This window comes from Schistocerca americana, chromosome 2 (genome assembly GCF_021461395.2).
Source record: "Schistocerca americana isolate TAMUIC-IGC-003095 chromosome 2, iqSchAmer2.1, whole genome shotgun sequence".
NCBI classification, from domain to species: Eukaryota; Metazoa; Arthropoda; class Insecta; order Orthoptera; family Acrididae; genus Schistocerca; species Schistocerca americana.
The window spans coordinates 601,508,765-601,797,122 of NC_060120.1; the positions used below are offsets into that span (position 1 = coordinate 601,508,765).

Sequence of the window (288,358 nt, forward strand, 5' to 3'; positions counted from 1 at the left end):
GTCTAGTCCAGAATGCGTTGCTCGAAGTACGCAATGAGAATCGATCATTCAGTTTACACAAGAGGCAGCGAAGAGACGACTACAGGAAGAAGCTCAAAGACAGGAGATCCTCATTAATGAAATTAGGGACATTCAGAAGCGACAAGACAAGGAGGAAAACAGACAGGTCGAGGTCAGAAAAGAAATTAAGGAAATTCAAAGGAGGACTGATGAGTTTGTCAACAACGTAAATCACGCCAGGAATGAAGTTAAGGGTGTAAAAGAAGATGAAGACTTCAGGGAGAGGTCAGATGAGACGCGAGAAGTACACTAATGGCCATTAAAATTGCTACACCAAGAAGAAATGCAGATGAGAAAAACATACTCATTTCACGCAATTTGGGTGCATAGATCCTGATAAATCAGTACCCAGAACAACCACTTCTGGCCGTAATAACGGCCTTGATACGTCTGGGCATTGAGTCAAACGGAGCTTGGATGTCGTGTACAGGTATAGCTGCCCATGCAGATTCAACACGATACCACAGTTTATCAAGAGTAGTTACTGGCATATTGTGACGAGCCAGTTGCTCGGCCACTATTGACCAGACGTTTTCAGTTGGTGAGAGATCTGTAGAATGTGCTGGCCAGGGCAGCAGTCGGACATTTTCTGTGTCCAGAAAGGCCCGTACAGGATCTGAAACACGCGGTCGTACATTATCCTGCTCAAATGAAGGGTTTCGCAGGGATCGAATGAAGGGTTGAGCCACGGGTCATAACACATCTGAAATGTAACGTCCACTGCTCAAAGTGCCGTCAATACGAACAAGAGGTGACCGAGACGTGTAACCAACAGCACCCAATACCATCACGCCGGGTGATACGCCAGTATGGTGATGAATACACGCTTCCAATGTGCGTTCACCGCGATGTTGCCAAACACGGATGTGACCATCATGATGCTGTAAACAGAACCTGGATTCATCCGAAAAAATGACTTTTTTCCATTCGTGCACCAGGTTCGTCGTTGAGTACACCATCGCAGGCGCTCCTGTCTGATGCAGCGTCAAGGGTAACCGCAGCCATGGTCTCCGAGCTGATAGTCCATGCTGCTGCAAACGTCGCCGAACTGTTCGTGCAGATGGTGGTTGTCTTGCAAACGTCCCCATCTGTTTACTCAGGGATCGAGACGTGGCTGCACGATCCGTTACAGCAATGCGGATAAGATGCCTGTCATCTCGACTACTAGTGATACGAGGCCGTTGGGATCCAGCACGGCGTTCCGTACTACCCTCCTGAACCCACCGATTCCATATTCTGCTAACAGTAATTGGACCTCGACCAACGCGAGCAGCAATGTCGCGATACAATAACCGCAATCGCGATAGGCTACAATCCAACCTTTATCAAGGTCGGAAACGTGTTGGTACGCATTGATCCTCCTTACACGAGGCATCACAACAACGTTTCACCAGGCAACGCCGGTCAACTGCTGTTTGTGTATGAGAAATTGGCTGGAAACTTTCCTCATGTCAGCACGTTCGAGGTGTCGCCACCGGCGCCAACCTTGTGTGAATGCTCTGAAAAGCTAATCATTTGCATATCACAGCATCTTCCTGTCGGTTAAATTTCGCGTCTGTAGCACGACATCTTCGTGATGTACCAATTTTAATGGCCAGTAGTGTAGCAGTAGAGTCCAGAAATGGGGCTAGGACAGCCAGATTGGTAGCACGAGATGCGCAAAAAATGCCCAAATTTCGCGATATCAGGTAGCGCTGGCGGAGGTCGAAGAGAATGCAACCAAGAAGACTATTTCTACTCTCAAAAAACAGGGACAGAGAGTAACTGAAGACATTGGAAGAAATTTTAGAAATCAAAGACGAGCAGACACGTCTGACTACCCAGTAGAGCCAGCTGTTGGGTGAGATGAGACAAATGTTCGAAGGTGTCGCTCGTGTAGAAATTCAGCCAGAAGCAACAGCACGTCGCCGTGAGTTCGTTGGTCACCTGGAATATCAAAGACAAAAATTTTACAACCCAACCTGCAGCCACATCCCCGGCAATGTCCGATAAAGGGCAGGAGCGCCCGCTCCGCCGACGACCGACATCGGCCGATTGTTTCAAATCAGTACGCCACTACACGCGCGATCACAATGTAGCCGACAATCGTCCGAACGTACAGATTTCGGACGATAATCACTGACATTCAAATCAGGTTTTTTTCGGTCATAATGGCCGTCACGACACGAAACATTAAGTGTAAGAAACTAATAAGTTTAGTCTAAGATGGGGTTCGAGGTATTCTGAACATAAAAAATATCACTACCTCAAAGTTCGGAATGTATGGACTGAAATCGCAGGTTTATTGGAAACCACAAGTATGCAATATTTTTTTATCAGAAAGTTTAGTTGTGGATTATAACCTGGAAAAGTAATTTGTTGAAGTAACAAGGATGGCTTATCTCTTGATTAAAGTTACTGTAGTGGATCTTTTTGGGTTGGGGCAGGTGGACATCAGCTGTCTACAAATTATTACTGCTTAATGGCGTTTTCTTGGTCAGTAGGGTGGTGATTCTGTTATGCGAAGTGGTTTGCAAATATGGTATATTTTCAGTGTCTTAGGTGTTCAGAGTATCTTATACTAAACTTTATATTTTCTTTCACAGGTATATTGAATGACAGCCATTGAAGGTTAATTGACGTGTGCCTGCACAACTTCAAATAAATTCAGCAAAACAGATTTCAGGTAGCCCCTATGTGTAGAGGTGTGGTTCGAGGTCTACTAAAAAAATCCGATACTAGAAGTGGCAATCTGACATTTGACATCTGTCGATTACTTCATTCTAATAATCAGGCCTATACCAGTCTCAAAAGTACAGTTTCAAAGTTTGTGTGTGATATGTTGGATGATATTTAGGATTCCTAAATACTAGTTTAAAATCTAATATTTTCACTCTTGCACTTCAGATACCTGTACTACGAAATTTTTAGTTTATTCTATATCGAATTTTGGAACTATGCTTCGTGCAAGTGCACTAACATACACTGTAATATTGATTTTCTTTATTAAAAGCATCACTCAATCTGAAATAATACTGCCCCTAGTAATACTGCTACTTCGTTTCTCAAATCCACTGGATAAGAGTTTAAAGAGCAGTGAAGTGTACTAAAATCATTATCTGAATATGCTGCCAGTACTGCAATAATTTTCACCATTTTTAGAATAAAGTGAGCTGCTGTAAAACAACAGATCTACCTTTCATTAGATAGATATAGAAACACGTACTTCCACCACGTATATCAACCGTTATGTGCTCATAACCTCATCGGCAACATCTTTGCACACCATACTCACACATGTTGACATTGTAGCGTAATAAACGAGTCTGTGAAAAACATTTTTGAGAGGTCCTTAGTGTAGTGTATCACTGACACTTTATATTTCCGTAAAAAAAGGATATAAACATGAAAAACATCAGTTACCGCCTGTTATTTCTAAGTTGGTGGTCCCTTCTGACGCTAATAGCTGGTGAGAGAAGGAAAGTGGCGCCACAAAGTTAAAACGTTTTCACTTTTGTGGCATGGTGTGTTTTCCTTTCATGTCATGTATTAAATATAGTAAAACTTGTCTGGTGATTGCCGTAACAGAGAATAGAGTGTACAGTATTCACCACGTTTTTTTCGAGACAGATGTAACTCATTTACATGCATCTTTCAATAACAAAAGCCACACTGCAGCATTCGTCTACTAGAACAGAGGTATTGTGGTATAGCTGTGTACGGCGCTCGGCCGAATGCGTGCAGTCAGTGGCGCGTAGCACACAAAGTACCGAGAAGGACCACAATTGCGCGCGTCTCAGATGTACGAAAACATTACTACACGACTCTGATGACACGAGACGAAGGTGCCACAGCATTCAGGGATCATTCTACCATGAAATATTGGGTGCACGCTAGCCAGAAGTTAGAGGAAGTTCAGTGGCGGAAAATTATGAATATTTCGGATTCAAACATCTCTCAGTTCAAAATTTTCAGGTTTATAAAGAGAAGCACAGTTCATGAGGGTTATTCAGTATGGTAGGGTACTACCCCAGTCATGGCCACTAGCATACAAATTCGAATCAGTCTGGATACCTAGAAGGCTCAATGGCAGAGCACATGCGCAGCATTGCAGCAAACTGCCCCAGCTACGGCGAATTCAGAGAAGCTTTCCTAAAGCCCTACTGTTCACAGGACACGCAAGAAAGGATGAAACAGGAGATTATGTTAGGGAAGAATTAAAAAGCATCGGGGTGCCACAGTCCGGTACAGTTTTTCTGCAGGCTTGTCAACAATCACTATTACCTAGACCAACGGTATAGTGATAAGACGACAATGACACACTGCAACATGAATCCGTCATTGAGGTACCACGAACTGCTCATTGGCAAATCTAACGACTCAATGTCATTTAAAAGCGCTCCACGAGAGTTAGACTGTCAAGGAAGCACAAAACGCGAGTAACCGAATGCGATATAATGAACGAAATTCGAGAGGTGCATCAGGAGGGAATAATAACGAGCAAAACAAACAAAGAGGGTGACAAAGATTTAGCAATGAGCCTCAGTGGAATGATAGAAGCAGACGGGGCCATGGTAAGTTTCAAGAAAACAGAATTAGCAACAGGGAGGAATGCAAAATTCGACCGGTTTAGGCAGCCAGTCTGGGCAAACAAGGAATAATGGAGGATTGGTAGGCAAAGTCCGCAACATGATCACTAGAATGACTTAGTTGAAATCAGACCACCTAAGCCGTCAAACAGAAACCGCAGCAGAAATCTGCATAAGGGGATCTTCATAGAAATTGACAGTCGGCCGCTGCGGCCTCAGCCCAAAACTAAGCCGCAGGTACTATCGGTGCGGGCAAACTTTTACGGTTATATCATTGCGGTAGTGTTAATCATTTGTTTCCAATTCTTTTATGTAGTCATATCGTGTGTTGTTCCTTAGTTGCTTGAATTACACTTCTTGGATGATTTATTTTTATAATTAGAGGATAAGATCTTCTCCATGAAATCTGTTCAATGAGTTTTGCATTTTGATGATTTACCGCAATTTCGAGACATACTGGTACCCTCTCATGTTTCACAGACAGAATTTTATTCCATATATATAGGAAAGTGTGCCGATTTCTCGGCGGAAACCCCTTGGGTTTATCATAAAACTGATTGGTTTAATCCTTGAGCATTACTTTATTAGCAGCTTGTCAAGCCACAGCAAAGATATGTGTTGGAACAACGTGAAAATTGCATTTATGGTTCAGAAATAATTGCACCTATCTTTGCGACAATTCTTCTCCGAATTCATCTAGGAATACAGTGATGGTTTAGTTTCTTCCGTTGGGGCGTATGTACGGTCTGTTCCACCACTGAGTGAGGAGGCGATAGTGGAGCCACATGGATCTTGGTGTGGTTTGGATTATGCCATCGATACCGATGGGGCATCTTGCGAGATGGACGTGGGTTGTCCATGCCAGAGGCGTGTTATGTTCAAGGGCGGTTTTTTTTCTCGCTGTGGTTCGATTTGGGTTATTATTAGTGTACTTATGTGTTCTCGTTGGTAATTTTCGGGTGTGGTTACACGTATGGTTATTCTCTATCATGCGATATTTTTCGCTGGTGGAATTTTTTCGTCTGGTTATCGCTTGCCGATTCTCACCAGTAGTCGATTTTTTACCTTGTGGTATTTCTATTGTGGATCGCCAGCGCCAGAGCCGCGTCATCGGCGAAGTTTAGCATTACGTTGCGTGAGCACATGGAGTGTAAATTTATATGAAGAGTAAAGATGTAGCAAACGTGATTAAAAAACCACTGTAGATAAACAAATCCTTACGCACTACAAATTATAGAAAATTGGTATTTTATGTCTTTTCAGCAGCTGTTTGAGCTGTTTGATGATAGCTTATCTGTTGTGGATTTTTGAGAGTTACTGTTCAGTTTCAGAGGGCGCGGAGGGCGGGGGGGGGAGGGGAGGGGGGGGGGGGGGAAGGGAACTCAAATTCTTACCGATGTCTAATCTATCCTGAGAGCACAATAGGGAGTGTACAGATGGTTCAAATGGTTCTGAGCACTATGGGACTTAACATCTGAGGTCATCAGTCCCCTAGAACTACTTGAACCTAACTAACCTAAGGCCATCACACACATCCATGCCCAAGGCAGGATTCGAACCTGTGACCGCAGCGGTCGCGCGGTTCCAGACTATCACCTAGAACCGCTCGGCCACCCAGGCCGGCGGGGAATTTTAATTTGAACACAGTAGTCTACCTGATCATAAGGGGGTGATTGATTCACTTCGTAAATACTTGTACAATATATCAATGGAAGTGTTCAACTGGACTGCTTTAGTATGCAGACAGGGTGAGCAATATGGCTGTAACCGAAAGGATACACGTGACGTCCTCTTACCGGGTCCCCTAGGCTGTCCCTCACGTTCTTTGTCGCACTATCGGCTGAGACGTTTATTACACTTCACCAACCCATATCGGTGGTGCTCTTCCAACCCATATCGGTGGTGCTCTTCCAACCCATATCGGTGGTGCTCTTCCAACCCATATCGGTGGTGCTCTTCCAACCCATATCGGTGGTGCTCTTCCAACCCATATCGGTGGTGCTCTTCCAACCCATATCGGTGGTGCTCTTCCAACCCATATCGGTGGTGCTCTTCCAACCCATATCGGTGGTGCTCTTCCAACCCATATCGGTGGTGCTCTTCCAACCCATATCGGTGGTGCTCTTCCAACCCATATCGGTGGTGCTCTTCCAACCCATATCGGTGGTGCTCTTCCAACCCATATCGGTGGTGCTCTTCCAACCCATATCGGTGGTGCTCTTCCAACCCATATCGGTGGTGCTCTTCCAACCCATATCGGTGGTGCTCTTCCAACCCATATCGGTGGTGCTCTTCCAACCCATATCGGTGGTGCTCTTCCAACCCATATCGGTGGTGCTCTTCCAACCCATATCGGTGGTGCTCTTCCAACCCATATCGGTGGTGCTCTTCCAACCCATATCGGTGGTGCTCTTCCAACCCATATCGGTGGTGCTCTTCCAACCCATATCGGTGGTGCTCTTCCAACCCATATCGGTGGTGCTCTTCCAACCCATATCGGTGGTGCTCTTCCAACCCATATCGGTGGTGCTCTTCCAACCCATATCGGTGGTGCTCTTCCAACCCATATCGGTGGTGCTCTTCCAACCCATATCGGTGGTGCTCTTCCAACCCATATCGGTGGTGCTCTTCCAACCCATATCGGTGGTGCTCTTCCAACCCATATCGGTGGTGCTCTTCCAACCCATATCGGTGGTGCTCTTCCAACCCATATCGGTGGTGCTCTTCCAACCCATATCGGTGGTGCTCTTCCAACCCATATCGGTGGTGCTCTTCCAACCCATATCGGTGGTGCTCTTCCAACCCATATCGGTGGTGCTCTTCCAACCCATATCGGTGGTGCTCTTCCAACCCATATCGGTGGTGCTCTTCCAACCCATATCGGTGGTGCTCTTCCAACCCATATCGGTGGTGCTCTTCCAACCCATATCGGTGGTGCTCTTCCAACCCATATCGGTGGTGCTCTTCCAACCCATATCGGTGGTGCTCTTCCAACCCATATCGGTGGTGCTCTTCCAACCCATATCGGTGGTGCTCTTCCAACCCATATCGGTGGTGCTCTTCCAACCCATATCGGTGGTGCTCTTCCAACCCATATCGGTGGTGCTCTTCCAACCCATATCGGTGGTGCTCTTCCAACCCATATCGGTGGTGCTCTTCCAACCCATATCGGTGGTGCTCTTCCAACCCATATCGGTGGTGCTCTTCCAACCCATATCGGTGGTGCTCTTCCAACCCATATCGGTGGTGCTCTTCCAACCCATATCGGTGGTGCTCTTCCAACCCATATCGGTGGTGCTCTTCCAACCCATATCGGTGGTGCTCTTCCAACCCATATCGGTGGTGCTCTTCCAACCCATATCGGTGGTGCTCTTCCAACCCATATCGGTGGTGCTCTTCCAACCCATATCGGTGGTGCTCTTCCAACCCATATCGGTGGTGCTCTTCCAACCCATATCGGTGGTGCTCTTCCAACCCATATCGGTGGTGCTCTTCCAACCCATATCGGTGGTGCTCTTCCAACCCATATCGGTGGTGCTCTTCCAACCCATATCGGTGGTGCTCTTCCAACCCATATCGGTGGTGCTCTTCCAACCCATATCGGTGGTGCTCTTCCAACCCATATCGGTGGTGCTCTTCCAACCCATATCGGTGGTGCTCTTCCAACCCATATCGGTGGTGCTCTTCCAACCCTTTCGACCGCGGGAGCGCTAGATAATGGCATATTACCGGATGCCTGTCCTTTGTAACACTTGTTTTAGAGAGTCTTGGTAAGATGCAGAACCTTCCAGGAATGTTGATTGAAAATACCTGCAGTCTACTCTCAAATCTGATTGAGTGGAAGACTTAAATGTCAATTTTCTATAACTTAGGAGAATTGAGACACCTAGCTTGTGTGCCGGCCGATGTGGCCAAGTGGTTCTAGGCACTTCCGTCCGGAACTGCGCTGCTGCTACGGTCGCAGGTTCGAATCCTGCCTCGGGCATGAATGTGTGTGATGTCCTTATGTTAATTAGGTTTAAGCAGTTCTAACTCTAGGGGACTGATGACCTAAGATGTCATGTCCCATAGTCCTTACAGCCATTTTTGAACCGTGTGTGCGTGTGTGTGTGTGTGTGTGTGTGTGTGTGTGTGTGTGTGTGTGTGTGTGTGTGTGTGTGTGTGTGTACACTTTTTTTGGCGGCGGCGGGGGGGGGGGGGGGGGCGGCGCTTTACACATATAAACGATAATCGGAAATGTGTATCTTGGAGAATAAAGTTACTATGGTCAGTGTTCTCACATTTGCAAAGAAAATGACTGTCCGGTCGTCAGGGAATTATAGATCTGACGGGGGAAATTGCGATTTCAATGCATATATAGCCATGGAGGGGATGAAAGATATTACATGGAAAATTATGTCCATTCTAACAAGGATACCGATTTATGTGGGAAATTGATGTTTCCAAGGCCACAGTCGTCAGGAGGTAATTTCCAATACTTTGCTCATTGTCAAATGTCACCAGGTTGGTACTACTATCGTAATATTTAACTGTAATTACACTGATAAATATGTGCTGCTTTTCTAGGACGACAGTGCCTGCTGTCTGGGTGCAGGTACCTAGTGAGAGGTTTAGGGGACCACACCGTGGTTCAGGTCGAAAAAATCGATTTTCGGTTTTCATCATATTTCGATAGATTAAGGTTCTATTTAAGTACTCTGAAAAGGATTTTGCTTAAAAAAATTTTTTTCGAGTATTTAAAGAGCATTTTCCTACCACTTGTGTTCATGTGCCACGCCCATTTTTCTGTCACCCACTGTGAACCCACCAACTGTCAACTCAGCCATATGGAGATGCCATTATTAGCAAAATAGAATGTGTAGGTCATGTTCAAAAACGTTTGGGAACAAGGCTGAGAAAAATAACTGTTGATGTGAGAGGAAAAAATTAGATGGAAAATTGTTGACCGCACAGGGTAAATTGACTAAAACTGAAATAAAAAACTTGTAGGTATACTATGCGCAGGCAATTAGGAGAAATAAAGAAAATCTGGAGGCAATGAAAAGATGTTTGCAGCTCGACTGCAACGGATTGCAGTTCGCCATGATGTAGCGCAGTGTCTTGTTTGACTTTCTCGTTTGTAGCCGAATTGGGTCATAGAAACGTCCACAGAAATTTGAAGGTTACTTTCGTTAAACTGCAGGAGCCTGCAGATCCTTTCCAGTATTAGAGGAATTTTAGGGAAATCTGCCTGTGGTGTGAGGTCCCAGCTTTGTAATTTGTCTGGGCATTAGTTGCCATACACTAACGCAGTTACTATTGCATATGATACTTTATAGGTTTGGGCAGAAGTGCAATTGTAAAGTATGCATGTTAATTTGGTCACTCTGTAAATTCTATTTATTACACGAATATCAATATGCATAGTTCGCACATAGTAAAACCATGTAGCTGATTTATCTTTGATTATTGATACATTATCTTTGAATTGCAACAGAAACTCTGCCCGGGGGCGCTAGCAAAGTAACAAGCATTATAAATTGAGCAGTGTTGAGTAGCAGACGTGTTTTAAAGAAGTCTAATTTTCTTTATAATGTGTGATAGAGGGTATGAGAATGAATATTTTGGATTCAGTTATTGAGAGAGGAGCTGGGATTACTTGTGAGACTTTTTGGAATGTTGAGAGATTGGGGTAAGCAAGAGCATAGGATTGTGTGTTATTGATAGTAATTAAGCTCAGTGTTATTATTATGCGCATAGATCTGATAGTAAGACGAGATTCCCCTTGCTTAAACTTGTTTCTTAGTGACATTATGTAAATACTATTGGCAACATTCAGTTCATTTCGAAAGCATTACTTTAGAATGAAGACCTTACCAATTGAAGTTCCGTCTTTCGTTCGGTTCATAATGCACATACACATATCGCGGCTTGTGGTACGAAATTTTCACTGGTTTTTTAGTGTTTCTTCGCTGTTTTATGAGCCCCTTTAGAGAAATGTGCAGAAACTTTTCTAGACACGAGGTAAGGAAAAATACAGTTTAGGGCCAGGATTTTTTTCTAAGTTCAGTTGCGCATTTGTTTCAGAAGTTAGGTAGCATTCAGGGAAACATTACATTTTTATAGAAACCTGAATTTGTAGACAGTGTTGAGAAAAACATATTAAGCCTTTTTGTAATTCAGTATAGTAAGTTTTGCACAGCACATAAGTTACAAGTTGTTTGTTTGGTAATAGTTTTTTAAAAGTTTTGGTCGACAGTTTTAGAAAGATTTAGAAAACCTTGCGAGTATACATGCTCCTTCCATTTATTCTATAGCAGCTAATGTAGTGATCTATTTCAGGGAGAAAAACCAAAGGTGCATCTGTATTTATTAGTGATTTAAGGACTGCCGTTAGACTAGGAAATTGGACAAGCGATACTTGTTTAAATATGGCTATGTTATGGTTAGTTGATGATGCAGAGATACGTATTATGTCCTCAAGGCTCTTCGTAAATTGCACATGCTTGATTAGCTGGCTCTCGGAAATGTTCAATGTTACCACAAACATAACAGCACAAATCTTTTTATGGAGAAACTGTGGTGGTCTCGACTGACAAGAACAGGAACGTTAATGCTCACACATAAGAGCTAATGTAGAATGCAGAGTGTCATCCTGCACGAGACAGAAATCAGGGACTTTGAAGTTTGTGAGTGCTGTTTCCACTTACATCTCGAGCGAAGTCAGAATGGAAAATCCATGCGATTTGTTCAGTGGCTTTACGATTGCTACACAATGGAATGAAACTGAGTGCTACTTTGGGATGAAATGACCATAGTGTTTTCTGAGGTGAAATATTCTGGATGTGGGTTTAGGCCATCTGATGAAGCAATGCTGCCAGCCAGAAAGTCTGAAGTGTGGAGAAGCAGACATAGAAGGCAGCTAGTGTTTGGGTAAGTGTTTGTTAAGCACAGACGTTGCTGCCTCAACCATCAGATGGTATTCACAGCAGTACAAAGAATTGCAGAAATATATATATGAGGAATGCTGGCTGTTAGGCATAGTGGACAGAAGGGAACATGAAGGTTTGATGGAGGTGGGGCTCATGTGTCAGTCGTTAACTTGGACTTGTTAGGGAGAGTGAAGTCTCCACATTATAGAGAATGTGGGATAGCACTGTTCAGCTTTACTGTTCGAACAAAAAGTTTTCAGGGACATGAAGTGTTGGCCCATGTTGAAGAAGATGCGATGGGTTGTCACAAATGAATTGAGTTCAGAATGTGAGATAAATGACCATTATTGCACATGTAAAATGTTAAAACTGAAATATATCTACATTCAAAATCAGCTTTACCTTTTGTTATACAACTACTTTGCTGTAACTATGGATTAGTGCATAGACATTTGTATATATATCGATAGAATCAGTCACACTCGTATGAAACAGACTGTTGGTAATTCAGCTATGAGCACTGTTCAGCAGGAACTCACTCTCATAGCATTGTTCACTCAATAGAAAATCTCTCTCTCATAGCACTGTTCACAGACAGATTTAACCAACATATGCAAAGACTTGCAAATTTACTTGAAGAGCCTAATTGATCGACTTTAACTCTGTTTTGACCAGGCTTCTCACTACTTGTTGTGGACTATTGCTGACTGTAGTGTAGCCTCACACTGAACTGACTTCATGTCCATGAGTGTATTTCAAGGTAGGCCACAAATCGTGACAGAACTTCTGTGGGCATTTCTTCCTACTTCCATCATTGGTGTGGCCAGCAATGCCCCGATAGCAAGCTTTGTGGTGTTGGTACACCTACCGACTACACCACTTCTTCACATACAACCGACCTGCCTTGAGACAAGGATGTGCAGCACAATGATGAGGAGGTGGACAGTATGTCAGCCTAACAGAGGGGGTGGGTGCTGAAACTGCAATCAGGGCCAAGCACCTACTACACCTCAGCTTCTCCCTGAGCATGCTCAGGAATTCTGATCCAAAAACCAGCCACAGGTGCACGCCATCGTCCATGGACACACACATGAAAGGCTTGGAGGTGGGAACTGCATGGACTCCTGAGGTGCCAGGCCAGGTGACTAGATCCAGCTTCTCCATGGATGACAATGTTGGCTACCAGGTAGGCTGCAGTGGTCGACGTATATGGGCATCCCCACCTGAGAGGATGACAGTGCTGTAGGAGCAATCAGCTGTATGACTGCGAAGGGGCTGCTACAGGTCCTGATATCGGACAGTGTCTGAACAGAGAAAGGACGACAGAATCTTGGGAACGGGCAGACCGTAACTGGTTTTGGTGTCACTGATGGACTTCAATGGGACTCCGAATGGTGTAAATCGATCTGGAAAGAATGTCATGAATTATGCCATGCTCCCATCTGCGTCTAGCTCCACACACCCTGAACAGGACTGGGCTGCTGAATCTGCAATTTGTTCATTCTGTTAGGTACATGTAATAATCGTGATGGATACATGAGGGAGCAATCTATGTGCAGTTTCAGCCTCCATGAAACAGCTCTGCTGGCAATGTGCTCCCTCTCAGCAAGGTGCAGTAGGGCAATGGAAACATTGAGGGCCCGATCCTGTGAGGTTGGCCTGTAACTTGTCCATTCGAGACTAACATCCGCACGAATCTTTCAGGTTCACAGTTCAACTGTGGATGGAAGGGCGTATTGTGTGCTCCTGTCTCACTACAAAATTGTTCGAACTGTCTGGACGTGAACAGTGGTCTGTAGTGAAGCGCGATCACTTCTGGCAATCATTCATTACAAAAAATTGAATCAAAACGACAGTAACTCAGACTTTGTAGAGTGCATTGGGTTGGGGGGGGGGGGGGGGGCTCATCATAATACAAGTGAGACAGTGTTGCAAGTTTCACCCATCATGAAAGTGGTACAAAATGATGGTTGGTTGGTTGGTTGTTTGAGGTTTAAGGGACCAAACAGCAAGGTCATCAGTCCCTTGTTTCAAATATGCTCCATTCCGCTAATGGGACATCTCAGTAAAGTCAGAACAATAAAACTGAAAAGGGAAAAACGTAAAAGGGCAGTCACGTTGTCATTGGTTCCAAATGAACTGCAGACACGTACGACAAAGATCTGTTGGTGTGACAGTATATTTCAAGGTGCAGAGAAGTGAACCTGGGTTAGTGTACGTACAGACTTACCAAAGTAAGAGTGGGTACATGTGTCATGCTGTCAGTGCTTACTACACAGCGAGCATTACCACTAAATTTTGAAGAGAAAGTAGGCGGGAGTGCAATTAAATGGAACATGAATTTTAGAAACGGGCACGAAGTTAGAGTTTCAGTGACACGATTTATGCACTAACTACATGCTATTAAAAAATCACATAATTTAGCAGTCTTTGCTATAGTTCAGATTTATGTTGGTAGAGTTCTTAGATTCTCCGGTCACAGTACAGCATTAACTTCCACACAGATATTTAAACCATGACACTTTGTAACTTCTGATCTGCGTAGGATACGAGACACGGTACTAATCTGAGACAGTATTACGACCAGGTGTTTACTTGCATTGAGGAGGAAAGCAAAATTATGGGAGTCTGGGAAGTGAGAAAACTAGCTGCACGTAGCTGCTAGGCCCAGGTGAGAATCAGTTAATTTGCAGAACACAATTATATCGCTACAGATGGAATTTACTGTCCCGGTACCGAGGGGAAGGACTTACAACAACGAGTTATGCTCGTTAAAATGGGCAGCTGTGCAGTGGAACCATACTGGCTGGTACACCAATGGTTCGTTTAGTATACGAGGCACCTGCAAGTTATTTTCAAAAGGCGATGCAAGGCCGACTCACCGAAATATGTCCATATACTGCGGTCGGGAAACCACCGGATTGAAGCAATTTTGAGTCTTCATATAGCGCCTTGATCCTCGTTAGAAAACACTGCACATTCACTGAACTACCGATCGACACACTCGCATAGGCCGTGTTACTACTACGTGCATGCACACACACGAATGGCGACGTCTCCATCTAGGGAATATCTGGTAGAAGTATCCGTTTTCTCAAGAGGTGGTGGTGATGGTGGTGGGGGAAGACACTCCTGTTGGCATTGCCTATGGTGCGCGGGATTTTTGGAGAAAGTCCAGGTGAGGCTGCTAGGGTAGACTGTGGGGATCTCGAAATTTGGGGTTTAGAGCCACCACAGAAGTATTGTGTGTTGTAGAACCATTAGAAAGCAATGATGAGGGGGACATGTTACATTGTTTTATACTCTCAAGCATAGTACGCATCAGTGAAATAATTGGAGCTTTTGTTGTTCAAATTAGTCTTGATAATTTTGGCATGGACGAGAAGAGTCTGCGAAAGGGTTTACTGACTGCCAATTTAGGTGCCAGAGGGGGATGGTAGAGGGGTCAAATGAGGATCTTTGCTGCCAACAAACTGTCTCTGTATCTGCATTACATGAGAAAATGAAGCACTTACAATCAAACAATAGGAAATTAATAGAAGCATTGTTACTGAAATTTGCAGATTTATTTAATCCAGATGATCCAATGCCATTTATTTTATTTTGTATATGGCATCTACATAGTAAAATTACACACACACACACACACACACACACACACACACACACACACACACACACACACAATATAATAAACGAATTACAAATATATTAAATGATTGATTGCAAACAATATGCGAAAGATTAGGGAGACAGCAACTACAGCTATTACAAGTCCACAATTAAGCAGGCCACCCACTGAACAGCACGTGGAGTAGCATTCATGATGTTCCTGCATTCTCCTTCAAACCTCCTCGCAGGACATTCGAAGATCAGGTGAGGGATTGTTTGTTCTTCTGCAACACAGTCGCATCGTGGGTCATCAGTGAGTTTCCATTTGTGGAGAATGGCCTTACACCTGCCATGGTTAGTCTTCACCAGATTAAGTCTGCACCAAGTTGTTCTGGGCATCTGCATTCCTTTCACCGGTATCTAAGGATCAAAATCGGTGGTGAGAGGATGGTGATTATTCAGTGACCAGTATTGCTCTATTTCCTTGTCATGTCTTACCTTTCTGGGAATTTGAGGACTTCGTCTTCCCATATAGGTTTTCTGAATTTTAGGCGAGTAGTTGGTAGATGGTCCAATATTTTTCGGATAAGTATATCTTCAGAGACAGAGGGGTCATTAATTTTCTTCCATTCTCATAGTAGCTTGTTGCCTTCTGAGAGAGGGAGGAGCTATATTGCAAAGGGCATGAAGCCAGGGAAGTGGAGTTTACTGCAAAGTTCCTGAGACAATCCTCTCGTTTACACTCTTCAACGGTCAGCCTATCCACTCCGCCATTAAGCAGATGTGAAACGCTCCTCACTGTAGGAATTCTACCGACGTGGATTTACTGCGTTCCGACCGTTTCTACATGCTCGAACAACGATTTTCAAAATAAATTATACGATGACAAACAGCAACGAATCACGACATACACTGCATCCTAACTATTACATTGCTTCTATTTGACGATGTAAACAAGCTGAAGCTCCACAGACCACTACAGTTGTGAACACTGGCACTTCTGAACTTCGGCATGCTCGATGCTCGATTCTTGGACTCATTCAGGCCAGAGAATCTTTTTGCCCCTCTTTGTACATTGTTGGCATTATTTGAGTTCAGTTGTTTCGAAATCAGTCCAGTTCGCATTTTTAGTTGAATCAAAGTGCTCCCGTTTACTGTACTTGTGCTGTGGTGATAGTTTCTGATAATGGATAAATTTATAACAACGAACATGGAAACTGATTTTGATTCGTCCACTGGCGTTACGACGACTGAGAAACATGCACGCACTACTACAATAGCCTAATTACCTATCTATAGCAGTTAAATTTTAGCAGTGGAGTCTGTATTTGGAGAATAGTAGAACTTTGGGGTTGCAATGTTCCAGTATTTTAAAGTACAGCGGAGCGGTAAACATTACAAACAACATTAAATTAAAGTCAGTGCATAAAAAATAGATTTTCTGCGTCGCTTAAAAATCACGTTCATTGAGTAATGTCACCCAAACGGCGATGGTTGCGTTTTTTCAAAAAATTTGCTGAAAATTCTACCAATATTAGCCCAAATGGCAAAATATCCCCTAATCTGGTCATCCTTTCCCGACATTCAAATTTCCTTCCAGATGCAGCCTCTCTGCTTCAATGAAAATAGCGGCATCGAAGGCGAGCTGACTAGAGACTCCATACACTAGAAGCTTTATTTACAATGGAAGGCTGCAAGCGAGCATTTTCTATTGTGTATCTGAGCATAAAGGTGACTCAATCGTGGAGGGGCGAGTTGTCATGTCATGTTTTACCCCCAAAAACGATGTTTTACTGTTAATGTCATTCTTAACATATTTTGAATAATGAGTCCAGCTGTCAACGTATCTTAGTAAATCTCATATGAAAGTTTATCTAGAAATATGTTAGAGTTGTGACGGCTGGACACACTGTTCAAAATATATTAAGAACAAGACATATGAACGGCAAGGAATATTTTATATTATAGATGAGTTGATTAGCATTAAAGGCTGTATAACTACACTCCTGGAAATGGAAAAAAGAACACATTGACACCGGTGTGTCAGACCCACCATACTTGCTCCGGGCACTGCGAGAGGGCTGTACAAGCAATGATCACACGCACGGCACAGCGGACACACCAGGAACCGCGGTGTTGGCCCTCTAATGGCGCTAGCTGCGCAGCATTTGTGCACCGCCGCCGTCAGTGTCAGCCAGTTTGCCGTGGCATACGGAGCTCCATCGCAGTCTTTAACACTGGTAGCATGCCGCGACAGCGTGGACGTGAACCGTATGTGCAGTTGACGGACTTTGAGCGACGGCGTATAGTGCGCATGCGGGAGGCCGGGTGGACGTACCGCCGAATTGCTCAACACGTGGGGCGTGAGGTCTCCACAGTACATCGATGTTGTCGCCAGTGGTCGGCGGAAGGTGCACGTGCCCGTCGACCTGGGACCGGACCGCAGCGACGCACGGATGCACGCCAAGACCGTAAGATCCTACGCAGTGCCGTAGGGGACAGCACCGCCACTTCCCAGCAAATTAGGGACACTGTTGCTCCTGGGGTATCGGCGAGGACCATTCGCAACCGTCTCCATGAAGCTGGGCTACGGTCCCACACACCGTTAGGCCGTCTTCCGCTCACGCCCCAACATCGTGCAGCCCGCCTCCAGTGGTGTCGCGACAGGCGTGAATGGAGGGACGAATGGAGACGTGTCGTCTTCAGCGATGAGAGTCGCTTCTGCCTTGGTGCCAATGATGGTCGTATGCGTGTTTGGCGCCGTGCAGGTGAGCGCCACAATCAGGACTGCATACGACCGAGGCACACAGGGCCAACACCCGGCATCATGGTGTGGGGAGCGATCTCCTACACTGGCCGTACACCACTGGTGATCGTCGAGGGGACACTGAATAGTGCACGGTACATCCAAACCGTCATCGAACCCATCGTTCTACCATTCCTAGACCGGCAAGGGAACTTGCTGTTCCAACAGGACAATGCACGTCCGCATGTAGCCCGTGCCACCCAACGTGCTCTAGAAGGTGTAAGTCAACTACCCTGGCCAGCAAGATCTCCGGATCTGTCCCCCATTGAGCATGTTTGGGACTGGATGAAGCGTCGTCTCACGCGGTCTGCACGTCCAGCACGAACGCTGGTCCAACTGAGGCGCCAGGTGGAAATGGCATGGCAAGCCGTTCCACAGAACTACATCCAGCATCTCTACGATCGTCTCCATGGGAGAATAGCAGCCTGCATTGCTGCGAAAGGTGGATATACACTGTACTAGTGCCGACATTGTGCATGCTCTGTTGCCTGTGTCTATGTGCCTGTGGTTCTGTCAGTGTGATCATGTGATGTATCTGACCCCAGGAATGTGTCAATAAAGTTTCCCCTTCCTGGGACAATGAATTCACGGTGTTCTTATTTCAATTTCCAGGAGTGTATATTATCATGGACAAATACGTACTCATTTATGAGATCGCCTGCATTAAAAATCGACATTTATGTATGAATCACTGTTAAGATCCCAAAACTAGCTCGTATCTGTGTATTCGTTCTCTTAATAATTTGTTTTCTTTAGCTTCAAGCTGACAGTTGACAATTTTTTTTTAAAGGTTTTGATCATTTGAGAAAATTTAATTTTAATGAAATGACAAAGTTCAACCAACAGCGACTACAGTTGTTCATAACATTCACCGATTTCTTTAGCTCAACGTGTTCATGCCCATGAGAAGATGCAAAGCAACTTCCAACTATCTACTACTTCTGACAACACGGAACAAGGCTATCTACATTTTCTGGATCTGCTTGATTTGTAATAATTAGAAGTAATAATCCTTGCGTTTAATTTTCTCATTCTTCAAATCTAAATGTTTTTATTCCTTTTGCTTAACTGATCAATAGAAGTGCATTAATAACAAAACTTGTTTAATTTATTGACTTAACTTTGAGTTTCTAAAGTTGCCAGTAATAGCTGCACATACTTCAGAAACAATGTTTGAAATCACTTGCTTGGCGACTTTAAAGTAAATAAAAAATTGAGGCTGATGTAGGAATCGCCAATTGCTAGGTATCTGAGCGTAAGCGCCAACCGCTCAATAACTGGTACAGCTTTCCGAAATTTGCTGTCAGCCTTTGATATTTTCGGTCCATCCAAATTTATCAGATAATCAAAATCTGATGCGGACATACGGCAAAATGTCTTGAAATGTAGGTTTCCAACATCAGTCATCCATCAAATCACTCCCACTACTTTTTTCTGCTTCTGAAACTGTGGTCATGTACCACCTGCGTTTTCTTGGGTCTTTGTAGAGTCTATCTTCTGCCTCAGATGAAAATCGCATCACAAGGAAGTTGGCACTTGCTATAACCACTTCTTCCATTTTTAAATTAGGAAACTGGCACTGGTCACGACTGCGAGTACAACGCGGATCCTCAAGAGCAGAAGTCTGTCAAGCAATTGGAGTAGTGCGGACGAAGATAGAAGCAGCACGAGCGCAAGTCAGACAAGTTTGACAAGACTCCGACAGACGAGTGTGACGAGCACAAATCTGGCGAGCACGAGTAGTGTGGACGCACCTTTACAGTGCCAGTTTAAACAGTAAATTGCCGGCCGGAGTGGCCGTGCGGTTCTAGGCGCTACAGGCTATAACCGAGCGACCGCTACGGTCGCAGGTTCGAATCCTGCCTCGGGCATGGATGTGTGAGATGTCCTTAGGTAAATTAGGTTTAATTAGTTCTAAGTTCTAGGCGACTGATGACCTCAGAAGTCAAGTCGCATACTGCTCAGAGCCATTTAAACAGTAAATTGCAGACAACGCTTGAGGGTGGCAAGATAACATTTTCTGTGAGGCATCTTTACTTCACAGGTTTTCATAAATTAGTTACTGTCTTCCTATGACTTTCTTATTTGTCCCTTGTCTAGCATTTGTTGACGTCTGGTTCACCTTAGTGTTCCTTCCCCTGGGTTTTGCGCAGTACTCCACATCTGATCCACAGTAATGTAGATCTGCCTATTCGAGGAGAAAGGGACTGACGATCTAGTAGTTTGGTCCCTTTTATCATCCAGCCAACCAACCAAATTAGTTACGAAAGTGCTACAGAACGGAAGAGCACAGTTGTTGGTATGGCAATCATATTGTTTGCGCAAACTGGACAGTGTCGCCCCCTTCCCAATACGTTATTTAAGTTACATATCGAGACGGGGATGAGATAACTAGTAGGTCTATTTCCCATAGTCTTAGCGGGAATACGGAATTAAGCTGTGAACATTCATTGATGAAAGTGAGACGATGGATATGGATGGAAACAGTTTATGTGGAATTCTGGGTCGGTCCGGAAGGCGAGAACGGATAGCCCAGTCGTAAGGCGACCTCTCGCAGTAAGTAGGCAATCAGTTGGAGTAGCGGTCTGGAGCAAATTTTCACGTCACCAATACATGGAACTTCTGTACTGCTGTCATTCATCATCAAACTTAAGAGCGATTGCTGTTGGAAAGTAATAAAGATAAGATTTGGATTTCACCGGACGTATTGCATTTAGTTTCCAGAAGTGCAGTGGCGGCTTTGAATTGAGATGAACCACAATCTGTAGGTAGCAGATATATAACAATTCGTTGATAAAATGTTGCAGCTCTTCATGAGTTATCCACTGGGAGACTAGTTATTACATGTATACGAAAGAGTAAATATTTCTAATTAAAATCATCCAGCTAGTTCGCTCTCTCGCACTGTTGTAATCATACAGGAAAAATGTTAAGCAAACTTCTGTTAATTACGCTTCTGTAATTGCTTTTCAGTTGACCCACTCTGTTAACAGATGTCCTGCTGTGCTTCTTTCTGGAAAGTTACCGGTTCCTACTTGAGATCAATGGGGCTCAGATGTGCTGCAGCCGAGGTCTCGTTTCGGCTTACTTAGGTCACCACCACAACTGTCCTATACTGGCTCTGAGCACTATGGGACTCAACTGCTGAGGTTATTAGTCCCCTAGAACTTAGAACTAGTTAAACCTAACTAACCTAAGGACAGCACAAACATCCATGCCCGAGGCAGGATTCGAACCTGCGACCGTAGCGGTCTTGCGGTTCCAGACTGCAGCGCCTTTAACCGCACGGCCACTTCGGCCGGCTGTGTCCTATACTGAATTGTGTTTAAAAATAAAAGGCTGTCATTCAGCTTTTACAAAGAAAGAAACCGTCTGCAATCTGATTAATGAAATCAAAGTAAATGTTACTCACATTCTATTTTATCATTCCAATTGATCAGCATACATTTGTTTTTTTACATTTTGTCGTAAGTTCTTGAATGCTCATTGTTCCTTACTTCAGAAAACTTTAAAGCGAAACCTTTCTCGTGTCCATAATCTGACAGGTCACAGCACTTTTCTTCATCCAACGCGACAAGTGCATTATTAAAAATAAAGAAATCAATACGTCACCATATCAAAGAACAATTTTTCTCAATTATATGTATGCTACTCATTTTGAGAAACTCAGTTGCGTTCTTTAGATTTTCACTCGTGCACTTCGCACTCTCGTTAACAACTCATCGTTCTTAATCCCAACAGATGGCAACACTCGTCTATCCCAGGTTGCCTCTAGCTATCTCCATCGTTTGTGGCATGAAAAACGAAATAAACCCCATTTTTAACTACTACTTCGTCTCTGCCTACCTAATTAACTCATTTTACTTAAATTATATTCCATTTGTGTGTTGCGAAAAAATCATGTGGTACATAAACCATACTGCTTGTGAACAGAATTAGCGTTAAAGTTTACGTTGAATTATAAGGCCCCTACACTCGGCAGTAAGTGGGTGGGGATGGGCAGGCGGCCGTGCCCCCTAGCTCTCAGGAGGTTGGGAAAACAGTTCGGTGTTTCTATCAATAAAATGACTTGGAAGTTGACATTACATATGTTTTTGACATAGTTGGAAGTGGAACTTTTTGTGTGGCTACTTAATAGTCGCCATTCGTCTTCCAAAGTATTATAAATAATCCACACCCCAGGTCTAGGACCCCCTCCCCTTTTCCTACAAACTATCGTATGGGCGCCATTGTGAGCAGGAGTCAGTAAATCATACAGTGCTCCACATTTTTGTGTACATATTGATTGAAATTTGAACTGGAAGAAGTATATTACCGAGCATCTGAGACAGTTCAGCTACTTTTGCTCTTCGTATAACTGCTAATTTTGGAAACAAACGTATCAACCTCCTGACATATTTTGCATATTTTCGCTCAATGTCTTCTGAAATTTCCTTGGGTAGCTCGTCACTTACAAAGTACGGACTGCACAAAAGCGAGCAGTAAGAATATGTAGAGTTCCCATACGGAGTTGGACGTGTTAACTGCACTTTCACAGTACATGTACATTCTCTAATGAAATAAGTCATAAATAATCCATCACAATTTGAGAACAGTGTTGTCCATACCTACAGCGCTAAAGGGGAGCCATCATTAACCATTGTTAAATCTGTCAGTTGCTCAGAAAGGAGTTAAATATGCAGCAACAAACATTTTTGACGGTTTTGTCCAATAACATATGGTGGTGTCGAATAAGTAGGGAAGAAGTTTTAAATCTAATTTAAAATCATTTCTCCCGGCAACTCTTATTCCATTGAAGAATTTCTGCTTAAAAATTGGTAGCCAGTTAAAAATTAGTTGCATGGGTGGGGCTAAAAATGTGTTAATTAATGCTAACGCTAGCTTCACTCTATTGACGAACAGAAATTAGAATACAATGTATTGATCCTTGGTTAAAAAACACAGTTCCGTCTTCTGTTTCACTGAGAAAAAATATCAACGATGGGTTGAATAACTTATAAAGTTACAGTTTCAAATCTCTTTTTGACAATAGCAATCTTCCTCCTGCTACAATCTTGTATTTACATTTGCGATTTACCTGAAATAGTCAATTCTTCAGCACATCAAAACATTCCAGATTTCCCAGTAGTCACAAACGTTATTAGAGTATCCCGCTTTCTGCACTGAAAATCTTGTCCGAAAATTCTTTAACAAAAGCAAGTTTTCTTTTGTGCATGGACCGTAGAAAGTTCGCTATGTACTCTCCGCAGGCGTCAAACTCTTCTAGTTTTAGATCAAGCAGTCTGTAGTGCATTATAAGCCTCTCCTATACGAGGATCTTCGACCCTTTTTCTCTATTTTTTCTAGGTGAAGCAAATACACTATGAGCAAAACTATCAGGACACCTGGCTGAAAATGACAAGTTCGTGGCACCCTCAATCGGTAATGCTGGAATTCAATATGGTGTTGGCCCACCCTTAGCCTTGACAGCTTCCACTCACAGGCATACGTTCAATCAGGTACCGGAAGGTTTCTTGGGGAACGGCAGCCCGTTCTTGACGGAGTGCTGTACTGAGAAGTATCGATGCCGGTCGGTGAGGCCTGGCACGAAGTCGGCGTTCCAAAACATCCCAAAGGTGTTCTATAGGATTCAGGTCGGGACTCCGTGCAGGCCAGTCCATTACAGGGATGTTGTGTAACCACTCCGCCACAGGCCGTGCATTATGAACAGGTGCTCGTTCGTGTCGAAAAATGCAATCTCGATCCCCGAAATGCTCTTCAACAGTGGGAAGCAAGAAGGTGCTTCAAACATCAATGTAAGCCTGAGCTGTGATAGTGCCGCGCCAAACAACAAGGGGTGCAATCCCCTTCCATGAGAAATACGACCACAACAATAACACCATCGCCTCCGCATTTTACTGTTGGTACTATACACGCTGGCAGATTACTTTCACCGGGCATTCGCCATACCCACACCCTGCCATCGGATCGCCACATTGTGTACCGTTTTTCCACTGTTCAATAGTATAATGTTTATGCTCCTTACACCAAGTGAGGCGTCGTTTGGCATTTACCGGTGTGATGTGTGACTTATGAGCAGCCGCTCGACCATGAAAACAAAGTTCTCTCACCTCCCACCTGTCATAGTATTTACCGTGGATCATGATGCAGTTTGGAATTCCTGTGTGATGGTCTGGATAGATGTCTGCCTGTTACACATTACTACCCTCTTGAACTGTCGGCGGTCTGTCAGTCAACAGACGAGGTAGGCCTGTACGCTTTTGTGCTGTACTTCACCCTTCGCGTTTCCACTTAACGATCACATCGGAAACAGTGGACCTAGGGATGTTGAGTGTGGAAATCTCGCGTACAGACTTATGACAAGTGACACCCAATCATCTGACCACGTTTAAAGTCCGCGATTTCCGCGCAGCGCCCCATTCTGCTCTCTCACGATGTCTAGTGACTGAAGTTGCGCATATGGACTATGGAGTACCTGGCAGCACAAGTGTGCGTGGTAGGTAGTTGCCTTGCGTTGTTTGATGATCGACATCTTGACTAATTTCTTCGCAAGTGCTCACTGTATCTTCGTTTGTATCCATGGCCGCAACCCTCTGTTCTTCCAAATCATATTTAAATGCCTCCTAAAACAAAGCGACGACAATAGATTGATATAAACAATAAAGCAAGTAAAATAAAAAATAGAACGGATGCAGGAATAGGAGAATATACGATAATAATCGTAAAAAATTGGGAACATAAGTTGGTAAGTGAAACGCAGAATATTCGTTATGATTACCTACCTATTATTACGCAATCTTATTGATTTTAATTATTATCTATGTTCATAATTAGTATGTCCATTACTGTCAATGTTAATAATTTATGTTATTAGGAGTTATTAGTTTCTATTTACTTTTTTGCAGATGCCACAGACAAGAGTGGTTGCTTGTAGCAGATGATTGTGAGAGAAAATGGAACTTTCCTCACTGCCTCGGTGCAGTTGACTGCAAACATTACTCAATCCAAAGCCCAGTTATTTCTGGAAGCGATTTTTTTAATTACAAGACGTTTTTCAATATTGTTCTGTTTGGTGAAGAGGATGCTGACTATTGTTTTTGTATGTGATGTCTGCCAAGGTCGAATTTGAGACGGTGTTTTTCGATATACATCTTTTTTAAGAATATGAGTAGTGGTACCATCGTTTTTCCGGACAATCGTACCCTCCTAGGTGGACAGAAAAAAAAGTACCGTATGTTATTGTCGCAGACGACGCGTTTTCCCTGAACGCATTACACCATGAAGCCGTATAGCGGACAACAACCTCTGAGGTCAATGAAAGACTAACTACAGACTTTCAAGTGCACGGCAGATCGCGGAAAATGTATTCGGAATACTTTCTTCCGTATTCCGGATACTAAGAAAGCCTATATTACTGCCGCCTGAGAAAGCCCAAAGTGTTATGACCTGTATATACCTCCACAATTTCTTGCGAAGAAGTTCTGCTTCCAGATACATTTGTATCACTGTAGGAGCAGTGGATCATGAGGAGAACGGGCATTTCAAGCCAGGAACTTGGAAAAATGAGTCACTCCTGCTACAACGTTTACACGATTAGCGATCATTCCACAAAGTTCAACGCAGGCTGCTCAAGACAGATGAATGCGCTGCTTGTTTCATTTCCGAAGAGGGAAGATTGCCATCGCAATATGACTACCAATAACTTAAATTTTTTCAGCTACTAGCTACGTACGTAATAGTGACTGCCTGACTGCACACATGTACTACCTATACATGTGAAGTTCTACCTTCTATAATTCCTACTATTTTTATTTCCTCAAATAACAATGTACAAATAAATATTGTGTTAGAAAAATATCTTTATTATTAGCTGAGCAGCCAACGTTACCCTGGTATGTATTCCTATCCTGTTAGTCCACTTCCGCCTTTCCCCTCTATGACGTTAAGAGCTCGCTTTGTCATAAACCGTATAATTTTATCGCAATTAGAACTTTAATTTTTAAATTTGAAAACTATAAGCAGTTACTAGGTATATTCCCAATAGAAATGGTAGTACGCTAAAATAAATATTAAAAATATCTTAAGATAAGATTAATAGTATATAAGGGAATAACACGAAAAATTTAAAAACAAATGGACAGGGACCGAAATGTAAGATGAGAAAGGCAAAACGTCCTGAATACAGAACCCAAAAGGGACCGAACCCTATTATGTTTGTTAATAGGTTTGTTATACATTTACGGAAATAAATATTTACTTACATCTGTGTCGATTGTCTTCCGCAGCTGATATTTGCGGTGTAGAAATTCAAACGCTTTGAAAGCGAACCAATTTGGAGCGCTCACTTCCTCAGCACCAGACTTCTCAGACTCGCTTTTCTTCTGGCGGACTGTCCTGTAAGTGGCTAACAAGCTGATCATTTTCTTAATTCGGCCATATCCACGCAGAGGTCTGGAATTCCACACTTCGCTGTTTTTAATTGGGAGTTTGTTGCATCCCACAGCACCGGGGGTAAAACCGTCGGTCCCCTCCATTATAAAAGGAAAACCGATATCCGCAACACAAAAAGAATAATACCCAGACTAAACAAGCCGAGTGCAGCGAGGCAGCTGGTCAATGCTTGTTGCCGTCCACAACACTCGCGCAGCTCGCCGCGCATCCTTTTGATGTGCCGACAACAGCCTGAGCCAGGCAAGCCACAGGCTCGGGCGGCTCGCAAGTCTGTTTCTCGGCGAGCCCTCCTCGCCTGCCCTCGTCCACATTACTCTTAACAGGTACACGAGCCACACGAGTAGATTGGATGCACCTTAGGTAGTAGAGCGATTTGACAATGGTAAGCAGAACGGAAGGCAGCCCCTTCATTCTCTGGTTGTTGCTATAGTTGCTATCCTGTAAATAAATGGATGTCCGTCTCTCCGATCCAGGGATAATAGCTGCACACTAATCACTATCGCACTGCGACACATGAGCTGCAGCAAGAATCTCTAGGTGTTAGTGTTGCACTGGTGCCTAAATGTACTGGTTTTTATTATTGATTGGCGACTCCATGGAGTGTCCTCTGCACCACGACCATATAATGGGTATACTTTGAAGGAGAGACAGCATTTGTCTTTTTTTTGTTTTATTAAACGCAAAATCGATTTTCGCTGTAAGCTTGTTGACACCAGTGCCTACCAATTTAAATTATATATTACAGCGCTGAAGATGGTCACTAAGTGACCGAAAATCGATTTTGCGTTTAATAAAACAAAAACAAAATACGACCAATGCTGTCTCTCCTTCCAAGGTTTTTATTATGTCTGTCCTGAGGAGGAAAAATTTCACTGGAAAGTACCGCAGTGAAATGCACACTACAGGGAAGGATAGCATTCCAGTTACAAACAGGTGACAATATACTGACATCTGCTCTGATACTTTAATTAAAGCAAATTGTTTTAAATAACGACGCACAGCCTTGCTACGGACGCGTGGCGAGAGGCGCCTTAAAATGTAAAACGGAAAATGTTTACGCGCTCTATCAGAAAGATAAACGTCTCAGAGCTTTTTGATAAACTTAAGCATGAGAAAATATTTGTGTCGTGGCTCGTCTCTCTTCGTAAGAAATGTAAACTTATTATTACCTAAAAATATTGCCTTTGGTATGGTAATCTATAGCGTGAAGCGGTCTATTTGAATTGGTGTTATGCTTAGTCCGCAAATTACAGTAAATACTGCAAATGCCTTAATGTTACAAATATGTTCTTATAAGGCATGTCGAAAAGAAATTTATACACCCAGGCATTTACGTCAAAGAAGCTGTGAAAATATTAAAAAATATGGCCAGTAATGGCGGCCAACAATGACTTCTTAGCGCAATGTTTCTGCACTGCTGTAATCACTGAAAATTAGAAAAGTTACTACTTCCTGCATGAGAAATGACTACTTAAATGAAACAAGAGTAACTTTCTATAATATATTTTAACAATTATTAAATTATTACAGACTTACAATGTTCAATGGCCGACCATTGCGTGCATTCCAGAACAACAGAAACCTAACAGTGAACTCTTTGTCCTTGTACAGTGATTAAATTCTTCCCGCTAATCACACAGTTTATTATACAATTTCGAAGTGGGTCCTATCAACATTCTTAAATTAAGTTTAATTCTTTTTTTTTTAAATGGTTCAAATGGCTCTAAGCACTATGGGACTTAGCAGCTGAGGTCATCAGTCCCCTAAACTTAGAACTACTTAAACCTAACTAACCTAAGGACATAACACACATCCATGCCCGAGGCAGGATTCGAACCTGCGACCGTAGCAGCCGCGTGGTTCTGGACTGAAGCGCCTAGAACCGCTCTGCCACCGCGGCCGGCCAATTCCTTTTTTACACAAGCCTCTATGGAAGAGTCAGCGTATAGTCAAAAATATTTGAACAAATACTCCCTTTATTTAATATCAGTAGGTATCGGCACAGTGTTCTTTAGACACACTCTTTCTTAGTGTAACATTAAAATGTCTTCTTCCAGAACCGCCAAGCTGTAGATATCATTGCATGTACACATCCCAGAGGAGGAAAGGTTGTTCTACAGGTAATCTTTCTATACACTCTGAATTTATTACTTCCAAATAAGAAAGTATCAAAACCACCACGTCAGTTTTAACTTCTCCATTGAATGCCAGTTTCTGCATGTGCCTTTGAAACATTTTTGAACATTCCCCTAGAATCGAACAACGGAAGCTTATAAAAGCTGGAGATCTAGTGCTGAGATTCAATCACGTATGGCTAAGTTACCACATCAAAATGCCAACCGGTTTCCAACAATCTGCAACCACACCTGTTTTGAGGCTTGCACTCTTATTAATATTTTATTTTTTTCTTTCCACTCATTCACTTCTCACAGAGTCATTTATATAATTTATGTAACAAATATTTCAAGTGAGTAAATAGGCTAGACTTAAGTCTATTACCACATTTTGAATGTGCTTATTCCATTAGTAGTTTTCATGAGAATCCTTAAATGAAATATGACTAACAGCAAACAATAGAGAGCTCCTAAACCACTGGATCGATTTGAACCAAGTTTGGTACACACAACCCTTACTGTCGCGTTAAGGTGGCATTTCGAACGCAGCGACAGCAACGGTCGAGAGTCGAGAGAGGCAGGCGACAGACCAGGAGCCTATTCTTTATCTTTCGGACGCTTCGCGAATCGGATCGGTAGGAGAGTCGCGCCGAGCGGCCTTGTTTTCGAAGGAGAGCACCCACGTTATTCTGTGAGCATTTCGGAAGCGATACCGCACGATTCTAGTGAACCGAGGTGCTGCTATTACTTCTCCAAGCGCCAACCAGTCAAAAGCAAGTATCCTAGGAGCCGTACATGCGTGCACAGCGCCACAAACGATAAGCCGCTAGCAGCTGACAGAGGCACACTATTCTTCGCGTTACCGAAAAGTATAATTAGATTACGTAGTACGGCTCAAATTTATCTGACCTTATGTTTCCTTACAGGCATCGTAACGATAGGGCATTTGATCTGGAAAATATAAATGCCATATTACGTCATTTTATTATCATTCACAACGACGTCTTTTGGATTTTACGCTTCGGAAAATGAGTTAGAAACGGTGTGTAGTACCACATTGTACAAATATATCCAAAAAATTGTTAAAGAGAGTGTCAAATAACAACATGCACAGAATGTGGTTGCAACTCGCCCCTAGAAATCCAGATGATTAAGTAGCCTACTTGCCTTCATGATGCATCAACGATTTCTGTCTTTAAATTTAGAAAACGCCTTTTCGGGAGTGTTTGTAGTACAGCTATTTAAGTTCGTCGTAGTTTATAACATGCATCTGATGAATCAATGTTTTATATATGATGGTATAGTTTAAAAATATTATGGCGGGGATCTTTCCTGTGTGTACTGTTACGGATTCCATCGCAGATAAACACTTGTGATAACCAAGATAATAAACATGATGGCTGCGAGTTTCATTTGCAGTAATTAAGTTTTGCTCTTAGGTTCCTGCCTAAACACACACACACACACACACACACACACACACACACACACACACACACACACACACACACAATCTACGTATTCTGAAAAGTTGGTAATTAGTTGTTACAAGAAAGTATGTCACTGTCAGTTGTTTCACGCACAGCAATTAAATCTGTAGCACTGTAGCACTTTCATCTTTGTCTTCAAAATACTGGAGTCACGAAATTGAAGATACTCATTACTGAGGAAGCGCGCTCTTAAACAACGAATATTGCAGAAAAAAATACTTAAATTTCACGAATAACAAAGTCTCAGGATGTGTTACAAACAACGACGAAAATTTATTGGTACCCAGTGGGATACGAACCGACTACCTCCAGCACTTCAGTTTCCTGCCTATTTTTTTGCTACGACGACTCGCACGCAGCTAGCGCTTTATCCCGCTGTTTATATACAGAGGGACACAGGCGGCAGCAAGTTATTACGAGATGACGTTCGTTGCAGTAAGGCACGCAGCCGTTTGGCACGGTGGCTGAGGGATGGCTACGTTTTTCGCTTTGCTCTCAGCGCAGCTGACGCTGCCTGCAGTGAGAACTGCATAGTGTAACAGTCAGTCGATAAGAAGATCGAAACCCTCTACGAATCTAAATAATCCATGTCAGTTATCCGATTTTGTTCAAATCTGGTACACTTCCTATTGTTATTAACGGAATTATGCTGTCAAAATTTCAGATTTTAATGTATTATAGTTCCGGAGATAAGAGAAGTACCTAAAAGTCCTAAAACCGACGCTTGTTTTTTTTTTTTTAAACAGTCAGGAATAAATACAGATTGACTCATTATGATTTGAAGCCATTATAAATTTATCAGTGCGTAAGCCAATTAGAATTTTCTTTTCAAACCTGTAGTCACTGTGCATTACGTAATACAAAAATCAGTCACATTATTATTTGATTAGATTTTGTTGTGCGAGTGCGTGAGTGATAGAGTATGTGGGACATACGTTAAAACTTAAGTCATTTTTCATAAAACCTTGTATAAACAGACCGTGGGAAAGTTATGGTGCAACCATGATTCAGATGACGTATGTCGGTGTGAGCTTACTTTTGTATAAAACCAGCCAGAATGAAAGAGGCGGAATAAGTTAATTTGGAGTATAATTCGTACTTCGCTTATTTTGATTAAACAATATACTAGAAATTAAAGTTTTAATGACAACTACTATCGTATTATTGAATAAGGCAAGTTTTGCCTCGAGAATGATTTGGAAGGAACATTCTGACTGGTCGTTTAGATCAACAGCAAATCAGAATTAAGCTGTTCCCGCGCGAATATAGCAGAGTGTTTGGTGTTCCTAAACTAATTAGTTGAGAGTTATGAGCGTGTGAAGTTTCTGGTCGTAGTAAGAATTCCGCGTGGCATGTTTCGTGTTCTGTACGAAATACTTTGGCGAGCACTTCTTTCGAAAAAGACCACTGAAACGACCGAATTTTTAACTCGCGAACAATTGTGGGTCGGTACCTGGTAGAACGTGAAAATTCATTAGGTCGGACTTGCAAAAATACTGGCTGCTTTTCGAGTGCAACTGTTGTACAGACAGTGAACTTCGAATGATAGAGCATTACCCTATTAAATACGGACTTGATAGCCATTTCTTCAGTTTCCATATGAATAAAAAGATTCAATCTAATTTTAAATGCTTTCTGCAAGTAGACTCCATCCTCAGAACGTCCGATTTTTAAAAAATGAACTTTCAGGAACTGACTTTCAAATCGGCTGCTTTACTCTGCTTAGCACGTATCTGCTGCGACGGAGTGAAGGGACGTCGGCAAGAAGCCTATCAAGGTAGGTGGACTTTCGATAAGTGAAAGAGAGAATGCAGACGACCGAACCCGCCCCGCCATTGTTCTTAGACGTGTTAAACCAGTTTCGATGATAAACCATTTGCGGGGAAAAAGTAGGCAACGTTACGAGTAATTTCAGCTAACACCATGTAATGTACGAAAGCAGAGCCGACGTCTTTAATGACTTAAATTCTTAATTTCATATAAATATTTTGTGATAAGACTGACCTAAAAGTTTTTCTGTTATAATCATTGACAGTACCAACGATACAAACCATATTACTAACAAAGGAAAATAGTCTATTTTGAACTCACTCTCCCCTCAGATGAGTCCTGGTGATTTCTCACTAAAACAATCACAGAACCCGAAACAAATCACTCAGTAATTCTAAAGTAAATTCTAGCTGTAAACAAATCAAACCAAACTGATCGAGTGGTCATACCAAAACCTAACCACCTCTCTGTATAGTTGTTGGAAAATCGGCGGGAAGACCGATCGGTAACAGGTCTCTGAAGGTTACAGAGTAGCAACTTCGGATAAAGAACCGAAAATGACGTCACTACGGAGACTAACATACTGCACTGATCGGTGTGAGCGATACTAAATAGTAATGTGCTAACAGCATGTTGCTGTAACCAGCTACAGTCTCTACAGCCTGTCATTCGAATTCTTAGTCTTGTCTGCGAAAAAATGTTGACCACTGAAATTGTGTGTTTACTTTTGGAAGAGGAGGAAGATTTAAAGAGAAGACTCCCATTTAACTCAATTTGCAACCAACGATGAAAGGAAGGTTTCTACACGTTAGAAAAACATTTGAGTGATGAAAAATTTAGATCTCATTGCAGATGAAAATTTTGTTGAGACATTAATTTGTGAAGACTCTCTGAGCACTATGGGACTTAACATCTGTGGTCATCAGTCCCCTAGAACTTAGAACTACATAAACCTAACTAACCTAAGGACATCACACACATCGATGCCCGCGGCAGGATTCGAACCTGCTACGGTGGCGGTCACGCGGCTCCAGACTGAAGCGCCTATAACCGCAAATTTGTGAAGAATTACAACAAAGAAACACATCACAGACGAAGAAAAATTCAACATTAATGTATTGAACTTTTTCTTTGTCGTATTTTAAATTTCTTTAACACATTAAGCTGTGCTTTAACAGGTTGTAGCGTCAAAGCAGACTCTTGAGGCAAGTATGCATACATAGTAACGGAATTGAAAATAGAAGGCTTCGAAATGATACGATTAGGAGTGGTCGCAGTGTGACCTTGGGAATTTGAATGGAATGAGATAAATTACACTTCAGTACTGAACTGCTGAATAGAAGATTCAGGAGTCTCAGCTAACATTGATTATCAGAACGTTTAATTTCTTGCTTCGCTTCAAGTTCGTAAATTTGTGGCAGCGAGCCCAAAACATCTCTGGAGTTATTGCAAAATGAATGTATTTTATTATCATGCTTTTGGGCTGTACTATTCAACAGTGTGTGTCGGCTGTCATCTCTCTTAAGTAATCGGCGATATCTTTTGTTTGGCGGCGTCATTTAGGACCCTCAGTACTTTTCGGTAGAAGGTCTGTAGGACTTCCATTCGAAACTTCTTCCTCATTCCCCTCTGCCAGTAATACTCTCATTCCGCGATTGCTCAGCAGTATCTTCCACCTTCTCGCGTTATTAGTAAAACTGACTGCTATTACTGGTAATCAAGAGAGATCTCCGACATATACATTTATTTATAATTAGTTGTCACAATTAGCAAATATTAAAATATATATTACGACTGTGGGTATCTTTCGCCACGTTAGTGCCGCCGGCTGTGCTGACAAACGGTTTCAAGAGAACTTAACTGTTTATATATTGTTTATTTAGAGTTTGGTGCAGCACATCCTGTTCCTGATTTATTGTTGCGCTATAATATAATTGAGTGTTGCGTCTCCACCTTTTTTTCCATGTGACATTTACGAGGGCTGTTCAATAAATAATTATAATTTTTATGGTCAATTTCTCGCTCTAAAATTTAATCTTATGATATTCTGTTAGCTTAATGTGCAACAAACACTGCGTTAGTTTCGTTGTTGGACTCCTGGTTTCCGCCTGTGAGGCAGTATCGCCTACCGCGAGGAACGATACGCGGCTTTGAAATTCTGATTTCATCTCAGCAAATCTCCAGCTGAGGCCTATACAATGTTACAGGAGGCCTATGGAGAGTGTTCTTCCCTACAGCACAGATCGAAGGTGGTTTCAAATGTTTAAAGAGGGGAGACAATCTGAAACGAAGGTGGACCCGGTGCTCCAGTTACTGCTCTCACGGAAGGAAACACTGCTGCTGTCATTGTGAGAGGATCGACGAATTACCTTAAGATCACTTTCTGAAAACTGAACATTTCATTTCAATGGGTGCCACCCACACGGTGACAAAAATTACACATAATACGTGTTTGTGTGTGATGTGTTCCAAGACAAGACAGACATTCGCGTGCTGGTCTGTATGCAGTTGAAGTTGGTGTTAGGGAAAGATTCGGAGTTTCATTGAAATGTAATCACTGCTGATGAAACTTTGCTACATCCTTTTGATACCGAGAGCAAACCACATAGCTCAGTGTGGAAATCGCTACCAACCCCTCAAAAAGCAAAAGTGGTTGCTTCTGCTGGGATAGTTATGGTCGTCTCATCTTTGATATTCATGGAACGGTTTATCAGCATGTTCTACCTGCACACACACACACATCAGTAACTGAACAATACTACAGAGATATCCTGGAAACATTGCAAGTGCATATCAGACGCAAAAGACCACATTTCCGTGAAGCAGGCTGGATGCTGCAGCACTATAATGCGCGGCCACATATTGCTGCTTAATATCTTACAAAAAAATCAACGTGAATTGCATCCTTCACCCTCCCTATAGTCCGGATGTAGCCTCGTGTGACTTTCTATTCCCTAACATGCAGAAACGCCATCGTGCGAGGCATTATCAATCAGAAGCAGTGGTGAAGGCTGCTAAGGTGATTTTAAAGGACCTGTCAAAAATGGTTTCAGCATGTATTTGAAGAATGGCAGAAACGCTGGGACAGGTGCATGGGAGACTACTTTGAAAATAATCATCAGAATTATGAGGACGAGTGAAGGTATATTGTCAAAAATTAATGATCATGCTTTATTGAACAGCCCTCTTACATGTACAAAACATTGTCTATGTAAATGATAAACTTTTCTTTCCTTTTTCAGATTCATGGCTATAGGAGAAAAATCTGTCACTCTTATTGCGTATCAGACTGCTATAACTCACGGATCGTTAGGAAAAATCTGATGCCAGTAGCCTTACCCTTGCCAAATGAAAATACTCTTAAGCACATTGAACAAGATTTCTGGCAGAAATGGAACATATTAAACTGTGTGGTTAGTACTGATGGAATAACATCTGCGCATAAAACACCAAAAACAGCGACACTTTTTCAATTACAAAAGTTATTTTCCATTGTTGTACTTGCATTAGTGGACGCCAATTACAAATTCATTGTTGTAGATGTTGGTTCTTACGGCAAAGAAGGTGACAGCCATGTTTTCAGAAACAAATTATTTGAGTATTTTCTAGGTAAAAATTTAAAATAACTTCATTTAAATTGCGTTTTGTGCAGGTGATCCAGCTATCTAGCACTTCAAAAATTCTGCAATTCGAGTACTCACCGAGTTTCGACTTATCTGGCCTAACTTAATTGAGTCACACTGGCTGGCTTTGAAGGGGTGTGTGTGGGGGGGGGGGGGGGGGGTGGTGGAAGAGTGGGTGGGAGGACTACGGCAGAGCGTTGCCTAAATTTCACAATGATACATTTGTTAATCATACACAGATTTTAAAAATATCTGTACAGTCTTAGGCTGCAAGTGCATTCATGGTGAATCCCTGCCGCCTACAACGGTATTTTGATAATCTTAAAAATCACCGTTTATTTTCTAGTTCACGAATGTCTAAAGCAAAATTCAGGGTTCGAGTCCCAAACCAGCACACAGTTTTAATCTTCCAGGAAGTTTCGTAACAGTGCTCATACCGATGCTGAGTGAAATACTAATTTCATTTACAATTTTCAAACTGTCAGTTTTGGTGTCCACCCCTCTCGCCCGGACCACAAAGTATGACTCAACTGCATTATGTGATGCCTGTGAAAATTAATCTTTCAATAGAGCCATAACAGTTTCTTTTAGACGTGTTCCTTTCTGAAACACTAGAATATGCTATCGTAAGAAGCATATGTACAACGAAGTTTAATTTTCCGGAAATTTTGTAACACTGCATCTACACTGCAAGATGGCTAGGGCTGTAAAAAAAAACTTGAGTAATTGAGTGACATGCCTGAGATACCCGATGGCTTTCCCGATATATCCATAAAAAGTAAAATTTAAGATCGCTAGAATTCCTTGTGATAATTTTAATTACATTTTTAGTGTGTCCGGTTTCCCGTGTTGACAACCCAACTGACTTACGTGCTATTAAGGCAACTGAGTCAGCATTGGGAGAGCCATGGTCTTAGGCGGACTCGCGGTCAGGATTTAAGAAACCAATTACAGTTTTAGCGTTAACTAATCATTTCAGATATTGAATAAAATTTTCGAAATTTCGCTCTTACTCTAAACCTGCTTTATTGAAATACTACAGTCTAATCCAGAAGCAAGAAGTATCAAAGGAAATACAATTAGTCACATGGCAAGGCAAAATACACACCATTAAATTTACACTCAAATATTTAACTGAGCAACCTAGCAAATTAAAAAAAGAAAAAGCAATTTGAAACAACTTTCCTGGTATGAAATACATCTTTGAAAATACATTCAAAGACTAAATAACTAATAAAATTGATCACCGCAACCAAAGTAGCTAAAATGTAAGTAAAAGTACATATTACGTCATCTATTATAACTAATGATATCGATGAGTAAAATACATTGCAGAAGTTCAAACCACTCACATCCACGTCACTGCATATTAATTCCATTAACTACAGGTTGTATGAACATATCGGATACAGCTACACAAAACTGCAAGTTTTGCTTTGCAGAAAAACGAAAAAACATCTTCAGTAACAAAGTACAGTAACTTTGAGTTATGAGAAACTGAAGCCCTTCAAATGTTCTCTTAGTTGTATGCTGGTACACATTTTAACAGTGATTCTAAAAGATTACGAAACATTCGTAAATTTCGTCATTTTTAAAGCTGTACTCTGGCTTGACTTTAGAGTATCTACAGCCCAAAAAAAACGGGAAACATACACGTAGGAAGTAGTTTTAAGGAGTGCGCACGCACGCACGCAGTAAGACATTGTGTAATATAGACGTGGCTGACAAAGCAATTGTTTCTGACACCTCGTCGTATTCCGCAAATGTATTCAACACATCACCAAAATTGCACATTACACGATTGTTCCTTAGGCAGTGCCATTAGTCAATATTCCGGGAAGTGATTTGCTATCCATTCTGCCTACTATAGTTAGATGGAGGTCGCTTAGATGCATTAGAATGGATTTCCACAGTATCACTCTTTAATCAGTCTTAGTAGTATGGTCCGCAAAAGTAGCTCAGGATGGACTGGACGAAATATGAAATTATTAAGAGAATCAGTACGTAACACACCGTTATCCAGAATATTGCGATAACTTCCAGCAGAGATGGGTCGTTAGGGCGCGCAGTAACGGCCAGCTCCGTCATGGCTCTGGCGCTGCTGGCGTTGCCCATGATGTTTACTTGCTGAGTACACGTCGGCTGTAGACGCTGACTGTCCCTGGCGCCGCCCCGACCTGTTTCGAACTCTCGCAAGTCTGAGAGGGCGCTGCACATCCGTGGTACTCCTCTCCACTGACCAAAGATCTTGGCGGAGCAAAACAGAGTGCCCACATCACTTGAAGAGTCACCTCATTTACAGTAAAGCACCTACATAAGGCAAGCTTGTTCCCTCTAAATCCATGAGCTGCGTGTACTACGCCTCGCGTTTAGCATTCGTTTACATTTCCCCACAAGGACTCTTTTCCAACTCATCAAATTCCCAACTCTCCTCACTCACATTGGACACTTCCGTACAATCTGCACGATCGCAAACTCGACTCCAACAGTCCTACTGTCTCTCCTCTAACTTTAAATCCTGGTACGTCACCACGCCTGTACCGACAAATCCAACCAACCACAACTCACACACTCCCCACATCGTCTCCTTTCAGCCGTCTCCCTTTCCCACGGAGTGAAATCTGCCTTGATATTAATCCTCCAAATGTGTCACCTCATCAGGTCCATCTTTTCCTTTTCCTTTCCATCTTTACCTATCCATTTCACCGTTCGTATTATGACTGTACCAACACCCCAAACTACTACTCTCTTCGTGTCTTCCTAATATCCATTCCAGCACCTTCTCAAAAGATACTACCCAACGGAACTTCGTACTTGCACCCACACCCTACTAAACACCCAACTATCCCGCCCCCATCCCCCGAACCGCCCCCAGCGCCCCCCCCCTTTACCCCGCAAAAAATTCCAGTTCAAGTTCTTCAAAGTCATCGTGCAGTGCTCCTTTTTTAAGATCACCACTTCCAAAACTTGTATTGAGTACATTGTGAATCATGTTCACTTATGTAAAAACATTCATGAGTCACCATTCCACAAATATTAAATTCATTTGTAAAAATTTCATCTTTCAACTTATGGTTTTCGTCTTATGTTTGTATAAACCCCGTGGATGAGGAGTGGGTTGGATGTAACACTGACAGCCTTTGCCTCCATCCCGACCGCGTGGAGCGAGTGGGATGAAAGAATAACAAAAGAAAAAAATATAAGCTTGTCAGTCTCCTACCAGATCGGCGCAACAGACAAACTATTGAAAGTACGAACCGGTCTAACATGGGGACTGCATCGTTCCACCATACTATATACCTAAAAGCCTTAATCCAACCAGTCCTGTCTTTAACATCGCCACCTAGATTTTCTCTCCACCAAACTTTCAGAACTCCAAATCCTCGAACGCCATATTCTCCGCCTTAAATTCGGTATCACCTACCGTTCCCCCAGTACGATGCTGTATTAATTTATTAATATCGTCTCCCTCCTTTCCAGCATTGCACACCTTCGGATATCCTACACTTCCCGTAAACTCGACACCAGCCAGCCTATCGTTTTATCCCTGATTATTAACCCTACTGCTCTGCCAGCCTTGTATCAACACGTTCCTCCAGTCTTACACCTACTCACTCTCCACTATATCCTGTCCCTTCGAAACGTTCACCGCCTCGTCGTCCGACCGTGCCATGAAAACCGTCAAGAGATCTACCGATCCATCCAGATTTAGTAGAATACTCTTCTCCCTCTACACGTCAGTGTTTCCACCCCCCCCCCCCTCCGCCCCCGCATTACTCACCATCCCTTTCCAAACGCTTGGTTTGCGGTTATCCTCTTCAACTCTTCTATTCCATATTCTTTCCAAAACACTATTCCTCCAACAATTTTCATCGACTACTATTCCTCAGCCTTTAGTAAAGGAAAGTGTTTCATTTTAAAAAATACTATCATGAAATGGTAAACCGAATGTATTCATATTTTTTACGAAGTATCTTTGTATTCTTATTTACTGCTCTTATTTAGAGAGCGGCAGAAAGACGGCAGAAAGAGTGAAATAACAATAAATTAAAAAATGAGTCTGTGAAGCACACAGTACAAGCATGCTCAGACCACCATTAGTTTGTGCTCCAACTACGTGCCGCTCGGAACAACGACGACTTGCTCCTTTGGCCGGCTTTGCCATTACGATGAATGGGGAAAAAGGAAAAAAACGAATGAGGTAATGTATTGTTTGATGTAAAGACTAATGAATGAAACTAAAAATGTAGGACTGTCCTGTTTTTAATTCTGTGTCGCGTTGTCTGGCGAAATATTCAACGAGACAACAAATGTTCCATTTTTTTCGTAACCAGCAGCAACCTTATCTCTTTTTGTGCTTCATTTTGTATTTTTATTTATTTTTAAGTCTATTTAATGTCATAGACATAGGTTTTAACATTTTCTTGAGCCTTGCTTTGTCTTGAAGGCAAAGATGAAACAAGGAAGCATTATTTTGGTGACGGGATGAGGAAAGGTGTGAACAGAAGATTTCCTGTCATTATGCTGTGCCAGTGACTCACGCGTGAGCTTTGCGATTCTTATCGATTATTTGCTGCTGCAGAAATGACGGACGGATGCAACAAGTTTTCATTAAAGAACGTGACAAGGCTATCAATGTTCAATTCTATTTGTAGCTACGAATTAGCAGTTCGCTGTTAGATGACATAAATTTGCAGTAGATGCAGCCAAAACGATATCTTCGGAGTGTCACGGACAACTACGAGAAGTAGGCGACAGTTTCGACACTGGGTTTAGCAAGTTTGCTTTAGTGCTCCCATTGTCGGAGTGTGAAATTAACTTGTGCCCGTTGATATGGGGAAAAGAACGTGTCCTTTCTCGAAACTACGAAAGAAGAGGTTCCAAGAGTGCGATGGCACAGGGTGACAACTATTGAACTATATGAAAAAACGTAAACTAGTTTCAATCTACGGCGTGCACACACTTTATTCAACATCTGAACATTACTACAGATATTCGGATTTACGTTAAGACATGTTCGATATGCCTCCCATCATTGGCGATGATGTGGCGCAAACGAATGGCGCTGAAGTCTCGGAACATCGATGCTGTCGATGACCTACTGAATGTGTGTTTTCAGCTCAGCAATGGTTTTGGGGTTATTGCTGTACACCTTCTCTTTAATATAGCCCCACAAAAAGGAGCCGCATGTGTTCAATCCGCAGAATGGCGGCCAATCGAGATCCATGCCAGTGGCCTCTGGGTACCATGGAGCCAGAATGTGGTCTCCAAAGTGCTCCTCCAGGACATCAGACACTCTCCTGCGTCGATGAGCTACGTCCTGCATGAACCACAGCTTTCTGAAATCAGGGTCACTTTGCCTAATAGTGATGAAATCATCTGCCAAAACGTGCACGTACCGTTCGGTAGTAATCATGCCCAAGAAATACCGCTACGATTATTCTGTGACTGGACATTGCACACCACCGAGTCACCCGTTGTGGATGAAGAGACTTCTCGACCGCGGCATGCGGATTCTCAGTCCCCCAAATGCGTCAATTTTCCTTATTGACAAATGGATCCAAATGAAAGTGGGCTTCGTCGCTAAACCAAACCATACAGCGCATACTAATTCCCATCATGCCCCGCGGCCAACCGTTCAGAAGTTAGGACGATTTTATTTCATACGAGGTGCGGCTAGAAAAAAACCGGACTGATGCTGGAAAAAACATTTATTTACAATTATTTGCAATTTCATGTTATCTCCTTCAATGTACTCTCCTCCTCGGTCTCTACACCGCTCCATACGAATTTTCCACTGTTCATAGCAATGCTGCAGATCATTTTCGGTAAGTCCATACATTACTTCCGTCGCTTTTTCATTTACTGCTTCAACAGTTTCAAATCTAGTTCCTTTCAAAGCTGACTTGACTTTAGGGAAAAGAAAAAAGTCACAGGGGGCCAATTCAGGTGAGTAGGGTGGATGATCTAAGATGGGAATGTTGTGTTTTGCCAAAAACGTCTTCACTGACAACGCACTGTGAGCTGGGGCATTGTCTTGGTGAAGGATCCATGACTTTTTTCTCCACAAATCGTTCCGTTTTCTCCGTACTCGCTCACGTAGGGTAGCCAGGACGCTAATGTAGTAATGATGATTCACTGTTTGTCCCTCTGGTACCCAATCAATGTGCACAATCCCTTTGATGTCAAAAAAAAAACAATCATCATTGCCTTGAATTTCGATTTTGACATTCGTGCTTTTTTTTGTCGTGGAGAACCAGGAGTTTTCCAATGCCTCGATTGGCGTTTAGTTTCGGGATCGTAAGTAAAAAACCACGATTTATCGCAAGTAATAACATTTTGTAAGAAGGTGGGATCACTTTCAATGTTTTCCAGGATGTCAGAACAAATCATTCTTCGGCGTTCCTTCTGTTCAATTGTGAGACACTTTGGAACCGTTTTTGAACACACTTTGTTCATGTTGAAACTTTCATGAAGAATCTGCCTAACACTTTCCTTGTCAACTCCTGTTAACTCAGACACTGCTCTGATTGTTAAACGGCGATCTTGTCGAACAAGTTTACCGATTTTTTCAATGTTTGCATCAGTTTTTGCTGACAATGGTCTGCCAGTGCGAGTGTCATCACTGGTGTCTTCGCGGCCATCTTTAAATCGTTTAAACCACTCAAACACTTGTGTTCGCGATAAACAATCATCGCCGTACACTTGTTGTAACATTACAAACGTTTCACTTGCAGATTTTCCTAGTTTGAAACAAAATTTGATGTTAACACGCTGTTCTTTCTGTACACTCAACATTTTCCGACGCGCAGACAAAACGTCAACTACTTAAAACAGACGCCACGGGCAGACTGAGTGCAGGAGGCAGATGAAACTCGAGCAGTAGGCGGAGCGAGAGTCACGTGACAGGCCACGCGACTTTCAGCCTTATTGCATTCGTTTTATTGTTTCACCAGTACTAGTCCGGTTTTTTTCTAGCCACACCTCGTATAGTTCAATAATTGTCACCCTGTAAGAATGTACGTTGTGTCGTTCACTTTTTTCCATCAAACATGGAGGACGTGCCCATATAATGCAGACGTAAAGAAAAAGAAGCACCTGTCGGAAGTATCTGCGAGAACTTCTAGCAGCATAACTTCCTTTATAAGTACGAATAAACTTCAAAGAGAGGGAAATTATGTTATCGCTGCGGAAGAAGGGCCGTTTGCGTTCCGTACCGCAAAACGCAAATCATTTTTTTCCGTTCAATGGACTGCACAGCACTTCTCATCAGAGACCTATTTGAGAAGAAATTCACATCTTAGAGGACAAAATGCGAGTCGACTTTAGAGAACGTTTTATCGCCATACGCAATGCATGAAGTTCAGTCAGAAATCAAAAGATGCTAAGAACGTCCCTGTGATGGTTGATGCATTAAATCACAAAAGCTTAAAGCTAGTACCGATTTAGCTAGGTGTTTCACTCCGACCAAAGGTGTCAAGTGCAAAGTGATCAGTCTTCAGAATACTGGTGGAGAAACGACAGAATTATTAACCATCTATGTTCTGGATATTTTAAAAGAGCAAAAAAAAAGTTGACAAGATTGTCGCAGTTTCTCCAGATAACTGTAATGTCAAGTTTGGTAGGTACAAAACCACAATGTTTATCCCAAACTGAACAGTGTTCTCAAGATGAACATTAAGGCATCGGTCGTGCAGCTCATGTGGTACACACTGAAGTTCAAACAAGTGCAAACATGCTTCACATTGACACAGAAACAATAGCGAAAAACTTTTTCAATATTTTCACAGTAACGCTGCGTGTGTGAGGAACTGAAATTCTGTGATTTCGTTAACACTGAATGCAAGCGAGTTCTAAGTAGTAATAGTACCATTGTTGTCAGGAGCTACAAGAGTTATTGATATGTATAAACCTTTGAAATCTTATTTTCTGTCTCAGGATAGGTGTCCTAAATTGCTGAAACAGTGTTTTGAGGACCCACAGTCACTTTTTTGGCTTCATTTCAATTAAAGCCAGTTGAAAATGTTTTCAAATTCTATTCAAAAGTCGGAAAGAACCACGGCTTAGTTACAGAATGGGCTAAGAAATTAGAGCTGCTTAAAAAAAGATAAGTAACAGGAAATTTAGTAAATTTCAAATTTCATTTATTTCTTCGATCTTAATTAACTTGTAAAAGGAGGGTATTTTCACTCAGTCAAAATACGAGACGATTACCAATTTATTTTATGACACTTTCGTGACTTATTTAGAAAAGCAATCTTCTCCATTTCAACCTCTGAAATCATTTCATTGGATAACACCGAAAATTTTGTTTCTTGGGCTGAACGTTTAAATCGGCTGAAAATTCTTAAGACAGTAGATTCAGGTGCAACATTTCAGATAGATGAAGATGTATTGTTTGCTGATTCAGGTTGCGTAAACAACATTGTACCCAAGAAACTTGAGGAATGGGGAAAAGCTAATTTGGAAACAGCTAAGAGATAGTGTGATGTATTTTACTCACTTAAAAGTACGAGTACTTCATGTAAATATATAGAAACGCTTGCGAGTTTTACTCGTGCTGTACCAGGCACAAATGCTGTTTTGGAAGGATATTTTCAGTTGTGAAATCCCTTTGGAAACTATTGAAGCATTGTAATAATTAAGACTTATTATCAAGACCTTACCTACAAGGAGTTCCACAATCTGCTATTAACCAGCTCAAAGCTTTTGAAAGACATTAGGTCTTCTGATAAATACAAAGTTAGCAGCAGTGTTCCTGATTCAGTAGTTAAACGATCCATGGATTTTTTAATGTCTACATTAATATTCATTTGTTAGAAATCATTTTATCAATTTCTCAATAATTTGAATTGTAATCAGTTCATGGAAATGCAATGAATTATCATATGACGCAGTACCATTACAAATATGTTTTGAAGTCTCTTGTTAAAATATATGCCTTTTTATATGTATAAACTTTAATTTTTATTTATTTTAGTAAAGCGAGGCAGTCATACATGAAGAAAATTTTCTTGTTGTCTAGTGTATCGTTTTGTTCCGTCGTTTTGTGCCAATTTTTCAAAAATGTACCGCTTTTCACGTGGGAAATGTGGTCACTCTAACCTATATCCGCATACCCGAACGCTCTCCCAACGAAATTTCAACCATATCCTTCTCAAAGAATGAAATCTGCCGCAGTATTTACTCACCTTACCAACCCAACCCACCTCATCAGGACTCCGCCCTATCTGCTGCCCTTCCCACCTTTCCTTACCTCTTTCCCCCTAGCCAATCCATGTTTTCCTAGCCTTCTGTTCCACATATTAAGTTCCCACCCACGGCACAATCCACTCCTCCTTTCTTATTTTCTCAACATTCACTCAGTAGTTTCTATACAGATACTATCCATTGAATCTCTATACTTATACTCCCACTGTTCTACCTTCTTAAAGGCTGAACGACCGACACTTTTACCAGCGCAGGTCCTTAAACTATTAGTGAAAATGCAGTGCACCTTTTTTTAAATCATCGTTTTACTGCGTTTTTTAAGTGTATTCTTATGGTTTGTATCCCACCTTTAGATTTTTACGGTTTTAATTTTTATAAAACGGAAAAATGAAGTTGCTTTTATATGAAAATCTTCATAAACATCATTTGTAAATATTTCCTTCTTCAATTTATTTATTTATTTATGTATTTGTGTTATTTGTGTATAAACCCTTCGTCTGAAGAGCGAGTTGACTGGACCGCTGGCAGCCCTTCCCGCGCCCGTGTGGAACAAGGGGAGATGATGCAACAAAGACTGTAAGCAATAGTGTGATTTCTAGCGAGCTGAGGTGGCTGTGACAGCCTCAAATATGCATCTGTAATCCCCTCATGAACCATGGACCTTGCCGTTGGTGGGGAGGCTTGCGTGCCCCAGCGATACAGATAGCAATATCTGTTGAGAGGCCAGACAAACGTGTGGTTCCTGAAGAGAGACAGAAGCCTTTTCAACTGTTGCAGGGGCAACAGTCTGGATGATTGATTGAACTGGCCTTTTAACATAACCAAAACGGCCTTGCTGTGCTGGTGCTGCGAGCGGCTGAAAGCAAGGGGAAACTACAGCCGTAATTTTTCCCTAGGGCGTGCAGTTTTACTGTAAGGTTAAATGATGATGGCGTCATCTTGGGTAAAATATTCCTGAGGTAAAATAGTCCCCAATTCGGATCTCCGGGCGGGGACTACTCAAGGGGACGTCGTTATCAGGACAAAGAAAACTGGCGTTCTACGTATCGGAGAGTGGAATGTCAGATCCCATAATGAGGCAGGCAGGTTAGAAAATTTAAAAAGGGAAATGGACAGGTTAAAGTTAGATATAGTGAGAATTACTGAAGTTCGGTGGCAGGAGGAACACGACGTCTGGTCAACCGAATACAGGGGTACTGCAGGAGTAGGTTTAATAATGAATAAAAAGAAAATGGAGCACGGGTAAGCTACTACAAACAGCATAGTGAACGCGTTATTGTAGCAAAGATAGACACGAAGCCTACGCCTACGACAGTAGTACAACTAGTTCCGCAGATGACGGAGAAATTGATAAAATGTATGGTAAGATAAAAGAAATTATGCACATAGTGAAGGGAGACGAAAATTTAATAGTCATGGGTGACTGGAATTCGACAGTAGGGAAAGGAAGAGAAGGAAAAGTGGTAGGTGAATATGGAATGGGGGTAACGAATGAAAGAGGAAGCCGCCTGGTAGAATTTTGCACAGAGCATAACTTAATCATAGCTAACACTTGGTTCAAGAATCATGAAAGAAGGTTGCACGCATGGAAGAGGCCTGGAGACACTGGAAGGTTTCAGATAGATTATATAATGGTAAGACATAGATTTAGGAACCAGGTTTGGAATTGTAAGACATTTCCAGGGGCAGATGTGGACTCTGATCACAATCTATTGGTTATGAATTGTAAATTAAAACTGAAGAAACTGCAAAACGGTGGGAATTTAAGGAGATGGGAACTGGATAAACTGAAAGAACCAGAGGTTGTAGAGAGTTTCAGAGAGAGCATTAGGTTCAAATGGTTCAAATGTCTCTGAGCACTAAGGGACTTAACTTCTGAGGTCAGCATTCACCTAGAACTTAGAACTACTGAAACCTAACTAACCTAAGGACATCACACACATCCATGCTCGAGGCAGGATTCGAACCTGCGACCTTAGCGGTCGCGCTGTTCCAGACTGTAGCAGCCTAGAACGGCTCGGCCACTCCGGCCGGCAGAGCATTAGGAAACGATTGACAAGACTGGGGGAAAGAAATATAGTAGAAGAAGAATGGGTAGCTTTCATAGATGAAATATTGAAGGCAGCGGAGGATCAAATAGGTAAAAAGACGAGGGCTAGTAGCAATCCTTAGGTAACAGAAGAAATATTGAATTTAATTGATGAGAGGAGAAAATATCAAAAGGCAGTAAATGAAGAAGCGAAAAAGGAATACAAACGTCTCAAAAATGAGATCGACAGGAAGTGCAAAATTGCTAAGCAGGAATAGCTAGAGGACAAATGTAAGGATGTAGAGGCATATATCACTAGGTGTAAGATAAATACTGCCTGCAGGAAAATTAAACAGACCTTTGGAGAAAAGAAACCACTTGTATGAATATCAAGAGCCCAGATGGAAAACCAGTTCTAACCAAAGAAGTGAAAACAGAAAGGTGGAAGGAGTATACAGAGGATCTATACAAGGGCGATGTACTTGAGGACAGTATTGTGGAAATGGAAGAGGATGTCGATGAAGATGAAATGGTAGATATGATACTGCATGAAGAGTTTTAAAGAGCACTGCAAGACCTGAGTCGAAACAAGGCCCCAGGAGTAGACAACATTCCAGTAGAACTACCGATAGCCTTGGGAGAGCCAGCCCTGACAAAACTCTACCATCGCCCGCATCTCGTGGTCGTGCGGTAGAGTTCTCACTTCCCACGCCCGGGTTCCCGGGTTCCCGGGTTCGATTCCCGGCGGGGTCAGGGATTTTCTCTGCCTCGTGATGGCTGGGTGTTGTGTGCTGTCCTTAGGTTAGTTAGGTTTAAGTAGTTCTAAGTTCTAGGGGACTTATGACCACAGCAGTTGAGTCCCATAGTGCTCAGAGCCATTTTTTGAAAACTCTACCATCTGGTGAGCAAGATGAATCAGACAGGCAAAATACCCGCAGACTTCAAGAAGAATATAGTAACTCCAATCCCAAAGAAAGCAGGTGTTGACAGATGTGAAAATTACCGAACTGTCAGTTTAATAAGCCACGGCTGCAAAATACTAACACGAATTCTTTACAGACGAATGGAAAAACTGGTAGAAGCTGACCTCGTAGAAGATCAGTTTGGATTCCGTAGGAATGATGGAACACGTGAGGCAATACTGACCCTACGACTTATCTTAGAAGAAAGATTAAGGAAAGGCAAACCTACGTTTCTAGCATTTGTAGACTTAGAGAAAGCTTTTGACAATGTTGACTGGAATACTCAATTTCAAATTCTGAAGGTGGCAGGGGTAAAATACAGGGAGCGAAAGGCTATTTACAATTGTACAGAATCCACATGGCAGTTTTAAGAGTCGAGGGGCATCAATGGGAAGCAGTGGTTGGGAAGGGAGTTAGACAGGGTTGTAGCCTATCCCAGATGTTATTCAATCTGTATACTGAGCAAGCAGTGAAAGAAACAAAAAAAAAAAATTCTGAGTAGGAATTAAAATTCATGGAGAAGAAATAAAAACGTTGAAGTTTGCCAATGATATTGTAATTCTGACAGAGACAGCAACGGACCTGGAAGAGCAGTTGAACGGAATGCGCAGTGTCTTGAAAGGAGGATACAAGATGAACATCAACAAAAGCAAGACGAGGATAATGGAATGTAGTCGAATTAAGTCGGGTAATGCTGATGTAATTAAATTAGGTAATGAGACACTTAAAGTAGTAAATCACTTTTGCTATTTGGGGAGCAAATTACTGATGATGGTCGAAGTAGAGAGGATATGAAATGTAGACTGGCAATTGCAAGGAAAGCGTTTCTAAGGAAGAGAAATTTGTTAACATCGAGTATAGATTTAAGTGTCAGAAATTCTTTTCTGACGGTATTTGTATGGAGTGTAGCCATGTATGGAAGTGAAACATGGACGACAAATAGTTCGGACAAGAGGAGAACAGAAGCTTTCGAAATGTCGTGCTACAGAAGAATGCTGAAGATTAGGTGGGTAGATCAAGTAACTAATTAGGAGGTACTGAATAGAAATGAACAGAAGAGAAATTTGTGGCACAACTTCACTAGAAGAAGGGATCAGTTGGTAGGACATGTTCTGAGGCATGAAGGGATCACCAATTTAGTACTGGAGGGCAGCGTGGAGGGTAAAAATCGTAGAGGGAGACCAAGAGATGAATACACTAAGCAGATTCAGAAGGATGTTGGTTGCAGTAGGTACTGGGAGATGAAGAAGCTTGCACAGGATAGAGTAGCGTGGAGAGCTGCATCAAACCAGTCTCTGGACTGATGAGCACAACAACAACAACAGACTGGAATATGCGAATGTAGACATATATACCTTATCTCTTACTGCCCAGATTAATGCTATGCATTTTTTTCCGTACCGTTGATGGTTCACCCCTGGTCTGTGCGTACCGTCTTTGACTGCTAATCAAAACGTCCTGGATCCTGGGTTCGAAACAAGACACTGCTTAAACTTTGAATAAAATTCGTCCTCCATGGCGATCGAAGACTCCCGGCATAGGAAGTCACTATCTTTCTGCCAACGGCCTTGTAGTAGAGGGCGAAGGAGCGGACAAAGGTTCTTGATCTTGGGGTAGAAAATGCGCCTAAAAGGCGGAAGAATCATCAATCATCAATGGCATGAGGATGCACAAGGAAAAGGAAACCACTGCATTAAAGACACATAATGTCTAACCACATAATATGTGGCCTGTAATTAAGAAAGTCATGATGATCTCTCCATTGGCAAAAGATTCCGAATTAGTCCCCCGTTCGGATCTTTGGGAAGGTACTGCCAAGGGCAAGGTGACCACGGGAGAAAGATCGAATAACTAACGGAAAGCTAACATTCTACTAGTCAGAGCATGGAATATCAGAAGTTTGAATGTAGTAGGAAAGCTAGAAAATCGGAAAAGCGAAATGCAGAGGTTCAATCTAGCTGTAGTGTTGCTCACTGAAGTGAAATGAACAGAAGGAATTCTGGTGGGACGAGCATAGAGTAATATCAAAGGCAGCGAAAAATGGAATAAAGGAGGTAGGATTCGTAATTGTAATAGTCACTGGGGACTGGAACGCAATGGTAGGGGCAGGAATAGAAGGGTTACCGGAGCATATGAGATTAGCGGTAGGAATGAGAGAGGAGAAAGACTAACTGAGCTCGCAATAAATTTCAAATGGTAATAGCGAATACGCTGTCAAGAATCAAGAGAGGAAGTGGTATACTAACAATAAGGAAAGACCGGGAGATACGGGAAGGTTCCCGCTGGATCACATCATGGTCAGATAGAGATTCCGTTATCAGATATTAGATTTTAAGGTGAACCCAGGTGCAAATACAGACTCCTATCACAGTTCTGTAATGATTAGACTGAAGTTTCAGTGACTCGTAAGAAAGAATCAATTTTGAAGGAAGTGGGATATTGAAATAATGAGGAATAATGAGGCGCGTTTGAAGGTCGCTAAGAATGTGGATACTGCGATAAATAACACCAGAGTAGGCAGGTCAGTTGAAGATGGGTGGACATCTCTAACAAAAACAATCACATGTGTTGGAAAGAGAAACATAGATACAAGGAAGATAACTTCAATGAGGCCTTGGATAACAGATGAAATACTTCAATCGATCGACGAAAGGAGGAGGCTCAAAACTGTCCAGGGATTGTAAGAGAAATATAATACACAGAAATATAGCAATATAAATGGCTTGGAAATGAAATGAATAACAAATGCATGACAGCCAAAGGGAAATTATCCTCGGAAGGGCTGATTCAGTATATAGGAAAACGAAAAAAACCTTCGATGAAATTAAAAGCAAGGGTGGTAAAATTATGAGTGCAATAGGAATTCCATTGTTAAACATAGAAAAGAGACTGATAGGTAATAAGAGTCAATTGCAGGCCTTATGAGGGGGTGGACAAGGCTGATGATATGTTAGAAGAAGAATCTGGAGTCGATGGGACTGCTCTTGTTCTATATCAGTTGTTGGTATGACTATTTATTGCACAGAACTGACTGTAGCATTTTTTTTCAAAATTTATCGAGAGTCCATTTGCAGGGTACCACTTAATACTTCTTCCTGTTAGGGCTTACTCGCAGAGTCTGAAAGACTGTAAGGAGGCGTCGAGATAGACGAGCTAAAGCTTGCACTGTGCGTGACAGTTAATGTCAAGTATACAGTCACAGTGCAGACGACAGCGAGTGATTCCGCCAACTGCCAACGTCATCCAGCTAGCCCGATCTTTTCAAACAATTCTAAAAAATGTGATCGTGGTTTCATTGTCGTCTACCGCATCTGTCTTTAACATGGACGTCGCGGGAAGTTCATTCCAGATGAAGGGGATCTTCTTCGTTCGAAGGAAAAGACAAATGTAGTTGTTTGTTACTTCGCCACCAATCTCCATGGGGTTCGCGCCCCACGGTATGAAAACCACTGATTTAGAACGTTCTTCTGTGTTTGCAGGAGGCTCAAATCTAATACAGAGTGGCTGTGCTGCTGTTGTTTCAAACATGTTCATAAATAAAACAAGAAACGGATAAGTGAATCGAATTTTGTGTCAGTTATTGTGGATGAAGTATCTGAAGTGTGTAATTACTCTCAAGTCTTCTAAATACTTTGCTAAGACACAGCTGTTGGTCAAATCCCATGAAATGTTTTTAATATAAATGAACATTCTACGATTTACGATGACTGGTCGTTTGAATGGATTGTAATCAAGAGCTATAAACACGTTTTCCACTGCAGCATTTGTTCACTATTTTGCTCATAAACTGAATTCACCGTCAACGCAAGCAGTGTCAATAATTGTAGAATTTCTTCCTCACTTTGAGTTGCCTTGCTACTGTTTTTTCTAGTGAACCAAAATAACCTGTGCTCTAGATGAGGAACTAAAAAAACGACTAATGGAGTTCTACAACTCATTTGGAGAAAGCCTTACATCGAAGTGAGGTGTTATCACATTTCAGGAGGATAACATAACCAGTTGGTAAGTGAGACGAAGCAGGTTATACTGTTGCTTGTTCGTTTGAAATCACTATGCAAAATTTCAGTTCAGTTTTGCTCTACATGTTTTTGCCCGTATTTTGCCTCATACCGTCTTATTTGATTTGATGCAAGCCACAGCTTACGATATTGGCTACTGTTGAACAAAAATTAATGGATTCCAAGAAATGTTGAAAACCAGGTGTGGCTAATTTTTAAGAAGATGGGAATAGTCACTCTTGCCCAACATATGGATATGAACTAGTAGCTAAATGCCTTAGGCATAATGCTGTGGCCAATCTGGTAACAAAATTTTTTAAAAATCTACTATGAAATTTAGGATGAAGTGATGGGCCAGTTTCACTAGATAGATTCAGTAACTTGTACTCTCTATTACTTTTGTAACTGTTAAATGTACATAATAATTTGTTTCTATATGAACAGTGTTATTCTGAACTTGCATTACAATCGCTAAATGAGTGCTCATAATCAATGTTTTGGTGTTTTTCCATTTTGAATCATAGCAAATGGTTGTGAAATATTGTTCGAGAAATGCGTTATTGAACTGGTAATTTGTTGCAGTTTATTGTCCAATGAGCGTCAGAATGCTTACTGAAAAATTCTTTGAACTACTTTTGACTTTTTCTGCATTAAGTTCCTTAGCTGTGAGAAGTTTTCCAGCCCTAAAAGGAATATAAAAAGCTATGTGTGCAGTTCACGAACTGAGGAACGGCTTACAAATTAGACTTACTATCAACTGAAAAGGATCTTCTGCGACACCAAAGATCTGAGTTTTACAATCCGTTGATCAATAAATTCAGCAAAAAGAAGGATCCAGCTTCATTTCACAAAAAGTAATTTAATATTTAAAAATGACTTTTATTCAGTTGCAAATATATCATATTAATAATTATTAAATGACATGTTTGCAATCTATCCACACTGCGGAGCAGCAAATGTACAAGAGATTTTATTCTTTTGTAATTGCTTACCTTAATGAAAACTTCAGTACTTCCCACTGTTGGCGTCATCTTAGGTAAAATTTTCCAGAGGTGAAATAGCCTCCGTGCGAATCTCTGGATGGGCAACTACATATGAGAAAGTTGTCATCAGCATGTTACATCTCTGAATCGGGACCCTAGGATCGAGGCAATGGCATAAAAAACCGATTTATAGCTAGGTGAGCTCAGCATTATCAGCACAAAGTGAAATATCCTTCAATTTCAAAAATTTTGGCACAGCGGATAGGAGGAGCTGTTCTGAATAACATACTAACATAACTGACTGGTGGAGTGTGAGCGTTCGGGTGGGGGAGGGAGGGTTTAACAGTCACTTTTTAAAGTTTTTTCTCGAACAGCTCGAAAACCGCGACTTCTAGCGAAAATTTTACTACTAGAAAATTAAACTACATCAAATTTTCTACAATAAGGGCCGTATTCATTTTTTGCTCTAGGATTAATAGTTTCCCCTTTGCAGGGGACGGAAAAATCGCTATTATTAAAAGTATTATAAAATACAGAAGTAAAAACTTCAACAATTCAGATCGCTAACTATTACTTTATTTTTTGTGTCCGGTTTCGGCAATCTGATTATCATCGTCACATCTTACGCAAATACATCTCAATGAATCTGAGTGATCTGTACAATATAATTATCATGTCACTTTGTAAGAAGTCATTCCAGGAACACGAAGAACGAGATACACCGGCATGTCCGTGGAATGAATTACTATGATGTGACACGATATATTGTACAGATGACGGAGATTCATAAAGGCGTATTTGCATAAGATCCGATGATAGCAACTTAGACTACCGAAACCAGTCATAAAAAATAGAGTAAAGTGGGGTAAGATTGCGCGGCGGGTAAGGCTGCGCAAGGAGTGTATCTCAGCTTTAGTAATGCAGCAGTTGGCTACTCTGCAGGGCACGAAATAGGCTCTGTGGCTGACCCTTTATTGCCATAGTTTGATTGTTGTCCTGGTGTTAACGGCTGCGCATGCGGTAAGAACTGTTTTACGTTATTTTCATATAACATTGCATGTTCCGGAAATAAGCTATAACTCAGGCAATAATGGGATTATCAATTTTAACTTTATTCCATTATGTACTACGATGCATTGTCAGTCTTGTGGTATATTAACACATCTATTTCCTATAAAGCGTTTCCATGTGCAGTCAAAAGCTGCAGTGTCGTAGTTGCGGGGCACGTTTACGCGTTGCAGGTCAGGCAAAGCTGTGCAGTGCGTAATCTTACACCATGCGTTATAATTATCATCTTTTTCATAGACCTAGAAATATTTATGAACATTGAGGTGGTTATTATACATCGACAGTAGTTCTCCAAGAATCCTTTTTTATATTTTAGCGTCTACAAAAGGAAAACCGAACGGAAATCATGCACTCCAGAAATGCTGGAAGCTGCAAAAGAAGGCTTGAAAAATGGCAAGTCTAAACGACAAATAGCGAGGGAGCTTGGAATAAGTGAAGCTGCCCTCAGAAATCGCCTTAAAGAGGTACGAGGCCCTTGCAAGTATACTTTTGTCTCTATATTTTTTGATTTTGGAAACTTTTACCTACGTAGGGATTAGCTTAAAGTTAATACTCCCACGCCCACTTTTTTCAGGGTTTTGGGGTAAACAAACGTGCAAGATTCTGAAGAACTTTTAATGATGAACAGGAACTGGAACTCGCCGAAGACTGCAGATCTTTGGACAAATGTTATTATGGTATGACTCTGAAAGATTTCAGAAGATTAGTTCACGACTACTCTGAGAGGGAAAGTTCACGAACTTTTCAGTGTCCAGGCTGTACTGGAAAATACAATAATCCACCAACAGAAGACTGGATTCAATGTCTCAAGTGCGAGGAGTGATGGCATGAATCCTGCTTTTGTTATGAAGGTTCTGGACACTTCATTTGTGATCTCTGTTAAAAAGATTTTCGTCCGACAGGAATATTTTTGCATGTTTTTGATGACAGGCCGAGATTTGTTCATTAGGTCAAATATTATATCAACAGTAACTGTTACATGCTGAGAAACAAGGTATATTACGTTTAAGTACGCTATAAATTAAATAAAAGCCGAAGAACTAAATGACACATATGTTTTTCTCATTTGGTAATAATGTGCAAATTTACCCCACTAGAAACGCACTCTTACCCCACGGTCGGGTGCAGATCTACCCCACTAGAAACGCACTCTTACCCTACGGTCGGGTAAGGCTACGCATTTGCATTACTTTTTTTACTAAGTGCGAATTAGAGTTTAAATTGTTTCTATGACTTTCGGACTCTATCATATAACAGGCAAAATTCAGATGAAATGCCTGTTAAAATATAATTGTAATTTGTGACGTTTCCTTCAGTATGTCGCTATTTAAACCTTAAGTGCGGAATCTTGCCCCAGTTTACTCTACAGTTAACAATCTGGGCTGTTTAAATATTTATTTCTGTGTTTCATATTATTCTAGATTGCCCCCATATATGGTTTGTTAAGCATATACACAGGGGTCCAAAATTATAGTTCCAGTTTCAAAATACTTTAGAAAGGAAACCACTGCTCAGAATGGCGTCAAATTTTAACGGAATATTATTGAAGCAGGGGGAAACGTCATAGAACAAAAAATTTAATTAAGATTTGACTATAGATACAATAGTACAAGCGCCAGAATACGCACGCGAACAGACGCGAGGCACAGAGCTGTTCCTTAGTTTGCATCTGGAACACCCAACATGACTGTCTCCGTGAAGGACCGCGCTACAGGTAAAGCTCTCTTGGAAACGGTGACCGTGCGGCAGTAATAGCTCCGGACAATCAATGATATGAAACAAGGCACTGGTCCGATGTCTGCTGAGAGTCTGGGGAAAATGATTACAAAATTCGAAAAGTCAAGTTTTTTTAAGTGCTATGTTGCAGAGGGAGGAAAGCAGCTGATCCGACGCCTGTCCTAGGTATGGCCACAGAATAGCAGGAGGAGTCGAGCGGTGGTGTGCAAACTCGCAGTGCGCGCGGAGCTGCCCGAACGCTGGACGTGACTCGAGCATAGTGCATAAGATTCTAGGAAAAATCCTGCAGTAGTACTCATACAAAATCACCCATGTTCAGGAGTTGCTTCCTGCTGATCTGCCTGCAAGACAAACGTCCGCTACGGAATGTATTGCTCGATGGAATTGGACAATGAACGGCCATGGAACATTGTGTGGACGGACGGGCTATGGAATGTATTGCTCGATGGAGTTGTACAATGAACGGACATGTAACATTGTGTGGACAGACGAAGCCCATTTCCATCTCCAAGGACACGTCAGTACGCAGAATTGCAGAATTTGGGCAACGGAAAGTCCGCACGTACGTCAACCGGTACCACTTCATTCTTCTCCTCCTAAAATAATGCGGCATAACTGGTCTGCGTCGATGCTGCTGCGCGTGCGGCTGTTCGACGACTGACGCCGTCTTACCAGAAATATCACTTATACAGCTTCCAGTTATCAGAGGAACGCTGTCCTTATCAGCTTCCGGTCGGGGAGCAATAGTAAAACTAGTAGCGTCGCTCTAGAACGCCCAGTGGGCAATGCAAAGTACCTAGAACGCCGCAGATAGTACACTAGCATATCGAAGATATATATCGTAGCAACTGGCAGCAACGAGTTCCTCCACACATTGCACAGCCAGTGAAGCGGATGCTGCAGAGGCATTTCGGAAATGCTAGGATTATCAACCGACATTTCCCTACAGCCTGGCCGTCCAGATCACCAGATGTTAATCCGTGTGACTTCTGGTTGTGGGGTTATTTGACAGATATTGTGTGCTCTAATTACGAACGTAGGTGAACTGAAGGCAAGCCTAGCGCAGCGCATTCGAAACGTGAGCCCCGAGACATTCCGATCAGTTGTGGAACATGCAGTTCCTCGATTTTAACTTGTGGCAGGAAAAGAAAAAATGGTTCGGATGGCTCTAAGCACTAAGGGGCTTAACGTCTGGGGTCATCAGTCCCCTAGAACGTAGAACTACTTAAACCTAACTAACCTAAGGACACCACACACATCCATGCCCGAGACAGGATTCGAACCTGCGGCCGTAGCAGCAGCGCGGTTCCGGACTGAAGCGCCTAGAACCACGTTTTTTTGTGATCTCATTTTGTTCTATATTATTCGTTGAGTTTGTCCTATGACACCCGTTCAGGTTGTTCGTTGAACCGTTCACACATTTTTTTGTTTTTATTACACAGGGTAGCTAAACCCTCTGACCGAACACGCTGAGCTACCGTGCCGGCTAAACCACTCGTCCACAGCGGCCGGCGGCAGAAAACGGTGGACAGCGTATTGAACATATCTTGCAATAGTGTCACGAATATTGGAAACCTATGCCATTTTGTTTTTTGTGGCATTTTGGTCCCAGTATAATTAAAAAGCGATGTCATGCGATTTTTTGCTTCAGGACAATTAAAAACCGATTTTTTCCCATTCGATATGGTATGACTTTGCCGTCGTGGATGGGCTTACCCAACTAACAGTGAAAGAAATGTTGAGCGCCGGACTTGGGCAGCCATGCACATTGAACTGTTCAGATGATCTAATGGATGTAATGTGCAACTCAAACCTTAGCCGTCGTATTGCGATTCATCTCTCGTATCTGGCCGATCCTATTTACGTTAAGACGCTTACAGGGCCTTCTGTTGGAAAAATTTTCGTTAATTTATTTTTTCCCATTACGTTTACGCCTGCGTCGATAATATGTTGTTGAAATTTGAGATGACTCTGAGCATTGGTTCTTTTCCTACAGCATTTTGAAACTGGAACTTAAATGGACACCCTTTTTTATTAATAATATTGTTTTAATGGTATAAAATTAATGTTGATCTTTAAATGAAGTGAGTCAAAAACAAATATTTAATGAGTTCCACATCTAAGTGCGTTACAGTATTGCCTTCTAGATACATACGCCTACGCACAGAATCCATATTGGAAAGTCACGTCACTAGCAGTGGACCCTTTGTTATACAAAGTTTCTGTTCGAGTGTGTTGTGTGGAAAGAGTGTGCCACTTGAAATGGTATATTTCGTGGAACAGACGCCTTTAGTTCTTGCTTAAAGCATGGGATACAATTGGTGTATTTCCTGCTGCCAAGAAAATTATAAATCCTTAGAAGAAATTAGAGCGCTGAGAAATGGCTGCTCGCTTCAATACCCAGAAAGGATTTTGCGCCTATACATCATGAAGTAAATGATGATAAATTTGTAAAACGTTATTTGTTTCCACTGCGCCACGTTTGTCGGCTGTTTTTTAAAAACGACTCTGAGTAAAGTTCGAAGGACATTTGTTTTTTAATTCAGCACCAAAGCTGACAAGATAAGTACTTTGCTGGCTGTAGAATTTTCGTCTTTAACGTAACTGTGTTGACAAATGATAGTAATATTGATGATTGTGCTGGAAAGTATTGTGTGGATAGCAAGCTACTGTTACGAGAAGACAGGATTCCTGTTTAACTATAACTCTCTAACGACCGAGGGTAAAAGGAGGATGAGTTCTATCGATATTTCCTACTTGTCATCGCAACTGGCTTTCAGAGAATCATCTGACGAAAAGTGAATGCGTCTGTAAGCAGCACAACTTCAGCACGTAAAGAATCAAAGTGCGAAATAAGCGAGCAGTATGAAAGTGAAAATAAAATTTCAAATATACCTCAGTTAGTAGGGGGCTTAGAATCAACTTTTCTTTGTTCTGGACCGTCATCAGCAAGACAGACAGTTATAGATATACCTGGTATTGTCAGTCTGTGGAGAACTGCAATGTACGATAACTGAAGAAACTTCACAGGCCAATTTCGCTAGAAAAAAAGCATTTTATTGGGTACAGGTTTCGAAAGAGCTATGTTGTCAGATAGAATCTTATGCTTTAAAATTTTTACAACGTATTGCTCATCAGTGTCCCAAGTCGCTTGACATTGCATGTGCACTTCCCACTACCCTGAATATCTCTACACATCGGTATCTCAAATACAAAAGTACTTTGTACAAACATCAGCACAGCTACATTGTGCTGAATACAATTGTTGATGTTCACCCCCAGCTGCCAGCAGTGGGAAGCGCATATGCTATGTGGAGTGACTAGCAACACTAATGGACAATATGTTGTAAAATTTGTAAAGTATAGGATCCGATGATGGCAGCATAGCTCTGTCGAAACCAGTCATCCAATAAAATTCTTTTCTTGCAATCGTGGCTTGTCAAGTTGTAGCACCATATCTCTAATATTCTACTGATACATTTTGCTTTTGTTTTATTTAATGTTACGTCGTTGAGCTTCTGTAAATGTGTTTAATTGAATCGATAACACAAAATTGTATACTGCTTTCTTTGTAAAAACTTTGATGTCATGGTTTGATTCTATGCAATGTAGTATATCTGTCATTTAAATTCTTTGTCTCAATTGGAGGGAGACAAAACTTACTGTATGCATTTGGAATTTGTTTAAATAATTTTGTTTAGAACTACCTATATGTGTGCAAATGATATGTTTTGTTTAAAATGATTGTTTGCTGTTCTGTTAACTGCCGATCCTCACTTAGGGTTCTTAGTCATCCTGTATGTAAAAGGTGTTGTGGTTCCCCTCGGGAACGGAACTGTGTAGCGCGCGCAAATTGTGGTTGGCCTAGGTAGAAAAGGTGGAACAAGAGTCAGTCGGGGACGAGCTACCAAACTGTGAACTACCATGTAAAAGTTGCATATTGTGGTGGTTCCGAGAGAGGCTTGTTCTGCCACTTCCCAATGCCTCTGATGGATGGATAAACAGCTGGAACGATTATGGGATTGGTATCCATCATCGCCACCAAGAAGGGACAGAGTCCAGCAATTCTGCCTGCAAATCCACCTACCAACATGCAGTTGCCACCACATTGTACAATCACTGTAACGGAATGCTATAATAATGTACAGTGAAGGATGAGCTTATTGGATGTGTTAGTGTGCTCAAATATAAGGTAACTTATAACTGAATTTATGTACCTACCTTGATTTTGTCCCTATCACAGCACCTTTCACGTTCCTCTCCATTTAAACTATGATTACCGAGTGTCCTAGTTTGTGAAAAAATGAAAGCCTCAGAACATTAATTAATGTTGTTCGATCCTTGGTAAGAAGGGAGGGTTCAGACTTACTGTGGGTTTAGTGAAATTGTGAGAGGTAGTAAATATAGTCTTGTGAAAGCTTCCCAGGGATGGAAACAGTCTAATTTAAAGTTTTGTGGAGTTTCAAAGTCTCCTATTTAATAATTTACTTGAAAGTAGAAGATTGTGGTAATAAAGACAATTTGCAGTTTCTTTTAAAGATTAAAAGCTCTTAAAACTGAGGCTTATAAAGTGCTGCTTAGTTAATGATCATAGTGCTGCCTGTAGTAAACTTTAAAAGGTGAGTCAGCTTCTTGTAAATTTGTCAACATTGTGTCTCACTGAAGTAAAAGTCGTGAACTGCATTTGTAGAAAGTTGTATACTCATGCTTGCTAAGAAGTTTCTTCAGTCATAAAGACAGGCAGCGTAATTTTTGTTAACATGGACACACCAGGATCTGTACCTCATTGTGTTATTCTGTAGTTATTCGTTGAAAAATGGAAGTTCCAGTTTTTTTTATTAGGGAACATTAGTAAATAACGTGTCGAACATATATAAATTTCCTATGAGAGTAAATTATTTTTACGATACTGAGAGTATAAGGAAGTTGTTTAAAACCACGCATCTCTAGATTTTGAAGGCAAACAACACTTATTGGAGATAATTCAAGTTATTTTAATCTGCTTATTGAAGACTCTAATGACAAAGCCGTTTTTCAGTTTGTAAAGCCTCAAATACATTTTGTGAGTAGCAGACACAGGCGAAGATATAAACAAGAGGACTTGCTGTTTTCTCTCTTGTGCTAATTATTTCTCCAGTTGCCTACAGGTTCATGATGGAATCTAGAAATTTGTTAATGCCCCATTCAAGCACAATTACTTTTCATCTGCCTCTTCCAGTAATGCTGCTAAAGAACTCTCCGCTGTATAGTTTTTGAGCTCATTCAATGAAGCAATCATTACTTTCCTTTTGGCTTCTTCTACATTCACTCAAAATTCTTTTCGCATATAAATATTTCCTGCAAAACATTTTCTTTGAGCTGAGACTTGTTGGTGCTTTGAAGTGGTCATTTAATTGCCGTACAATAAATTTTAATCTTTTCAGTCACTAGTATAGCACATTTTTCTTCCACAAGTACTACCTCCGTCATGACATGCTTCAGGACATTTTTTTGGTCTTCTGTGGATAAATCTACTCAAATTTCGCCTTACTGGTCAGGAAGAACCCTTGAAATTTATCAGTTGCTGCCATTTTCTCTGATTCAGGTTGCCATTCTACTGCATATACCGCTGTTTGAAAAGCGCTTAATGTTCCCTTATGTATAACTCTTTTTGTGAACATATAATCAGAATGACAGGAGGCAGCTGGCTGATTATTACTCTTGTTGTGTAACTAGTTAGGGTTGATTGTGTCAACTGCAGTTGCTGCAGACCTTGCTGTGATGAGAGGAGATTGGGGAGCAATGGTTGGATTTCCTGATTGATTTTCTTGTATTGCTGTTTTTTTAAGTTATTACCTATGTGCTTTTACATTAACAGCCAGAAGGAGGCACTGTAGGCTATCCACATGAAGTAAATGAATAATAAATCATTGCAGGAGAAAAGTAGTTGATCAACATCATCATCTGGAACAAAATGCAGGTTAATATCAGAAATAGTGTAAACTGGGTGTTAGATACCTGAGTCCAAAGGTTCTGTTAAATATAAGAGTGAGTAGTATAGTACCCCCAATGTTTCTTTTGAATATCTGGGGATTTTTGATTTTCTGCCTGACGTCTTCCAGTGACGTGCTATACTTTTTTAGTACACTAACGACTTTTTTTCTGTTTTCACTTCAGTTACGTCTGGAACGATTTAAAGGACAAGTGAACCTATAGCATTGTAAGAAAACTTCTTTTTTTGGAGAGACATTTAGTTGTCACCTCTTGTATGTCCTTAGTAAACTTCCTTCCATTGTTCATGTAGTATATTCTCTCTGAACGATGTAGCTGAGTCAGTACTTATGATTTTGAATAACTGTACTTGCTCTCTTCTTTAACAAAACATGGCTGATGATAATGGTCTATTGCTGCCCAGTGGCCATCATAGTCAAATAAATGTACTTCACATATGTTTCACAAAAAACAATTTGCTTTCGTGCAACAATGATTGACAATGTATTCTATGTTCCTTTTTAGTTGGGAGTATTACTAAGGGGTAGAATCAAAGTTGAATAACCAGTATTTTTAGAACAGTTAGTATTCGTTGTTTGGTAACATGAAGTCCATGAATGGCTGCAAATGGTCTCCAAGCAACCATTCATAGCTATTTCCCGCCAATGATTGGTTCAGTTGGACCAAAGGACTCATTCCATAGCACCATTGTGGGGTCGTCACTAGTTTGCACAATGGCTTTTTGACAACTCGGGTCTACGGCTTCGTGAGGTCTGCCCATATTCAGATCCTACCATCACCTCTTATCAACCAAAATCAGGGCTCATCTGACCAGGCCACGGTTTTCCGTTCGTCTAGGGTCAGTCCGATAGTCACGAACCCATAGTGACTTGAAAAGAAGTTATAAAAATAACACCAACAAAAGTAAGAGTAATGGGATGGAATCGAATTAAGACACGTGATTTGAGAAAATTAGATTAGGAAATGAGCCACTGAATTTAATAAAACGTATGTTCCTATTTGGGTAGCAAAATAACTGACCATTGGGAAAGTAGAGGGGATTCAAAATACAGCTTCGTAATAGCAAGGAAACGGTTTCTGTAAATGAGAAATATTTTAACATGTAATGCAAATTTAAGCACCGGAAGTCTTTTTTGGAATTATTTGTTTGGTGAGTAGACTTGTATGGAAGTGAAATGCGGACTATGAAAGGCACAGACAGGAAGAGAATAGATGCTTTTGGAATGGGGTGCAAGAGATGGATGCTGAAGATCAAATGGTGAATTGTCACTGTGTCTGAAACAATAAGTGTTGCGAGTATGGGAGCTGTTACTCTGAAATTCTGAACTGCTGCTTCTTGATTAAGTGTTCACACAAAACATGTATTTCCATCTTAACGTCGAGTTCTTCGCCGTTTCAGATGTTTCTGTGCTGGATTATGGGAGCTTTCTTCTAAACAAGCTAGAAAGCACTTCTTCTGAAATGCAGTTATTTTGCTCCTCCAGTTGCAACATGGCAGCACCACGGAAAAACAGTAGCAGCACCAAGAAGGAGATGTGCGACAAAACGAAAGTTGGTAGGCGTGTTTTTACTCCCGGAAGATGATGCCTCTTCAAATTTCGAGCCACTCGAATAAGAGTCGTGAGATTGGGCGTGGTGAGTTGATGTTAAGTCAAGATCGCTTTAAGGCGACAAACACAGCTTATCAACAACTCACTGAGTTTGGAGAAGGTCGTGTAATACGGCTACAAGAAACTGGATGTTAGTTCTGTGATACTGCAGACAGACGTGGCAGGAATTTAGCCACTTTACATGACTGCTGGCAGCGGTGGACCGAGCTTCGAACAGCAACGTGGCGCTGCCGTGACGGAAAACCATCGCGTTCGGCGTATGACTCTGGCGCAATGTACAGCTTCTGAAGCAGCAGTTTTAGCAGAAGTTGGTACCTCAGTGAGACAACGAACTGTTACAAATCGGTTACTTCAAGGACAGCTCCAAGCCAGGCGTCCCATAGCGTCCATTCTACGGACCTCAAACCACCGCCATTTGTGACTTCAGTGGTGACAAGCGAGGGGCCATTGGAGATCAGGGTGGACTTTTTTTTTGGGGGGGGGGGGGGTTCTGATGAATGCTGGTTTGCCTTGGTGCGAGTGATGGCCGTGAGTTGATTAGGAGGAGGCAGTTGAGAGCCTTCAACCTACCTGTATGCGTGTTAGACGTACTGGACCTACACATAGGGTCTGGGGTGCCATTTCGTACGACAGCAGGTGCGCTCTCGTGGTTATTCCACGCATTATGACTGCAAATCTGTACGTCAGTTTGGTGACTCGACCTGCTGTGTTGGCATTCACGAACAGCAGTCCAGAGGGGTCTTTTCCAACAAGATAACGCTCGCCCACGTGCCGCTGTTGTAATCCAGCATGTTTTACGTAGTGCCGATATGTTACCATAGCCTGCTCAATCACCAGATCTGTCTCCACCGAGCACATATGGGGCACCGTCGGCCGACAAGTCCAACGCCATCGACAGCTAGTATTAACCGTCCTTGTATTGGCCGACCAAGTTAAACAGGCAAAGGAAGTCCATCTCACTAACTGACATCCAGCACCTGTACAACAAAATGCTTGCACGCTTGCATGCTTGCATTCAACATTCTGGTGGTTACAGCGGTTCTTAACGTACCAGCGTTTTACACTTACAATGGCTTATCTTGCGCCTACATTAACTTGTGATCTTGCAATGTTAATCACTTAAATATATTACCTAGACATATGTATTGCCGAAATTTCATTACTCTACATTATCTATTTTTGGTGCTGCGATTTTGTTTCCATCAATGTACATGCGCTATGGCATTACAAGCATTCTGGATGACGTTAATGACAGTTGTGATAGAGCTGACGTCTAACGAATCGTTGTATGTCCTCTGCGACGTCAGCACCATTTTCAGCTGACGTGCCCCGCTTCTCCGAGCCGCGACGTCGTGTCACGGAATAACTGCCAAGCCAGCACATACCGCAACTCGTAGCAAAACGCACGATCACCATCGACCCGTCTTGAAGACGCGCCGTGTCCATTCGTACCAATGTTCAGTTCATGCACAATCAATAACAAATTTTCAAACCGTTCGCGATTCTGTACTACTTAGTAAAAATACTTTCACTGCGGCGATCGTCATTCATCGTCTAGATAGACGTTGGGTAAAACATCGCTTCTTTACCAAATAGTAATATGTTACGCCACGATGGGTAAGTCAGGTAACTAATGAAGAGGTGGTGAATCGAATCGACGGGAAAATAAATTTGTGTCACAACTTGAATTAAAGAAGGGATTGGTTGATAAGACTCATACTGGGGTATCAAGGAATCGTTAGTTTTGTAATGGTGAGAAGGTGCCACGAAGGGGCGGGGGGCCAAAAAGATTTGTAGAGAGAGAGACCAAGGCTTAACTGCACTGCAGTAAGCAGGCTCAAATGAATGCAGTACTTATGTAGAGATGAAAAGACGTGCCCACGGCAGCCTACCAAGGAGAGTGTAACAAATTATTGAGCTATGGACTGACAACCATTACAACATGTTACTCTAATTCACAGCAACAATTATTCATTTTAGATTATTAACACGTTTTTATTAGGTCGCTTTGTTGTGTGTCTGTCCGGTACAAATTTTGCAACTGATTTTAAACTTTACACCAATAAAAAATAGATTAGCATCAAAAACCTTAGTCTTAGTTTTACTCTTATTTTCAACAGAAGACCAGTCTTTAACTTCGCTCACAGACACAGACCGCACTGGTTTACTGTACGTAATGAATTTAAGAGCATTCTTTCCGGTATACTTTCTCCACGGTACAGCAGCAGGACAAAACCCTTGCAAATTAAATTTACATATCTTATTACTAACACACAATATAACTTTTTCTAATGGTCCCAGTTCCTCAAAGAATTTCTTAGAAGCCTGACTGTAATTAGTTGTACACTAACGTTAATCCTAAACACATACGTTGTAATTTTATTAATAATAACACTACTGTTTTTACTAAAAAAAGTTAGTTCGTCTTTAATATCGTAATAATTAAAAGTAGACAAAAAATTCCCAATGAGATACACTCTTCAAACTTTCTGCATAGACTTGGATGATAATGCATTAGTAACTCGCGTGCCTCGTGTACCATTTCTATTTCCCCCCCTTTCTGTTACAGTGATGGTAAGTGCGATTGATGGTAAGTCTCAATGTGAGCTTGATTCTGTCTGATTTTCACCTTTACGGCCTTTTCGCGAGATATTCCTAGGAGGAAGCAGTATGTTGGCTGTCTCAGGTAAAGAGGAACTAAAAGAAACCTGAAATTTACCACGTGTCTCTGCTGTAGTCTTAAAAAATGTTTGAAACTGATAAAAACTTCAATAGCAGAAAATAGTTATTTAACATGTTTTTAAAACGGACTAAAAGATAAAAACTATTTTCCCATTGCCCCTTTATATATTCCTATCCCCTTATAGATAGTCCTGAACATCTGAGCTCCTGAATTTTTAACAGTTGTGGCGGTACTTGCAGAATTTAAATGGAAAATCGTGGGCACGCAGTAGACAATAGTAGTGAGTGTAGAGAGTAGCTGTCGTTGAGAAAAATTACACAACACGTCATGTCATTTATAGCGTAATAAAATTATTAGACATGCGTGAACTATTCATGCATTAATTATCTATTGCATGCGCACCACATTTTTCGTTTTAAATATTACAGGTATTGTCATAGCTATTAAAAATTGACCAGTACAAATTTTCAGGACTGTGTGTATGGGATTAGGAATCTGTATGGGTCTAGCAGAAATTATTTTATGCTTCTCAGTCCGTTTTGAAAACATGTTATATTAAAAAGTTATTTATTTAAATAATTATTTTCAAATACTGAAGTTATTCTTACTTTATTGCTGCTATTACAAGACTTTATGACATGAACAAGTATTTTATTTTTAATAGCTGCGAGAAGAAGGTAGATCTTGACTCGCTACCACATGAGTTGTTGACTGGCGATCCTGGCACGCATTGTACTGTTACCAGATTTTCTCTTCCCCTGCCAACATTGCTGTATTTCTAGCCCAGTAGTGCTACATAAAAACGCAAGATGAAGAAAAGATAGCTCTCATGTATTCAGCTAAAATGGCGGGAAACTATTGGTAAAAAAAAAAATTCATCTGTAGGAAATGGTGGAAAAATGAATCACCATTTCACGATTGCTATTATTCTGAAGCTAGCCCACTTATTCTACTTAAAAATTCAATATGACGGAAGTATCTCACTTTTTTCAGTTAAAATGGCGGGAAATTGATGATGGTGAAACTCAGGATGTCAGAAGTTGTGGGCACTTGAATCAGTGTTTAATACTCTTGATTATGATGGAGCTAGCCAACTTGTGCTAATTGAAAATCCTATGCTTTTTCATAACATTATTACCTTAGTAAACGCATGATTTAGCTCTACTCTTGGCCACAGAGAAAATTAAAATTTAACTTACGTTTTCAGAATCATATTCGTGAACATATATGTTTGGTCTATGGAAGAGTGTTAACACTTTGTAGATAAAAATCCAGTGTGGTGCAAGTAGCCCACATGTGTTAAATAAATGGCTGAATTTATGCTATGAAAATTTCAATATATTAGAACTTTCACTCACCTCATTTAAAAACTATATTGCAGCAGTTCTGGTGGTTTCGCCAGCAAGGTTTGAAAAAGCCCTGTGCAAGTTTCAGATTGTTCATCAGTCCCACCACAACTCCTCTACATGCTTATATATCCCAAATGTGTGCTGGAATTGTCATTCCTTCTCTGAACAAGTTAATGAAGAGGTATGTGAATTATAGCTCAGTCAGTTAATTGACTCAACTACACAACGACAACAACACTGGGTCAGCCAGCAGAGATAGATGTTATGTCCTGTATCAGGCATGGACACTGGCGTACACGCTATTAGTAATGGTATAAATGCACAACTCATCTGTTGTTAAGAACTTTCAATTAATAATTCATCCCCTTGTAACAATTCAGGTCACCATGAGGCTATAATTCACACACTCTTCACTATGACACTTTTTAAAAAAAATTAGAACAGGAACATATAGTAACCAACATTTGTTTATTTATTTAATAAGAGATATTAACATTTGCTTTACGCAGAGTTTGTATTAACATTTAGTCTAGGACATATTTCCCAAAATTAAATATAAAATAGTTCCTTCATCCCACAGGTCAGACGAAGGTTTTGAAAAGGTTTCCTTTGATTGTAAGACAAGTGTCAGAACTGGAAATTACCGATTAGGACTCGCTCTGCCTCAGTACCTACTCGCCTAGTATGTGACTGAAGAGAGCCTGTCTCTTCAGTGGGCCAGAACTCACAAAGCTGGTTCTATTTTTAGAGGCAGAAAGTGAAAGGTATAACAAAAACCACATAATCACGTAACATCACCAATGGAGCACTTGTGGATCTATACTACGTGGCACAGCTGGAAGCCCAAGAAGATTTTTTGCGGTCATATTGCCACAAAATCATACATTAAAATATCATTAATTTAAAATATTTGTAGTTATTGACATCAGGTAACTGTCAGAAATAATTCGTTATCAATCAAGATCACAGTTCACTGCAAACCATATGAAGCTTTTGACAGATCAATCATTTATCTTCAGAAGTGTAGGTAATTATATACCCAAGCCTGACTGGAGTCACACTGTCATCTGGATTTATTCCTACAAGCTCATTAAAAGGACTTCGTACATTCTATTACGAAGACATGAATACCCTGATACCACAATCTTTCGCCTTGTTTAAAAACAGCCTCTTACCACTGTAATCAAATATTATAGGGAATGTTGATGTAAAAATGTTTCCTTTTGCGAACAGACATAGTCACATTACCAAATACAGTTGAACTTTCTTATAACGACATCGGTTACAACGACAACTCAGCTATAACGTCGTGATATCTGTGGTTCAGCCATACCTCCCATCCTTGCTTAATACGACACATGTCTATAGTCTACCTCGTACATAACGTTCTGGTGTACAGCTGGAGGTATAATTGTTGAAACTGAGAAATCCACTAGTGGAACCTGTGTTTCTTTACCATTAAACTGAGCCAAACTAATGTCCGTCCCAATAGGCCTTGGAAGGCCCAACGGCACCGACCGGCCGCCGTGTCATCCTCAGGCCACAGGTGTCACTGGATGCGGATATGGAGGGGCATGTGGTCAGCACACCGCTCTCCAGGCCGTATGTCGGTTTACGAGACCGGAGCCGCTACTTCTCAATCAAGGAACTCCTCAGTTTGCCTCACAAGGGCTGAGTGTACGCCGCTTGCCAACAGCACTCGGCAGACTGGATGGTCACCCATACAAGTGCTAGCCCGGCCCGGCAGCGCTTAACTTCGGTGATCTGACGGGAATCGGTGTTACCTTTGCGGCAAGGCCGTTGGCTTTACCTTTAAAGCAGACCATAATTAAGTCACAGCTGCGCTGACTAATGGTCACAGCATCATGCGGAATTAATATTTTGACAGTCAGTTTATTAAATGGAGTAATCGGTCCGGATTTTCAACAGGACAAACATGATATCTGAAACTACTACAAGATTCTTCTATCCACTTCTAACTATGAAGAGTGTTTTACATAGCAGTAACATAATGTAGATAACAGCAGAAGGAAGACAGCAAAGTAAAATAATTTGAGAAATTAAAAGAAGAAAGGTCAGATAGGTGCAGATCTATTGCAGAGAATTACTGGAAAATTGAAAATAATAAGAGTACATCGAAGTCAGGAATCTAGAAATCTACGTTGAATTACTTTCATAAGCGTCCTGTTTTTCATTTCTATTTGACTAGACATGTTGGTCTTTATTACATTTATTGTAGGTGAACTTAACGGTACCATTTATTTTCTTGTAAGGAACTTATAATTTTCTTTGAGTGATATTTTCATTTTTCATTCATCATTTCTGTTGTAGTGACTGTATCAGTTGATGGCAGTAAGGTCTGCAGCGATCAGTAATGGATACAACTGGTAAAAATAAGAACTGACTATACAATCTCTAAGGGAAACAATAAGAAAATACATTATTATACACTATATCACACTAATTTCATTGACCAGTACTGCACAGATGAGCGAAATATGAACATGGTAGCAAGTTCGAGCAGTAGCACAGTCATCTGCCGAATATAATGCAGCGTGAAGACATATTTCTAGGTATCCAGATGGCTTAATGAGTTCTGAGTGAGGCAGGGATTTTTATCACATACTGTGAGCCACGGCCATGGACAAGTTCACTTAATGGACTGCAACAAGGAATACACTACAGGCAGCAAGCCACAGAATCTGGAAATCAACTTTGTCAGTTGTTGATTTATTGTGCAATAACATACAGTCATCCAATCATCTTCCTAGGTGGACATCAGAATACATCTTCCATAAGTCAGGCTGAGATAACTTTAAAAGTAGAATATTTTCGTTTTGTTGAAATTCACGATGATTTCCCACATTTCCAACAACTTCCTTCTGGAAAATTCAAATAAACGACACCAAACACGTATCTTTCCTTGTATTTTAGTACACGTTTTATGCAACAACCAGAAGAAATATGCAACGATGTTCCGTCCTGTGGATCCATTAATCACTTACAGAGCAAATGCCTTACCAAACACTGCCAGGAACTGTGAGAATGGCATGATGCACAATTTCTCTCTGTAGCATTTGAGAGTCACCTCTGAACTGCTGCCTTGTTGTAGGTAGCACACGTTCTGAATACTCCTGTTCACGAGTCATGATCACCATACACAGGTCATCTGGTAACTGATGACAGGCTGTTACTGAAGTAGATTTACGCAGGTGTCAACCGCCATGTGGAATGATTAAGTGGGCAGCACGCGTCAGGACAGAGCATTCCACTGTGGCAGGTAGTCTGCTATGCGAGAGGAAGGGTTCCGGTGGCGTACGCCGTGCTGAGTCATGTCATACAGGATTACCCTGCCTCCAGCCAACATGGCGGCTAGTGTTCCAAAGGTACCGTAGTTAATGATGGTATGCTCACAAGACGCCAGCAGACATAGATCATCCACTGCATCTTTCGACGATCTTAGGAACACAGCACTCACCGGCGATCTGTCCTGGAACATGGTAAGACATGGCTATTGTTAATGACTACGGTTACCGGTAATCAAACAATCATTGCATTATTTAATGGGGTGGTTAATTGTACTGCCTCTTGCACTGGGACAGTTTAGACTACACTTTTAGAATGTAAGTGGTAGTACTAATCTAGTGTTACAATCCAATTTTCCTTTATACCAATGACGCAAAACATTATGTCCACTGGAATTAAATTTTCACTCTGCAGCAATGTTTGTGCTGATATGAAACTTCCTGGGAGATTAAAACTGTGTGCCGGACCGAGAATCGAATTCGGGGCCTTTGCCTTTCGTGAGCAAGTGCTCTACCATCTGAGCTACCCAGGCACGACTCACGACCCATACTCACAGCTTTAATTCCGCCATTACCTAGTCTCCTACGTTCCAAACTTCACAAAAGCTCTCCTGCAGACATTGCAGAAATAGCACTCCTGGAAGAAAGAAATGCAAAGGTACCTAGTTCGAGCCATGGTCCGGCACACAGTTTTAATCTGCGAGGAGTTTCATTACGTCCACTGCTTACCGTGACACTGAATACCGCATGGTGGCATTGCAGGCTCGTGGCGCGTTGAGGAAAGTACGCAGGGTGAATCACCTAAAACTTCCAGCGCAAATATTTCAAAAATGAAAGTTCTATTGACGTGCAGTTTTCACAGAATGTATTGGTAGTCAAGGCTCATACTGTTAGCCAATAAACGGACTGTAATAATATATACGTAGGAAGTATATTTTTTGTGCAGATATGCGCAATTTTAAATGGAGCAATACCTATTGACATGAATAAAGTAAAGTAGGGTAAATTAGTATGTCAGTGGTGTTAACCGCAGGATTCCAGTGCAAGCCATTTACGAGAATTCGTATTTTGAACTGTTTCCATATTGACACTAGTTTGTGCCATTCAACTTGCATAGCTGCTAGGTACGAAGTTGTTATGTTTGCTTACAGTGTGCTTGTGTGTTCCTTGCATGCATTGCAACGTGTAGTAAGTTAATGTGTGTCAGTCCAAGGAGTAGGTCGTGAGTGGACGATGGGATTTACAATGCGGAAAAAGCTAACATGCGCACGGTGAAGGGAGAGTAGAGGAAGAACGCTGTTCATTCCTGTGCGGTGTATGTGGCAAGACATCCCAAGAGATGTCAACCATCTCGACAATTATTTATGAATCTCTTCAATCAGTTACGTGGAAATGTTAGTGTAACACGTAGAGAACGTAACAGAAGGAAACAAGTTGCGACAGAAGACAGGAAAGTTAATGTTCCTGCTGCTATTGCAGGTGATCCGCACGTTAGCTCCTGCGCAATCGCACGAGGAAGTGGCATGAGTAAGGCAAGGGTCCTATGCGTTCTTCATTGACATAGGTTCCTTCCGTATCACATCTCTCTCCATCAAGTACGACATGGAAATGATTATGAGAATGGTGTTAACTCCTGTACATGGACATTAAGGCAGGATACTCCAGATGTACCACGTATCTTGTTTAGTGACGAAGCCAGATTTACCAATTACGGCCACGTAATCTTCCGAAACATGACTATTAGTTTGTTGACAATCTCCGTTGGCTTCGTCAGGTGGAATGCCAGCGTCCATTGAGAATAAACTTGTGGGGTGGGACAGCGAAGCATCAGTTCATAAGCCTGTTTTTCATAGTCGAAACATTGAATGACCACAAGTATTGCAGCCTTCTATCAGACCATCTTCCGTGTATACTAGAACATGTTGCTCTACAGACTAGGAGGAACCTAACGTATCAACATGATGGCTGTCCAGCCCATAGTGCACGAGGTACTACTGCATTTCTTCAAGAATTGTTTCCAAACCGTTGGATTGGATGCAGAGGACCTATGCCTTGGCTGGCCCATTCCCTGGTTTTGGCGCCTATAGACTTTTTTTCTGTGAGGAACGCTGAAAGACGCTGTCTACAACGGCTTACCAACTACACCCGATGATATGCAAGTACTTACTACTGCAGCCTACGCGGACATCTCCGTTGAAATGCTAGCATGTGTGCAGCAGTCGATCCATACCACACTGGAAGCGAGCACTGCCGCTGTCGGTGGTCATTCTGAACACAAGCTGTGCCGGTCAGTTGTCTCGTTACTGGTCAGAATCCACATAACTAGTGCCTGCATTTGTGTTGTTCTTTAGTGTCTGCTACCACAGGTATTGTACAAGTGTCACGTGGGAACTTTTCAAAGAACGATATCTCGTAAATGACTCGCACTAGAATTCTGCAACAAACACCACTGACTTTCTAATTTAACCTGGTTTTAGTTTGTTGATGTCAATAGGCATTGTTCCATTTAAATATTATTACGGTCTGTTGTTTGGCTAAAACTCAAACCCCTGACTACGGATATGTCCGAAAGAACAGACACCTAATGTGATCCAGCGGCTATACACATACTTATTCAAAGGATTCTAATGACATTAGCCGCATATGGGCATTGAAATAAAGCAATGGTATCACGTGAAAATTTGTGTCAAACCGGGACTCGAACCCAGATCTCTTGCTTAACACGAGCGATTTGCTTTAACTGCTTCGGCCACCCGATCACTCGTCACAGCCGATCCAAATTCCGAGCCTGTTACACACTACTAGCGTAGCGTCACCTACCAATGGTCCCCTTACTCGCCATTTCGGATTCCTGCAAGACATCGGGTTTGGTGTGCATCTGCACTGAAAGAATGGATCTTTGGTCATCGCACTGTATTGATATATACATATATGTAGTGTCTGCCTTTCTGGACGTGTCCGAACCAACTAAACCCCACTGAAGCTTCCATCTCTGCGGTGGTTGGAATCTTGACTTTTTTGTATCATAAAGTAAAAGACGTAAAAATGTGAGGGCTCTGCTGTATTCATCTGAACAAACAAACCCTACTGAACCCCCTTGTGATGAACTTGAATGTTGGTCGTGTGGAAGTTAAAATCTACCTAAAACTTGTCAATGACTATTGATGAAGAAAGAAGAATGGAAGCATGTTTAATATGTAGCAATTCTGTGACCCAACAACAGAAATGTGTGTATGTAGTGGGTCTGTTTGCTTGTGATATGATTCCAATCACAGCTGTAGGCGCCGGGAGTTCGTGGGAAGGGAAGGTGTATTGTTTCGACAGAAAGAGGTCTCTCTGGAAACTTCTCGTTAGCTGTTTGTCAGCAGATGACATGGCATACCTGCCTAAGCTTTAGGCTGTCCACTTGGACACAGGAAATGTTAATATCTGGAGAAGCACTGAGGTAGTGCGGAACAAGTACACCAAATACGCCTCTAGAAAACAGCAAGGCGAAGGGAACCCGGCCAATGGTGAATGAACTTTCCCATGTCCAGAAGTACATGACGGTCAAACTCGAAAATTCCGATCGCAACTTGTTTGTCGGGCAATTTGTTTGGTCGAATTAGAAAATTGTACCAAAATGACATTGTGAAATCTATGACTTTGTACTGAAAATCCCCAATGCCTGAAGAACGAAGAACCGATGAGTATTAGACACGGAGAAAGAAGGTCAACGGCAGGAGACGACTTTAACACTGAGATCTGTTAGGTTGGAGCCTTGGAGAAGATTGCTGTGCGCATAGAGAGCTGTTCTGTTAGACTGCTAGAGGAGTCAAGATATATCACTAGCTGCTGCTGCTCATATATGATAGTTTTCACAATGTCTGCCTCTGCCACCTTGTCTGTTGACGACATCCTGATGGTCCAAAAGTTACCGCGCAGAAGGAGGCAGTATGCCGCAGCTGAACTGATTTCCCGAGATCTTCACCTTTCTCTTCAGTAATCTTCGGCATTTTCGCAAGCCTTGTCCTAGTACAGAATTTGTAACCTCTTATAACATGTGTCTCTGGTGTTAACTAGACAAAATGTGCAGGAATAATCTTGCTCACTGAGCTGTGGTCAATATTTTTCTTCCTTATTTAATTATCTATTGTAAAGGTTTTCTCATGGCGTTTATGCTTCATTCCATTGGCTCTGTACATGTACTTGGAAACCATAATATTCCACAGCCTGATATGCCATTTTTCTAAACTGCATTTCTATCACCTCTATTTCAAAATCCTGTTTTAATTGGCTCGTAGTATACAGTTAGGTCAATGAATTAAGTGACCGTCTTAAGTGTAAATAATTCCATACATATTAATTATCCTGTTAATGTAGCCATCGGTGTACACTTTATCGAAATGGAATATGTTTTTCTCAAAGGAAGACATAAGATTTTGGGGCCGAGCATTGAGCAAAGATATCAAGTGAGTGAGAATTTGGTGGAACTCCAGGCCTAAAGATAAAACACGGGAGGATATAAAATATAGACTGATAATAGCAAATAAGGCAAAGACAAATATGTTGAAATATAATATAAATTTAAACGTTAGTATATTTTTTTCTGAAGGTACTTCTCTGGAGTGTAGCCTTGTACAGAAATGGAACGTGACTGATAAACAGTTCACTCACAAAGGGAATAGAAGATTTCGAAATGTGGTGCTTCAGAGGAGTTCTTAAAATTAGATCAGTCGATCGTAAAACTAATGAACAAATACTGAGTCTGAGAATGGACGTTTGGAGCACATCATTGTGTGGCAGTGAATCTTGGAAGTGGCAAAAGCAGAAAAGAACAGAGTAGAAACATTTGTGATGTGTTTATGTAGAAGAATGTTGACAATTACGTTGGTTCATAAGATAAAAAATCAGGAGGTTTCCTGCACAATCGGCAAGGAGAGGAATATGTTGAAAACACCCACAAGAAGATGAGACAGGATGGTAGGACTCATCTAAAGAGATGTGGTTCAAAATGACTCTGAGCACTATGGGACTTAACATCTGAGGTTATCAGTCCCCTTGAACTTAGAACTACTTAAACCTAACTAACCTAAGGACATCACACACATCCATGCCCGATGCAGGATTCTAACCTGCGACCGTAGCGGTCGCGCTTCCAGACTGAAGCGCGTAGAACCGCTCGGCCACAACGGTCGGAAAGAGATTGGGGAATAACTTCCAAGGTACTTGGCGAACAACATCAAACCAGTCAGAAGCGTGATGACTAAACAAACTGGAAACAAAACTAAAAATAAAAGCAGATGCTAAATGAGGAGAAAGGAAATATGGGGAACAACTTCACTAAAGAAAGGAATCAGTTGACAAGGAACGTCCACAAGAATCAAAGAATCGTCAGCTTCATAGTGAAGACAGGTCTGGAGGGTGAAAACTGTAGAGGGAGACCGAAGCTTGATTACAACAAGCAAGTTCAACTGCACTTAGGTTGTAGTAATTCTGCAGAAATGGATTGCACAGGACAGGCTAACTTGGAGATCTGCATCTGAACAGGCTCCAGGCTGAAGGCCACACAACATCATCATCATCATCATCATCATCATCTTCATCATCACCACCACCACCAACAACAACAACACAACAATAGTAGCAAATGCAAATCTTGACTTATGCACTATTTAGTACATGGTTGGACTCTTTGAAAAAATTCGCAATTTGTATGAGGAAACTACTGAAAATATTGGCCATATTGTCTGCAGAATATGGACGCCAGTGACAGTACCACACTTGTTGCGACTCACTGGAAACATCTTTCTTGTGTGTCTGTGAGGTGATCTGTACTCGTATGTGTACCACAGCGAGGAAGCGTAAGTCGGACAAAATGTTCAAATGTGTGTGAATTCCTAGGAGACCAAACTGCTGAGGTCAGCGGTTCCTAGACTTACACACTACTTAAACTAATTTATACTAAGAACAACACACACACCCTTGCCCGAGGGAGGACTCGAATCCGGCGGGAGGGGCCGCGCAATGCGTGACATAGCGCCTTAGACCGCGAGGCCATCCGCGCGGCTAAGTCGGACAAATGCGCGTATTAGGCTGTGGTCACAGTGGCTCCGATATAGCTGGATTCCGTCGACGACCGACATCGGCCGGAGTTGGCCGACCATTTCAAAATAGAACGCCACTGCGCGCGAGGCCACACTGTAATCGATCTTATCTCCCAAACATACAGGCTACGGACGACAATCGGCGAAATTCAAAACAGTTGGTTTACTGCGGTCAAATCGATCGGCGTTCTCCCTCTCGAAACATGGAGCGTGAGAAACAGGTAAGTTTAGTACAAGAAAGAGTGAGTTTTGGCATCCTAAGGGTGAAAATAAAATAATCGGGATATAGTTTGGAACCTGTGGACTGAAGTCGCAGGTTTATTCGAAACCTCAAATAAGCAAAATCTTTATCAGAAATTTTAGGCATAGATTATAACCTCAAAAATTAATTTGTTGAAGTGAAAAGGATGGCGTACCTCATATGCTTATAGCTACTGTACTGGATCTTTTTTGTGGTAGGTTGTTATTTGTTGTCTACAAATTTTTATTACTGCTTATTGGCGTTTTATGCCAGGAGCGTAGTGGTTCTGTCAATATGAAGTGGTTTTCGAATGTGATATACGGCATGTATTTCCACTTTTAAGTGCTTTAGGTTGTCAGAGTACCTATGCTACATTTTATACTTGTCTTTCACTCGTGTGCTAGATGACAGTCATTGAAGGTTAACTGACTATATCTGCGCAACTTCAAACAAATACAGCGAAACTTACTTTTCAAGGTCACCACGAATTATCTCGGGTATGTAATAGAACGTTTCTCCCGTCATCTCATATACTCGTAAAACTTGTCTTGTTACTACGATAACTGTGGTCAGAGTATATAGTACTCGCCACGTTCTTTGCGAGACAAGAAAGTTCATTCATATGCATTCGACGTCTCTTTAATAGCAGAAGCCGCTACACAGCGCTCGTATGCAAGCCCTAAGAGGTCAAAATCTAACCTATTTCATATATAGAATAGATTCTAACCTAACCTCCTTGACCCTGCCAAAAACTAACTGTGGAGATCGGACGCACTATGACCACGCTGTCGGCCGATGTTATCGGGCGATCTCTGGCGACGGTGTCCGACGACCGTTGTCGGTGCCACTGTGAACGCTGCCTGAAGCCGTCGGACCGTGCATCCGTGCATCCGAACGTTGGGCGTTGAGCGTGCCGAGTTTCTGACGCCATAGCGTGGAATAGCACGCTCGGGAGTCTTTCGGAACGTGCATGTCAGATATTCTGAGCGTGCGTCTGAGCGTTGACCAATGAGATGGCACAACGCCACCTACGTCACAAGCACGCCATCTGCCTTCAGTATTGAGTTGTGAGGCGCCATATTGGCATTTCAAGCCTATATGTATATATTCCGTTTCTGAGCACCAGCAAATTGAGAGTCACTGGAAAACACGTTGTTAACCGTGTGATTCGTTCCAATAAAATAATCAGAAACACCATATTCGTGGCAAAAGAATTATTGTAACTTGCGTATTACGAGAGTAGGCTATTTGAAGGCAGCGACACACTGAAGATCCACCCAAAACGTATTGTTCTTGGAACAATTTGTTATAATTAAATTTCAATTAGTAACATATCTAAGGTTTTCAGCAAGGCGTATCATAACATAATTAGACAGTTAGGTTGTGATGTTGGTTTAGTCGCCGGCACGGTAGCTCAGCGTGTTCAGTCAGAGGTTAATTGCCCTCTGTAATAAAAAAAAAAAAAACTGTGTTCATGGATCAATGACGAACTAAAAAAGGTGTCTTGCGACGTCCGCCCCGAGCAGATGAAATGAACGAAAACGAACAAAATGGTATTAAATAAAAAAAAGGCATAATGTGTAGAGTCACTGAGCAGTGAAGAAATTTATGGTGGGGCAGTGGTTCGCGTCTTGACCCTTCCAAATTTTTTTCCTAACATTCGCGTTTTTTATTAGGTTCTGATACTTTATTATGAGTTTAATATAAGCATATAGTATAATATTTGATGTTATGTTAATGTAAGTTTAATTAAATTATGATTATTTATTTATTTATTTTTTTTTTTTTAGGGGTTACTTTGTTGGATTGGCTTAAGCTATAGGACAGCTTGCGCTACTTGTATAAAGATATTTTGCTCCTTTTTCTTTTACGCCTCGTAATCCACATGTTGCAAAGATTCTGCTTCTGCGTAGGAACAGTGATCAAGTGAGACTGACCTTGGGGTTTTACTAAAATGTGGGAATGATGAAATAATGTTTATCTTATGCAGAGAATATTCCAAATTTGTAACGCACTGTTTGTAATGGAACTTTTATAAGCCTGTGTCCTTGTTGATTGGACATGTTACTTTCCTTTTCGTGGACGCTGGAGGAAATGTGCGTTTTAATAGAGCTAGCGTGGGAATTTTAAGCGCGCCCGTTGAGTAAACAGTGTGATTACGAACTAGAAGCATCCCTCAACTACCGCTGGAGTGCGTTGCGATCGCGTATACCCTGTTGGGGGCCCACGTACCGTATGCACAAGTCACATCGTTTCTGAGCGTTCAGCAGCACTTTGAACTTGGCACGCTCAACGTTAACGTTCGACAGCGCAGTCCGTGTGCTTTAGGAAAGCTGCGCCGCGACCACTCACGTGGGCGTCCGCCCTGAGTGCGGGCAGCAGACGGCGCCGGCACCACCTGGGGTCGTCGCTGGTGACCAGGAAGGCGACGCCGGCGCACCTGGCAGGCAGCGCCCTCAGCATCTCGGCCGCCGCAGCGCGGTAGTACTCGACGCCCGCCTCCTCCCATCTGGGGTACAGTTTTCGCATGTACGGTCCGTAGTCTGTCCTCCGCACGTGGACACCGACAGTGCACACCTGTGAACACGTCGTGAAATAAAGTCTGCGCTACTGTGCCAGGGAGATTACGTCGACTACATCCCATAATCCTCGAGGTGCCAGACTACACCGGGCACCACAGCACACATCGAATTAAGTTTTGTAAACTCGAGTGCGGCAAGATGCCTGACCGACAAGGAAGGAGGCAATGGGAATTATCTGTCCCGCCTGATATTTGGAATGCAGACTATTTTATTTGTTACAGAATTCCTGTGCATTTGTAGGCAAGATTGCTTACGATTCTTCTAAAGTGGAAGTTACCAAAAACACCAACCAGGCGTGTGTGCAAGTGGTGCATGAATAATGATTGTAGAAAAGTTAACGTTTTACGATCGTGGCCTGTACCAGCTGCAATGTTACTTACACTTTCTGTCTAATCTGACCATATTGATATTTAATCGTGATTTTACCTAAGGATAAGACTGAGTCAGTGCCACAGACAAGTATAAAGATCGAGAGCAGTAGTCAAGCAACAAACAAAACCGGAGATATACACAAATCAAAAGAAGTTTTCATCACCTCGGTTCCGAGAGTTTCGAAACCTGTACAGGAAATTGAAATAGAGATCAACATAAACATCATTTCTGCCCTTTTGATTGCTCATGAAAATCACGCTTTGCATGTTTTGCCACCATACAGCGAGACCTTCAGAGGTGGTGGTCATGATTGCTATACACAACCGTACCTCTAATGCCCAGTAGCACGTCCTATTGCACTGATGTATGCCTGTATTCGTCCTAGCATACTATACACAAGTTCATCAAGGCACTTTTGGTCCAGATTTTGTCCCACTCTTCAGCGGCGATTCAGCGTAGATCCCTCAGAGTGGTTGGTGGATCGCGTCGTTCACAAACAGCCCTTTTCAATCTAACCAAGGCATGTGCGATAGGGTTCATGTCCGGAGGACATGCTGGCCGGTAGTCGAGCGATGTCGTTATCCTGAAGGAAGTCATTCACAAGATGTGCACGATGAGGGCGCGAATTGTCGTCCATCAAGTCGAATGCCTCACCAATATGCTGCCGATATGGTTGCACTACCGGTCAGAGGATGGCATTCACGTATAGTACAGCCGTTACGGCTCCTTCCATGACGGCCAGCGGCATACGTCGGGCCTCACATAATGCCACCCAAAAACAGCAGGGAACCTCCACTTTGCTGCACTCGCTGGACAGTGTGTCTAAGGCGTTCCGCCTGATCGGGTTGCCTCCAAACACGTCTCCAACGATTGTCTGGTTGAAGTCATATGCGACACTCATAGATGAAGAGAACGTGATGCCAATTCTGAGCGGTCCATTCGGCATGTTGTTGGGCCCATCTGTACCGCGCTGCATGGTGTCGTGGTTGCAAAGATGGACCTCGCCATGGACGTCGGGAGTGAAGTTGCGCATCATGCAGCCTATTGCGCACAGTTTTAGTCGTAACATGACGTCCTGTGGCTGCACGAAAAGCATTATTCAACTTGGTGGCGTTGCTGTCAGGGTTCCTCCGAGTCATAAAATCCGTAGGTAGCTGTCATCCACTGCAGTAGTAGCCCTTGGGCGGCCTGAGCGAGGCATGTCATCGACAGTTCCTGTCTATATCTTCTTCATGTTCGAACAACAACGCTTTGGTTCACTCCGAGACCCCTGGACACTTCCCTTGTTGAGAGCCGTTCTTTGCAAAACGCAACAATGCGGACGCGATCGAACCGTGGTATTGACCGTCTAGGCATAGTTGAACTACAGACAACTGGTGGAATGATTGGAACTGATCGGCTGTCGACACCCTCCGTCGAATAGGCGCTGCTCATACATGGTTGTTTACATCTTTGGGAGGGTTCAGTGACACCTCTGAACAGTCAAAGGGACCGTGTCTGTGACACAATGTCCACAATCAACGTCTATCTTCAGGAGTTTTGGGAACCGGGGTGATGCAAAACTTTTTTTTATGTATGTATTTTTACCCAATCTCTATGTAAATGACCAGCCGCCAGTCTAAATAAGAGACAGTTAATTCTTATAACTGTCCTTAAATTAAAATTATTATACTTTACTGTTAGTAAAGAATATTACAAGCAGGTATACATGTAAATGCATGATATATGGAAATTAAGAATAACCAATGGTGATATTGCGTTATTGACACTAAAAAAGAAATTTTCAGAGACATAAAAGATTCGTTCGTCGATCTGGAATAAATGCATAAGTTTAGAAGTGCAATGCTATTATCAAACCATATGTCCTACTCAGTTCAATGACACTTCTTAGTAGCTTGTACCATTTGCCGATGAGTTGCATACACTTTTGAGCAATAACCATTTTTTCACTCAGTGCTAATGATGTCGAGAACGAACAACAGTGATACAACGCCATTGCAATCTAGACCAGAAAAACATGACACAAAGATTTTGTTAAGCCATCAATCTTATGACTGATTTGATGCGGCCCACAAACTCTTTTCCTGTGGCAACCTTTTCATCTCACAATAGCAACTGTTGCATATGTCTTCAATTATTTGTTGGATTTCTTCCAATCTCTGTCTTCCTCTACAGTATTTGCCCTCTACAGATCCCTCTAGTACTGTAGAAGTTAATCCCTGACGTTTAATACACGTCATCTCATACTGTCCATTCTTTTTGTCCGTGTTTTCCATATATTCCTTTACTCGCTGATTCTGCGGTGAGCCTCCTTATTTCTTATTTTTAACCTTCATATCTCGAATGCTTCGATTCTCGTCTGTTCCGGTTTTCCCTTAGTCCATGTTTCACTAGTTACAGTACTGTGTTGCAGACGTACTCGTACATTCTCAGAAATTTCTCTCCCAAATTGAGGCATATATTTGCTACTAGCTGACTTATCTTAGCCAGGAATACCCATGTTTTCAATGATAGTCTGCCCCGTCCATCTTGGGTTACTTTGCTGGCTAAGAAGCAGAATTCCTTAACATGTGCTTCGTGATCCTCACTTGTTATTTTAAGCTTCTCGCTGTTCTCATTTCTGCTACTTCTCATTACATTCGTCTTTCTCCGATTTACTCTCAATCCATTGTCTATACTCATTAGACTGTTCATTTCATTCAGCAGATCACGTAATTCTTCACTTTCACTCAGGATAGCAATGTCATCAGCGAATCTTCCTTTCACCCTGAATTTTAATCCCACTCTTGAACCTTTTTTTTTATTTCCGTCATTGTTTTCTTCAATGTACAGTTTGAATAGTACTGACAAAAAACTACATCCCTGCCTTACACCATTTTTAATGCGAGCACTTCGTTCTTAGTCTTCCACTCGTATTCTTCCTCCTTGATTCTTGTGCATATTGTTTATTTCACGCCTTTCCCTACAGTTTCAACCTATTGTTGTCAGAATTTCGAACATTTTGCACCATTTGACATTGTCGAACGACTATTCCAGGTCGACAGATCCTATGAAAGTGTCTTGATTTTTCTTCGGTCTTGCTTTCATTATCAACGGCGACAACTTCGGAATTGCCTCTCTGGTGCTTTACCTTTCTTAAACCCACACTGATCGTCATCTAACAGACTCTCAGTTTTCTTTTCCATTCTCCTGTCTATTATTCCTGTCAGCAACTTGGATCCATGAGCTCTTAAGCTGATTGTGCGGTAATTCTCGCACTTGTCGGCTCTTGCTGTCTTCGGAATTGTCTGGAAGATGTTTTCCGAATATTGCCAGTCTCATGCATACTACACAGCAACGTGAAAAGTCGTCCGTTGACACTTCCCCTACAGATTTTAGAAATTCAGATGCAATGTTATGAATCCCTTCTGCCTTATTTGATCTTAAGTCACCCAAAGCTCTTTTAAACTCGGACTCTAATGCTGGATCCCCTATCTCTTCCATGTCGACTCCTATTTCTTCTACTGTCACGTTATCAGACAAGCCCTCCCCCTCAATGAGGTCTTATTTCATTTCCAAGTGACTTGTATTTCTGTATTCTTGAATTCCCCTGAACATTTTTGTACTTCCTTCTTTCGTCAATCAGCTGAAGTTTTTCTTCTGTTACCCAAGGTTTCTTCACAGTTACCTTCTTTGTACCTATGTTTTTCTTTTCAACTTCTGTGATTGCCCTTTTTAGAGATGTCCATTCATTTTCAACTGAACTGCGTACTGAGCTATTCATTATCACAGTATCTATAACCTCAGAGAACTTTAGGCGTATCTCTTCATTCCTTAGTATTTCCATGTCCCACTTCTTTGCCGTTTGATTCTTCCTGACTAGTCTCTTAAATGTCAGCCTATTTTTCATCATTGTGATCAGAGTGATGTCTGCTCCTGGGTACGCCTTACAATCCAATATCTCATTTCGGAACCTCTGCCTGACCATGATGTAATCTCACTGGAATCTCCTCGTATCTCCCTACCTTTTCCAAGTATACTTCCTTTGCTTGTGATTCTTGAACAGAGTATTCGCCATTACTAGCTGATATTTATTTCAGAAGTCAATTAGTCTTTCTCCTGTCTGGTTCCTGCTACAAGCCTATATTCTCTCGTAAGGCTTTCTTCTACTCCCTCCGCTACAGCCCCATGCTCCCTTTACACATTAAATTACCCATTCAATATCGTCACATACATTCTCTACTTCTTCATCCTCTGGTTTGCGACGTTGGTTAGCCTTTCATTGGATATTCAATCTTTTTCTCATGGTCACCGATTCCTTGTCAGTCCCCTCCGGAGATCCGAATGGGGGAGTAGTCCGGAATCCGTTGGCAGTTACAGGTCACATGTCCTGTGGCTTCTCATTAAGTGGCTTTAAAACAGTAGTTTCCTTTGTCTTCACGCCGTTGATCACTGCTGATTCTTCCGCCTTTTAGGGGCAGTTTCCCAACCCAAGGACAAAAGAGTGGCCTGAATCTCTGTCCGCTTCTCCGCTCTCTTTGACAAGGCCGTTGGCAGATCGAGGGTGTCTTCTTATGCTGGGAATCTTAGACCGCCATTGCTGATTATTTTTATTCAAAATTTAAGTTGTGGTGGTGTTCAAGCCTGGGACCGATGACATTTTGATTACTAGTCAAAGACGCTACCATTAGACCATAGTTACCTCCCCCCCCCCCCCCCCCCCCCAACCACATACACACACATTTTCATATAGTGAACTTACAACAGCAGAATCTATAGGTTTGAATCTGTTAGTGATTCATTATTTTATTTATCAGAAGACTGAATTACATCATAGGAACTGTTACCATTACTAAATTGTTTGAAATATGTGTCCTTCATCGGAAACATTAATATAATACGTTCTCATTGCATTTAAAGACCACATAAAGTGCTTCATATAGCTAATACGATTCGGTTAAAAACTGGTTTGTGAAAGTAATTAGTACATTAACAAACCTCACGAAATTTTATTAATGCCCACAGGTAAATTTAAGCACAAAAATGACAACAGCACATTTAACAGGCAAAAAATAGCTAAGTACAGCTGAGGACAGAACAAGTACAGCAATGGTAAGCGTCAATAAGAGAGACTTGTCACTGTTTAACCGGAATACATAATTTAGATGTTATATTCTAAATGAAAATTCAATACAGACGTCGCTCTGACATTCCTGTGTTTCAGATGACGTGCTGTGTTAATACAGACTTCTGACTGATTTCTGTTGGCAGCCACAGGAGATACATAATGTAAAAGAAAGGTATCTTAAGATATATAATCTAAGCAACAACACAATCTAATGTCAACGTATTACTAACGCACATAAAATTTATGTCTATATATTTCAGAAACAATAAAAGGATGCTATAACTGTGGTGAAACAAGTTAGAGGATTAAATAAAACAAAAACAAAATATCAAAAAAGTTGTAAAAATATGTTTAAACGTTCTGTATACGGCATCAAAATCCATTCTTTTTAAAAATTCACTTCCTGATTCTCCATTTGGAATAGTACTGTACTTATGTCCATCTGGAGTATTTCAGTTGGTCTGATGTTTCTCCATAAGAGACTTTGAATTTTCGTTATCAACTTAAGATTATTCATATATGAATACAATTTTCCTTTGTGAATATTTTCTATCTGTCTTTTGTAAATTACTGATGATTAGGTAGGATACTTGTAGCACTTAATCATATGACGTTTTTCAGTTAAAAGTGGTGAGACCAATATTCATACATAAAATTGACTATTAATTTATTCCAATGATATCTCATCTAGCTACCTAGAAACATATTTCGCTTCACAAATATGTTAGATGATTCACAGAATACTTCATCGCTGAGATGGGAAACAAAGAGCCACGAGGGTGTCGATGCTAAATGAAAACGCAAGAGATGGGTAATTTACTGTGGCGAATCCGGAGCGGACTGGGTAGGCAGATACAGCTGACATCTGCATAAACCAATCGCTGTACAACGCAATGAGTCTGAAGGCTAGCGTCCAAAACATGGAAATAAGCTGTGATACTAAGGAGCAATACATTGACTTCAGTAGAATATCTCACAAAGAAAAAATTAGGAAGTGTGATAAATCTGTATTGCCAGGGATGGACGTCCGCTGTTAGGTTGTCACATTTACTTTGGCTACTTCTAGTGGTATCTAGTATAGTATTTGGCAGAACAAACTGTCCAGTATAACAGATAATTTTAAAACTAGGGCAGCCACAGCTAAAATAGTTACACATGATTGATTGACAATTCATGTAATACAATAGGTGTTTAAACACAGGTTTTAAAACTATTAAAATATAGAACTCAATGATAAGTCCAATAGTCCGCTGAAGCTGTATTTATTGAAGTCGATTAGAGACTCCCGCACAGCCGGTCTCTCAACTCTTCTGGTGTTGCGAAATCGGTTGTGTGGGTCTCTAATCTACTTAAATAAATACAGATACAGCGTACTATTGGACTTTTCATTGAGTTTTATGTTTTAATAGTTTTAAAACCTGTGTTTAAACACCTATTGTATTACACGAATTTTCAATCAGCCATGACCAGTATAACCTGCTCCTTGTCTGAAATTTGTAACTGTGCGCCTAGCTCCAGCATCCGCTCCTTCGGCTCCGAACTGTCAACTGTCAGGTTTCTGGTTGCTTGGAGACATCACACTTAGAAAACGCTTGTTTCAGCCCAGCAATCTCTACAGCGAGCAGAACGCGTTATGTGTCTTGCCTTTGATCTAATAATGCTGATTTATTTCTCAGACACGTTGCCTTCTTTTATACCATCTGAGTGGAAGTAAGGGGAAGGCAGCCAGTCATCTCGCATTATACACTCAGAACTTAAGTGTACGACTGTGGAACCATGCACGTGAACAGCTGCTTACATCTTTGTACGCAACAAGACTTCGTAAGAAATTTCTGTTACGCCGGACCAAAAGCTACATGTCGAAAAGTCAGAGTGAAATAGAAACAAGGAAGAATTTTTGCTGAACATTGGTGAAAAAAATTATTACTTCAGAGATGGACTTCAAGGTTTCTTGTAGACATAGTTAGCTGGTCTGGTAAACCATGTTTCGTCATTATGCAACTAAATAGGTTATCGCACTTGCTTTCTCTCTCTCACATAGCGCTTGCATTCAAACAGTTGTTTACTCTGCACGAGTGATGCAAACGACCTGCAGTGCCACTAAGTTGCATGAGGTAGCTTTGTAGAGCACTACTGTAGAAACAATCCACTCAACTATGTTTTTCAGAGATCTACAGTTTTATGATTTTGCATAGTATGTAGAAATCACAGTCTGACGTTATAAGCCATAATTTATAAAACAGCATTAGTACATGTCTGTACAAGGTGCGTAATGCTCGCCATAGCTGTACATTACACGTGTATTCCGGATCGTTGCTAACGCTGAGTACAGAGAGACCAGTAACTTGACGTAGGTCGTAATGCGTACGCGATGCGATGCGATGTAGGTCGTCTGCACATGTCGAGCAAGCCACAGACTTACTCACTATACCCACAAACAAATACACTTACATATAAGCTAAGACTAGGTTACCATATTTTTATCCGGTAGTTGTTGTCCCCCAACTTAAATTCAAAATAAATCATATCCCCACATGTACAGGGTGACTACGTTAAACTTTCAAAACGCTGTAGAAGTAACACCACTGGTCAGAATGACGTCAAATTGCAACGGGATATTATCGGAGAGGAGGGGGGCGGGGGGTGAGGGGGAAGACGTATGGACGTATGGCAGAAGAAAAAAATAGTGTGAAAATTGATTAATAGATGGTGCTGTATGTGTCAGAATACGTAAATGAAAATACCTGCCATGAGCACGACCCACTGAAGTTGGCATAAACACGCCTGGTACACGGCTTTTCCGCCTGCGACGTTCGCCATGACTGTCTCAATCCAGCATCACGCTCTGCTTGTAAAGCTGTATCATAAGAATGGTGACTGTGCACACGTCGCTCTGCAGAAGTTCCTGACACTGAAGGATTTGAAAAAAGGCGTTGTCCGCTGACTGCCGTGGATCTGGAGAAAATGATTCGGAAATTCGAGAAGACGGGTTCTTTTAGTGTGCGACCTGGTAGAGGGAAGAAACGAACTGATTCGACGTCAGTGGAAGCAGTGGCCATAGCAATGCAGGAGGAGACGAGTGGTGATGTGCAAACGTGTAGTCCCCAGAGAATTGCCCGAACACTGGACATACTCGGGAGCACGGTGCGTAAAATCCTACGAAACTTCCTACTTTGTTATCCATTCAAAATTACCCACGTGCACGAGTCGCTTCCTGTTGACCTGCCAGCAAGAGAGAGACCTTTGTCTTAGAATTTCGTGCTCGCATGGAAATGGACAATGACGCTGTGGACAATTTTGTGGACAGACATAACCCACTTACATCTGACAAAATATGTCAGTACATAGAATTGTCGAATGTGGGCAACGGAAAAATCCACATGCAAATCAGCCAGTACCACTTCATCCTGAATAGGTCACTGTGTGGTGCGGGTTTACGGCATAATTTATCAAAATGGTTCAAATGGCTCTGAGCACTATGAGACTTAACATCTGAGGTCATCAGTCACCTAGAACGTAGAACTACTTAAACCTAACTAACCTAAGGACATCACACACATCCATGGCCGAGGCTGGATTCGAACCTGCGATCGTAGCGGTCGCGCGGTTCCAGACTGAAGAGCCTAGAACCGCTCCGCCACACCGGCCAGCGCATCATTTATTATAGGCCATATTTTTTCGAAGAGACAGGTGCTTCCAGTCCTGTTACCTGTACCGTCATTGGTAAGCCTTATGAGTGTCTATTCTGCAACCACCTCCTTCCATCTCTCCAACAGCGTGGATGCGTCTGGACGGGATCAATTTTATGGAAGGTGGCGCACCTCCGCATTTGCAAATCTAGTTAAGCAGCTGCTGAAGCGCCATTTCGGAAATGCTAGAATCATCAGCCATTTCCCTACAGCCTGGCCGTCCCGATCACCTGATCTTAATCCGTGTGACTTCTGGCTGTGGGGCTATCTGAAAGATGTTATGGTCAGTGTTCCGACTGCAAACTTGGCTGCATTGAAGGCACGCATTGCGCAACACATTTTGAACGTGACCCCGGAAAAACTTCGATCAGTTGCTGAACATGCTGCTTCCCGACTTCAAATTGTTGCAGAAAACGGTGGGCAGCATATTGAACATGTTTTGTGGCAGTCACACGGAAATTAATAATCCGATTTGATTTTGATTAACGCTTTTCATGCGGTTTTTGGCCTCAGGACAATTAAAAACCGATGTGAGTGATGCTTTCTATGAGGTTTTTGGCCTCAGAACAATTAAAATCTGATTTTTTCCATCCGATGAGATATGACCTTGCCGTGGTGGATGAGCTTACGTAACTAACAGTATCACACCTGTACACCCGTGCACACTGATTAGTACAGTTTGTTTAACGTCAGACGTACACCTTAGGCATTGTTGTATGATTCAATTGTCATTTGTAGTCGACCACTATTAAATTATGATGCTTACAGCTCCATGTATTGCTACATTTTGTAACTATTTATTTTTTTCTGCCATACGTTTTCCCCCTTCTCCGATAATATTCCGTTGCAATTTGACGTCATTCTAACCAGTGGTGTAATTTCTACAGCGGTTTGAAAGTTTAACTATAATTATAATCACCCTGTATATATATAGTCACTTCAGATGTAACACCCTTCTTATTTCGTGAACGGTTCTAGGTACCGAAAAGAGGTTTTCGACAAATGACAGTACGCTAAAGGGCATGAGGTTTTGGTATGTGATAAAGTGTTTTAGCTGTAGTATCGACTGAGATATTGAAACAAGTATGGTTTCTAAATGGAATTACACACTTTTTAACAGCATCCGAAAGCGCTTGATAGCACGACTGCAGTAATATAATTCTTGTTGATGTTGTGGTTGAAACTCATTACCAAAGAATCCGAGAAATGTAATAAAGGAGGAAAAAAATGTGGCCAGAGTCAGAGCTATAGTGGTGTAAACACCGCTAAGGAGAACGTTCTTCCGAGACTCTGTAGTCATATGCAGCAAGACGCACCTTTGCTACTAAGACAAAAACCTTATTTCCTATACAACTGACGTACAGAGTGAGCTACGACTTTTGTATATGGAAGTGCGGCATCTGCTAGCTTCTGGCACATCACATGGAGCAAATGTTTTCCAAACATCAAGAATACATCAATTAATACGATTACCGTACAAGCCAACAACAAAATTAATACTTTTTAAATTCTTTACCAAAAAGAGTCAAATACCTAAATTCACCGCACAGTAGAATACAGCAGCGCGCATACGACGCGTATTACAAAGTGGTATGCCATGTTGGCATGTAAAAACCATTAAATTTGAAACCGTACAATTCAGCAATAAAATTATTACCTTTTTCTCTACCAAAATAGTGAACTATTTAAAACACTGAACAGTAAAACACAACAGAACCACATGCGGCGTGTATTACGAAGTTGTATGCCATGTAGGCACGTAAAAATCATTAAATGTGAACAGCAACAACAGTATTATAAAACAAAACAATAGGAGAACTTTTTAAATCTTTACCAGAAACAGTCCAATACTTAAAATCATTAACCAGTAATGCACAGCAGCGCCACATATGGTGCGTATTACAAAGTTGTATGCAACGTGGGCACGTAAAAATCATTAAGGTTTGAAACCGTGCAAGTCAACAATAACATTTTTACTTTTTCAATCCGTTACAAAAACTCTCAACTATTTAAAACCACTGAACAGTAAAATAAAACAATAAAACTTACGGCGCGTATTACACAGCTGTATACCATGTGGGCACGTAAAAACCTCTAAAAATGAACAGCAACGTTAGTATTAATAGAAAACAATATATTATAAATCATCATCACTTCCGACCATTTACAGGCATAAACATTTTATCACACCAAACTTTATAAATTTCATGCAGATAAAACAACGTATTCATAATATGTTCCACGTAAAAACAAACATTAAATCACAAGTTTTCTTTTTTTCGAGGAACCAAAAACGTACTTGTCATCCAAAGGAAAACATAGCATAACCATACCCACTGGCGTGTAGGGTAGAAGTATAGTTGTAGGTGGCGGGGAAGGGGGGGGGGGGGGGACAGATGAAACCGTTGAGGTGGGACATATTATGAAAAAGTTGTTTTATCTCCACGGAATTTGTAAAGTTTGGTGTGATAAAATTTTTATGCTTGTAAATGGTCGGAAGTGACGAAGATCTTTGATCTCCTATTGTTTTCTATTAATACTAATGTTGCTATTCATTTAGAGATTTTTACGTGCCTACATGGCATACAGCTATGTAATACGTGCCGTAGGTGGTGCTGTTTTATTTTACTGTTCAAGTGGTTTTAAATAGCTGACAGTTTTTGGTAACGGATGTAATGATTTTTACGCGCCAGCATGGCGTACAACTTTGTAATTAGCGTCATATGTGGCGCTGCTGTGTGTTAATGGTTAGTGATTTAAGTATTTGAGTCTTTTTGGTAAAGATTTAAAAAGTTCTATTATTTTATTTGCTAATACTGTTTTTTGTTGTTCAGGTTTAACGATTTTTACTTGTCTACATAGCACACAACTTTGTAATACGCGCCATATGTGGTGCTGTTGTGTTTTACTGTTCAGTAGTTTTAAATAGTTGACTGCTTTTGGTAGAGGATTTAAAAACGTAATAATTTCATTGTTAACTTGCACGGTTTCACATTTAATGATTTTTACGTTCCCAAATGACACACATTTTGAAGTACGTGCCGTATGTGGCGCTGCTGTGTATTACTCATCGGAGATTTTAAGTCTTTGACTCTTTCTGGCAAAGATTTTAAAAATTATTAATTGTATTGCGGGCATGTACGGTTATTGTATGAATTGTTGTATTCCAGATAGTTGGAGAACATTTAATAAATGAAATGGTCTCCTATATCCTGATAGGGAGCCCCTTCCCGAGGTTTCCTAAGGACAGCGGAAGGAGTAAACTGCCTGTTACCTGTATGCACGCTAAATGTACATCGCACATTTTTGACATCTTCGGAAAAGCCATTTTCGACTTTGTTATGTAAGTTTAAAATGATATGTTTTGTATCTTTGGCATATGCCTAAGAACTTGGTAATATCTGTGTTACGGAGGAGGGTAAATTCGGTTTTCTGTCCTGTAGGTTGATTTGAAAACGGGTCAAGGCCCGAAACTAGTCATCGAATGAATAAAAAGTAAAATATTTGCAACTTGGAGTCGTTTTTCGTTCTATTAATTAACAGAAGTTGCTCACCCGAACTACTCCAGCACCCTGGAAGTTCGTTAATTTTAGTTTAGCCTGGCAGTTTTCTATTTAAACATTGCCTGTTGCCGCTTACTTGTCAAAGCCGAAACAGAAGCGTCGGCCATCCATACTTTATAGTGACAAACAGCCCTATTCAAGGGAAAAAAGTATTAACTTTCCCACATTTAAAAGAAATAGCTAAACTAGCTTTGCCTCGGGACGCCTGAATGCTTCTTAAAGTAGACCACCAGCTGTCGGACATATGTGTCTATAAATTTTACTCGAAAATGTAATTAGACGGAGTACACTTTTAATAAACTAAACAGTTAGTCAAAATGGCTGACGACAAGTAACCCACAACATAAATACCTTTCTTAACGAAACGTAGTTTTACACTTTATTTAAGTACGTGATAAAATTGTTTATCATCGACTGCATAGCACGTTGGCAGTTGATGTTCGAGAGAGAGAGATGAACAGATGAAAGTACGTGTTGGATCATATGTCGTTGCATGCTGTGGCGATTCGATGGCGCATGTCGTCAGTCGTAGTTGGGATTCATGATAGACAGCATCTTTCAGTGCTTCCCATAGAAATAAATCAAGAGGAGTGAAATCATTGCCATTGTACTGCAGTAAATACTGAATGAAAACGTCAGGAAACTTTTCATTCAGTATTTGCGTTGCAACACGGAAAAAGTGGGCTGGGCAGCCGTCGTGTTGGAACGTAAATACACTATCGCTTATCTAATGGCACCTCTTCCAGAAGAACAGATATAATGCTCTTCAGAAAGCGTGCATACGTATTTCCACTTAACATCCCTGGGATGAGGTAGGCCCACAAAGGAATTTCCTATGATGCCGCAACACATGCTTACCCTTCACGGTTGGTGCTGTTATACCTGACGGAACCAGCGAGCATTTTCAGCTAGCCCAGTAGTGCATGTTACGTAAATTTACATTACCGTGGTTCGTAATTGTTGCTTTGTTGGTATAGAGCAAATGCTGGCGAAACGTAGTGTCGTCTCCCAAGCGATGGAGGGAAAACCATCAAAATTTTAAATGACTTTCGAAATCACGTCCTCCGAAAGCCTGATGTAGTGACGCATCATAGGGGAGCGAATTCATGTCTATGCAAGATGCGGAATGATACTTTTCTGTCTGATGCCACATTCCTTGGCAATACGACTCATGCCACCATCCGTCATTTAAAAGTAGCATGTCTGTCTTCTCCTCAGTGATGTATATGTCTGCGTCCAAGAAATGTTGAAGCAGGCATGACATGCAGACAAGTAAACAGTCGAAAGGCTTGATACAACGAAGTAGCCTACCACGAGCGTGTTCAAAACGCAATAGCCGATTCCGACAAACTTGTTTTTCAGTTTTAGAACATGTCTCGGATTGTTTAACAAACATTAACAAGAACGATAACACTGTACTCGTCTTTCCAAGTGCTTTCGGATGCCTTTAAACAAGTATATCATTCTATTAAAAAAATCGTACTTGCTTCAATATCTTGATCGATACAAAAGTTAAGACTTTATCACACACCAAAGTGCGTACATACCCCTTAGCGTTCCAGTATTTGCCGAAAACATTGTTTAAACATCTGGAATTGTTAACGAAATAAATAAACAAAAAATGCAACGATGTTGATAAATGGTGAGATACTGTAGGAAATGGAGCAAAAAAGGTCATATGAACGTATGACCAGAAATGCGTTCCACTTGAAGGTGGAAATGAAAGATCTTTAACAGTATAGGTTTCAGTGAATGACAGCACGCATAAGAACACAGCAGGTAAGAGGGAATTTTCTGACTGTTCTAGTATTTTAGCTTCACACTCAACAGACAATCGTCAATAATCCCTGGCCACACATTGAGACTGAACTGGTGCCGATGGTTTGCTTCTATCATAGCGTGCGGATTGCCTGTAGCCCGCAGTTGTAAGTTATGAAGGTTGTCAATACCGCCTATTGTAAAATTGGGCTCAGGTGTGTATAGGACGGACAACATAAATTGCAGCTCTTTGGTGACCTGTGCGACGACCAGTGACAAAACATTAGCTGCAGTGGTTAGGTCATAAGGTGTGCACACGTGATACGGATAGTGGCAGTTGTCGTGGAGGTTTCACACGGTCGTCTAGCTTACTACATGCAGGCGGGCCACCTGCCTTGGGCTAACGACGGGATCATGTTGCATTCGTATTGCGTTCAACACCTTTTATCTCCACCATCAAGTGGGTATACCTCCGGCCCTATTTCAGTATGAACATTTTTGTTCCTTACTCTCAGGCATCATTTGTCTCCATTTGGTAAAATCACGTTAAAAAAAAAGTGGCTCTGAGCACTATGGGACTTACCTTCTGAGGTCATCAGTCCCCTAGAACTTAGAACTACTTACGCCTAACTTAGCTAAGGACATCACACACATCCATGCCCGAGGCAGGATTCGAACCTGCGACCGTAGCGGTCGCGCGGTTCCAGGCTGTAGCGCCTAGGACCACTCGGCCACACCGGCCGGCAAAATCACCTTGAACAAACAGACTGAAGATTAATAAAACCAACAAACTGCAGCGACGGATTCCCAACTGGAAATGGAGGAAAAAAGGCCCCATGAACAAGTGTCCGAAAATGCATCGTTGCCACAGTAGATGACGCTGACGAATGAATGTTCCTCTGACTACATGCTGTGTCTGTAGCCCAAAGGTGACAATTATGCACACTGATGATGCCAGTTCTGATCATGGTTGCTTCTTCGGTAGAAAGGATTGATGACAGAAATCCTATAACTGTAATGGTCTGCTACAAAAACCATCAACAACATCCTTCCCGTAGAAGGAAATCCGCTGCTGATAAACCCTGCACTCGCTGCAGGTGATGGGATAGTAGCGGTTGTCATGCAGGATACACATAGGCATACTTTGGCTTACATCATGCTGGCCGGCCACTTGCCTGGAGCTTGTACTAGGGTTTGTCTCAATATCCTGTAGAACTCGGTCCTCCAAATCTAGTGTACGCACAGTCCGCCACCTCCATGCACGTTCGTCTGTCTGAAAGGACCAATGATCACACAAACGTCCAAAAAAGACTTCAAATGTTGTGTGATGTGGCTGGCGCCTGTGAGGGTACTTGTTCTGGTATAGCGGTGCTGCCTCTCGATCGTTTCGATCTGCTTGGCCGTACACAGACACGATCTCGGCTTGTTTCCGACATGAATATAGGACCATTCTGCTGCTTACAGTTCGCTTCGTCAATCACACAGCACGCAACATACAGTAACACAAGGCACGTATCAGATGAACTATCATTCGTCAGTGTCATTTACCGAGGCGACGATACATTTTCGGACACACGTTCGTAGAACCTTTTTTCCTCCTGCAGTTTGTCGGTTTTATTAATGTTTCGCCTATATATGAGACGGGAAGAGAAAAGCGGATGGAGGAGGAAAAGACTCGCCCAGTGATGGTTGGGCAGGGGACTAGCGCTCCCATGGAGCTGATCAACGCTGCTAACCTTCTCATAATGTACAATCAGCAGGCCTGATGGCGGAACGTTACTCATGTTCGGGAAGTGGAGATTTCCGAGTCGTAAGAATAATACAAGCCTTCATGAGAAAAAAAAACTACAGCTCAAGGTGATCTCCAAGCAGATGGGACAGTTGGCAAAAATGTCTTTAGCGGGCAACCTGTGGGCGCTCTCCACACCCCAGTTGTACTTGTCTGCATGTAACGAAGCGATTACCTGACTATGATTACAGCCTGCCATCTCGGCTACTTGGGTTCTGGCGTTGTTCAGTTTCTCGTCTGCCACCATTTGGACATCTGGCCGGAAATGAAACTCTTTGCGAAGTTCATCCAGCCACGCCGCTGCTAGCTCTGGCACAAACAGATGTTTCCTACAAGAGAAAAGAAAGAAATATTTCACTACACAGGTGCTCGTAGTTAAACAATGTAGTATAGTTCATTTTTTCATAAAATAACTTTAAAATTTCTTGATAAGCTTCCACAGATGATATATACTATACAGAGTGATCTCGCATGAAGCAGAATGTATCATCTAGACTCTATAGAACAGTAAAGAAGAAAGATGAAATTTCATCGTCCCCTTGACAACAAGGTAATTGGAGACGGAGCACTATCTCGAATTTGGGAGGGAAAGGGATCGAAGTCGGCTACGTCCTTGCAAAAGAATCGTATTGGAATTTGCTTTAAGTGATTTACGGAAACAACGAAAAACCTAATTCTGGATGGCAGGGACCGGCGTCCTCCCTTCTACGACTTCAGTGACTCACCACTGCGCCGCCTCGCTCATTAGAACAGAGACCCCGCCGCGACAGTGCAGTGGCGTTGGGAATATAATACTACGGACGCGTAAAATATTCGATGTCTCGTATCATCAACGTTATTAGCCCTCAAGGTAATCTCCAGTGCTAACAATTCACTTTTGGATAAGTTTATAAAACTGATTTTAGTTAAGGTTTCTTTCGGAATTGATCGAAGCATTGATGTCACAGTCCTTTGATTGTGTACTACAAAAGTGATTATTGCATGTCCGACTATAAATCGAGTTACTACCATCACAAACAACACAGTTTTTGTGAAAAACAATGGTTCAAGTGGCTCTGAGCACTATTGGACTTAACATCTGAGGTCATCAGTCCCCTAGAACTTAGAAATACTTAAACCTAACTAACCTAAGGATATCGCACACATCCATGCCCGTGGCAGGACTCGAACCTGCGACCGTAGCGGTCGCACGGTTCCGGACAGAAGTGCCTAGAACCACTGGGCCACAGCGGCCGGCGAAAAGCAATGGATGATCCGTTTAGTTACATCTTCATGGTTTTTGACATTAGCATTGTCCACGCTAACAGTAATCGATTTTGTCTCACTTGCTCGATGTTGTCTGCCGTCAGTAGTTATGGTCTGAATGTGGAGGATCGTCGAAAGTTTCCCCTTCCTTCTCAAAATATCCTGGATTATTCGTTAGCACATTTTCTGCTCATGGTTTCTGAACCGTCGGCATTGTCATTTCTTTCCCCTTGATACAAACAACAAATTTAATGACGTCATCAGCAAGGCCTATCTGTGAAGACTTTTGCTAACTTTGGATGATTTCATAACGAGGTAACTACGCTCACTGCCTGTAACCGAAAAGTGTGTAATTCAACTGCACTATTAATATTTATATCTGTTAAATATCAATTTTACTGTTTATTTGCGCAACGGTTCTAATTTTTTTATGATGTAACCTGACTGCAAAAGGATGCTTCCCATCACATTTTTAGACGTTATGGTTTATAAAAAAACACATTGTACTTTGGGACACAGTGTTCACCGAAAGCCGACGCACACAGATCGATATCTGCATTCTAAGAGTTGTCATCCACCACACCAACGCAGTGGCGTCGTTAGGACTTTGGTACGCAGAGCAAATGCCATTTCCGACGTCGACAGCTTAAGTCAAGAACTTGCGCATTTGATGGCTGTTTTTAAGGAAAATAGATACTCCGTGAAGCAGATTCGTCGAGCTGTGGAGTTTGGACCATCTCTCGAGGTGTGTGAAGAGGAACATAGATCGGTGGCCTTTCTTCCTTATGTTGGAGGCATATCGTTTAAGATTGGACGAATTTTAAGGAATTTTAACATTAAGAGTGTGATCCGTCCGCCTTCTAAGATTGGTGCACTACTCGGCTCTGTCAAAGATGATTTGGGGCTTAGGAAACTCGGTGTATACAAAATTCCGTGTCAATGTTGTAAGGCTTACATTGGCCGTTCGATTCACACAGTTCATTACAGGTGTGTGGAACATCGCCGTCATACGAGGCTATAACATCAGGAAAAATCAGAAGTAGCAGAACACTGCTTAAATGAGGGACACGGTATGAAATTTATGAAACTGTGGTAGTTCCCAACATTTCCGGTTTTTGGAACAGTTTCTATATAGAGGCGATTGAAATTTAATCAACAGAGTCAATGGGTTTCCTCTTAGCAAGAATTGGAATCCTTTATTATCTCGCATCAAAATTAAACGTTCTTCGATGCGGCCCTGAGTGCGATATATCGTGGCCACCAGTGTTCTACTAAGGGCGGCGCCACCTCCTTGTCTTGGAGGGCAGCAACCGTGATGGGCGGCGCATGTGCCCTGTACTGAACGGTGGCCTATATAGGACGTCGATTCGCAGCCTGGCGTCAGTTCTCAGCGAGATTCATCAGCAGAAGCAGCATTCTCCTGAAGATGGCGACCAGTTGGATCTCCGAAATATCGAGTCAAGTTGATTTTAGGATCCGGCAGCAAACCCGAAGAGACTTGCAAAAGGAGATGTTAGTGAAAATGTGTCCGATGTGCAATGATTATTCTTGAACACTGTATTCCACAGGTTTTTTTTATTCCAAGAGTGTCATGATTTGTCTTCTACACTTGAAAAAGTGTCCTCCAGCCCAAGCGAATGATGCATTCAGTTTTACTTGCAGCAAGTTGGTGAGCCATGGTTGAGAGCGACGCGTCTTTCTTGTTGATGATTTGTGGAAAAATGATGAAATGGAAAAAGAAACACACAATCATTTGTTTTAAGTTGTTGACTATTATTTGCACTTTTTTGTTGGCACCAACTGTTAACATACAAGACTTATGCGGATTGCACAACACTGATTAATCATAGTCAACAATTTGTCAAAGAAAATCTGTTCCATTATTTTACTTGCAATACTCGCGTTTTTCTTGCACCCTCAATGTTTTATCCCAAACGTTTATTTCATCAACATTTTGGCATGCACTCCCACGTCACTCGTCGTTGTTCCTTTCACTGCTGCTGTCCGTTTCGCTCTTAGACACTGCTCTACTGTCCCTTCTACCGGGTGCGGCCAACTGCATTACACGTCGTGCTTACGTAAACAGCCCGCAAGGTTTGACACCAACAAAACATGCGCATTTGACGTGATTGTGAGAGAAACCCAATACTCGTCTGGAGAATTCCTTTTCTTTTCTGTACTTTTACAGTCAAACAGTTACATCAAAAGGGGTACTGATTGTGAGTCCAGTTGCGAATTTCAGCATTCATTTACACTGGGTGTCCCGAAATTCTCGAGCCAAACTTCTAGTACTTGTAGAAGGGAGCGAGTAGGATTCCATATCGGGAAACGTCGTCACGATGCTACAGCGCGTTGAAATTACAGGCACCGACGCCTGTAAATGTGTGGTCATCAGTCCCCTAAAACTTAAAACCACTTAAACCTAACTAACCTAAGGACATCACAGACATCCATGCCCGAGACAGGATTCGAACCTGCGACCGTAGCGGTCGCGCGGTTCCGGACTGTAGCGCCTAGAACCACTCGGTCACACCGGCCTGCTATGCAGGGTGATTCCGTAATATAATTCACCTTTACTGTACTGGGACAAACAAGAGTGAGCGCACTGTATGAATAGCTATCAAGATCCTTGGTCTGTGTTTAGTTTTATCTGTGGTTGACTTGCTAGTTCGTCAGCTGTGCAGCGCTGGGACATTCTAATTTGAGACGTAGTAGCGTGCAGTTGAGTTTTTCAGAGAAAAAGATCTGTTATTTGTAAATTTAGGAGAAGTTATCTGGAATACATTATTATAACACTTCCTTGTTCTTTATATTGATGGAGAAAATTTTGGAGGAATTTTAAAGGGATGTTTGCCATTTTTGTAATGAGAGAATTTTATAATTGTTAGTCTTCTTATATCCTGCTGTCTTTTTCTCAATAATCAGAGTCTGAGTTCTCATAAAGGATTTTCTTTAGAGTAAAACTCACCTCCATGATTCATAGTAAACTTTGAAGATTTTGTTGTGTGTGTATTGCAACTTACGTCACACGAATTGTTTCTAACAAAGAAATTTAGAGTAGATTATTTATCTTCAGCTGCTCCATCTAATGATTTGTATTTGCTTTCGAGAACGTAAGTATTCCAGACACAAAAAACGGCATGCTGAGGAAGAGGTAAGTCACTTTTATTTCAGGCAGATTTCACCTTTCTGTAATTCAAATTTTGCATTTCATGTAGTTTACAGTTTTATTTCACGTCACTGTTCACATGCGCAACACAGGGCCAACCAATAGTCAGTTTCGCTCAGCAATAGAATACGATACCTAAGTACACGTTTACATCTACATCTTCATTTATACTCCGCAAGCTACCCAACGGTGTGTGGCGGAGGGCACTTTACGTGCCACGGTCATTACCTCCCTTTTCTGTTCCAGTCGCGTATGGTTCGCGGGAAGAACGACTGTCTGAAAGCCTCCGTGCGCGCTCGAATCTCTCTAATTTTACATTCGTGATCTCCTCGGGAAGTATAAGTAGGGGGAAGCAATATATTCGATACCTCATCCAGAAACGCACCCTCTCGAAACCTGGACAGCAAGCTACACCGCGATGCAGAGCGCCTCTCTTGCAGAGTCTGCCACTTGAGTTTGCTAAACATCTCCGTAACGCTATCACGATTACCAAATAACCCTGTGACGAAACGCGCCGCTCTTCTTTGGCTCTTCTCTATCTCCTCCGTCAACCCGACCTGGTACGGATCCCACACTGATGAGCAATACTCAAGTATAGGTCGAACGAGTGTTTTGTAAGCCACCTCCTTTGTTGACGGACTACATTTTCTAAGGACTCTCCCAATGAATCTCAACCTTGTGCCCGCCTTACCAACAATTAATTTTATATGATCATTCCACTTCAAATCGTTCCGCACGCATACTCCCAGATATTTTACAGAAGTAACTGCTACCAGTGTTTGTTCCGCTATCATATAATCATACAATAAAGGATCCTTCTTTCTATGTATTCGCAATACATTACATCTGCTATGTTAAGGGTCAGTTGCCACTCCCTGCACCAAGTGCCTATCCGCTGCAGATCTTCCTGCATCTCACTACAATTTTCTAATGCTGCAACTTCTCTGTATACTACAGCATCATCCGCGAAAAGCCGCATGGAACTTCCGACACTATCTACTAGGTCATTTATACATATTGTGAAAAGCAATGGTCCCATAACACTCCCCTGTGGCACGCCAGAGGTTACTTTAACGTCTGTAGATGTCTCTCCATTGATAACAACATGCTGTGTTCTGTTTGCTAAAAACTCTTCAATCCAGCCACACAGCTGGTCTGATATTCCGCAGGCTCTTACTTTATCAGGCGACAGTGCGGAACTGTATCGAACGCCTTCCGGAAGTCAAGGAAAATAGCATCTACCTGGGAGACAGTATCTAGTATTTTCTGGGTCTCATGAACAAATAAAGCGAGTTGTGTCTCACACGATCGCTGTTTCCGGAACCCATGTTGATTCCTACAGAGTAGGGTATCCAAAAACGACATGATACGCGAGCAGAAAACATGTTCTAAAATACTACAACAGATCGACGTCAGAGATATAGGTCTATAGTTTTGCGCATCTGCTCGACGACCCTTCTTGAAGACTGGGACTATCTGTGCTCTTTTCCAATCATTTGGAACCTTCCGTTGCTCTAGAGACTTGCGGTACACGGCTGTTAGAAGGAGGGCAAGTTCATGAGGAGAAAGTTTTTGAAATCTCACACACACACAAATTTTCTACGATGATGGACACGGATAAATGTATCAATCTGAAGTTAGGGTCCCTGGTTTGGAAATGAACGAGAGCTATGATCATTTGTTCATCTTTGCTAGAGTGAAACACACCTCCCTTATTGAACAAGTGCTCGCAGCTATTCACGTATGCATTTTAGAGCCCATGTTTACTAGACATTGTTTCTTGCTTTTGTCCATACTACCATCTCTGATTGTTACATACCCCACATTCTTAGCAACAACAGTAGAGGTACATTTATTCACTGTCAAAGGTATCAAAACGATTTTCGCTTGTGACTTTCGATTCGTTCGCTTCGGAACCAGGGACCCTTACCTCAAATTGATACGTTTATCCGTCTCCATCATCCTAGAAAGCTGATAATATCATTACGGAATCACTCTGTATATAAATAGATTCACTGGCGCCAGCGCCTGGAACTTCGACGCTTTGTAGCATCATTGGTTGACGTTTCCGGACATGGGTTCCTAATCAAAATATTATGTACTCACTACCCTCTACAAGTCTTAGAAGTTTGTAACGGGAATTTCCGAACACTCTATATATAATGAATGTTAATTATCCGTTCATTAATGGAGATGTGAGCTAACATCTGAGTTCATGGAAGGTTCAAAAATGGTGGCTCTGAGCACTATGGGACTCAACTGCTGAGGTCATTAGTCCCCTAGAACTTAGAACTAGTTAAACCGAACTAACCTAAGGACATCACAAACATCCATGCCCGAGGCAGGATTCGAACCTGCGACCGTAGCGGTCTTGCGGTTCCAGACTGCAGCGCCTTTAACCGCACGGCCACTTCGGCCGGCTTCATGGAAGGTATGATTCACTTAAAACGTGGCTGCACCTAATCAGATGAAGAAGTTCGTTTTTCCAATTACACTGAAGGATGGGTTGTGAGAAGAATACTTGCCAAGAAACAACTGCTAGGGGCGGACCATCAAGATCTGACCATTGATCGATGGAAACATGTCGCCCGGTCAGATGAATCACACCAGGTTGAGGGTTTTGTTCAATACACTGTCAACCAACTGAATGAAGCATGCAACGCATCATGGATGCAGGCAGGTAGGGGTAGTATTATGCTACATGAGGGGGTATGATAATCTCTGGGGCTTCTATTAGACCTGTTGTAATAATCGAAGACACCATAACAGCTGTGGATTATGCAAACATTTTTGCGGACCCATGCAGATTCCCGTGCTTCACGTGTTCCCCGACGGCGATGTATAACAGTCCGTATCACAAGGCCAGACTCATGCTACAGTGGTCTGAAGGGTAAGATAGTGAATTCACGTTGATGTAGTATCTACGAAACTCTCCTGATCTGAACACGATGGAGTACGTCTAGGATGTTACCGTGCACAGTAAAATACGGTAATTTACGAAAGTTGTGTGACCTGCGCATAGACTCGTCTGATCTGAACACGATGGACAAGACTACAAAAATGTAGCAAGCACTTGTCGAATCCATGTCACGCATAATCTATGCCGTATTGCCTTCCAAAAGGGGGAGCGAGGAGCAACACGCTAGTAAGGAGGTGATCATAATATTTTGGCTCATCGGTGAAGGTTGGAAGAAGAAAGCATCTGGAAGAAATTTCTACGTCTGTTTGATCAGTCGTAATTAAGGAAAAAACATGCTTAACTGCAGTTTTGGCAGCTATAAATGTGCCACGACACTTCATTTAAAGATTATGGTGATGGTAGTGATACACAAGGTGTTAACCAAAGGGCAGTTGACCAGTAGGAACCATTTCAGAATGGAATATACGTCCTCCAGCAGGACTAGGTAGGGTTCACGATCTAAAATGACTGACGGTCGTCCTCACAAATGGCCGACATGGCTCTGGATGATTCGGGGACCGTGACGGCGCCGCTCCACTGTTGTTTGAGGCAAAAGCTTTCGCTGGACAGCCACGCTTTTCCAGGCCTGGGTCGGACCATCGGGACCATGGAGGACCAGTGTATTGAACGTAAGCGTCATATACGCTTACAACAGCCGAGCAAATATTCTACAACGTAACACCGCCTTTGTACCGACTAACCTATGAAATGTAACAAAAAAATGGTTCAAATGGCTCTGAGCACTATGGGACTCAACATCTTAGGTCATAAGTCCCCTAGAACTTAGAACTACTTAAACCTAACTAACCTAAGGACATCACACACAGCCATGCCCGAGGCAGGATTCGAACCTGCGACCGTAGCAGTCCCGCGGTTTCGGACTGCAGCGGCAGAACCGCTAGACCACCGCGGCCGGCGAAATGTAACAACGTGGATATCCTAGCCCGCGTTTGCAGCTGTTGGATTAATGTTAATAAGGAGGCAGTTAAGATTAAATCATCGAGTGTTCTTATTAGCAGAAGTAAAGGTTCACGCTTAAATCTCGTTCCCTCCTTAGCCAAACAACAGAGGTACAGGCTTGATGTTGTTTGCTTACTTTCTGATAATTAATATTCACTATCGACAACTTCTGATGTTGCGCGTCTTTGCTTCTATGGTTACTCTACTTGAGTATGTGTGTTGTCTTTCTGCATATGCCCTACATACGCACCAACCGACCCACAAACTGGACGTGTGTAGACATTCCTCATCGAGATGTCGGGAGGGTAGGAGTACCCGACAGCCGACCCTTCGCCCCCCTTCCTCCACCCCATCCCCCTCGCGAAAACTTCGTCTTTTGTCACTGCACATGGGATTAAATGCTGTTATAATATACATGACAGGGTGCGAAGCTGACATAACTTTAAGGAGAGAGTTTCTGGAGAAATTTAGAGACTGCAAATGATTGTGGGACACGTCGTGCGAGGAGCACAGCAATATACATGCAAGAAATAAAGCACTTTTTTTTCATTTTCTACGAGTCTGTCATGGTTTCGTATGCCTTACACAGAGAATAAAAGTCCGTCCACCTTCTGTAGTTCTGTTTTTATATTTTATTTCCGATACTTAAAGGAAATAAAGTCTAAAAACGGAAATATCGACATGCAAAGGTCGTTACTTCATAAAATATACTTCTTTCATTGTTATAAATGGTGAGAAGTCCGTCCAGCCTATATCCAAGCCCTCTGCTATGAAGAGAAGAACTTGGCCTATTTTTTTACAGGCCCAACGGTTGCCATGTGCTTCGTTTTTTTTTACATATCTTCTGTTGTATTTGTTAGATGAAGTGCGCCACCACCATGTATAGTCTTTCTTCCTTGAGTTTAAAATGAGTTTCTTAAACTTTCAGATCATCTTTTATCCGACATAAATAAATAAATAAGTTTACATGAATTTCTTTTTATTTTGTATTACCACGAAGTATTTCCTAAGTCACTACAAACCGCGTTGCGGGTTTCAGGAATCATTTTAGAAAATAAATCGGTAAGGGGATTACAACTGCACTGAATCTGAGGTCGTCTTTACTTCTGCCAGTCGCTAGGAATCAATGTAGCAAACAGCCTCTCCCCTCAGCTTACAGCCTCTCTCATGACTATTCTTTTTCGTCAAGAATGGTTTCATGATATTCAACAGCTCCGGAATGCATGATCCATACTACAATTAAATAATTACGAAAAATCATCGGATCCCTGCTGCTTAAGTAGCAGAATGTGGGAGAATTTCTTTCCTTGCATTAGTCACTTCTTTGCCCACGGCTTTCTCTTGGCTTTTGTTGGCCTTCTTACCTCTAAAACAGCCAAGGCAAATCGCCATCTTTGTTCCTGTGTGAAACCGAGCGGGATCTCGTATACCATAACGGACTTAAGATAAACAAATCAGAACAGGGCGGCCTGTAATCACTGAGTACAGTCGGTCGGGAGGTGTGTAGGCTACCACGAAATTGTCGGTCGGTCGGTGTGCACCTGTCGAAAAACTGGCGGTTGGCGAAGACGCCATCCGGCTGCATTTGTGGACTGAATTTTGGAATGTATTTGCTTCTGTTACCGTATGCTTTCAGTTCGCTATTAATTATGAAAACCCCTGTATAAATCAGCGAGCGGCATATGCGGCACTCGAGCCTTGATATTTGAGTAGGCACGAGTTAGCCGGCTGCGCTCGCCGACGCGCCGCGTGCTCCGGCTGCCGCAGGCAAGGCCAGGCGAGCGCAGCAGGGGACGAGTTAGCTGACGCTGACGTGGCGCGCTCTACCAGTTTTGTGACGTCACTTCCTGTTATTTTACGTCGAGGAGCCATTTCGTCACGTGAAACACAAATTAATAATGAGTTGTCTCTAATAGAATGATCTCCTCCACGCCAGCCAACATATCCGAAAACATCGATCATGTGAAACCCAACTCGCACTTGTCTTCCATGATGTACTTAAAGCTTTTTATCAAGGCAGGAAGGTACGTGCAGTATTTCTTGATATCCGAAAAGAATTTGACTCAATGCTACACCTACGCTTATTGTCAAAAGTATCATCAAATGTCGAATCAAGTGTAATTTGTGACTGGATAGAGGACCTTTGGTGAGGAAGAACGCAGCATGTTATCTTTGGTGGAGAGTCATTGTCAGATGTAGAAGCAACTTCGGGTGTGCCCCAAGGAGGTGCTTTGGGACCCTTACTGTTCATGTTGTATATTAATGACATTGCAGGCAATATTAATATTAATTTTGCATATGATGCGGTTGTCTGATCCGCCAGGTTAGCCGAGCGCGCTATCGCGTGCTTCCTGGTCTCGGGTAGGCGCGGTGGCCCCGGATCGAATCTGCCCGGCGGATTAATGACGAGGGCCGGTGTGCTGGCCAGCCTGGATCTGGTTCTTAGGCGGTTTTCCACATCCCTTAGGTGAATACAGGGCTGGTCCCCACGTCCCGCCTCAGTTACACGGCTCGCAGACATCTGAACCCTCTCGCACTATTCCATGGACTACACTAGTCGCAGCCAGTTGGGGTACACTCATTCCTCCACAGGGGTACGGTTTGGAGCCAGGAAGGGCATATGCCCACCCCTTCAACTAACATTGCCACATCCAATTAACCATGCCGACCCCACGTATTCGGGGGAAAAACGGCACAAGCAAAAGAAAAAAAGATATGATGCGGCTGTCTATAATGACGTACTGTCTTACAGAAACTGCATAAATATTCAATCAGATCTTGATAAGATTTAAATTTGGTGTAAAGACTGGCAACTTGTTTTAAATGTTGAAAAATGTTGTGCACTTTCACAAAACGAAAGGAACGTAGTTCTTATGACCATAATATCAATGAGCCACTGTTGGAATCGGCCAACTCATACAAATAACTGAGTGTAGCACTTTGCAGGTATACGAAATGGAATGGTAGAATACTGGGGAAGTGGAATCAGACTATAAAGAAGAACGCTTACAAATCACTCGTGCGGCCGGTTCTAGAATATTACTCAAATGTCTGGCACCCATACCAAATAGGACTTACAGGAGATTCTTATTTAACACACACAGAGAAGTGCAGCGTATGTGGTCACAGGTTTGTTTGATCCGGGGAAAAGTCACAGAGATACTGAAGAAACTGAACCGCCCGACTCTTTAATATAAACGTCAGCTACTCCGAGAAAGTCTACTAACAAAGTTTTAAGAACCAGCTTCAAATGATGACTCTAGGAATATATTACAACCCCCTGTGTATTGCTTACATAGGGATCGTCAAGATAAAATTAGCACGCACAAAGCCATTTGATCATTCTTCCTGCGCTCCATAAGTGAATGGAATGGGAAAGAAGCTTTGCAGAATACAGATGTAGATGTAGTCGTAGAACTTCTGCGATATTTGGGCAACGTGCTACTTAATAGAACCAAGAACGTCCCCCAGAACGGCCCACGCGTCACAAGCAGAAAGCAAGACGATATACTGTATTTGTTGGTGGGTTTTATGGTATACTTTACACCCTATGAATATATGCTGTTTCTAATCATCAGCACATCGAATGTCTCGAGAACGAATCATTATTGGTATAACTGTTTGTAATAAAATGACGGGAAACGTCATATTGGTGGTAAAAGAATGCTCGTATTTAGTTGTTTTCGCGCTGTACTGGCCCCGGATCGAATTCGCCCGGCGGATTAATGACAAGGGCCGGTGTGCCGACCAGTCTGGATGTGGTTTTTAGGTGGTTTTCCACATCCCCCTAGGTAAATACCGGGCTGGTCCCAAAGTTCAGCCTCAGTTACGCGAGTCGCAGACATTTGAAACACTTTCGCACTATTTCACAATCTACGCTAGACGCAGACAGTTGGGTACACTGATCCCGTCTCGGGGGGTGGAGGGCGGGGGGGGGGGGGGGGAAGGGTACGAGGTGGCGGCAGGAAGGCCATCCGGCCACCCCTAAAACTAACACTGCCAAATCCGTTGTAACCACGTCGACCCTGCAATCGCTGCGGGATTTAGGCGTTAGCTAAAGAAAGTTGTTTTCGCGCTGTAGCTCGCGTGTTATGGGAGTAAGCCGTTTTAAGGAAGGCAACCACGCATTGAAGATTCATGAAAACGTGTCATTCTTGTTATGATTTTTTATGAGTAAGACAGCTGCAGCATAACGCAGTTGCTTGAGGCGCTACGTTACGGAACCGAGGTCAAACCGGAGAAGCGTTCGTGTCCTGCTTTTTTTTTCACTTTTGCTTTTTCTAAAAGGTTGTGGCTCTTTCTTATGAAATTAAAAGAAATAATATCTGTAATATCTGATGTTATGTAAATATAAGTGCACTCTCTGTCAAGAGTGAGTGTGTTCCATCTGATGACCTTTTATGATCTGGCGTCCTTACTGAGTGGACATGCATCTTTCATTTTTGTCTTATTACATGCGTACATGTCCAAAGGAACATTGCATCGTAATTCAGAACAACATAGGCACTGCACTGTCGTAATGCTAGTTACGTTGTTTCGCCTGTGGGTACATAAACAGTAACTTCTGTATCCGTGAAGTAATAAGACAAAAATGAAAGATGCATGTCCACTCAGTAAGGACGCCAGATCATAAAAGCTCATCAGATGGAACACACTCACTCTTGACAGAGAGTGCACTTATATTTACATAACATCAGATATTACAGATATTATTTCTTTTAATTTCATAAGAAAGAGCCACAACCTTTAAGAAAAAGCAAAAGTGAAAAAAAAGCAGGACACGAACGCTTCTCCGGTTTGACCTCCGTTCCGTAACGTAGCGCCTCAAGCAACTGCGTTATGCTGCAGCTGTCTTACAGGCACTACGGTGACTACAGCCGGGCAAGCGACTTTCAATTAAAATGTCTCGCCTATACAGAAATACACATAATTGATGTACGGATACAGGTTGCAGACACTTGGTTGACGACATGCGGAAGTTTGGGGTCTGGCAGTCAGTCGTGCTCAGATAGCCAAATGGTAAAGCGACTGCTCGCGATAAGCGGGGGGGATCCGGTTCGAGTCCCGGTCCGACACAAATTTTCACGGTCGTCATTCCATTGTACAGCTGATGGTTGCCCATATTCGCAATTGCGAATACATATCATGTATGTTTAGCATATGGTCAAGAGAGGAAGTGTGGCTTTTAACAAAATGGTTCAAATGGCTCTGAGCACTATGGGACTTAACTACTGTGGTCATCAGTCCCCTAGAACTTAGAAATACTTAAACCTAACTAACCTAAGGACATCACACACATCCATGCCCGAGGCAGGATTCGAACCTGCGACCGTAGCAGTCGCGCGGTTCCGGACTGCGCGCCTAGAACCGCTAGACCACCGCGGCCGGCGGCTTTTAACAGGGCTAACTTAGGAATTCTACGCGCGTCCATTTTCATGAAAAAATCGTATGGTTTGCGAGCCAGAGATGTCGACAACGGCTGCTGGAGAACGCTAAGAACCCGTAATCACATTAACCAGATAGTTCCATGTGGCGATAGTGCTGTGTCTCGTGGCGCTGGATGTCCCGTCTGCATACAGGTCAGCGTTAGGTGCCTCGTCCCGTGTGCCGACGGCTTAAAGGGCAGCACAGGACGCACCCGCAGCCGCGGAAGTGACGCCAACGCACATAAAGAGCGTGACGTCTATCCCGCAACACAAAAACAGTTTCTGCATCCTGGTTGTGCTCTACATTGTGCTGCACGCACAATTTCAGGCTGACGCAAACGCAATGATATCTGTCACTAATCAACAAATGCACCGTCGTTTGCGAGTTGCATCCCTGCTGCTTGCTCAATATCAGAACAATCAGTAGATTACTATCACCGGACAGTTCAGTGTAGGCCAAGAAAATTAGATTCAAAAAAGAGGACGCCTTGGAACAATTTGGTGTCGCTCACGAAACTGTTTCTTATCACTCAGCCGGCCGAAGTGGCCGAGCGGTTCTAGGCGCTACAGTCTGGAACCGCGAGACCGCTTCGGTCACAGGTTCGAATCCTGCCTCGGGCATGGATGTGTGTGATGTCTTTAGGTTAGTTAGGTTGAAGTAGTTCTAAGTTCTAGGTGACTGATGACCTCAGAAGCTAAGTCCCATAGTGCTCAGAGCCATTTGAACAATTTTTTTCTTATTACTCAAGCATGCTGCCGTTATGATTAATCGAGTTTGCCCTGATTTCAGAGTATGTCTTCCATTTTGAAGAAATCTCGAAAATGTTGCACCATTTCAGTTATCCCCGATTTGTCAGAAACTAAGCTATCAGTTTAAAAGTGCACACGGACATAAAATACAGAACGTTAAATTATGAGTCGATTAAGTAATAATGCGTTTCAATGCGATATAGAAGTGCAGAAATACTGCATCAAAGTAGTCTTCCCAACTTCTATTGAAAACCACGTTTTCTCTCCGAAATACGTTCAATATCAAAGGAACGATCACACTCCAAGCAAAATTTTATAGCTCCAAAATAGCAGAGCGTCAAATTTGCTTTTCAGGAATTGGAAGGAAAAGAAAAAAAAAACATATATCGCTGACTGTACAGACATTTGAGGAACCGTCGCACTTGTCACAAACCGATCTCGCTGACTTCGATATGTCGAGCCGTTGGCCACTCAACCACTGCATTCTACAATTCTTCGAAGGCAGAACCCGACACTCAGTCCATCACATTCTCTTGCACATCTGTTGCACCAAACTCATAGCATCAAACCTCACACATACAGGGTGCAGAAAAACAAGCTGATAATAAGGTTGGGGCAAAGAAGGGAACGTCGAAACCAGCAAACTTTTTCAAATGTCTTTGTGTCTGAACTGCGTCGTTGTGGAATTAACATCATAAAACGACATGTCATCCGCGACTAGGAGTGTGTCCATTTAAGCTAACTTGCACCAGCCAACACCTGTTATGCTAAAGAGAGAAGTTACTAATTAAAATAGCTGAAAATATCGGTTGCAGCTGAATACTCAAGGCTAGACAAACTTCAAATTCGTGTCCATTCTTGGTAAAATTAAAAGAAATTTTTCTGTGATGTGTACTACGTAAAGCTGCACTATTAAATTAACGACACTAAAAGTACAATAATGCCTTTAATTCGTAAAGACAGCAAGCAGCAGCTTATCACATCCTAACATGTTCATTTACCGGACAAACTTTCCGAAGCAAGTCGCTCACTGGCTGTCGTTTTACGTCCTTGGCTCCACAACGATGCACTCCAGACCTTTAGTTACCTACAGCTACATCTGTACTCCGCCAAGCCACCTTTCGCTGTGCAGTGAAGTATACATTGTTTACTAGTGTCACATCCCCCTCTTCCTGTTCCAGTAGTGTACGGTTCGCGGGAAGAACGGTTGCTGGTAAGCATCCGCATGGGCACGAATCTGTCTAATTTGCGCGAGATATATTTAGGAGGAAGCAATATAGTGGTTGACTCTTCGAGGAATGCGCTCAGAACTGTCTGAGCGTCTCCGCGACGCTTCGTGCTAACTGAATGGCTGAACTTGGTGGTGGAACAGGCAGGACAGTCCCTTGGCAGGATATCTTATCGTTCCAAGAGCTTCTCCACAAGCACTGTTCGATGCGGTCACGCATTGTCGTCCATAGTAATGAAGTCAGGGGCGTAAACACCGCTGAAAAGACGCACATGGGGAAGGAGCAGAGTTTCACAGTAACGTTGACTGGCGATTGTACCGTGTTCAAAGAACTGGTCGCCAGTATGCCCATGCAGCATTATGTCTCCTCACACACCATAACCCTGGACCACGAAAACGATCTCGTTTGAGAATGTTACTGGTTACCTTACGTGTCGCCACTTCTCGCCATTTGAGGGTATGTGCAGCGTTCACCTATTAAGTAAGGTCACCAGGGGACCACCATGAATAGCGGTGACTTCAGTGTAATTATTGTCTGACACTCCACTCCTTATCACATTCGTCAGGTATCAGCAAAAACACCCTGTGAGTGCGTTAGCGTCACTAGAATAAATTACTGGGGTGAGGAGTGAACCCTTATTCTACGACAGAGCATATAGGTGTGGTGGTGGTGGTTAGTGTTTAACGTCCCGTCGACAACGAGGTCATTAGAGACGGAGCGCAAGCTCGGGTTAGGGAAGGATTGGGAAGGAAATCGGCCTTGCCCTTTCAAAGGAACCATCCCGGCATTTGCCTGAATCGATTTAGGGAAATCACGGAAAACCTAAATCAGGATGGCCGGAGACGGGATTGAACCGTCGTCCTCCCGAATGCGAGTCCAGTGTGCTAACCACTGCGCCACCTCGCTCGGTCCTGACTAGCAGAAATAACACTGAACATAACAATATCAAATTTAAATAGAAGGTTCTTTACAAGATTTTTCTTACATCTAGACAGTGAAGCACTGTCTGAGTTGGCCAATATTACGTCAAATCATCCGATTCCGGTTCTATGTTCAGTACTATTTAGGATGACAATCAAGTCTACAGAGGATGGTTAGTTTTCGTAACAAGATATGCAAAACTTATTCAAGGTTGCTCATGTTCACAGTGGACGCAAGCTGCTGATCCTATAATTTTACGCTTCTGCCAGCGGTATTTACCTGTAGCTGCGACTTGTTGTTGGCTGAAAATCCTATAAAAAGCTAATCAAAATCTTTACTGATTTTATCAGCTGAGACTGCCCTATGTTTCTCGTTAGGCGAGAAAACATGCACTCATCCATAGTCTGCAAAATATGGCGATACACACGAGCATAGATGGAGCAGAGTGTATACTACAACGCCCTCTCAGTTCTCGCAAGAACAATTAACTACGTGGCTGTTCCCTTTCTCCACTATCGGAGCACAACGAATCTTCACCTAATTCCTAGTGTTCACAAAAAGTTCCTCTTTTGGCGTCATACAGATCGTGATGCGCCCTGTTCTACACTTCACTCTGGTTCAGAGGAGAGTCCCTGAAGTTTTCAGTATTCTGTCTTTCTTAGCAAAAACTGTCCCTCCCACCTGTGTCCTTTCGTACTTCGCATCATGGCATGGGAGCGTTCCTTTCATCTTGTGGAAACTACCCCCACCAATCGTAAAGGGCGTACCTTTAAACTGCGCCGTGCTCTCGCCACTTCTCCTTCTTCCGAGTTTATTTCAGCCAAATGGACATTTTGTGCCCGCTACTGACGCCTAGAAGTTACACGCGTACATCACGAGAGCAGCATGGACCTTTCCAGTGATCAGTCAATGCGACTCTCTTTTAAGGGCGTGTCCGGTCTTTTTGTATCCATCTGGAAATTTCCCAACGCAATTTTCTAAAGAATTTCTCCATCGCAGGCAGCGCTGGGACGTTACCTGCTCCCTTCGATATACCATCTGGTGCGTTCGTTGTCTCTCCTATCAGAAGCCTTTTGTTGTATGCGGGCCGTGGATGTGCAACTTGAGTCTGTCCCAAACTAAACCATTCCTTCCAGCAGCTTTTTTCACCTTTTGCTCGTTGACATGTAGGATTGTAGGATTTGGGTTCGGTGCGTTAATACTGTCGAGTCGAGTGCCATACCTTTCTGCATTACATACTGTACATTTTGATAGGCAAAACTGGTCACCCAAAGTATGTCAGGTGACGTATCCATCTGTTTGTTACGATAAGTAAAATCTCATGTAAGGTGCGAAATTACATTCATTCAAGCTGACACCTTACAAGTGTTTAAATAAAACTGTCATTTCTGTTCGACTCAATGCAGTTTTTATGTTCAGTTATACTCTAGCAACTCTTTGTCTGTATGGCCCAAGTTTCATCGAGCTATGTTACTTGGCAGTGACACATTATGCGAAAAATACTTTCATCCTTAAACGCATATCTTAAGAAAAATGGCTCTAAGCACTATGGGACTTAACATCTGAGGTCATCAGTACCCTAGACTTAAAACTACTTAAACCTAACTAACCTAAGGACATCACACACATCCATGCCTGAGGCAGGATTCGAACCTGCAATAGTAGCAGCCGCGTGGTTCCGGACTGAAGCGCCTAGAACAGCTCAGCCACAGCGGCCGGCCATATCTTAAGAGCTACAAGCAGTTCATCTCGAAGACTGTGAAACATATTTCTACTACTGAACAAATGCTCATAACGTTGACGATATACATTATAGAGCCCATGTTTACCAGAAAATTTTTTGTTGGTTTGGTCCCGACTACCTCCTCCCAAAATATGGAAAGCAAAGAGCTTGCAGTAGAATAGATTCGTTGCGCAATACCGAAGATGTGATAGTGCTGACAGTTCTTAAGATACCCATTTTAGAGCCCACGCTTACTAGATTTTTTGCTTTGAATAATCGTTCCTGTCATATCCCTGAAATTGACTGTTCCACCTGCGATGCCGTTTATATACAGGGTGTTAAGGATAACGTACAGACACTTATATTGGTGACTGAGGGCAGGGTAGTGAACTAAATTTCGTCAGTATTCAGTTCATTTCCAGACAAATAATAAATTATAATTGTTGGTAGTACTAGTTTTTAGGTTAGTTAGTACCTCGAAGTATGTGTGGCAAGAGCAAGCCATTAAAGCTTATTTTCTCCTGGACAACAGGTCAGGTGTTCAAGTGTGGGCATGTGGACACAAAATGGTTAATCTATATTGACTGGCGTAGTCCACTTAGTGGTGCAGTTATGACCGCATATAAAACATCGGATAGAGAATTATGTAACCTGTTTGCAGGAAGACTGTTAGTCACCGAGAAAGAATCACTAACACGCTGAAATGGGTACATATTAAGGTACCAACGATCACAATATTTGCACTTATACCCCTAACACCCTGTATATAACCGTTCGATTTCTAGAAATAAATAAAAAAGTATTTTATTTCCTATAATGTGTTTTGCATTTTTTACCAAATATTAATTTATTGTGAATACTCGTTTTAATGCAATTAATAGTAGAAAACAAAAATGTTATTTTCAGCCATACATTGTGTTTCATTATTTGCTAATTAATGTTTCCATTTCATAATAAATCATCATCATCTTCATCATTTAAGAGTTCCAGTTTCCCAGGTACTGGTAATGAGACTCTTCCACTTCGTCCTGTTCACGGAGAACATCATCCACTGTCCATCCTCTGGTCACTAGATGAGCCTTAATCAAGTCCATCCATCGGGTTCGAGGTCTTCCTTGAGGCCTTTCTCCATCTACCTGTCTTTCCAAATTTATTTTGACTATTCTGGTTGGCTCCATTCTCATCACATGCCTGTTCCAGCGACGTCTAGATGCGCCTATTCTATCTGATAGGGATGTCTTTATTCCGGCCTCTTTCCTCACATACTCATCGCTTAACTTGTCCATCTTGGTCTTCTGGATGGTGGATCTAAGAAATTTCATCTCTGACGCTTGCAGCCTTGATGATTCTCTTTTTGTGAGGGTACATGTTTCAATACTATAGGTCAAAATTGGTATGATCCATTTAATAATAAATATGAAATTAAAATAAAACAAAAAAAGTGGCATTTAGGAAGAAACGAACCTTTGACTTCACAATTACAACACTTATTATACAACTCACTGAGCTAAGGGCGGCTCTGTTAGTTCTAAATGGGTTACACTTACGAGCTGCAGGAAATCTTCAAATCTTTTATAGAAGAATTCTAGTTCAGATATTTACACTAAGGTGACAAAAGTCATGGGACAGCGATATGCTCATATACAGATGGTGGCGGTCTAGCGTAAAAGGGTATGAAATGGCAGTGCATTGGTGAAGCTATCATTTTTTTGTACTCAGATGATTCATGTGAAATAGTTTCCGACGTGATTTTGGCCGAACAACTGGAATTAACAGAAAATTTTGGAAATTTGTGGCAAGTTCTATGGAACCAAACTGCTGAGGTCATCGGTCCCTAGGCTTACATACTACTTAAACTAACTTACGTTAAGAACAACACCCACACCCGTGCCCGAGGGAGGACTCGAACCTCCGTTGGGAAGAGCTGTGCGAACCACAGCAAGGCGCCCTAGATCACACAGCTACCCCGCGCGGCCGAATTAACAGACTTTGAACGCGGATTGGTAGTTGGAGCTAGGTGCATGGGACGTATCATTTCGGAAATCGTTAGGAAATCCAATATTCAGAGATCCACAGTGTCAAGAGTGTGCCGAGAATACCAAATCTCATGCATTGTCACGGAGAATGTACTGGCCGACGGCCTTCACTTAACGACTGAGAGCAGTGGCATTTGTTAGAGTTGTCAGTGCTAACAGAGAAGCATCACTGTCAGAAGAAACTACAGAAATCAATGAGTGAGGATGGTGCACCGAAGTTTGGCGTTAATGGTCTATAGCAGCAGACGACCGACGTGAGTCCCTTTGCTAACAGCGCGTTATTGCCTGCAGCGTCTCTCCTGACCCAATGACCATATCGGCTGGACCCCAAACGACAGGAAAACCGTGGACTGGTAGATGAGTCCCAATTTCAGATGGTAAGAGCTGATGGTAGGGTGCGAATGTGGCGCAGAACCCAACCACGGACCCTAGTTCTCAACAAGGTAATGTACAAGCTGGTCGTGGCTCCATAATGGACTGAGTCCTCTGGTTCAACTGAACCGACCATTGACTGTAAATGATTATGTTAAACTAATTGGAGAGCATTTGGTACCATTCATGGGCTTCACGTTACCAAACAGCGGTGGAATTTTCATGGACAACAATGCACCATATCACCAGGCCAAAGTTGTTCGCAACCGGTTCGAGGCAGTTCGAGCGAATGATTTGGCCACCCAGATCTCCCGACATGAATCCCATCGTTTTATAATCGAGAGGTCAGTTCACGCACAAAATGCTGCACCGGCGACGATTTCGCTATCACAGACGGTTAAATAGACAGCACGATTCAATAGTTCTGCAGGGGTCTTCCTACGACTTGTTGGGTGCATACCACGTCGAGTTGCCACACTACGCCAGATAAAAGAAGCCCCAACACGATATTACAAGATATCCCCTAGACGTTGTCACCACAGGGTATGTCAGGACACCGACCTTCAAATTCTGTAAGTGTAATTAAAATGGAAGAGTGTCTGTCCTTGTTATGTGAAGAGGTAAGAGTAGGAGGCGAGCTCGTGGAGGGCCGCTTCCGACCAGTAAGAAAAACGGTAATTTCCAAGAATGATTGCCTATCGAAGTCGCAGGATCAAAACGATACACATCGAACGTGCGATAGTAAATCGATCGTGCGAGTCTCGTGGCAGGCGTTATGATCAATTATTTGTGATCGTCATTTTTATGTTTTCCGTCGTTCCTTTAGTTCGTGTACATTGCATTCCCGCCCTAATTATTTGTGACTTGATTGTGAATCCCAGACGGTGTGTTCCTGACGTTTCTTCCGCGGATTCTCTGACATGGAAAACTCTAATTCCATGTTTATCCAGCATTGAGAGTTGTTTAACTTTTTGCCGTAAATATGGACTCCTGCCGGACGAGGGAAGGAGGGACTGTGTTGACTGTGGTGCTGCAAAGTCTGTAACACTTCGTAAGAGGAGTGTCGATGTTGAGCCGGCCTGGGTGACCGAGCGGTTCTAGGCGCTACAGTCTGGAACCGCGAGACCGCTACGGTCGCAGGTTAGAATCCTGCCTCGGGCATGGTTGTGTGTGATGTCCTTAGGTTAGTTAGGTTTAAGTAGTTCTAAGTTCTAGGGGACTGATGACCTCAGCAATTAAGTCCTATAGTGCTCAGAGCCATTTGACCTATTTTTTTCCGATACTGAAATACCGCTGCAATTTAATTGCGGAAAACGAAACAGTATCAGGAAAAACACGTGGTTCGACTCTTCGAAGTTATCCATTCAGACGAGTGTAATTCTTGTATCGTGCTGGATTCGAGAGTACACGTTGCAAGCATCAGAAACTGAATTTTCTGCAAATACCGTGTGTGACTACTTCGGGTTTTGCCGAGAAGTCTGTTACATGGTAGTGACAAATGATAGTGTGCCAATTGGTGGGGCGAATAAAGTTGTAGAAGTAGACGAATCTCGTATAGCTAGACGATATAGCTAGACGAAAGACCTTCAAAAAGTGAAATTGGGTATTTGGGTATTTGGTGGAGTAGAAAGAGAGTCCCGGAAGTGTTTCGTTGTCAGAGTATTGTCCCGAGACAAGGTCACTTTAGTGGGTCTCATAAAACACTTCATACTGCCTGGTACTAAAGTTACTACTGATGGGTTTCAGTCTCACAAGTCTCTGAAAGCTGAAGGGTTCGACCACGAATTCGTGAACCATTCTGTGGAGTTCGTTTCTTTGGATGACCCCAGTGGGTACACCCAGAATATTGAACGCCCTTGGAAACCTGTTAAGTCTTCCGTAAAAAGAGAAAGGCGTCCCAGACAAAGGGACGAACTGTACTTGTTCCAGTACCTATACTTCCACAACTTGCTATTGCAGGGGAAAGCGAACGCATGCAACACTCTGGCGATATTCTTGCGTGATATTGGCAGAGTTTACCCTGGCTATGGGAAAAAGGGAATTGTCCCTGTAGCATATAAATCAGATGGACTGTCACATGACGACAACACCGACGCCGAGTAAGGTAAGTCGTCTCCTTTTAAATTACAAGCATTTTTGTAACGCTTTTCTTTTGTCGTTGCTGTAGTGACCACCTTTAAACACAACGCCCGCCACAAGACTCGCACGATCGATTTACTATCGCACGTTCGATATGTATCGTCTGGACGCCGCGATTTCGATAGGCAATCATTCTTGGAAATTACCAAAAAACTGGTGAACGAAACAATCAAAACAGCAATTAGTAAGGCTGTTTGCTCGGTACCTGAGAACGACGGGCAGGTGGTGCCTGCGCGCCCACTGCACCATCTGGACTGGCGGCGCCGGGGACGGCAGCTGGTACCACTCGTTGTGGAGCACCTGCTCCTCGCTGAGGTTGTGCCTCTGGCAGGGCGGCTGCCGCAGCAGCGCAGACAGCGGCGCGGCGGTGAGTCCGTCGAAGGCGGCGGACAGGCCGCGGCGCATCTCCTCGGCGACGGCGAGCCGCAGGCCGTGCTCCCTGGCGACGGCCCACGCGGTCGCGTACTCCACGGCCAGGTTGCCCAGGCGGCCCGCCGGCACCGCCACCGCCACGCCGGACAGGCAGCTCACCGGCGCCGGCAGCGCCTGTCGCCCCACCTCCGGCTGCGGCGGCTCCGCGATCGTGCGGGACGCCTCCTGAAGCGGGAAACGCACCAAAGTAGCGTGCGTGCGGGATTTCGATTCCAGAATCTGAGGGTAGTCACGAAGTTTTATTTACCTCCTCCAAAAGATCGAGCTGTGACATGGAACTTCCTTAGTTAGTCTCGACACACTGTGGTACAGATTTTCCGTGAATGTGGATTTCGGCTGGTGTTGTGCAAGCGTGGACACTTAAGCAACTGGAATTTCATTTCATTAACAATAAGAATGTAATACAATTACCAGAGAGCATGTGTAAGAGGAGGAGATTAGCGTTTAACGTCCCGTCGACAACGAGGTCATTAGAGACGGAGCACCAGCTCGTACTATGGAAGGATGGCGAAGGAGATCGGCCGAGCCCTTTCAGAGGAATCATCCCAGAATTTACCTGAAGCGACTTAGTAAAATCACGGAAAACCTAAAGCTGGATGGCCGGACGCGGGTTTGAACCGTCGTCCTCCCGAATGCGAGTCCTGTGTGCTAACCACTGCGCCACCTCCCTCGGTCATGTGTAAGACAAAAGAAACCAGCACTTCGCGTTCAGTTTTCCCTAACGACACCTAACATAATAACATAAAAAGCAAAATCAACTCTGTCCTCAGCCGGCTGGAGTGACCCAGCGCTTCTAGGCGCTTCAGTCTGGAACCGCGCGACCGCTACGGTCGCAGGTTCGAATCCTGCCTCGAGCATGGATGTGTGTGATGTCCTTAGGTTAGTAAGGTTTAAGTAGTTCTAAGTTCTAGGGGACTGATGACCTCAGATGTTAAGTCCCAAAGTGCTCAGAACCAGCCAACTCTTTCCTCCTCCCAATAATAATAAAAACCTTAAAGAGATACAAATGAAGATACAATCAGAAAATCTTTAAATATCCAATACAAATACTTCACAACACTTACTTTGCTAAACGGGCATTCACAAAAGAACATTCCCAGATGTCAATAAACGATCTTGTTGAAATTTGTCGGGTGTGTAGAGGAAACAAAATAATGCAGTACGTATTTTTTGGCTTGTGCCAAATTTCACTTTTAAGAAGTAAATCACACCCCGAAATGTGACATGGCATATTATGTTTGAAGGGAATATCTTCGAAACGATGATATATAAAAAAATGTTTCTCACATAAGAATTGATAAGTAATGAACTTTCTTGAAAACTGTATTATCGAAATCTGCAATATTTGAAATTTTACAAAGTACCCCACCACCATTAACTAATTTTGAAAAATCAAAACTTCTGTTACAACGTAAATTAAGGAAGCATTCATGTGTAATAAAGATGGTTCCTGAAATACGATTTTTGGAAGCTAAGCTGAACATAATGTGCTGTCAGAGTATTTTCAACATACCTAATTAAAATATCTAAAAATTTATTATTAGTGTAATTATTTATTTTACTTATATTTTTTTATGTGCATCTTCAAATGGTTCAAATGGCTCTGAGCACTATGGGACTTAACATCTGTGGTCATCAGTCCCCTAGAACTTAGAACTACTTAAACCTAACTAACCTAAGGACATCACACACATCCACGCCCGAGGCAGGATTCGATCCTGCGACCGTAGCGGTCACGCGGTTCCAGACTGAAGCGCCTAGAACCGCACAGCCACTTATGTGCATCTTCTCTGATAACAGAGATTGAAGAGCCGCACTGGCGCCACCATTAGACGGGCACGGGAAACGGTTGTGTCGTGAATTGCAAATCCCCTACTAAATATTCACCCTTCAGTGCAACTCATTTTCCCAACTGCAGATGACTTGGCAGAGGCCTTGGTTGTAGAACTCTGCACTTTTGCTGCTCAGGAAACAATCCACCTTGAAAATCACCTTGTCGTCATTCTGGATACGTCTACCATCTGAAGAAAGAAGAAGAAGTAACTGGGTGAGGAGAAATAAGAGAGGGGGGAGGGAGGGATGCAAAATTTGGTAGCCTAAAGAACTAGCATTTGTGTGTTTCCTGTGCAGAATGAGCTGGGGGGGGGGGGGGGGGGGGTTGTCGTGGAGCGGAAACAACCATTTGGACAGCTTGCCACGGCACATCGTCTTGACATCCTTGTCAGGAGATTTCCGTAGTATGGAAGTAGCGAAGAGAATGTTCTGCATCAACCACTACCCTCAGAGCCTTGTTGCTAACTCATCCGTTTCACTGCCCGAAATCAGTGATCGTTACTTCTTTGACGGGATAAAACTCTGACGTCATATTCTGGAGGCGGCGATTCAAATGCTCACCCGGCCTTCCAGATTTAGGTTTTCCGTGGTGTCTCTAAAACACTCAAGTTAATTTTTGGGAGGTTTCCTTCCCCAGTCGTTTCTAACGACATCATCGTCAACAGGATGATAAAGCATAATATTTCTTCGTTTATTTCTTTGAGATTTACAACACTTCTTTGAAAAATTGGTATCTTTATTGTACGTATACTACGGTGATCTTTGTGATCACTAAATATATTACGTTTTCAAACTTTGTAATATGCAACTCGATGGAAATCAATTGAAATGTTTTGAGAAGCGCGGGAATCAGAAAAGTCGAAACATTTTGTAAACTCGACAGGTAATATGATAAAAGTTCATTTTCTTTTTGAATTTTACCCGGGAAGATCATTTCATTGCGATTACTTTTTTGCGATTTTAGAGTGGCTTTGAGTGAAAAACAGTGCCCTGAGCGATTGCTCATGCCATTTGCGATTCGTCTTCCACAACGACGCTATTTTGTTGGTTAAACGAATCCAGAGGGCAAATTAGTTGTAGATGATAGTCCGTCTACTCAACAACAGTCGCTACTGAGATGACTTCGTTTCTAAGATCTATTAGCAACATTTTTGTAGTTGCTAATTACCACAACGTTCAATCCTGAAACGCAAAGTTTAAGTTTGAGTTCCTGGAAGAAATGATTGACGGTTCATTCGGTTAGAAAAAAGTCGATATTCATCGGGTTAACTGAGGACGAAGCATGCCTAAGTCTACTTGATTCGGAGACAAAATGCTAAACGTGAGTCTGGATTTCCCTGAGAATGCTCATTGGGCAAAGATAATAGTATGAGATGTGACCAGTAGGTTAATTTACACTTGGTAGCTGCAAGCGTACACAGTGTTGGACGGTAACCTCAGATTGATATGCCGAAGCCCGCATTGCTAAGGTATTCAAAACAATTTTTTAAACACGCTGAAGTCTGGCGGCCTTCGTATAATCTTGCGTCACTATGACAACACTGCTCATAAGACGCACTGTTGTCGACACAAGCATAACTTAAGGTATCCTAATCCACCTTCTGCATCTAGCTTATTATTCCACAGGATCGCGTGTGATTTCCCTCTCTTCCGAGAAGACGATGAAACTAGGATTGTTTTAGAGATCCGAGAAGTGGCTGTGTGTCTGTGAAGCATTTATGAACAATCTCCCTCATCACGTATTCACCAAAATGTCAGAGAAAATTTACGAGTCAATAAACGTTTTAAGGATGATTCCCTAAGATGTGAAGGTACAGATTCGAAAAGTAGTAATTTGCCTTGCTTTCTCAAAAACTTCGGATACTTTGCAGTCTTCTTCGTCTCAGACTGCTTCCCGGCAAGTTGCGGGTGAAACAGCGCTGCAAATCGGTTCCTAATGGCTCATGTTGCTGACCATGTCTGCAGTCAGTCAATACAGTTGAAACCTCTCCATTGTTTTCTTTTTTTTTTTATTCTGTCTGAAATTTAGAGCAACTTTACCTCCAACTCTATAAAATCTACGTATTTTGTAAACTATGTATGTTTATGTGCCTATAAACTGTTGTGCAGCTTAAACTCATATACTAACCGGTGACTAAACAGAACCTAATTTAAACTGAACTGTAACTGGTCTGAATGCAACTTGGATTTATATTAAATGCACAACTGAAGTAAAATTATCATCTGACCCTAATCAAAATTTCCACTTACCTCGCGTCTTGACAACATTGTTGCAGATTTCTCGAAAGCACAACAGCAAACAGCAAGCAGGCAGCGGCTAAGCAGATTTCAGTTTCTAAATGCATATTCAAACTGTTGCATGTGCGATGAGTGATGATAAACAGAGGGGTGGGGAGAGTAACTATTCCTATGAAGAAATATTCCAAGGCAACGATTTTAGAATGACGTATGTGTTCAAAAAAGACAGAGTAAAACTTCGTGTGATCTTCACATATAACATTGGTATGAACAATACTATGTTTAACAAAGTTAACAATGATTTAAAGAGGGTACAATGTTAACAGAGAATTTTTTTAAAAATCAAATAGCTTAATCAATTAATATGTTAACGCATGAGTCAGGGAAGTGGGGTGATGTTTCTCGCAGGTATGAGTAAGTTAAGTAGATGGCAATAATCATTCCTAGCTGTGGTCCAGTGCTGCAGTCTTTCCTCAAACTTCTTCTCTTCAAAAATAATAACATTATTCAAAATGTATATTCTCTTCGTTTTCTAATGTATTCATCTTACTCATCGTAGCTGTCCTATACAGTGTCCTTCATCTAACAGATACTATCTCAAGTCAACATAGCACTACTGAATATGTCCGTCACTTACCACACTTCAGCTAGGAATGTATCCGACTGCGTAGTGGTAAAGACTGTGCCACGATAAGACCAAAGATTGTTTAACAGTAAAGTAACTTGCTCTCTCTCTGACGTGCACATCGATAACATACAAAAACCAAAATGACATGCCTACCTTACTCAGTCAATCTGACACATTTAAAATGCATTTGTTTGCGACTACAGCTTCGAACATGTTTTGTCTGTGCGGTCGTCGCAAAAAAAAACCTCTAGCTACTGTAACTATCTCACCACGGTGAACGAACTCGAATCGTCGATCTGTTTGGCAACTGCGCCCATCTCCACTGAAGCACAAGATGTGGTGACAAATTTCGTTTTTCATTTGCGCAATATCTGTACTGCGAGAGGTAGACATTTTGAGAAGTTCAATACTGATACGATCTGTACAGCGTACAGCGGCATTTGTTACTCGCTTTTGTAACTACTATTTCGAAACTTCTGTACAAAATGTTTATAGCTTCCACAATAAATATACCGTCTGTTGCATTCTTCCATTCATCTTTATTATCATGTTATTTAATTTCAAACTCAGGCGACTCCTTTGTTGTAAACACTGTACATGCCTAAAGTTTGCGTAAGTAAATCTAGCTGAAGTCTTTCAAATGGACATCCATTCGCCACTTGAAGTTCATACTTTCTCACTAGGTCTATTGCTTCAACTCGATTGCTTCACGAAACCCTGAGAGAATCCTACGTGTCTGTCAAGCGAAAGAACTACGCCGCACGGGACGGCTGCGCGGTCTCGTCACGGTTGCCGCGGCTCCCCCGTCGGAGGTTCGAGTTCTCCCTCGGGCATTGGTGTGTGTGTTGTGCTTAGCGTAAGTTAGCATAAGTTAGATTAAGTAGTGTGGAAGTCTAGGGATCGATGACCTCAGCAGTTTGGTCCCACAGTCTTTACCGCAAAAAAAGAACTTGATGAATATGGACTACGGCCTCTACGGCTGTTATCATTTGCATTAAGCTAGAATAAAATTCTTAAAAGTACCAAGAATCACACAGAGAACACTAATTTAAGCTTGTCGATCGGTCCTCCTCGCCTTAGAACGTCTATCTCACGGTTATATTTTTCTGGTTTTTTTTATGCCAGAACGAATAGACGGTTCTTTTTTTTATGCGGCTCGCCACAGATTCCTCTCCTGTGCCATCCTCTTCACCTCAGAGCAGCACTCGCAATCTACGTCCTCAATTGTTTGCTGGACGTATTCCAGTCTCTGTATTCCTCTATAGTTTTCATCGTCTACAGTTCTCTCCTGTACCATGCAAATTATTCCGTCATGCCTTATCCTGTCCCTCATTCTTGTTAGTGTATTCCATGTATCCTCGGAGATTCTCCGGATACATTCCTAGCTGAAGTGTGGCAGGCGACGGACGTATTCAATAGTGAGTGCTATGTTGACTTGTGATTGTATCTGTTAGATGAAGGATACTGTATAGGACAGCTACGATGAGTAAGATGAATACAATAGAAAACGAAGAGAATATAATCTTGAATAATGTTATTATTTTTGAAGAGAAGAAATTTGAAGTAATATATAATATATAATCTTGAATAATGTTATTGTGGTGTCACCGCCAGACACCACACTTGCTAGGTGGTAGCCTTTAAATCGGCCGCGGTCCGTTAGTATACGTCGGACCCGCGTGTCGCCACTATCAGTGATTGCAGACCGAGCGCTGCCACACGGCAGGTCTAGAGAGATTTCCTAGCACTCGCCCCAGTTGTACGGCCGACTTTGCTAGCGATGGTTCACTGACAAAATACGCTCTCATTTGCCGAGACGATAGTTAGCATAGCCTTCAGCTACGTCATTTGCTACGACCTAGCAAGGCGCCAGTACCAGTTACTATTGATACTGTAATAATGTACCGTCAAGACCGACGTTCACCATTAATGGATTAAAGTTAAGTATTCCACCAGCTACGTCCGTTTTTTCTAAATTCTAATTTCCTTGTCCTGTTCCAGACCTCACGCCAGCCTGCGTGAGCTAAAACGCGTGCCTTTCGGCTTCCTGTTGTAACCCGGTGTTGGGTCTCCTAACAACCCACAACAGTTATTATTTTTGAAGAGAAGAAATTTGAAGTAAGACTGCAGCACTGCACAGCTAGGAATGATTATTGTCATCTTCGGAGAATCTCCGAGGAACTTCCACATTCCTTACCTAGTCCATCTAATTTTCAACTTCCTTCAGTAGTACCAGATGTCAAATGCTTCGATTCTCTTCTTTTCCGCTTCTCCCACAGTACATGTTTTCCTACCATACAATGCTGCGCTCCAAATGTACATTCTCACGTATTTCTCCCTTAATTAGGGCCTATGTTTGATACTAGTAGATTTCTCTTGGCCAGGAATGCCCTTTTTGCCAGTGCTAGTCTGCTTTTTATGTCCTCCTTGCTCCGTCCCTCGCGGGTTATTCTGGCACCTAGGTAGCATAATTCCTTAACGTCATCTACTTCATAATCACCATTCTTGGTTTAAGTTTCTCGCTATTCTACCTCTCATTTCTTTCGTCTTTCTTTGATTTACTCTCAATCCATATGTTGTACTAATTAGACTGTTCATTCCATTCGATAGATCCTGCAATTATTTTCCAGTTTCACGGAGGGTAGCAATGTCATTCATATCCTTTCACCCTGAATTTTAATCCTGCGCTTGAATCTTTCTATGATTTCCTACATTGCTTCTTCGATGTACAGATTGAATAGTAGGGGCGAAAGACTGTATCCCAGTCTTACACCCTTTTTAATCCGAAGCACTTTGTTCCTGATCTCCCACTCTTGTTGTTCGCTCATGGTTTTTGTACATATTGTATATTACCCGACTTTCCCTACAGCTTACCCCTACTTTTCACAGAATTTGAAACATCTTGCACCATTTTACGTTGTCGAACGCTTTTTCCAGGTCGACAGATCCTATGAACGTGTCTTGATTTTTCTTTAATTTTGCTTCCATTATCAACTGCAACGTCAGAACTGCCTCTTGGTGCCTTTACCTTTCCTAAAGCCAAACTGATCGTCATCTAACGGATCCTCAATTTTCTTTTCCATTCTTGTGTATATTATTCTTATCAGCAACTTGGATGCACGAGTTGATAAGCTGGTTGTGCGATGATTCTCGCACTTGTCGGCTCTTGCACTCTTCATGATTATGTGGTGGATGATTTTTTCCCAAAGTCACGTGGTACATCACCAGACTCATACAGTCTACGCACCAACGCGAATAGTCGTTTTGTTGCCACTTCCCCCGATGATTTTAGAAATTCTGATCGAATGTTATCTATCACTTCTGCCTTATTCCATCTCAAGTCGTCCAAAGCTCGTCAATTCCGACTCTAATACTGCATCCGCTATCTCTTCTAAATCGACTCGTGCTTCTTCTTCCATCACATCATCAGAAAAGTCTTCCACCTTATAGAAGCCTTCAATGCACTCTTTCGAACTATTCGCTCTCTCCTGCGCATTTAACAATGGAATTCCCATTGCACTCTTAATGTTTTCACCCTTGCTTTTAATTTCACTGAAGGTTGTTTTGATTTTTCTATAAGCTGAGTCAGCCCTTCCGGCAATCATTTATTTTTCGATTTCTTCTCATTTTTCATGCAGTCATTTCGCCTTAGCTTCCCTGCACATCGTATTTATTTAATTCTTAAGTGACTTGTATGTCTGTATTCCTGAATTTGCCTGAACATCTTTGTACTTCCTTCTTTCGTCAATCAGCTGAAGTATTTCTTCTGTTTCTGATAGTTTCTTCGCAGCTATCTTCTTTGACATACGCTTTTCTTTCCAACTTCTGAGATTGCCTTTTTTAGTAAAGGAGGAAGAGATTATTGTTTAATGTTCCGTCGACAACGATGTCATTAGAGACGGATCACAAGCTCGGATTATTGTTTAACGTTCCGTCGACAACGATGTCATTAGAGACGGATCACAAGCTCGGATTAGGGAAGGATGGAGAAGGAAAGCGGCCGTACCTTTTCAAAGGAACCATCCCGGCATTTATCTTAAGCGATATAGGGATATCACGGGTTTGAACCGTCGTCCCCAGAATCCGAGTCCAGTGTGCTAACCATCGCGCAACCTCGCTCGGTCCCTTTTTAGAGATGTCTATTCCTCTTCAACTGAACAGCCTAGTGAGCTATTTCTTATAGCAATAACTATAGTCTCAGAGAACTTCATTCCTTAGTAGTTCCGTATCCCATTGATTCTTCCTGACTCGTCTCTTGAACTTCAGCCTTGCCAATGGAAAGATCATCACGACACTTTCCCACATGTCCTGTGGGTACACATTTTGTGTCTTCAACGCAGTGGTTTCCATTGCCTTCTGCATCCTCATGCCGTTGATAATTGCTGATTGTTTCGCCCAAGGGAAGTTTGTGTCCCACCCCAAGCACAAGAAAGTGCTCTGAATCTTTGTCCGCTCCTCCGCCCTCTTTGACACGGCCGTTGGCAGTACGAGGCCACCATTGCTTATGACAGTCAGGCCTATGCAAAATTTAAGCAGTGGCAGGGTTCGATCCTGGGGCTGAGGTCGTTTTGATTACTAATTAACGATATTGCCCCTAGACCACGGGCGCTAAGAACTAACAGCTTAAAATTAAGGTAGGAACGGATGGAGGAAAGGCGGAAGGATAGAGTTTAACGAATAGTCGATGACGGCGCACTCGTACAGTTGGACGATGAAGCGGCAGGATTTACACTTTCGCTGTGTTGAAAGAATTACGACACGACAAAAAAAAAGTCGTCGGATGTCATTGCAGCTTAGTACACGCCACCTGCGGGTATGAAAGGATTAGAGAAGCAAATCTCTGTGGCAAGTACACCGGCCACCAAAGCGCTTTCGTGTTTCCTAGTATTGTTACAAAGCCTACTAGAGTATACAAGGGCGTGAGCAGCGTCAGGTGAGTGATCACTATGAAGGACAGGGCGATGCTGCGTATTCGTGACAGTGAGTGCTACCACCGCGTGACCGACTTTGAAAGGGGCATCACTATGGATCTCCTGGTAGTCGAATAGTGCAATATTAAGAGCTGTAGGGCAATCAGATCTGACAGTGACCCGATGTTGGACTGCTTGGGATTGTGAGTAGAGGCATACTCGCCGTCAAAGTTCCAGTCGACCACGCCTGACCACCACAAAGGAGGATCACTGTATTGTGCACCAAACATGTCGCAACCCGTTCACACGTCCATCTGATATCCGAGAACAAGTAACGGACTCCCTGCAACGTTCGTGTGCCCTGGACTATTGGTCGAGACCTTTACTTCTTTTTCCCCCTTGCAACACCCAGATTAGGGAAATAACGTTCTGTGTGTATGCTGCCGTTGACGCCAGATCACAGGCGGGTACGTTTGGAGTGGACCCGTGACTGGGAAGCATGGACTGCTGACGAATGGCGTCGCACTTTGTTCAGCAATACATCGCGTTCCACGCTGCCCCGGATGATCATCGTCGGCAAGAATGGAAACGACCTGGGGAGAGGTCCCATTCTTCCAATGTTTCGGAGAACCACAGCGGTGTTATTTCCGACGTCATCGTGTAGGGAGGCAAACGGTATGTCTTCAGGTCACGACTGGTAGTGATTGAAACAACTCTGACGGCACAACGGGATGTCAGAACATCCTACGTCCTCATATGTTACCTCTCAGGGAACAGTATCATAGTGCCATTTTTCAACAGGGCAATGCTCGCCTACACATGGCACGTATCTTTAGAACTGTCTGCGTGATGTTGAGATACTGCCGTAGGCAGCAAAATCTCCAAATCTGTCTCTACTGATTACGTGTAGAACAGACTGTATTGATTAGGTGTAGAACCAACTGGAATGTCGTCCCCATCCCGGTGCCAGTATCCATTGTATCCAGTTGAGTGCCATCTTGTCTCAGGAGAGGATACAACAACTTTATAAAGCAACTTCATACTGATGAGAAAGCCCACATGGTCAAGTTCTTTCTAAATTTGACTCAATGTCGTAATCACTGAAACGTATCCTCTGTACACGTGAAATTTCATTTCGTTTGGTCTTTCCCTTCTGGGTGCTTCACTTTTTCAGTCAGACGGTGTATCCCGACGTTCAGCTTATGTGATATAGCAGCTGCAAGGATTTCGTAAGTGAAGGTAGTTGGAGAGAGATTCAGTCTCATCTCCTTGGTACGAGTCAAGCGTCTTATTCACTATGGAAAGACGTAGGAAAGATTATAGTTGAAGGCCAAGTCGACTACGAGGTGTGTGGTTAAGGAATTCGGTGATGGACTTCTCAGCGGTATCATGCCGACTGCTGCCGTGAGTTAGTTAAGGAAACGACGAAAAGGCTTAACCATGTCCTCCCGAAAGCGGATCCAGTGTGCTGACCATTGCTCAACGTCTCTCGATCTTACCCTTTTTTTGTGGAGAGACAATTACGATTTGGATCTTGGGGGTCAGGTTTGAAGACATGGCATATACACGGAGTGCTAGTCAAGACTTTGCGCAGACGACTGTTTCCGACACACTGCATCTACAACGTAACTCCCCCACAGACTTGCGAGTTGAACAGGCGCTCCTTCGTGTTGCCACAGATTACGCTCGAAATTGTGTTCGATAATAGGCACCGAATAAGGCGCAGGAGTATGGTTTCTCTCGCCTTTCCTGTGTGACCTTCTCCGTTTTTTCATTGAGAGGTCTATTGGCAGGCCAGTAGCTGATAAAGTGTTTTGGAAACAGACGTTCCACAGCTACTTTGTCTTTATTTACTTATCTTTCGTCCTTGCTGCTAGTTTCGTGGTCGTATCCTCATTTTCAGGCAATCCCAGCTTGATGGTTTGGAGGATGGCACAGGAATAATTACTTGAAAATGTTCAAGAGAAAGAGCTTTAGAAATTGAGTAAGTCAGTAACTCGTTGGTCCACCTCTGGCCCTTATGCAAGTGATTACTCGGCTTGACATTCCGTCCAATGGGCGCGCTAGACCGTCAAAATCCCGAGATAGTTGAAGGGCCCTGCCCATAATGCTCGAGACGTTTTCATTGCGGCGAGATTCGGCGACCTTGCTGGCCAAAGTAAGGTTTGACAAGCACGAAGGCAAGCTGTAGAAACTCTTGTCGTATGCGGGCGGGTATTATCTTGCTGAAATGTAAACCCAGGATAGATAGCTACGAAGAGCAACGAAACGGGGACTTGAGAACGATTGGGGCGTTATGCGCAGGCTCCTCCAAACATGTCGGGATTTTGGCGGTTTAACGCGCCAGTTGGACACAATTTGGCTCGATGTCTCACGCGAGAACATTTAACATCTTGTCAATCAACGCCAAGCCGAATAATAAGGGCCAGAGCAACACCAAAACGTTCATTGACTTACTCAGTTTGTGAAGCTCTTTCTCTTGAATAAATCATCCAACTTTTCTGAAATTGTAACCATTTATTCGTCTGTGCATCTATATCATATCTATTGATCTCCATCCAATTCGGATGATTCCTTTTTTTCCTTTAGGATGTATTAAAATCGCTTTTCCAAGAAACATGACCAAGAATAGACAGCAAAAGAAACATCATTGCTGGGAACACTAACACTGCGGGCTCCGAGGGCCGAAGGAGCTTAAGGAGAGGCATACAGAGCCCAAGGAGAAGAGACAACAGCCGTTTCCTAGAAAGACAACCCCACCGCAGCGGAGATAGCCAGAAGAGGTGGTTGACGAGAAGAAATCGCTGCATTCACGCGGACGAAAATTCCATAGAAGTTAGGTCTGAAATAATTACAAGAAGCTTATCAGCGCTAGGATCGTATGAGACTGTGTGGAAAGAAGACACACGGAACTGCAGCACGTTAAAACCCGACAGCCAGGGAGACGGCGAAATGAGCGTTCGAATGTGAATCTGCTCGCATACGCTACAGGTCACTGCACAGAGCAAGGTGGAGGGTATTTCGAAACATTGTCAGACACTCCAGGCCCTGTTCCACTCAGGAGTGGACCGTTAGGAAAAATGAGTCACTAGGCCGCGGGACGCGCCCTAAGCTCTCTTATCTTATTGTCTTGGTTCTTGGGCAGGATACGAGAATGTAAACGGCAGGACTGTTGCACAATGCACATCGAGTACTGCCACCAGGTTTCTCGAGAACAATGTCTTTCTTCTGGAGATCGCTCTAAATTTGCCCAACAGAGCTTCTTGTGAAGAATATTGTCTTTCTTTCGAAAAACCCTAAGTTTCCTGAGCATCTGCGTTAAATTTTCGAATAGACTGAACCGAACTTTGGCGATCCTAGCATTGCGCCTCTGAATTCTTTCGCCGTTTTCTCTAGGCTCACTTTCTAAGGGCCTTAAACAATTAATTAGTAGTCTTCAACTGTCGCACTAGCGTGTTATTTGCGATTTTCTGAATACTCGTACATACTTTCTACCTTCCCAGAATCTTCTCATTGTTTGCTGATTTGTAGTAATGATCCTATATATGTAAACGATGTTACAGGCGCCAAGATGTTACCACTAATCTTTTAAGTGGATACAATACGGTCCTGTCTCTTGTTTATGACTATTCTGTTGCATTTATACACGTCAAATGCAATTCTCTTTCCTTTAAAGCGAAAAAACGTCGGCACGTTGATTGTGTTTGCAACGTCTATGTGTCGAAAATGATTACCGAAAACCACCTTAGCTGTACGAGTATTATTATACATTTATCGTGCTACAATCGGTTTCGTTCTTTTGACATCTTCAGGTTGCCGAACTGTAAGTTATAACGTAAATTGTCTAAAATATAGAAATAAAAACTTCAGGAGCCAAAATCGCTAATTATTAACTTTATTTCTGATGACCGGTTTTGGTTATCTAAATTGCCCATCATCGGATTTTAAGCAAATACAATCAGTGTATCTCCTTCGTATGTACATTGCGTCACATCATAATAAGTCATTCCAGAAACATTTAGAACGTAATATATCGGCATTTCAAGTACAGGGTGACACAGAAAAACCGGAACATTTCCGAAATCTAATAAAACTAGAAGCGATGGAGGAAAGAAATTGCATTCATAGCAATTGAAAGCTTACAACTTGGCCATTTACGAAACATTGATGGCATTTATCATTTTTAAAAAATTACATCCTTTAGATGGCGTCCTCCTGTACGAATACATTCGCGAAATTTCCTGTTGAGATTCCTCAATGATCGCTGTAACATCTCAGCTGGGATACCGTGAATTCTCCGTTTTAACTCATCTGGGGTTCTTGGTCGAGTCGTGTAGACTTTGCTCTTGAAGAAGCCCCACAAGAAAAAAATCACAAACGGATAAATATGGCGATCTAGGGGGCCAGGGAATGCTACCGAATCGTGAGATCACACTGTTACCAAACAATTCTAGCCCATATGTATTCCATTGATTGCCGTGCAGAATGTGATGTCGCTCCATCCTGTTGAAACCAAGCTTCTTGAACGTTTGGAAGTTGTTCATTGTAGGTGTGGAAAGTTCGTAACATCTCTACGTAACGATCGGCATTGAGATATTATGTTTCCCTGTTCATTTGCGAAAAAATACGGTCCGATAATCCCATGTGATGAAACACCACACCATACGGTCACTTTGCTAGCGTGTAAATGGCGCTCATGAATTAGGATTTGTGTTTGCCCAGTAACGGTAGTTCTGTTTATTCACATAACCTGTGAGATGAAAATGTGCCTCATCTGACATCCACAACTTGTTTAGAAATTCATCGTCATTGTTTTGTTTTCATTTGTTGAAAAAACCCCTATCGTAACCGGTAATCGTTGTCCTTCAATTGTTGCACCATCTGTAGTTTGTACGGATGAAATTTTAAATCAAGATGAAGAATTCTGCGAACACTCTCCCAGGACATGCCAACCACTGCTGCTTGCTTACCAATTGAACGGCGTGGGCTCCGTAAGACAGACTTGCTTACAAAATCAATGTTCGCTGGAGAACGCACACCTCTTGGTCGTCCTGTTGGTTTCTTCTTGAGGGCAGATCCAGTCTCTTCAAAGTCATTAATCCAACATTTTATCGCGTGTTTCAACGGAAAGGCATCATGACGTGCTAAGTTATAAAAACGTCGGAACTCCCTCTGCGCCGCTACCAACTATCATTGTTTTTATAAAACATTTTTACGGCTAACGCACGCTGTTGTCCGTTCCACTGATCCATGACTACTGAAACGGCGGATTGTTTAGTCGATAACTGTCACGAACTGTGCTGCCATATGCCCATGGCTGCCACTACTCATTTCAAACATTCCCGTTATTCTGTGTCACCCTGTATAAAAGAAGGTTTACATAAAATGTATCGATTACACAAGCTCATGTTCACACAACGGATGAATGAAAACTCTTGCCGGCCGCGGTGGTCTAGCGGTTCTAGGCGCGCAGTCCGGAACCGCGCGACTGCTACGGTCGCAGGTTCGAATCCTGCCTCGGGCATGGATGTGTGTGATGTCCTTAGGTTAGTTAGGTTTAACTAGTTCTAAGTTCTAGGCAACTGATGACCTGAGAAGTTAAGTCGCATAGTGCTCAGAGCCATTTGAACCATTTTTTTGAAAACTCTTGCCCATACAACAGGTGACTGAAGACTTTATTCATCTGCTGTATGAACAAGAGCTTGTGTAGTCGGTACAACATGCATGACATTTTATGTAAGCATTGTTTTATACCTAACATGCGTATGTATCACGTTCTTTATGATTCTGGAATCATTTATTAAGACGTCACGCTATATACTGCAAAAACGAGGAAAATTCGTTGAGGTGTACTTGCATAAGATCCGGTGATGGCAAGTTAGATTGCCGAAACCTGTCATCGAAAGTAAAGTTCTATTTAGGAATGCTAGCTCCTGAAGTTTTTACTCCTATATTTCATATTATTCTAGGTCGGCTCCATACATGAGTATTAAATAAATGGTCTGATTGTTATATGTAATGTTAAAGACAATCAGATCATTTATGTCATGACTTCACCATAGCTCGGTAACCTGAAGATGTTTACAGAAAGAAATCGGTTGTAACACAACAAAATGTATAATAACACAGATGAGGTGGTTTTTATTTATCATTAACATTAGTGTCAGCTGTGGGGTCAACATCATCAAGATTATTTTCTACGTACCGTAACTACTGGTAGTATTGTGATATAAAAGAAGGCATGAAAAATCATTTTTTCTTCCTCTTCTTTCAGACACAGGGTAATTAGTATTACAATCAAAGAGTTTATTTCTGTCTCGTCTTGCACGTTGAACGTAAGGACGGTTGTTTTTCAGCGCAACTGTTATTTTTGTTTCATGACGTCTCATTTACAGCAAGAAGCACGATGGAAGGCAGAATGAGACACTGATAATACTCCAGAACGGCGGTACTTTCATGAAACTAATCACTATGCTTATTTATTAGAAATAATGCAGCAAACACAGTCGCTTCCGCCGCTTCTACAATGGCGGCGGAAATACAGCCGAGTCGCTTTGATATTTGCCGCGACCTACCAAACAAATAGCAGCGGAACGCTGAGAGGGATGGTACGTGTTGTCAAGTCTTGTGGTTGTTAGCATTTTGCATCGCCTGACCGGAAAGCAGTTGTATACCCAAAGGAGTACTCGATAATGTCAACGAACTAGCGTCCGCTTGGCCGCATTGATGAAAAATTTTGAGTTGAGCCATTTTTTTTTTTCCTTTTTGGATCCATCCCATATTTATTAAACCTACAGCTGTTCTACAGTCTCCACAGTGTGTGCCGGAGGGTACTATCATTTCCCCTCTTTCCTGATCCATTCGCGAATGTTGCATGGGAGAGCCACTGCCAGCATGCATCCACGTGAGCTTCAGTTCGTCTTACCTTCCCGTCGTGGTCATGTCGTAAAATCTGTGTGGGAAAAGGTAATATATGACTTGGTTTCTCGAACGTTCGCACTCGGAATATAGCAGAAAACATATCAGTTGTGCTCAATGGCTCTCGTGCAGAATCTGCAATGGAGATAGATGAGCATCTTATAACTCTACCTAACTTGCTAACAGAACCTATGAAGAGGCGCGCCGCATTTTCATTGGATTTTCTCTACTTCCTCTACTAATCCTACCTGACAAGGATCCTACAGTGACGAGCAGTGCTCAGGAACCTGTCGAACGAGTTTTAGTATCTCATTTGTTTCGTCAGGTATCAAATTTTCTTAAGACTGAATACTTGCCTGTTATCTGGTTTACCTACAAATAGTTTTATGTAATCATTCCACTTTAGGACGTGTCGGAAGATTACTTCTTTACTGTTTCCAGTGATGTTGTGGCTGTTGTGTCAGTCTGAAGACTGGCTTGATGCAGTTATACACACGAGTTGACGCAGAGAAGCCACTGCATAACTACCGCAACTTACATCCATTTGAACCTTGTTAGTGTATTCGAACCTTGGTCCCCTCCACAATTCTTAGTCCTCTATACATTTGCTCAGGTTTTTTCTTTTTTTCCCAATTCGATTCAGTACATTTCCATTATTTTTGATCTACCCATCTAATCTTCACTTCATTTACTCATGTTTTTTTTTCTTTTTTCGCAATTCGATTCAGTCCCTTTCCATTATTTTTGATCTACCCATCTAGTCTTCAGATTACTACTGTAGCACCACGTATCACAAGCCTACATTCTCTTCTTCTCTGAACCACCTATCGCTCAAGTTTCACTTCCGTATAGGACTACAGTCCAGAGTAATACCTTCAGAAAAGACTTCTTGACACTTAAATTTATATTCAAGATTAACAAATTTCGCCTTTTCAGAAAAGCCTTTCCTGTTATTTCTAGTCCACTTTTTATATCCCCTCTACCTCGGCCGTCATCAGTTACTTTGCTGCCTATATAACAAAACTCATCTACTTTTACTGTCTCGTTTCCTAATCTAATTCCCTCAGCATCGCCCGACTACATTCTATTGCCCATGTTTTATTTTTGTTGATGTTCATTTTGTAACCTCAAGACACTGCCCATTCTGTGGAGTTGCTCTTGCAAATCATTTGCCATCTCAAAATTACGTCGTCAGCAAACCTCAAAGTTTTTTTTTCTTCTTTTTGTACTTTAATGCGCTTTTGAAATTTCACCTTGGTTTACTGTAATGCTTGCTGAATACATAGATTGAATAACATTGAGGACAGACTACAACCCGGCCTCATTCCCTTCTAAACTGAAGCTTCCCTACCACATTCTTCTGTTCTTATAACTGCACTCTGCTTTCTGTACAAGTTGTAAATGACCTCTCGCTTCCTGCATTTTATCCCTACCACATTTGGAGAGTAAAAGTTTTGTTTAAATACACAAATTCTATAAACGTAGCAAACAATCCGCACAAAAACCTTCAGGAAAGACTTCGAAACATTTAAATTTGTGTTTTTTTCGCTGTTGCAATTCTGCTTCGTCCGTCATCTGCTACTTTGCTGCCAAATATCTAAACTCGTCTAGGCTATACTACTTTTAGTGTTACCTCACCATCACCTGATTGTATTTTACTATCATCGTTTTAATTTTGTCGATCTTCATCTTACTAGAGGAAAAATGCTCCTATCGGAACATAAAAAAATGAGAATACGTTCCTGTTTATTTTAAGGTCTCTGGCTGAAAAATGGGATACCAGCTGCCTCATTTTACCTTCATCGGTACCTTTAAAATTTTCCCCAAAAATTTTGGCACGAGAACATATTCGCGCCTTTTTTTTAAACATGCAACTCACCTCAGACTATCAAAAGCTCCACTAACTATAACTCACTCCCACCCGCTAGTCCATCGCTGTAAGTCGCTCATACTCATCCACTCCCAGTCGCCCTTTCTCATACGCTTGTTCGGCCCAACTCATTGCCATTATCTCTTTGTGTCTCTCTCTCACTGTCTCCTGTGTCACAGCATTAGTCCCGTTCGTTCTGTCATACTACTACCGTTCCCTCTGTCACTGTCTCCCTCTTGCTTACTCTTAATGCTAATATCTCATTCCTTTCTTCCTATTGCTACTGTCTCTTCTCACTTTCACTATCTCTCTTTTCCTCGTTGCCACTGTCATATACTCTGTGTCTCTTATCACTGCCTCTCATCCACTTCCACTTTCTCTTTCTCTTTGTTCCTTCCCCCTCCCCCGCTGGCACAGTCTCCTTCACTCTTCCTAGCACAGTTTTGTCACTATCAGCTATATTCCACTGTGTCCCTCTCTTTCTGTCACACTGCTATTATCTCCTTCGCTTTTTCTACAACACAGCTACTGTCTACTATCTTCCACTTTTTATTACTTGTCCATCTCTTTGCCACTGCTACTGTCTTCTTCTCTCTCAGCGTAAAAAGGCGCAAATATGTTCGCAAGCCAAAATTTGTGGAAAATTTTTAGAGGTGCTGAGAAACGTAGATTGACACTGCTGGTACACAGCTTTTCAGTCCGAGTCATTTAAATAAGCAGGAACATATTCGCATTTTTTGTTCTCCGATAGGAGCATTTTTCTACTGGTTCTCTTCTTTTGGCTTCTGCGCCAGGGCATGTAACTCATTCAAAAAGAAATAACGCAAAATTAATTTAACACCTTAGGTCAACCACGACGTGGAAAAAGATTTTGCGTGTTCTTCAGTACTAAAAGACAGGGTCTCCAATTGACAGTGGAGACACTTTACAGCATATTTCCCGTGCTACGTCACTGCAAAAAATTTGTTTTCGCCTCACAATGGACTTAACGTGTTTTACATGTACAAGTAGGGTAACTCTGAAGCTCTGTATCTCGGAAACGAATAAAGATATGAAATAAAGTTTCAAACTTGGTCTAGATCGGGGTCTTAGAAACACATCATAAAAATTATATCAATTTGTGTGCGTAGCCGTTTCGGAATCTGTGGCTGGGTTTTGGTATCCAAAATATAAATTTTTGGGGTGTTTCTCGATAACAAATGAAGAGTTTTGAAAATGGGGAAACGGCTCTTCTGGATAAATGCCTTGAGAATATACCTTTAGAATATGAAAATATTAAAATATTTAGTTTCACCTCATACCGGATTTTACGTTTAAAAGAAGGGTAACTTAACATCTGTATCTTGGAAACGGATAAAAATATCACGAAAATTTTCGTTCGAGGTCAGCCGTTTGCTGTGCATAGCCGTCGTGGAATCCTCGGCTGGGTTTTGGTCCGCTGGTGATGTCGAAAATATAGTAAAAAGCCCTTTTCGTGAGTTTATCCGAGGGACCACCCATGAGCTAATGGTGTCGCCGTAATTCCCATCAAACCTACAGCTGACCACATCAAATGCAATAAGAACCAACCTATTTGCTCCATTTGCCTAAGCAGGAGGAAGCGTGTAATATTCATACTGTGACCCTGCACTGTAGGATAGTGACACTAAGACGACCCCTAACCAAAGGGCTATGCAAAACAGTTGATCCTATCTTTTTATTACCAATAGAGCCCGACGTATGAGCACTGGAAAATCCCGTTTTTATGCGCGGCGTTTTGGAACGTATTAGATACGCATGCATGCCGATAACCTCTTTTTCAAGAGAATACTCATTCCATTCAGTTGTTCTTCCGATTCCTTTTTGTCCCTGACAGAATACCACTGTTATCGTCAAATCTCAAGAGTTTTTATTTCTTCTCCCAGAATTTTAAATCCCTTTCCAAATTTCTCCTTAGTTTTCTTTACTACTTCCGCGATGCACATATTGAAAAACTGTCGGGAAAGATTGCAGCCCTGTCTCACTCCCGCCTAAACTACTGCTTCCCTTTCAAGTCCTTCGACTTTTATAAGTGAAATTCGGTTTCTATACAAGTTGTAGATAATCTTTCCTTCCTGTATTTTATCCGATGTTGCATTCAGAATTACAAAGGGCGCTGTCAAGTCAACATTGTCAAAAGCTTTCCTAAACTACAAATGCTATAATGGACGTATGCTTCTAGGCGCTTCAGTCTGGAACCGCGCGACCACTACGGTCGCAGGTTCGAATCCTGCCTCGGGCATGGATGTGTGTGATGTCCTTAGGTTTAAGTAGTTCTAAGTTCTAGGGGACTGATGACCTCAGATGTTAAGTCCCATAGTGCTCAGAGCCATTTGGATTTGGACGTGTGCTTTTCTTTAAAGTGCCCTCTAAGATAAGTTGTGGGATTGGGACGCCTGTTCTGACATTTCTTCGAAGCCAAAACTGATCTTCCCAGAGGTCAGATATCCGTTCTTTTGTAAATAGCTGGTTCCTGCATTTTGTAACCATGACTATTAAACTGATGTTTTGGTAATATTCACACCTGTCAGTGTACTTGTCTTTTTTGAAAAGAGAATGATTATATTCTTCTTTAACCCTGAGGGTATTTAAGCTGTCTCATTTCCAATGCTTTTCGCCAGTATTATAATCCAACAGTAACGGTTTTATCCAGCTACTTACGCGCAGTACATTACACTTACTGGGCTTGGACAAAAATATGGCAACACGGTCAGAACTGCTTGCTGGAACATAAATACAGTTGCCAACCAGACCCGTGGGTTGTGCGCCGTATTGGACAACGAACGGCATCTGTGCAGTGACCTCAATACGTTTCAAGTGTCAGTCGTGGTCAGAACAATGTTCTGTGTAGTTGTGGGCACATTATGTCAGAGCTAAGCGAATTCGAATATGGCCAAATTTTTGGTGATCGTATGGTGAGTGTTTTCACAAGAAAGGAAGCCGAAGTGTTTGGTGTTTCAAGAGGCACCGTATCGAAGAATTATGTCGCAACATGAAAAGCGGAAAATCATCATCCACTAAGTCACAACGCAGACAAAAGTGAGTGTTAAGTGACAGACGATAATCGAAGAGGATTGTGACGGAAAAAATGGGGATGACAGCTGAAACAGTCACTGCAGAACTGAAGGGAGCTCCATAGGCAGGGTATTTAGAAGACGAACTGGAATCCCAAACCAACTCGTCTGTGATACAAATGCCCATAACAGGAAAACGGGGTGCCGAAGCCATAAAACGTGGACTCTGGATCAATTTCATCATGTCTTGTTTCGTCCCAAGAGTGAAACATGGCAGGGGTTCGGTGATGATATGGGCAGCCACATCGTGATATTCGTAAACCTCATGGTTCCTCTGCACAACTGCCAAGGACTGTGTGACCATTTTGGCTAATCACGTGCATACCATGAAACAGTTTGTCTCCCAATGGTGATACTGTGTTCCACAGAATCCCTGTTCACAAAACTCGCATCGTCCAGTGCTGGTTTTGCGAGGACGAGGATGAATTGCATCTCCCCTGGCCGTTACCAGACAGCGTTACTGAGCCTTTCTGGCCTACTTTGGAAAGCAAGGTAAATGACTGTTGTCCACTTTTATCGCCTTTACCTGGACTTGACACTATTTTGCAGGAATAATGGTGTACGATTCACTAGTAAACCACACAGAATCTGTATTTAGTCATTACGAGACGAATGGTAGTTATTTTGAACACCAATAAGTTTCGTACACAGTATTAGGTGTGGTAACGTGATGAGTTTTTGGTGTTTACATATGTTTCTCCACCCCTTGTATTTACATTAAGGCTCAACTTCTACTCGCGGTACCTGTCGTCGATCCACGGGTTTTCCTGCATTTCGATACAATCTTTTGGTGATCCAACTTCGTTGATACACAACAGCGCCGTCCGCGAACAGCCTCACGGAGCTTCCAGTTTTACCTAAAAGATATGCGATACACGGTGAAAAAAAGTGCGTATACAGATTTGTAGAGTTACTGATGGAGATAAACAGAAACACTTTCGTTATGTGACACAATTGTCACAGGTGCACCGTTTCCTCGCGAGAGGTCCTCGAACTATTTCAGCTGGGCTTCCATTACGCTAACATTCAGTTGTTTCGACTGCTTCCTATGCAACACACATGTGTTAACGTACCGTTGCAATGCCCCTGCGACGGCCGGACGATGTGACCAAGCGGTTCTAGGCGCTTCAGTCTGGAACCGTGCTGCTGCTACGGTCGCAGGTTCGAATCCTGCATCGGGCATGGATGTGTGTGATGTCCTTAGGTTAGTTAGGTTTAATTAGTTCTAAGTTCTAGGGGACTGATGACCTCAGATGTTAAGTCCCATAGTGCTTAGAGTAATTTGAACCAATTGAACCCCTGCGACGTGGCTATCGTCACCGTTGGCGGCGCAGTTTTCCCGTGTACAAGTCTTTGAGAGCAATAGAGACTGACCAATTCAATAAGCATCAGCTTATGGGTGGCCCAAATGTATTTCGTGGACAGAGAATGCAGTTCACCTTTGATGTTTCTGCTGTGTTTGGAGGCAGTACATGGTCCACCTTGGCTGTTGTATGCGGAAATCATGCTGACTACGGTGGCCTTGAAGCTTTCCCTGATGCAAACATTTTGGCTTGGAAGACGTGGAGTATAGTGGAGAGTACAGGCCTACTAGCTCAGGTTCCCTATGGTACACAGCTCACTTCCATCAGTGTCTGCGTCCCTGGACAAACAATAACGTTATTTTGTTTATGTTATTTTGTGTTTACATGAAAGTTTCTGCTGATGTTCACAGGTTCTCGATGGCTGATTACACTCTAACGAATTTAGCTGACATGTGTCTTATTTATGAGGAGGCACAATGCAACAGTCGAGCAGCAAGACGCTTCTGCACAGAACGATATCCGGGGAGGATGTTACCAAATCATTTCACATTTCAGGCCCTGTCACACTACGAAGACTTAATCACCGCTACGGTCGCAGGTTCGAATCCTGCCTCGGGCATGGATGTGTGTGATGTCCTTAGGTTAGTTAGGTTTAAGTAGTTCTAAGTCTAGAGGACTGATGACCTCAGATGTTAAGTCCCGTAGTGCTCAGAGCCATTTGAGCCTTAATCACCAACTTCATAAAACAGGATCCCTTTGACCAGACCGACGGGAACTGGTAGACCTTCCAGTGCGCGAACTGTTCAGTTTGACGAAGCTGTGTTACAGCGAAATGCAGACAACCCCAGCAACAGCACATGATCCATAGCTAAGGATCAACACCAATGTGTGTGACGTCCTGCAAGAGACGGGCAGGCATACATGCAAGTATGCAAAGGTATAAGATCTGTCAACTGGTGACTTTCCGTAGTGCGTGACATTCTGCCAATGGTCGCTACGCCTTATGGTAAACATCCCTCACTCCCAAACACGTGTCATCAATACCGACGAGGCTGTCTTCACAATAGACGGAATATTCAACAGCGACAATAGCAGTAACTGAAAGTTGGGAAATCCGAGGCCGGCCGCGGTGGCCGAGCGGTTCTATGCGCTTTAGTCTGGAACCGAGCTGCTGCTACGGTCGCAGGTTCGATTCCTGCCTCGGGCATGGATGTGTGTGATGTCCTTAGGTTAGTTAGGTTTAAGTAGTTCTAAGTTCTACGGGACTGATGGCCTCAGAAGTTAAGTCCCATAGTGCTCAGAGCCATTTGAACCAGCCAACCATTTGAACCATTTTTTGGAAAATCCTTAAACACCTCATGTGTTCCACTATTAACAGACATTTACCATAAATTTGTGGGCTGGTATTGTTCACGACCATCAGACTGGGCTGTGTGTTGTACCCAACACGCTCGGTGGAGGAAATTGGCGCATCTTTCTCCGTGAAGTATTGCCGAAAACGCTGGAGAATGTCCCGAGAAAAACAACGATTACGGTCCCAGCATGACATGCTCCCGCAACGCTTTTCCGTTGATGACAGAGAACATTTGGACACTGTTTACCCCAATTATTGGTTTGGGAGGGAAGGGCCAACTCCGTGGTCATCACGTTCTCCGATGTCACTCTAAGGGATTTCTTTCTGTGCGGGGAGGGGGGGGGAGAGGAAGGGGGAGATGATGGAAGTTTGGTGTACGAGAAATAGACACTCTAGACGAGCTGGTTGCCCGTTATACTGAAACACAGTTATTATTCGTGAACCACCTGCCTGCTTTGAGCGTGTTAGACAATCATTAGCTTGCTGATGTAAATGAATATAAATCGACAAAATTTACATCATCTCTAAAACAAGATTCATCACACTACAGTTTCAATAGGAATACAGAACTTCGCATCTGTTGCAATGGCTGAGCGGATGGACTGACGGTTTACGAACGTTAAGGACGAGCGTTTGAGTCTAACTGGAGTCAACTGTCTTTTTTATTTAAACCTGTGCAGGTAATATTTTAAACCTTATTTCGTTACAAATTGTGCAGTTGTGGGCTTTTCTAGGTTCCACAATCTTTCAACAGATTCCATTTTGTAATAGTCTAATCTTTAAACAAACAGACAAATGGTCATAGTAAAAATATTGAAAATGGGTGGATTTATTTGTAATTACCACCACCTGGTGTCTGTATAGTTTTTAGCAAAGAGAAACGTTATCTGCTGATTGGCTTATTTTTTTTAAGTTATGACGCCCGGTTTACACTAGCTAGTGGGAGTGCTTTCCAGTATCTATTGTTTCCAGTTTAATATTCGACCATCACCCTAAAAATAAGGGATCGGTAGCTGCTTGGTAGCGTGTCAGGTTACTGTACTGGTAGCTGTAGTACGTCTACATCTACATTTATACTCCGCAAGCCACCCAACGGTGTGTGGCGGAGGGCACTTTACGTGCCACGGTCATTACCTCCCTTTTCTGTCCCAGTCGCGTATGGTTCGCGGGAAGAACGACTGTCTGAAAGCCTCCGTACGCGCTCGATTCTCTCTAATTTTACATTCGTGATCTCCTCGGGAGGTATAAGTAGGGGGAAGCAATATATTCGATACCTCATCCAGAACCGCACCCTCTCGAAACCTGGCGAGCAAGCTACACCGCGATGCAAAGCGCCTCTCTTGCAGAGTCTGCCACTTGAGTTTGCTAAACATCTCCGTAACGCTATCACGGTTACCAAATAACCCTGTGACGAAACGCGCCGCTCTTCTTTGGATCTTCTCTATCTCCTCCGTCAACCCGATCTGGTACGGATCCCACACTGAGGAACAATACTCAAGTATAGGTCGAACGAGTGTTTTGTAAGCCACCTCCTTTATTGATGGACCACATTTTCTAAGGACTCTCCCAATTAATCTCAACCTGGCACCCGCCTTACCAACAATTAATTTTATATGATCATTCCACTTCAAATCGTTCCGAACGCATACTCCCAGATATTTTACAGAAGTAACTGCTACCAGTGTTTGTTCCGCTATCATATAATCATACAATAAAGGATCCTTCTTTCTATACTTTCGTAATACGTTACATTTGTCTATGTTAAGGGTCAGTTGCTACTCCCTGCACCAAGTCCCTATCCGCTGCAGATCTTCCTGCATTTCGCTACAATTTTCTAATGCCGCAACTTCTCTGTATACTACTACGTATCGGATAGACTCTCACCACAGCTTTTTTTTTATAACGTCGCAAATGTTTCGTGCTTTAACTCCTTTTTGTTGTTAAATTATAGCTTCTTTTTTTACTTTTTTCAACATTCTTTTCAAAGGGGGCTCTGAGCACTATGGGACTTAACATCTGAGGTCATCAGTCCCCTAGAACTTAGAACTACTTAAACCTAACTAACCTAAGAACATCACACACATCCATGCCCGAGGCAGGATTCGAACCTGCGACCGTAGCGGTTGCGCGGAAGCGCCTAGAACCGCTCGGCCACACCGGCCTGCAACATTCTTTTCACTAAATGACTTATTACGGTTTGTGAATCTGACGTCTAAAAATAATCTTCATTGGAAGGTAATATTTATCTTGCCTCCTATAATAATAAAAACAATCATTCTTGGAGGGTGATATTCATCTGACCTCCCATAAAAAAACAAATAATATAGTAGCAAGTAGATTTGTACTTTGAAATTAATATTGTTGGCCTAATAAACATGTAGGCCTTCTACAGAAAAATGAAATAAAATGTCGAGTAGGCTACGTACAGATTCAGTATTTTGTCCACACGCCATTGGCGTCAAGAACAGCTTGGATCCTTCAAGGCATAGAATCTACAGGTCTATGGAAAAATTCCTCATCCATGGCAGTTCTCTTACATGAAGAATGGACCAAATCCCATAGAGCTTTCACAACTACCGGAGACGGGTCTGGCCAATTGTCCCGCAGAATCTTCTTAAGCTGAGCCCAGACGTGCTCTATAGGATTGAGATCAGGTAACTATGGGGGCCACGGAAGGCACTGAATAATATGCTCTCTCCTTTGAAACCAGCTCTGAATTTTAATGCTAGTGTGTGATGCATGATTACCATTTTGGTAAGTGAGACGTCATTCAGGGTACCAAAGTCGAGCTCCAAAGAAGGTTATATTTTCAGGGAAACGTTCATAGCATGCTGAACTGAACTTACCATGTAAGACATCCTGCCCCAGCATTCCATTCTTATGCGTCCGCTTCTAGCGTGTGTGGCAACGAAGCGTGCGTCACACCATTGCCCATCTATGCAGTAAACAAGGCAGGACCTCTGCTCGTGTACTCAGCTGTGCACTCGGAGAAAATTACTTTCCTCCAATAGACATCTTCCCAAGAACTAAAAATTGGTAGTGTATCCAAGGCTTGTTCGTCAGGCAACGGTTCTTTGATGAGAGCATGACAGGGCCCCGATTCCATGGTCCTTTTATCTTCTGAGAGCAGTACTCGACGAACCTAGGAAATGTGAAGCTCTCTTTAGTTCCTGGATGGTTGACAAAGGGGAATTCTGGGCCGCCCTGACCAATTCTTCATCTTATCTCTGTGTAGAGAATCGAGGTTTTCCAGGTACTGGACATCTCGCTACCTATCCATTATCTCTAAATCATCTAATCCATTATGAGCATTGTTCACTGCGAGGTGAATGTCGTCTGGTAGCGATGCGGACACAGTGAGGAAAAAATATAAGCGGAGCACAGGCGAATGGAGATTCATTCCAGCGACGGTACAAATCGCAACTGCAGAAATCGACTGGCATAAGCGACTTTGACAAAAGGCAGGTTGCTATGAACTGGCGCCTGCGAATGTGCGTCTGCAAAGCTTGTTGGTTAGCGTGCTCCAGATCACCTGCACCCGTTCGTGGTTGACGTCTTTCCCAACGGCGATGTCATCTCCCTGCAGAATAACCGTACGTGTCAGAAGTCTAGAATCATGTTACAGTGGTTTGAGAAGCACGATTATGAACTCACGTTGATGTCTTCGCCTGATGTGAACCCGATATAGCACATCAGGGGACCCTATCGGGCGCCAACTCCCTACCCGCAAACCACCGGTCAGTAATTTACGGGAACTGAGTAATCTGTGCGTAGACGTCTAGACGTCTGGCGCCACAACTATTGTATGAGTACTGCTTTTAGCCAATATCTGACCAAAATAACTTTTGCTTGATTTCTGGCCTTCATTTAAAATCATACTCCTTTAGAGCAAATTATCACTCCTAAATGTGTACCACCTGAAACCACATGACAAATTCAGCCGTGTATATTTGTTTCTTCTGTGTGTATGAAACATGTTACTGCACTGTCTGCAGCTACGACTTAAAGCATAGCCAGTTTGACGATAAGCTCCACGACAGATTGTTTTCCATTCGGTTGCATGTCATCAGATTCCATCAGTTCTCATCACCTTGTTACACCAGTATGATGCTACATGCATTCTTTAAGAGTGATACTTAGCGGAACGTCCTGTAGGGTTTGTAACCCCCAAGGAATTCCATCTTGATGGTGTGAAACTTTGTGACCACCGTGGCGCGCCATTTTTCATTCGCTGGTCATGGTGCAAGTTAATTGTTTGTTTTGAACTTTTCTTGAATGTCGATGATGTCCATTTTGTGAAGTGCAGTACATACATTCCATAGAAGGTTGATCTCTGCACTTCCCAGACAATAATTTTTTTTTGTCGCCCCCCTGGTGCACATGGTGAGTCATTAGCAGCCAATATTTTGCTTCTCATAACGGTTAACACAACACTTTCAAATGAGCCTTAGTAAAGATTGAACTTATGACCTCGCACTCAAGGGGTTTAATAACGCCTGTCGGCGTAGACTAACCGTTCTGCGTCCACGCGACCATATTTCAACGCATGGCATGTTGCCCAGGGGAAAGTAGTAAGCATGCCACTCTTGCCACATACGCTATGTCGTCAAAAGTATCCGGACACCCCCAATAAAATAGTTTTTCACATTAGGTGCATTGTGCTGCCAACTACTGCCAGGTACTCCATATCAGCGACCTCAGTATTCATTAGCCATCGTGAGAGAGCAGAATGGGGCGCACCGGGGAACTCACGGACCTCGAACGTGGTCAGGTGATCGGTTGTCACTTGTGTCATTCGTCTGTACTCGAAATTTTCACACTCCTAAACATCCCTAGGTCCACTGTTTCCGTTATGATAGTGAAGTGGAAACGTGAGGGGACACGTACAATACAAAAGCGTACAGGTCGACCTCGTCTATTGACTGACAGAGACAGCCAACAGCTGAAGAGGGTCGTAATGTGTAAAAGGCAGACATCTATCCAGACCATCACACAGGAATTCCAAACTGCATCAGGATCCACTGCAAGTACTATTACAGTTAGGCAAGAAGTGAGAAAACATGGATTTCGTGGTCGAGCGGCTGCTCATAAGCCACACATCACGCCGGTAAATGCCAAACGACGCCTCGCTTGGCGTAAGGAGCGTCAATATTGGACGATTGAACAGTGGAAAAACGTTGTGTGGAGTGACGATTCACGGTACACAATGTGGCGATCCGACTGCAGGGTGTCGGTATGGCGAATGTCCGGCGAACGTCATCTGCCAGCGTGTGTAGTGCCAACAGTAAAATTCGGAGGAGGTGGTGTTACGGTGTGGTCGTGTTTTTCATGGAGGGGGCTTGCACCCTTTGTTGTTTTGCGTGGCACTATCAAAGCACAGGCCTACATTGATGTTTTAAGCACCTTCTTGCTGCCCACTGTTGAAGAGCAATTCGGCGATGGCGATTGCATCTCTCAACACGATCCAACACGTGTTCATTAAGGACGGCCTGTGGTGGACTGGCTACACGACAATAACATCCCTGTAATAGACTGGCCTGCACAGAGCCCTGGCCTGAATCCTATAGAACACCTTTGGGATGTTTTGGAACGCCGACTTCGTGCCGGGCCTTACCGACCGACATCGATACCTCTCCTCAGTGCAGCATTCTGTGAAGAATGGGCTGTATTTCTCCAAGATACCTTCCAGCACCTGATTGGAAGTATGCCTGCGAGAGTGAAAGCTGTCAGCGAGGTGTCCGGATACTTTTAATCACAGAGTGTACTAACGAACCTAGAAACTAATTGTAGTTTCAGTACTTATTAGTCTGCAAATGAAAAATACCGATGTAATGTTGTTCTGTACACTGTCCTCAGTCACCAACAGAAATATCTGCACTTATACCAGTTACACCCTCCATATCTGCTGAGGTCTTCTGCTCCCCTGTGGAGTCGATACCACAGTGGAATGCAGCTCTGTGTGGGGATCCGAAGTAACACTATAATATATTACTTCCTGGCCATGTCTAGATGCTGGTTCTATTTGCAGTACGGAACATTAAAAGAATTCGAAAGTGCGTTCGCGCACGTGAGTGTGTGTTTCGGGTTGACTCGTTTAGTTTTCTAGGATGTTGTTACCGTTTACCAAATGCACAGACTTCAAATAAGTGTGTATAGTCACGTAGCTAACTGGACTGTACTGTTTAGTTAACGAGAATGACTTGGCGAGATTTTCTTTGAAGCAAATAAATTATACCATTTTCCCAAGTGAATGTCGCGTTTCCGTGTGACTATTGACGTTAACTTGTATTCCTCTTTTCTTGGTGTGACTTCACCACCAGAGCTGCAAGGAACCAGGTCGAAGCGCTGTATTCAACTGTTAGCTCTCCAATCCAGTGGTAGGATATGGAAATCTTCCTGCTACAAGGCTTTCAGTTATTGACTTTGAAATACTGAGACATTGAACCTCGTCCCAGAGTTAAAATCCAGACTGGATACTTTCATTCAAGTCCGCTAACAGTCTTTTCAGTCTCCGGAGCAACGCGTCACGTAATTTGTCTCCCGCATCGCACATCGCCAAGAGTTCCTGGATTCTGGCCGACGCCGCGAGTTTGATTTTGCGCGACACCACGAAAGCTCCGAGGCACGGACGACAGGAACATTTCAACGCTCTCCGGTTCATGTTTGGTAACTTCTGTTCTTTTGGATATGGCCGAGCGGTTCTAGGTGCTGCAGTCTGAAACCGTGCGACCCATGCGGTCGCAGGTTCGAAACCTGCCTCGGGCATGAATGTGTGTGTCCTTAAGTTATTTAGGTTTAAGTAGTTCTAAGTTCTAGGGGACTGATGACCTCAGATGTTAAGTCCAATAGTGCTCAGAGCCATTTGAAATATTTTTTGTTCTTTAGATTTTTGTTTGTTCAATAGGTAAGTAGAGTTTGGACGCGGAGACAAGGAATACTCTAGGACACTGAATAGCAGATGGAAAGCAGTATCAGAGAGTTTATTAAGTGAAGAATAAACGGTTTTCCGCAGAGGAAGATCAACAGCAGATGTAGTATTTGTTATGAAACACACTAGAATTTTATAGAGACTCCCACTTAGCATCTGTTGATTTGGAAAACTCCTTCGATAAACAGAAGAAAGACAATCTTGTCAGATGTAGATGGAGACTTAGCAGTAACTTTCATCATTAACAGGGGAGTCAGAAAGGGTGTTGCAGTTCACTCGCGATTCTTTATATGCATGCAATCTGCGTGTCATCATTTTTACAGTGTTCCACGTACTGCAGAGGTCTCCAATTCTCCTCTGATCGGGCACACTGAAAACGTCTTATCTCCAATTTTAAAATGTATTTGACTCTGTGTCTCTTCCATTCAAGAGCACAATCTGGAGGAAGATAGCTTGGATGTCCTGGAAGGAGAGTGACTCTTCAGTCCGTTGGCTGCCTGCATGCTTCCCACAGAGGTGAGGATGGGAGAGGCTATGCTGCTATTCTCAGGTCTATTACAGCACAAAAAAATAAGACGAATGGATTTTCATAAAGCAATGGCCATCCACAAGCTACTCTACGGGAGTGAGTCGTGGGTCATTTGCAAACGACAAGAAAGATCCTGATAGCTGAAATAAGATTTATTGGGGTTGTATCAGAGTAGGCAGACTGAGGAACAGCTATATTATAAAGGAACTAAACATATTTAATGCAAGCAGAAAAACTGAAAAGAAGAGGAGAAAATGGAGCAGACGTCTCGATCGAATGAACTCTATCAGATTACTTTACAAAGTCAGAAATTACTGTTAAAAGCCGACCTCCGGGAAGTTCAGTTTGGATTCCGTAGAAATGTTGGAACACTTGAGGCAATAATGACCTTACGACTTATCTTAGAAGAAAGATCAAGGAAAGGCAAAGCTACGTTTCAAGCATTTGTAGACTTACAGAAAGCTTTTGACAATGTTGACTGGAATACTCTCTTTCAAATTCTAAAGGTGGCAGGCGTAAAATACAGGGAGCGAAAGGCAATTTACAATTTGTACAGAAACCAGATGGCAGTTATAAGAGTCGGGGGACATGAAAGGGAAGCAGTGGTTGGGAAGGGAGTGAGACAGGGTTGTAGCCTCTCCCCGATGTTGTTCAATCTGTATATTGGACAAGTAGTAAAGGAAACAAAAGCAAATTCGGAGTAGGTAGTAAAATCCTTGGAGAAGAAATAAAAACTTTGAGGTTCGCCGATGACATTGTAAGGAAAGGAAAGGACTTGGAAGAGCAGTTGAACGGAATGGACAGTGTCTTGAAAGAAAGATATAAGATGAACACCAACAAAAGCAAAACGAGGATAATGGAATGTAATCGAATTAAGTCGGGTGATGCTGAGGGAATTAGATTAGGAAATGAGACACTTAAAGTAGTAAAAAGAGTTGCTATTTGCGGAGCAAAATAACTGATGATGGTCGAAGTAGAGAGGATATAAAATGTAGACTGTCAATGGCAAGGAAAGCGTTTCTGAAGAAGAGAAATTTGTTAACATCGAGTATAGATTTGAGTGTCAGGAAGTCGTTTCTGAAAGTATTTGTATGGAGTGTAGCCATGCATGGAAGTGAAACATGGACGCTAAATAGTTTGGACAAGAAGAGAATAGAAGCTTTTGAAAAGTGGTGCTACAGAAGAATGCTGGATATTAGATGGGTAGATCACATAACTAATGAGGAGGTATTGAATAGAATTGGGGAGAAGAGGAGTTTGTGGCACAACTTGACAAGAAGAAGGGACCGGGTGGTAGGACATGTTCTGAGGCATTAAGGGATCACAAATTTAGTATTGGAGGGCAGCGTGGAGCGTAAAAATCGTAGAGGGAGACCAAGAGATGAATATACTAAGCAGATTCAGAAGGATGTAGGCTGCAGTAGGTACTGGGAGATGAAGATGCTTGTACAGGACAGAGTAGCATGGAGAGCTGCATCAAACCAGTCTCAGGACTGAAGATCACAACAACAGGCTAAAGAAGTCTGGAGGCCAAGGAAGGGAAGGCTAACGCAAGAAACACAGGCCTAATACTTGAAGAGCATAAGGAGAAGATACGCAGGTTGTTACGGCATCATCAGTACTATTTTTCCTTGAGAGATATGTGGCTGCTGCTTAGACTGTGTCGGAGCCCTCCCAAGGCACCGCTGGCCGCCTGTACTCACCGCCTCCTGCGTGAAGACCGGGGCGCGGGGCGGCCGCTCCGTCACGGAGAGCAGCAGCAGCAGCGCCAGCGCCGAGCCGCACAGCGCCGACGCCGCCACCAGCCGGCACGCGCCGCCGGCCGACGCGCCCCCGGCTGCAGTCTTCATCCTGCGGCACAGCCCAAGAGGCGCCGGCTCAGTGGCCAGCGGAGAAAAAGATATCCAGCCGGCGTCACCAGCTGCATATCTTCCCATCATCTGGAACAGTCAAATATGCGTGACAAGTTGCGACCTTCTTTACCAGTTCGTATCGGTTTTAGCCACATGCCGTAATACACCGAGCTGACGAGAAACAATCGATTGCAATGTGCACATATGCAGATGGCGGTTGTATCGTATACACAAGGCAGTGCATTGGCGGAGCTGTCATTTGTTCTCAGGTGATCCCCGTGAAAACGTTACAGACGTGATTATGGCAGCATGACGAGAATTCACTGACTTTGAACGCGGAACGGTAGTTGGGGCTAGACGCATGCGATATTCCGTTTCGTAAATCGTTAGGGAATTCAATATTCCGAGATACCATGTGTCAAGAGTGTGGCGAGAATACCAAATTTCAGATATTACCTTTCATCATAGGGAATGCAGTGACCGATGACCTTCACTTACCGACCGAGAGCAGCGTGTTTGCCTAAGAGTCCTGACCGCTAACAGACAAGCAACAATGCGTGAAATAAGCGCAGAAACAAATGTGGGGTGTATGACGAACGTATCCGTTAGGACAGTGTGGCGAAATATGGCATTAATGGCCTATGGCAGCAGACGACTAGCTAGTGCACGACATCGCCTGCAACGCCTCTCCTGGGCTCGTGACCATATCAATTTGACCCCAGACGACTGGAAAACCGTGGCCTAGTCAGATGAGTCCCAAATTGAGCTGGTAAGAGCCGATGCTAGGTTCAAATGGCTCTAAGCACTATGGGACTTAACATCTGAGGTCAGCAGACCCCTAGACTTAGAACTACTTAAACCTAACCTAAGGACATCGCACACATCCATTCCCGAGGCAGGATTCGAACCTGCGACCGTAGCAGCAGCGCGGTTCCGGACAGGAATTGCCTAGAACCGCTCGGCCACAGCGGCCGGCCAATGCTAGGTTTCGAATGTGGCGCAGACCCCCACGGAGCCATGGACCCAAGTTGTCAACAAGGCACAATGCAGGCTGAGGCTCCATAATCGCGTGGACTGTGCACACGTTGGCTGGAGTCAGTGCTCTGGTCCAAGTGATCGGTCCATTGGCTGGAAATGGTTATGTTCGACTACTTCGAGACCATTTGCAGCCATTCACGGATTTCATGTTCCCAAACAATGATGCGGTATAACACTGAGCCACAATTGTTCGCGATTGGACATTCCGGACAGTTGGAGCGAATAATTTGGTTACCCAGATCGCCCGATACAAGTCCCATCGAACATTTATGGAACAAAATCAAGAGGTCAGTTCCTGCACAGGCAACACTTTTGCAATTATGGATGGCTATCCAGGCAGTATGGCTCAATATTTCTGTAGGGGACTTCGAACGACTTCTTGAGCCCACGCCAAGTACAGCTTCTGCACTACGTCGGCTAAAACGAAGTCCGACGCTATATTAGTAGGTATCCCTTGACTTTCGCCACTACACTGTATATCTCGCGAACTCCTTACAAGCAGCAGTAGCCATATGAACAGTCCACGAAAACACTTATACGGTACTTAGTAGCGTATTCCAGGACTGAAAATATGCAGATCTACTGCCTGACAATTACTCTTTTGATGTACACTGGTGGCCATTGAAATTGCAACAAGAGGAACGATACCAAAAAACTAAACTTTAGAGATCGCTTATGTACGCTATAGTAGGCAGAATACATTATTAAATTTGTAGCTTATTTGGAGATATACAGGCAGATTATAATTAAAGTTGGACGTTCAAAACGCTGTAGAAATAACACCACCGGTCAGAATGGCATCAAATTGCAACGGAATATTATTGGAGAAGAGAGGAGAACACGGCAGAAGAAAAAAATTGTGTGAAAATCGATCAATAGATGGCGCTGTATGTGTCAGATTACGTAAATGAAAACACCTGTCATGCGCATGACCCACTGAAGTTGGTGTAAACACGCCGGGTACACGGCTTTTCCCCCTTTCCCGTCTGCGACGTTCGCCATGACTGTCTCAATGCAGGATCGCGCTCTGCTTGTAAAGCTGTATTACAAGAATGATGACTGTATACACGTCGCTCTGTAGAAGTTCCTGACATGAAGGGTTTGAAAAAAGGCGTTGGTTCGATGACTGCCGTGGGTCTGGAGAAAATGATTCGGAAATTCGAAAAAACGGGCTCTTTCGGCGTGCAACCTGGTAGAGGGAAGAAACGAATTGATTCAACGTCAGTGGAAGCAGTGGCCACAGCAATGCAGGAGGAGACGAGTGGTGGTATACAAACGTGTATTGCACACAGATTTGCCCGAACGTTGGACATACCCGTGAGCACAGTGCGTAAAATCCTTCGAAATATCCTTCTTTGCTATCCATTCAAAATTACTCATATGCACGACTTGCTTCGTGTTGACCTGCCAGCAAGAGAGATCTCTGCTTTAGAATTTCTTGCTCGCATGGAAGTGGACAGTGATCCGCCGTGGAAGATTTTGTGGACAGATGTAGCCCACTTTCATCTGACAGGATATGTCAATATACAGAATTGTCGAATATGGGCAACGGAAAATCCACACGCAAATCAATCAGTACCATTTCGTACTGAAAACCTCTCTGTATGGTGCGGGTTTACGGCATCATTTATCACAGGGCGATATTTTCTCGAGGAGTCAGGTGCTCCTGGTCCTGTTACCTGTACCGTCTGTGGCAAGCGCAATGAGTGTCTTTTGTGCAACCACGTCATTCCAGCTCTGCAACAGCGTGGATGTGTGGATGGGATCATTTTTATGCAAGATTGCGTACCTCCGCACGTTGGAAATCCAGTTTAACAGCTGCTGATGTGCCATTTCGGAAATGCTAGAATTATCAGCCGCCATTTCCCTACAGCCTGGCCGTCCCATCACCTGACGTTAATCCGTGTGACTTTGGGTGTGGGGCTATCTGAAAGATGTTGTGTTCAGTGTTCCGATTGCAAACTTAGCTGCATTGAAGGCACGCATTGTGCAACACATTCTGAACGTGACCCTAGAAACACGTCGATCAGTTGTGAAACATGCTGTTTCTCGATTTCAACTTGTTGCAGAAAACGGTGTACATCATATTGGACATGTTTTGCGCCAGTCACGCAGAAATTAATTATTCAATTTGATTTTGATTAAAGCTTTTTATGCTGTTGTCGGCCTCAGGATACTTAAAAACCAATGTGACTGGTGCTTTTTATGCGGGTTTTGGCCTCAGGACAATTAAAAACCGATGTGATTCATGCTTTTCATGCGGTTTTCGGTCCCTGGACAATTAAGAACCGATTTTTCCCATCCGATGGGATATGACCTTGCCGTGGTGGATGAGCTTTTGTTACTAACAGTATCGCACCTGTACACCCATGCACACTGACTAGTAGAGTTAAACATCAAACTTACACCTTAGGCATTGTTGTATGATTCATTTGTCATTTGTAATCGACCACTATTAAATTATGATTCTTACAGTGCCATCTATTGCTACGTTTCGTAACTATTTATTTTGCTTCTGCCATAAGTTTTCCCCCTTCTCCGATAATATTCCGTTGCAATTTGACGTCATTCTGACAAGTGGTGCTATTTTTACAGCGGTTTGAAAATTTAACTTTAATTATAATCACCCTGTACATGGTTCGAAATTTAGTACACAGAGCTGCCACCTCTGGTAGCAACAAGTCCTCAAACTCTCACTGCAATTGGGCAATACCTGTACGTCTTTCACTACTGCTTTGTCTCTGTGTCACAGTGTATCCGCCGTAGAGGGCGGTGAGTGATGACGTGCTAGTCTCTCAGCGACCCAAGATCTGACGTTTTCAATGCGTGAGAGATATGCTGCGAGTACTAATCAGGGAAACTCCGGCCGTATCGTCGTAGGGCGGCACAGCACAGGTTACTTGAGGCCTTGCGATATTTTGTTAGATTATAACGTGAAGGAGGCTTCGAAGATATGGAACAACATCAGGCCTTAAGATGTCATACACATAATGCCTGATGTCCAATGACCGGCTGTGTGAATCATCGGCGATTGTGTTGTGTACCCAACGGCACACCGTAACCCCACGTCAGGTGCTGAGCATGTATGACGTTGACCAGTGGAATCTTGACTTGGTGACACGAAATTCTTTGTACTCGCAAATCAAACGCTGCATTGTTTGGTGTAATATAGGTGTGGCCTAAAAATGTTGACGTAATATTTGGCATGTTGCCTTTACACCATTAAAAATACATTGTGTACGCTGTTGTTGGGATCTTCAGTCAGAGGACTGGTTTGATGCAGGTCTCCATGCTACTCTATCCTGCGCAAGTCAAGCATCTCCACCTCTGAATAACTACTGCAGCTTACATCCTTCTGGATCTGATTATTGTATTCATCTCTTGGTCTCCCTCTACGACTTTTACCCCCCACACTGCCCTCCAATACTGAATTGGTGATCCTTTGTCGTCCCTTCTTCTTGTCAGCTTGTGTCACAAATTTCTTTTCTTCCCAATTCCATTCGCTACTTTCTCATTAGCTACATGATCTACCCATCTAATCTTCAGCATTTTTCTGTAGCACCACATTTCAAAAGCCTCTGTTCTCTTCTTTTCTGTTTTTCGTCCATGTTTCACTTCCATACATAGCTACACTTTAGACAAACACTTTCAGAAAAGGCTTCCTGAACACTTAAGCCTATATTCGAATTGAACAAATTTTTCTTCTTCAGAAACGCTTTTCTTGCCTTTTGTATCCTCTCTACTTCCACCATAAACAGCAATTTCTCTGCTCAAAAAGCAAGACTCATCAACTACTTTAAGTTCCTCACATCCTAATATAATTCCCTCAACGTCACCTGATTTAATTCGACTACATATCATTATCTTTATCTTGCTTTTGTTGATGTTCATCTTATATCCTCCTTTCAAGACGGTGTCCGTAACTTCCACCACACTTCCAAGTCCCCGGCCGTGGTGTCCGAGTGGTTCTAGGCGCTTCAGTCCGGAACCGCGCGACTGCTACGGTCGCAGATTCGAATCCTACCTTGGGCATAGATGTGTGTGATGTTCTTAGGTTAGTTGGGTTTAAGTAGTTCTAAGTTCTAGGGGACTGATGATCTCAGATTTTAAGTCCCATAGTGCTCAGAGCCATTTGAACTTCCAAGTCCTTTGCTCTCTCCGACAGACGCTAAGTACCTTCACCATTACCTAAGCTAACACGATCAACGCTAAATGTTCTACATGCGTCCCAAAGTGCACACGACAGGCAGATGCAGAACGCCGCTGTTGGTTAGTGTATCAAATGATGCAGTCTCTCTTGCCATTGTGCAATGTCCGACCATTCGCCTTCTTACGTGTACACCACAATGAACTGCGCTGCGTGCGAGACAAATTACGATGCGTGCTGCACTACTTACGAGGCAGGAAACGTTTATCGGCAGATCTGAATTAATTATCCTTTTAGCTGCACTTATGAAACAGTCTTAATAAGGGTCAGCAGCCTGGTACTTGTAGTTACTCCAGTGATAAATTCCCTGTCGCAATCTAAATGCATTCAGATATATTCCGAGGTTTGATCGCTGGACTGAAAAATGTACCAGCTAAAAGGCAATACACCTCCTCCAGCTGATTCTTTGCAACTTCCACAGACATAGCTCCGAATACAAAACAGGGTGACAGACCAGAATTACACGACAAAGAGTCGCACCAAAATCAAAATATATCAAGGTCTTCTTCTCACTTCATCGAATAGGTGATTTCACTTGTTTCCTCTGTGTGTTGTTCCTCTGGGTTTGTAGTAAAGACTTTGTTGTGGAAGTCTATTTTCATGCACTCTATATGCCACATGTTTCTCTCTAGATATGTTTTCTTCTGCATTGAATCAATTTGTGATTAATTTCTGATGTCCTCATTTTTGAAGCGATCTTCTCTGGTACATCCTTTTTTGTTCCATCAAAGTGGGTAGTTATTCACATGAATACTAAAAGAAATCCGCTAAATTTCGATTACGCGATAAGTCACACAAATCTGAAGGCTGTAAATTCAACTAAATACTTAGGGTTTACTATTACAAATACCCTAAATTGGAACGATGACGTAGATAATGTTGTAGGTAGAGCCAACCAAAGACTGCGATTCACTGGCAGAACACTTAGAAGGTGCAACAGGGCTACTAAAGAGACAGCTTACACCACGCTTGTCGGGCGTATTCTAGAGAATTGCTGTGCGGTGTGGGATCCGCATCAGGTGGGACTGACGGATGACATCGAAAAAGTATTATCGCGAAATAGAGGAGATAGTGTCACAGACATGATATGTGAATTGGAGTGGCAATCATTAAAACAAAGGCGTTTTTCGTTGCGACGGGGTCTCCTCATGAAATTTCAATTCACCAGTTTTCTCCTCCGATTACGAAAACATACTGTTGGCACGCACCTACATAGGGAGAAATGATCATCACGATAAAATAAGAGAAATCAGGGCTCGCGCAGAAAAATTTAAGTGATCGTTGTTCCCGCGCGCCGTTCGAGAGTGGAACGGTAGAGACAGAGCTTGAAGGTGGTTCATTGAACCCTCTGTCAGGCACTTTATTGTGAATAGCAGAGTAATCACGTAGATGTAGATGTAGAACTGCGTTAAATTTTAGGATCTTGTTACCGGTTTCACTGTCGGAAAGTCCTCCTTCGCACAGGCGAGACAATGAAAATGGAGTATCTGTTGTAATATTGCTTATTGTTAAATAATTTTAGATCTTATAGAAAATTTCCCTTCGACTGCCACAAACTTTGTTTCATTAGTGGAGATGTTAATGCTGTATTTGCAAGCCAGGAAATTAAAGTGACAAACGGCTCTTTTAAGATTATCTTCATTTTCTTAAATTGTTATTTGATTAACTGCATACAGTAAAGTATAGAACATTTCTCCCTGTTGATCTTCATGCCATAGGTGATATTTTGTCCCCTAGTCCTGAAGAGGTCGTTCTTGTACATGTTGAATAGATCTGGAGACAGACCACATCCTTGTCTAGCTGTGTTACTGTTAATTGTTTAGACAAGTTACCTCCATCTTCGATTATAGTTTGTGCCTCTTTGTAGAGATCGTTTGCAGAGTTAATTAGATGCGCCGAGAATCGTCTCGATTCCATTATCTGCCATAGTAGGAGTAGTTAACCGACTGTATGAATAGTTTTCTGGTCATCTACAAACGGTGTGCTTGTCTAAGTTAACTTCGTTTCTTTTCTCTCTCAGTTGTTTTAGATGAAAATACCACCAGTACTGGATTGTCCTTTTGTGAATCCTTTTTGTTCTTATTGTAAAACTATCGGAGATACAAGCAATGTTCTGGAACATTCTCCCATGCTGACCGCAAGTGGGTAAGAAGTTCTTGTGGTAGTGCATTTCATTCTTCCACTAGCGAGGTTGACAGCTGCTGGATGTGCACTGGTACATGTGGACATGCTGGAATACGTCTCCCCAACGCACCCCACAGTGCTCGGTGGGATTTAAGTCGGAGGAACGGGCAGGTCAGTCCATTTGCCAGTATCTTCTCGTTCCAAGAGCTGCTCCACCTGCGCTGTTCGATGCGTTTATGCATTGTCGTCTATCAAAGTGAAATCGGGGCTGAATCTACCCCTCAAAAGACGTCCATCGGTAAAAGTACAGTGTCACAATAACGTTGACTCGTGATTTGGAGGTCAGCATGCGCAAGCAACCTGATGCCTCCCCCACACCGTAACTCCTGGACAAGCAAAACAATCATGTTCGTCAATGCTGGATGCACCCTTATGTGACGAATGGTTGGAACACACAATGCACGCAGGAACATGCAACCACATCAAACTGCGCCGGTGGAGGAGCTGTTGAAAAGACGAATAGACTGGCCTGCCTTTTCCCCAACGTTAATTCCCACTGAGAAGTGTTGGATGCGATGGGAAGACGTTTTGCAGCGCGTCCACGTGCGCCAGTGACCATCCAGGGTCAACATGGGAGTACCTTGCAGAGCATGCTTTGGCGTCCGTGGTGATTAGATACCCTATGGTAATGTCCACCGTAATTTCTTTTTGTGTAATTTCTTTTTGTCTCACTATGTGTTTCTTTCAGTAACCTTCTCTACTACATTGTAGCAGTTCTTTTTATCTATGGTACAAGTTTCATCGAGCTCTGTTATTTGGCAACGAAAGTTACTTTCGTCCTTAAGTTTTACATACCAGTGTATTATGCTCGTAAGGGCCAAACTGTCACAGGAGTACAAACCTACTACCGAAATCTCCTGATGAGATAAAAGAAGGCTGTGAAGACAGAGCGTCACAGGAAGCTGTCCAAGGGGCTGATTTTGCTCCACGTAAAGTTTCAGCCCATTTTCCACAGGACGCGGTCACACGCGCTGTATCTTTGCGCTATGAAGTATTGCCTCCTGCTACTACCCCTACACCGTATTCTGCTGTCACAGCACTCAGTGACTTCTTGTTCTATCCTCAGATGAAGAAACTAGTGCGAGGTGTTTTTCGATGTGGAATGTTTCCTGAACGATCAAAATCTAGACTCCTACAACCCAATTCCCTGCCAAGTCATTCATCATTGGGTAAAATGTGCCATGTTAAAGGATAAAAACGTGGCGAAGAATCAACCCCATCATCACGTTTCACGGCCAATGTTGGATTTCTTGGAAGTAATAAAACTTTATGGCTACCTATTATACGGTCCACAATATACACTACGGGCCATTAAAATTACTACATCACGAAGATGACGTGCTACAAGCGCGAAATTTAACCGACAGGAAGAAGATGCTGTAATATGCAAATGATTAGCTTTTCAGAGCATTCACACAAGGTTAGCGCCGGTGGCGACACCTACAACGTGTTGACATGAGGAAAGTTTCCAACCGATTTCTCATACACAAACAGCAGTTGACCGGCTGTGCCTGGTGAAACGTTGTTGTAATGCCTTGTGAGAGGAGGAGAAAAGCGTACCATCACGTTTCCGACTTTGATAAAGGTCTTATTGTAGCCCATCGCGATTGCGGTTTATCGTATCGTGACATTGCTGCTCGCGTTGGTCGAGATCCAATGATTATTAGCAGAATATGGAATCCATGGGTTCCGGAGGGTAATACGGAATACCGTGCTGGATCCCAACGGCCTCGTATCACTAGCAGTCGAGATGACAGGCATCTTATCCGCATAGCTGTAACGGATCGTGCAGCCACGTCTCGATCCCTGAGTCAACAAACGGGGACATTTGCAAGACAACAACCATCTGCACGAACAGTTCGACGACGTTTGCAGCAGCATGGACTATCAGCTCGGAGACCATGGCTGCGGTTACCCTTGACGCTGCATCACGGACAGGAGAGGCTGCGATGGTGTACGAACCTGGGTGCACGAATGGCAAAAAGTCATTTTTTGAGGATGAATCCAGGTTCTGTTTGCAGCATCACGATGGTCGCATCCGTGTTTGGTGACATCGCGGTGAAAGCACATTGGAAGCGTGTATAGATGGATGCAGACCAGTGTTAGACACCTCGCCACTGTTCTTTCATTTTTACATAGGTGAAGTAACAAACGAAGTAAAAACAAATTCCGTACAAGAGAAAAAATGCAAGGGGAACAAGTAGCACTACTAAAGCTCGCAAATGAGCTTTTCAGCAGGAAGTGTTGTAAATCCTACGTAGAGTGGAATTAGGGTTCGGTATAAACAAAGGTAAGATGAAAGCTTATGAAAACAGTAACCAAGAGAAAGCAACTTGCTGAAGATCAGAGCTATCGAAGATGCATTAACAGAAGTACTTAAATAAATCTATGTTGGAAGCGTAGCTGAAACAAGGAACATACCAGAAGTGTTTTTTTCACAATATGAGCGACGTTCCCTATTGATTTACAATTTATTTATTTCCGTCGTTCATGGTGCGCCCTCTGACGCATCTTTACAGTTATAAGTATGTAACATTTTGGTCTACCTGTGGGTGGCAGGGCAATCACTAGAAGTGCAATCCCGGCATAGTACAGCCCATTACCGTAACTGCTGCCATTAGGTGAGCAAACACCATGGAGTGTTATCGTCAAGGACAGTGCTGCACGACGTGGTTTCTTTGGAAGAAGGGTGTGAATACACAAGCGATTGGTGATGGTGTGTCGAAACTGTGCACCTCATGAAAATCCGCGTAAAGCCGGGTGGATGACTGGAAAAGTGGCTGCACATCAACGGCGAACAGAACCAGTTCTGGAAGAAAAATGATTGTGATAACATCAGTCAACATTTCAAGATTGGGAAAGCATATTCAGTAGAATAGGTGCTCAACGATCACGAAAATGGGGCAGTCACAATGTCAGAAGCATTCTGCACCGCATACTACACGAACACCTTAAGCTTGGGAGGGTGTCCACACCACAGACACAACAGCGCAAGAACGTGTGCAGTGTTCTCCTTCAACGCCACAGCTAGGATCCAGAAGCTTTCATGTTCAAACTCATTACTGGCGACGAGGTTTGGCCCCACTACTATCGCCGTAGACCAAAGCCCAATCAATAGAGTGGAAACACACAGGCAGCTCCCTCCAAACAAGTTCTATACAGCGCCTTCAGTGGAAAAAGACATGGCCACGGTCTTTTGGGACAGGGATGGAGTCCTCCGCCGGAATCGCGGACCAGTATTAATAGCACGGCGTATGTGGAGGTTTGTTGGAGACTGCGCCATGCAATTCAATAGAAACGGTCAGAAATGGACGAAAGTAGTGCTCTTGCAACACGACAACGCTCGTCTCCGTACAAGTCGGACGACCACGGCTGCCATCGCTGACATGGGGCTGCAGGTAACGCCACAGCCTCACCTACCGTATTCTCCTGGCTTCGCCCCTTCTGATTACCACGTATTCGGGGCTAAGAAGAAATCTCTGCGCGGACATTAATTTCGCAGACGTCCAGGAACTGCGAGTAGCTGTACGGCTGTGGTTGCAACAGACTCGAAAAAAGTGGTTCGATGAAGGCCTGTAGAAGTTATGACATCGGTGACGCAAGTGTGTGCAGCTTAATGAAGACTGTTGAGAAAGTGCTCGTATCTGCCATTTTGGCATAGGTGAGGAAAACTTTCTTCAACTAAAGAGTTTTTATGGTATGATGTTTTAAAATGTTATTGCCAACATTATGTGTACGGAACATTAAGGTTAGTTGTTACAATTTAAATGGCAAATTTAATGATTATATTTCCTCCTCTTCCCACATTGCGTAGCAAAAACGTAGAAATTCACTCTTCTTCCCTAGGGATCCCGCTGCCTTATAGGTGAAAATATTCACGAGACATAGCCATCTCTAGCAATAGGTCATCCCCTTGTGTTCTAGAAGCGCACATTGCGCACCCGTTACTCAGAAGTCACACTCGCGTGCGTAACCACTGGAATACATATGACGCTTCAGAAAAGACTGTGGGCTGTCCTACTTGGGCAGCAGACCTCGTAGAAGCCACACGCACTGCTGTATGGCGTAGCACTGGGGGTGCGTCGACGACACGGTAGTGTGGGACTCCGTGTACGTGCTTCCCATACGCTTTCTCGTGTCAGTGATGACACTTTATATCACTGGCCAGTTTTTAGGAAAGGACGGCTTTTGTCACAATGAGTATATAAAATGATCAACAGCATTACCCGTGTGTAGTCTCTGACTCCGTAACGTGTATGTTGTTGCGTGCCTGAGCGACCAACTCAAATTAATCGATGCAGTGAATGAAACGAATGGATCGATGTGCATGAAATCAATAAATATTCAGTGACGCCAAATGATATCACTAAAAACCATTCAGATATGCTGTACAATGCAATGAAGATGTAATGACAGCTGGAAGTCGGTGCCAGACCGGAAAGAACGACCCGAGAAGTCGCCTGGACTGCACTACCTAACAGAAAACATATCATCGACAGGTATGTAAATTGTTAAAGCTATAATTCTCTGTGACAGGTGGAACGCCCACCAGAGTATGTATAACTTCTGTACATTACAATTAGACGGCCATGATTATTTGTAAAATGTAAACTTCCACGGCTGAAAATGTCACAGTTAATAAAATGTTCCGGACTATTATGTCGTAGTCGAATGGATTATAATTAAAACCCAACGTCTCGTTCCAATCTACGGAGAACGTTTTAAGAGGGAGTGTAGCTTCCTTGAGTGTCCGATTCACATCCTGGCTCGCTACTGACTGCAGCAAAATTCCGCGGTGTGACGTCACATATTTTGACTACCAGAGCGCAACTGACCGTTGTCGGCTGCCGCCGTCCGGTGTTGCTGTCACCCCATGGTGGCAGACTGGTACACATCTTCTTCAGCACCGGACTCTAGATGTCATTCAGTTTCACGCCCTCTTCCTCCTTCCCGAAAAAAGTAAGAATTTATAGGATTCCGTGTATTTGTGGGGAGGTATACGTAGGTACTGCAAAAAGAACACTCAAAAAACGACTAGAAGAGTACAAGGGCAGTTGCAGAAGAGGGGAGACTGACAGATCAGCTGTTGCGGAACATACTTTGCAGCCAGGAGACCGCAACATTCATTTCGATAGAGTTAGTGGCAGCTACAAGTGGTTACCACGGAAAGCTATACAGAGAGGCCATAGGGGCTGTTAAACAGCCTAGGAATTTCAGTAGGAAGGAAGAGGGCCTGAAATTGAATGACATCTGGATTCCGGTGCTGAAGGAGATGTGCACGAGTCTGCCTCCATGAGGCAATAGCAAAAGCGGACGACGGCAATCGACAACGGCCAATTGTGCCCCTGTATTCAAAATATGTGACGGCGCGCCACTGCGAAGAAGCACGCGTAAACGGAATTTTGCTGCCGTCAGTAGCGAGCCAGGGTGTGAATCCAGCACTCAAAGAAGCAACGATCCCCCTTGGAAATGTTCTCCGCAGATAGGGACCAAACGTTGGGTTTTAATATGAAATCCGTTCGACCACGACATAGCAGCCCGGAACATTTTAATAATTGTGGCCATGATTACGTTAGACACGTAGTCTTTAAAATGAAAAAAAAAATTATAGGTATTCTCTTCGTGTCATTGTCGTAGCATAAAGGAAATCCGTCATTCTTCCATTAGATTTTCCTTATTGGTAGGAAACACTGATTTAGGCCTATATAGTGTTCGCAAGTCACAATTCATTTTCCTATAGCCACAAGCAGAGCTGCAAAAAAGCCCACTTGATGATATGTCTGCGGCACTGCTTCTCCTACAATGAAATCTTGTGTATGAACCGCACAACGGCGTTCTGCTGCTTCGGCAAGACGGGTGTTTAATGTATACGGTCTCTGCCCTTTGGCATCCGACAGGCTGAAGTCGGGCGACTGTCGCAATAAGCAACTGTTGCTTACCAACCAGTCAGCGAAAAATCCTCAAGGGAAGGGATGGGTCGAGGCTGGAGTTTAACCATTTGTCGACGTCGAATTCATCAGATTTTTGTAAAACCCTGATCTAGCACAATGGCTATGTGTCAGTCTCGCTCAAACAATAGAGCATCGAGAGGCAGGAAGAATGACAGTAATTGAGGCCATGCCAGCAAACACACGGTAATCCAAGACGCATAATTAATACCATTCTTCGTGATCGAGGATGGTCTGTAGTTTGAACGAAACTGTTATTTTTAATAGAGAAATGACATCCAGGCATTGTTTCAAATCACAATTTTTCACATTTAAAAGCTTTAAATCATTCGCTCTTTAAAATTATAAAGAATTCATTAGAGTTGTATCAGTTGGATGAGAAAAGGAAACATTTGTCATTCATTGAAGGCGAAATACGAAAAACACAGAGCACTTGTTGTTGTGGTCTTCAGTCCTCAGACTGGTTTGATGCAGCTCTCCATGCTACCCTATCCTGTGCAAGCTTCTTCATCTCCCAGTACTTACTGCAACCTACATCCTTCTGAATCTGCTTAGTCTATTCATCTCTTGGTCTCCCTCTACGATTTTTACCCTCCACGCTGCCCTCCAATCCTAAACTGGTGATCCCTTGATGCCTCAGAACATGTCCTACCAACCGATCCTTTCTTCTAGTCAAGTTGTGCCACAAACTTCTCTGCTCCCCAATCCTATTTAATACTTCCTCATTAGTTATGTGATCTACCCATCTAATCTCCAGCATTCTTCTGTAGCACCACATTTCGAAAGCTTCTATTCTCTTCTTGTCCAAACTATTTATCGTCCATGTTTCACTTCTATACAAGGCTACACTCTGTACAAATACTTTCAGAAACGACTTCCTGAAACTTAAATCTATACTCGATGTTAACAAATTTCTCTTCTTCAGAAATGCTTTCCTTGCCATTGCCAGTCTATATTTTATATCCTCTCTACTTCGACCATCATCAGTTATTTTGCTCCCCAAATAACAGAACTCCTTTACTACTTTAAGTGCCTCATTTCGTAATCTTATTCCATCAGCATCACCCGACTTAATTCGACTACATTGCATTATCCTTGTTTAGCTTTTGTTGATGTTCATCTTATATCCTCCTTTCGAGACACTATCCATTCCGTTCAAGTGCTCTTCCAAGTCCTTTGCTGTCTCTGACAGAATTACAATGTCATCGGCGAATCTTAAAGTTTTTTTTTTCTTGTCCATGGTTTTTGATACCTACTCCGAATTTTTCTTTTGTTTCCTTTACTGCTTGCTCAGTATACAGATTGAACAACATCGGGGAGAGGCTACAACCCTGTCTCACTCCCTTCCCAACCACTACTTCCCTTTGATGTCCCTCGACGCTTATAACTGCCATCTGGTTTCTGTAAAAATTGTAAATAGCTTTTCGCTCCCTGTATTTTACCCCTAACACCTTCAGAATTTGAAAGAGAGTATTCCAGTCAACATTGTCAAAAGCTTTCTCTGAGTCTACAAATGCTAGGAACGTAGGTTTGCCTTTCCTTAATCTAGCTTCTACGATAAGTCGTAGGGTCAGTATTGCCTCACGTGTTCCAATATTTCTACGGAATGCAAACTGATCTTCCCCGAGGTCGGCTTCTACTAGTTTTTCCATTCGTCTGTAAAGAATTCGTATTTTGCAGCCGTGACTTATTAAACTGATAGTTCGGTAATTTTCACATCTGTCAACACCTGCTTTCTTTGGGATTGGAATTATTATATTCTTCTTGAAGTCTGGGGGTATTTCGCCTGTCTGATACATCTTGCTCACCAGATGGTAGAGTTTTTTCAGGCTGGCTCACACAAGACTGTCAGTAGTTCTAATGGAATGTTGTCTACTCCCGGAGCTTTGTTGCAACTCAGGTCTTTCAGCAATACTAAACAGTCCTCCAAAGTAGTACGTTCAGTCAACGATTTAACAATTGCAAATTTCAGGGAAAGCCTACAGCAGTTAGACTGGGATGAGGTGTACCGTGAACCTGATGCCAATTTAAAATATAATTTATTTCATGACATTTTTGTAAATGCATTTGAAAACTGCTTCCCCAAGAAAATAGTTAAATATACTCGTAAAAAACCTTGTAACAAACCATGGCTTATTAAGGGTATAAAAATATCTTGTAACCGGAAAAGGGAAATGTATCTGACAGCAAGGAAGAGTAGTGACCCAGAAACTATCAAAAATTATAAAAACTACTGTGTTATATTAAGAAAAGTTATTAAAAAATCCAGGAGTATGTGTATCATGTCAGAAATCAGCAACTCTGATAATAAAATTAAAACAATTTGGAATATTATTAAAAGAGAAACAGGTCAACCAAGAGCAGAGGAAGACAGTATTACCATCAAATTGAATGAAAACTTTACGAACAAAAAGTCAGAAGTTGCAAATATTTTTAATAATCATTTTCTAAATGTTGTGGATATAGTAGGATCCAGGTGTTCATTAGAAGATGCTAGGCTGTTAATGGAAGAGGCCATACCTATGCAATTTGATACAATTGAAATCTCACCCACTTCTCCCTCTGAAATTAGGAAAATAATAAACTTGCTTAAAAGCAAAAACTCACATGGAATTGATGGCATTTCCAGCAAAATACTAAAAGCTTGTTCTCAACAGATAAGTAAGATTCTCAGCCACCTGTGTAATAGCTCTCTGGAACAGGGCATTTTCCCTGATAGACTGAAATATGCTATTGTTATACCTTTGCATAAAAAGGGGGATAGATCTGATGTCAACAATTACCGTCCAATCTCCCTTCTAACAGCTTTATCCAAAATTTTTGAGAAAGTAATGTATTCAAGAGTAGCTTCACATATCTGTAAAAATGAAGTACTAACAAAATGTCAGTTTGGTTTCCAGAAAGGTTTTTCAACAGAAAATGCCATATATGCTTTCACCAGTCAAATTTTGAATGATCTGAATAACCGAACACCACCCATTGGGATTTTTTGTGATCTCTCAAAGGCTTTTGATTGTGTAAATCATGAAATTCTGCTAGACAAGCTCAAGTATTGTGGCATGAGTGGGACAGTGCACAAATGGTTTAATTCGTACCTAACTGGAAAAGTGCAGAAAGTTGAAATAAGTAGTTCTCGTAACATGCAAAGATCAGGACATTCCTCAAACTGGGGAACTATCAAGAATGGGGCTCCACAAGGGTCAGTCTTGGGTCCTTTGTTGTTCTTATTATATATTAATGACTTGCCATTCTATATTCATGAAGAGGCAAAGTTAGTTCTCTTCGCTGATGATACAAGTATAGTAATCACACCTGAGAAACAAGAATTAACTGATGAAATTGTCAATACTGTCTTCCAGAAAATTACTAAGTGGTTCCTTGTAAACAGACTCTCACTGAATTTTGATAAGAGACAGTACATACAGTTCCATACAGTGAATGGTATGACGCCATTAATAAATATAGACCTTAATCAGAAGCATATAGCTAAGGTAGAATATTCCAAATTTTTAGGTATGTCCATTGATGAGAGATTAAATTGGAAGAAACACATTGATGATCTGCTGAAACGTTTGAGTTCAGCTACTTATGCAATAAGGGTCATTGCAAATTTTGGTGATAAACATCTTAGTAAATTAGCTTACTACGCCTATTTTCACTCATTGCTTTCATATGGCATCATATTTTGGGGTAATTCATCACTGAGGAATAAAGTATTTATTGCACAAAAGCGTGTAATCAGAATAATAGCTGGAGTCCACCCAAGATCATCCTGCAGACATTTATTTAAGGATCTAGGGATATTCACAGTAGCTTCTCAGTATATATACTCTCTTATGAAATTTGTTATTAACAACCAAACCCAATTCAAAAGTAATAGCAGTGTGCATAACTACAATACTAGGAGAAAGGACGATCTTCACTATTCAAGATTAAATCTGACTTTGGCACAGAAAGGGGTGAATTGTACTGGCACTAAAGTCTTTGGTCACTTACCAAATAGTATCAAAAGTCTGACAGATAACCAACAAGTATTTAAGAAGAAATTAAAAGAATTTCTGAATGACGACTCCTTCTACTCCATAGAGGAATTTTAAGATATAAATTAAGAAAAAAAGAAAAAAAACAAAAATAATAAAAAATATAAAAAAATAAAAATAAAAAAATAAAGAAAAACAAAAAAACACAAAAAATAAAGTTGTTATATTAACTTAAGTATGTTGTTAAATTAACCTAATTATGTCATGTATTGGAAAATTCGACTCGTTCCACATCATTACGAAATATCGTATTCATGATCCATGGAACTAGTATTAATCTAATCTCTAATCTAATCTAATCTAATCTGCCAAACTCTTCGCGCAGTATCGTATCTCCCATTTCATCTTCATCTACCTCCTCTTCCATTTCCATAATATTGTCCTCAAGTACATCGCCCTTGTATAGACCCTCTATATACTCCTTCCAACTTTCTGCTTTCCCTTCTTTGCTTAGAACTGGGTTTCCATCTGAGCTCTTGATATTCACACAAGTGGCTCTCTTTTCTCCAAAGGTCTCTTTAACTTTCCTGTAGGCAGTATCTATCTTACCCCTCGAGAGATAAGCCTCTACATCCTTACATTTGTCCTCTAGCCATCCCTGCTTAGCCATTTTGCACTTCCTGTCGATCTCATTTTTGAGACGTTTGTATTCCTTTTTGCCTGCTTCATTTACTGCATTTTTATATTTTCCACTTTCATCAGTTAAATTCAATATTTCTTCTGTTACCCAAGGATTTCTACTAGCTCTCGTCTTTTTACCTACTTGATCCTCTGCTGCCTTCATTACTTCATCCCTCAAAGCTACCCATTCTTCTTCTACTGTATTTCTTTGCCCCATTCTTGTCAATTGTTCCCTTATGCTCTCCCTGAAACTCTGTACAACCTCTGGTTTAGTCAGTTTATCCAGGTCTCATCTCCTTAAATTCCCACCTTTTTGCAGTTTCTTCAGTTTTAATATACACACAGAGCACTAAAGCACTAAATCAAGTAAATCGAAAATGTGATGTTATAACTTCTCCCGAATACGAGTCAGTTGTCTGAATTCCATTTATTTGGCCAAATGAAGGATGCACTCGGCGGGAGGCAGGATGTTGACGATGGGGCTGATTGGGAGGTTATTGAAGCAGACAGTACATGTAAACTGAAGATGGAGGGAAGGGAAAGGAAAGAGAAGGTATTAGTGATGTCAGCTGCGTCGGGACATTACACGGATTCAGCGGCTACGAGTGAAAATATGTGTAGGACCGGCATTCGAGCCCAGGATCTCCTGCTTACTAGGTAGGTGCGTTAACCACTGCGCCACCCGAGACACAGTGTATATCTCAACTATGCGGACTATCTCGACACGCCTCACGGCCGACCCACGCTCCCACCTGTCCGCCGTTCCTGCCCATTTTATCCTTGCTCGCTGTTCTGAGATTCCTGCAGGAGGTCGGACGTACTTGTGCATCTGCACTGAAGAAGTTGGATCCATTGCCCATCGGGCGAATCAATTATATGAATGCGTGGTGTCTGTTCTTACGGACTTGTCCGAAAGAACAGACACCACGAATTCCTGTAACTGAAGCAGACAGACTTTGGCTCTGACGTCGACCTGTAGATTGGTACCATGCGGGTATGCAGGTCCTCCTAGTAAGGTGGCGAATGCCATCGCATTGAATGGAGATTATGTTGAACATGGGATTATGTAGCCAAAATAGTGGCGACTAATATGGTGTATTGGAATCTTGAATAAAACCAACCTGCTTTCACAAAAAGTATTGCATTACCGCCCACCGTAATGTTCCTCTGCCATTATCACTGACGTGAAGAATTTAATGTGGATATAATGATCTGTTCTTGCACAACGATTACCTTGTGAGGAACCAACTACAGCTGCGAACTAACAGCTTTATGGGTAATACCATCCCCTGATCCTTGAATCTTTGGCAGACTCACTAAATATTCCTTTACAAATCGTCGAACTTCTATGTCCTAAAATACGCTCTTAATACACTGTTGAACCAAAGCAACTGCGTAATGGCGTATTGGTACACCTTTGGAACGCAACACAGCAGGCAATTTTGCTTGCGATGGATTCGAGAAGTCCTCTTTGGGGGGGGGAGGGGGGGGGGCTTTTGGAGGTGTGAGGCACCAGATGTCTGCGCATGGACCTCAGGTTTGTGGGCGCGGAGTTGGCGCCCCGACAGCGTCCCATTTGCGTTCCCCATGGTTCAGATCAGGCGGATTTGGTGGCCGAGACATCAACGTGAATTCACTATCACGTTCCTCCAACCACTGTCACACTATTATAGTCTTGTGACACGGACAGTTATCTTGCTGGAAGTGGCCATCACCGTCACGGAAGACACCAAGCATAAAACGGATGTATGCGGTCCGTAATAAACACGTTGTGCGATGCATATTTGAGCAGCCGTTTGCCCGGATGACGGCATATCCAGACAAGACTGTCGATCTGGTGTAACAAAAAATGTGCCTGATCCGACAAGCAACACGTTTCCATTGACCCATTGTTCAGTCTCGATGATCCCGAAGCATATTCAGTCGCAATGTTGCCGGCCGGTGTGGCCGAGTGGTTCTAGGCGCTTCAGTCTGGAACCGCGCGACCGCTCCGGTCGCAGGTTCGAATGCTGCCTCGGGCATGGATGTGTGTGATGTCCTTGGGTTAGTTAGGTTTAAGTAGTTCTAAGTTCTCGGGGACTGATGATCTCAGATGTTAAGTCCCATCGTGCTCAGAGCCATTTGAACCATTTTGATTTGATCAATCGCAATGTTGTCGTAACGATGTCATTGGGTCAACAGGGGAACACAAAGGGGTAGACTGCTGCGGAACCAGATTTTCAACAATGTGCAGTGAACAGAGTGCTCCGTATCTCTTGTGCTAGCCTACCAGCATTGTACCCTGCCGTCAGATCTGCCACAGATAGTCGCCTATTTTGCTTTACAGAGTGGTCTGCGATGTGGCGTGGACGGCCAACAACTTGCCACCTACTCGTGGTTTCACCGTGCCTCAAACACTTCCTGTAGACGATGGCGACAGTAGCATGCGAACAGTCGATTAGCTTCGCCATTTGCGAAATGCTCGTTCCCAAGCATCTGGCCATAACAGTCCTTCCGTGGTCAAATTCGCTTATGTCACTGTGTTCCCTCACATAAGCCCCTTAGCGTTGCTGGAATTGTTCTCTATTCCTCTCTGCTCCGCATATACAGCGCGAAGAACCTATAACTTACACCGCAAATATTGCGAAAATGGAAAGTGCAATTGATGAGTGATTTTCACAGAATGAATTGGTAGTCAGAACTCGTATTGTCAGTCAATAAACAGATTACAATAATACCTAGAAAGCGTATTTTTGAGCAAAGATACACCTTTTTAAATGGCACAATTCCTATTGGCATTAACAGACTATATGTAGGGTATCAGAATGTCAGTGGTGTTTGCTGTAGGATTCTAGTACGAGCCGTTTACAGCGACACTTGTTTGTGCCGTTCCACCTGCGTAGTTGCTAGGTACTACGTTGTTTTGTTTGCTTACAGTGTGCTTGTTTGTTCCTTGCGTGCGTTGTGCCTTGCTAGTCAGTTCGTGTGTCACAGTCCAAGCAGTAGGTCGTGAGTGGACGATGGGATTTACCAATCCCGAAAAGCAGTTCATTCCTGTACGGTGTATACGGCAAGATATCCCAATAGACGTCAACCATTGTGGCAATTATTTATCATCTTCTTCAACCAGTTATGTGAAAGTGGTAGGGTGACACGTAGACAACGGAACCAAAGGGAAACAAGTGAGGACAGAAGACGGGGGAAGTTAATGTTCTTGCTGCTGTTGCAATTGATCCCCTCGTTAGCTCCCGCGCAATCGCACAAGGAAGTGGCATAAGTCAGGTAAGTGTACTACGCATTTTCCATCGACATTTATTTTATTTATTTACATGTCGAGTTCCGTAGGACCAAATTGAGGGGCAAAACTCCAAGGTCGTAGAACGTCTCACTACATGAAATTACAACATAAAAGTAATAACAGATAAAAACAAATTGAACCCGAAAAAAGTCAAGCCACAAATTTAAGTAAACGCAATCAACAGTGTAAGATAAGAATGAGCTTAATTTTTCAAGGAACTCCTCAACACAATAGAAGAAGTGACCCATGAGGAAAATCTTTAGTTTCGATTCGAAAGCGCGTGGATTACTGCTAAGACTTTTGAAGTATTGTGGTAGTTCATTGAAAATGGATGCAGCAGTATACTGCACACCTTTCTGCACAAGAGTTAAGGAAGTCCTACCCAAATGCAGGTTCGATTTCTGACGAGTATTAACTGAGCGAAAGCAGCTTATTCTTGGGAATAAGCTGATATTGTTAAAAAGAAACTACAGTAATATATATATATTGAGAGGTCAATGTCAAAATACCCAGGCTAGAGAACAGGGGTCGACAAGAGTTTCGCGAACTTAACGCCACTTATTGCCCGAACCACCCGTTTCTGAGTCAAAAATAGCATTTTAGAATGGGAAAAGTTACCCCAAAATACACACATCTAAAAAAGTTTTGCATCACGCTGGTTCCCAGAACTCCTGAAGATAGATGTTGACTATGGATATTGAATCACTGACGCGGTCCCTTTGACTGTTCAGAGATGTCACTAAACCCGCACAAAGATGTAAACAACCATGCATGGGCAACGCCCATTACAGGGAGGGGGTCCTACAGCCGACCAGGAAGGAGGTGCACAGCTCATGTTGTCTGTAGTTCAGCCATGCCTAGACGGTCAGTACCGCGGTTCGATCGCATCCGCATTGTTACTTTGTGACAGGAAGGGCTCTCAACAAGAGAAGTGTCCAGGCGTCTCGGAGTGAACCAAAGCGACTTTGTTCGGACATGGAGTGTAACGCCGAAATGCATATCCTCCTATTTCCATCTATTGTACTTGGTTCAAATGGCTCTAAGCACTATGGAACTCAACTTCTGAGGTCATTAGTCCCCTAGAACTTAGAACTAGTTAAACCTAACTAACCTAAGGACATCACACACATCCATGCCCGAGGCAGGATTCGAACCTGCGACCGTAGCGGTCTCGCGATTCCAGACTGCAGCGCCTAGAACCGCAAGGCCACTTTGGCCGGCGTCTATTGTACTATAATTTTTTTTCCTTATTTTGTTACCTGAAGATATGACATTTCTGTGTATTTATATATTGTAATTGTTTTACTATATATATATATATATATATATATATATATATATATATCGATTTATGTCGACGTATAATTAGTTTGTTTTGTAAATATTATTTGTATTTTTACGCTGGGTCTGGCCTAGGGAAAACTATGGTATCGAACGATTACATCGATAGGTCGTGTGGAGAACCAAAGTGTTTAGGATTTCTGGTAGTGAACTCTGCCGCATGGAGCGCAGGCAGAGAGAGTCTGGCGGGAGTTGGGCGGTGGAGCATGGGTGTTGAGTGACGCTCCCGCGAGTTGCCGCGCTTCCGGGGTTTGGCAGCATGTAATTGCGCTCGACTTGCTAAGGTAGTTTCTGACACGGTGTCGCGGACGGGAAGCTTTAGCTGGCGCACATCAAGAGCCCGTTTCGCCTGGTGACCATGTCGAGAAGAAGGCGCGCCAACATCCAGCTTCTGCAACAGCGTCGGCCGACAATGAGTGACTGTCGCCACCTCCTCGATCGACGACTTCAAACCTTCAATCAACCAACAAGGAAGACTGGAAGCACGTAAAGGTTTAGAACTGTATGGCAGACCTCAGCTTTTCAAACTGTTAAATTTTTCTCACTAAATTACAGCAACGTAGCATGAACCTTTGTTGCTCATTGTCCCAATTGCATTACCAAGCAGGGCCCTTCCTTTTCCGGAATGAACCCGAGTGTCGTTGAAATTCAAACGCCAGCATTAAAGTAATATCATTCCATTTCACTGCTTTAATTTCAATGTTCAGTTAAAGTATTCATAGCTGGCTACAACATTTAGATTACACAAGCAGAAATTAAGAGTGCGAGTTTTGTTACCATATTTTAGCTTACCTGTGACTGCAGCTCAGCTTGGTACGTACTAAATTTTATTATTGTTAATTGTTCAGAATCATCTAATTCAAGTTCAAAGTTAAATCTCGTATTTCTAAATTGCGTAGATTCAAGTAGCTTTTGAAATGATTGTTGATGTAGCCCAAGACTAACCTTATTTTATTTAATTTCGTAGTGCTTCAGAAACAAAGTTCACTATTAATTTCAGTCACTAAATTAACTTTCAGTTTTCCGGTTTTATTAATTCTTTTGCTAAATTAAGTCAGAATGTAGCGAAATTTATTACTTCTGACAAACATTCAGTTTTCACACAACATGTGTCAACCGTCAGTTGCCACGCTATTAGTGCTAATTATATGTGCATTAATCTTTCATTTTCAGTTATTATAGTAGTTGTCCATAGGACTGGCGACCGTAATTTTCCCCAAGTCTCAAATATCTAATTAACGCCAATTAATTGTTGACGTAACGACCGCACATTTACTATCTTTCTTACTTTTACCCTTTTCTCAAAATTAATTTTCACCTATTTCATTTGCATTTTTCCCTTCATTTAGATGTAATCCTTTCCACCCTCTTTACCGACAAATTAACTTCGGTCACGATTGCTTTTCCCAAATTTCCATTAGGTGCACACGGTTTAAATTTTCACTCTCATTAAGGTCGATAAGTGAGGGGGAGGTTACATGTGGCGACCGTGACAGTACAATCTTCGGATTTGAGGTTGTTCTGGACACGAATTTTGCATTGTGCAAATCTCGTAACAAAGTACTGGTTACGAACAGGTCGTTACGTCAGCGAGAATAAGTAGTGGGAGGAATCCTAATTAGATTTGAGATTTGTCAGTTATATTGGAAATTTGTAAAATGAGTGAAGGCAACAATTACCAGAATTTGGTAGACTTGGGTACGGAACGATCGGTCGAACGTTGGGAAACGCGCACCGCGGAACCCATTGTTCAGGGGCAGGCGGCTAGCATGAAAGACGCGACCGCCGAAACGCAACAAAGAGCAGAAATGGAATTCCAAACTTAAGAAAATGTTTCGGAATCGGAAGTGAAAATCAAATCTGAACCCCTTGATGACGAATACGGGGGGACAATTAAAGAGGTAGCCGCTACGGAAGTAAAACTGGTAGTTTCCGGGAATTTAATTGATTTATTGAATGTTTTGATTAACGAAATCAAGAGTCAATCGGCATAAATTAAAGCTCAGTCTGCCAAGCAAGAAGCTCAGTCTGAAAAAATTGACAGGAAGCTAGACAATCAGAACAAAGCTATTAATGTTGTTAACAACAATGTTGGAGTTGTTAACACAAAAGTTGAAAAAATCAAAGAAGATATTGTTGTAATTAATACCGAAATCGGTAATCTTAAACAGGAAATGATAGGCGTTCAGGCGGAAAATGCGAGCATAAATACTCGTTTTGATTCCGAAATTAGCAGAATCGAGAAAAGTGTAGGAGAAGCAGTTGCTCCGATCATCGAGAATAAGGTGACGGAACAAATTCAATTACTGAAAAAAGAGGATCAACAGAAGGTGGAAACTTTAAAGGCTTTAGTATCCGAAGTAGATACTAAAGTGAGGAAGCAGGAGGAGATACAGAGAGACAGGAACTGTCGATGACATGCCTCGCTCCGGCCGCCCAAGGGCTACTACTGCAGTGTATGACAGCTACCTACTGATTATGTCTCGGAGGAACCCTGACAGCAACGCTACAATTTTGAATAATGCTTTTCGCCCAGCCACAGGACGTCGTGTTACGGCTCAAACTGTGCGCAATAGGCTGTATGATGCGCAACTTCACTTCCGACGCACATGACGAGGTCCATCTTTGCAACCACGACACCATGCAGCGCGGTACAGATGGGCCCTACAACATGCCGAATGGACCGCTCAGGATTGTCATCACGTTTTCTTCACCGATGAGTGTCGCATATGTCTTCAACCAGATAATCGTTGGAGACGTGCTTGGAGGGAACCTGGTCAGGCTGAACGCCTTAGACACACTGTCCAGCGGATGCAAGCAAGGTGAAGGTTCCCTGAAGTTTTGGGGTGGCATTATGTGGGGCTAACGTAAGCCGCTGGCGGTCATGGAAGGCGCCGTAACGGCTGTACGATACGTGAATGCCATCCTCCGACCTATAGTGCAACCATATCTGCAGCATTTTGACGAGGCATTCGTCTTCATCGACGACAGTTCGCACCCCCATCCTGCACATCTTATGAATGACTTCCTTCAGGATAACGACATCGCTCGACCAAAGTGGCCAGTATATTCTCCAGACATGAACCCTATCGAACATGCCTGGGATAGATTGTAAAGGGTTGTTTATGTACGACGTGACCCACCAACCACACTGAGGGATCTACGCCGAATCGCCGTTGAGGATTGGGACAATCTGGACCAACAGTACCATGATGAACTTGTGGATAGTATACCACGACGAATACAGGCATGCATCAATGCAAGAGGACGTGCTACTGGGTATTAGAGGTACCGGTGTGTACAGCAATCTGGACCACCAACTCTGAAGGCCTCGCTGTATGGTGGTACAACATGCAATGTGTGGTTTTCATGAGCAATAAAAAGGGCGGAAATGATGTTTATGTTGATCTCTAGTACAGTTTTCTGTGCGGGTTCTGGACTTCTCCGAACCGAGGTGATGCAAAGCTTTTTCTGTGTATAATACCATCGGACATACGCGAATGAAAATAAGCAAACTACACTAATTTTCATGTCGAACGATTACTTACTTCAGATACCTTTCGAATAGTAAAAATGGCAGCATTAAGTCGTTGAACAAGATCCTGAACGTGGGCTTTCCACGACAGTTTACTATCTATCTGAACACCTAGAAATTTGAACTGTTCAGTTTCACTAATCATATATCCATTCTGTGAAATTAAAACGTCGAGTTATGTTGAATTGTGTGTTAGAAACTGTAAAAACTGAGTCTTACTGTGATTTAGCGTTAGTTTATTTTCTGCAAGCCATGAATTTATGTCATGAACTGCACTAATTGAAACTGACCCAGTGTTGCACACAACATCCTTTGCTACCAAGCTAGTGTTATCAGCAAACAGAAATATTTCAGGGTTACCTGTGATACTAGAGGGCATATCATTTATATAAATAATGAACAGGAGTGGCCCCAACACTGATCCAAATGCACAAAAGTGTGCATTTGCAGATGCTTGTGAATGAAAGTGTGAAGTCGATGAATTCCTTGAAATGTAAAGTATACTTGACTGGCTTTTTACGAGGGTCACTCCTAAATAAATGCACACTATTTTTTGTAAAAATACAGTTTTCATTCTGCATGAGTGGAAGTTTTACAGTGTGTAGATACATCCTTCCTGCTTGTTTTCAAACTTAGTTCAACCTGTTCCCGTGAGTGGCGCCGTCACAGCATGCCTTCAAGATGGCTGCTACACTTGACGTTCGTCAGAAGCAACGAACTGTCATAGAATTCCTGTGCTGTGAAAACGAGACAGTGGGAAACATCCACAAGAGGTTGAAAAAGGTGTATGGAGATGCTGCTGTCGATCGCAGTACAGTTAGTCGGTGGACAAGCAGGTTACGTGATGAAAGCGGGCACGGCAATATTGAGAATTGTCCTCGCAGCGGCAGGCCTCGTACTGCACACATTCCAGACAATGTGCAGAGAGTTAACGAATTGGTGACTGCTGACAGACGCATCACAGTGAACGAATTGTCACGCTACGTTGGGATAGGGGAAGGAAGTGTTTACAGAATACTGAAAGTGTTGGCGTTAAAAAAGGTTTGTGCCAGGTGGGTTCCCAGGATGGTGACAGTGGCTCACAAAGAAACAAGAAAAACGGTATGCAGCGAACTTTTGGAACAGTACGAGAATGGTCGAGATGAATTTCTTGAATGAATTGTGACAGGTGATGAAAAATGGCTCCATCATTTTTCACCAAAGACGAAGAGGCATTCAATGGAGTGGTATAATGCAAATTCACCCAAGAAAAAAATTCAAAACTACACCTTCTGATGGAAAAGTTATGGCTATGGTGTTTTTCGATTCCGAAGGACTCTTGCTTGTGGACATCATGCCAAGTGGAACCACCATAAATTTTGATGCATATGGGACGACACTGAAGAAACTTCAAGCTCGACTGAGTCGTGTTCAACCACATCGGCAAAAGCAGGATGTTTTGCTGTTGCACAACAATGCACGGCCACATGTCAATCAAAAAACCATGGAAGCGATCACAAAACACGGATGGACAACACTGAAACACCCGCCTTACAGTCCTGACGTGCCTCCATGTGACTATCATCTCTTTGGGAAATTGAAAGACTCTCTTCGTGGAACAAGGTTTGAAGATGATGACTCCTTTGTGCACGCTGCCAAACAGTGGCTCCAACAGGTTGGTCCGGAATTTTACCGTGTGGGTATACAGGCGCTGGTTCCAAGATGGCGTAAGGCAGTTGAGAGGGATGGAAATTATGTGGAGAAATGAAAATATTGTTCCTAAAGGATGTATCTACACACTGTACAACTTTCAAACATGTAGAATAATATATGGATTTAAAAAAAATAGCGTGCATTTCGTACATCGACTTCTGTAGCCAAAGAGTCTTTTTCTTTCATTTTTCCATCCATTCCATATCCAAGAAAGTAGAGAGGGTTGTTGTAGAACAGCCAAATCTCAGTGACCTGATGTGGAGAAGGTGTCTCCCAGTTGGGAATATTTGGAAAAGGATATATATTCCTGACATTGTTCGTCTGGGGGGGGATCTGCAATGTGTGGTAACTGGAGAAAACTTCACCAGAGAAGATTGCTAAAACAGCATTTTACTGCATGACCGGTTTCAAACATAGTTATGCTGTCATAATCGGATCTTACGCTTCAAAATTTTTACAACATGTTGTCCAAAAAATTTAAAAAAATTAAACCATAAGGTTTGACGTTGACAGGATAGCTCTATCGAAACCGGACAGCCAATAAAATTTTTGTGAAGTTTTTTTCAGTTACCATTTGGAAAAGGTTTTCCATTTCTGATTCACGTAATAACTTCCGGAAAATCTTGATCGGATGATGACAGTGGAACGATTTTAATTTAATTAAAAATTTGTGCGTGTGTGTGCGCGAGTGTTTATAGAAGCAGCAATTTAACGACTTTAGAGAGAAAAGACTGTGAGAAATGTTCACCTCAAAATAATTCTCTGCCCTCCAGAGTTTCATGGTCTATGCGATCACTGAAATTCAGAGTTGTTTTGCAACAAGAGAAAATAATTCGGCGGGTTTTCCATATCGCACACACTACATGCATAGCAACGCAGTTCCATTTTGTGGGCGCACTGTGCTGCCGCATTTCTTCTGGACACTACGTCTTCGAGCTCTTTCTCTTCTGTAGTGTTGGATACTGGCGCTCGACATAAAATGCAGCCTAAACCACTACCTCGTTCGCCGTGAGTTGTAACTATTTCCCTAAGCAGTCGATTGATTACACTGAAAATGGCGGAGCAATAACTGACAACCATTATTAAGTTATCTGGGCTAATCTCGACAAAAAAACTTTGGAAAAGGCATCGACTGTAAAAGCAAAGAAAAATAGGAATGAACTGTTGCAAGAAGTGTACTATTTGCGTGATTTGACATTCCCCTGACTTCCACCTGTTCGCACTTCTACAGGAATTTAGGTCTCAAAAAGCTTTCTTTCCGGTGAAGGGGTTGTAACAGTAGTAGCAGTATCATTCTGCCTATCTTCCACAATCGTTCAATGAACTCAGAGTTATCAGAGTGGAGTATGCGATCTATTTCAAAAATATGTTTTTTGTTTACAGTACTCTGGCTCGCATTTAGTGAACTTACCGCTTTCGGCTCTGAACGATCATCGAAAACAATATCATTTTACATTCGTAAACTGCAAATCACAGAAGTGCAGAGGATACCATGTACATATTACGGTTTCTACGATCATGAGGGTGGAATATATTCGCTGCACAATCGCTGGACTAATCCCATTAGCGTAAAAGGAGATTTCGTTGAAAAACGAACACTTTTTTACCTAAACAGATTAATCTTTCATTGTTCATAAGGAATTCGTGTCACGTCGCACTAACGGTGGGCATAAAGCATATACGACGTCTGTTCGAAAAATTCCGGAACATTCGGAACTTCGCGTCAATCGGGCGTTAGAGCGAAACGTTGTTAGCATCCCTGCACACTCCTGTGTTTGATGTGTAGCTGCCGGAAGTTTCGTTGTTGTATGTCTGTTATTTACTGTTCAGTGCTACATTGTTTAGAACGTTGTGTCGCACAAATTGCGAATTTCGCGATGGCAGAGTTAGAGGAGCAACGCGTTCGCATTAAATTTTACGTTGAACTCAAGAAAACCTTTACAGAGACACAGCGAATGATGCAGGAGTCTACGGTGATGAGTGATTAAGCCATACTCGGTGTTGCGAATGGTTCACACGGTTTAAAAATGGCCGGACGGAAGTTAAAGTGACCCTCGTTGAGGACGCCCTTCGACGTCTACCAACGTTCAGGAACGTCAACTAACTAGTGCGTGCCAGTCGAAGACTGATTGTATGAGAGATTGCAGAAAACTGTAACATTTCAGCTGGATCACGTCATGACATCCTGACACAGCTTCTTGGAATGCGTCGCCTTGCCCCCAAGTTCGTCCCACGACTCATGAGTCGAAACCAGAAAGACCTTCGCCTCGCAGTCTATGAAGAGCTTTTTGATAGCGTAAATGAGAACGAGATGTTCCTTAAGAGAATCGTAACTTGTGGTGAGACGTAGGTATACGGTTATAATGTTTAGACCAGGGTTCAATCTACACAATAGGTCGGGAAATGTTCTCCAAGATCAAAAAAAGCTCGTCAGGTTTGGTCAAATGTCAAAGTCATGCTGATAGTTTTCTTTGACTTTGAAGAATTAGCTCATCATGAATTCGTGCCACTCTCGGCACGGATTGCGGGGCCTGCGAGTAAGTGTGAGAAGGAAACAGTCTGAAATGTGGCGAGAAAATTCATGGCTTTTGCATCACGATAACGAACCAGCACATCCCTGGTGTTGCGTGACTATTGGACAACAAACGAAATCTCTATACTACCTCGTCCTCTGTACTCTACAGATATGTCTCCTACTTTTTTTTATTTCCGAAGTTGAAAGCCTCACTGAAAGGACGAAGACTTGCAACGATAGACGAGATAAAAGAAAATTCGCAGATGGATGGCGCTTCGCGCGATCCGGCAAGAGGCGTACCAAGACTGCTTCCGGAAGTTGAAACGGCGTTGGGAGCGGTGTATCAATTGTGGGGAAGAATATTTCGAAGGATAACATGCAAAAAAAGTAAAAGATAAGCATAGAAAAACTTCGTAGACAAAGTTACGAAATTTTTTGGACAGACCTCGTGCAGGACGTAACTAAATTCCTATAGACTTCGTCATCTTCCTTACACCAAAATAAGAAAAAAGTGTCTAGTAAATATGGGCTCTAAAATGCATACCTTAAGATCTACGAGCACTTCTTCACTTTGTTAGTGTGAAATTAATATTTTATGCTGAAAGCTCGTTGCTTTCTATACTCATTGCTGGTAGCATGCACCAAAACAAGAAAAAAAGCCCAGTAAACACGAGATCAAAAACGCATGTCGTACCAACTATGAGAACTTTTTCATCTTAGATACTGTGAAACACTTCTCTTATACAACAAGTCCTTTGGTTTCCATATTTTGGGAGGACGTAGTTTGGATCAAAAGCAGAAAAACATGCCCAGTAAACACGGTCTCTAATGTTCGTACCTTAAGAGCTATGAGCAATTTTCCAGTAGATGTGTTTCCCAGTAGCAAAGATGAATAAGTGCTCACAGCGCTTAAGGTTTGTATTTTATAGCCCATACCAACTATACATTTTTTTCTTGTTTTGGTGTAAGCAAGCTGACAGTATATTAAGGGAATTCAGTTACACCCTGCGCATAGAAAAGCTACATCTATGGTTACCGAATTGTTTTGTAGATTATACATTCCTGGCCGCACCTGTGCACTCGTTCTGTGGCTATTGTGTCCGCTAGAAAGGCATATGGAATAATGGGCTTTCTTTCCGTAGTCGTTCTAAGTGGGATGTGGTGGAGGCCTATGAGTGTGACTCAGGGGCGAATGAATTTCCCAAGATGGCGGTTGTTTCCCAGCATCTTGGAAATGTCACGCCATCTGGTTGAATCCTCGCCGCAGAGGCATATCACCGCATCAGCTGACGTGGCAACGAGAGGTCGTCACACTGTAGCCAGTCTACTGTGAGATGTATCAACGACTTAGCACTCAGACTAAGCAGTATGTGAGTTGACTTATCACTATTTATGTGGGTGTTTTAGTAGGATTAGTAGTAGATTTTCCTTTTACACTGGAATAATACAGACCCAGACGGAGGGACTGGCTCGAGTTTTAAAATTATACGGGTAGGACCCGTTAGCTTCAGTGCTAAAATACAGCATTAGTAGTTTCGCCAACACAATAGCGCTGCAAGTATCGAGACCACAAACCAGAGGGTTCGATCTGTTGAGATAGTGTTTTTGGATATGGGTATTTAGCTACAATTTTTAGCTATATGTTCGTTTATCCTATGCTTATTCTTTCTAATGGTAATTAACTTATAAGATTTAGATCAAATCCAACTTACAGGTTGCTTACAGAACCTGGAGGTAGAGAATTATTGTATATATCTATGAACTCTGACCAGTGACAAAGGAAAGTGTGATAAAGTAATAAAATGACGAATCGTCCTTGACTGAGCCGCAATGGTTAAGCTCTGGCTAAACTGAGTAATATCGAAAACGATGAAGATGCGCTTGGTGGACTCATTGATGTCGTCTGCGTTTTTGTACGGGTGCGAGACCTGGGCCGTGGAAACTATGACAAAAGCCGTATTGACGCCTTCGAGATATGGTGTTGGTGGGAGATGTCACTCATACCACGGAGAGAAAGTGGAAGCAATGATTCCGTTATAGCAGAACTTAGGATCACGAGAAGTTTATCTTCCCGTGTCAGCAAAGATACTTAAAGGTCTTTGGGCTCATGTTAAGAAGGGCATAATGTAGAAAGGAACATCTTGCAAGGCAAAATCGAAGGCAGAAGGAAACGAGGAAGTTCAGCAAATCGATGGTTGGATCAAACGAAGAAGATTATTGGCCCACCTCTTCATTAATGCTTGATTTGAGATGAGCACTTTCACTTTGCTTGCAGTTGAACAGCTGAGATACGATTAAAGCAGTTCGTGAGTATGCTTTTGACAATTGTGACAACTTTGGTGGAAACTGTGAAAACAAAACAAAATATCTCACAACTTAGGTTCTGTTGACAACTATCATCAAGACAATTCCAGTGTCATCTAGTGAATGTGAAAGAGTTTTTTCCCAAGTGAATCTGAAAATTACTGACGGTAGAGCCTCTCTGTTAACAAAAGCTGCTGTTTCTTCACTTCTTTTTCTGAAGATGAATGGTCCACCACTGACTCGTTTTGACCCTTCAGAATAGTGGAATTCTGGCTGCTTCGTGGATGGCACTATGGACGCCAGCAGCAAAGAGACACAGAGAGGAGGGACGTACAACGAAAACCTTTCAAAACTTTGGACAGTTTTATTAACTACAAGTTAAAACATTTAAGTTTTCTTCAAATTTACGTGTGTCCACCTTACTGTAATTTCTTTTTGGTAACAAATTGTAAATTAAGAAATAATGTTTAACCAGTATGTAATAAGATTGTTGGTGCACATGGGATTTCTTTTTTACCGCACAAATTCACACTCTAAAAATTCTCAGAAAAGCATTAAAATAACGTTTTAAAAGGTCCAAGTTTCAAAACATCGCTTCCCTTTTCCGAAGATCACAGCACCGGAACCTGCTCTTCACATTATGTTACGAATTGCTGAAGATCGCTGCGTTGTCGGAAGTTCTGTTTCTTAGCGAACAAATGAAGAAATAATGTTACGACACTCGGCAACGAGTAAACTGATTAATGATGACGATTCTTCTTAAATATTATGATATCAGAATTTATTGTTTTCCTTCTTTCATCTTATATTCAGTTTAATGTCGACGTCATCTGTATGCTAAGAACACTGTATTCATGTAAATTTTTACTTGTGTATATTTACAAAACGAAAAAAAAAACAGTCAGCGTAACTTTTAACTTGCTGTAGAATTTCCAAGAGGGCGGCTTTACATTTGTAAAAGAAAATAAATAAGTAATGTTTCCCAGTACTTGCTGGGAAATAAACGTCTGTAAAGCCCTGGCAAATAGCAACATCTTGCAGTGGAGTTTATTAGCGCGAGTGGGAAATGACCAATGAAATTGCCTGCCTGCGGCTACTGTGTCTGCCTGACCGAGAGGCCTGACTGTTGAGATAGCCTGACGGGCCGTTTGGGACTCGTGAAGCCGAGTCAGGTGGTAACCCTCGTGGGGGCTGAGGTGGCACGTCACGGCTGCTGTCTTACAATGTTTCACTACAGTCAGGAAGTCGCTTTCATATACGTAAAGACTACGAGAGTCGAAAGTGCACATCCGTGCTCAAGCGCGGAATTTTCTTCACTTCTTTTCCTGGTTTTTGGGAGACTTGCCTTTTAATGAGCGTCTAAGCGCTCGGTGAGAAGAGGCATCTTATATGAACGCGTGGAGCCACTAGCTGACTGGAGGTAGTGTTCACTGAACGAAGCAAACTCGGCGAAGTTTAACTGAACCAAATAAACGCCATTTGTTTTCCTGGATATTTGAATTCACAGTCTCTATGAGAGCGGGACTGTAGTATATTACTAGATTCCTCGGCCGACTCATGTGGACTTTCGTTAACTATTTTTTTCTCCGTAAATAGGCATCGTGTGTTAGTTTACAGTTGGTCATATGCTGAAATTGTTTACTTTTACGAATCTAAATGGTATGGAAATGACTATTATGCCTAAATATTAGACTGAGAATCTCTGATTTTTACCTAACGTTGAGAATTAGTTCACATTTGTAAAAACTTTGTTCGTTATTAAGAAATAGTCCATTTTCTTAAGGTCCTCGTACGTGGGCCTCAGATCATAATGAATATTTCCTCATTTCAATTCGGTCTTCGATACTGGAATACTGAAATAACCGTTATTTCTACACTCTACAGCAATTAATGAAATTTAACTGACGAGCAATTAGAAGCTCTCCTTAATGACAGCAACGCGGGATTATCTGGTTGAGAAGATGACGAATTCTCGTTTGTGACTGTAGATTGTCTTTCCGAGCTTGATGAAACTGAATGGTAAACAATAAGAACGCCATGGTGCAGCGCCAGTAGCTAGGAGAAGTGTATAGTACATTCCTCTAACTCTGAAGATGTAGATGATGTAAAAATGGGAACAAAACGCCGGGAGCAGCAGTATTGCAAATAATTTCAGAAGTAGATTTTACTGCGTTGGCCAAATACAAAAATTTTTTGAGGCCAGAAATGCCTCAAAAGACAGAAAACGTGGCTGCAGTTCCAAGTTAAGAGACATAGGCGTCAACTGTTGAAAGTATTTATGCATTGTGAAAAACAATTGTTTAGAAGCTTGTCAGAAAACTTACCATAAAGCTTTAGTTACTGGCAGTAGCAAATTATTACTTGCCAGAAATTATTTTATGATTATTGTTTTCTTCTTTTTATGAAGTTGCTAGAGAGCGTCAACAAAAACCTATGGTGGAAGTGATATAATGTATTCTGAGATGGAACGCACGATTGTTTTGTAAGCACTCCCCTTAGTAGAGTGATTGCATTTCTCCAGCACCTTACCAATGAACCGAGGTCTGTCGCTAGCCTTACATACAATGGAGCCTTCGTGGTCATTCCATTTTCTATTCACACAAACTGTTGCACCCTGGAACTTATACGAGATAACTGATTCCAATAATGAGTCACTGGTACTGCGTAATGCAGTACGTTCTTGCGTTTTGCGAAGTGTACCATTTTACATTTGTGCGCATCAAAATCAGGAGCCAGCGTCTGAAATCTGGACCTGATAGTTGTGTATCAACATGCACACGAATGAAATTTTGAAAGTTAATTACCTTGCTTGCCGTCTGTAGCCTGGCGGTGTAGAGGCGCCTTCCTCCGCACTTACGGTGTGCGCCAGCCGCCGCGGCCACTGCACTGTGCTGCTGAGGCGCGCTGTGCTGCGCACAGTACTCCGCCTGCTGATGCAGCTGCTGCGTGGAGCGCGGCGCGTGCAGAACTAACCGCAAGTCGCGCTGCGGTGCGGTGCGAGCGGGCCGAGCGATGCTCGCTTGTTGCGTAATCACCGGCGGCTGGAAGGCATCGCGGGAGGGGGTCGCACCGCACTCGCTAGAATGGTCGTGAGTCAGCGGGCTACCGCGGCGGACTGACTGCCTGTGGCAAGTAGAGCGCGACCCACTCCGAACGGAGTTGCTACCGACACGCCGGGATGCAGCCTGCAGCCGAGCGTCACTGCGAAAGCAGGAAACGTGGTCAGCCCGCGCGCGAGCGAACCACGCGCATCTGATGAGCAAGCGGGGGTCTAGGGCGGTAGACAAGTTGTGTTCCGAGATAACAGGCAGGAAAGCAGGCGTTTCTGCCTTCTCCTGGCTGTGTCACAACCAAAGACACACTGCTGTCCTGTTTAGAAACTCTGAAACTCTGAAAATGCGAGAGTAAATAAAAGGGGTTATGTGGACGGGGGATGAGATCATGGGTGCCATGCCCACCCTCCCTGTAAACCATGTTTTACTAAGAACATTTAACGTCGTACATGCATCCATGTTGTTTGTTGTTGCTGTGTCTTCAGTCCTGAGACTGGTTTGATGCAGCTCTCCATGCTACTCTATCCTGTGCAAGCTTCTTCATCTCCCAGTACCTACTGCAGCCTACATCCTTCTGAATCTGCTTAGTGTATTCATCTCTTGGTCTCCCTCTACGATTTTTACCCTCCACGCTGCCCTCCAATGCTAAATTTGTGATCCCTTGATGCCTCAGAACATGTCCTACCAACCATTCCCTTCTTCTTGTCAAGTTGTGCCACAAACCCCTCTTCTCCCCAATTCTATTTAATACCTTCTCATTAGTTATGTGATCTACCCATCTAATTTTCAGCATTCTTCTGTAGCACCACATTTCGAAAGCTTCTATTCTCTTCTTGTCCAAACTATTTATCGTCCATGTTTCACTTCCATACATGGCTACACTCCATACAAATACTTTCAGAAACGACTTCCTGACACTTAAATCTATACTCAATGTTAACAAATTTCTCTTATTCAGAAACGCTTTCCTTGCCATTGCCAGTCTACATTTTGTATCCTCTCTACTTCAACCATCATCAGTTATTTTGCTCCCCAAATAGCAAAACTCCTTTACTACTTTAAGTGTGTCATTTCCTAATCGAATTCCCTCAGCATCCCCCGACTTAATTCGACTACATTCCATTATCCTCGTTTTGCTTTTGTTGATGTTTATCTTATACCCTCCTTTGAAGACACTGTCCACTCCGTTCGGAACGGAATGCATCCATAAGTATTATAAAAACGGATGTCCGTGTGTACCAGGTGGCTATAATCAAACTTTCCCTATTTAACACGTAATAACACGGAAAATAACTACCGTACGAGTATCAAACTTGCTAACATTAATGTCCAGAGTATGGGGTGTATGACTTCTAGGCGTCACAGCGCCACCGCCCAGTTCCAACTATGACCACCAGGTGCCGTGATCAGTCATCGTGATTCATACTCTCACACGCTTGACCAGTCACAGTGCACTTGTTGACCTGTCAGCATGAGCTTGGACAACAGGAGTAGGGCATTATTCATGAAGCTTTATTATCAAAACAACAGTAACGCCGCAGTTTCGCTTCGGGAGTATCGCCGGCTGGAAGGATTACGCAAGGGTCCTCTTACTCCATCCGCTGTGCGGAGCATGATGAAGAAGTTCGAATCAATTGGAGAACTTGGCGTCGCTCAGGGAAGAGGCCAACGACCCGTTGCACCACAGGTGGTTGATGAAATCGCTGTCGCTATGGCAGACAACGCTGCTCGCTGTTCCCGATCGTCTGACAGTGCGCGTGCTGTGTCACGACAGTTGAACACCTCGTGGTCCACTCTACGGAATGTGCTTCGAACCATCCTCAAATGGTATCCCTACAAGATCCATATCATACAGCTGCTTGCACCACAGGACGCACAACGACGTGTTGACTTCGCCCTCCACTTTCACGCAAGGATTGAAGTTGACGAGGGCTGGCGCTGGACCATCCTATAGACAGACGAGCTCATTTTTCTCTGACTGGTGAGGTGAACACACAGAATTGCCGAGTGTGAGGAGCTTCACCTCCAGTCACAGCTACGTTCATCTTTGGCCAAAAGACGTGCAGTGTGACCGGCCAGCGTTATTGCGATATGCTTCGCCAGCATGTAATACCTGCCCTACCAGCGGAGAGACGCATTGAACTCAACAGTTTTCATGCAAGATGGGGGCCCCATTGCACATAGCTCGTGAAGAGAGGGGAAGAGGATATGGACAAAAAGAGATGGAATGAGGAATTCGATTTAGAGGAAAGAGGAGGAGGTGGACGGAGGGTGAAGAAGCAGATGGACAGAGCGGGGAGGAGCAGATGGACAGAGGGGCAGGAGCAGACGGACGGTGAATGGGCGGTACAGGAAGTCGACGGAGAGGGAGAGTGGAGAAGATGGACGGACAGGGGGGTTGGACGGAAGCAGGAGATGCACTAACAGAAGATTGGAATAAATACATAACAGGGCAACGCCAGGTACTCAGTTAGTCTTACAATAAATCGTGGGATGACAGTTGTTACTGTGTCTTCATGTAGTAGGAATGACGCGTTCAGCTGTATTTATCTTACTCTTCCTCTGTACTTTTCGTATTAGGCCAATTGTGATCTGTTACGGTTCCCATACTTTTTTGTCTACCTGGATCTCTTTTTTTTTAGTCTACAGTTCTTTATCTGACGTGATAGTCTCTCTGGATCCGATCTCTGTAGATGTTCATTCCATATTTTTTTTGTTTCTCTACAGTTTTTCTTTCACTCTCAAATTTTCAACTACTTTGAATATATTCGTTTCTTATTTTATCTATTCATTTACATCTCTTAACCGTTGTAAGAACTCTCATTTCTATTTCTTGTATCTGTTTTTCTTGTCTTTTATTCAGTATCCATGATTCATTTTCATGTAATAGGGTTGGTAATGAGATAGTTTTATAGAACTTGAATTTCGTTTCTTTGCGTGTGTTATGTTTTAAATATCTATCAATTGTTCCACACACTGTTTCAAATCTGTCCATCTTCATCTGCATATTCTCTTCGTATTTATACGATACTTTACATCCAAGACAGTTAAAATATTTCTTCTGTTCGATTGTTTTTTCATTAGTTACCATCTTAGTTCTCTCTAAATGTTATCCACAAAATGCTGTCGACTCAGATTTAGTAGAAGATATTTTCGTATTATATTCTGTTCACACTTTGTTTAGTTCACAAATTTCTTTTTGTAAATAATCTTCTGTCTAGAAAATCAATGTAAGATCTCCAGCATATGGGAGTGATTTTAGCATTACCAAATTGTGTAGTGGTACCATAGTGCTTATCCTAGAATTCCATCTGCGAACTGCATCGTCAGTATAGATATGGAATATCGTAGGGGATAAATAGGAGCCATATCTCAACCTTTATTTAATTATATCTACTGTGTATGCAAGCCTTCTATATCTAAGTTAACTGATTTTGTATGAAACTCCTTTTCTCAGACCTCTCTATGATATCAGTTGACCACGTGCACATGGGTAATCATAGAAGGTATAAACAATCGTCTATTTCTTGTACCTTCTGTGACACGTATAACGATTATTACCCTATATCCGCATGATCACCTGATGACATAGAGGGGACTGAATATGATGTAATGAAACACAGAAATTTTTCCAAATAAATGTAGGCATATAAATTCAGCTCAAGGTATCATTCTCAGCACATGGTGAAAAACATTTATATTTTTACATATATTAATTTTCAGATTTTTCAGGCGTCTTTCGGAAAATGCTGTATTGTGAGAACCAAAGAAGCAGTCATGCCCATTAAACATCTCGTACTACCGGAACAGCGCGTCTTAAAGTGGAACGGCCACATAAAACTAATCGCAGGTAAGGCAGATGACAGACTGATGGTCACTGGAACAGTAATCAGGAAGTGTAGTCTACTCACAAAGGACGTAGCTTACAGAATCCTCGTTCGGCCAGTGCTTCCAATAATGCTCTTCATTGTGGAATCCTTATAAAATAAGACTGACAGAAAAAATAGAGAAAATTCATAGAACAGCAGCACCTTTCGTTGCAGGTTTATTTAGTAAGCACGGAAGCGTCACTAAGATGTTCAGCCAATTGCTCTGCTACGCGCTACAAGAGAGGCATTGAGCATCATGGTTTGGTTTACTGTTAAAATTCCGAGTACGTACGTTCCTAGAAGAGGTACCAATATATTGCTTCCTCCTTCGTATATCACGGGAAAAAACAAGATAAAATTAAAGAGAGTCGAGGTCACGTAGACCAGTGGTCGTCCAACTGGACTCGAATCACGTGTTCGAGCGGCCCGTAGTTGTCAGCCGTATTTTATAATAATGGTTGGTTGGTTGATTTGGGTGGGACCAAACAGCGAGGTCATGGGTCCCATCGGATTAGGAAAGGAAGTCGGCCGTGCCTTTTCAAAGGAACTATCCCAGCATTTGTCTGAAGCGATTTAGGGAAATCATGGAAAACCTAAATCAGAATTGCAGGACGCGGGTTTGAACCGCCGCCGTCCTTCAAAATGTGAATCCAGTGTGCTAACCACTGGGCCACCTCGCTTGGTGATGATAATAATAATGCTTGCTTCCAGTGACCAAAGGCAGAAACCAAAAATTTCAACTAACGTTAAGAGCTTCTTAAAGAGTGTTCATTTCTACAAACAAAACTAAAAATAATTATGGTTACAAGACGTCCTTAATCATAATGGATTGGTAAATTGCATATTTTTTGTCCTGAACAGCGCTGTTGCCTGCTGAGAAGTGATCAGACTAGTTCTAATTGTTACCTCACTTGTATGTTCAGTAGTAATTCTTACATTATCAGCACTTAAACAACGACTTTTGGCTTACAAATATTGTTCAGTTTGATAGTTTCATCTGTGCATCGCTAATGCCGACGTAGCATCCGAAGTGGCCACACTACACATCGGAAAAAGTGGTCAAGATGTTCACCCCAGTTAAGTTAGTTACTTCCAAAAAAGTACGCATAATAAAACATACAAAGCTATGTTCGGTTGTGTGTAGCCTAATACAAAAATCCGATTAAAAACAGTCTGCTACAGCCACTTAGTATTCTCTCAGATACTAGGACGTAAATCCGCCTAGAGAATGTTCCCGGAAATTAGAAAAACAAACATGGAATCTTGTTGCAATGACACTGGCCGCAGTGGCCGCTTAGGTATGGAAATTTGATCACAATGTAAGCTTTCAGAAAAATGCACCTAGTTTCAATATACTATTTCTTTTCCACTGAAAAATATTTGGTGTGATACGTTGTAATATGTAGGTTAAAAATGTTTAAGTGGTAAGCTTCTGTTAATAACAATGATTCGGTGAAAATTGAATTCCTCTTTGAGTGGCCGCCGCGAGGAGAACTTCTGTGAAGTTGGGAAGGTAGGAGGCGAGATACTGGTGGAAGTAAAGCTGTGAAGACGGGTCCTGAGTCGTCCTTGGGTAGCTCAGTGGGTAGAGCACTTACCCGCGATAGGCAAAGGTATCGAGGTCGAATTTTAGTCCGGCTCACACTTTGCCAGGAAGTTTCAACACTCCATTCCGACTACCCATCGTATTATGCCACAGAACTGTCTGAAACCATAAGCGAGATTTCGTTTGTCAGACTAAAGTATTAACAACTATTTCTTTTAGAAGTAGGTGGCTCCCTCCGATCTTTCAACTAACTTATCCAGCCAGTTAAACCTACAGTTTAAAAGGAAGGGGAGTTTGTCGTTTTACGCACTAACAAATGATTGAAAGATGCGAAATAAATTACAGTTATCAGGAAAATAGCATAGATCCGACTGAGGATTGTACCTGGGAATTTCAACTCAATATGCAGTATCTTGTTCAAATCGTGTCCCAGAAGGAATGGTCAGTGTTCAGAGATATGACAGGAATGATTATTCGAAGCAAAAAAGTCCAGCAAACATGAGCCTAAGTGCATATCTTAAGAGCTACGAGACTTGTTGAGTAGAAGAGATGTGTTGCACAGTAGCGAAGATGAACAATTGGTCATAGCACTTATGGTACGCACTTTAGAGCCTACGTTTACTGGACTTTCTTTTCTTGTTTTGGTCCATACTATCACATCACTAAATATGGAAAGCAAAGAGCTTGCACAGCAGGAGATTTGTTTCACTGTATCGAAGATGAAGAGGTGCTCTTAAGGTACGCATTTGGAGTCAACGTTTATTAGACTTTTTTGGTTCGAATGATCGTTCCTCTGTTATTCATGAATACTGGCTGTCCCTCCGTAAGCCACATGCGGTGGATAGAGGAGAGTACTTCTGATGCCATTATCACTGCTCATTCTTGTTCCAAACACGAATTATGAGCGGAACGAATTACTTTCGCCAAGCTTTCACTTGATTATGAATTTTCCATGTGTTATCGTCGTGATCGTCTCGCGAGATATGTATGGGAGGAACTTATGTGTTGCTCCTTGGAAGGCACGCTCTTGAAATTTTAGCAGTAAAACGTGAAGTGCGCCTTTATTGTAGCCTCTAACATCGGAGCAGGCAGGTTTTCCCCTACATTCTTGCAATTATTAAAAGAACCCTTGCCGAAATGCGTTGTCCTTCCTTGGCTCCTCTATTAATCCTACGTCGAAAGCATTCCTGACACAGAACAATAAGAATCAATCGCATGACTCTTTGCGTAAGTCAATTCCGCGGATGAATTACTTTCCAAAGAATTTCACCGACGGTTGTTGCTGTTTCCAATTATATTGAAGTCGAACTGTAATGTACCCTTCCTTTATTAGGTTTGACATAAACAAGTATGTGGAATAACGCTCTTAATCTTCAACATAATTTTTTGATTTGTCTAGATAGTAAATCTATACAATGGTATGAAATGTCGTGTGGCTACGGCCTCCCGTCGGGTAGACCGTTCGCCTGGTGCAGGTCTTTTGAGTTGACGCCACTTCGGCGACCTGCGCGTCGATGGGGATGAAATGATGATGATTAGGACAACACAACACCCAGCCCCTGAGCGGAGAAAATCTCCGACCCAGCCGTGAATCGAACCCGGGCCCTTAGGATTGACAGTCTGTGCAGGTCTTTTGAGTTGACGCCACTTCGGCGACCTGCGCGTCGATGGGGATGAAATGATGATGATTAGGACAACACAACACCCAGTCCCTGAGCGGAGAAAATCTCCGACCCAGCCGGGAATCGAACCCGGGCCCTTAGGATTGACAGTCTGTCACGCTGACCACTTAGCTACCGGGGGCGGACTATACAATGGTATGACCAGCTTCTATTGTACTAGCTGCATCTCTTTATACTCTACTAATTATCCCTGCACAATTCTATGAGTGAATTACGTTTCCTACTTGACCATCTATATACTTGCAGAATCGATGCGCAAAGTGTTGTTGTTGTCTTGAGTCCTGAGACTGGTTTGATGCAGCTCTCCATGCTACTCTATCCTTGGTGATCCCTTGATGCCTCAGAACATGTCCTACCAACCGATCCCTTCTGCTAGTCAAGTTGTGCCACAAACTTCTCTGCTCCCCAATCCTATTTAACACTTCATCATTAGTCATGTGATCTACCCATCTAATCTTCAGCACTCTTCTGTAGCACCACATTTCGAAAGCTTCTATTCTCTTCTTGTCCAAACTATTTATCGTCCATGTTTCACTTCCATACATGGCTACACTCCATACAAATACTTTCAGAAACGACTTCCTGACACTTAAATCTATACTCGATGTTATCAAATTTCTCTTCTTCAGAAATGCTTTCCTTGCCATTGCCAGTCTACATTTTATATCCTCTCTACTTCGACCATCATCGGTTATTTTGCTCCCCAAATAGCAAAACTCCTTTACTACTTTAAGTGTGTCATTTCCTAATCTAATTCCCTCAGCATCACCCGACTTAATTCGACTACATTCCATTATCCTCGTTTTGCTTTTGTTGATGTTCATCTTATATCCTCCTTTCAAGACACTGTCCATTCCGTTCAACTGCTCTTCCAAGTCATTTGCTGTCTCTGATAGAATTACAATGTCATCGGCGAACCTCAACGTTTTTATTTCTTCTCCATGGATTTTAATACCTACTCCGAATTTTTCGTTTCCTTTACTGCTTGCTCAATATACAGATTGAATAACATCGGGGAGAGGCTATAACCCTGTCTCACTCCCTTCTCAACCGCCGCTTCCCTTTCATGCCCCTCGACTCTTATAACTGCCACCTGGTTTCTGTACAAATTGTAAATAGCCTTTCGCTCCCTGTGTTTTACCCCTGCCACCTTTAGAATTTGAAAGAGAGTATTCCAGTCAACATTGTCAAAAGCTTTCTCTAAGTCTACAGATGCTAGAAATGTAGGTTTGCCTTTCCTTAATCTATCTTCTAAGATAAGTCGTAGGGTCAGTATTGCCTCACGTGTTCCAACATTTCTGCAGAATCCAAACTGATCTTCGCCGAGGTCGGCTTCTACCAGTTGTTCCATTCGTCTGTAAAGAATTAGCGTTAGTATTTTTCAGCTGTGACTTATTAAACTGATAGATCGGTAATTTTCACATCTGTCAACACCTGCTTTCTTTGGGATTGGAATTATTATATTCTTCTTGAAGTCTGAGGGTATTTCGCCTGTCTCATACATCTTGCTCACCAGATGGTAGAGTTTTGTCAGGACTGGCACTCCCAAGGCCGTCAGTAGTTCCAATGGAATGTTGTCTTCTCCCGGAGCCTTGTTTCGACTCAGGTCTTTCAGTGCTCTGTCAAACTCTTCACGCAGTATCGTATCTCCCATTTCATCTTCATCTATGTCCTCTTCCATTTCCATAATATTGTCCTCAAGTACATCGCCCTTGTATATACCCTTTATATACTCCTTCCACCTTTCTGCTTTCCCTTCTTTGCTTAGAACTGGGTTTCCATCTGAGCTCTTGATATTCATTCAAGTGGCTCTCTTTTCTCCAAAGCTATCTTTAATTTTCCTGTAGGCAGTATCTATCTTACCCCTAGTGAGATAAGCCTCTACATCCTTACATTTGTCCTCCAGCCATCCCTGTTTAGCCATTTTGCGCTTCCTGTCGATCTCATTTTTGAGACGTTTGTATTCCCTTTTGCCTTCTTCATTTACTGAATTTTTACATTTTCTCCTTTCATCAATTAAATTCAATATTTCTTTTGTTACCCAAGGATTTCTACTAGCCCTCGTCTTTTTATCTACTTGATCCTCTGCTGCCTTCACTACTTCATCCCTCAGAGCTACCCATTCTTCTTCTATTGTATTTCTTTCCCCCATTCCTGTCAATTGTTCCCTTATGCTCTCCCTGAAACTCTGTACAACCTCTGGTTTAGTCAGTTTATCCAGGTCCCATCTCCTTAAATTCCCACCTTTTTGCAGTTTCCTTAGTTTTAATCTACAGTTCATAACCAATAGATTGTGGTCAGAGTCCACATCTGCCCCTGGAAATGTATTACAATTTAAAACCTGGTTCCTAAATCTCTGTCTTACCATTATATAATCTATCTGATACCTTCTAGTATATCCAGGATTCTTCCATGTACACAACCTTCTTTTATGATTCTTGAACCAAGTGTTAGCTATGATTAAGTCATGCCCTGTGCAAAATTCACCAGACGGCTTCCTCTTTCATTTCTCTCCCCCAATCCATATTCACCCACTATGTTTCCTTCTCTCCCTTTTCCTACTATCAAATTTCAGTCACCCATGACTATTAAATTTTCGTCTCACTTCACTACCCCAATAATTTCTTTTATCTCATCATACATTTCATCAATTTCTTCATCATCTGCAGAGCTAGTTGGCATATAAACTTGTACTACTGTAGTAGGCATGGGCTTCGTGTCTATGTTGGCCACAATAATGCGTTCACTATGCTGTTGGTAGTAGCTTACCCGCGCTCCTATTTTTTTATTCATTATTAAACCTACTCCTGCATTACCCCTATTTGATTTTGTATTTATAACCCTGTATTCACCTGACCAAAAGTCTTGTTCCTCCTGCCACCGAACTTCGCTAATTCCCACTATATCTAACTTCAACCTATCCATTTCCCTTTTTAAATTTTCTAACCCACCTGCTCGATTAAGGGATCTGACATTCCACGCTCCGATCCGTAGAACGCCAGTTTCCTTTCTCCTGATAACGACGTCCTCTTGAGTAGTCCCCGCCCTGATATCCGAATGGGGGACTATTTTACCTCCGGAATATTTTACCCAAGAGGACGCCATCGTCATTTAACCATACAGTAAAGCTGCATGCCCTCGGGAAAAATTGCGGCTGTAGTTTCCCCTTGCTTTCAGCCGTTCGCAGTACCAGCACAGTAAGGCCGTTTTGGTTAGTGTTGCAAGGCCAGATCAGTCAATCATCCAGACTGTTGCCCCTGCAACTACTGAAAAGGCTGCTGCCCCTCTTCAGGAACCACACGTTTGTCTGGCCTCTCAACAGATACCCCTCCGCTGTGGTTGCACCTACGGTACGGCCATCTTTATGGGTGAGGCACGCAAGCCTCTCCACCAACGGCAAGGTCCATGGTTCATGGGAGTAGGATGCGCAAAGTAGTACAGTACTATTACTATTCCATGGGCGCATAATTACTCTTTGTAATATTCTTTCTGGTGTGTGTTGAGAGGACTTCTAGGATCTTCTCCGTGCCGAATAGCCGCATTGAATAATTGTAATTTTGCTATCGAGATTACTGGAAGAAAGAGATTGAAAATATACTGTATGCTACTCAAGAAAATATATACTGAGCATTTATATCAAAGGTGTGTAAGGAATTTCATTATATATGTATTCTCTAACTGGAAATTTGCACGGAGGTGTCGTTTCGTTGGTAATCAGGAGGGAACTTCCGATGAATTGGAAACGAACATGCAATTATTAGAGCCAAGAGCTCCATTATTTAATCGGATAATTAAACTCTATCAAAGCAAACTTTCCGCTTGATCTGAGGTTTCCCGACTGACTACGCAACGCAAGAAAACCAAGACATTTGATTTACACAGGATTGCAGATCGCTTCGAATCATCAAGACTGCGGACAAGGAGAGTCATCGTCCTATTCTGATTAAACAAGTAAAGCTTAATAATAACTTTCTTGAGCGATTGTGATGACTGTGATATGGCTGCTTGTGAATAAGATCATTAATAAAATACTAATGACTAACTTTCCTCCTCACCAGCAACCAGTATAAACACAATAATAATTAAAATTATACTAGCAATCATCTTCAGAATTAAAATACGCAGAAAAAGCACTGTTCATAAAAAGTTCTATCAATTTACTCAAGTAAAATGTAAAATAAAAAGAATGTGACAGCATGCAATAAAACTATCTTTACCTTGAGTAACTGGTCATATGTTGTACAGTCGAGTACTGATTCATTAGAAGTATAGCGTGTTCTATGATACTGTTATTTAAGATAGAGACAAACGTTCATCTGAAATAGAGCACCACTGTATGCACAGTTACATAATTAAATTACCGTATTAGAGCAACAAGCACACTAGAAAAAGGATGTGGCAGATTAACTTAGGACAGTGAAAGAGTTTCACAACTAATAATAATAAAATATGTACAGGCTATATAAGAAGACAAAACAATTATTCTAATGAGCAAGCTGCTCACTGATAATGGAAAGGTGCACATCTGTGAGTTATGAAGCAATTTAAGAATGAATGAGGTGTTGCTCCATCGAAGAGCTCATTGTCCATCAGCAATTAGGAAAAAAATTAACAAATAAAATGCAAAGTACAGAAGGACAGAGAGGGAAAATAGCACCACGGAGGAGTTCTTTGCAGCCAGCAGGGGTCATTTTCTTCAGGCGCGCACTTCTTGTTGTGCGGTCGCCGATGCACCGTTATAGGAGGGACGCGCGGATGTCGTCTCGCCGTCTCCCCGGCCTCAGCGTCACAGTCACTCTTGTTTATGAGTATCTTTATTTACGTTCAGGGTCAACTGTCAGTCGCTGCAAAAACTGTCGACACTCTGTAGCTCTTCCTGCATTTCGCTACAGAATTCTGGGGTCACAAACACTAGAATCGTGCCCCCGATGGTATCTATTACATCATTTACGTACACTGTAAAAAGTAGCGGCCACTCAGCACTCCCTGTTCCAGGAATTACTTATCGATTTGCCGACTTCATCGTGTTAAGAATGACGTATTGATTTTTGTCTGCTAAGAAGTCCTGAATCCAGTAACAAATCAGCTCCGATATTCGGTAAGTTCGTACTTTGTTCCGTAAGCAACATTGCAGAAGTGTCACGGAACACGGCAACCTGTGCTCTCTGGTTTATGGGGCTGTGGATCTCATGAACGATTAGAACGAGCTGAGTTTCACAACATCATGTTTGTGAAATCCTTGTTGCTTGCCAAGGACGAGAATCCCGTTTTCCATATCGACTGCAATATGCTAGCATAAATCTAACCCTTATTCGTTCAGCAAGGAATGGGACTTTAATCAGGACACCTTACTTCCACAGGCAGCCGTCCTTCGAGACAATGCACGACCCACAGCTTCGGTTTGAGACGGAGTAGAAGACAATGAGCTTCGATTACGATTCCGAGGCTACTGTAGAGTCTCACACTACACTGTATCCAACCTGTCCGAAGCGCCATTCTGCAGCATTGTGAGAGACACTGTATGAAATTTTAAAGTTTAAAGAGATGTCAAGGAAGATGAATCGTACGAATCTACACCTGTGCTCCCAAGGGTAACAGACTGAGTGCGGCAGAAAACGCGTAGCTAACCACCAATATTTTATCTTCTGCCTTACCCCTCCCCTCCCACCCCGCTTATATTTCCCAACCACCACAAAAGATGAAACCTGGACCTTCGGGCTGTGTAGTTGGCTTGCATGCCTCAACGATAGGGCTTGCGGTTGTCGGTGAAGCAACCGATTTTTTTGTTATATCGCCTTTTTTCTCAACGCCCGTGTAACCGGACTGTTAAAACCGCTCAAAATAACCGGGTTCTGAAATAACTGATTTTTAGTTTTTTATAGCTATTATTTCCTGTAATAAACGCAGAAACCGAAAAATGATTGAAAAATTTTGACTCCTTCACTTTCAAGATACATAGAATCAAAATATTAAATTAAAAAGGGAAATAAAAGAAAATTTAATCCGTCCACCGTTCACTGCTTTTCTCGAAAAGTGATAAGTGACTGACTACTACAAAAAAATCACGTGTGTTCTCCTATTGATTCTAATTTTTTGAAACCCTGCCCAAAAAATACGTTGTAATCGGGAATCGCACCACTGTTTGGACATTATGTGCATTTAGTGTTAAAGGGTGAAAACTGAGGTTGAAGAACTCTATTTTTCTTGTTAATTTCTCCGTTTTCAAGGGCTACGAGTAGAGGCATGTTATGTAGACACACCCAGCATATCAGTTGCTTTCCCTTTTTATTATGGCTATGAACGAACTGTTAAGTTTGAAGTTTTCTCCTAATATTTTGCCGCAAGTCTGTTGTTACTTCCCATGTTGTTAATCTTTCAAAGCAGATTGAGCACTCTACTTCATTATACCGCACTTCGTAAAAAACTTCCAGACAAGGAATGGCGCCATTCTGTAATACAGCTGATGTACGACGTCAACAGTGAGAAACTAGCATACAGACCAGATGCAAATCTTGCACCTTGCATGTGCACGCGTACCATCTAATAGGTCACGCCACATGGTAGCAAGTGTGATATTGTCTTAGCAATGTTGTACCAACACATATGCCACGCGTTCGTTGCTCGTTTCTGTCGGCATTGTTATTAAAACAGCACTGACCGATTTTCCCATTTTCTGTAATAACGCAATACTTCATACCAATGAAAATTTTACGAATGAAAGTTATTCGTTGGCAAAAAAAAAGTTTATTGAAAAACAAAAATGTCTTAGCACTGCTACTGTGGCTAACTGATATTTCAGTTTTTTACCCGGTTATTAGCAAAAAATAAAACCATTTGTTATAGCCGAGACCAAACAAAAATCGAAAATACCGGTAACTCAGAACTAAAATACCGGTATCGGTTTTAACCGGTTGGTTTTTCCCAACCCTGCTCAACGATACAGACAGCCGTACCATTGGTACAATCACATCGTAAAACTACCTATGGGGTGGTGCCTCCGAAAGAGGGGAGGTATGATTTTGAGTACTTGGCTGTGGCAACAGTGGATGAGTGACTGGTCTGGCGTTGTAAAATTAGCCAGCATGGCTCTGATACACTAGTACTCGGAACGCCTGAAAGCAAGGGACAGAGGGCATGCAGTTCTACAGCGTGGTTTAATGACGATAGCCTCTACGTGGGTAACTTATCCCAGGGGATCACTGGGCGGGGAACTAAGCAGGTGCAACTTGGTGTTAGGGGGAAAAAATACTGTGATTTATGGTTTGGAGTTTGGAATGTTAGAGACCTTATTCAGATCGGCATGTTAGAAATTTTGAAAAGAAAAATAGATAGGATGGTGTTAGATATAGTGAGCATTAATGGAGTGAGGTGGCAGGAAGAACAGGACTTCTGGTCAAGTGAGTACAGAGTTATCAACACAAAATCAAATAGGGATGTTGTACGAGTAGGTCTAGTAAGGAACAAAAAAATAATAATGCATCTGCTGTGTTACTACAGCATGTACAGCATACTGTGTGTTTTATTGTAACAAAGAAAGATACAACATCAGTAACCACCTCAAAATTATATGCACTGCATATATGGAGGAGAATGCGGGCTTTTCTTTATAAAAAGAAATGTGGTGGTGGCCCTCAACTACGTACCCTCAGACTCTTGAAATACTAAAAGTTTTGGCTGGTTTCAGCGGCTAACTTTTTCATGCGGGCCGTTACTGCCTGCTGCTCTCTTTCAGCAGCCGATTCAGCTTTTCGCGGCGGGAATTCTACCGTTTCTGTGAGTAGGAACTTTTGGTTTCACCCCGGCCATGACTTCCAAAGGTGAGTACCACATAGCCATACTTTTTGTGCTGTTGAGTACGTCCTCAAACGCGCTCACGTACTCCACCCACTTGGAATGACGATTACTGGCATACGTCGTACATAAACGTCCTACTTTCCGCATATACCGTTCACACGGGTTGTTCGCTGGGTGGTAGACGGATATACGGATATGTTGCACGCCCTGGTCGTTCATGAACGTGTTCCGATCGTTCGAAGTAAACTGTGATCCGTAGTCAGACAACAGCCTTACTGGTTTTACAATATTCTTGAAGAATTACTTCTCCAGTTTGGCGATCAGAGTTTTAATATTCACTTTCCGTTTCGGATACAGTTGAATGAAATTATAGTACACGTCCACCACAACAAAGATGTACTTCATGCCGCCGCGTCCTTTGGGTAATGGGCCAAAATTTTCCATAGCCAGTAACTCGCCCACATTAGTAGGTATAATGCTCTGCATTTACCCCTGTTGTGCGGTCGTGCAGTATTTGACCCGTTGACAACGTCGCACGCCGCCAGCTGCACGCGCACCCGTCTGGCCAGGTTATTTACGTGGGCGTATTCCTCGATGATTTCTGTGCACTTTTCGGCTCATAATGTCCGTGACTTAAGTGGACGTAGTCTATTAACTGTTCCACACACCTATTGAGAAAACACAGTCTCCATTTCTCCGTCTCTTCATCTTTCCACCGGAATAACACTCCCTTGTGTATCTTAAAATATTTGGGTACTTTCACGTATCCCTTGCTGTCGAAATTCACCTTAATGTGTTTCAGTTCCGGGTTGTCGTTTTGTGCTCGCCGCATATCTTTGCACACCCCATGTATTCCTTTCTCCCCCGCTACCCCCTTCATATGCAGTAGCTTAAATTCGTTCGGCTCCTCCCTTCCATCGTCTTCCGCCCCCACTTGTAGTCTGGACAGAGCATCGGCAACACAATTTTCTGTACCCTTGATATAGCGGATTTCGTATTCGAATTGCTGTATGAACATTGCCCAACGCATTAAGCGCTCGTCCAGTATCCTGCAGTCCTGCTGATAACTCAGCGCCTTGTGGTCTGACAACACTGTCACTTTTCTGTCCTCTAAATACATAGGGAATTTCTTAAATCCGTGCACGATCGCGAGCATCTCCTTCTCCGATATGCTGTATCCCCGTTAATGCTTATTTAGCATGCGGCTTGAGAACGCCACACTACGGTGTTCAATTTTTCCATCGACTAGCTTTTCCTGAAGTATCTCACAACCTATTCCTTAGTCCGAACTGTCCGACGCTAAACAGAAAGGGAGATTCATATCTGGGTAGTAAAACATCTTACTATTGCACAATTTATCCTTTATACCCTGGAATTCCGTTTCACATTCCTCAATCCACCTCCAAGCTGCATTTTTCTTCAACAGTTTGCCTAAATTCTGAATATTCATTCATCCTTCCCCCAAGAATTTTCTGTAGAAACCGCACAAGCCTAAGTATGACTTCAGATGTTTCCTACTTTTGGATCTATTACATTCGACAGTTACTAGTTTACTATTTTTGATCATGTTCATAAAACTTTCCGACACCGATGACACATTATTACCTGAATCTAGAAGTGCACCTACCATTTCTTTGCCAACTTTAATTTCAATAATTGGCTGTACATTTACCATTTCCTTTCGTTCTAAATATTTCTCCTTTAATAAATCACTTTCTACGTCTCGTCCCTTCTCTTCCAATTCTATCGTACACACATCCTTTTCTATCCATCCCTCAATCTCATGTTCGTCCCAAAATAATTCATTAAATATTTCCTTTGGCCCAAATTCATTCCATCCCTTTTCTAAACCTCTAGCAATTTTAAACCTCTCTCGTTTCCACATGTGCGGCAGTAACGACCGTAACGTTCTACCATACCAGCGCCAATCAGTCACACTAAAATCACACTCCTCCTTCATGGTTCAAATGGCTCTGAGCACTATGGGACTTAACTTCTAAGGTCATCAGTCCCCTAGAACTTAGAACTACTTAAACCTAACTAACCTAAGGACATCACACACATACATGCCCGAGGCAGGATTCGAACCTGCGACCGTAGCGGTCGCGCGGTTCCAGACTGTAGCGCCTAGAACCGCTCGGCCACCCTGGCCGGCTCCTCCTTATATACCAATTCGTACGAACTTCATTACACAAACCATCCCCATCCACACTGTTTACTTCAACCCTCTTCAAATTTTCTGTTAGTTCTCCCACACATTTCGCCGATACACTACCCACAGCATGCACAACTTTACTGTTTTTCCCCTCCAAAATATCGACACTTCCAGCTTCAACGAAGTTACCCATCAATTCACTGCTAAACAGTCCATCTTCCTGAAATAATACATCGATGCCTAAGCCATCATCACCATAAATATTCATCTCAGCAACTTTATCTGCTGACACACCATTTAAATCACTACATAAATTCACATAAGTAACCTTACTTTCCTCCGTCGACAAATTAACTTTAAGTGAATCGTACACAACTTTATCCTCCGCCGCTACGTTACACAAATTTCTGCTACCTTCTCGTACAATTTTGGGACTTCCAGACTTGCTACATTCCGCTGTGATCGGACGAAAATCAGCACACACTGCCATTTCTACACACTTTCCATCCAGATTAACCCCCGATCCAACTTTACATACATTCTCACATTCACACTCTGACAAACTTTTTAGATCCACACATTCATCAATAAGTTTCGTTTCGCCTTCATTCGTGACTAGAAACGCTTAAATTTCTTCCTCCGAAGTATCAATACCAGTAGGTTTTACATCATTACATAAATTACCATTACTCTGCTCCTTTAAACAGAAATCATCTACCTTCGCCGATACATTTATAACTTCAACTGCTGGCGAGACCAAGGCTAAGCCTCCCTTAGTAATATTAACGCTTTCCGCCGAAGCACAATCACCCTCACTTGCCGTCTTCACTAACATCGACGCTTTTCGCCGACTCACAAACACTTGCTACTACAACACCTTCCTTACTGCAATTCCTATTATTTACTAATACCTCTTCAGAGCTCTACACACAATTTCTTTCACAAAATTCATCTCCTCTTTAACTTCTTTTTGAACCACTGAATCTTCCCACTCATCACCATTCACACACTCATTCATTACACATTCATAACTTACCTTATTTCCCACAAATTTATTCCCATTACTTTTACTTAAAATCTCTCACAAATCTATGCTTCCGCCGTTCGCTCCTGGTTTAACATACTCCATACTATATATTTGTTGCCTTTCTCCAAACCTATCAAAATTTCTACCATTACCATTATCTCCAGTCCATTCCATCGCCTGTTCGGATCACCATCCCCGGACCTGATATGTGGCGAACATCAGTTTCCCGACAGGTTGTTGCGCGATTGCACTTCGCGCGAAATTCCCTCGTCAAATCTGTGTTCTTTACTTGGGTCCAGTTCACTGAAGTTATCACTCCCGTTCGTTTTCCGACCATTCTGCTCATTCCAGCTACTACCTCCTTGAGAATACCTTTGATTTCTCTCACGATTATGATTTTGGTGATGATTATTTGGATAGCCATTTTTATAACTACAACCCAGTTTCCTCTGAGGTTTGAACTTCAAAGCCCTCTCTAATTTTTCTACAAATTCTAGAAATTCGCCCACGGAATCACATGGACTATGGACAAGATCCCACTGGGGTAATCGCCTTTTTAACGTGGTGATTTCCGTTAAAACACCCAACGGATGTTTCGCATGCATAAGCTTGCCAAGTTCGCACTTGCAAAGTTCCTGTGGTGGGTTGCAACTCTCCCACTCGTACACTGAACGTCCGTCCTCTGGGGTAGCTTGACAGTAGCACGACATACGATCCATCGAGTCCAAGCGGCAATAACTTATACGGGGTATTACAAAAAGGTACGACCAACTTTCAGGAAACATTCCTCACACACAAAGAAAGAAAATATGTTATGTGGACGTGTGTCCGGAAACGCTTACTTTCCATGTTAGAGCTCATTTTATTACTTCTCTTTAAATCACATTAATCATGGAATGGAAACACACAGCAACAGAACTTACCAGCGTGACTTCAAACACTTTGTTACAGGAAATGTTCAAAATGTCCTCCGTTAGCGAGGATACATGCATCCACCCTCCGTCGCATGGAATCCCTGATGCGCTGATGCAGCCCTGGAGAATGGCATATTGTATCACAGCCGTCCACAATACGAGCACGAAGAGTCTCTACATTTGGTACCGGGGTTGCGTAGACAAGAGCTTTCAAATGCCCCCACAAATGAAAGTCAAGAGGGTTGAGGTCAGGAGAGCGTGGAGGCCATGGAATTGGTCCGCCTCTACCAAACCATCGGTCACCGAATCTGTTGTTGAGAAGCGTACGAACACTTCGACTGAAATGTGCAGGAGCTCCATCGTGCATGAACCACATGTTGTGTCGTACTTGTAAAGGCACATGTTCTAGCAGCACAGGTAGAGTATCCCGTATGAAATCATGATAACGTGCTCCATTGAGCGTAGGTGGAAGAACATGGGGCCCAATCAAGACATCACCAACAATGCCTGCCCAAACGTTCACAGAAAATCTGTGTTGATGACGTGATTGCACAATTGCGTGCGGATTCTCGTCAGCCCACACATGTTGATTGTGAAAATTTACAATTTGATCACGTTGGAATGAAGCCTCATCCGTAAAGAGAACATTTGCACTGAAATGAGGATTGACACATTGTTGGATGAACCATTCGCAGAAGTTTACCCCTGGAGGCCAATCAGCTGCTGATAGTGCCTGCACACGCTGTACAGCAGCAACTTCTCTGACGCTGACATTAGGGTTATCGTCAACTGCACGAAGAATTGCCTCGTCCATTGCAGGTGTCCTCGTCGTTCTAGGTCTTCCCCAGTCGCGAGTCATAGGCTGGAATGTTCCGTGCTCCCTAAGACACCGATCAATTGCTTCGAACGTCTTCCTGTCGGGACACCTTCGTTCTGGAAATCTGTCTCGATACAAACGTACCGCGCCACGGCTATTGCCCCGTGCTAATCCATACATCAAATGGGCATCTGCCAACCCCGCATTTGTAAACATTGCACTGACTGCAAAACCACGTTCGTGATGAACACTAACCTGTTGATGCTACGTACTGATGTGCTTGATGCTAGTACTGTAGAGCAATGAGTCGCATGTCAACACAAGCACCGAAGTCAACATTACCTTCCTTCAATTGGGCCAACTGGCGGTGAATCGAGGAAGTACAGTACATGCTGACGAAACTAAAATGAGCTCTAACATGGAAATTAAGCGTTTCCGGACACATGTCCACATAACATCTTTTCTTTATTTGTGTGTGAGGAATGTTTCCTGAAAGTTTGGCCGTACCTTTTAGTAACACCCTATATAAGGACCCGTGGTGCCAGACGCTATAAGAAACTTTGGTGACGTCAAGAAAGACTGCGCCACAGAACTCCTTGTTGTTATATGCCGGAGTCACATCTTCCACTACTTGGAGAAGCTGTAGTGTCGTCGTGTGGCCACGCCGATGACTGCTGGGGCTGGCACGATGTTCCGCTTATATAACCACCATTACGGCTGCTGATACCAATCAGAGAGGGCTGAAATGACCCCTTTGCCGTAAGTGAGTTGGGCAGTTCGTACTCGTAGCAGTTCCGGATCGCTGCAGGACTGAGTGACGTCAGGTGACGCGAGGTGCTGGAATGAAAGTAGGCCGAAATCATTGAGTATCTGTATACTGTATCAGTCACAGATAACCTCTCTGATCAGATTTCACAAGCACAAGCTTCCATTTTTGATCTAAGCAGACTCAACTGGCACCAATAGGTTTGAGTAGTAGGCAACAGGGACGCTGGTGCATTGTGTTTGTGTGGGTTGCATACATTCAGAGGCAAACTTGACTGATTTATGAAACCCTCCCCTTAACCTGTTGTTATGGTAATTGATTTATGACCCCCTGGGAGTTGATTTATGATCCCCTGCGGATAATCCATCCTTCTAAGCAACCCCCCACCCCTCCCCCTCTCCTTCCTCCTTCCATCTCCCTGGAAAATCTCCAACCCTTCCCTCCCTCTCTCTGACACCAGCAAACATTTCGTAACAAATTAATTGACTCATTAATTAAGTTGTTCATTTAATTACCTCTTCCCCTTACTGGTAAATTCCCCAGCCCTTCCCTTCACTCACCCCACTTCCACCCTCCCCACCCAGAAAAAATTGGTGGGAAAATCACTCAGTCTGTGCAGAGCTGTTGGTGTGGGAGGTGCAAGTATTATCCTACTCAGCAACTACATGTCCTAATTAATTACACTGCTGAAGATTGAAAGTGCTGTCTTGTTGGATAATTTTTGTGTGTGTGCTCAGCTTGATGTGCACGGAGGGATCAACTTAGCTACTGTACAATGCCACTGCCAGAGGATGTCTCAACTATTGCTCCCTCTCTCCACACTCCATCCAGAAATGACTAGTGGGAAAAATCACTGAGCTGCTGGACTGGAAGGCTCCCGTGACAGTAAATTGAATTAATAGCAAAGGATATACTGTTCATGTTGTGGCGTAGCAAGACAGCCACTCCACGGAAGTAGCAGAAAGGCACGCGTTTAGTTCACGCAGGCAAGAGATAGGTCTGTAACAGGATACGTAATGAATGCTATAAAGAAAAGTACGTAGCTTCTGGAATACTTAACTTTAATCCATCCTTGTTGTATACATCGCTCTTGACGATACAAGTGAGACTCTTTAGATACAAGCTGTGTAAGGCTAATGGCGCCTTGCTAGGTCGTAGCCATGGACTTAGCTGAAGGCTATTCTAACTATCTGCTCGGCAAAGGAGCGTGGCTTCGTCAGTGTAGTCGCTAGCTACGTCATCCGTACAACTGGGGCGAGTGCTAGTCAGTCTCTCGAGACCTGCCTTGTGGTGGCACTCGGTCTGCGATCCCTGACAGTGGCGACACGCGGGTCCGACATGTACTAATGGACCGCGGCCGATTTAATGCTACCACCTAGCAAGTGTGGTGTCTGGCGGTGACACCACAGTTCATTTACAGAGTTCAATTTGCGGGTTGGATCTTTCTTTTATTTGGCGAGAAAAGTTCATCACTCTTTGCTGTTTTGGAAGATGCAGGTCTTACAAAATATATCGGAACGAAGTAATTAATAGATCGCTTTTTTTCTGATCATGCATGGAATACTGTCATGAAATTGACGTCGGCATAGATCACTGCACATAATTACACCGTTAAAAATCCTCAAGCAGTTGCGGAAGCGTTGGACTGACGTACATACTCTCGCAATACCACTATCGGAAACATTAAATTGATCAATCGGGAATTTGATGCTGCCATTGAGTTTTTGAAGTACTATACAATCCCTAAGTTGGTTCTGTCGGCTACACCAGAACGAAGAATGAGGAGGAGGAGGAGGAGGAGGAGGAGGAAGGGTGGATAGTAACAACAACGAATACCAGTGAAAGACAGAGTCCGCCGGCCGGAGTGGCCGAGCGGTTCTAAGCGCTGCAGTCTAGAACCGCGTGGCCGCTGCGGTCGCAGGTTCGAATCCTGCCTCGGGCATGGATGTGTGTGATGTCCTTAGGTTAGTTAGGTTTAAGTAGTTCTGGGTTCTAGGGGACTGATGACCTCAGCAGTTAAGCCCCATAGTGATCAGAGCCATTTGAACCAGCCAAGACAGAGTCCACCTGTAACACTCCGGTTTGATCTACTGACTTATCCCGCTCGATCGGGATCTGATAGCAGCCCAAATAGATAATAATTAATGTGACCGTGTACCTAATGGGGCTGGCAATCGGATTGGACTGCTACGGAGTTGTTACATTCCATCTTTGTCCTTCTCAAAATGCTGTAATAAAGAAATGTCTGGTGCCAAGAAGAACGACAACACAGCTTCATTAATCAATGGCCTATATTCATCACAAAAACACAAAGTAAGGAGACAGCCACTGCCTTCGTCGTACAGAATTAATAACGGCTAATCTCAGCACAGGCCCTTTAGTTATTCATTATCGTCACACGCAAATTTTGATCACTGTATCCAACACTGCAATCCAACACTGCAATCCAAATAATGCCGGCGCGGTAGACGCGAAAATACAAATATCGGCACTGAAATGTCACTGAATCACACTAGTAATTGTATTTGTTCACTTTCCCGTATATTTCTAACACAAAAGGGGTTAAACCGCGGCGATGGCCACCCCCTTTGTCGGTACGGCCTTGCATTACGGCCACCGGCCGCCCCACGGCCCGGCCCGCAGCCTGGGTCCCACTCTACTGTCTCAACACTCGCTCTCGCTCTCGCAACCCGACACACACTATCGATTGTTTGTCCTGTCGACCTGTGCTGTCGCAAAACTTATAGTAAGGGCCTACGGACCCCTTACACACCGGACTGTATTGAGAAGCAGTAAACACGGCGCACTTCAACCACGATGCATTCCATAGTAGTAGTTGTCATGGCTAGATGCCAGAGATCGCGGAAACTTCCATAGACCACCGCCGTGCGATGGTCACACCGACAACTGCGCGCTCAGGTCTCGATGTCCACACACTGCATGGCTGCGCGTCTCAGGCATTGCACCAGGCCTGCAGCCGAATTCGGCTGCCAGAAAGGAGTGTCTGGCCGTGGAGGGTGTCCAGGATGACCCGTGGGGCAGGAATTCGGATGTTATCAATACGTCCAGTGTCAACACTTGTCAGTAATCGATATTGAATCTTCTCAGATATCCACTTAAAAATCGGAGAATACTCACAACACATGCGATCGCGAAGGCTGGCCAACACATATTGAGCATTAGTTCACTACTCACCAGCCCAGAGGGCGACACCGTTGAACCCTGCTTGAGCGGTTTGGGAGACTGTGACAGCTTGTGCCTTAATCCAAATGTCAATTCGTTCAAGTCACTGGCTCACTCTACCATGCACCCGGACAGCCAGCAGTGTCGTTCCAGAAAACCAGCCACATATTTACCAGTGTAATTACAATGAAATATTACAATCGTAACGCCGATCTGGTGGCATTCGACAGTGAGCAAAGTATCAGAAATACCTCCTCCTGACGACTATGACTCTGGAAATACTGTATCTATACCATTCTCATAACTGGACATAATTTTGGCGTAAAATCTTTCTTCCTCCTTATCGCTATCGATGCCCTGAAATCGCAGTTTTCCACGTCAAATCTATAGTTCCTTTACGACCGGATATAGTCATTTACTTGCACATGTCAGGTCACTGACCACGGCAACTTCACACTCTAATACATACACAGGTCCGATTATCGTTTATACACACATCAAGAAAGGTTTTGCATCACCACGGTTCCCAGAACTCCTGAGGACAGACGTTGACTGTGGATATAGTATCACAGACACAGTTCGTTTGACTGTTCAGAGATGTCACTAAACCCGCCCAAACATGTAAACAACCATGCATGAGCAGCGCCTATTAGATGGAGGGGGTCCGACAGCCGATCAGTTCCAGTCATTCTACCAGTAAGGAAGTACACGGGTCGTGTTGTCTGTAGCTCAACCAAGCCTAGACGGTCAATACCGCGGTTCGATCGCGTCCGCATTGTTACTTTGTGGTAGGTATGGCTCTCAACAAGGGAAGTGTCCTGGGGTCGTTGTTCGGACATGGAGGAGACACAGAGAGACAGGAACTGTCGATGATATGCCTCACTCAGGCCGCCCAAGGGCTACTACTGCAGTGGATGACCGCTACCTACAGATTATGGCTCGGAGAACGCTGACAGCAATGCCACCATGTTGAATAATGCTTTTCGTGCAGCCACAGGACTTCGTCTTATGACTCAAACTGTGCGCAATAGTAGGCAGCATGATGCCAACTTCACTCCCGACGTCCATGGCGAGATCCATATATCTGCATCTACGTGATTAATCTGCTATTCACAATAAAGTGCATGGCAGAGGGTTCAATGAACCACCTTCAAGCTGTCTCTCTACTGTTCCACTCTCGAACGGCGCGCGGGAAAAATGAGCACTTAAATTTTTCTGTGCTAGCCCTGATTTCTCTTATTTTATCGTGATGATCATTTCTCCCTATGTAGGTGGGTGCCAACAGAATGTTTCCGCAATCGGAGGAGAAAACTAGTGACTGAAATTTCACGAGAAGATCCCGTCACAACAAAAAACGCCCATGTTTTAATGATTTCCACTCCAATTCACGTATCATGTCTGTGGCACTATATCCCCTATTTCGCGATAATACAAAACGAGCTGCCCTTCTTTGTACTTTTTCGATATCATCCGTCAGTCCCATCTGATGCGTATCCCACACCGCACAGCAATACTCGAGAATATGGCGGACAAGTGTGGTGTAAGCAGTCTCTTTAGCAGACCTGTTGCACCTTCGAAGTGTTTTGCCAATGAATCGCAATCTTTCGTTGGCTCTACCCACAACATCATCTATGTGATCGTTCCAATTTAGGGTATTTGAGTTTGTAATCCCTAAGTATTCAGTTGAATTTACAGCCTTCAGATTTGTGTGACTTATCGTGCAATCGAAATTTAGCGGGTTTCTTTTAGAGCTCATGTGAATAACTTCACACTTTTCTTTATTCAGGGTCAATTGCTACTTTTCACACCATACAGATATCTTATCTAAATCATTTTGCAAGTCGGTTTGATCATCTGATGACTTTATAAGACGGTAAATGACAGCATCATCTGCAAACAATCTAAGATGGCTACTGAGATTGTCTCCTATGTCATTAACATAGATCAGGAACAATAGAGGGCCTATAGCACTTCCTTGGGGAACGCCGGATATTACTTCTGTTTTACTCGATGACTTTCCGTCTATTACTACGAACTCTGACCTTTCTGACAAGAAATCACGAATCCAGTCGCACAACTGAGGCGATACTCCGTAGGCACGCTGTTTGGTTACAAGACGCTTGTGAGAAACGGTGTCGAAAGCCTTCTGGAAATCTAGAAATGTGGAATCAATTTGACATCCCCTGTCTATAGCACTCATTATTTCATGAGTATAAAGAGCTAGTTGTGTTTCACAAGAACGATATTTTCTGAATCCGTGCTGACTACGTGCCAATAAATCGTTTTCTTCGAGATACTTCGTAATGTTCGAATACAGTATATGTTCGAAAACCCTTACTGCGAATTGACGTTAGTGATATGGGCCTGTAATTCAACGGATTACTCCTACTTTTTTGTGTATTGGTGTTACTTGAGCAATTTTCCAGTCTCTAGGTACGGATCTTTTTGTGAGCGAGTGGTTGTATATAATTGCTAAATATGGTGCTATTTTATCAGCGTACTCTGAAAGGAACCTGACTGGTGTACAATCTGGACCGGAACCCTTGCTTTTATTAAGTGATTTAAGCTGCTTTGCGACACCGAGGATATCTATTTCTATGTTTCTCATCTCGGCAGTTGTTCTTGATTGGAATTCAGGAATATTTATTTCGTCTTCTTTGGTGAAGGAGTTTCGGAAAACCCTGCTTAATAACTCTGCTTTAGTGACGCTGTCATCAGTGACTTCACCGTTGTTATCGCGCAGTGAAAGTATTGATTGCGTCTTGCCACTGGTTTTCTTTATGTATGACCAGAATCTCTTTGGGTTTTCTGCCAGATTTCCAGACAGAGTTTCGTTGTGGAAATTATTGAAAGCATCTCGCATTGACGTACGCACTATATTTTGAACGTCTTCAAAATTTTGCCAATCTTGGGGATTTTGTGTTCTTTTAAATATATCGATATCGAACGTTTAGGCCAGGATTCTCTGTATAATATTTGTGTGTATATGTTTCATGCCACAACGGAACGAGTACTGGTACCAAGCCAATGAGTACAGACTATACTTCTGTACCTAAAAATTTCTTTGATTTTATCTTCCTCTCCTAAGAAAATATATTACACTGTTTTTCTGAGGCTAGCAACTGCTTCTTCTCGCTGATTCTGTCGATTCATAATTTCATTGACAGTATCGCCTATCTCTTCGATCTGCATCGGGCCGGCCGGTGTGGCCGAGCGGTTCTACACACTTCAGTGTGGAACTATGCAACCGCTATGGGCGCAGGTTCGAATCTTGCCTCGGGCATGGATGTGTGTGATGTCCTTAGGTTATCTAGGTTAAGTAGTTCTAAGTTCTAGGGGACTGATGGCCTCAGATGTTAAGTCCCATAGTGCTCAGAGCCATTTTTTCGATCTGCATCGGAAATTTGTCCTGAGCTTTGTTGCAACTCTTGTAACTCATTCGACAATGTTTCGTGCTCTCTGATAACCTCAGCTATCGCCTCTAGCATTTCGATTTGATTTTGTGCGATCAGCAGAATTAAGTCAACCTGTGTCTAAAGTTCAGACTGCGCTTGTGCCATGGTTGACTGCGATTTTACCATCTGCTCGACTTGAATTTTCGTACCTTTTTGCTCTTGTCATGTTTGCGCTTGTGCCTTGGTTGATTGCGGTCGTGCCATCTAATCGGCTTGAATCTTCATATCTTTTTGCTCTTGTGCCATGGTTCACTGCACTTGCGCGACATGAGACATATTATCAGTAGCAAACTAAGCTTTTGCATAATTGCGGTGGCGGGTGTCAAACGCGGGCGCTGAGGATGTAGTTAGATCCTGCGCAGCAGCTGTGGGGTCGTCTACAGCGTCCGTCACGTTAGCTGACTGCATTTCGCCTTCTTTTTCCGCTTGCATTTTAAATTGCCCGCGAGTTGAAACCATTAAATGCTGCCAACAGTTAAGTAAATTCTACTTTTCTGATTAACACACACAATAAATTGAGTCCCTCTTTCACACGTAATTAAAATATCGTAGCACTTGACGAACAACAGCTACAGAAGTTTGCCTACAGAATGATAGCGAAAATGGAAAACTATCCTTTACATAGAACAGCAACAGAATTTATGCCACTTCTATTCATTGCAGGAACCAAGTTGGTGACACAAAAGATGCAGAAAGATAATTGGTTGGAGATCCTGCCTTTATGTGTTGTTTTCCGTCGAGTTTATGGTCCGAAATACGCACGTGACGGACCTGCGTAGTCTGTACCCAATGTCGTAGTGCAAGTACTTCTTCCGTTGTGGCATGAAACAGAAACACGCAAATATTATTCATAGAGTCCTGACCTAAACTTTCGCCAATTTAATTTCTCTCCACCTCTGAAATTTGAGTTACATTATTATGACTGAATAATATCTAGTTATCTGAATAGAAACTATTGGGTTGAGAGAAGTCGCTTCTCAAATATTTTTACACAATTATCTCCCACTCTTCCAAGTATGAAATTAGTTACTGCAGATTCCGGCGATCGTCGACTCTGAAATTTCTTAAAATCATGGGCTTGGGCGTCTTGTCACGCTTCACGCGGCTCCTCTCGTCGGAGGTTCGAGTCCTCCCTCGGGCATGAGTGTGTGTGTTGTCCTTAGCGTAAATTAGTTTAAGTTAGGTTAAGTAGTGTGTAAGCTTGGGACCGATGACCTCAGCAGTTTTGTCCCATAAGATCTTGCCACAAATTTCCAGATTTTTTTTTTTTTTACCTTAAAATAATCAGAGGCACAATCGTATGCCGTGGGAAGCCGTCTTAGGTGTTATGAAGCAGCATGGGAATCAGTGTCCGAGTTGTGTATCAATAGGCTCTACTGATTTCCCAGGATATAAAGTTCCCTATGAGTTCCGAGCCACAATCAAGGGAGAAGTAAAAATAACCAGAGAACTGAACGTACCTTTTCCATTCATGAAATTATAATTTTGCATTGACGATTTTCCTAGCTACGTTCCAGTATACATCATCCTCTTGGATGAGATGAAACGTTATCGCAATTCACTAATTACATTCGGTATTCAAGATGGCGGTTACAACAATGCTGATAATAGAAGTCCACTGCGATCCTACTCTCCGCAATTCTAAATTAGAAGTAGTCAGTCCATTGTACACGTAATTTTCCTCATTCTATTCACAGAGTTTCTATATGACGAGTCAGAGATTATCTGTCCCACGCAGCCGTAAGGAGTCTTTGAGCCATATAAACCACTTGCTCGAATACTCGTAAACATTTGTGCTACAAAATAAAAAGTTATACTACAACCGAAACACCATCTTCCACGCAGAACACGATCGTAGGAACATCTGTTGACAGTTTGTATGATTATATCGTGAATCAGACAGAGGAAGGGGAAAAGTAACGGTTTGTTGCTTTTGTCTTGGACATCAGTGTATATTTTTCTTCTTCGTAGTACTGTGTATACGTAATACGTTGCTCTTTGATAAAAATTTCATCATATATGTAGTAGTATACTGCTTATCCTTTGTTGTTTAGTTGATTCCCTGGCAGAAGAGGAACAGGGAGAAGCAGTGGCGGATACAGAAAAACCTCAAGAATGGGGCGCTTAAGCTATCTTGAGCTACCTTTACTTTTACTGCAATAAAAAATAATAAAGTCACATGCAAAGTTTAAGAAAGTTTATTTAATACAATGACGCTGGCGCACGTGCTACATAGGGGAGTACAACCACTCGATAACTCGACTCAGTTGAGTCGACTGACGAAAGAAATGAACGAATAACGTGCGGGCTGACTGGCGTGGACGACGGGGGTGGCAATGCGGACGGCGCCGGAAGGGGGGGGGGGCGAGGGGAGGGGGGGCCTCGTCCCCCCCCCCCTATGTATATATGTATGCGCCACTGGAGAGGTATGCACCGAGGATAAGCAGGAGCCATCGCAGATCTCCTGTAAGAGCATATTATTAAAAAAAAATGTTCTTGTAGTTCTTTTGCGTGTGTGTATGTCTTTCTTATTAAATCAATATTTTGCTGTTGTTGGTGGTATCAGTAAAGTGGATATTTCACAAAAGGCAAAATGCTAGAGTCGCTGAAGGAGATGGAGAGGCAGCTGCATCAGCGTGAAGAGGTGTTGTATGGCCTGATGGAGATGTCAAGGAACCAGAGCGATAGCGGTAATTTATATATACATGTACTCATTCAACTTACAAATAATCAGTAGTCTTACTTTCCTTTCCTTCCAGCAGGTTGTAACGGAACCTATTAAAGGCTCTACTTTACCGAAGTATGTGATACCCTCCAAATTCAACCAGTTTAACGAGTATTTATGATTATAGAAAAGTTATTGTGTATGTTAACAATGATTGCATAACATGTCTCCATAAACAGTCAGCCCATTAAATTATACTGAATAACTGACCCACACAAAAGTTAATATCACTTGATCCCTGATACAGCAAATGTCATCATGTAAAAACACTAAGTTCATCTTAAATAATTAATATGAAGTACGAAAAATAGTGGCCAACTCACGTATTTTGGATCTCCTTAAATAAAAATCACCCAGTGAAACCTATTTGTTTGCTAGGACCATTTTCACTCAGTATTCATGTAATCACTTCTATTTTAGACGAAAACCAATGTAATTCTTAATAATTCATGTTATTTACTTATTTATACAAATTAGAGAAGGCAGTTGACAAACTTCTAAAAAACGGCCTTTTTGTACCAAAGAATTATTCTGTCAAGTCAACAAATCTGTCTGTCATTTTAATAACATGTTAAATTATATCACTCGATGTAAATTAATAACTTTTCTGCACAAATTATGATAACAGATGTACATGTGACTTATAAACTATACCTCTTTATAGTAGTTCTTTGACAAGGTTATAAATACAAGCAGCAAGAAGGGTCGAGAGCGCAGTCGGAATGTCACTTTGGTAAAGTGTATACTATGTGTGTTATTGTTTGACGTGGATGAACAATGCAACGAACATGCAAAAGAAGTACTACTTTGTGTTGTGCCATTGTCTTTGGTGGACAGTGGAATTAAGATGGCCACCAGAGTAATAAATATTTGAAGTTTAAATATTTGTTGGTTTCGCTCGTTATTTATCATCAAAAGCACATCAAAAACACAGGACCTCATCTTTTTATCCCTAGACAACCAGATTTAGAGCCAGCATCAGCATCGAGACACAGCAGCGATCCAGCAAGCAGCAGTGGTTACTACAATGGATTTTAATGGCGCCAACCTAACATCAAGTGCTAACAAGCTCCGTAAATGGGAGTGAAATAGTGCGATTACAGCAATTGGCAATATCTACGACTAAGCAACCATTACAAAAGTGGGGACTCGTCCGGGATCTTTAAGTGCATCAATGATAATAGTGCAGCGATAAATTTCGTAAGTGCTTAGCCCTACAAAAAGTTTATTTGTGCAGTGTGGCAAAAGTGAAAATATGTCAAAGTGAAAAAAACGTGTGTATGTGCGACTATGAAAAATTATCATCACACCACTCAGAAGATTAACATCTGGATTATGCCAATGGAATTCATCAATCAAGACTTCAACTTCCATAAAACCGAAAAAAAGTGAAGAAAGCCAACAAGAACACCGACTATGACATCATAGCATAGCTACAGAAAAAAAGCAAGGTATTTTGTTGTTGTTGTCATTTAAAAAATTAATAGTTAACATGTCTCTACCTGAGAGTGATGAGATCATAGGAAATGAAAAAATTGAACCAGGGGATGGTGAACAATTAAACTTAACAGAGTGGCTAACAGAGTTTGCATCTCAAATAAGCTCGCAACTTAAACAATCGAGTGAACAAGTAAGTTTGAAACTTAAAGAAAACACACATGGACTGGATAAGTTGGGTTTGAATTTTGACTCGTCTCAATGAGAAGTGTGAGGAAATTAAAACTACCCTCAGTAAGGACACTAGAGAACAGTTGATAAACTTCAGAAAAGAATTTCAAGTTAAAGTTGAAAGTTTAAATGAAAACACACATGCTAATACAGACAGCATTGCTGTCATGAACAACAGAGTAGATACTAAAGTAGAAAGATTAGATCAGAGAATAGACAAAACATCAGACAACCTTAAACAAGAATACAACCTGTATACCACTAATGTAGACACAAAAGTAGAAAATATACACACTAAATATACACAATTGGAAGAAGCTGTGATGTCCAAAGAAATGTTTTACAATCAAAATGCAATGTATGTGCACATCCAAGTGAAATGCTTTCCTGGTGAAAATCTGCACCCTATTGACTTTATTCACCAATGTAAGGATATGTTTGTAGTGGGAATGTCAGATAACATAAAAATTAAGTTAGTAAATAGGTTTCTAGGAGGGGAAGCCCTATCCTGGGCAAACGAGAATAATGATTGTTGGAATACTTTTGAAGAGTTTGAAGCTAAATTTATTTGTAAATTTTGGTCACAATTCATACAAGCCAGATTAAAGTCAGAATTTCTAAATGGGCCAGTGTATAGAGGGAAAATAGGGGGAATGCAAAAATTTTGCAGAGATCAATTGAAAAAACTTGCTCACTTGAATAACTCTTTTGATATTATGACACAAATTGATGTTTTAAAAAGAAGATTACCAGAGAGACTGCAGTGGGAATTGGTCCATGGACCAGACGATTCAATGGAAGAGTTCCTGAAATTTGTAGATAGATTAGATAGGGCCTTGGAAAGAGAAAATAGCCAAAGTTTTGGTTCTACATCTACATCTACATCCATACTCCGCAAGCCACCTGACGGTGTGTGGCGGAGGGTACCTTGAGTACCTCTATCGGTTCTCCCTTCTATTCCAGTCTCGTATTGTTCGTGGAAAGAAGGATTGTCGGTACGCCCCTGTGTGGGCTCTAATCTCTCTGATTTTATCCTCATTGTCTCTTCGCGCGAGATATACGTAGGAGGGAGCAATATACTGCTTGACTCTTCGGTGAAGGTATGTTCTCGAAACTTTGACAAAAGCCCGTACCGAGCTACTGGAGCATCTCTCCTGCAGAGTCTTCCACTGGAGTTTATCTATCATCTCTGTAACGCTTTCGCGATTACTAAATGATCCTGTAACTAAGCGCGCTGCTCTCCGTTGGATCTTCTCTATATCTTCTATCAACCCTATCTGGTACGGATCCCACACTGCTGAGCAGTATTCAAGCAGTGGGCGAACAAGCGTACTGTAACCTACTTCCTTTGTTTTCGGATTGCATTTCCTTAGGATTCTTCCAATGAATCTCAGTCTGGCATCTGCTTTACCGACGATCAACATTATATGATCATTCCATTTTAAATCACTCCTAATGCGTACTCCCAGATAATTTATGGTATTAACTGCTTCCAGTTGCTGACCTGCTATTTTGTAGCTAAATGATAAAGGATCTACCTTTCTGTGTATTCGCAGCACATTACACTTGTCTACATTGAGATTCAATTGCCATTCCCTGCACCATGCGTCAATTCGCTGTAGATCCTCCTGCATTTCAGTACAATTTTCCATTGTTGCAACCTCTCGATACACCACAGCATCATCCGCAAAAAGCCTCAGTGAACTTCTGATGTCATCAACAAGGTCATTTATGTATATTGTGAATAGCAACGGTCCTATGACACTCCCCTGCGGCACACCTGAAATCACTCTTACTTCGGAAGACTTCTCTCCATTGAGAATGACATGCTGCGTCCTGGCAACAACCAGTATGGGGGGTGGAGCAGGAATGTAAATAGAGATTATTATGGGAGGAGAGACTTCGAAAATTCTGGAAATAATGCTCCAAACAGGGGAGATAGGAGATATGAAAATTATTTCAGAAACAATATACAGGAGGGAGGATGGAGGAGAGATAACAGGAATGATAGAAATAGGTATTGGGGAAGAGAACAAGATAGAAGGGGGTTTGTTGAAACTAGTGAACAAAACAACTACATACGGACAGACCGAGGGAACCAGCTGGGAAACGGTGGACAGCCCCACTAGATGTCCTTAGTTTTGGGGCTAGACAATATTATGAGAGGACAACACAACCGAAACTGGAAAAGGAGAGGATATAATGTAAAGAGTAAGTACCATGAAAATACTGATGTTGTTAGAATAAATAAATTAGAATTTAATAAAAGGTTTTGGGATACTATGAGTAAAAGTGATACAGTTAATAAAAACAGTCTTCAAGCTCAGGCAGTTAGTGAAAGTGCAGAAGTTGAAGGTATTGCAGAGTTCCATAGTTGGGCTGAAAAAGATACTGATGTTAATAACAAGTCAGACACACCACAAATAGAATCTGTTTTGGGGGGTTTATTTGATAAGAAGGAGGATGATGAAGTGTTTAATGGAGCCAAAGACTCAGTTGCTGAGATTCAGATATATAGGGGGGAAACTGAAGATGGGGCTGTTGTGGAGAAGGAGGAAGAAGTAATAGAGGGACATTTAAATAATGATACTAAGTTAAGTGATGTTATTGATGAGAGTGTGGAGGAAGAAATAAAAGTATTTGTAGAACTGAAAAGTGATGATGAGGTAAAGGTAAGTGATGTGACAAATATGGATAATAATGGGGATAATTTAAGCGAAATGCAGGTTAGGGATTGTGTATCTGATGAAAAGCTATTGTCTATTGGGAACTGTGAAACACTAATCTATGAGGATGGTAATAATAATAATAACAATAATAATAATATTCAAGAAAACATAAAGGGATGGAATGTAAATGTGTGTTTTCAAGGAAAAGGGGAAAAGTTTTTAGAAATTTTGTGGAACAACTATGGAAACTGTGTAAACAAAGATGCCTTTTGGAAAGAATTAGCAAAGGTAAGTGCAACCTTGTATCCTACATGGTGGATAAGAATCAATAGTGGACTCCATAAAAAAAATGGGGTGAAAACAGTAGTTTGTTAAGTGGAAACACAGTGTTAAGAGGAACAAATGAAAACAAAGGTTTATATTTAAATGTCAATGCTTTGCAAACAGAGAGGGATGTGTCTAAGTGTAGGAAAGAGACATTAGACTTAGGAACTAAAGAAATTGAAAATGATCTTTTGTTTGAAAATACTGAAATAGACAAACATGTTGAGCTACGTTGTCCATATGTTAAATTAATCATTGACAAGTGGGAAGGTAGAGTGTTAGTAGACACAGGACGTCCTGTGTCTGCCATCACTTCTAGACTTAGAGAAAAGCTCAGAAATACTCAACATTTTCCTGAGATGCCAGTTGTTGGATTAAAAGTGAAAGGAAAAGCTATACAGTTCAAACCAGGGGACCTTGCACTCGTCAAGACACAAGAGAAATCAAAATTATTGTCAGCTGAACTTAAAAAGTTTTTTGATATTTACATTGGTCCATTTTAAATTAAAGAAAGCCCACATCCTAATGCATATAGACTTATCTTTCCCAGATCAAGAAGGTTATTTGGATTAAGAAACATCACTGAATTGGAACCATATAAACATGATTAAGCACATTTCCCTTTTTGAATACAGTAACTTACCCATTTTCCGTAAAAGCATTTTACCAGCAAAGATTTTTACTGGGTGTGTTAAATAGCAACTACCACTCATCCTATAGACCCTGGAAAAGTTCCAGATCTCTGAGAGAATGTTTTTATATTTTTATTGTCACTGTTGAATATTAAATTTTGAGATATCTTCTTTACTTGCAACGGGCAAGTTTAACCATGCACCCAAAGAGGTGACAAACATTTATTACTTTCTGTTTGTATTGTTGAATATGGGACATACTTGCACCAAATATAAAAGACAATGTAAAAATTGTTGTGCAAGACCCATCATTTTGTTACTATTCTTTTCTTATGCATAGGATTTGTGTGAAATTTTCTACAGCTACTCAGATGTTCACCAAGTTTGATGTTTGTGTTATGTTGTGACCAATTTAAGTGTGCAATTTTGGTATTAATATGTTCTTGTACTATCTTGACTATGTGTCTCAATGGGAGACAATGTTTAAAAACTTTTTTTTTCTTCTTCAAATGCATATTATATTCATGCATATGACATGTCTAGTGTTTGTGTGTATATATAATGACCATACTTATAATTATGTTCTTTGTTTTCATTTCCATTATGTGGCTCAAAAAGAGCAGACAGTTGCAATATTTTCTTATAGACATATGACCTGTCCATCTAGGTAATATATTTATGTTCCTTCTATTATCTTGATTATTCTGTGGCTCAATGAGAACTGACTTTGAAATAATTTACATATTTTTTTTATATATCTTAACATCGCATGCGATATATTTGTATCTGTGTCTGATCATTTTCCATGTGACTCACTGGGAGCAAAGATTATACATTTTTTTTACTTTCATATATTACTCACTATTTTTATTATGCTGCCATACTGAGAGTCATAACACAAAGTACAATTGAAACAACACAACTAAAATATTTGCAGGAAGAAGTCATTTTGAAACGGTGTAACGGTCATTGTATACATACACATTATGCTTAGAAAAACAAAAAAAATTATTAAAGTAGAACTTTTCCAAATTTTAGCCATTTGACACATTTGTCCTAGTCGGTTAATATCATTAACATTCTGTAAATGATATTACCTGAGGGGGGTATTGTAACGGAACCTATTAAAGGCTCTACTTTACCGAGGTATGCGATACCCTCCAAATTCAACCAGTTTAACGAGTATTTATGATTATAGAAAAGTTATTGTGTATGTTAACAATGATTGCATAACATGTCTCCATAAACAGTCAGCCCATTAAATTATACTGAATAACTGACCCACACAAAAGTTAATATCACTTGATCCCTGATATAGCAAATGTCATCATGTAAAAACACTAAGTTCATCTTAAATAATTAATATGAAGTACGAAAAATAGTGGCCAACTCACGTATTTTGGATCTCCTTAAATAAAAGTCACCCAGTGAAACCTATTTGTTCACTAGGACCATTTTCACTCAGTATTCATGTAATCACTTCTATTTTAGACGAAAACCAATGTAATTCTTAATAATTCATGTTCTTTACTTATTTATGCAAATTAGAGAAGTCAATTGACAAACTTCTAAAAAACGGCCTTTTTGTACCAAAGAATTATTCTGTCAAGTCAACAAATCTGTCTGTCATTTTAATAACATGTTAAATTATATCACTCGATGTAAATTAATAACTTTTCTGCACAAATTATGATAACAGATGTACATGTGACTTATAAACTATATCTCTTTTTAGTAGTTCTTTGACAAGGTTACAAATACAAGCAGCAAGAAGGGTCGAGAGCGCAGTCGGAATGTCACTTTGGTAAAGTGTATACTATGTGTGTTATTGTTTGACGTGGATGAACAATGCAACGAACATGCAAAAGAAGTACTACTTTGTGTTGTGCCATTGTCTTTGGTGGACAGTGGAATTAAGATGGCCACCAGAGTAATAAATATTTGAAGTTTAAATATTTGTTGGTTTCGCTCATTATTTATTATCAAAAGCACATCAAAAACACAGGACCTCATCTTTTTATCCCTAGACAACCAGATTTAGAGCCAGCATCAGCACTGCGACACAGCAGCTATCCAGCAAGCAGCAGTGATTACTACAATGGATTTTAATGGCGCCAACCTAACATCAAGTGCTAACAAGCTCCGTAAATGGGAGTGAAATAGTGCGATTACAGCAATTGGCAATATCTACGACTAGGCGACCATTACAAGGTGATGTTTGGAATGATGTACTTACATCTCATTATTCTTTGATTACAGCACCACCGTACATATAGTATGCAGTATTACAGGTGCTGGGGGCTGGAGTGGTGGTGGTGGTCGTGGGGAGGGGGGGGGGAGTGTGGAGAAACAACTGTCTAGATAAGTTCCAGTGGCGCATGCTCCGTCATGTAGTATGGACCTCACCACTGTGCAGGAAGCTGCCGCAGCTACAGTCACCCTGCCGCCACCCCCACTGCCGCCACCTTAGCACCACTCTGGCGTCCATGCGCTGCCCTCCCTTGAGCAACTGGTTCAGGGCTGAGGCAGCAGCTGCATTCAGGCTGTTCGCACTGGCCTGATACTGCAGTGTTTCCTCAGCCTTCACCTTCTCATCCTCGCCAGTCTTGGGAGGTATGGCACATACCCCTCAACACCTCATCGCAACCAGCTTCATCGTTGTCCTCAACTAGTTGTCGTTATAGTATTAGTAATAGCGATGATCGTGTGGCTAATGGCAGTTCCCTCTCCCGTCCTTTTAGAGGAGGGCATCAGAATAGTAACTGGAGTTTGAATAGTCAATGACTGCGGATGCCATTGAGGAGTGAATCTCGGTCACTAGAATCGAGAATCCGCAGGAGGGTATCGTGGGTTTTTAAGGGCGTGCTTTCCTGTCGTGGAAACAGAGTTCCACAAGGTTGTTAATGATCCACGGTATCCCGCCATTAAATGAAATGCATTGCTGTGCATTGAACTGTAGCACCCCTCCAAAGTTGCCTCTGGCGTTGAAGAGACGAGTCTTCATTATCTTTGAGGGGGGGGGGGGACGGTATGATAATGGAGAGTACATCAACTGCCGTGTGGTTTTTTGAGACCAACCTTGAGTGCTTTTCTGGCCCGATTTTCCGAGGTGGACGCTAGAGGGCCAACTAAAGCACTCAGCCAAATACTTTTTTTTTTAGTCATCTGTCTTCTGACTGGTTTGATGTGGGCCACCATAAATTCCTCTCCTGTGCCAATTTTTTCATCTCAGAGTAGCACTTGATACCTATGTTCTCCATTATGACCCACTAAATGGAGGGTCTAACTACATAGAGGTTCCTTATGGCAGACAAGAAGGCATGTATTAATCACATGAAAAAGGTCAGTCTTGTTTTGAGTGGTGAGTCCTGGTTTACAAAACAAATAATAACAGAATCTAGTGCGCTCTCAATACAGTAGATAACTTGACATTCGTGGATGTTATAAATTTGACAGTATCAAGTTCCCCATTAAACTCGAGGACATACCTAAATCTGAGGCGCCAAATGCCGGAATATCAGTTCATGTCTAGGGCCTGGAGAAACGCAAGTCAGATGAGCAGAACAAGCATATAAACGTGAGACCTTCCCTTTCTCAAAGTTTACTTGTGAGCATACAATGCATATAAATATGCAGCTAATCTCTGATGAGAAAAATAAACAGAAAGGCAATTATCATCATGTTTGGATCAAAGACATATCCTGACTTCTGTTCTCTCCATTGAGTAGCTAAAAGTGTAAAAAGCGCATTTGCTTAAGGGGAGTTGTAACGCCCTATCCCAACAATGTTAAAATTAGTGACTTGGCTTCCCTGTATTTCAGGAACCACTGTAACCATTGACATGAAACTTTTACAGGACATTAAACTGTATGTTCTGAGTCTACTGAACTACAATAATTGCATTTCAGCCACTGCTTTCAGAAATACAAGTTTTTAATTACACAGTTAAAATTTTGTGTACTTTTTTGTATGTTATCCTAAATAATTTTAATTATACACAACTTTATGTTCTTCTTTTGGTTCAGTAGACTCGGGATATGTATGTTCTACTCTCTGAAAATTTGAATACTCTACTCGAAGTGGTTTTTGAGATTTAGGGAAAAATGCAACAGAAAATGTAAATTTTCAGGAGCGGCTTCTAAAGTTTCAGAAGACTGTAACTCACTTAATATATGCTTAATTTTTTTTAGTCACTGAGAAGCACCCTGCACGATACTGTATCTCATCCTCTTGATCTTTCTCCAAGTTTTTTCTTCTTTTCTTCTTTCTGGACTCCTTAGTGGCTAACTGTGCTGCATACTCTGCTTTATCAATGTGAACCTTGTCCATCCATTCAAGTTCTCTGAGGCAGTTTGCTCCAGGATTAATTACCATATGCTGTAGCACTTCCACCCTACCAATGTTACCAACATTAAAAGCAATAACAGCATCACTGATCCCCCACTTTAGTGTCTTCATTCCAACAAAAACATTTTTGGTAAGGGAGTCCATATAAGATTATTGAACGACCCATTGGGATTTTGAGTCTGACCATGCAGACACTTCTTCAGTAATTCAGGATTTGCCAGGTCTCTGCAAATAGGTTTTATGATATCCATGACTGCTGCTGGAATGCAGTGTTTATGTTTGTATGAACTGTTTGAGTACTGGGCATTTCAGTAATTGCACAATGAATTAGGTCCAGGAGGACCAAGATGGTGTACTGGGTTTTCATCAGTTGACACTCTGTGGAAGAAGGTAGCCCATACTGCCTGATTCATTTTCAACAAATCCTCAGTATTATTTCTAATGACCGTCCCACACTACTGTTGTGGTTCATCAATCATTTTGTCTGTCAGCCTGCCTCTTATGGTGTTATCATAAGAGTGCTTCTTTCCCCTCAAACTTTGTTTCAACTTCCTCAGCCTGGTGCCCATCCTCTTCTGGACATGACCAACACATTCCAGTTTTGTGATAATCTTCTCACCATAAGGCTGAGCGGCTACTACACCGTTATATGCTTCTGAGTCTCCATCACCTAAAAACTCAGTGTAACACACTTCCCTTTCCTTCACAGATCGACCAAAAATTTCAGTAGCTGCAGAGGCCTCCATACCACCACTTGTTCCTTCATAATTTCTGTCACAGATATGCCCTTCTTCATTGCCTGATTTACATTTATAACAATGTTTGGTTAAAATCTGGAAATCTGTTACCTTTCCAGTATCCACACAGGTCACTGTAGTAACAGAATTCTTAGAACTGTAGCTGCTCTTCTGCCAAATGCCATCAAAAGCTACTGCTGTGTCAGTCATGCCATAATTTATTTCAACAGCTTCATTTGCAGCACCTTTAATTGACTCACATGCAACAGATTCCACAGCAGCCCCAATAAATCCTGCATACTTGTCAATTTTACAAGGTGGGCGTGGCATACTCATCATGGCACATATAGTTTCTGCTGCAGTGTGTCCTTTGCCATTAGCTCTCAGTCCATAAAAACACCTAATGTTTAGTTCAAAATAATTATCTTTACACTTATAAGAATTCCAAAATGAATGAGTGTATTTACAACTGGCACAATTAATGATAAGCTTCCTGGCTAGTCCATTTGATACCTCACAGTCTTCATGTACACTAACTGCCCCTCCTCCCACATACTTTACAACACACATATTCACCTAACACCAATCTATCAGAATATAACCTAACCAACACTTGCATCACATTCGTTTTGAGGAAACTGTGTATCACAACGTTTTATTTTAATCTTCAAAGCACTAATAGGTGTTTCTCTAGATACTGACAAGTTTGTCTGTATTTCACTGTCTGTAAATTCACACACCACATGTTGAACACAATGTTTCCCTTATTCGAAAATCTATTACCATGCAACCTGTTGTTGTTGTTGTAGTTGTTGTTGTCTTCAGTACTGAGACTGGTTTGATGCAGCTCTCCATGATACTCTATCCTATTGGCACGTAGTCAGTACGGATTGAGAAAATATCGTTCTTGCGAAACACAACTAGCTCTTTATACTCATGAAATAATGAGTGCTATAGACAGGAGATGTCAAACTGATTCCATATTTCTAGATTTCCAGAAGGCTTTCGACACCGTTTCTCACAAGCGTCTTCCAACCAAACAGTGTGCCTATGGAGTATTGCCTCAGTTGTGCGACTGGATTCGTGATTTCTTGTCAGAAAGGTCAGAGTTCGTAGTAATAGACGGAAAGTCATCGAGTAAAACAGAAGTAATATCCGGCGTTCCCCAAGGAAGTGGTATAGGCCCTCGTATTGTTTCTGATCTATATTAATGACATAGGAGACAATCTCAGTAGCTGTCTTAGATTGTTTGCAGATGGTGCTGTCATTTACCGTCTTGTAAAGTCATCAGATGATCAAAACGACTTGCAAAATGATTTAGATAAGATATCTGTACGGTGTAAAAAGTGGCAATTGACCCTGAATAAAGAAAAGTGTAAAGTTATTCACATCAGCACTAAAAGAAACCCGCTAAATTTCGATTACACGATAAGTCACACAAATCTGAAGGCTGTAAATTCAACTAACTACTTAGGGATTACAAACTCAAATGCCCTAAATTGGAACGATCACATAGATAATATTGTGGGTAGAGCCAACCAAAGATTGCGATTCATTGTCAAAACACTTCGAAGGAGCAACAGGTCTACTAAAGAGACTGCTTACACCACACTTGTCCGCCATATTCTTGAGTATTTCTGTGCGGTGTGGGATCCGCATCAGATGGGACTGATGGATGATATCGAAAAAGTACAAGGAAGGGCAGCTCGTTTTGTATTATCGCGAAATAGGGGACATAGTGCCACAGACATGATACGTGAATTGGAGTTGTTGTTGTTGTTGTCTTCAGTCCTGAGACTTGTTTGGTGCAGCTCTCCATGATACTCTATCCTGTGCAAGCTTCTTCATCTCCCAGTACTTACTGCAACCTACATCCTTCTGAATCTGCTTAGTGTATTCATCTCTTGGTCTCCCTCTACGATTTTTACCCTCCACGCTGCCCCCAATACTAAATTTGTGATTCCTTGATGCCTCAGAACATGTCCTACCAACCGGTCCCTTCTTCTTGTCAAGTTGTGCCACAAACTCCTCTTCTCCCCAATTCTATTCAATACCTCCCCATTAGTTATGTGATCTACCCATCTAATCTTCAGCATTCTTCTGTAGCACCACATTTCGAAAGCTTCTATTCTCTTCTTGCCTAAACTATTTATCATCCACGTTTCACTTCCATACATGGCTACACTCCATACAAATACTTTCAGAAACCACTTCCTAACACTTAAATCTATACTCGATGTTAACAAATTTCTCTTCTTCAGAAACGCTTTCCTTGCCATTGCCAGTCTACATTTTATATCCTCTCTACTTCTACCATCATCAGTTATTTTGCTCCCCAAATAGAAAAACTCCTTTACTACTTTAAGTGTCTCATTTCCTAATCTAATTCCTTCAGCATCACCCGACTTAATTCGACTATATTCCATTATCCTTGTTTTGATTTTGTTGATGTTCATCTTATAACCTCCTTTCAAGACACCTACGTTTCTTAAAAACACTTCGTTTTGGCATCATACTTTACTTTTTGAGATATTTACCAATTTATTCATCACTTTTCACCGAAAAAACGTTAGCACTTCGACGTACAACACTTGTTTATACTAAGAAACGATATGATATTGTTTTTGACAATGCTGCCAATACAAACACGTAATTTAACCTTTATAACACAGCAATACACAGCCTTCTATATAAAAAATTACAGATTTTCTTAGATCTTCAAGTAACGCACATAAAAATTTTATCATTTTTCAACCAGTGTAGTTATATTAAAAAAATAAAATAATATACTTCTCATGTGAGTTTATATATATATGATATGAGTGATATATATATACATCATTTTATTTAGAAAATTGCAAATTTTGTAATGATATAAAAATCCGAAAATGTGAAAAAAAATTTCTGTTCCCACTCCCCTTAAGGTGCCTCAATGCCTTTTCCTCAGACAACATTATTAGCAAAGCATCTAGTAGATAACGTTTCCAAGGACCCAGTATGTGTTATTATGCCTACTGAGGAAAACAAATTCATAAAGTTTAAAAATGCTCACTATCAGGAACGATGCCCATTTGTCATATTCGCCATCTTTGAATGAATCCTTGCTCCTGTGACCTGCTCCAGCTATTATTCTTATTACTCACTTTTGTACAATGAATACTTTCTCTCTTAATGATGAATTGCTCCAAAATATGATGCCACATAAAAGCAGTGAATGAAAATAGACATAGTAGGCTAATTTACTAATATGTTTATCACAAAAATTTGCAATCACTCTAGTAGCATAAGTAGCTGAACCTAACCGTTTCAGCAGATCATGAATGTGTTTTTTTTTTTCAATTCAATTTCTCATCAATCCACACACCCAGAAATTTTGAGAATTCTACCTTAGCAACAGACTTCTGTTCATAGTCTATATTTATCGATGGTGTTATACCATTTAGTGTACAGAATTGTACAAACTGTGTTTTCTCAAAATTTAGTGAGAGTCCATTTGCAGAGAACCCCTTAATAATTTTCTGAAAGACATTATTTGCAATTTCCTCAGCTGATTCTTTCTTCTTGGGTGTGATTACTGTATTTGTATCATCAGCAAAAAGAGCTAATTTTGCACCTTCATGCATATAGAGTGGCAAATGATTAATATTTATTAACAACAATAAGAAACCCAAGACTGAACCCTGTGGGACATCATTCTTGATACCTCCCCAGTTAAAAGACTCTGTAGCTTTTCACAGACTATCTATACTGTTAATTTCAACCTTCTGCAGTCTTCTGGTTAAGTATGAATTAAACCATATGTGCACTGTCCCCTCATACCACAATATCTAAGCTTATCTAGAAGAATTTCATGATTCACACAATCAAAAGCCACTGAGAGATCACAAAATATCCCAACAGGTGATGTTCGGTTATTGAATCCATTTAATATTTGATCAGTGAAGCATATATAGCATTTTCTGTTGAAAATCCTTTCTGAAAACCAAATTGACATTTTGTTAGTACTTCATTTTTACAAATATGTGATGCTTCTCTTGAATACATAACTTTTTGAAGAATTTTGTTTAAAGCTGTGAGAAGTGAGACTGGGTGGTAGTTGTTCTTTTTTATGCAATGGTTTAACAATAGCATATTTCAGTCTATGTGGAAAAATGCCCTGTTTCAGTGAGTACTACGTATGTGGCTGAGAATACCACTTATTTGTCGGGAACAAGCTTTTAGTACTCTGTTGGAAATGCCATCCATTCCATATGAGCTTTTACTTTTGAGTGAATTTGTTATTTTCCTAATTTCAGTAGGGAAAGTGCATTGAATTTCAATTTTATCAAATTGCATAGGTACTGCCTTGCATTTTCTAATGAATATCTGGATCCTATTTTCTCCACAACACTTAAAATATGATTATTAAAAATGTTTACTACTTCTGATTTCTTGTTAACAAACGTTTCATTGTGTTTGATAGAAATACAGTCTTCCTGTACTCTTGGTTCTCCTGTTTCCCTTTTCACAATATTCCAAATTTATTATCAGATGTGCTAATCTCAGACATAATGCACATAATTCTGGACTTTTTAATAACTTTTCTTAATACAGGGCAGTAGTTTTTATGATGTTTCACTGTTTTGGGATCATTACTCCTCCTAGCTATACGATACATTTTTCTTTTCTGTTTTCAAGATATTTTTATCCCTTTAGTAAGCCAAGGCTTTTTACATGGTTTCTTACAATTATATTTCACTGTTTTCTTAGGGGAACTGTTTTCAAATATACTTACAAAGGCATCACGAAATAGGTTAAATTTTAAATTAGCATCATGTTCCCTGTACACCCCATCCCAGTGTAACTGTTGCAAACTTTCCCTAAAATTTTGAATTGTTAAATCGTTAATGGAACATACTATTTTGGAGGACTGTTTCACATTACTGTATGGAGCTATATCATACACTGTAACTAGCTGTGCGTCATTATCAGACAGACCATTCTTAACAGGAAAAGTTTTTATTTGATTAAATTTATCTTGGTCTATAAAAACTTTATCTATCATTCTGCTCCTTTCCTGTACCACCTAAGTGGGAAAATCAATAACTGGTGTCAAACTGAAAGAACCAAGTAATACTTCAAGACAAGCTTTCTATCTGACTCTTTCAGAAAATCTATGTTGAAATCCCCACAAACAATAATTTGCTTTCCTTTGTCTGAGAGGTAGCACAACAAAGAATCCAAGTTTTTCAAAAGTAGTTGAAAATTTCCCAATGAGGACCTATAAATGGCCACAATTATAAAAGTGCCACTATTTAGTTTAAGCTCACATACACATGCTTCTATATGTTGCTCTACGCAAAATCTTTTAGTTTCCAAATTTTTCACACAATGACTGATTTTAACATATGTGGCAACTCCTCCTCTCTCCATAGTGTCTCTACTTAAATGTGCTGCAAGCTTATATCTAGCTACATTTACCAATTCCATACCTGTGACTATATGATGTTCAGACAGGCATAGTACGTCTATTCCACCCTCAGTTTCTAAATCTTCTAAACAAACAAGAAGCTCACCTACTTCCTGTCTGAACTTTTCATTAAGCTTAATTTCAATCAATGTAGGATGACTGGACACTTATCTTAGTCTAAAAAAGTACTCCCATGAGTTTCAGTGCCCCCCCCCCTTTAAAGATTTTGCTGCCATTTCAGCCACTTTACCCTTCCCTTTCCTATTGAGATGTAGGCCATGTTTTGTGAAGTCCCACCTACAATACCATCAACAGGAACCAAACCTATGCCTGACAAAGTAGCTGCCCGAAGCAGCTGATCTAGCTCCATATTGATCCTCCTGACAGAGCTGTTCAATTGGGGCTGGAAAGCAGGAATCAAGCCAATATTTGTATGGTTCGTTGCAGATGCTATTTTTACCAGGTCACAATCAATAATGTAGCCCTGATCCCTATCAGTACTGTTTCCCACTCCACCCACTACCACAACATTATCCTGCTTTGTGAAACCCTTGCACAGTAATCGTACATCCTCTATCACTTGACTGAGACATGCACTGGGCTTGAAAATACTTGTGACCTGGTACCGGTCACCCAATTTTTTCTGCAAAATCTGGCCCACACTCTTCTATGGCTACTACCTAAGAACAGAACTTTCCTCCTACTTTTTTGCAACAGTTGGTTTCCTAGTGAAAATCTGTTGAATGCTGACTACACTTAACATCTACTTGAGCCTCTTCCTTAGCTGACTGAAGTAGCAAGGCAAATCTATTGTTTGTGCCAATGTGGAAACTGTCTGAGACTGTTCCCTATCTGTGGCCCCTGTTCCTTGCTACCACTTCCCACCTGTCTTCAACCTCCTTCCCCCTTAACCTCATCGGTTCCTCCCTAGCACTATCGAGTTCAACCAGAAGGGCTCTAATCTTCCCTTCCTGTTCTGCTATTTTCCTATCCCTTGAACATAATCTGCAATACCATGGAAGAGAACCATTTACTTCCACGATTCCCATGTCACTACATTCATCCCAATGTAACCATCTGCCACAACAGGTGCACAGAACCCAGAACTGACTTTCCTACGGCAGTTAAAATACTTCTCGCTCATGGTTGTTTACAATATTTCTTACAAAATTTATCTAGGCAATAACAGTAATATCCCGTTAACTACAGATCACAAAAGTCACTTAAGTTATGTAGAACACTAATATACGTGTACACTACTGATATAGTAACGTAATGCAGTTAAACTAACGTCAAAGATCAAAACTTGTATAATCGAAAAATTAGGCCTAAGATCATGTATACGCGATACATACTTTATGCATTTTGAAAGGAAATAAAAGACAAAACTTAAAATCTTTATTTCCCTGAGTAGATACGGTACTACTAAATGTATGTGTAATTAAAACCACCTAAATTCTTCACTTAATACTTAAATAAATGTCTTAAATTCGTATTTTTTTCGAGAAATACTTTGAAACGAGTGAAACCTTGAATAGATAATGTAAAACAGACTCTAATTAACTTCGTTATGGTGTAATATTAACTTAATTGACAGTTATTATAAAATTAATTACTTATCTTCAAGAGCTTAATATTCAAGTGTGTGCGATCTGCGCCAGTGCTGCCAAACTGTATGGATCACTGTCATCTTATGGGGAAGTTCCGTGGCGCAGCTCACCTCAATACATGCACAAGCCGTTTCCTTCCATAAATTCAGCGGGTATGACGCTTGGCTGATTTCGGCTGGGAAAAAAATCAGGTCAGTGTCCTTTCTGAGAGCATTGAGAAATATATTTCACTCTCCAATTGAATGTTTGAGAAATATATTTCATTCTCCAACCGAATGACACCAAGAATTACTCTCCGCTTCCTTGACTCACTTCGTTTCATGCAAGCACCACTCGAGAAACTTGTTGAAATTCTACGTAGGAAGGATATGCATATCAATTGAGCTGCATTTCCCGACGAGGAAAAGTTTCAACTTGTAACTAGGAAGGGGGTTTTCCCATATGAGTAACTGGATAGTAAGGCAAAACTCAACAAAACCAGACTACCTGACATAACTGCATCCTCCAGCAACCTTACAGGCAATGCCATCATGGATGCAGACTATGAGCATGCTGTGAATGTTTAGCAGGAATTCAACATCTCCACTTTAGGAGATTACGCATATCTTTACATGGACACAGATGTGTGCTTGCTTGCAGGTGTTTTCGAGAAATTTCCGAGTCTATGTGTGACCACATATTCTCAGAATTCCGCCTTTTATTACACAGCAGCTGGGTTGTCCTGGGACGCTACGTTCAAGTAAACGAAGTGCACCATCAGACTGTTGACCGATGCTGACATGCTTCTTTTCTTTGAGAGAGGGATCCATAGGGAACTTCCCCAATGTTTTCAGAGGCACACCAAGGCAAATATCTGACATATGAATGACTGGTTCAATGCATCACTTGATTCGAGTTACATCATGTACTTGGATGTCAATAGCTTATGTGATCATGCCATGCAAGGATCTCTGCCGATTGGGGAGTTTTGATGAGTACCTGAAGACGAATGCAGGTGATTAGGTGGAAAAATCGAGGGTATGGCGGCTGATTCTGATGTTTGGTATATAGTGAACTCACATACACCATGGGTTTGTATGATGCGCACACCGATTTGCTGCTGTGCCCAGAGGAATTAGTTCCATGAGGAGGCTCTACCCCAAACTGATGACAATTCTGGGAATAAGTGGAGATACATTATTCGCAATTGTAGTCTCCAGCTGTGTTTCAGGTTGGGTTGGAGCTGGTTGGATTCATCTGGGCTATCCGATTGTGGAGTTTGTACATCTGTGATCAAAAATGTATGTATATTGCAGATTGTAAGGCGCCACCAAGAGAGTTGAGGGTGTGTGTGATGTGGCATCGAGAGACCTTTCTATCGAAGACTGCTTGCAGTGCCTGTACAACAGTACTTGCAGTGCTGCACCACAGCACCGCATAAGGAATGGCAAATTAGCACTCGATCGAGAGGATGCGAAATGTACACTGTGCTGCTGTCTATAATCGGTCTGTCGCCTCATGACCACAAAAGGGTCATTTTTGATGATGGGACTGAAACTTTCCCATACTCACTCTATTCACTTGTAGTGAGAGAAGGGGAGGGGGATTCTGATTGTGTGAGAGGTAGAGAATGAGTCAGAGAGAGAATGAGCGTGTTAGTCTGTGTGTGTGTGTGTGTGTGTGTGTGTGTGTGTGTGTGTGTGTGTGTGTGTGTGTGTGCGCTGTGAAAAAATTAAAAAAAGTAAAAAAGTTTTTAAAAAATAGAAGAAAGCATAAACAAATATGACATCTAAATATTTATTTCTTCATGTATGACATGTGTAATGTGTACATGGAAATAGAATAGTTTTTGAATTTCACATGCTGCTAGCTGTCCAAGACTGATTAATTTTTAACTGTATATAGTTCACAGTCCAACAGAAATATTGTTCAACCTATTGGGAATGCGGAATATAGTTGTCATAAAAAAGTATCTCTGTATTAGTTTTAGTGTAGATTTGTACTACTGGATTTGTACTACTGGAAAAAGTTGTAAAAATATTCTCAACCATTGTTACTGCTGGGAGGTTCTTTTTTTCTAGTTGTTAGTAATAATGTGTAAGTTAAAAATATCTCTGCATTGAAATAGAGTCAAATTGTGCCTCAAGAACCTGTCTGTACCTCAAGAACTGATCTGTACCTTGAGGACTGATCTGTACCTCAATAACTGAATTGTATCTCAAGAACTAAACTGTGTCTCAAAAATCTAATTGTATCTGTGTGAATTGAATAAATGAAAAATTAGTTACCATATGTCTTCATTGTTGTTATTTACAAAAAATCTGCCCCTTTTGCATTGTGTATATAAATGATATGCATGACAGAAATGACATTAGTTCTGAGCATGAAGATGAAGTTTAATGTGGAAGATAACAAAATATTTAGAATGGTTGCGTGGGATTCCACATATCATGCTGCACATATTGGCTTATCGGAGAAGGTGACACGTGACCGTGCCTGCTTCCAAAGACATAAAGCAAACACATCTAAAATTATATCTCCTGTGATTGAAGAAAACCACAGACATAGTATCTGAACAAAGCTGTATACTATCAGAGTGAGAACAGGGTGAAGGAACTCATACACAGATTGTGAGGTAAAAATTCATTTATTTCTCATCCAACTTAAAAGTAATTTTATATTTTCATAAGCAGACACAGACAGCAGCAATATTTTCATGCATCCTCTTGAGTTGATGGAGAGCAGGACACCTGTAGATTCCAGGTCCTGAATACCAGCAAACTTGAGGATTAGACGCATTTATGTGATCTTCTGCTACCCCTTGGTGTAGGTGATGGCCTAATAATCGAAGTGAAGTCAGCATATCTTTATAGGGGATACCAGTGAATCCTTGGCAACCACTCTGCACTTTCCATGCTCTAGTGCACTTTGCATCCTTGAAAGAACTCGGCAATGCAGTGCTCGCTGAGAATGTCTCTATTACACCAGTATCTTCTCTGTATGCAATAACTTTAAATAAGAACTGTCTATGCTCATCATCACAGAAACCATGAATTAAAGCAATAAGACATTTAAAAAAAGTAGTAGCATCTTACTTGGCTGTTGTGAGTACAGAACAGACATTATGATTTATTACTGATCATTTCCACTATACATCCAACACAATACAACTTAGTTGATGGTGGTCAATCAATCTGGTACCATGCCTTCGAGTCATAGGGCTTATAGCAGGGCCCTTACTTTGAAATGAGTTCATCCCTTTTAAGCATATCAGGTAGAAAATTCAGTCTGTGTGATTTAACACATAGTAATGGTATAAGTCGAGTAGGGAATATGTAGTAATCAAGAGCGTTCAGGTGGTGACGACTCTTTATCGGTTTCATTTAAATATCCAAGAGCACATTAGACACATTACACACTGAGATCCGGTGAATGAGTAGGCTACGCAACTGGACCCTCCCATCCGATCCCATAACCAGGGAAAACACGATTTAGATGCATCCGAACGTTAACCGCAAAGTGGGCTGGAGCACCATCACGTAGCAGCCACATAACCTTTCGAATCATCAATGGCACTTCTTCCAGCAGGGAGGCAAAGTTACCCTCAAGAAACGCCGATAGTTCCGGCCGTTAGGCGATGTTGAAGAAAGACAGGTCCGAAAATATGGTCGCCAGTTATCCCAGCCCACACATTCCAGCTGCACCGATACTGATGATTCTCTGTCACCATACCATAGGGGTTCTGCATACTGTCCCACAGGTGACTGTTATAAAGTTGAAAATACCCCTCCATCCTCATGGATGACACAAATCCCAGAATCGTGGTTGACTGGTGAATAAACCGGTGACAAAACTGCTCCTGATGTGGAAAGTCTGTTGGTAGTAAGCCCTGTACACGCTGTAAGTGATAAAGGTAGTAACAATTGTCTTGGAGAATGTTCCACATGGTCATCTGGCTTACACTGTACTAGCAGGGCAACTGCCTGGTACTGACACAGTGTTAATCACTTCTTCCCCCAAGGCTGGTGTCCAAACATTTCAATGGCGTCCTTCATGATTTCCTGCTTTCTGAAACGACCCTATCTCAGACAAACAGTGAACCACTGTTACAAACGGTGAATGCTGTGGTTGTTGTCGGCAGGGATAGCTCGCTTGATACAACCTTGCAGCCTGCCACCTGTTGTCATTTACCTTTCCGTAAGTAAACATCATGTCAGCAATCTCTCGATTTGAATACAGAACCATTGTGTACAGCGCTGTACCATATCCACTAAAAGATGATTCAGTAAGAGATGTGAATTGGACACGACATTACCAATTACTATAGCAGCAGAGGGCGCTAGAGCATAACAAATGAGGAACAGTATCACGCTCTAGCAGAAAACCATGCATACTGTAACTGTGGCTGCTTGGTACAGTGCATATTAGATTGTAGTCTCTGCAACAATGTATGATTGAATAAATGGTCTATAGCATGAAACCATGTATTTCCAGACATAAGTTAATTAGACCTTTTTTGTTCCATATCCTCTTATCGATCAATCTCTAGAGTTTGTACATGGTAGAAAAAATCGCACTGTATTTCTTACATTGGAATATTAACAGCGTTGTAATCCACACGACTAATAGGTCGGATACTGCACAGCTCTGACATTACAGCATTTTTAAGTGCAGAACCGTGTAGCCCTTGGTATTTGTTTAAGTTCTGCGATCATTTATGATACCTTCTTAGTACGAACACCAGACACTGGAACAATACTTCAGAATTTTTAGCGCAAGTGATTTATGTACAATGTTTCAAACTCCATTTCTGAGTCACTGACAGAGGTTTGTGAGCTACTGCAAGCCCTGTGTGTGTACACTAAACCCTTTGTGTGTACATTTGCTTGACATTTTGCAACCTCCCCCTCACTTATCAACGTTAATGACAGTGAAAAATTAAACCGCGTGTACCTAATGGAAATTTGGGAAAAGCAATCGTCACCGAAGTTAATCTGTCGGTAAAGAGGGAGGAAAGGGTTACATCTAAATGAAAGGAAAAATGCAAATGAAACTGGTGGAAATTAATTTTGAAAAGGGGTAAAGTTAATAAAGAAAGTAAATGTGCGGCCGTTACGTTAACAATTAACTAGCGGTAATTAGATATTTGAGATTTGGGGGAAATTACGGTCGCCAGTCCTATGGACAATTACTATAGTAACTGAAAAAGAAAGGTTATTACACATATAATTAGCACTAGAAGTGTGGCAACTGAAGGTTGACACGTGTAGTGTGAGAACTGAAAGTTAGTCAGAAGTAATAAATTTCGCTACACTCTGACTTAATTTAGCAAAAGAATTAATAAAACCGGAAAATTGAAAGTTATTTTAGTGACTGAAATTAATAGTGAGCTTTGTTTCTGAATCACATCGAAATTCAGTAAAATACGGTTAGTCTTGGGCTACCTCAACAATCATTTCAAAAGCTACTTGAATCTACGCAATTTAGAAATAAGAGATTTAACTTTGAACTTGAATTAAATGATTCTGAACAACTAACAATAGTAAAATTTAGTACGTACCAAGCTGAGCTGCAGTCACAGGTAAGCTAAAATACGGTAACAAAACTTGCACTCTTAATTTGTGCTTGTGTAATCTAAATATTGTAGCCAGCTATGAATACCTTAACTGAACTTAGAAATTAAAGCAGTGAAATCGAATGATATTACTTTAATGCTGGCGTTTTAATTTTAAGGACACTCAGGTTCATTCCGGAAAAGAAAGGTACACCCATGCTCCACTGCACTACTCCAGCCAGACTCCCCTCTGCCCGCGCTTCAGGCGACAGAGTTAACACTACCAAAGATCCTAAACACTTTGGTTCTCCACACGACCTATCGATGTATTCGTTCGATAGCATAGTTTTCCCTATGCCAGACCCAGCGTAAAAATACAAATAATATTTACAAAACAAACCAATTATACATCGACATAAATGCATAAATACATATATATATATATATATATATATATATATATATATATATATATATATACACAAATAGTAAAAGAATTACAATATATAAAGACACAGAAATGTCATATCTTCAGGTAACAAAATAAAGAAAAAAATTTGTAGTACTATAGATGTAAATAGGAGGATATGCATTCCCGGCATTTCAAGTTGTCCAGTTTATGGAGTTAGTGCAGTATCATCTGTAATTTCACGTGTCAAATACAGCTGATATGCATTTGTCTCTTCACTCATAAGATGCATTTTCCACTGCTGGTGATCATTTCATAGGACTGATAAGAGCATGGTATAATTTCTGAACCATACTCAGATGTGAGCCCGGGACACTATACATTCCTGGGAAGTATACTGCGGATGCACCACAAAGAATCTATGTTTTTCTTTGGTGTAGAAGGAAGTTGAAGTTTGTCATCCGAGTGAGACTCACAGAGAACTTGCAAGGTGGATGTAAGGCAGATGTTAGACATGTTTGTCCTGCATTAGAGTACTGAGAACATTGCACACCACATGACTAATATTATGGAAACCATATGGCTTTAAAATTATAGCATATTGAAGTGCAGAACCGCGTAGCCTTAGGAGTACGTATATTTATGTTGTATGATCATTTCTCTCTTGCCAATAGCTCCCTGGTACTGACCTCAGACACTAGAACAATACTTTAGAATTGGTAGCATTGTTTATTCACGTAAAATGCTTCCAATTCCTTCCATCTGGAGCTACATTGGGTTTAAACGATATCTTTCTTCTTATCCATCTTTTATATCACCACAACACTCTTCATATCTACTATCCACTGGTAAGGGATGCTAACCACCTCCATCAGTACAGATGTGGAGAGATCTTGGGCACTTGGAAGGAGGTGGGTATAGTGCCCTCGTACTTCTGGTTAGTCACAAATTAAATCGACGAGGGTGTCACATGGGGTTTGGTCAGATATAATGCTGGGTGATCTTTTAATCTCCAACTTTATCCTATCAATGCTAGAATACTTTGTGACTCCTATCCACAAAGGGAAAGAAAGCCAATCGTAACTGTAAATTCTGCACTACAATCGAGGAGATAGAAATATGTAGATAACCTAAATACATCGGTATGGGACTCTGTCTGGTAGACTTTGGTGTACATGTCCAAGAATTAACCATGAATGAATGTGTTGTACAGTCATCTACATACACTACCAATCTAGTATATGGTACTCGCAAAGTAGTGAAGGGGTGGTTTAGCGACGATACAGAAACTGGGACGCATGCTGTGTGTCACTGGTTGGCGTTGAAATTCCAAAAACCTGGTGAAATTGCTAAAATTGATTACACTATCGACTGTTGTGCTTATTACAGTACATTGTCCCATACCAGCAGTGTCTTTTCCATCAAAAAATGGCTCTGAGCACTATGCGACTTAACTTCTGAGGTCATCAGTCGCCTAGAACTTAGAACTAATTAAACCTAACTAACCTAAGGACATCACACACATCAATGCCCGAGGCAGGATTCGAACCTGCGACCGCGGCGGTCACGCGGTTCCAGACTGAAGCCACTTTAACCGCACGGCCACACCGGCCGGCTCTTTTCCATCCAATCCTTCCATTGATATGCTGTCGATTACCACCGAGGGTGGACTGACACCACTTGTTTGAGATGGAGGGAGCCGTGGTGGAAGCAGCACCTTATGGAAATGTCCAGTACCAAAACAGTGATCGTGTACATGGCTGCAGTATGAGTAATCAATGCTCTTGATCTCTTTGGAACAAAACACCGAGACTTCTGCTACACCACCATTGTGTGTTGTGGAAGATGGGATTAAATGTAGAGGTCATCACCTTTGGGCAGCTGTTTGGAAACGCTCCACAATGCTGCAATATCTTTCAGTTTCCTGCAATCTCTTTCAGTTTCCATATGTTCCGATGTTTCCCATATTTTTGTCAATAAGAAACATCTCCTCTGTCCATTATTTCAACCATCCTGTGTGTTGTGGGAGAAGCATAGTTTACACCATACGATGTCCAGCTTTTTTTGTGAACCAATGGATCGAAATGAGTTAATGTCAATTATCACCCGGCACAAAGCTTGAAGTCGTGGCAGAAAAGCAAAATGTATGTCTGTGTACACTGCTGTAGCCATAAACTATGTTACAGCAAAAAACAATGTATTAAACTTCTTATTAAACAACAATGTAAGGACCCACTCCTTGTGACCAATAGTCGATATGGTCTCTCTCCAGTACAGGTGACAGAAGTTTCCGGTCCATGGAAGCGACCTCGATCACTGCTTGCTGCCCCAGTGGAGCAATACATGTATATTTAATGGGATCTCCACATATGTTCGATATCAACACGCAGATGTTATTTGTTTCCCAATATATTGGCAGAGATATTGAGTTCTCTACCAAGTGACGTTAGCGAAGACTTTATAGTTCATGGTTTTACTCCATTGGATGCTACAAAAATGATGAGGCGAGAGAGGCAGAGAGACACTGTGCTGCCATCAATGACTCAGACTCAATTACACTATCGTATTTCTTGAGTGGTAATCATAGGAACATGATAAAAGAGATTAGGACATGTACAGAGTGATATATATTGACTGTCATTCGATATCAATGAATTATATGTCATGCATCTGAATTTCTTTGTGAAGGTCACATATATTCTGCATAGTTGTGAATTTCCTCCTGTGTGTTAGTGCGCCATTTTTATCGTTTTGATAGCTCTCTAACTGTCGACTTTCTAACTCAAGGAATAGTTCTGTCAGCACGTGATGGGATTTCAAGAGGATTAGCAAGGGTCTATAACTTGGCTAGGGACGTCTCTTACTTGAAATCAGGTGGATTCAAAGTCATACATCGAAGACTGGAAGGTTCGTGAGAATACGGCAGGTAAGCGATACTCCAACGAAGGGGGAGTTGAGAGGTGAGCTCTATACCATATTGTGGGCAACCATACTACAACCTCTCATATACATATCGCGAAGTGACTGCAATGAGAAAATTAGGGGCTAATAAGAAGGTTTCTACAGAGAGGCAATCAGCAGCGGAAGTTCTGTCTTTTGTTTTCTCGATGAATAAGAGATAACATTTTTCTCTGAGGTTAGTATGTCTATAAGTGGATCGACTGACGTCTTAATAGGTAGACTAAATTTACATTAGCATCAATACGCTTACTTCACAAGCTATTGTTCGTTGTGTGCCACAGTGTAACCTGTACTACTACAAGTCATTCCCTTTCCCAGTCCACTCGAGAACAGAGTGAGGGAAAAAGTCTGCCTACATAGCCCCCTATGAGAGCTGATTTCCCATATGTTATCTTCGTGGTCCTTACGCGAAATGTGCGTTGGCGGCAGTAGAATCCTTCTGCAGTCAACTTCAAATGTCAGTTCTCAACAGTGTTCCTTGAAAAGAACATCGTCTTCCCTCCAGGGATTCCTAATTCAGTTCTTGAGGCATCCGCCCACTAATATGGGAGAAGTCAATAGTAAAGCTTCTATAGGGCTCTGTTCTGAGGGAAACCTAGGTCTTCAGACTCATACACGTTTGAGATGTGGCAGTCAGAAGACAGATATTTTGTTATTGCTCACTGCATCAGCCTTTTCACGATATTTTCAAACCACATCTCAAAATATTTTGGTTTTGCGGGAAGGATGAGGGGGAGTATATTCTTCTACATCCTGGTATTTACCACAGCGACATTTGAGCACCCAGCCCTTCTGAGAAGGACAGGGCAACTTTTGTGAGTCTGGAACCGTTAACAGCTGTCTGGCACAACGAGCAGTGGTTTGTCAGCCAGAATCAGTACAGTTCTGATGCACAGGTGGAGGTTTGCTACCCGGTGACAGAGATCATAGCTGTTCACATGCAGTCTGGTGGTGGAGGCGTCCTGACGTTTGAGAAGAGAGTCAAACATTCTACTACCCCTGTAAACCAAGAGGTCTCAACAGGATTAATACAGGAGCAGTATAGCAGAATTCTAAGTGATTTACTTGCACCAGCTTGACAAGGACAGCTATTTGATGTTGGTTACCACCCGTTTTGGTATCGGAGGAAATAAGGAGGAAATAACTACCTAGCCTGCACAAAGCCTTCAGAGAGGACACAGGAGCATCTGTAATGGTTACTTGGTGAGTGTACTCTTTGTCGCCCCCTCCCCAGCCTCTTCCTCCCGCTTCTCTCCCTCTGATCTTTTCCCCCCACTCCCCCAGCCTGTCACTGCAGCTCCGGCTAGGGTGGTGGCCTGTCAGGCCACTTCCCATGCCCAGCTCTCCCCGTCGCCTTCGCCATCACTGCCACTGCCACCACCATCGTCGTCGCCGTCGCCTTCACCATCTCCGGCGCCGGCTACTGCGCCCACGCTGGGACCTGCCACTTCCCGCCACCTCCCTATAGCTCCCGTCCCTCATGTCACCACCCACCCTTCTGCCACCGTTAAACGCCCTAGTGGCACCACCACCTCCTCTGCTCCCAAAAAGGCCCCGCCGCGTCCTCCTTCCGCCCCCAGGATGCCATGGATGTCTCCCCACCTGGCCCTACTCCCTCCACGTCCTCCTCATCCTCCTCCCCCCCTCTATCTACAAATACCTCCTCTCCCATCCTGATCCTTCCCTTCCCTCCTCCTCCACCAACACTTCCCTGGTGCCCCCATCTCACTCCTCACTCCCAGATGGGATTCAGTTCTCATCTCCTCCCCCAGCTCCACCCTCCATACTGACATCCTCTCCCGCCTCCCCATCACCCAGTTTGGCCCCAACGCCTCCCTCACCCCTGCTCCTTCTCCATCTCCTACCCGCCAACCCCAACCCTCGCGTCGCCTGCCGATCCTCACCACCGTGATCACTGGGCTTAGTCCGACAATCATGGAGGAGGAGGCATTGGCGGAGCTCAAGACACATCCCTTGCTGGAGGTGCGGGCGTTCCACCGCTTTTTTAACTCGGCCGGCCACACCCACCTTATGTGGGTTTTCTCAGAGGACGCCCCCTCCATTGACCGTCTCCTGAAGGAGGGTGCCCTCCTCTTCAACCAGCGCTATAAGGTCGACCCCTCCCATTCCCCTCCTCAATCCCTGCACTGCCAGAGGTGTCTGCGCTATAACGCGCACCCAACAGCCGAGTGCCACGAGACCCCCACCTGCCCCCATTGTAGGCAAGTGCACTTCCTCCGGCAGTGCCCTAACCTTCAATCCCCTCCCTCCTGTAATACCTGCAATCTTCCCCATCCCACCTACTCCCAAAAATGTGTAGCCCGACCCCCTCCGACCACTCCTGAACTCACCATCCCTGTCCGTCCTCTGGACGCCCCCACCCCTCTTGACAATTCCCTTCGTCCCCCCCCCCCAACCGCTGAGGACATCATCAGGTTCCTCACCATTGTCCTGCAAAACGTCCACCCTTTCCAGCGCCCTCACACCCTCCAACAGGTCTCCTTCGCCGCCCGTTCCGTCTTCCACCTAAAAATGTATGCCACCTACTCCCACAACCAGGCCCATTTCACCTTCTCCCGTCTCGACACCCTCGTCTAAATCCCTGTCATGGCGCGACAGCACTGTATCCTGTTCAACAACATCCATTCCCTTCCCACCGACAAGAACCTCTTCATGCACATCCTTACAACCCACCGTGTGGATGCCTTCCTCCTCAATGAAACCTTCCTCCAACCCCACCACACTGTCCACACTTCGCTCTACCTTCTCCACCACTCCGATAATCCCTTCCCAATTGCGCGTGGTGGAGTTGCCATTGGCCACCACCGCCAGATCCCGGTTCGGCTCCAACTTCTCCTTCCCAACCCCACTGAACACCTGATCCTTAGTCTCTTCTTGCCCGGCCCTAACGCCCCTATTCCTTTCGACTTCCTCTCCCACATTGATCATACCTTCTCCTCCTATGTGATCGCCGCCGACTTCAATATCCATAGTCGCTCTGCCACCCAGTTACGGCGGTGGCATCGGTTCCTCTCCACCCTCCAAGGCGACCTCGTCCCCATTCCTCAGCACACCCACCCCGAATCCAACTCCACTCCTGATGTCATCCTCTCCTCCCCCAACCTCCTTGGCCGCATAGCGGTGGATGTCCTGGACCCCATTGGTAGCGACCATTTCCCTGTCCTCCTCACCATTTCAGACGGTCGTCGCCCCCGCCACGACCCTTGTAATGAGCCTCCCCTGAAGTACGTCCATGACTATTCCTGTGCCGACTGGAATGCCTACCGGGATACCCTCTCCACCCAGGTTGAAGCTACCCCTTCACCTACCACCACCCTGCCGATGTTACCCATTCCGCCTCCTTTCTCCAGCAGACCTTGTCTGACGCCGTGGAGGCCCATGTCCCTACTGTCGCCATACACCCCCACCGTCCTACCTTACCCCCACAGGCCGTCCTCCTTCTCTGTGAATCCTGCCGTCTCTACCGTGCATTCCTCCACACATGGACCCGGATACACTACGACGTCACCGGCAACTCCAGCGACACATCCAAAACTTGCTCGCAGCTAAGAAACGCCAGGACTGGCGAGAGACATGCACCCGTTTAAATGCTACCCTACCTATAAATTCGTCCAAGTACTGGTCAGCCTTCCGTCACCTTACCGGAACTAAACCCTCCCCCTACTATCCTCTTCTCCATGATGATCACCCCTTCCCTGACACCCTTAGTAAGGCCAATCACTTGCCTCCTACCTTTCCGATGTCTTCTCCATCCCCGACGATCCCCAGTTCGGTTACTCCCTCTTCCCGGATGTCCACGATCGAACTGATACCTCTATCCCTACCCTTGCACCTGGTTTCCAGTACTTGGACAACATTGCACACACGGAACTCAATGCCCCTATCACTACACAGGATCTCATTGCTACACTCCGCACAAAACGCAACCTCCCATATCCTGATGTTCCTTAAACCCGGTAAACCGCCGTCCGCCATCTCCTCCTATTGTCCCATCAGCCTTACCTCGGTCTTCAGCAAGGTCCGGGAATCCATCCTCACTCGACGCATCCACCAGCATCTCCTCCTTCCCGTTACCCAGTGTGGCTTTCGACCGTCCTGCTCTTCCGATGACCTTCTCCTCCACCTCACTCATCTCCTTTCCAAACAGCTAAATTCCTGTCGTTCCACAATCTTCCTCTCCCTGGACCTCGAACGTGCTTACGACCGCGTATGGCATTCCTGTCTCCTTGTCTCCTCTTCAAGCTCCAAACTTTCGCCCTTCCCGTTAACTACGTCCGTCTGATTGGCTCCTTTCTCTCCCACCGTCCGTCCTACGTCACCATCCATAACACGGATTCCTACACCTTTTTCCCCTCCGCCGGTGAGCCCCAAGGCTCCATCCTCTCCCCCCTGTCGCATCCGTCTCCCCTCCCCCACGCTGATCCTGTATGACCTCATTCCGTTCCCCCAGCTCCTTTTCCTTGAACGGATACGGATCCTGTACACCTCCCGAAAACACGATCCTCCTCACCTGATTGTCTCCCCCATCCTCTCCCACCCCCGCCCGCTGCTGCACCTGTATTCCCACATCCCACCCGGTCTCCATCTCTCCACCCTCCTTACCCTCTCCCAAGGTGGCTTCCGCCAGCTCCCTCTCCCTGATGATGCCCTCCTCCCCTCCATCTACACCCTCCTACCAAAATTGATCCTCCCTTCCTCTTCCTGTGTTTGCTCCTTTGGGCACCCTCCCTCCCTTCTCTCCCTCTTCCCTCCCTCCTCCATTTTTCCCCACTCCTCCCCCGGGCTTCCCCTCCCCTGTCCCTCTACTCCTCCCCCATCTCCTCAGCCATTGGCATCTTTGTTCTCCTCTCTCCCCCCACCACCCTTCTTTGCCTCTTGGCAGGTCCCCGGACTCGCACATGCTACGTGGACATTCGTGCGCCAGAGATCATCGCCATCAGTGTCTTGTGTGTGCCGTCGTGTTTAGTGTTCAGTGTTCACCGTCGCACTCCATCGTTCATCTGTGCCATCGCCATCTTCAGTGTTTGTGCTTCATGTCAACAATTTGTAGTGTAGATTATCGTTGAGTGTGAAAGGCTCCGTGTTTGTCTTTATGTGTCTACTGTTTTATTACCCACCGTTATGTCACTTATGTGTATTCTTTCTGTTGTTTATTTATCTGTTCTATGGCTGAAGAGCGGCGTAACATGCTGCTGACAGCCTGAATGTCTGTATGGGTTTAAAAATAACAATAAAGAAAAAAAAACAGGCATACTGAGGCAGTGGGCCACTGTTCTGAAATTATTACTGATCCTTATGTTCCTTCCATAAGCTATTCACTTGTAGATTGGCAGGAGGCCACTCCTCTGTTCTTCAATGATAGCTTGCTGTCCTAGTATTATTACTTATCTTCCCAAAAAAAAAAAAAAATTAAATGGAATGGTCATGTGGCATAGTTGGCTGGGAGGCCCCATCTGGGGAAGTTCGGCCTTTGGTTGCAAGTCTTGTTTCAGTCAATGCCACATCACTGGGCGACTTGTGCATCAGTGATAATGAGGAATAGATTATGAAGACAACACAACACCCAGTCCATGAGTGGAGAAAATCTTCAACCCAACTGGGAATCGAACCCAGGCAAAAACATTACCACTCAGCTAAGCTGGCAGACGTCCTTCCCATATAGGACTATTGACTAGACTGGCTGGAGTAACTCTCTACTGCCAGAGTAATAGCGAAAACATCCTCTCCACATCCAACGGTTATTGACAAAAGTGGACAGAGCTACTTCTAGTGCTTGATCAATGTAAATACCCCTCCCCAATTAAAATTGTTTAGATAAACAGTATTGTGGACTGAATACAAAATAAGGGCTTACATCTGTCCTGTCTGAAGCTCAGCACAAACTGAAGCTCCCTCACAAGTGGAGTAGGAGGAGGAGGAGGAGGAGAGGGGGAGTGGGGGGAGAGAGGAGTGGGGGATGGCCAACAGCGCCCTCTGGTTCTGGTGTTGTGACCTAGGTCATTTGGTCTCAGAACCTCGAGGTGAACACCCAAAATTTGATATTTCCGCCAATAAATTTGAATTTCCCAACATTTTTGAATTTCCTACCAAAATTTCAATTTCCCACCATTTCTAGGGGAGGAGAGAGTAGGGAAGGGGGAAAGGGATGGGACCTGTGCTGGCTGGAGAAAATCCTTGCTGTCATCAGGGTGGTAATTAACTGATCAATTTATTAAGTTGCATAATTAATTTAATATCAATTTGATATGAAAGTGCGCCAGTACGCAGTTTGCCCTACTACTAACGTCAGTTTGGTAATGGAAGAAAGAGTGTATGTGGGAGGGGAGGGGCGAATTAGACATTGTCGAGGGAGACAGAGGTTTGCCTACAGTAGGCACTTTCAAACTGTTGAAGATTGCAGTAGGTATGGAGAGATGAAGAGGCTTCAACGGGACAAAGTAGAATAGAGAACTGCATGAAAAGTCTACAAACTAAATAACACAACAGCATGAAACTAACGGAGCTAGCAGATACCGTACAATGCATATCGCAAAACGTGTTTTGTCACAGTAGACACTCTCCTAAACGATTTCTCGAGATTTTCATGTAAAAATCAAACGTGTTAAAAATTACTGACAGTAATTTATGACAGTATAAAAGGGAAATAACTGATGTTTATTATTCTGATTGTCAACTTGGAATAAAGAGCTTTCAAGCGGCTTGTGTAATAGTTCTCGCCATTATATGCTCCTGCTAGTGTCAGTGATTATGTGGATGATGTTCTGAAACACCGATTCTATGTCTCCAGCCTCATCGAGTCTATGCCCCACCTTGAATAATATCTTGGTTGCCACTTTCTCAATTAGTTTAGAAATTACAAAGAAATGTTATCCATTCCCTCTAACTTTTTTGACAACTTTTTAACTTTTTTTTTTTAGTCATGACGTGGCTCACCGATTATTCGTTTCCTGTGCCAACCACTTCATCTCAGAGTAGCACTTACAACCTATGTACTCATTCGCTGGATGTATTCGAATCTCTTTCTTCCTCTACGGTTTTTACCCTCTACAGCTCCCTCTGGTGCCATGGATGTTATTCCCTGATGTCTTAACAGCTGTCCTACCATCCTCTCCGTTCTTCTTGTCAGTGGTTTTCATATACTCCTTTCCTCGTCGATTCTGCGGAGAACCGTAGATCCTCATAAATTTCTTCCACAAATTAAGGCCCATATACGATACTAGTAGATTTCTCTTGGTCACGAATTCCCTTTTTGTCAATGCTAGTCTGTTTTCGATGTCTTTCTTGCTGCATCCTTCTTGGCTTATTTTGCTGTCAAGACAGCAGAATTCCTTGACTTCCGCTACGTCGTAACCCAAAACTGCAATGTTAAATTTCTCGCTCTTCTCATTTCTGCTACTTCTCATTACTTTCGAATTTTTCGATTTACTCTCAATTCATATTCTGAACTTATTAGACTGTTAACTCCATTCAGCAGATCCTGTAATTTTTCTTCACTTTCACTGAGGGTAGTAAAGTCATCAGTAAATATTATCATTGATATTTGTTCACCATGAATTTTAATCCCGCACTAGAATCTTTCTGTTATTTTCTTCTTTGCTTCTTCGATGTACACAGGGTGTTTCCACAAGAGCGTGCAAAAATTTAACAGGACATAGAGGGTGCTCCACTGAACAATTTGAGATAGAGAACTTGGGGTTGGAGAAGCCAGATTATGGAGATAATAGGAACAAAATCACATTTCTATGTGCTTTTTTTATTTATATTAGTTGACTGCAAATGCCATCACTGACACAACGAACGTACCATCTGTACTGTATCGTACAAAATGAACTGAAACAGACGGCCAACATTGGCGAAGAATATTCTTTCACACCCTGACAAATACCCCTGGTGTGTTTCGAATCACATCAGAGGGAACTACAATTCTGGCCACTAATTCCATCTCCATATCCACTGGGGTCTCATGCACAAGTAACTTTAGATATCCCCTTAGGAAATAATCAAGGGGTTTCAGGGCAGGTAACCTCACAGGCCATGGACTAGGGCCTCCCCTTCCGATCCAGTGATTGGGGAAATACTGTAATGGTACTGCTTCATTGTTTGCAATGTACGTCACTGAACAGCACTGACAAGAGAAACTGCCCATCGCATCCCCCTCAGATTTAGTGGTAAAAGGGCCCAGTGGACAGCCACTCAAAACGTGACCATAGATCAAGCATGAAGACAGGAAGAAAGTGTACTGAACTGTGAAAAACAAAGCAAAACAGAAACAGTGAACTGTCCATGGAAAAGAAGAGCAACATAGAGGAGCGTGAAACAGCAACGGCGTCGTGGTTGAGTGGTCAGTCGCGGCCGCGCCGCCGTAGTGGTCGGTCGTGTGTGCGCAGTGACGCTCACTGGCGTTTATTTCTGCTCGTGTTTTGATACTTCCTGTCTGACTGGAAATCGTGTCTCAAGTGCGAAGGTATACGTTGAAGTTCAGTTTCAGTTTTGGTATTGAGTGTCCAAAGATTTACAGACTTGACGATTGGTTGTTCGGAACGTCTGACGTACAGGAAGAAGACCTTTTTGAAACGGCATACGACTTCTTTAGCAATGTATACATGGTGAAATTGAGGAACAAGGGAATCTGCCAAAGTATTATGCACATGACGAACGGGGATGCCGAGTACAAGAGCAGGCGAGGTGACTCGTAATGCCGGCCACTGTGGTCGAGCGGTTCTAGGCGCTTCAGTCCGGAACCACGGGGCTGCTACTGTCGCAGGTTAGAATCCTGTTTCGGGCATGGATGTGTGTGATGTCCTTAAATTAGTTACGTTTACGTAGTTCTAAGTCTAGGGGACTGATGACCTCAGATGTTAAGTCCCATAGTACTTAAAGCCATTTGAAACACTTTGACTCGTATTACCATTACTTATGCTCGGTTAGGTCTCAGAACTGTAAAAGTGTATCTGTTACAGTTTCAAATTGACTGACGTACATTAAATAGGCCCTTTCAAAATCTGGTACCACCCATAAAGTAACTGCCGACCAGTGGGGCGGTAACATTCAATAAAAAATCTGTAATGTTGTGAGAAATGTTAAAATTTATTTACAATCACACATACCGTCGTTTATCAATGTGTATGACTTCAAAGCTCTCGTTGTTTACGAGGTGCAATCTCGTACTTGTTCTGCCTGTAGCATGCCTGGCCATCTATTAGGGCATATTGTCCATGGCAACGACAGGTGCAGCACACTGCCCAGGTAGACGCGGACGACAGGCCTCGGGCCCAGTATGCCGCAGACACCAAACTTCCGTTTTCACAATCTCGTACTTGCTCTGCCTGTCACATGCCTGACCACCTTTTAGGGCAGAGTGTCCATGGCGACGACAGGTACAGCTCGCTGCCCAGGTAGATGCTACGACAGGCCTCGGGCCCAGTATGCCGCAGTCACCAACCTTTTGCTAACACAATCTCGAACTTGTTCGGTCTGTAACATGATTGGCCACCTTTTAGGGCAGAGTGTCAATGGCGACGACAGGGACAACTCGCTGCCCAGTTACATGCAGACGACAGGCCACGGGCCCAGTATGCCGCAGTCACCAACCTTTTGTTTGCACAATCTCGTAATTGTTCTGCCTGTAACATGCCCGGCCACCTTTTAGGGCAGAGTGTCCATGGCGACGACAGGTACAGCTCGCTGCCCAGGTAGATGCTACGACAGACCTTGGGCCCAGTATCTCGCAGTCATCAACCTTTCGTTTACCTACCTTTTAGGGCAGAGTGTCCACGCTGACGACAGGTACATCTCGCTCCCCAGGTAGATGCTACGACAGGCCTGGGGCCCAGTATGCTGTAGTCACAAACCTTTTGTTTACACATTCTCGTACTTGTTCTGCCTGTAACATGCCTGGCCACCTTTTAGGGCAGAGTGTCCATGGCGACGACAGGTACAGCTCGCTGCCCAGGTAGATGCTGCGACAGGCCTCAGGACCAGTATGTCGCAGTCACCAACGTTTTTTTTTACACAATCTCGTACTTGTTCTGCCTGTAACATGCCTGGCCTCCTTTTAGGGGAGAGTGTCCATGGCGACAATGGTACAGTTAGCTTCCCAGGTAGATACTGCGACAAGCCTCGGGCCAGTATGCCGCAGTCAGCAACCTTTATCTACACAATCTCGTATTGTTCAGCTTGCAACATGCCTGGCAAACTTTCCGGGCAGAGTGTCCATGGTGATGACTGATACAGCTGGCTGCCCAGGTAGATGCTACGACAGGCCTCGGGCCCAGTATGCTGCAGTCACCAACCTTTTGTTTACACAATCTCGTACTTGTTCTGCCTGCAACATAACTGGCCACCTTTTAGGGCAGAGTGTACATGGCGACGACAGGTACAGCTCGCTTCCCAGGTAGACGCTGACGACAGGCCTCGAGCCCAGTATGCCGCAGTCACCAACCTTTTGTTTACACAATCTTGTACCTGTTGTGCCTGTAGAATGCCCAGCTACCTCTCAGGGCAGAGTGCCAGCGGTGACGAGAGGTACAGCAGCCTGCCCAGGTAGACGCAGACGACAGGCTTCTGGAACAGTACGCCGCAGTAATCAGCCTTTTGTTTACACAATCTCGTACTTGATCTGCCCGTAACATGCCCGACCACCTTTTAGGGCAGAGTGTAAATGGAGACAACAGTTACAGCTTGCTGCCTGGGTAGATGCTACAACAGGCCCTGGGCCCAGTATGCCGCAGTCAACAACCTTTTGGTTACACAATCTCGTACTTGTTCTGCCAGTAACATGCCTGGCCACCTTTTAGGGAAGGCTATCTATGGCGACGACAGGTACAGCTTGCTGCCCAGGTAGACGCTACGACAGGCCTTGGGCCCAGTATGTCGCAGTCATCAACCTTTCGTTTTCACAATCTCGTACTTGTACTGCCTGTAACATGCCCGGCTACCTTTTAGGGCAAAGTGTCCACGCTGACGGCAGGTACAGCTCGCTGCCCAGGTAGATGCTAGGACTGGCCTGGGACCCAGTATGCTGTAGTCAGCAACCTTATGTTTACACAATCTCGTACTTGTTCTGCCTGTAACATGCCCGGCCACCTTTCAGGGCAGAGTGTCCATGGCGACGACAGGCACAGCTCGCTGCCCAGGTAGACGCTGCGACAGGCCTCGGGCCCAGTATGCCGCAGTCAGCAACCTTTATCTACACAATCTCGTACTTGTTCAGCTTGTAACATGCCTGGCAACCTTTCAGGGCAGAGTGTCCATGGCGACGACTGATACAGCTCGCTGCCCAGGTAGATGCTACGACAGGCCTCGGGCCTAGTATGCTGCAGTCACCAACCTTTTGTGTACACAATCTCGTACTTGTTCTGCCTGTAACATGCCTGGCCACCTTTTAGGGCAGAGTGTCCATGGCGACGTATGGTACAGCTCGCTTCCCAGGTAGACGCAGACGACAGAACTCGAGCCCAGTATGCCGCAGTCACCAACCTTTTGTTTACACAATCTTGTACCTATTGTGCCTGTAGAATGTCCAGCTACCTCTCAGGGCAGAGTGCCAGCGGTGACTAGAGATACAGCAGCCTGCCCAGGTAGACGCAGACGACAGGCCTCGGGAACAGTACGCTGCAGTTATCAACCTTTTGTTTACACAATCTCGTACTTGTTCTGCCTGTAACATGCCCGAACACCCTTTAGGGCAGAGTGTCCATGGCGACGACAGGAACATTTCGCTGCCCAGGTAGATACTACGACAGGCCTCTGGCCCAGTATGCCACAGTCACCAACCTTTTGTTTGCACAATCTCTTACTTGTTCTGCCTGTAGCATGCCCAGCTACCTCTCAGGGCAGAGTGTCTGTGGCGACTACAGGTACAGCAGCCTGCCCAGGTAAACGCAGACGACAGGCTCGGGAACAGTACGCCGCAGTCATCAGCCTTTTGTTTACACAATCTTGTAGTTGTTCTGTCTGTAGCATGCCCGGCCGCCTCTTAGGTCAGAGTGTCCATGGCGACGACAGGCATAGATCGCTGCCCAGGTAGACACAGACGACTGGCCTTGGGCCCAGTAGCCGTAATCACCAACATTTTGTTTACACAATCTCGTACTTGTTCTGCCTGTAGCATGCCCAGCTACCTCTCAGGGCAGATTGGCAGCGGCGACGTAAGGTGCAGCAGCCTGCCCACGTAGACGAAGACGAAAGGCCTCGTGACCAGTATGCCGCAGACACCAACCTTTAGTTTACACAATCTCGTACTTGTTGTGCCTGTAGAATGCCCAGCTACATCTCAGGGCAGAGTGTCTGCTGCGACTACAGGTACACCAGCCGGCCCAGGTAGACGCAGACGACAGGCCTTGGAAACAGCATGCCGCAGTCACCAACCTTTTGTTCACACAATCTCGTAATTGTTCTGCCTGTAGCATGCCCAGCCACCTTTTAGGGCAGAGTGTCCATGGCGACGTCAGGTACAGCTCGCTGCCCAGGTAGATGCTACGACATGCCTCGGGCTCAGAATGCCGCAGTCACCAACCTTTTGCTTACACACTCTCGTACTTATTCTGCCTTCTGCCTATAACATGACTGTCGAACTTTTAGGGCAGAGTGTCAATGGCGACGACAGACACAGCTCGCTACCCAGGTAGACGCAGACGACAGGCCTCGGACTTAGTATGCCATAGTCACCAACCTTTTGTTTACACAATCTCGTACTTGTTGTGCCTATAGAATGCCCAGCTACCTCTCAGGGCAGAGTGCCTGCGGTGACGACAGGTACAGACGCCTGCCCAGGTAAACGCAGACGACAGGCTTCGGGAACAGTACGCCGCAGTCACCAGCCTTTTGTTTACACAATCTCGTAGTTGTTCTGCCTGTAGCATGCCCAGCCACCTCTTAGGTCAGATTGTCCATGGCGACGACAGGCACAGATCGCTGCCCAGGTAGACGCAGATGACAGGCCTCGGGCCCAGTAGCCGTAATCAGCAACCTTTTGTTTACATAATCTCATACTTGTTCTGCCTGTAGCATGCCCAGCTACATCTCTGCGCAGAGTGGCTGCGGAGACGAGAGGTACAGCAGCCTGCGCTGGTAGACGCAGACGACAGGCCTCGGGCCCCGTACACCGCAGTCATCAGCCTTTTGTGTACACAATCTCGTGCTTGTTCTGCCTGTAGCATGCCCAGACACCCCTTAGGGCAATGTGTTCATGCCGACGACAGGCACAGCTCGCTGCCCAGGTAGACGCAGGCGACTGGCCTCGGGCCCAGTTTGCCATAGACACCAACCTTTTGTGTACACAATCTCGTACTTGTTCTGCCTGTAACATGCCTGGCCACCTTTTAGGGCAGAGTGTCCATGGCGACAACAGGCACAGCTCGCTGCCCAGGTAGATGCAGACGACAGGCCTCGGGCCCAGTATACCATAGTCACCAACCTTTTGTTTACACAATCTTGTACTTGTTCTGCATGTATCATGCCCAGTTACCTTTCATTGCAGAGTGTCTGCGGTGACGACAGGTACTGCAGCTTGCCCAGGTAGACGCAGACGACAGGCCTCAGGACCAGTATGGCGCAGTCGCCAGCCTTTTGTTTACGCGCAACAATAGAGTCTTGCACCCACCTGATGACACAGCAAACTGAAGTGTCGCAAACCAGTACATTCCCAGTTGGTTCTGACGTGGAAAGGTCCGACGTTCGAGCAAATGTTGCAATAACTATACAATCTAATGTCGTTCGCTCTCTTACTGGTTCGTAGTTGAGACTTGGAGTGGAAGAAGGCACATCTTGTACACCATTGGACAACACTATTGTCGAAGCCAACGTTCCTGCAACTGACTCTTTGAACAAACGTACCAGTGCCATCGACAACGATCGACGAGTGACACCAGAGCTTACAGAAAACGTCACAGGTCACACTGAGGCGCACGTCGAATATTTGGATGCCACTGAACAAGCAGTTCCTACTTCAAAAAAATCTAAACGTCCGTATCCGAGTCCCAGAAAGATTTCCAAGGCCGAGCTTCGCTTGACAAAAAGAAACTTAGCATCTCTCGCGGTGTAGCTACTGACTCAGGGCAACAGTTAAGCGCGGTAGCCTAGTAAGTGGCTGCAAAACTGAAAAACAGCCAACCTGAAACAATGATACCATCCACAACTACCACTGTAGCACCCATGGACTCCGACGACTGGGTGATCCTTGGTGGATGGACGATGAAACGGACAGAAATGATGGGTAACTGTAGTGTTATTTTGAATTGTGTGTACGTATGTGTACATATGGACAGGGCGTCTTTTAGTGGTTCCGGTGTATTTCCTTCTCAATGACCAATATTTTCATGTACAACGTAAGTACGATTAACTTTAACTGAATTCAGAGTGATGTAAAATTCAGAGGACTCACAGACTTCCTACGGACCACTAATGTACCATTGGACTCTTAGAAATTGTCTGCTTAGAACCGAACGTCGCGGGATTTGTAGCCATAACGAACATCAGCAAAGAAGACCATACAGGAATCGCAGTCCTATTACGAGATGGTACCCATCACTCGAACATAATACGGCCGACGAATGGAAGGGGCATATCCTGGCGCATCAATGGCGTTCAGATAGTTAATTTATACGCACCATCCTGCAGGAGCATTCTTACTTTTATAAAAATAATGTGCCTTTTTTAACTATCGAATTTGCCACGAATTGTATCGTAAGGAGAGATTTGACGGTGTTATCTCATCAAAAGACCAAACATCGAACTTTACTTCTGCCAGTATCTGGTCTCCTACCATCCAAACTTTACAGAAGCTCTCCTGCGGACATTGCAGAACTAAGTTTGGAAGGTAGGAGACGAGGTACTGGCAGAAGTAAAGCTGTGAGGACGGGTCGTGAGTCGTGCTTGGGTAGCTCAGATGGTGGAGCACTTGCCCGCGAAAGGCAAATGTCCCGAGTTCAAGTCTTGGTCCGGCACACAGTTTTAATCTGCCAGGAAGTTTCAATATAATTTTACTTCGCTTGTCTCCTTGGACTATACCACCGACATCACAACTGATGAAGCTTATCGCCGTATACTGAAGTACAAGACGAAAGTTACGAACTTGTATTGCAAATAGCGGAAGGCACGATCACACAATGCCAACCAAAGGACATCAGATCAGAAGAAACAGCCTCACTGTACCACACTTTACAAACTTTACGGCGACAGAAAGCGAAGTTAATTGAAGAGGTTGTGGACGAAATGGGGACTGTAGTTACAAGACAATGCGATATGTAGCCTGTGTATAACTACTACAGAGAACTTTCAATTACAGGCCACATGTGCTGTGGATACACATTACATGTCTTTCATGCAGTGGTTTCCGTTGCCTTCTGCTTCCTCATGCGGTTGATCATAACTGATTTTTCCGCCTTTTAAGGACAGTTTCCCATCCCAAGGACAAGAGAGTACCCCGAACCTTCTCCGCTACTCCACCCTCTTTGACAAGGCCGTTGGCAGAAAGATGGTGACTTCTTATGCCAGAAGTCTTCAACCACCACGCCGATTATTTTTACTGGAAATTTAAGCAGTGGTGGGGTTCGAATCTGGGACTGAGGACTTTTTATTATCTGTTAAGGTTGCAACCCCTAAACCAAAGGTACCATGATCGCAAATTTTTTAAAACACTCCTAACACCCACAATTGTTCGTAGTAATAGAGGGCAAATCATCGAATAAAACTGAAGTGATATCAAGTGTTCCCCAGGGAAGCGTCCTGGGACCTCTGCTGTTCCTGATCTATATAAATGACCTGAGTAACAATCTGAGCAGTTCTCTTAGGTTGTTCGCAGATGATGCTGTAATTTACCGTCTAGTAAGGTCATCCGAAGACCAGTATCAGTTGCAAAGCGATTTAGAAAAGATTGCTGTATGGTGTGGCAGGTGGCAGTTGACGCTAAATAACGAAAAGTGTGAGGTGATCAACATGAGTACGAAAAGAAATCCGTTGGAATTCGATTACTCGATAAATAGTACAATTCTCAAGGCTATCAATTCAACTAAGTACCTGGGTGTTAAAATTACGAACAACTTCAGTTGGAAAGACCGCATAGATAATATTGTGGGGAAGGCGAACCAAAGGGTGCATTTCATTGGCAGGACACTTAGAAGACGCAACAAGTCCACTAAAGAGACAGCTTACACTACACTCGTTCGTCCTCTGTTAGAATACTGCTGCGCAGTCTGGGATCCTTACCAGGTGGGATTGACGGAGGACATCGAAAGGGTGCAAAAAAGGGCAGCTCGTATTGTTTTATCACGTAATAGGGGAGAGAGTGTGACAGATATGACACGCGAGTTGGGATGGAAGTCATTAAAGCAAAGACCTTTTTCGTCGCGGCGAGATCTATTTACGAAATTTCAGTCACCAACTTTCTCTTCCGAATGCGAAAACATTTTGATGAACCAACCTACATAGGTAGGAATGATCATCAAAATAAAGTAAGAGAAATCAGAGCTCGAACAGAAAGGTTTAGGTGTTCGTTTTTCCCGCGCGCTGTTCGGGAGTGGAATGGTAGGCAAGCACTTAAATGTGAATTGCAGAGTAATCATGTAGATGTAGATGGAAAAATGGTGGGTTGTAACAGTAACTCTGGAATTCCTGTTACACGTTAGACAAAACTTGGTATATTTATGGCTTAATATTTGGAAATAAATACGAGTAGATGGTCCTGCCATACTGCAGAAGAGGTGAAGGGTATGACACGTAAAAAAGTCAAATGGATGGATGTTTGTATCAATAAAACACTATCAGAAACTTGAATAACCACCTTTTGCAGCACAGACCACTACGAGACATGCAGGACGTCCGTCATTCTGGTTCCAAAAGGTACTGGCAGGGATGTGGCGCAATGCCGATTCCAGTGCTATGGCCAGTTGCACTAGGTTTCTACATTGAGGATCCACGGCGCGAACAGCCCGATCGAGGCTGTCCCACAGATTCTCGATTGGGTTTAAATTCGGGGAGTTTGGTGGCCAGGGGAGTACAGATAAACTCATCCTGGTGCTTATCAAACCACACACATAGACTGCAAATGTGTGACATCTTGCTCTGTGCTGCTGGTAGATGCCACTGTGATGAGGATAAGAAACTGCATGTAGTGGTGCACATGGTCCCCAAGGATAAATGTATATTGCTTACAAACTTTCCACGCCTCACACGTTACACACCACGCCTCACATCTGAAGATGGAGCATAAAACGTGAGTTGTCTGAAAATGCCACTGTTCTCCACTCAGTGGACGTCCAGTTGTGTTAATGTCGTGCAACTTTGTGCCGCATAGGCCCTTATGCAGCAACATTTGCTGAACAGTTGTCAAAGTGACACTGTTGATATCCCTTTGGCTTATCTTAGCAGTCAGTTCCTCAGCAGTTCCACGTCTATTTGCCCATTCATATCCCTGCAGCTGTCATTCACCCCTGTCATCTATAGTCCATAGTGCATCACAATTGCCTCAAGCGCTTGTTTTAAATAGCACCATTTTGCCAGACACTGTATACTTTAACCACGGCGACATGCAGACAGTTTATATACTTACCTATTTTGGAAATGCTTCTAGCTTTGGTCCAAAAGTCAACGATCATACCCTTTTGGATGTCAGATATATGCCTCCATTTCCGCATTACAACAATGAGTTCACTTGTTAAAAAAATCCACGTAATAAATTTCCCACATTAATAACTGTGTGAGAAATCTTTTACGTACTATGGCGGTCTTAAAATTATGGTATAACTTTCCCGTCATTTATGCCAGCTAAGCTTGATAATTGTCACTGACCGAAACGGGTAGCGAATTGTGCGAAATAAATGACAGCTGAAACTTTCACCATGATTTTTAACAATTATTTGGCGGCTGAATATCCCCACCTGCAAACAAGCGTTCATAACTCCACCGGTTTCTGCATCCCCCAACACACTACAAGTACCCTCCACCGCTAGTGCTGCCATATACCGTCTATGAATGGTTACTGCACTTTGATGTTGAACATGCACATTAAAGCGACTCAACCATGTAATATCAGTAGTTTCAGGGTCGCTAGAGTGACTGTTGATAGGCTTGATCATTCAGAATGAGAGTGGTGGTAGGAAGATATAATATGTAAATCATAGTTCTTGAACATTATATTAGTTTCAGCCAAACTAGATGTTCATATCACACAATTTTTGAGTGAAAATTCTGGAATTATAACATCCCAACTCTCTGTGTCAACTTATCACCCATTTAACATTAAGTTACTGCAATTTCTAGTGACTCTTGCAGTTTCAAACACAATTAGTTAAGTTGGTCAAAATTTATTAGAGTTACAATTAACGAATACAAATTAAAATTTTTATTCATTATTTGTGAATAACAAGTAAAGATATATGTACGAAATATTGTTCATGCACTGGCCAATGGCCGTATTCACGCAGTGATCTGCACTGCCACTTGCTGTGTCACTGGATGATGACTGGATAATTTTGTTAGGAACTTGTAGGCTTAACATGTAGCAAACAGGAGAGACACAATGATAAAGACAACAGTTCACAATACAACATTATGTATTGTATATAGAATTAAATAATTTTGGATTACCTGACATTGTTCAGGTAGAAAAGATGACTATATATCACAATTTGCAACACTATATATTGTAATAGGATGACCGGAGCAAGTGACGTGGTCGGGAATGTAAGGCATGGCTGGGTAGAAGAGGGTGGCTGTTTTTAGCAATCTTCCTCTTTATTGTTGGTTCTTCCAACACATTTTCCGGTAGCTCAGCCCCATCACTCGTGTCATGGTGGAGACATGCTGATGCATGCAGCCCGGGGAACACGGCGCCATGCTCGGTCAGTGGCTGCGCAGGCGTTGGAGGTTAGCAGCACGAGGCTCAGCCTAGCTCGCCCCCTGCAGACGTGGCAACTCGTGACGATGCCGGGAGTCTCTGGTGCAGCAGGGGGCAACGCCCTCCTCTGGCCTGTCCTCGGGGACAGCGTCACTGATGATGACGACGTAACAGCGACCAAACGTCCAATCGGTCGTGCCGACGCCCACCTCTTACGCCCTTAAATAGTGCAGAGCACTGCTGAATCCGCCGGCTTCGCGGCGCCGTGTTTATTAGAACGTTCTCGATGAGTTGGCTAACGTAACCGCGCCACATGCGGCCTACACCTGAGCAATTCTGCAAATGCTACGTTCTGGCTGTTGATGGCTGTTGCGCACGTACACACATACCGACGCTCGTTGCAAAACTGTGTCACCTGCATAAATCGCCGGCCAGCCGTCTGCCGTGAGGATGGCGCATTGCGCACTGAAACACACTAAATCCCAATTTCGCACCATATTCCCTAAAAATAACCCCTTGTCCACTACAATATCCTCACCTCAAGCTGATCAGCCTCAGATTTTAAGACCACTAACCAAATAATAGCCTAACCCTGATGAATTAGCACCTACTTAATCTTCTGCAGCTCAGTATGCACCTAAAACTAAATTTTGATTATTACCTGAATAATGGAAATATTTAAACAACCCATGCTTTGTAGCTTCCGAAATTCTTTAATGCAAAATTAAAATTTGCTTTAATGAAAGTTTGTTGTAGTTTTTGCACTGTATGTGTCCAATTTTTTTCACTTTGCTGACAGTTAATAGTAACTGTAGTTCATTTGCCAATATTAATCAGCTAATTCCTCCATCTATAGCCATACAGGACTATGTATGAAACATGCTCTGTATTAAAAGAATGGTTTACAATTTATAGTATATATGGAGGCCTCGAGCCCCTATTACAGTTGAAAAACCCTCTGCTCTATGATGCTTATTGTCTTCCATCCATGTAACTAAACCTAACAGTAGTATCAGTTAACAACAAAACTAATATGCTTAGATGCACTCTATGAATATATAGTCCTATTTTACACTACAATGAAGTTTAATAAGCCAGTCATAAATTCATTATATATATCCATATATAAATTCAATCTGAAGCATGATGAACATGATTTGCTGCCTATGTATTTATGTATACCATATTTTACAGACTCTACGATGAACGTTTTTCTCCAAAAAAATTCCTCCAAAATTCAGGTGCATCTTATACTCGAAATTAATATTAAAATGTCCAGTGTTTGATTTAAAATTCCCACCAGTCTTAAAAATGGCCATGTATTCGATGCCACAGGAAACCTATCTCTGCCTGGGAACATTAGATTCAATTGATAGCGGCATTGCACTGGTGCAATGAACATGAGTTGTAGGATTGCACAAGCTGTCTCCCTCCTGCCCCATCATTACAAACCCAGAACACCATCTAGCCTATGATGCAACATTGCAGTCTGCAGTGCCAGTGAATTTGAATTGAAAGTGATTGCCATTATCAGTAACAGTGCAATATTTTTGTTAGTAGCTAGTTTCATAACGGAAAAAATAAAAGTATGATGTGGGCTATAAATTGAAAGTATTAGTATATGCAGAAGAACATGGAAACAGAGCAGCTGAGCGGCATTTCGGCCCTCCAGCAGCAGAAAAACAGTTCTGAAGTGGTGTGTTAGTAAAGGAAATCTAAACAAAAATGAGGAAGACTAAATGTGCTAATAGAGGACTAATAGTAAAATGATCAAAACTAGAAGATGAAGTACTGAAATGAATTCAAAGACACTGTCAAAATGGCATTGGCATTAATACAAAAATGATTCAAATACACACTTTTAAGCTAGTGCTACAGTGGACTGCACTAGTAGTGCATTTGACATCTAGATCTACAATTAGTATTGTCATGATTGATTGCATCAGTCTCCAACCAAGGGAACAGACAAAAACGTACACAAGAAACTCATTTCCCAACCCAAATTATTAATGTGTAACAATGATAGCCACTGGCGTATGAGAGATATAATACCATTTAGCTCATTTTTTCTAATAATAGATTAAAGATACTAATTAGCCTTATAGTTCTGTCAACAATTAAAGTTCAGACTCGGATGCTGAGGCATATCAGCTAATCTGATAGCCAGTCAAATGGGATCTACTTATATTAATAAAGATTCTAAAGGATTCACTGGATTAGCACTATCATTTTTCTAACAGAACAACACTGGTCCCAATGATGACATTGCCTGCCTACATCTGTCATTCAATCCTCTGGGTACTAAGTACAAGATAAATTGGGAACTACATAAGCAGTCAGTTAGCAGTATCCCTTTTGCCAAACTTTTGGCTAGTTGGAATATTACAAAATCTATAAACCCATCAATAACATATGCTATGTATATAAAACGTCCTGCACATAGTACATTTCGTATTTCTTCTTTCCCCTGAGACCTCTTGAATCATGTCCTCTCATTTAGCCATGTACCCGCATTCTTATGAAATGAGGATTAACATAAAAATAATAATTCACAACAGTGATCCTTACTATTTTTTATTTCTTTTATTTATTGAAGGGTCATATCCCCTACAAATTTCCTAATACACTTTTTTACACAGTTCACATGTGAGTACTCGTATTATGTTTCTGATGGTTGTCTTCAAATTATAAAGATCTAGTGTAATGGATATAAGAATGGTCCTTAGGATGCTGATACAAGTACGGAAAAGAAGGAATAAGGTCAAGTTTCTGCACAGGATGGCAAAGAAAGACAAGAAGAAAGGACAAATTCAGTAGAATTGTGAACTTAAGGAAAAGAAGATAGACTCCAAATACCATCCCATCCCACCCTCCCCTCTCACTACGACCAGGAATCCCCTCTGAGAATATGGCTTGTCCCTATGCCATGGAGGAGCGATCTTCATCATCCTACAGAACAGGTTACACAAGTCTCCCCTATTGCAGACCTGAAAGTTCTGATTCCAATCCCTCCAATCGTAAGAATCTTACTAATGCCAATGAAGTTACATCTTCCTCCTCAACCATGTCTGATTTATAGTCACTCTAAGGCTATTTATTACTAACTGATCATTCTACTTATTTAGATTGTATTTTCTTTTCCAATATATTCCTGTGTTATGCCACTTTCAAACCAGTGAGAAGCCTCACTTTACCTCCTTATCAAATAATTAGAAAAATATTTACAAAATTATATATAACCTTTCCATATTTAAAATTATTAGGAAGTAAAGAGTCTATAACACTAAAAAGAAATTAAACTCCTTTAGATTCCATTGTTGTACTGATGGTTGAATATCTGAGAGTGTTATCAGTAACTCAGAATAAATTCTGCTGATACATCTCACGATATTTTCACTCATTTGAAACATTATATAATCCTTTCATTGTCTGGATTGCTGGATCCCGTAACAATGCAGTCTTTCACTTCCCAGAGTCCTTGGAAGAGATGAAAAAACTTTCCAGTGTACTTATGAAACTTAGAACTTTATCCATGCATTTGAACAATAACCCTATTGCCTATCTGGAATTCAGGTTCAAGGTAACTTCATTACAATTCTTTAACCTATTTTCTACACTTATTTTTAACTTATCTTCTAATGTCAAGCGACTAATATTAATCCATCATTAACTCTAAGCCATATCAACACTGAAAGTAATGATTTGCTTAAGGTCACCTTGCCTATAATTTCTAATAAAACTGATCCTATGCTAACATGAGGCATTTCATTTAAAATGGTTACACATTAGGACAACAGGTTCACCTATCTGGTGTACTTTTCTGAATTATGTGCAACATAACCTACCTAGTTCTTTCATGGCTCTCACTACAGGATTTTTTTATGGGTGGTGTTTTGACATCATCACATGCTTAACATTATATCTTTCCAACACACTTTTAAAATATCTGCTATTGGATTGGAACCCACTGTCTGATAAAAGCCATTTGGGAATATCAGTAATAAATCAAATACTCTCCTTCGACACCTGAAAACACTTATAGAGGTTGCTATCTTTAGTGGGTACAAACAAACATACTTCGACTAACTTACAATCATCAGAAATATATTTTTCCATCCATTCCATACAACACTTTCTCTGGGTAACAGACAATATAAATTGACATACGATTTGTAGTTATGGGCTGCATTCTATAGTTTATTAATTAGAAATAGACTGAATAGCATTTCTTCCAAAACCACCCATATTTTAAAAAAATAACATTCAGCCAAGTGCTAAGTACATTGCTTAACTCCAAAATGGCTGTACCCTTGATGGATATATTCAGTTCACCTATGTGTCACCTCCAACTCATATTTTGATTATTACAATGACTGTATAATATTTTATTGTGTAATAACTACACTCCTGGAAATCGAAATAAGAACACCGTGAATTCATTGTCCCAGGAAGGGGAAACTTTATTGACACATTCCTGGGGTCAGATACATCACATGATCACACTGACAGAACCACAGGCACATAGACACAGGCAACAGAGCATGCACAATGTCGGCACTAGTACAGTGTATATCCACCTTTCGCAGCAATGCAGGCTGCTATTCTCCCATGGAGACGATCGTAGAGATGCTGGATGTAGTCCTGTGGAACGGCTTGCCATGCCATTTCCACCTGGCGCCTCAGTTGGACCAGCGTTCGTGCTGGACGTGCAGACCGCGTGAGACGACGCTTCATCCAGTCCAAAACATACTCAATGGGGGACAGATCCGGAGATCTTGCTGGCCAGGGTAGTCGACTTACACCTTCTAGAGCACGTTGGGTGGCACGGGATACATGCGGACGTGCATTGTCCTGTTGGAACAGCAAGTTCCCTTGCCGGTCTAGGAATGGTAGAACGATGGGTTCGATGACGGTTTGGATGTACCGTGCACTATTCAGTGTCCCCTCGACGATCACCAGTGGTGTACGGCCAGTGTAGGAGATCGCTCCCCACACCATGATGCCGGGTGTTGGCCCTGTGTGCCTCGGTCGTATGCAGTCCTGATTGTGGCGCTCACCTGCACGGCGCCAAACACGCATACGACCATCATTGGCACCAAGGCAGAAGCGACTCTCATCGCTGAAGACGACACGTCTCCATTCGTCCCTCCATTCACGCCTGTCGCGACACCACTGGAGGCGGGCTGCACGATGTTGGGGCGTGAGCGGAAGACGGCCTAACGGTGTGCGGGACCGTAGCCCAGCTTCATGGAGACGGTTGCGAATGGTCCTCGCCGATACCCCGGGAGCAACAGTGTCCCTAATATGCTGGGAAGTGGCGGTGCGGTCCCCTACGGCACTGCGTAGGATCCTACGGTCTAGGCGTGCATCCGTGCGTCGCTGCGGTCCGGTCCCAGGTCGACGGGCACGTGCACCTTCCGCCGACCACTGGCGACAACATCGATGTACTGTGGAGACCTCACGCCCCACGTGTTGAGCAATTCGGCGGTACGTCCACCTGGCCTCCCGCATGCCCACTATACGCCCTCGCTCAAAGTCCGTCAACTGCACATACGGTTCATGTCCACGCTGTCGCGGCATGCTACCAGTGTTAAAGACTGCGATGGAGCTCCGTATGCCACGGCAAACTGGCTGACACTGACGGCGGCGGTGCACAAATGCTGCGCAGCTAGCGCCATTCGTCGGCCAACACCGCGGTTCCTGGTGTGTCCGCTGTGCCGTGCGTGTGATCATTGCTTGTACAGCCCTCTCGCAGTGTCCGGAGCAAGTATGGTGGGTCTGACACACCGGTGTCAATGTGTTCTTTTTTCCATTTCCAGGAGTGTAGTTACCATTGTCGCTATTGAATAAAGCATTTGCTTGTATGTTCTGAATAACATTATTTAACATGGGATGCAACATCTGTTGCTTCATGATTATTTGTGCGCATTTCCTGATACCTCTATTATAATCCCATGTTTTCATACAATAATTTCGAAACTTATTGCTGTATATAAATGAACACCGGTCTTTCACAAAACATATAAGTAATCTGAATAAAGTGTGTGCTATAATATTTTAATATCTTTAATATACTTAATTTCAAAATCGAATTCTTGTATAAATAAGACCCAGATCTTTCACCTGTGATGTAATAGTAGATAGTAAGATAATGACTTGATGATCAGTATACACTATGATTTTATTTCCTGCTGAAACATATCTAGTTCATTTGCAGCTCCATACTATAACCTATGTGTCTTCTTCAGCTGTTGAATAACTGAGCTTGTGTTTGCCCAGTATTCAACTGGTTACCCTGCCCATCCTCTTAGATGGTCTCACAAGCCAATCCATAGCCTGAAGAATCAGTTGAAATTGTGAAGACCTTATATAGATTGGGATGGTATTCTGTTTTAATACCTGTATAATGGCTGGATCAATAATGTGTCTCAAAAATTTCACTTCTTTCCTTCCAGATGAAAATTCAGCTGATTTTGTTCTAATACTTATTTGCTCAAATTTATCGAATACTTCTGCCAATAAAGCAATATGAGCTGATCATATTTTAAAACTAATAAGTGGTTGTCAAGATACAAGATAATCTTTTGCAGTAGTGTGTTACCTAGAGCAACATCAAATTTTCGCATAAGCACAGATACTACCCCATTTAAATCAAATGGTAACACTTTAAATTAATACGATCGCCCTCCAAATGGTGTAACACTTACCTATAGACATCAGTTTGATTCATACTAATTAGATACTTAGCATAATTTAACACAGTCAGTGTTTCTCTCATAGGATGGGGCTTGCTACTTTCCATTTCTATTATTTGGTTGATTGTTCTACCACCCAAAACTAAATGAACACCTCCATTAGGCATTTTAACTGCTAATGGAGGTTTATTGTAGACACTTTGACAACTCTCTACTACTTCTTGCTCCAAGATTCTTTTTAATTTCTATAGTTAGTGATGGCTTCGAAGACATTGGTATACACATGATTTCGTAAAAAACCGTTTATCGCCCTTATCTTAAGCCTGCTTTCATACCTAACTATACAGCCACGTTTGTCTTCAAAAGTCACTGTTTTGCTTCGAAATTTTAAGCAGTTCACCCTGTTCCTCTCTCATTTACTGTATTAGCTACTTGGTCCTCTCACAATGTTTCTGCTGGTTGATTATTCTATATAAGATTTCGATCATGTGAGAGACTTATATTTGCACACAGCTGAAGCTCCTCATTTTCGTCATTATTACTTTCATCAATATTTATAAGTGGGATATAAATTGTTTGTTCCATTACCTGACAAATTAAACTGTATTTGAAAATTACATCTTGTTTGGTTAATTAGTCAAGCCCTAATAATTGAAGTATGTTATTTTGTGGATCTAATAAGAAATTGTGTGGAAATCTTAAATTGACCAATGTAAATGATACATAATTTTCTTCCTTAAACATTTATCCTTAACCTCTTGTTATTCCAACTCACTGGACTCCAGTTATTGGCAAAGTAGGACATTTTCATTTCCTTTCCTCACATCAGAATAGGTTTATCTATGATATATACATCACCACCTGAATCTATATTTATATAACCTTCTAATTTCCCCTATAAAATGTCTTTTCCTCCAAGCACTCGTCATTCATTAGTCTTCCTTCTTCTAAATCAATCAATCTTACAGATTTGGGCCCCTTGACTACCTTTATTGGTCCCTTGGTGTGGACCCTAATGGGGGACCTTCTGGATTTTCCAAATCCTCTGTAATAATTGTTCCAATCAGACAACCATTATCCCTTGAAAAATTATTATCCTGCAACCTACATACTTTTCAGTTGTTTTTCCTATCCCCATTCACACTGATGTATCGTTTATCTTGGCAGTATTGTCAATTCATCACGTCTCCTTCTCTGCTATTTTCATTCATTCCCATTTTATAGTTATCACTATTATACCTAGACCGTTCATCCACCCTCATTCTTTTACTAGATCCAAGTGTTCTAAATAATAGAATATTATGCTTACCTTCTTCCATTCCTTCCCAAACATTTTCACTCTAAGAGAGGCTGGCATACAGCTAACCACTGCCTTCATCAGATGTACCTCACTACCGATTAATATCCACCCTAGATTCTGTTATACAGGCTCTGGTTGAGCAGCAGTTCTAATGTTAATTTCTGCAACTCGCCTTCCAATCAGTACATGTTAAACTCTCTTGCTGAAGTCTTCCCAGTTTATGAATTCCTTAGCATATAAAACACTCCACTTGTGGCCTCACCTTCCAAATGTCCTATCACAGATTTTACTCTCCTCCTGTAGTCTGATGAGGTAGGTAATGTGTCCTCAAATGTTTTCAAGAAAATGGTTGGACTGAATCCTGGAAAACTATTAGGTAAGTGGCTGCCACTTTCTATGTGGAGTTCCTCCCACCAATCTCTGGTAGCTGGGACAGGAATTAATTCAGGTTAGCTAGTACAATTTCTATCCATGGCACTTTCCCAGTATTAGGTTTACAACTTACAGGATTTTCGACTATGTTAACCTTATCATAGTTCCTCTTGAATTGTTGGTGAAGTTAGTTACTCATTTAAATCAGTAATAGTTCTGCCAACTGGTTTTTTCTACTCGACTAGAGATCTCCTCTCAAGCACTTCACTCTGTGGCATATCTTGACATATCACTAGGATTCCCCTGTTACGATTGAGCTTTTAGTGTCGAATCTATTTCCACTTGCTACTTAAATGAGTCAAGTTCCTCCTTTTCCTATCCTGTTTGCTCCTTTAGTATGGTAAAGCATTCATCCTGTCTTTTTTAATTTAGGTCTAACTTTACTTCATCAATTGATTTGAGAAATTCTTGTCTAACCACATCTACATTATTATACACGTCTTGTGTAATATTTTTTCAGTTACTTTCAAGGTCTATGAAGAGATTTACCTTTAAACTGAATAAATCCTCAGGTTTTTTTTCGTTCGTTATGTAACTGTGAATCTCAAATTGAACACCGAGTCCTGTTATTCGTTCTGTCACCTCTAACCTTATTACATGGTAATAATTTTTTTTATTTCTCTAATTTTGTCTTTTAATTCCTGAAGTGTTCTGCATCTCCTTCCATTTTTGTCTGATAGCTTGAAAACTATATTTCCAGAAAACCCTATTTTTTTGATCACAGAATCCTACAATTGTTAAAATTCCTATAGTCACACCATTGTGTTTCATAATCACTCTAAATTATTTCAACCATAATGTTTCCTACTGCAACATCAATATCTTCTTGAAAATGGCCCACTTGTTAGATTTTTAATTGGTGTTTGAGTAGTTTTGACATTTATGACAGCAATGGCTCCAGTTTCCTTCTTGTCGTGGCTGCCCTCCACTGTCTGGCCTCCTCACATCTGCTCAATGACTGCTGCAAGCAGAAGGTGTATACAGCTCTAACTCACCAACGTCCATTCTGATTTGCCCACAGATTCTGGACATCTGCCCCGTTTCTATGTAGGTTGCGAGAGGCTTCTCAGCATCCACAAACAAAAAATTTTTGGTGTACTCAGTCTTCACACAAATAGCAATGGCGTTATCTGTTTATTTCTGGTTCTCTTCTTTTGGTGTCCTGGCATCTTGGTCAACATGATGTGGTGATATTACCATTTATGAAGTTGCATTCTCGTCATATATATTGGATAAGGCTAGTAGTATTGATCTTAGTTAGACAGATGACTGTGTGCCACCATACAGCAACACCACATACCTATTAGTTTCCTTTACTTTCTGGTTTGTCCTGATGTTTATTATTATTTCATTCTCGATTTTCCAATAAATTATACTTCAGTTGCAGGCTCGTTTTTTACAAGTGCGAAGGGAATGGAAGCTATTTTCTCTAACTTTCTAAAATGTTTTGTCAAAATTGATCACAACTGCTAAACAAACAACTGTCCAGAAAACTATCGATCATGAACAGTACCCAAAGATATTATTGTCCATTAATCTTCATAATTCTCTCACATACAGATAAGAATGCTATTACTCAATATCAGTCACAACGTAATAGTTATTTCTTTTTCATATGGTATTCCTTCAAATACGACTTTGTGAATAAAAATTAATTATATCAGCAGTCATTAACATTCAGTTCACAACTTTTACACATTGTTATTACATACTGATACGAAATAATGGACATAACACTATGTATGTTTCATATATTTTTAATGTACCCTCATTAAGGTCAGGTAAATGACTATTCGAATTTCAACATAGACTTACTTCATTTTTACACAGTATTATTATTATGGAGTTCATGCCAGTGTACTGTTGTATTTCTGCCAGGAGCTGACTGTCAGCTGACTTTGTGTAGTGATCTGCCCTACTCCTTACCAAATCAGTAGGTGGACACTGGACCACTTTGTCAGGAACATGTTTACTCAACATGTAACAAACAGAAGAGACAACGTACTTGAAGATAACTGTTCACAATAAAACTACGTATTTATAGAGTTAAATAACTTCTTATTACTTGCTGTCATTCAGTGTTTCATTTAAGAAATTTGAAACACTACAATGTATGTTCATCACAACACTACACTTGTTTATATGTATATGACACATAAGGCTAATTCATTCTGGCCATCAAATCATGTCATGTCACGGCATCATCACACCATGGTATATTCACATTGTCCATGTTAGTTCAGTGAGCCCAGTACCGAATAGTGAATATGAGGTCTGAGTTACCTCCCATGATACAGAAGGTCAGAGTACAGTATTGAAGTCGAGGAATTAACAACGATAAAGTTTATAAGTGGACAAAGCAAATAATGTATGTTCTCGATCAATGTTGCATGGGAAAGTACTGAGAAGTAAAACAGCATTTCAAAACGTTGACATTTATTTTCTAGTGAAAACATATACATACAATGGCATGGAACAATATTTATAAGAGAACAAATAGAGCCTGCTGACTTTATTCATTATATTTTTCTACTCACATAACTAATAATGTCTTAAACAACAGCGTTTTCCCCCTTCACTACAGCTGAGTTTTTCACTTAACATGTTATTTAATGAAAACTGCTTCATCAACTTGTGTTCTTATTTATATTCAGTGTAGGCATCAGCTCTGGTTTCTAATAGTAAAAACAAAATAATTTTCTGCTTCCAGATATCTAACATCACTTGTGGAGGAACACTCAATGAATTAAATATCCAAGTTATCGTGGAACACTTACAGCCTGCACGAAAATAAAGCACAAAATCCTCTATCACATGAGGGATTGCGGAGAAAGAAGATTGATTCCCGATGTTAGGAGAGGACGACACAATCAGAAGTTTTTTCCCAGGAAACCTTGTAGTTACATGACATTACATGGTTGTCCATTGATGGCCTGTGTTAATGCCGCCATTTAAATTCCATTGTGGAATGTTTTGTCGCGACAGTACGTGACGTGACTTGATCTGGCATGGCGTGACATATAGAGTGAGTTGGGCTTGTTTGACAGCTGTGCTGTGTTGTCATATTGAAGGTTCTGGTTTGTGTATAATAGTCTATGGTATGGATGGGCTTCTCTAGGTTTGCAGACATCTCATATCTCCGCAATTTCCGAGGCACATGCTATGATCTATACATGCATACATCATGTTGCATGGATAGATCACTGTGTGTCGACCTACCTAAAAGAACAACATATGTTGCATTATTCTAACCTATTTGATAAAAGTATAGCCATTATACTGTGATGTCGGCTTCAGGACAATCTACACTGGCACTAACATTAAGTCACCTCGCGCCAGCATTCCACCAAAGTGATTCACACTATCTGCCAAGTCACACCACATGATTTTGCTTATGACAGTATAGAATGGTGAAAGTGAGGTTACGAGTTTAGATCCATATTAGAAAATATGAAGTATAGAGTCAGAATTGAGCAACTAAAAACGATAAAGTCTATTAATGGCCAATGGAAAACAACGTAACGTATGTTCTTGATCAGTGCTGTGTAGGAAAGTGCAGACATCTTGTAGAAATCTTATGAAACAATTTCAAAGTGAAGGTATGTGGATCTGTTAAACCTGGTGCACCCTCATGCAAAGTTACCAAAAACATCTAGCAGGACAGTTCTGATAGCAACAACAGAAGTATTGTGTTGATTGTAGGTGCATATTATATTTACTGAAATGAACTGGCATCTGTAATCCGTAATAATTCATCAAAAAAGTTTTGCATCACCTCAGTTCCGAGACTTCCGGAACCTGTACAAAAAAATTGGAATAGAGATCAACATAAACATCATTTCCGCCCTTCTCATCGCTCTTGAAAACCACACATTGCATGTTGTATCACCATACAGCTAGACTTTCAGAAGTGGTGGTCCAGCTTGCTGTACAGACCAGTACCTCTAATACCCAGTAGCACGTCCTCTTGCATTGATGCATGCCTGTATTCGTCGTGGCATACTATCCACAAGTTCATCAATGCACTGTTAGTAGATTGTCCCACTCCTCAATGGCGAATCGGCGTAGATCCCTCAGAGTGACTGGTGGGTCACGTCGTCCATAAATAGCCCTTTTCAATCTATCCGAGGCATGTTCGATAGGGTTCATGTCTGGAGAAGTTACTGGCCACTCTAGTCGAGCGATGTCGTTATCCTGAAGGAAGTCATTCATAAGATGTCCACAATGGGGTGCGAATTGTCGTCCATGAAGACGAATGCCTCTCCAATATGCTGCCGATATGGCATTCACGTGTAGTACAGCCGTTGCACCGCCTTCCATGTCCACCAGCAGCGTACGTTAGCCCTACATAATGCCACCCCAAAACAGCAGGGAACCTCCACCTTGCTGCACTCGCTGGACAGTGTGTCTAAGGCGTTCAGCTTGACCAGGTTGCCTCCAAACACGTCTCTGGCGATTGTCTGGTCGAAGGCGTTTATGCTGAAAAATGTAGAGAAGGAAGCTATTGATCATTATATAAATGTTAGCTGTCCAAAAGTATCTAGGGAAGTACAAAAAAACCTCAGTAAAGGGTGGATTGCAGCAAAAATTATTCAGAGTAGAAAAGAATTAAAAGACGTGTATAAAAATTGTCAATAGGATAAATGTTTAGCAGATGTTAAGGTGTACAGCGTCATTAAGAAAGCCAACAACTGGATGGTAATGTGATAAAAGTCAGCTGCTATAAGCAAAAAAACTGAAACCTCATCAGATGTCTCCAAAACTATATGGGAACACACAAACGTGAGCAGGAGAGGGACAGAAGTACCAACTCATGTAAATGTCGCACTTACAAAGGAAGGAACATGACTTAATGATCTGCATGAAGTATCTGATATTTTCGATAAGTACTACACAGATGTTGAGGATAGGCTGATCAGAAACCTAACATCCAAACAGCAAATAACGTAAAAAACTCCAAGACAGTGACTGATTGTAAATTCCCACCACCTAGAGATGAGCCAAACGTCGTAAATATAATCAGACCCTTAAAAAAGAAAAATTCAGAGAAAAGGATGGCATATCTCCTAAAAGAATTAAGCATATTTCTAAATTCACAAATAAGCCTCTACAGTCCTTATAAATCAAATACTACAGGAAGAAATATTTCAAAATTTCCGAAAGAAAAGCAAAGTAATTCCCACATACTTAAAAGGGCAGACAAAGGGAATTATAGCAACTGCAGACCTATTATAGTCACATCTGTACTGTCCAAATATGTAGAAATAGCTATAAAGGATATGATAGTAAATTTCATAGAGAAATGTAAGATAATAAATAATGCACAGCATAGTTTCAGAAAAGTTCGATGTAAAAAGGCAACAGTGGCATATTGCACAGCTTATATAGTCAGGGCAATGGCAAAACAGGAACAAGTTTGTAGCTTATTCCCTGACCTATCAAAAGCTTTCGAGTGTATATATCACAGAATCCTGTTACAAAAACTAAATTAGTATTGCAGAAGAGGCAGAGCTAACCATATTATAAACACATTTATCGAAAATAGCCAACAATGTGTAGATGTAAAGTATAGAATGGGTAACAGATTGAAAATGTGTTCTCAGTATTCAAAGAGGTAAAATATGGTGTACCGCAAGGTTCGGTATTGAGACCATTAATTTTTATTGTATGGGTAAATGACATGCCAGAAACTGTAAATGAAACACTGTTGATGTATACTGATGATACATCTCTACTAATCAAAAGTAAATTTGTTAAGGACCTTAAAACCAGTTTAGAGGCTGACAGGGCACACAAATATTTTGGGTGTGTAACCTTTTCATGAATGAAAGTATAACAGCTTACATTGAAATACAAGCAAATATGGCTGTCAAAGTACATTATCTTGATATCCAGAATTTCAAAAGTTCACTGGAGAACGTTTCTGCACTTCATGGTGGACAGTCTCATGACATGGGAGACTCATATGGAAAAACATACTCGAATATTACTACAATATATTTCTCATGAGAATAATGTCACAAACTGTTTTCATAACACTTTGCTAAAAATGTGTTATGCTCGAATTTACCCACCTATCTCTTATCGTATACCTGTGTGGAGTAGCACAACTAGTATGCACACAAGCAGATTACTTAAACTCAAAAAGAAAGTGATTATCTGCATTGGAAACCGGTCCTGCCGAAATATATTGAAACAATTGAAAATACTGACAGTGCCTGCACTGTACACATATGAAAAAATTATGTGTCTGAAAGTATATACAGGGTGTTTCACTAAATGTGTTTGCCTCTGTAAGTTATGAAGTAATAGGCAACGGAAATATTTATTGGGGTAGGTCACCATAAGAAACGTTACACGTCTACAGAGCTATGAACATAGTTGATTGTGTTATTATCCAAATAGTTATAGCAATAAGATACAATTTTTTAAATGGAACAATAGTTGTTTCTGTCATTCACTGGAGTCAGTAACACCAGCTGTGTATACATCAATTTAAATTACATTCCTATCACTTTTAGTTTGGTAGCTGCAACCCTTCAAAGTTTCAGAAACAGATACCACACGCTGTACACAATACATGGCTGTGTGGTGGGTGATGGTTGTTCTGGCGGCGGGAAGTTGATTTAAATGAGCTGTTCAAATGTCTGTCCATGTTCCTGAATGCACAATGCAATGCGCCTTCTAGAGGATCTGTGGACCAGATGTAACATCGCTGGTGTCACGCCGTTTTAGATCATCTGGGCATGTGGGCTCAGTGACATAAACACTATCCTTTAGATATCCCCACAAAAAGAAATCTAATAGTGTTATATCGGGCGACCTTACGGGCCATGAATGAGGACCATGGCGCCCCAGTCACCTTCCTGCAAACCTGTTGTTTAGTTCTTCCACAACAGCAAGCGCAGAATGGGCTGGGTGACCATTGTGCTGCATCCACATATGGACTCTCGTGTGTAGACACACGTGTTCAAGGAGACCACCCAAACTGTCGACTATAAACGCGCGATATAACTCACCTGTCAGTGTACTTGGAAGTAGTATGGACCGATGATTTCATCCCCAAGGATTCCACACCATACATTAATAGACCACCTATGTTGACGGTCGACAGGTCATAACTACCAAGGATTGTCTGCAGCCCAGTAGTGCACATTCTGGCGATTCACTGCACCATAATTTGTGAACGTGGACTCATCAGAGAACATAACACCTTGTAAAGACTTCAGTGTGAAATTACGCAAGGCCCATTCACATTCTCACACGGAAATCGTTCCCATGCAGCTCCTGAATCAGTGATAGGTGGTACAGGTGAAACCTGTGGCCGTGTACTATACAGCATGCAGATGTCAGACTAACAACAGCGACCGCATCACCCACCATACAGCCATGTATTATGTACAGCGTGTGGTATCTGCCCCTGAAACTTTGAAGGGTTGTAGCTCCCAAACTAAAAGTGATAGGAATGTATTTTAAATTCATGTACACACAGCTGGTGTTACTGATTCCAGTGAATGATAGAAACAACTATTGTTCCATTTAAAAATTGTGACTTTTTGCTGTAACTCTTTGGATAAAAACACAATAAACTATGTTCACAGCTCCACAGACAGTGTAACATTTCTTATGGTGACATACCCTAATAAATATTTCCGTTGCCTATTACTTCATAACTTACAGAGGCAAACACATTTAGTGAAACACCCTGTACCTACAACTGTGATGAGAAAAAATATATATAACTCTAGTACTAGGTATAAAGATAATAGTCACATGTATTCAAATAGACTTATGTGACAAAGATCTTAAAAAGTAGTTGGATCTGTATTACATATCAAGCATCCAAGCAGTATGAAGAACTTAAAAACACTGTATGCTTTCAAACAAAAACCACAAGGTCATCTGGTCTAAGTTTGTTGTTACAGTGTAAAGGAGTTTTTAGATACAAGTGTATTAGTGTAAATGAGTTTCTTAGATGCAAGTATAAAACATTCTTAAATAAGAGATTCTTCTGCAAACTCCATGTAAATAATATAAATACATCGTTCTGTCACTGTACGTAAGCACAATTGTACATATTCCTTTGACCTCTGTCTGATAAGTGTAATTTTATTTGAATGGTGTAAACTCTTAATGTCTTTTACAAATATCTGAAAAATGTATATATCTAAGTTTTTATGTACACAGCAAATATTTTTTAACACATCCATTTATATCATGACATATAAAGTATCACTGCCAAAAGTGATCCAAGAGTAAAAAATAAATAAAGAAAGAAATACACATTTTTTTGCTAGCAAAGATAGATACATACAAACATAACAAACAATATTTATAAGGGAACACGTTACCATATCCATTACGTTTTTTATTTTATTTAACTAATAATGCCATGAACAATTGTATTTTTGGCATCCTTAGACCTCAGTTATTTAATCAGAGCTCATTTTTTCTCTTAAAATGTTATTTAATGAAAATTGCTTCACTATTTATGTTCTTATTTGCATATATTAAAACATAACAATTTTACTATTACAGATATCGGTGCCCATGTGGAGGAGCACATTTGCAATTTGCCACAAAAGCATAACACAATAATACTCGTATAGTAAAGGTTAAGACGAAACAAAGACACGAAATGTGGTACCACAACATGGGTGATAAAGATGGGAAACAGGTTAACTTCCGATGTTAGCAGACGACGATTCCGTCATAACTTTCTTCCCGAGAAACCTTGACGTGACAGTCTACTGATAGCTTGTGTGGATATCAGCGCTTGAAATGCACTTTTTTTCCGTGATGTGGCATGACGGCCCGTGTGAATTGTTGTTTCATAGTGTGCCTGTCCCATCGTTATTTCAGATTTATTAATAGACGTTACCATGTCCTCAGCTCCGATATTTCCTTATTATTTTTTGACTCTTCTTGATATTGTATATTGGTGAAAACATTTGTTTCCCGTCCAATGAGTTTCTTTTCTATAAAATTTCCTACCCTATCTATGCGACCATCGACCACGGCATGCGAGCTGTATTGCAGTAACTTTGAGAAATTTTGTCTTCGGTGGGCTGGTTGGTCTTTGATATTCTTCGCTGTTGTATAGTGCGCGTGTAAAATTTGCTGTTGAAGAAAATGGTAAGTTACACGTGCATTCTATATGTGTTAGCGCTAAATAAGTAATTTGTTTTAATGGTGTGAGTTTTTTTACTGTTAGTGTACGTGGTTAATTTTGTTTTCCCTGTTAGGAGAAGAAATAATATGACCATGTGCTTACGTGTGGTTGTTTAACCTCACAATAGATAAGCCTTTTAATTTGTGTATAACTTTTTTTATCTCCAAAAGTCATTTAATTCTCCTATTGCTGTGTTACATGTAAGTTACGGCATTCTAAGAGGACAATTCTGTTACTTACTAATTTGAAAGCTGTGTGAGACAGTAGTCATTACGTTATATGCGACTATCTGTGGGGCTGTAAAGGAATAGCCTATTTCGAATGAACTTAAACACACAATGCTAACATTTTCTTCGTACATCGACTTTTGTGATGGTATATTTTGGGTCTTTGTTTCCCAGTATTACTGCCGAAAAAGTGATCCAAGGTTGAAAAATAATATATTTAGGCTATTTGGTAGTATTTATATTTAGTAAGTAACTGCTCTCAATTTACCAACGAGATGTAAGGTATTTGATGTGTTATTGCTGGTAATGTATTTTAATACCTAGGCATACGGATTTTGAATTTGCCCAATACACGCAGGTATAAAACATGTTTTTCATTTTCAGACGTGTAAGAGAAGAAATAGTGGAAGATCGAAACATGGTCGAGGCCATGTGAATCCTGTTCGCTGCACTAACTGTGCGCGGTGTGTACCGAAAGACAAAGCCATAAAAAAGTTCGTGATACGTAATATTGTTGAAGCTGCGGCCGTAAGGGATATCACAGAAGCTAGTGTATACACAGGTAACTCGTAATTTGTTTTAAAAAATGTAGCATAATAGACGAAGCTGATCTTGACATTCTGGCTTATTGAGCCACACGGAACTGTTTGAAATGTTGGTATCTTGTTTTTTTGCTATTTGCAAGTGCCCAGGCCCGTCTATACTGATAGTTCGGGCTCCCAAAATTTGAATTGTAGCCTCATTGCTTATACGAGTAAATCGAGAAGTAAAGGTTGCTAAATTAACTTTTTCTGTAGTTTCGTGTACATTATTTTTGGAGTTTATGGTTCCAAGTGGTAAATTCCTGTTGCGAATTTTATAGATGCAGTCAGCTAGTTATCTTTCCAGGTATTCTTTCGGAAACTTACAGGAATTTTGGATTGTACAGGAAATAATCTTTTGACTTCATTGGGATATGTGGTAACTTGTAAATACAGCAAGTGGTAAAGAATGGCCTGTAATAATGAGATAGACTTGATTAGTGAACAGTGCTTAAAGAGTACTGCTTGTAGCGTTTACTAAACAGCTGTTGCTATGTGGTTTTGGCAGTAGTGTCACAGTAGTATTGATTTTGGATACAAAGCTTGTAATTTTGGACTTGGAGAGCTCTGCATATTAATATGAAAGGGGGATTCCATTGTCACTAGTGGGACAGTTGCACTAAGTTTTTCAACAGTTAGATGCTGATATAACAAAGTATAAATGGAAATAAAGTGGGCCTAAAGATTGACTGGTTGCCATACAAGTAATTGTTTTACCTTCCCTTTAAATCTGAATGTCAGAAGTTTACAAATTGAGCTGTTATTCATCGTTAAAACTTTGTCACGGGTGGGACAGCACATAGACGCAGCATTGAATAACCACCAACATTTTGGAAGAAATCTGTGAGTTGTGCACTTTATGAAAATATTGAATTCACATTAATAAAACAATTCTCTACATGACATAATATCAATAAATATTAGATTAGTAATACTTACAATAATTGCGATCAAAGACTGTCATGGGTGGGACTCATGTTAAGTACAATCTGTTTTTTTTTTTTTTTTTTTTAACTGATTTTATTATGTCAGTTAGCTATGAATCAGTAGATAGCATATATTTAGAGGGCACTTTAAGTTTTAATAACTTTGTAGAACATTTTTGCTACCTATAAAATAAATTTTGGTATAGTATTAGTTTACAGTTCTGAGTACTTATTTCACTTTAAGAATGTACTACTTTGAAAAAATATACACTTGACCTCTCACCCACTTTCGAAAATGTTTAAATTGCCAGGAAACTCATAATATAAGGTGTCCCTAACATGTTTGACATTTGGTTTCGGGAAAATAGAGAACTTGTTCAAACTCTATGTAGGATACATCCTGCTCGTCAGCTTTGATTATCTTTGCTGAGTCCCCAACAGATCGCATACACATAATCTGTATTTCCCCGTTGTCTTCTACACTTCTCTGTACAATTGCAGCATATCTATATGTAGTGGATTTCTTTCTTGCAGTTTGGAACTTAACTAAAATAAATGTTCCTGGCATTATTTTTTCCACAGCTGGTTCTGAACCTGTAACTTTGGGAATTGGGTGTCAACATGACATCAGGATATGATTCCTCATCGCTCATCTCGGAATCTGTAGATTAGTGAATATATGTTTGGTGAAGTGGAAAAACCTCCACTTTCTCTAAATTTGATTTTAGGAAAGTTCTACCACATACTAGGTTACGGGTATTGTAACCGTTGAAGAAATGCTTGATGTGAATATCTTTTATTTTTTTAACAGCTTTCCATTGCCCATCCAGATGGTCTCTGTTTTCATCAATATGATCTGTTTATTCCAGAAACATATGATTTGGCACAGTCTAAAAATTCCTGTGCATTGCTGATGGTGACTTTTCTTTGCTTAATTCCAAACAGCCCTTTTTGTTTCAGCTCCAATGCATTTCACTGCGCCTTTCCCATCTGATGTTGCAAAGAAAACCCATTCTCCAGACACTCCAAAGTCTTGCATCATGTAGCAGAGGTTAGAAATGGTGAATTTGTTCTTAAATTGACCTGCACAACCATCAGAAAAAATTCGTATTGAGGTCAAATTGGGAAGCTCTTGTTTCAGCTTACTCGTTATAATCTTCAAACATGCATAAACTGAGTGTTTGTCATGGCACAGTTCATTGCTCACAATTGCAAATGACTGTAGCCCTGTTTTCATCCAAACACAGAGACCACTGTAATCTGTGTATGACTCCAGTGGGCACTTTGTATCTCATCTTGTGCCAGTGCTACATAGTTTTCTGCAAAATCTGTTTCCAATATCACTTCATCACTGACTGATGCTTTCACAGTCTTGAAAGCTCCAGATTGCATCCTGTTGACAAAGAAGTGCTCCTTCAATGTTTTTAGTTGACTGAAGTTCAGAGAGAGCTTCAGTGTTTGCTGGTAGTAGTCTGTTTAGGGTGACACTCATGTTAGGTCCATTTTCTCCAAGATATTATGTCACACAAATCAAACTTTCCATCTATTAATGTGTGCAGATTCATTATGCATTTCTTGCATTGACTTGTCATGCATATCTCACTTTCTACATCACAGCAAACAAGATTTGTAAGGTGAGTGTGAGTTGCAGGGAAATGAGTTATTTTTTTGTGAATGGCTTCAATGATAAGGTTGTAGTTGGCATGATATTTGCACACATACATTGTGAAGCATGAGACGTTAGAACATTTTTAGGCCACAACTCGTAGAATTTTGAAATCTTTGTATCAATATCTGGATTGTCTTGCTGTAAAAGAAAATATGCTTCCTTACCTGTCATATTCAAGTGATGTTTCTGCAAGCTAACTCTTTTCCCACTTTTGTGGTCTACAATAGACTGTACATCCTCTATACCAGGTGTATGCCTGCTGATTTCATCATTTGTGAAAAATTTTTGTATTTTGAGCAGATTATCACCTGTAAGTTTACGAGACAGTTTTCTTCACTACTGGGAAAATCTGTTTTAGTACCTTTTTAGGTACGCTTTCACTTTCAAGTTCTTTTATTACTGCTGGTTTTTTTAGGGGCTTGAAGGAAGCACCTTCTTTACCCGAGAAACAGCTTTGCCAAGGGAATGAGGACATTTATAAGATCCTAACTGTGAAATACAGGTCTCAGACCGATCTTCAATTAATATGGATTTTAGTTTGTCTGTACTTCCTTTTTCTTTCAGATTCCTTCCTTCTTTCGATATTCCAATAAAGATTTTTCACTGGAGGATACCTTCATGTTCATATTTTCCCTTCTTTTATCCCACTCTTTCTTTTTCTTTATGGACATTGTACTTGCTGGTCTCTCTCTTCAGTTTTTTTCGAAGTTTTCTCATATGCTCTGCTGATGTTGTTTTCCCCATTTTCTGAATAAATAGTAAGTTTTTATTTAGTGTAAACCAGTGAAGCACTTGTTATATCAACCAATTTAACTTATCAATAACAAGAAGTGTTAAATGGTTTAGATTTGAGTAACATCCAAAACACTGTCATGGGTGGGACACAATTTCTATTAACATTTATAAATGATCATTTACAACTTAGAAGGTGCCTTATGGTTCATTGGATGTTTTTGTTTTTCTTACTCTTAACCTAAAATATATAGAATTACTATAATTGCTGAGTTAGAAGGTAAACTTTTTCGTGTTTTTTGTCACAGGTGGGACACTAAATACATAGTAACTTTTGTGAATTAGCTGCATACTTAATAACTTACCTTTCTTTAAAAACTGAAGTTTGTCAGAAAGATAAGATTCTGCTCTTGAAATTTAACAGTTAAAACAACAACAATCACTGCAACCCAAATTTAAACAGCTACCAACACAAAAAACAAACCTTTTGTTTTCCATCATCATCTGTAGAATCGCCATCTTTGTTCAACTATATTTCCTCAGCTAATTGTGTAATTTTTATAATTTTTTCAGGACAGTAAAATTCAACTTTCGTTGATTCGAAAAACTATAACATTGTTAAATTCGGAACTTTTTCAAAAAATAAGCCTCAGGCTCATTTGGTCATGGAATGACCCGAAAGCCTTTGTCAGTGATTTGGCTCCATCGTCTAACCCCTACAATACATAGGACTGTAAAGTCATAAGTTCGTGTTCCTTCCTTGCATTTGTGTAAACTACTGAGTCAGGTGCAAAATAATTGAAAGCATTTGTCAGCTACAAATAAGTTTCATTTGTAATAGATACAATTTTAAAGTTCAGATAGTAATTAGACACAATAAATTGTGTGCATCATATTTAAACTAAGTTTTATTTACTAGTCTTTCCAGGCATTTTCTGTCTCCAAGATAGGTATCAGGATATCTGTGAAATGTGTGACTCCTAGGTCAGCTAAGATCTGTTTTTGTCTTTTTTTGACAGTCTATGGTCCAGTTCACTACATGTTACAGGCTGTTTCAAAAATGACCGGTATATTTGAAACTGCAATAAAAACTAAACGAGCAGCGATAGAAATACACCGTTTGTTGCAATATGCTTGGGACAACAGTACATTTTCAGGCAGACAAACTTTCGAAATTACAGTAGTTACAATTTTCAACAACAGATGGCGCTGCGGTCTGGGAAACTCTATAGTACGATATTTTCCACATATCCACTATGCGTAGCAATAATATGGCGTAGTCTCTGAATGAAATTACCCGAAACCTTTGACAACGTGTCTGGCGGAATGGCTTCACATGCAGATGAGATGTACTGCATCAGCTGTTCAATTGTTTCTGGATTCTGGCGGTACACCTGGTCTTTCAAGTGTCCCCACAAAAAGAAGTCACAGGGGTTCATGTCTGGCGAATAGGGAGGCCAATCCACGCCGCCTCCTGTATGTTTCGGATAGCCCAAAGCAATCACACGATCATCGAAATATTCATTCAGGAAATTAAAGACGTCGGCCGTGCGATGTGGCCGGGCACCATCTTGCATAAACCACGAGGTGTTCGCAGTGTCGTCTAAGGCAGTTTGTACCGCCACAAATTCACGAAGAATGTCCAGATAGCGTGATGCAGTAATCGTTTCGGATCTGAAAAATGGGCCAATGATTCCTTTGGAAGAAGTGGCGGCCCAGACCAGTACTTTTTGAGGATGCAGGGACGATGGGACTGCAACATGGGGCTTTTCGGTTCCCCATATGCGCCAGTTCTGTTTATTGACGAATCTGTCCAGGTAAAAATAAGCTTCGTCAGTAAACCAAATGCTGCCCACATGCATATCGCCGTCATCGATCCTGTGCACTATATCGTTAGCGAATGTCTCTCGTGCAGCAATGGTAGCGGCGCTGAGGGGTTGCCGCGTTTGAATTTTGTATGGATAGAGGTGTAAACTCTGGCGCATGAGACGATACATGGACGTTGGCGTCATTTGGACCACAGCTGCAACACGGCGAACGGAAACCCGAGGCCGCTGTTGGATCACTAGCTGCGCGTTGCCCTCTGTGGTTGCCGTACACTGTCGCCCTACCTTTCCAGCACGTTCATTCGTCACGTTCCCAGTCCGTTGAAATTTTTCAAACAGATCCTTTATTGTATCGCTTTTCGGTCCTTTGGTTACATTAAACCTCCGTTGAAAACTTCGTCTTGTTGCAACAACACTGTGTTCTAGGTGGTGGAATTCCAACACCAGAAAAATCCTCTGTTCTAAGGAATAAACCATGTTGTCTACAGCTCACTTGCACGTTGTGAACAGCACACACTTACAGCAGAAAGACGACGTACAGAATGGCGCACCCACAGACTGCGTTGTGTTCTATATCTTTCACATCACTTGCAGCGCCATCTGTTGTTGAAAATTGTAACTACTGTAATTTCGAAAGTTTGTCTGCCTGAAAATGTACTGTTGTCCCAAGCATATTGCAACAAATGGTGTATTTCTATCGCTGCTCGTTTAGTTTTTATTGCCGTTTCAAATATACCGGTCATTTTTGAAACACCCTGTATCTGTGCTATTGTATGGCTTCTGGCTAGTGTATGGTATTCAACACACCACTTGTAATCTTGGCATTTGCGATGCTGACCTCTGGCCTAGCCAGAGGTCTAGGTTAGGTTGGAAAGTGATGATCTGCTTTTCTCATGTGATGTTTAAACTGTAATTTGACTGCTACCGTAGATTACTTGATAGTTGACATGTTGTGTGCTGTAGCTGTCTTCCTCCAGAGTGCTCAGCATTACACCTGAATGGTTTGCCATTGCCGGAATTGCCACTGGGTTTGTCAGTTCACTTCCAATTCCTTGTCCTGCTTTTTGATGTGTTTGGGCCCCAAATCCTTGGTGTGCCCCTTATATTTCATATATTAAAAAACACACACAAACAAAAATGATTGAATGTCAGTTATACAGCTGTCATCACAAAAGATCGTCTTCACACATTATGTGAAGCCAAAATTTGAATGTTGCAAGTAATTATTGTGACTGGGTCACTAGTCATAAATACAACTACTTTGTGCAGTGTGATGTTAATAGCATAGTGGTCAGCATATAAACCGGGCATCTGGAAGGTTCGAATCTCGAGAAATGCGATCAAAAGACTTCATAATTTTTAATCAGTTAATTGGTTTTAATGTAATTTATTTCTAATACTTTGCCGCATAGTTTTCATGGTCATATAGACTTAATTTACTGTTACTTTTCTTCTTGTGACATAACCCACAACTCTTAGCGTCCAGTATAATCTAGATGTCAGACAATACACCCTAGAGTGAAAAAAACTTGTATAGAACCAAAGTACATATTGTAAGTGTTCAGTTTGTTTTGCAGTTT

The 288,358-nt window shown here is 42.2% G+C and overlaps 3 protein-coding genes across 3 annotated transcripts in view; 1 reads left to right on the top strand and 2 right to left on the bottom strand.

Moving 5' to 3' along the window:
• Positions 1–1,845: 1,845 nt before the first annotated feature.
• Positions 1,846–37,622, bottom strand: LOC124594233 (G protein-regulated inducer of neurite outgrowth 1-like). Its single transcript, XM_047132598.1, has 4 exons — positions 37,419–37,622; positions 24,433–24,580; positions 6,496–8,285; positions 1,846–1,986 (listed from the first exon to the last, which is right to left on the bottom strand). Exons 1-4 carry the CDS (start codon positions 37,620–37,622, stop codon positions 1,846–1,848), a joined length of 2,283 nt encoding a protein of 760 aa, XP_046988554.1.
• A 31,092-nt stretch (positions 37,623–68,714) lies between these two features.
• On the bottom strand, positions 68,715–119,152 carry LOC124594234 (galactoside 2-alpha-L-fucosyltransferase SEC1-like). Its single transcript, XM_047132599.1, has 6 exons — positions 119,126–119,152; positions 118,978–119,043; positions 118,652–118,911; positions 95,693–95,846; positions 79,010–79,234; positions 68,715–70,515 (listed from the first exon to the last, which is right to left on the bottom strand). Exons 1-6 carry the CDS (start codon positions 119,150–119,152, stop codon positions 70,279–70,281), a joined length of 969 nt encoding a protein of 322 aa, XP_046988555.1. The 3' UTR covers positions 68,715–70,278.
• A 161,507-nt stretch (positions 119,153–280,659) lies between these two features.
• LOC124596402 (40S ribosomal protein S26) overlaps positions 280,660–288,358 on the top strand; it is an 11,012-nt gene continuing 3,313 nt past the window's right edge. Inside the window, exons 1-2 of the mRNA XM_047135529.1 lie at positions 280,660–280,780; positions 281,429–281,606. Coding sequence (XP_046991485.1) covers positions 280,778–280,780; positions 281,429–281,606 — 181 coding nt within the window. The 5' untranslated portion in view covers positions 280,660–280,777. The remainder of the gene's footprint in view (positions 280,781–281,428; positions 281,607–288,358) is intronic.

Bases quoted from the DNA above. Each gene is read 5' to 3' on its own strand.
- LOC124594233 (XM_047132598.1), bottom strand. From the start codon at position 37,622: ATGTGCAGCGCCCTCTCAGACTTGCGAGAGTTCGAAACAGGTCGGGGC. The intron at 8,286-24,432 runs GTACTCCATAGT...GGGTTGGAAGAG, and splicing joins ACGCACACTTGTGCTGCCAG to CACCACCGATATGGGTTGGA. The intron at 1,987-6,495 runs GTTGGTGAAGTG...TTGATATTCCAG, and splicing joins GAAGAGCACCACCGATATGG to GTGACCAACGAACTCACGGC.
- LOC124594234 (XM_047132599.1), bottom strand. From the start codon at position 119,152: ATGTCACAGCTCGATCTTTTGGAGGAG. The intron at 119,044-119,125 runs GTAAATAAAACT...TTCCCGCTTCAG, and splicing joins AGCTCGATCTTTTGGAGGAG to GAGGCGTCCCGCACGATCGC. The intron at 70,516-79,009 runs GTGAGTGGTCGC...ACCATGTTCCAG, and splicing joins CACTCAGGGCGGACGCCCAC to GACAGATCGCCGGTGAGTGC.